Here is a 250,371-nt window from a genome sequence, read left to right on the forward strand (position 1 = left end):
CAGTGAACTGCGGCCACTGGGAGTTGTGAGCGGCCGTACCTGTGGACTCTCAGGTAAACAAAGCATCTCGCAGCTCACCAGGGGCTTACCCTGAATAAGCCGCGAACCAAGTTTGGGAACCCCTGCCCCAGGGGTACGCGTACACCTGATTGAGAACCCCTGGTTTACAGGAGTGCCTGTCTATTAGGGTTTTACCCTGCCACCCATCAGCATGAGAACCTGAGCCTCTTTCATGCAAAATCAATCACAACAGCAAAGTCCCTAGAGGATTTCATGAAGTCTCTGGCACTTTGCCCCTTTTTGAGGTAAACTCTGTACTTAGGGGGAGCTTTGTCTTTGTTTTTTGAGGGAGTGATTTGATTGGTTGGGAGATGTTAGGGTTGAAGAGGGGGTCTGATGAGGTTGGGGTCTATTGAATTTAGCTACAGCCCCTGTCCCAGAGATAAATAGGCAGGATAGACAAAGTGTAGGAGATTCCGAGGGACTTAAACTAGGTGAATGGGCAACATGATGGCAGATAAAGCTTAATGTTGACAAATCCAAAGGAATTAATACTGAGACAACTGTCACCTTACAGTGGTGGCCCCTTAAAAAACCGTCAATTTTATTTTTCAGCACCATACTGTCAGACACATGAATACTGCAAATGCTAAGGTTATCTAATTATAATACTTATTTAGCTCTCTAAGGCAGTTGGCAAAATTTCAGTGGTCATTGTAGAGATCTTGATATACCAGCTCAACTGGAGTTTCCTGTGTTATAGTAACACTAAACTTTATGGTAGGTCATGTAGTGGTGATCTTTGACCCCCATCCTGCATTATTTGTTAAGTGTATGTTTGCTAATTGATCTGTTAATGGCAAACAGCATTTTTTTAAAAGTTTTATAGTGTACTGATTTTAAGACTGGGGAGGGTAGGCATACTTGTGGTTTACTTTGTCTTTAAGTGTCAGGAAGCAGTCACTCTACATGAAATATTGTTTGCTCTATCCCTTTATTGCACATCGGGCCCAAATTTATTCTGGTATGGCACCATCGATTTCAGAGGATTTTTTTTTACCAAGGATGAATTTGGCTTTCTGTGTCAGGTAAGTGCTAGGTATAAGACAGAGACATCACAACCATAGGTAGTAATTTGAAACTGATAGTTAAGATTTTGAATTACTTGTAAACCAGGCACTTACAAATCACAGCCGTTACATGACTAACCTTGAAAACAATGAAGTTTATGCATTGTATTCTGTTCCACATTCAAGTGCTAAAACTAGCCCACTTCAGACAAATTCTGAGGATGCTTTAGAGAGTTGGCCCTCCCTGAGAAATATGAGCACATGTGAAATGCCACAATGCATGGAGACAGACTTAAGAAAAGACCAGCACTTAACATGCTGAGGTCTCTGGAAAATCCAGCCTCAATTAAGGTTCCTGAGCATATTGGAAAAGCTGATGCTTATTGAGACACAGTCGGCTTGGTGTGCTCCAAAATGTAGATTTAAAAAATGGGCCAAATTATGTAATGTACATCTTAGCCAGGGAGTGCTGGGGGTGGGGTAGAACTGCATCACCTGCGGGAGGAATTGTGCCTCTGGAGGCATAGATCCTTGATGTGCAGGGAGAATGTACACGCTGCACCGTTCCTTAAGTGTGCAGGGTGACTTGTACTCCTGGGGATGCAATAACAGTGTTCCTCCAAACAGGTGCTACTGTTGTCTGAGGGAAAGAAGAGAGAAGAGGGGCTTCCAGCATAGCACCTCACAACCATTGACAGCCAATGGGAGTTTGGTGCTTAACAGCCATTTGTGCCTTTGACAGTCTCCCTCCAAGGTGTTAATACGAATGCAGGTTAGGATTATTTTGTTTAAACATAGAGGGCCAAATTTGTCCCTGGTGCAATACCATTTACATCAATGGGATAGCACTAAAGATTAATTTGATCCACAAGTTTCACATTCAGTGTTCCTTTTATAGCCCCTCTATTTATAGTATGGTTTTGTCCACTTTGGTTTTGGAAATCCTGCAGTTCTTACTCTAGCAAAGCTTCCTGAAATCAGTGGGAGTTTTGCCTAAGTAGAGACTCCAGGATCAGGCTTCAATGGATAACTGTGTTCAAACCAGTATGGGTTTGATAAGAGTAAAGCAAATATTGATTTATTTTAGGAAATTCTCTACTGAGAAAAGAAATGGGTTAAGTGACTGACATCACTAGTTTAGTATGAAAAGGTGTGCATTGCTCCTCTGGTCCTTTCAATGCCTTCAAACTGCAGCTTCCTCATTCACCTCCCAGCACCCAGACTGTTCAACATTGCCAGCGTAAAGGCTAGTAGTTCACAGGAGATAAGAAAACGTGTGTATTTGGCAGCTACTTTGTTTAAACTATAATATGATGAAACAGACTGTGTGGTGGTTTTGTTATGACAACTGTGGCTCCAAAGGTTCGGTAACATTTCTCATGTAAAGCCGGGGAGAGAGAATTACAATTAAAAGCACTATATGTGCTTGAATAACAATTTCAAGCAGCCTTTGATACGTCTTTTAATAGTTGTACGAGGTCAGCCCAGAGACAGCAGGATCGTCTTTCAAAAGAATTTGCTACATTTTATGACACATACCAAAATGCCCTGCATCATTAAAAGGATTCAGCATTAGGATATCTGGCAGTTTTTGACTAAAACTCCTGGTCTATTTTAACTGTCTTTGTAATGGAACAAATCCATATACAAAATGTAAAATATTTACTCTGTGTGTGTGTGTGCATGTGTGCGTGTGGGTGTATGTGTAAAAATATATTTTGTTTGAGGAAAGGGGAGCTCTATTATTTAGTTACAAATACTATTATTTAGTGTCTAGAAATAAAAACAAATTCCAATAACTCTAAATGTTGTTAAATTAAATGGGGTTTTTTTTATCAGTGGTAAAATGATTGTCATTGCCATCAAGAAACATACCCAAGCCAATCATTTAATTTATTAGCTACCAATCCATCAAAAGCTGCTCAAGGGTTGCGCACAAAATCAGTGTTGCCAACTCTTATGATTCTAGGCATTTTACTTAGAGCCCCAACTCCTGGAAACAAGTGTGTAGGCAAGAATCTCAGCTTTTGTTTAAAAAGAGAGTCTGAGGCAGTGTTGCATAGTGGATAGAGCACTGAACTAGGATTCATGAAACCAGGGCTCGATTAGTGTCTCTGCCACAGGTGGGCTGGGTGCATTTGCACAAGTCACGTCTCCTTGTGCCTCGGTTTCCCCATCTGTGAAATGGGGATACTGATTCCGCCCTCCTTTATAAAGTGTTTTGAGATCTACTGATGAAAAGCACTATGTAAATACTAGACTACACTGTTAACATTCATGGTTTCTGTTTTCGGGCTATTTTTCTGCAGCCAAGTGCACACTAAAGTTCAAAATCTATAAAGCAAATAATGTATTTTCTAAAAACTCGTAACTTTTTGGGAGGCTGACTCATGACTTTAAACATTTAGTGTTGGCAATAATGTGAAATACATTCATGTTATACTGTATATTTTAAGTGAGATCAGACCAAAGTGCCATGCTGAAGACCTTCTGAAATGTAAAGGCTTTTTAGTGTCATTTCAAAGGCTAGACAGCTGGTGTGATGTGATGGCTGCTTATTTTACTACTCACAAATATCTCACTGTTTCCTTGTGCTTTCCCCATCACCCCCTGTCTGTTTAATGTATCCACCTGTTGTCTATTGTGTTATACTTGGGTTGTAAGCGAGTTGGGATGGGGACCATCTCTCTTATTTTTTGACAGAGCCTTCCACAATGGTGGCTGGCCTCTAGGTACTACCACAATACAAACAGTTGTTAACTTTTTTTACTGCCTTGCACATGTTATTTAATCATGGCTTTTTATGGCATCACAAGGGCCCCATTCTGAGCTGGTCACAAAGCACTGTACAGATTAGTAAACAGTCACTGCTCCAAAGAGCTCACAGTCTAAATTCAGAGTTTAAGGCTGGAAAGGACCATTAGATGATCTAGTCTGATCTCCTGTATATCCCTGGACATTGATTTTCACCCAGTTTCCCCTATATTGAGCCTTTAAGTGGGGTTTGACTAAAGCATCTCTCCCAGAAAGGCATCCAGTCTTTATCTGAAAATATCAAGAGGTGAAGAATCCACCGCTTCTCCTTGGTAATTTGTTCCAATAGTTAATTACCCACATTGTTAAAAAATTGTGCCTTATTTCCAATATGAATTGTCTGGCTTCAGCCTCCAGTCATTAGTTCTTGTTATGCCATTCTCTGATAAAGAGGCAAATAGACTAGATGGACATAGTGGGTCCACATAACTTGCATCCAAGAGTTTTAAAAGAACTGGCAGAGGAGCTCACTGGACAGTAATGTTGTTTTTTTTCAATATGTCTTGGAACACTGGGGAAGCTCTGGAAGAAAGGTATATTTAAAATATTTAAAAAGTGTAAACTGGATGATAATAAAGAATTAAAGGAGGGTAGTATAGAAAATGACTATCAACATGGGTTTAATAAAATAGAACCTGTCAAACCAACTTGATATCTCCTGGTGCTTACACTTGGTAACGCACAACATTTTGATTAAAAAAATTAGCATCGCATACATTAAATATATTAAAAGTTGGCTAAATGATAGGTCTCAAAATGTAATTGTAAACAGGGAATAATCATCGAATGGGTATATTTCAGTGAGGCCTGCAGGAATTGGTTCTTGGTCCTATGCTATTTAATATTTTTATTAATGACCTGGAAGAAAACCTAAAATCATCACTGATAAACTTTGCAGGTGACACAAAAATTAGGGGAATGGTAAATAAATAATGAAGACAGGTCACTAACACGAAGCAATCTGGTTTGAACTGAGCGCAAACACACTGCATTTTAATACTGCTAAATGTATACCCCTGGGACCAAAGAACATAGGCCATACTTGAAGGATGGGGGATTCTATCCTGGGAAGCAGTGACTCTGAAGAAGAATTGCAGGGACATGGTGGATAATCAGCTGAACATGAGCTCCCAGTGCAACACTGTGGCCAAAAGGGCTAATGCCATCCTGGGATGCATAAACAGGGGAATCTTGAGTAGAAGCAGAGGTTATTTTACCTCTGTATTTGGCACTGGTGCAGCTGATGTTGGAATACTGTGTCCAGTTCTGGTGTTCACAATTCAAGAAGGATGTTAATAAATTGGAGAGGGTTCAGAGGAGAACCACAAGAATGATGAAAGGATTTGAAAATGTACCTTAGAGTGATAGACTCAAAGAGTTCAATCTATTTAGCTTAACAAAGAGAAGGTTAGAGGGTGACTTGATTACAGGCTGTAAGTACTACATGGGGAACAAATATTTAATAATGGGCTCTTCAATCTAGCAGAGGAAGGTATAACATGATTTAATGTCTGGAAGCTGAAGCTAGCCAAATTCAGAGTGGAAATAAGATTTATATTTTTAACAGTGATATTAATTAACCATTGAAACAATTTTCCAAGGGTTGTGGTACATCACTGACCATTTTAAAATCAAGACTGGATGTTTTTCTAACAGATATGCTGTAGGAATTATTTTGAGGAAGTTCGATGGTTTGTGTTATACAGGAGGTCAGACTAGATGATCACAGTTGTCCCTTCTGGCCTTGGAATCTCTGAATCTGGGGAGGAGAAAGGGGCATGACATAGAAGCAAAGTGAACAACGGGGCCCTGATTCCTGACTGGGGCTTCTAGGTGTTATCACAGTGGTAATGAAGCAGGAGTAGTAATAGTAGCCAGTTCACATGTTAGATTTTAGGAGGTTTAAAAGAAGAGAGGTGTTCTGATAGCAATCTCCAGAATCCGTGTTTGAATAGTACCAGGTAGACATGCCCAACTTCCTGTCATTTATTCTGGGTGATGTTGAGCAAGAGGGATTTCTTGTACTAAGAAGCAGTGTAATTGAAATACCACTACATGGCATCCAAAACCCAATATGCCTGATCTTGGTTACACAGTTATGAGATCAGAAGCTGTCCCTAGGTGCATGCCTGTTACCTAGCAATACATCACTAGGAATCCTACCTGAGTAAAGACTGCAAAGCTTTGTTCATTGATTGGCTTAAGATGACTGTGTATTTCAATAAAGAGAGTAAGAGACATCCCTCTGCTATAGCTGGACAGATCATGTGCTCAATTTATTGGGCTCAAATTTAATCTGAGAGGCAGCCACAAAAATATTACTACTTACTACCATGATTGTTTAACAAGACAGCAGAACACATGGTGATGTTCCCTTGTGCTAAGGATAAACTTTTTTACCTTTTGATGCGCGTGCCTGGTTCCCATTAACTGCAATGGGAACTGCATATGTTCATCCAAGAGCAGAATTTGGCACGCTGAGTTGACATAAGAGACCTTTGAATTCTGCACAAGACAACATTTAAAGAGGTCCTTGCAGCCATAATTTTAGTTAGTTATAACCAGAACAGAAAAGTTGGAAGTAGCGAAGATAAGCAATCCAAACACCAATAAACTGAAGCCCACCAAAATATCCAGGAACGAGGACTGTTTGTTGATAGATTTAAGAGTGCTTAACAAATGAGTAACCAGTCTTCCTGCTAAGTGCTCAGAAATGTTAGTACAATCAGTATGAAATCTTACAGCAGTAAGTGACCAGAAAGAACACTAGCACAGCAAATGCAGAACAAATAAGAACTGGAACTGAGTTCATTAGGCGGGAGGGACAACAGAACTTAGAGATTCCAAGGTCGGAAGGGTCTACTGGGATCATCTTGTCTGACTGCCCGTATAACACAGCCATAGAAGATGAAGCAAACATTACTGCAGAAAAGTATCATCTTCAATGTTACATACAAGGGTTTTTTTTCTTTTCTTGATTTGTTTGTCAGTCGTGTTCAAATGTCTATTTGACCTGCATTTAGCGTGCCAGAGGCTCTTTTCAACTTCCTTGATAATGGAGAACTTAAGCTCCATGGGCCTGATCTAGGATGTGCTTAACATCTCCCAAAACAACAGATCCTTTTGATGTTGGTTATAGAAATAACATCAGCTTGCTCCACATCACCTATGCAATCATGCAGTGCTTTGCACTCCCCACCCCCTTCCCTACAGCGGGACACTATTTTTTGTATTCCATTCAGCAATGGTTAACTGCACTGTGTGGCAATAGTGCTCTGGGCTTCTATTCAGGAAATTGAGAAACCACTTCAGTAAGAAACTTTACCCCTATGTTGTATCCACTTTTCACTGCCAGAGACTGGGTGCCACAATTTCAGAGACATAGTGAGAGTTGTATAATCACAGTTCCCCCTAAAATCAGTGGCTGCTCTAGACCAGTGCTACCCATCGTAGTTGCCTCACAAATTGAGTTGCGTCTCTCTCTGTACCTATCTGTCCTGCCACAGCACTACCAGACAGAACACCCCCAATCCCTTTCCTCTTCCTCATCTGTGGTTCCACACTGCAGAACAAGGAATGGTAACTGTCACCTCAACTCCTTTCTCAAGTTTCTATTTCGATTCAGTTCTAGTTGTCACCAGATTGACAGTCTTCCCTCATCCTGAGATCACCCTTCCAATAACAGTGAAATGCATTTCAATTTGTTTTTTGTTTTGTTTTTCTACAAAACACCAGGATAAACTAAATTTGAAGAGCTGGGGATCTTACTGCTTGAAAGAGCTCAATTTCAGTATTTTGCTGTGCTTTTCTCCTGAGTCCTAAACTATCTACCTGACTTCCCTCTTCCCCTACTTTCCGTATGCAACTGATCACACAGGTAAAATTCGTTCTACAAAAACAGGCTACTGAATGAAAGCAACATTTATTTCATCCTCAACTCCATCTGTGACATGAGAGTTTTGGTTAAGTGCCCAACTGTGCAATCTTTACTCACATTGGTTAACTCTTATTCAACAAAGTAATCCTACGAAAGTTGGTGGCATTATTTGTAATAGCTTGCCACTGTGCATACAGGCTGCATAATCCCCCTCATCTGTCCCCACACAGAACTTCATTAATTTCCAGGTAAGGTTGCCAAGTGCAATTCAAAGAAGGCATTCCCGTAATACGCATCTGGAAAAGCCACACACATTCAATACTACGGAAATTACAAGTCACGGTTGCATAAACAATTCTGACATTAACTGTAGCACTCAATTCACTGCAACAAACAGGAAAAGTCCCTGCATCATCAACTGTATCACTCTCATAAACAAATCACACATTCATTCAAGCATAACTTTGTCCCCTTAGCTACACCTATAAAATGCATGTTGTACAAACTTTTGTGATACTAAAGAGTGAAACAGACACACATAATACTAAAAAAATCCTCCCTGAGTATCAATTTCGTCCACTCAAAGTATTGAAAAAAATTATTACTGATATTGTATCAATATACATATATAACCATTTAAAAAAACCCTAACACAAAAAAATCCCTATAATCCAAGACAAATGGGGCTGAATGTGTGGTGTGATTTGGTAGCTAATGTAGAGTGAGTGTTTGAAAGCGGTGAGGCTGACGCCTAAATGCTAATTTCTGGACTGTCTAAAGTTCGGGAGGGCAGGTTTATAAGTGTATGATCGGGAGGTTTAAGAAGTTTTAGCTGGGTTTTACCTGTCATAATTGTTAATATCCTTTCACTATTAACTATCTTGTAACTTTTTTTTGTAATGTGGGTGTATATATTAAAACAGATATTTTAAAAAGTTTTATTCATAATAAAATGGAAATAGATAGTAAGTTATGGCAGCAACTGTAAAATAGGCAACAATATACATTTTACTTTTTAAAAGTGTCAAATAGTGTAATAGATTCATACATTTATTTTAATTAGCTGTTTTTAGCTAAATCTTATTATTTGCATTACTATAGCATCCAGAAGCCCCACCAATGCACCAGGACTCCACTGTGCTAAGTGCAGTAAAAAGATAGTAACTGCCCCCAAAGAGCTTACAATCCAAACATAAGAGGAGACAACAGATGGATGCAGACATACAGGGAAACAATGAGACCATATTGGTCATCATTGTAGGCAGTGATCTCGGTACACCAGCAACCTAACTGCTGTCATGTTTTGTACCCATCACAGCAAAAGTGTTTTGAGGAGGGGTTTGAAGGAGGATAGAGGTATTTCTGTGATGTTTATAGGGAGTGCTTCCCAAGCATGTGGGGCAGCATGGGAGAAAGCTCAAAGTCATATCATATTCTGTCAATTTGGAAGACATCTGCAAGATCCTGTGGAGAGAGAGAAGTGAAGGCAGGAGGAGAAGAGGGTTTAAGGAGTGAGTCAAAAGGAGTGGGAAAAAGTAGCTGGGATTGCAAGCATGGGATTCAATTAAGTTGGAGAAGTGGTTATTTAGCAAGGCAGATGGCAAAACTGAAGGAGGAGACAATGAAGTTGTAATGGAAGAAGACAGCCTGGTCATGGAATTTCTGCCAGAAACATGGAGGAGGCAGGTGTTTGGCGTGAGCCAGGGCTGGGGATTGGCAGGACAGACTTTGCAATGGGAGAGAGGGGCAAAAGAGTGAAGGGTGGAAGAGAGTGGAGAGACTGGACAACCATATCAACAGAAGAAAGGGAGGAGAGGGCTGAAAGCAGATGAGATGTCATCAGTGCTGATAGACTAGAAGTCACTGAATGGGGCAGGAGGGATGCTGATGGGTGATGCTGAAAGAGACCAGGTGATGGAAAGAGAGGGGGAACTTGGGGGCGGGTTGCAGAGAGAATGCGAGCAGTGCTTGATGAAGACCGGGTCAAGTGAATGGGTCATTTGGTGAGTAGAAGAGATGAACCAGGGCTGCAGGTCAAATGAAGACATAAGTGTAAGGAAATGTTCAGCTAAAGGGTCAGGTGGATCATCAACATGGAAGCTGAAGGCACCAAGGATGAGTGGGAGATTGTGAAGAGAGATAGCGAGAAGTCAAAATCAGAGAGGGAGGCTGATGGGAAAGAGCTGAATGGATGGTAGATGACAGTAACATGAGGGGGATGTGAGAGAAGAGTCAGAATCAGTGCAGTTTGAAAAGAGGGAAGGGGAATGCAGGGAGGAAGCAGCAGGAATGGGACAGAAGAACCCCAACTCCCCCAGGATGGTCTGATCCAGGGAGGAGGTGTGAGAGAAGGAGATGCCTCTGTAACAGAGGGCATCTGCAGAGGCAATGTCAGACAGAGGAATCCAGGTCTCTGAGAGAGCCAGGTGCTGGAGGGAGCACAATATGAAGTAGTCCTGGATGACTGATCTTTTGTAGAGATGGAATAGGTGTTTGAGACAGCACAAGATGGGATGCGGGAGGGCAATGGAGGAGGATGGGCATGAGGTTAGGAATGGCAGTATGAGAGGGGCAGAGATGGTGGCAGGGATGGGTGGGATTGGGGTGGGAGTTGGTGGGATTAGGGTAAATGTCACCAGAGGTGAGGAGGAAGATATGGATGTGGGATCGAGATTTGTGGCAGTGGGAAGAGGGGAAGATTAGGGTGGAAAGGGGAAAAGGAGCTGGAGGGAACTGTAGAGGGGTGAAGATAACCAGGAAGAGGAGATGTAGCCATTTGGGGGATGAGAGGGGAAAGGAGGACAGAGAAGGACTGCAGACTTCTGATGCAGAAGAGGAGGGTAGGTGAGTAGCAGGTGGACAAGAGCACCGTAGTGAGGCTAGGTGGCCTCCCACTGAGCCAGAGAGGGAGAAGCCACTCTGTGATTCCCCGTTGGGCAGAGCCAGGCTGGGCTCGCCCCTCCCATCGGAAGCTAAGGGTGGGACAGGAAGTATAAAAGGCAGAGCCTCTAATTCAGTTGAGTCTGAGACAGGTAAGTGAGCAGACGTCTCCAGGCCACTGCAGATCCCCAGAGTGGAACCCAGGCTGTGCCACACCCTGTCAGGAGACTGACCCAGGCGAAGAACTGCCAGGACGTCTGCTTGCCACATACCCCAAAGAGGCAGGGACGACCCCAAGCTGCAGGTACATAATGGTGGAAGAGCAGGAAGTAGCCCAGGGACAGCTGACTATAGTCCAGTTGTGTTGCTGCCTGAACACTGGTCAGCATGTTTTGGGTGGATCCCCGCTGACCCAGTGGCGGAACACTCCGCTACTGTTAGGGCCCTGGGCTGGGACCCGGTGGAGTAAAGTGGGCCCAGGTCCTGCTATACCCAGCTGGTGGCAGCCTCTCCACCTTAGATCAAGGGACCTGCATTTGTCTGCCATCTGCCAGAGCTGTGAAGACGGACTGTTCGGTACTCCACCCTGCCTGAGGGCCTGAGCCCCCTAAGACTGTTTGGTGCTCTGTCCTGGTTGAGGCCTGAGCCCCTAGACTGTTTGGTGTTCCTTCCTGCCTGACGTTCTGAGCTCTCTAAGACTGTTTGTTCTGCCCTGCCTGAGGATCTTAGCCCCAGGACTATTTGGTTCCTCCGTCCTGCCTGAGGGCTGGAGCCCCGAGACTATTTGTTTGCTTTGCTCTATCCTGCCAGAGGGTCCTTGACCCTACCACTTGAATCGTTACCCCCCGGAAATGGGACAGTGCCGCAGTGACACAGTGAGGCAGAGTGGCTTCCCACTGAGCCAGAAGGGGAGGGATGACCACTAACACACTACAAGCACACAAAAAAGGAAAAATTTGAAGGTCTGCTCTTGGCCCTGGTGCCAGGTCTGGAATGGTTAGGAAGTGCCCCCTGTTACTGGCAAAGCCCTCCTTTCACGTTCCCCATTGGTGGTTAGGGGCAGGCCAGGCATTGTATATATCTGAACAAGACAATAAAGCTTCTGTAGTGCAGGTAGGAGAGTTAAAGTACTCCGTGTGGTATGCTCTCTTAGCCACTGAATGGCTTCAGTGTGTTATTTTCTATTTCAGAAAATGTGGTGTCAGGAATGCTACCCTACTTATTTCATTAGACAAACATATAAGTACTTAAATGAGCTGGAATTTCAATTACATTTCAGTAGAAGACAGTGATATAGATTAGATCAGATTCCCCAAATAGATGTGGCCTAGAATTTCTTTTGTGAAGAAATTAGCACTTTGTGTAAATTAATAAGCCTGTAACATTTAGTTGTTTGTGTCGAAAGGTTGCCACCCTGTCTAAGTATCTACCAGTGTGCTATAACTAGGATGACTAGATGTCCCAATTTTTATAGGGACAGTCCCGATATTTGGGACTATCACCTCCCACCCTCGTCCTGATTTTTCACACTTGCTATCTGGTCATCCTAGCTACAACTAATGGTTTGTAGACGATTGTTAGGTTAGCATAGAGAAGCAAGGGTTAAAGCGTTTTCCATACTGGCCAAGCCAGGGCTCCCTTGAACCATGCTGCTGAAGGAACCATATTGGTTTTCTTTCCCTATCTTTATCCCTCAGTCCTAGGAGAGCTGCCATGTGTCTCAAAAGGCTAGCCTCCTGTCACCTCTCAGTCTATTGTCCTGTTCCTGCAGACCCATGCTGAGTTCACATGTTCTGCCTGCCAGATTTCTTATGGATAGGTGTAAATTGTTCAGTCTTTAGAGTTTCTATTGTCTTTATGGATCCTCCATTGATATAGCTGGGTTTCAGCCAGTCCTTTAACAACTGCCTCAGACAATAACATGACACAAACACCGTTCATACCACCCCACACGGTTTCATGACACACCTCATGTCTCCAGTTCTGCCCTTAGAGCAACTTTTTAAACCTTTTGCACCCCCTGGGTAGCAATCCCTGGTCAAGTATGTCACTACCAAGCAAATCATTCATAAAAATATTTCAGAAAATTCCCACTTTGTGAAAAGGCCAAATTTTGATTGCCCTTGTCAAGTGAGTAGTAGATGTGATTTCTCTTCAGTCTTTGTGAACCTCCCCTAACATTTTGTTTCTATATACAGTAAAATAAAATTTAAAAATTTCCTTACTAAATGGTAAGTACATTTTAAACTTGTTTTCAGGATGAAGAGTTCAGATTAATTTATTATATGCCTACTATAGAAGTTTAACCAGTTCACATGTCAGACTACAGATGACCTAAACTACCTGTATGCCTAACCAGACAAAAACAACGAGGAGTCCAGTGGCATTTTAAAGACTAACAGATTTATCTGGGCATAAGCTTTTGTGGGTAAAAAAACCACTTCTTCAGATGCATGGAGTGAAAATTACAGATGCAGGCATTATTATACTGACACATGAAGAGAAAGTAGTTACCTCACAAGCAGAGAACCAAGGCTGACAGGGCCAATTCAGTCAGGGTGGATGTGGTCCACTCTCAATAATTGAGGAGGAGGTGGCAATACCAAGAGAGGGGAAATTGCTTCTGTAGTGAGCCAGCCACTCCCAGTCCCTATTCAAACCCAAATTAATGGTGTTAAGTTTACAAATGAATTGTAGCTCTGCAGTTTCTCTTTGAAGTCTGTTTTTGAAGATTTTTTGTTGAAGGATGGCTACGTTTAAATCTGTTATTTAATGTCCAGGGAGATTGAAGTGTTCTGCTACTGGCTTTTGTATGTTACCAAGCTCTCATAACCAGACAAGATTCAATCATTTAGATCTATCTTGCCATAATCTTGATTCTTATTCATGACCACCTTTCTTCTGGAATTGGGACTGAGTACAGCAATCCGCAACATCTTCATTCTAAAACTAAAGTCACCGGTACTGTTATTACCGACCTTCAGTATACTGACAACTGACAACACAATGCCATCCACAGCCTCCGAAACAACTCTGACATCATAATCAAAAAGGCTGACAAAGGAGGTGCTGTCGTCATCATGAATAGGTCGGCATATGAACAAGAGGCTGCTACGCAGCTCTCCAACACCACTTTCTACAAGCCATTACCCTCTGATCCCACTGAGGGTTACCAAAAGAAACCACACCATTTGCTCAAGAAACTCCCTGAAAAAGCACAAGATCAAATCCGTACAGACACACCCCTGGAACCCCGACCTGGGTATTCTATCTGCTACCCAAGATCCATAAACCTGGAAATCCTGGATGCCCCGTCATCTCAGGAATTGGCACCCTGACAGCAGGATTGTCTGGCTATGTAGACTCCTCAGGCCCTACGCTACCAACACTCCCAGCTATCTTTGAGACACCACTGACTTGCGGAGGAAGCTACAATCCATCGGTGATCTTCCTGAAAACACCATCCTAGCCACTATGGATGTAGAAGCCCTCTACACCAACATTCCACACAAAGATGGACTACAAGCCGTCAGGAACAGTATCCCCGATAATGTCACAGCAAACCTGATGGCTGAACTTTGTGACTTTGTCCTCGCCCACAACTATTTCACATTTGGGGACAATGTATACCTTCAAATCAGCGGTACTGCTATGGGTACCCGCATGACCCCACAGTATGCCAACATTTTTATGGCTGACTTAGAACAACACTTCCTCAGCTCTCATCCCCTAATGCCCCTACTCTATTTGCACTACATTGATGACATCTTCATCATCTGGACCCATGGAAAAGAAGCCCTTGAGGAATTCCACCATGATTTCAACAATTTCCATCCCACCATCAACCTCAGCCTGGACCAGTCCACACAAGAGATCCACTTCCTGGACACTACGGTGCTAATAAGCGATGGTCACATAAACACCATCCTATACCGGAAACCTACTGACCACTATTCCTACCTACATACCTTCAGCTTTCATCCAGACCATACCACATGATCCATTGTCTACAGCCAAGCTCTACGATACAACCGCATTTGCTCCAACCCCTCAGACAGAGACAAACACCTACAAGATCTCTATCAAGCATTTTTACAACTACAATACCCACCTGCTGAAGTGAAGAAACAGATAGACAGAGCCAGAAGAGTACCCAGAAGTTACCTACTACAGGACAGGCCCAACAAAGAAAATAACAGAACGCCACTAGCGATCACCTTCAGCCCCCAACTAAAACCTCTCCAACGCATCATCCAGGATCTACAACCGATCCTGAAGGACAAGCCATCACTCTCACAGATCTTGGGAGACAGGCCAGTCCTCGCTTACAACCCCCCAACCTGAAGCAAATACTCACCAGCAACCACACAACAGAACCACTAACCCAGGAACCTATCCTTGGAACAAAGCCCATTGCCAACTGTGTCCCCATATCTATTCAGGGGACGTCATCATAGGGCCTAATCACATCAGCCACACTATCAGAGGCTCGTTCACCTGCGCATCTACCAATGTGATGTATGCCATCATGTGCCAGCAATGCCCCTCTGCCATGTACATTGGCCAAACTGGACAGTCTCTACGTAAAAGAATAAATGGACACAAATCAGACGTCAAGAATTATAACATTCAAAAACCAGTCGGAGAACACTTCAATCTCTTTGGTCACTCGATTACAGACCTAAAAGTGGCAATTCTTCAACAAAAAAACTTCAAAAACAGACTCCAACGAGAGACTGCTGAATTGGAATTAATTTGCAAACTGGATACAATTAACTTAGGCTTGAATAAAGACTAGGAGTGGATGGGTCATTACACAAAGTAAAACTATTTCCCCATGTTTATTCCCCCACCCCCACACTGTTCCTCAGACGTTCTTGTCAACTGCTGGAAATGGCCCACCTTGATTATCACTACAAAAGGTATTTCCCCGCCCCCCCTCCCGCTCTCCTGCTGGTAATAGCTCACCTTACCTGATCACTCTAGTTACAGTGTGTATGGTAACACCTATTGTTTCATGTTCTCTGTGTATATAAATCTCCCCACTGTATTTTCCACTGAATGCATCCGATGAAGTGAGCTGTAGCTCACGAAAGCTTATGCTCAAATAAATTGGTTAGTCTCTAAGGTGCCACAAGTCCTCCTTTTCTTTGTGCTATCCTTGTGCACACTGAAGCTGACCTGCAATCCACACTAGTTCTCTTGTCAGGTACCTATCATAGCTGGAGACTTTCCCTCAACATTGGGAAGACTAAGGTGCTCCACCAGCCTGCCCCAGCGCAAGTTGCCCCTGTTCTCCCACAAATTGTCATCGGTGGTGAACCCTTGGAAAACACTGAGCATTTCCCTTACTTTGGCTGTCTGGGAGAGGTGGCTACCAATCTTGATGTGGAGATTGAACATATGATCCGTTGTGCCAGTGCATACTTCAGAAAGTTGTTCCATCGTGTCTTTATTGACAGAGATCTGCAATGGAAACAATCTTTGTCTACAATGCAGTAGTCATCCCCACTCTTCTTTATTAGTGCAAAACGTGGGTGGTACCAACAGTGCTGCTTCCGGAAGATTCTCCATATCAGATGGAAAGACCATCATACCAGCGCCAGTGTTCTCTCTGCCTCTAACATCACTAGTGGTGAGGCAAAGATTATCAAACATCAACTTCGCTGGGCTGTTCATTGTGTGCAGGTGGCTGAAGAAAGTCCTGTTTTCTCAACTTAGCCATGGTAGGACTGACAGTGGACAGAGGAAATGCTACAAGGACACCCTGAACATATATCTTAAGAAGGAAGGCATTGCCCCCCACGAATTTGGGAAGAGCTGGCTGACAATAGACTGTAAGGGTGTCACATCATACATCAAGCCTCAGACTGATTTTGAAGAGAATCACCTTGCTCAAGAGGCTAAGAAACAGTAGAGGAGGAAGGAGAATGTACAGCATCCTGCCCAGCAGTTGTGCTCTCTCCAAGCAACCATCTGTCACATATGTGGAAATACCTGTAGAACATGAATTGGACTTCTCAGCCATCTTAAGTGTCATCAGTGACTTATCCCCGGCAGATGACATCCTTGTATCAGGGGATAGCCGACATATGACGACAATCATTTAGGCCTTGATACTGCCTGTTGCTCAGTGTAGGTAGCCTCAGTGGAGTCAAGGGAGCCTGCCTGCACTCAGGTGAAGCTCCTCACAGGAAGAAGGGTCTACTGGTACAGTAGATTACAGAACTGGCACCTTTGCTGCAATAGTAACTATTGATTGATGGATAATCAGCTGAACATGAACTCCCAGTACAACAGCATAGCCAAAAGGGCTAATGTGATCCTGGGATGCATAAACAATGGAATCTCAACTAGGAGTACAGAGGTTACTTTACCTATACATTTCGCACTGGTGATATGGCTGCTGGAATACTGTGCCCAGTGCCCACAATTCAAGAAGGATGTCACAAATTGGAGAGGGTTCAAAAAAGAACCACAAGAATGATGAAAGGGTTAGACAACATGTCTTATGGTGATAGGCTGAAGAAGCTCCATCTATTTAGCTTAACAAGGAGAAGGTTAAGGGATGACTTGATTACAGTCTATAGGTACCTACATGAGGAACAAATATTTAATAATGGCCTCTTCAATCTAAAAGAAAAAGGTCCTTAGGCTCATTGAATCTGAGTCCATGTGTGTCTGAATGCCCCCACTAACCAATTAAGTTTGTTTTTGAATTGCTCCTCTTAGCAAGGCATTCAACACATACTGGTGAAGTAGTGTAAACAGTTTTTATTTATTTATTTATTTGTAGGTTAGGAAGAAATGCATGCCTGTTATTGGTGCTATCTGTCTAGAGCAGAGGTGGGCAAACTATGGCCCGCAGGCCACATCCAGCCCATGGGACCCTCCTATCCGGCCCCTGAGCTCCTGGCCCAGGAGGCTAGCCCCCGACCCCTGCTCTGCTGTTCCCTCTCCCCTGCAGCCTTATCTCACTGCGCCGCCAGCACAATGCTCTGGGCGGCAGTGTGGTAAGGGGGCAGGGAGCGCATGTGTGTGTGTGGATAGAGGACAGGGGAGTTCAGAGCGGTGGTCAGGGGGCGGAGGGGGTGGATAGGGGTCGGGGCGGTCAGAGGGCAGGAAACAGGGGGGTTGAATGGGGGCAGTCAAGAAGGAGGGGGGGCTGGATGGGTCGGTGGGGGGCAGTCGGGGCACAGGTTCCAGGGGCAGTCAGGGAGAAAGGGTGGTTGGATGGGGCAGGGGTTCCAGGGGGCAGTCAGGAATGAGAGGAAGGGTTGGATGGGGTGGCAGCGGCAGTCAGGGCGGGAGGTCCAGGGGCGGTCAAGAGACAGAGAGGGGTGGATGGGGCAGGGGTCCCGGGGGGCAGCAGGGGACAGGGAATGGGGGGGGATTGGATGGGGCAGGAGTCCCGCAGGGGCCATCAGGGGGCAAGAAGCAGGGGGAGTCGGATGGGGGCAGCAGCCAGGCCACACCTGACTGTTTGGGGAGGCACAGCCTCCCCTAACTGGCCCTCCATACAATTTTGGAAACCCGATGTGGCCCTCAGTCCAGAAAGTTTGCCCGTCCCTGGTCTAGAGGCATACAAACATTATTTGGAAGTAACTGGTCTCATTTAAATTGAATGGTACAGTTTTTAGTCACTTTTTTTTATATTTAATTTTAATTAAATTTTAATTACTGAAATTAATTCTGTAAGTCTGAAATCCCGTCAGGAGTATTGTAATAACAGTAATCATGCCCTGCAAGAGTTAACATGTAAGACTATTATATAACAACAGAGGGCAGACTTTGATAACTAGGACTTTGTATGAAGTATTTATAGAGCAGATCAAACCTCTGCATCACAAACACTGTAACTCCTTAAAATCTAAATTGGACGAAGCAAACTCCAGCAGATAGCAAGCAGAGTAAAATCCTTTTAAATCTTCCCCCTCCTCCCCCCACCACCTTTTTATTTACTCTATCCATTAAAAGAAGATTCTTTTTATCTTTCACTTCTAGGCTGGGTTGTGAGCTAAGAGCTTGCTGACTTGCTTGACAGGACAGTAAACATTAAAATTAGAGGACTGCTGTGATTTGTGCACATGTAGATTTACCATTTGATGATGATAAACATCACAGGCCTAATCCTGCAGTCACTGAAATCAGTGGCAAAATTTCATGAGTTTGGTAGTAGAAAGATCACATCCCAAATCCACTCCATTACATATTTTATCACAATTTAGTCTTAATTTTGTTGAAAAATATAGGAAATCCATCCAGTTAATAAACTGCACATTGAAATTGTCTGTATTTTGAATATAGATATTTTAAAATCCAACTCCTTAAAATGACGGTGGAAGAAAAGAGGGTTCATGAGGGCGCCCAGGTTTCGAACCGCCCCCCCCCAATCTCCTCCGTCCGCCACCTCTGCCGGTCATTTTCCCCTCTCCCTGGCTGATGATGCTCCCCACACGCACTCCCGGTGCTGTCCACCCCCCCGTTAGTCTCTAAGGTGCCACAAGTCCTCCTTTTCTTTTTGTGGATACAGACTAACACGGCTGCTACTCTGAAACCTGTCAGGTTAAAAATTTCCTTACCTGTGTAAGATTTTGATTATCAAAAGCTGACTTCTGAAATGACTGCACTCTTTATTAGTTATATTGTTTGATTTATCTTTTTTTTTAATAAGATGAACAGTGAAAATCCTAGTCAGTTTTGCTTTGTTTGTGATTGGTTTCTAATCTATTTTCACATTCTGGCTTTAATGTCCTTTTAAAGAAATTTGGACTATATGAGTTGCAAACATTGGTTGGAGAATTTTTTTTAAACAGTTTCTACTGAAATTAATGAGAACATTCATATTGGACCAACAATGGGTGAAAGCTTCTTTTTAACAAAACTTACATGGGGTCAAATTTAAAAGGACAAGACCCCTTTAACAAATTAACATATGTTGGTGAAGGAGGATATTCCTTTACATTGGATTCTACCACTCCCCAACCCCAAAATTTCTGTTTAAAAATAAAACCCAGACAATTTTACTCCAGAGCCTGAAATATGGGGTTCTTCCATCACCTGGTACACTGGTAATCTCCCTCACTCCATCCCTTTTATAAAGGGTCACCTCTAATACTAGATTTCTTAATGTGAGGGATATTCTTGAATGTGGGAGACATTTGTGCCAGTTCTTCATCTTTCATTAAAGACAAGGAAGCAGAACTTTAAAAGAAAATGTAAATGTAGTGTACACTGATTTGTATAATGTTGCAATTAACAAAATAGAACCTTATTAGTTGTCTGTCTCTTTCTACTTAGGTTCTTATAATAGCCCCTAGGTGTTTCCATCCCTATAAGAAAATGTTGCAGGCTTGAAGTATAGTATTATAACAGTCACAGAAATGCTTTTAATAATAGCTGTGTTCATATTATACTAAAATAAATACGGATTTGCTGGTCACAGAGTGACCCATCTAGGATTGTAAAGGTGTCACCTCCGTGATATCCATCATACCAAATTGCTAAAATAATTCCAGCTACGTCCACATCTCTAATACAAATAAGTTGTTTTCATTACGTATTCCAGGGCTGTTGCCACCTTGTCTTCCACATTCAATGCTCCATCTAGAAAACAATAGGTCACTTTATTATGGTCCCCTTAGCATAGACATTAGCTGATTTCAAATAAAATCTGTTTTCTAAGACCTATTTCCCCGCATCCTTTTTGTTTTTAATTGCCTATAACTCTGTTCCAGGGCTATTTTTACAGAATGCATTTCCATTTTCATGAGAGAGAGAAGTTGAGATGACAAACTTGATGACTGAAAGGCCATGTGCCCTTATTAAAAATCCAAAGGGAAACTAATTCCTTTGCATGTTTCTACTCCTTGTAGTTTCTATTTAGTTTTTAAACCCAAACATACAAACACAAGGGGCAGAAAGAGCTTTAAACTTTTATTCTTCCACTGCTCAAACCACTCACCTCTAAAGAGTGAAACTGGATATAACTTAAGGTGTTTTGCCCTACAGATATTTATCAGTTTTCTTTCTGGTGCAAAGAAATGTGATGCTGACAAGCAGATTTCTAACACAGTTTGCACTCTAATTATTGCAACAAAAACAGAGTCATATATCTCTCAAATGACAGCTCTGCGCTGTGCCTGCTTTCTCAGCGCCTTGGGGCACTTTTTTCCTTAACCTCCTCCGGTTTTCCAGCTTCACCGTCCTCCCTCCCTCCCTCCCCATTAATTTCTCTTTCTTGCCAATTATAGACAACTCCTCTCCCTCTTTTAGCAGTGAAAAGAAAAGAAAGTGCCCCCCACCAATTCTTGGATTTATTAACTCATAGTTCCCCTGAGCAATTCCTAGGATTGTTTCCTCTGCTCTAGGCGGTATTTTGTAGAAGCTGCAGTAGGCTGGAGTAGTTTCATTCATTGGAAGCGGGGAATGACGCCTTGTTAAGGATGAATTTGAAGGCAGTAAGAAAAGGAGTACTTGTGGTACCTTAGAGACTAACCAATTTATTTGAGCATAAGCTTTCGTGAGCTACAGCTCACTTCATCGGATGCATTCAGTGGAAAATACAGTGGGGAGATTTATATACATAGAGAACATGAAACAATGGGTGTTACCACACACCCCTCTCCCCTGGCGGTGCTGGAGAATTTAGGTAGAAGGGAGATTCCTCTCCTTGCTGGAGAGTGCTCGGACGGGGCGAGACTTCCCCTTTGCAGAGAGGGATGGTGGGGGGGGCAGCGTGTGTTAGCACCCTAGGATCTGGCTGCTGGGCTTTCCCAGAGATTGTACACCCTCCCTGCGCTTGCAGGACTCTGTTTCCCCTGCTGCCAATGGCACGGGGAAAGCAGCCTCCCAGCTCTCGTTTGTTGCCAACCCTCCAAGTCGGGAAGGGGGGGGGGGGGGGGAATCCGCTGCTTTTCCCGCGGCGACCCTCCAAACAACCTGTTGCAAGGAGAGGGGGAGGGTATTCGGTCCTCTCGCCACTTGGATGATTGGCAACCCTTGCTGACCAATCCCTGCCGCCGACAGCACTCCCGTGAGTGCCTATTGGACAGCGTGGGGCGAGATGGGGGGGAGCAGGGAGGGGTTTCGTAGCGGGCTAGGGGGCGAGTTTATAACGCAGCCTGCTCGCCGGGCTGTGGAGCGGCGGCTCGGGCCCGGGGGCTGCAGGCAGGGCAAGGGGGCTTGGCTGCGCCGCGCGGGCTGAGACGGGACTCGCTTGGCTTGTGCTCGGCAGGCAGGGACCATGCAGGGCAGCCCCGCCGCACGGACTCTGCTGCCCGCGCTGCTGCTGCTGCTGGCGGGCAGGGGCGGCGGGGTCCGGGCGCAGCAGCCGCCCCCGCCGGGCAGCCCCGCGTTCTCCTACCCCTCGGCGCTGGGACCCCCGGAAGACGCCTCCATCGTGGTGGCCAACCGCGGGCTGCGCGTCCCCTTCGGCCGCTCCGTCTGGCTGGACCCGCTGAGCGACCTGGTGCTGCAGGTGCAGCCGGGGGACCGCTGCCACCTGCGCGTCTTGGACGACGACCCCCTGTGGCTGCGCCCGGGCCGCCTCACCCCGCCGCGCTTCCCTTGCGACTTCGGCCCCGGGGAGGTGACGTACTGGCACCTGGGCTCCCGCAGCCCGTCCCGGGACCGGGTCCGCCTGCAGCTGCGCTACGACTCGCCCAGCCGCGCCGTGGTGCTGCCCCTGGCGCTGGAGGTGGAGGTGCTCTTCGCCCAGCTGGAGATCGTCACCCGCAACCTGCCGCTCACCGTGGAGAGCCTGCTGGGCACCAGCAACGCGCTGGACGGCCGCAGCCTGGAGTTCGCCTTCCAGCCGGGCAGCCAGCGCTGCAGGGTGGGCGCCCTGCCGGGGCTGGGCGGGCTGCCCCGCTACGGGGAGCTCCTCAGCCCGCCGGCTGCCCCGTGGCATGCCTCGGCGGCCGGCGCCCCGTCGCCCTCGCTCTGGTGGGAGTGCGAGGAGTTCCTGCGGCTGGGGCTGCGCTACCGGCACGCGGCGGCCGGCCGCTCCCCGAACCGAGACTCGCTGCCCCTGGTGGTGGAGCTGCGGGAGGCGGCGGGCGCCGGCGCGCTGCTGAAGCGGGAGCATTTCCAGGTGCTGGTGCGGATCCGGGCGGGCGCCGAGAACACGCCGCCCCGGCCCAGCTTCGTGGCCATGCTGATGATGGAGGTGGACCAGTTCGTGCTCACCGCCCTCACCCCGGACATGCTGGCGGCCGAGGACGCCGAGTCGGCCCCGGACCTGCTGCTCTTCAACATCACCTCCCCCTTCGGGCCGGGCCAGGGCCACGTGGTCAGCACCGACGACCGCAGCCTGCCCATCGCCTCCTTCAGCCAGCGGGACGTGCGGGAGCTGCGGGTCGCCTACCAGCCGCCGGCGGAGGACTCGGCCCGGGAGCGGCTCTTCGAGCTGGAGCTGGAGGTGCTGGACCCCGAGGGCGCTGCCTCCGAGCCCTTCGCCTTCATGATCGTGGTGAAGCCCATGAACACGCTGGCGCCCGTGGTGACCCGCAACACAGGCCTGGTGCTCTACGAGGGGCAGTCGCGGCCGCTCTCCGGCCCGGGCCCCAGCCCCAGCCTGCTCATCAGCGATGAGGACGACCTGGAGCAGGTGCGGGTCAGTGTGCTGGCGGGGCTGCGGCACGGGCACCTGGCCCTGCTGGAGGAGCCCCTGGCCCTGCTGGGGGAGTCCCAGGCCCGCAAGCACTTCACGGTGGCCGAGCTGATGGCTGGCCGCATCATCTACCAGCATGACGGCAGCGAGTCCCCGCTCAGCGACAACCTGGTGTTGCGGCTGGAGGACGGCGGCGCCCGGCACCGTGTCGAGTTCCTCTTCCCCATCACCCTGGTGCCCACCGATGACCAGCCGCCCCTGCTCAACGCTAACACGGGGCTGTCCTTGGCTGAGGGCGACATAGCCCCCATCCCCGCCCGTGCCCTCAGCGCCACCGACATCGACTCAGACGACGCTACACTGCGCTTTGTGCTGGAGTCCGGGCCCGGCGCAGGGCAGCTGCTGCTCCGTCAGGCCCAGCCACCCCTGGGCTGGGAGGGTGAGAATGGGGGCTCCCCCTGGAGGAGGGTGCTGGGCTTGCCTGGGGATCCCCCAGTGTACGAGAGGCTGGTGAGTGAGTGGCTGCAGCAGGACATTGTGGAAGGGCGGCTCTTCTACCGGCACCTCGGGCACCCCGGCCCCAGGGTGGTGCTGGACCAGTTTGTCTTTAGGGTCCAGGATGACAACGACCCACCCAACCGCTCCGGGCCCCAGAGCTTTGTGATCCGGGTGCACCCAGTGGACCGCCTGGCCCCAGTGCTTCATGGTGGCAGCAGCCTGCGTCTGGTGGTGGCTGAGCAGCAAGTAACCCCACTGCGGAGGAAGCACCTGCGCTACACAGATCAGGACTCTGGGGACCGGGAGATCCACTACACCGTCACCCAGCCCCCCACTGACACAGACTCCAACCACCCTGGGGGGGCCAAGGGCACCCGCCTGGGATCACTGGTGCTGACTGATGACCACTCAGTGGAGGTGATGCATTTCACCCAGGCCCAGATCAACCACCACAAGATCTCCTACCGGCCCCCACAGCAGGAGCTGGGGGTGGCTCCCCGCCTGGCTCAGTTCCAGTACCGGGTGGAGGATGCAGCTGGTAATGCTGCCCAAGGCACCTTCACCATCTACCTGCAGCCCATAGACAACCAGCCCCCTGAGATAACCAACAGCGGCTTTACTGTGCATGAGGGGGGAAGGCATGTGCTGGGCCTGGCTGAGCTGGATGCTAGTGACACTGACACTGACCCCACTCACCTGGAGTTCACCCTGACCCAGGCTCCCCAGCATGGACAATTGCAGCTCTCTGGGCACAGCCTGGCCATGGGAGCAGCCTTTGGTTTAGAGGATATTAAACATGGCAGGGTGGTCTATGTGCACAGTGGTGCTGAGTCTCACAATGATGCCTGCAGTCTGGATGTGACTGATGGGGTCCATGTGGTGCCCATCACACTGAAGGTGACTGTGCACCCTGTGGATGATGAGGTGCCCACCTTACGGCTGCCCCCAGGGACACTTGGCTCCTACTTGGACGTACTGGAGAATGGTGCGGCTGAGATCACCACTAACGTCATCCAGGGCACGGATGAGGATACGGATGATCTGATGCTGACTTTCATTGTGGAGGACCCTCCCCAACATGGGGACATCCTGGTCCAGGGGGTGCCTGCAGAAAGGTTTTCCCAGAGAGACGTGCTGGATGGGGCTGTGGTATATGCTCACACGGGTGGTGAAATAGGGCTGCTGCCCAAAGAAGATACTTTTAACCTCACTCTGTCTGACCTGTCTGAAGAGTGGAGCATTGGGGGCAATGTTGTTCGGGGAGTTTCAGTGCTGGTGACCATCCTTCCTGTTGACAGTCAAGCCCCTGAGGTTTTTGTGGGGGAACACTTAATGGTAGTGGAGGGTGACAAAAGGGTCATTACACATGCCCACTTAAGGGCTGAAGATGTGGATACACCCAGTGATGATATTCTGTGCACCATAGTTGCTCAGCCCACCTCTGGTTATGTAGAGAACATCTCTCCAGCCCTAGGATCTGAAAAGTCCAGAGCAGGTACAGCTATAAGTGCCTTTACTTTGAAAGACCTCAGGCAAGGGCACATTTTTTACGTTCAAAGCATCCATAAGGGTGTGGAGCCTGTTGAAGACAGGTTCACTTTCCGCTGCTCTGATGGCATTAACTTTTCCGAAAGGCACTTCTTCCCCATTGTCATTATCCCAACCAATGACGAAGAGCCTGAAATCTTTATGCGAGAGTTTGTAGTGATGGAAGGCATGAGCCTGGTTATTGATACTCCCATCCTCAATGCAGCAGATGGGGACATCCCTGCTGATGAACTGACCTTCACTATCACTAAGTTTCCCAAGCATGGCCACATTGTGAATCAGCTGATCAATGGGACTGTCTTAGTGGAGAGCTTCACCCTGGATCAGATAACTGAGAGCTCCAGCATTATCTATGAACATGATGACTCTGAAACAAAGGAAGACAGCTTTGAGGTGAAACTCACAGATGGTAAACATGCTGTAGAGAAAACTGTGCTCATCATGGTTATTCCTGTGGATGATGAGACACCCAGAATGACCATCAATGATGGGCTGGAAATTGAAATAGGGGAAACTAAAATCATCCACAACAGAATACTGAAGGCTACTGATCTAGATTCTGAAGATAAAACCTTGACTTACGTTCTAAGGTATGGGCCAGGACAAGGGCTCTTACAAAGAATAAAACTTTCAGGTGGGGTTGAGAATATCACTCTTGGAATGAACTTTACCCAAGATGAAGTGGACAGAAATTTAATTCAGTACATGCATTTTGGCCAAGAAGGTATTCGGGATCTTATCAAATTTGATGTTACAGATGGGATAAATCCTCTCATTGACAGATATTTTTATGTGACCATAGGTAGCATTGATATTGTCTTCCCAGATGTGATCAGCAAAGGGGTGTCCTTGAAGGAAGGGGGGAAAGTTACACTTACCACTGATTTACTGAGCACCAGTGACTTGAATAGCCCAGATGAGAACTTGGTTTTCAGTATTACCCGGGCACCTGTTCGTGGCCATCTCGAATGCACGGATCAGTCTGGGATGCCCATCACCACCTTCACTCAGCTCCAGTTAGCAGGCAATAAAATCTACTATATTCACACCTCAGAAGATGAGGTGAAAATGGACAGCTTTGAGTTTGAAGTGACTGATGGTTATAACCCAGTATTTCGCACTTTCCGAATTTCCATTAGTGATGTGGATAATAAAAAGCCAGTGGTCACAATCCATACCCTGGTGGTGAGCGAAAGTGAAAATAAACTGATAACCCCCTTTGAACTGACGGTGGAAGACAGAGACACCCCTGATATGTTGCTTAAATTTATTATCACCCAGGTGCCGGTTCACGGTCAGCTCATGTTCAATAACACCAAGCCGGTTACATCCTTTACCAAACAAGATCTGAATGAAAATCTTATAAGCTACAAACATGATGGCACAGAGTCAGCTGAAGACAGCTTCTCTTTCACTGTTACAGATGGGACCCATACTGATTTCTATGTCTTCCCTGACACAGTGTTTGAAACAAGGAAACCCCAAACAATGAACATTCGGATAATGGCTGTGGACAATAGTGTACCCCAAATTGTAGTAAATAAGGGTGCCCCTTCTCTCCGTGTTTTGACCACTGGCCACTTGGGTTTTATGATTACCAACAAAGTGTTCAAAGTGGAAGACAGGGACAGCTTGCACATTACCCTCAAGATCAGGATCACAGAGGCTCCTCGCCATGGCTTCCTGATCCATCTGGGAAAAGGCAACCATAGTATCACTCAGTTCACACAAGGTATTTCCGTGTCTGGTACTCTGTCTTTAGAGCACTGGAAACATGCATGAAGGAATGAAGCATACTTAATTCTGAAATAGTTGATCCCAGAAAGAGCCTGTTCACAGCATTAAGGGCCTGATTCTTTTTTCTTTTTTTTTTTTTTTAATGTATATTTGTGGTAGTGTCCAGGTTCCCACAGAGAACAGCTACCAGTTGTGCTCGGTACTATACAAAGAGAATGAGAGAGACCGGGTGGGTGAGGTAATATCCCCCAATATTAGAGAGGCAAGGTAGGTGAGGTAATATCTCTTTTTGGCCCAACTTCTGTTAGTGAAAGAGACAGGCTTTCAAACTACATGGCTGAAGAGCTCAGTGTAGCTGGAAAGCTTGTCTCTTTCACTAACAGACCTTGGCTCAGTAAAAGATACTGCCTCCTCTATCTTGTCTCAATAATACTGTGGGGCCAGCCTGGCTACAGTAACACTGCCGACAAAAACGGAATAAGACCGTGCTTGTCCTGAAGATTTTACAATTTAAATAATTCTGCATCCTGTATTCATGTTGAGTATTAGTTACTCAAGGTCTTAGTCTAGCTACTCAACATGAGTACAGGTTACAGGATTGGTCCATAAAACGTTAGAAACTCATAACTCTTTCCCCCCCTTCCCCCCAAGTTTTCCTTAGAAAATAATAGTTGACTGCTCCCTTAGTAACTATCCTAGTCTATTTAAGGCACTGGTCATGTACTGCCTGGGTGCACTTTACATAGTTTAAAATTATCTCTAGGCCCAGGCAGCAATATCTCACTACTACCTTATTGCCCTAATAGCACAAACTTTAAATCACCGAGTCTCTGTGGTAAAATAAGAGGCAATGTAAATATTTTAAATTATGTCAGTGCTGCTTAGTTTTGTAAACTGTACTAGGTGGCATAGTTAGGATAGAACATATGTGGTTTCCATGCACTGAAATAAAGCCTTAAAACAAGGCTGTGGAATAACCACCTTCAGTCAAAAAGGGTGTATTATCTATCCACTGGGGAGCTTTCAATATTATGTTGTTGTTAGTTAATAGCTGGCTGAGTAAAAGTGAAATGGTGCTTCGTAGAGCCTTAGGTGTAGTGAGTTTGTTTGCTTGAGTTGCAGATCCAGCAAATAGACCCCACAAACCTTACATATTTTGACTGAATGCCAAAGGTATCCCAAGCGTTGCAGTGATGGGCAAACTTTTTTTTGTTATTTTTATTATTTTTTTTAAAGAAGCCCCAAATCATTGCAATATGGCAGGAAATTCAAGCTGTCTAAAATGTGGGAACCAACACAGCTGATGTATAAAGAAACATTCCCAATGATGTTTTGTTAGGACTTTTTGAAGTGGTGAGTATCAGGGAGAAGTACAGAGGAGTAGGGAATATGCACTCCTCTGAGTGGAAATATTCCTTTTTAAGGGCCTTGTCTTACATTTGAAATAGACTGGGTCATGGGTATTCCTAGGAGCAAACCACAGTACAGCATTCCAGAAAGCATGGAGGTTCATTTGTGAGAATACTGACAGCTTGTTACTGCCTGCCACTTGGTCAGCCCACCCACCTTGTTTGACAGATATGCAGCCCTCTGGCTGCTACATCTTGCATAGCAGAAGAATGGAGCATGCTGGAGGAAGAGATAGGATGTGTAAGAGGCTAAGCAGTGAAATTCTGCATGCTGTACGCAGCAGGATGTATAACCCTGGTGCCGTATAAATGATTGATTACCTAATCCTAATTCAGACATTTGCAGCTGTTGGGGAGTGCAGGAGTTACTACCCTCCACACTTCCCCACAACACACCCATACTACGGTGTGTCTGCACCTGGGCTTTTCTGCCAAAAATGTTCCACTGTTGTAACCAGCTGCTGTCTCCAACAGCAGTGCTGATGGTGCTAGTGCTAATGTAGTTAAGGCTTCAATCAGGCACCAGTGTTTTTAAGTGCACTGTGTGTGTCTCTGTTCAGAGCAGGTTTATACAGCGTATTTATTAAAATGCCAATGGCCTCCAGCACCTTGTCTGCAGTAGTCTACCACTGGTGATAGGGGGGAAAAAAAAAAAGCCTAGCACAGACTAGGTCAGGTAGGCATGTAGAACAGTCATAGGACGGAGAAGCATGTGCTCCCAAGAGGAGGGAGGCAAACCTGGCAGGTGCCTTCAGGTGAAGAAGAAAAACATGGGAGCAAGAGGTATGGGTTGGGGAAGGTAGCAGTTTTGGGAAGAAAAGGAGCAGTCCCACAGCAGGGCGTTGGAGGAAACTCTAGGCATTGTGAAAGGCATGGGAGGAACTCCTGGTTAGGGACAGCAGTCTTGCAAAATTGGAAGGCCCTAGTCAAGGGCAATTGTAGCCTCTCAAGTGAAGAAGGATGACATCAGCCCTGCTGGGAAGAGGGAAAGGGAAAAAGGCCCCACTTCTAGGAAGCTGCAGGAGTATTAGTAAGGCAAACCTGGAGGTGGAAGATGTGGATGAAAGATCATTGATGCTCCCTTTTGCCCCAGATGCCCTCTTCACCATTTCTCCTACTGGGGGTGTGGAGAGGGTTATCAGTGCTGAGGAGCTTCAGCTTCTTGGCTAGACTTAGAAAGTTTAAGTTTCAGCAGGTAGTGAGAGAAGCTTACTCAGTCTTGTAGAGTGGGGGCCTGGACAGAATTCTGGGCCCAATTTGCTGATGCCCTGCACCTTGTGTAGCCATGACACTGGCACGAAGAGTGTAAAACATTACCAGATCCAGAATGGGTAGCCTTCTGCACCCTGTTCACTCTCATGCGGCACTGGTATAAATGATTACACAACATGCAAGGCAACAGCCTTTCTTTCTTCCTGTTGGACCTCTCCCATCTTTGGGGCCCACTGAGTACAGTTCTCCCCTCCCCCTTTTTTAGACTGTCAAGGGTCAGTTTTGACAATGAGATTTTCCTGTTACTGACTCCATGAGTCTCCTACTGCCATCTATTTCTTTTTTTATCTTTTCCCTTTTTAAGGGCCCCATCCTGCAACATACTGAGAACCTCCTGTGAGGAGCTGAATGCCCTCAACGTTCATGAATGTCACTGGTTACTGATAAGGGTCAGCCTCTTGCAGGAGGTATGCAGCAGTTTGAAGGCTCTGGTCCTAACCCCTCTTCCTTACCCCCTTCCCCCCCCCCCCCCGGGCCATTTTATTGCCATGAGTCCTAGCCTTAGAGCTTTAGCTACAGGATGGTGAACCAAGCATGGGGGAAGACACTTCTGCCCACATTGTTTTCCCATTTTTAAGATAGTGCCTCCATAACTATATGAATGAACAGACTGATCTGATAGAAAGAGAGAACTCCTCTGATTTGAGATCCACTGTGCTTTAGCAGCAACTGCCCCAGTGGGGAAAAATATTAGTCACACAATAACTTTTTGTATACTGTTTGGGAAGGCTACTTTTTCTGTAGCTGCTAATATTTTACCAAATGTTGGAAAGAAAATCACCCAAATATTTCAGATAAACCACAAACTCCAATTGAAAACTCCAGAGTAGTAATTGGACACATCACGCCATATAGGAGTTTACATTGACAGTTGATAATCCGGTTCAGGTTTTCTCCCTGCACTGTGTCTTCCTTTGCTCCGGTACAGAATATGGGTTGGTTTGGGTTACTAAAGGATGTTAGATATTTTTCTTAGATTTACATTAGGTAGCATCTTGCTCACGTGAGTAGTCAGTGGACTTCATTGGGGTACAGTGGGGTCCTGGTCCATATCTGGGGCCCCTAGGCACTAAAATAATACAAATAATTAGTCACATGGGTAAATTACAAGTTAGCAAAGTTGAGCCCCAGGTTAATAAATTCCAAGATTTTGCAAGCATACAGGATTGCTTCTTGCTCTCGCTTCCTCCATTTAATACGCTTAAAAATATTAGTGTAGTATAAAGAAGAAGAAAAAAGGATAGCAAGATAGAAGGATCAAATGTTCCCAGAACAAGCCCAACTACTATGCAACATCTGAAAATGTATAATAAAACTATTTTCTATTACTCAAGTTGATTCAACTTCAAAGCATTACTTTCTGTTGCTTGCTTTATTTATTTATTTATTTATTTTCTCCATTTACTTTTACATAGCTTGCCTTAGGCTTGCAAGGATTTTAAAGGTGGAGAATGTATGAAAACAAAAATCTCTCCCCCAGCCAGTAATTTCAAACTCTCTCTCAGTTCCACTGAGGACAAAAATATTTACTAAGAAAATTGCTTATGCATAATCGCACAGCACTCATCTCTGCAAGTTAGGGCTGGAATTTGTTCACAGAAGATAGTCATTAAGATTAGATAATTGACTATGAACAGGGGAACTCTATTAACAAACTGCCAAGTCTTTTCCATTAAGGAAAATAAAATGTATGTTGCTTTTAATAAGCTACTGTTTTTCAGTGTTCTGAACATGCATAGTGCTATATAAGTGCTAAGTGTTATTTTAGGGCCTACTCAATCCAGTTTGGTTAGCTTTGATTATTAGAGGCAAGAGCATGACCTGTAGCTCTATGGGTGTGCCAGGGAGTGAAAGCAAAAGAAGCCCATCTGACAACTGTGTGCAAAAATAGGGCACAATCCTCTGGGGCACATGATATCCCAAAGGGGCCAGTGACGAGGGCTGATCCGTTGCCTGATCTTTAACTCTAATACACCTGCCAACAGATCTGGTACTGTGAATGGGATTTAGTGAATGCGCTGCAATCAGAATTTTTCATCAAAATTCCTCCCTGAACCCCCTCTGGGGTGGTATTGCTCCACACCTTTCCTTGTTGAGGCAAGTACTTTTGAAAGCATTATCTCTCTCTCTAAAAAAATAAAAATAAAAGTACATTATTGGGGGAAAAAAACTCATGACAATCAAATGAGTTTGGCTTAATTTTAACTGGGAAATCAAATTTCTAATCTTGTATGGCTAACAGATTTGCCCTTGCCAAAGAGAAAGCTGTAGGATTGCAGATCAGGCCACAATTCCAGAAACTGTTCAGCAAGCGTTTAGCTGAATTTGTAGTCACAAAGGAATGCATCACTGCTTGCAACTAAGGAAGTGCTAATGTAACCAAATGAGCTATGGAAGGATAATGTAAGTTCGCTCAAATAATTCCCATGTGTATTTAACAAACAGAAAGAAAGACATCCATGTAGGATGCTTTATCTAATTATATTTTTTTGGTGGATGTTATCGTTTTAGGAGCTGATCCTGCAAACCTTTATGTGGGTGCTTGGCTTTATGCATGTTAGTTCCATTGACTTTAATAGGACTACTTGTGTGTGTAAAGTTAAGCACTTGTGTAAGTGTTTGTTTGCAGGATCAGAGTTTTAATTTTTTGCCACATTGACATGAGGATATTCACTTGCAACCTCTTTATTACTCTAGGAGTTCTTTGTTGGAAGGGACCTCTTGAGGTCCCTTCCAACTCTGATATTCTATGATTCTACGATAAAAGAAAATAAAAAGATATGTACTAAAGATAATTATTTAACATAAAAGATACATGTCTGGTTTTTGAACTATTATGCAGAGGGGCACACAACCTCTAACAAAAATGCTTTTGACATGTTTTTACCAACCAATACGCGTCCTGACTTGTGGGGAGAATCTGTACGATACTTGAGTTCCACTTAACTTGAGAAAGTAATAGCATTTTTGTCTAAAATTGTTCATGATATGATGCCCTGTATGATTGGGAGAAACAAAGGATTTCTCTTTAAAGTTAAGCGACAAGGACAAGTTTGTATTTACTAAAAAATTTAATGTCACCCCATAAAGAAACTAGAAAACCCATATTAACAAATAACTGTTTCGCCTTTTGCTTTTTTTCTCTATTTATTTTGCTGCAACTGATGCTCCAACATCTATTAAACTAAATAAGTTGAATGTTCTCTTACTTAACTGAATTTGTCTAGGTTTGTCAGTGCATCACTAGTGTTTGAGTACCTCCTGTTTATGATGGCTCAGTTATAAAGATTGTAAGCCATATTCTGTAGAGTAGATGGTCTGTAGGAAGCATGGTCTAGTTACAAGGGCACTGTACTGGGATTCAAAGAACTTAGTTGGTTTCACTTCAGTTTGGTATATAAGTAAGGGCAGAATTTGGCTGCATGGGTCCGGTTTGACATCAAACACATTGCATACAGGCGTGTTCGAATTCAGTGCAATAATTAAAATGAAAAAAGCAAGTTTTACCACAAATAAGGAAAGACATGAAATAATACAATTAAAATATGGCATAGAATAATTCCTTGTTTTATTTTTAAGTTTTATAATTTAATAAAAGCTTGTTCTAAGAGTAAATTCAGAGGATGGATTTGAAAGAGGTAGGCAAGTAATGTGGGTTCTAGCATCAGTAACTTTGTTATTATTGGCATTCCTATGTTGTACACTTTTAGGTCACAATAATCTATCTTGGCTCCTTCATTCTCTTTTAGTCTATACAGTGCACCTCCTTGCAACTGCATTCATTAGTGTTGGTAAACAATGGCAATAGGTTTCCTTTGAGTGTCAAGATTTTCCCTAGTTGTACAATCAGAAAGACTGATCCCTTTTCTCCTTTTTTATTGTCCGAATTGTTGCTGGACAGCTTGTTGGTCCAGAAAACCAATGTTATACAGTGGTCTGAATGATCATGCTTGACACACCACATGTAACTGTAACGGACGCTAATTCTGTAAGTTAGCATATGTTTCAGAATGAGTGGCAAGGCACTCAGGACCAGTTCTGCAACCTTCATCTGTGTTGAGTAGAACCATATTCTAGACTACTTACAGAGTGAGGTACTAGTCAGCATGAGTAACAGTAGCAGAATCAGGCCCTTAGTGATGATTTCAGCTGAGCAAAGTGCTACACAAAAACAAAACAACACCCCCCCGCCACATAAAACCCTCACCATTGGCCATACTGTCTCACCAGCACTCATAACACACATGTTTGCACATTTCCTCTTGGTTCTGTTTATCAAATATATATAAATAGGAAAAAACAGTTAACTTTGTTTTTTAAAACATGCAATCCATTAATACTGAAATCCTCTGACTCTTAAGGGTATGTCTACGCTGCTGTGTAAGCCTAGGCTTCTGTTTGAACTCAGACTCAAACCTAACCCCCCCCCTCCATGTACACATAAATCATGCTAACCCAGGATCCCAGGGGGATGGAGGGTCCAAGACTGCGTCAAGCCAGGACCTATTGTTCAAGCCATATTGCTTTGCAGTGTAGACACAGCCCCACTGGACTTGTGCTCTGGGAGTTTGCCAAAAGTATCCCACTATCCGCTGGGCCAATTTTCTTTGTCCTCTGGACAGTCAAGTTTGGTGGACAGTCAAGTTTTCCCACACAGCCCCACAAGTAAAGGGCAAGAATTGGCCACATTTTGGGAGGGCACTAGGAAATCTGGGATGTGGGTGGTTGGAGTTGGGTCTAGATAATACGTTGTAGACTCTGGAGCCCCAGGTTGGGACCCAAGGTTCAACGGTTCCTAGCCTGGGTGGACACTCAGGTCCTAGGTTAACAAACTCAGTGTCTCCAACTCAAGTTCTGCTAACTCTGTACTAACATTGCAAGTTAGACCTAACCTAACAGTGAAGTCAGACCTCTGATGAACAAATTAATGATAATTAAGTGTTCATATTCAAACTATTTCTGTTTACATGTAAGTTAAAATGTGTTTGTCTTGACATTTTCCAGCTGATATTGATGACATGAAGATATGCTATGTTTTAAGAGAAGGTGATAACGCCACTAGTGACCTTTTCCATTTCACCGTTGAAGATGGTGGTAAGTACTCAACTTCTAGAACAGCTTTCTGTGGGTTGAACTACCTTGTTCAGATGTTTAGGTTAAGTACAGGAAGCTTATGTAAGCTGTTGCTTCACTAGCTTCTGTGCTTTTCAATATTGTGGACTATTATTATTGTGGCTACAAAAAGTTGCTTTGAAGGAATGGTAACTATATTCAATGTGAAAATACTTAGACTACTATGGTAAAAGGGTGAAATCCTCAAATCCCACATAAAGCTCAAGTTATGAGGCTTTATGTGGTTTTCCTGCGTATCCCCAATCCAGACACATAGTTGTAGCATAATCTCTCTGCAATTACTGCACCAGTTTATGAGCTGCAGTAGTGACTGCTGCCCTTCAGAAGTCCCATGCTGGGGTCCCTGATCACGGGGCCCAATATCTCTCTCTGCACTCTCCATTAGTACCCGGCCCAAGCCAGGGAAGCTAATGATTTAACCAGCTGACCAAATTTGGTGATGATTCTTGGAACCGTGCCATCTGAAGCATGTTGTGCATATGCTAAGAAGAATATTAGGAGCCATCATGGCTCCAATCTTCTCAGCACACAGGTCGTGTGGAGTCCCCGTTCTGTGTATCCTTCCCCTCAAATCCATCGGGGTTTGGTCACGTGCAGGGCCTTACTCAAGGTGATCAGTAACAAACGAATTTCAATAACTGAGAATTTGGAGGTGGAAAATGTTTCTATTTAAAATATATCCAAGAGTTGCTCTTCAGCGAAAATGGCTTAACAGTACATAACAAATATTGATACAAGATTTTGGAAACAGTATGTGTGAACATAGCTAACATTTTATCAGTGAGTTACATTTTAAGAAATGACCAGAGATCTTTCTAGGTGTAGATGTCCCTATGGCATGGTAGGTGATTAAGTTAGGGTGCTTTAGTATATTTTTCAATAAATTAAATTGCTTTATCTGTAAGCAACAGTGAGTTTTAACTAGTTTAATTTAACACTAAAATCTTTTTTCAAGAACAAAGCTATTTTGAGCCAGATTGTGATCAACCCTTGTGTTCCCCCCCCCCCCCCACACCACTGTCCATCTAACAACCAATTGCAGTAGCAGTCTCTGTGAGCAGAAACTACTCAGCTCACCCTCTCTGTAGTTAGCAAATTACCCCAAAGGAGGTTGGCAATAGCCCTGAGCCCATCCTCACTGGCCTGTGGAGTGGGGCAATGCACTGGGGGTGGGGCGCTCTATTCCATCCTTCTGGATGGCACGGAGTGCACCGTCTCCTGTATGTCAGGGATCTGTCTAAGAGATGATGTCTCCTGAGGCACAAATGAGGCTCTTGGAATTAGAGGCCACTTTTCAAAATGTGATTGCTAATCTGTACTGGCCCGTTGACCCAACGATGAACTAATTATTTATGGCATCAGGCTCATTTTCCCAAAATATTTTAATTAAACCAGTACCTAGATCCGGGGAATGAAAGGTTAAGTACAGATATGTTTATAAAACACTGTGTGAAATATTTTGCATGCAATACCATAGTATTGTTATGGCAAGAGTCACTAAATGTTGTTGTTACACGGAGTCTCCCACGTTTTTTCTTAACGTGTGAGCTCCAGTGTTAGGAAGACTAGCAGTCTGGTGGTATTAGTTTTGTTACGCAAGGCTCTGTGTAGAGGGAGCTATGTGAGCAGCTGGAGAGTTTGTTCTCTGCCTTGGTCTGTGATTAGAGTCAGTTCTTGAGACACATTTGCTCCCTAGGACATGGGCACTGGTGATGGGCAGAGCTTCCTGGTGGCAAGATCTGCCTCTGTAGTGTTTGGCCACTACTGTTGGTGTACAGGTGTAGCTAAAACAAGGTACACATAGTGTACACCCAGACTCTGTGTCACTGATTTGTCTTTTACTGGGAAGCCAGCTTGCAAAGTCCTGGACATCTGCTGCCGCTTGGCAGAGGGACAACAGTATTTATTGTGTCCAATTGTAACCTGTAATAGTATGAGATTTTTTTCATAATAATACAAGGAATCATTCTACTTCAAAGCTGATTGTTGATTTTCTAACCCTTTGGGTATTTTCAACAGGGCTCTACCAGATACATTATCATGTTGCACATGCCTTACCTAGGTGGTAAGGTAACACTAACATTAATGTTGTAGTCTTTATTTAAACCGTGGAAGACATTGAGTTGAATTGTATTTAAACATATTTTATGATAAATGGTTGGCTAAAGAACTTGGAAGGGATGAAATTTGGGACTGAGAAACTAATAGTTTTCTTTGTTTGGAATAATAACTAAATTATACTAGCAGACTCTTCAAGATCTATAATTTCACGTGAGAAAAAAGCAGAAACTTGCCTTTCTAAATTTCACTCTTCCTCAAAAAAACATCAAAGCCTCTCTTGCGCGGGTCATGTAGAATTTTGGCAGAATATCAGTGGTGCAGAGACATTTGTTTCTATGTTCTTGTTGCAAAGCCAGCTACTTCTGTAAGAATAAACACAACATTAAGGAGTGAAAGATTCAGTACAGAATACCCAAACCCACAATAGAATTATATATGACATGCTTCAGTTTTCTCCTGTCTTGATTTGTCTCCTGAATTAGCATTGCTTTTTGAAATGTTGCAGTAGTAAACAAGGTTGTGATGTCTACTGTACATTACCTAAAGGTGTAAAATAAGTAATTCATTCTTCCTATGGGAACCCATAACTCTGGTTGAGTTGCATCACAGTGCAAACAGTGAAATCAGTCAGAATATGACTTTGATCAAAGAATGAATGTTTGTTCAAATTACTCCAGAAATATTATTTTAGGAAAGTCAAAAGCTGTATTGAACCAAACACTTTCAAAAGTGATATTCTACTAAAGGTGGAGCGGAGTTTTGCTTACTATGTTTGGGAATTCTTTGGGGCAGTCTCTTAAGACAGCAAGTTGTTTTATAAGGATGGTCTCTTGCAAATTTCACTATTCTTAGAACAGGAAATAACTATACTATCTCAGATATTGTTATGTGGTACCTGTATTGAGGTTTTAATGGTGGTAACTGTTTGTCATCTGATTTACTTTTCTGTCCTGTATTGGGATCTGCTGGTACATACCCCTATGCCTGTGTGAAGTCCCGTTGACATTAATATGAGTCCACATCGGTGCTAGGGGTCATGCTTGCTGAGCCTGGTGCTGAAACTGGGCTTTGATTGTGTATGGGTGGCACAAGAGCCACACTTGCCCTTTTTCCTTTTAATCATGCACACCGTAGTGATAGGTTGAAAAAGGGAAAAAAATGTTGGAAAAATGCTCTTCATGTGAGCAAACATTTAAATGTAGTGAATTTTGAAGCTTAACTGCCTGGAATCCCTTGCCATGTTAATATTAACAACAAAGGAACCAATAGTGCCAGAAAGCAGGAAAGAACACAGGAGGCAGAAGTGGTAGTGGTAGGAAGAAATGGAAATCCAGGGTGATGGCTGAACTCCTGGACTTTACCCATGTTGTTGGGAGTACATGTTTATGGGATGTACAGTCACAAACTCTTCAGAGACTCCTGTAGTACATAAGTATATTTATTGGGTTGATGAGGGAGATTCAACCTTAACTAAAAATGTCTGAGCCTTTAATTGGTGTAAGACAGACTCTTTGTGTAATTTATACATAGTGTAATAGATTTATGATAGGCTTTAATAAGTAAGGCAACTTTACAGTGTTAAAGAAGTCAAATCAACTTGATACATGGTGCCTTCTGTATATGTGTAGAGTTAGCATTTCAACTGTGCAAAATGGCACTAATCCATTTGGAATGAAAGTTAATGCACAAATTTGTTTCAGTTCATTGAGACCCTGTTCCTTGCGCAGAAAATTCCACACCATATCCCCTTATTCACTATGTGGAGCATTCTTGCTTCTTAGATGAGAAATGACTGAAGTAAATACATGGCTGACAGCTAAGGACCGTATTCTACCTTCATTTTATGCCCAGTGTGCTTCAGATTTACTTTGTGTTATCATAATGAGAATGTGGAGCTAAATGTCTGTCTTGTTCAATCTATAAAAAATTGTCATTTTCCTCTTGGAGTTTGGTGCATGTCTCAAGAAACATCAAACTAGTTCAGATGGGTTACATTGACTTTATGTGCAGATTCGGCTGCTAGTGCAGAGCAAAATGGACAGAACATACCCCAGAATCTGGAACCATAATGTCAAACTAATTAATCCTCAGATACCTCTGTAAAATGAGGAAAAATCATTTAACAGATGGGGAAAAACATTGATAGAAAAGTTGTCTTATGCCCAGAGTCAAACAGCCAAGAATGCTAGAGCTAATTCTGGAGTACAGGCATTGTTTGATCCCAATCCTGTACAGTAACTCCTCACTTAATGTTGTAGTTATGTTCCTGAAAAATGAAACTTTAAGTGAGACGATGTTAAACAAATCCAATTTTCCCGTAAGATTTAATGTAAATGCGGGGGGGTTAGGTTCCAAGGAAATTTTTGGGGGGCAAATAAAAGGCATTATATACTGTACAGTACTGTACTGTGGTTGGGAGGTGCCCCTGGCTTATCCCACACAGGTACAGCCCGCTGCAGGCAAGGACGCTAGGAAGCACCTTGCGCAGCAGCAGAGGCAGCTTCCCCCCAGAAGAACAGGCGCCGACTTTGCCAGGGGGATGATCCGGGCCTGCCTCTTCCTGTCCCTGCTCCACTCCAGGCCCACCTCTTCCCACCCCCCTACACCTCCTCTCTGGAGCACACCGCATCCCCGCTCCTCCCCCTCCCTCCCAGAAAGTCCTAAGCGCCGCCAAACAGCTGTTTGGCTGCGGGGGAAGCGCTGTGAGGGAGGGGAAGTAGGCGGAGAAGAGGAACTTGTGCAATACTCCCTTATAAAGTCGCTGCTCTTCCACAGAATCTTACAAACAGTGGACAGAGCAGGCAGCCAAACGACGTTATAAGGGAGCATTGCACAACTTTAAATGAGCATATTCCCTAATGGAGCAGCGATATAACTTCGAAACAATGTTAAGCAGCAGGATGTTAAGTGAGGAGTTACTGTACTCATTCCCTCGTACAGTGCTGGCAGTAGAAAACTCAAAACCTTCTTTTTTATCACCGCCATCAGGGAGTGCGTAGATTCATTTTTTTTGCACATAAAATTATCCTTTCTATTTTGATTTGACCAATACCTTTGGAACATTTAAGGCCAGATCTTAACCTGGTATAAATTAACGTAACACCATTCACCTCAATGGGAGTGCCTTGACTTACACTTACACCTGCTGTGAATCTGGCCCTTAGTACATGTTACATTTGGGGACCTTGTTGTTGAGTCTTTCATCTCTTGTCTGGCCCTTTTAATGGCAGTGGGTTTTGGTTTGTTTCCTCCTCTTCTTCCTCTGCAAGTCATCTAGTGCTCAGAGCACTTAAGAACAGAACTGAAGCCCTGTTTGGAGGGATTCAGGTGGTATGTCTCAACTAGACCTGGTCGGGAATTTTTCGATGAAATGTTTCTTATCAGAAAATGCTGACTTGACAAAGCTGAAACTTTTTGTGGGAAAGGGGCTGGTTCTGAGGAATTTCCTGTTTTTAAAAATAAAACTGGGAAAAAAAAAAAAGGTTTGAAAATGCTAAACCAGCGTGTTTCAGCAATGTCAGGAAAGTTCCACTTTTTTTAAAATTTCAAAATGTAAGCTAATTTATAATAAACGTAAAAAAAATGAAGTTGAAATTGAATGCTTCAAAATTATCAAAACAAAACATTTTGATTGACCCAATTAACATTTTTTTTGGGGGGGGAGGGGGTTTCGGATCTCAAACGTTTTGAGGATTGACTTGTCCTGATTTGAAATGGGAACACTTTTCAAAATCTCAGATTCTCATGGAATGGGTAAACTGTTTCCTGCCTAGCCCTAGCCTCAACAGTAACCCTCACCCCCAGACTGCAGTTTGGAGTCTGTCAGAACTGCTTCTTAAGGAGTCCCATCCTTCCTGACCAGCTGTATAGTGGCTGTGATATGGTGCCTTAAGGGTGGAATGATTTTGAATGAGGAAGCAAAGATTCATAATGGTTGTACCAGGAATGCTGAGGATCCCCAGTGAAGGAGGGAAACAAGAATCTGTGATTAGGGCTCTTTTGAGCAATCTTTCTGTCTTTAAGCCTAAGCCTTGGAAAGCCCAGGCTTGCTGAAAATGGCGATTTACATCACTAGATAAATATCACTTGAACACTTCATTTCAGATCCGTTCACACTGCAGCACACGAATACCTTAACACTGCAGCACACTTTCCTGATTTACCACTTGGTTAAATCCTCACAGAATCAAGGAACCTTTCAAAGATAAGTCTGTAAATTAAGCATGTAAAACTAACTTCTGGGTAAACTTCATTGACCGTTTCCATATATGTTTATACAAGAAATGATGTTAATAAAAGAAACCCTGGTCTACTGCTTAAAGCAATCTTCCATTATTAACCTTATGAAGTATCACTATTTTGTCTGTGTCATATTCCTTATTTATATAAACATTGCATAAAGCATTTTTGGAATTTCAGTCCCTCCCCCATTCTCAGTTTGTTCATTTGAGACAGAGAGAGTGAGCAGTGTGATGTTCCTGGGTGTAATTGTAGTGTTAAAACAGGTGTCAGTGCTAAATCTTTGAAGCCACAACACTTTTGTGGCTTCCAGTATGTGGTATAATAATTTAGGAACAGAAGTTTTGAACTTGTATCAAAATATCTGGCAGTTCTTAAAGAATCAATATACTAAAATAACATTAAGAATTATTTGGAGTACCCTTGCGTGAACTCTCTTGTGGGATTTGGGCATGTCAGTCATGGAAGGAAAGTTCAATTACATTTATCTTTGGCATTAAAAACTGGGGCATCCTGTGTTATGGTAGTGGTACCTTTAGTCACTTGGGCTGTGTCTAGACTGGAATAAAACACCCGTGGCACTGAGTCTCAGAGCCCAGGACGGTTGACTCGGGCTCATGAGGCGTGGGCTGCGGGGCTAAAAATTGCAGTGTAGGCATTCGAGCTGAGCCCCAAATGTCTACACTGCAATTTTTAGCTCCACAGCCCGCACCCCATGGGCCCAAGTCAGTTGACCAGGTCAGCTGCGGCTCTGCTGTGGGCCTTTTATTGCAGGGTAGATGTTCCCTTGCTGACTACTGAATAGGATTCTGATCTATTGCCAGCCTTATTGCAGCTGTTTGGTGTCCAGACAATTTTCCACATGCCACACTTCTCACTGTAAGCTTTACCAGAAGATTTAAATAGTAGTTTGACACTACAGTATAAAAAAATCTTTTCTGTAACTGAATCATTGGGGGGTTTTAGGTTATTGCTTTATGTGGCTAAACAGTCAAAGCTACACGAAGAGCTGTGTAGAAAAACATAAAGAATAAGAGAGGTCCCATGCCCTTTGTCAGCAGGTGGTTACAGAGGGAAATGTAGAGGGCTCAATCCAGCTCCTATTAAAGTCAGTGGAAAGACTCCCCTTGACTTCAGTAGGAGGTGAATTGGATGTTTAGCTCTTTTAGAGCCACATTTTGCTTGCCTTGCTCACCTGAGTAGGCCCACTGATTTCATTGGGAGTGCTTTGGCGAGTGAAGTAAGCAAGATTTGGCTCAGGTAATGCTCTGTTCACTCAAGTTCTGTGCAAACATGAACTACTTAACAGGGCTGGCCGTAGGTGTTTTGCTGCCAGTGTGAAAAAAGTATTTTTGCTGTTCTCTGAGTAGCTGAGTTAAAAAAACCAAACAAGCCCAAGGGCAATAACAAACAGCGGGGCAAGAAAATAAATAAATAAAGTGGTGGGCAGGGGGGAGGCAATTGGAACAGCAGTGCCAAATAGGGGGTGGGTGGGGGAAAGGCCAAGTGATGAGGCGACCCCATGGAAGCGGGCTTCCCTGAGCGCACGCTCCTTAGGTACCTAATGTAAAAAAACTAAGTTACTGACTTGTTTGTTATTATGCATAAAAAGGCGTGGCCAACAGCAAAAATAATAAAAGCAATAGTCAGTAAAGTGAGGTCCAAATACAAGTCTTAAGAGATTAAGGAGACATTAGATTTAAAGTGAAAAACTAGGGGATAAAATGGATTGCTGGTGACATGAGAACTTACAGAAAGACACTAATGCCTAAATGGAGTTATAATAAGGCTGTGCAATGGAGTTATAATAAGGCTGTGCAATAATACCAGGGCTTGGATACAAACATTTTTGACTGAGGCAGCCTAATAGGTGCTAGAGAAACATGAGATGAGAGAAGGGTTGTTGGCTGAAGTAGACAAGCTCCATCCTTTCTTTGTTCAGTGAATAGTAGCTCAGGCAATTTGGTTGCACAGTATACTACACTGAAGGGTACAGAATGGAGCTATGACTATTATTCTTATTTATAGCTTTATTAATCAGTTAATAACATCAGATCCCTGAATTCCGCCCATAATAATTTGCCAAATTCTGCATCTACGGAAGGTGTTAACCCAGAAAGTTATTTAGTCTTATATTGGGTGCATCAGGCCTTTCTGAAAAGTTGTATATATGCCATCTGATTTTATACAAGTTAACTTCAGAGCTATGTTACAATTATTTTCTGACAAACAAAGCTAGGGATTCTTGATCTACTGGAGAACATTAAAACATGAGATATCATAATTTAAATAAGTATCTGTTGGCATTAAACAATTACAGCTCATGCTTCTTAAATGAAACATGTTTATCTTTTGCCATCATAATAATCCCTCTTTGTGGCAATTTAACAACATATTAGCAAAGACCATATGATGAGTTTTATTGCCTCTTTAATATCTTTATTCAAATTCTTATTTGTATTGCATCATATGACTTTACTGACTCAATGAATTGACTCCTCCCTGGTCGGCTTCCCAACTCAGCTCTGTCGAAGGCATTGTGGCAGGAGTTTTGAATATGATGTAGCTGAAGCTTCCAGCCTTTTAGTGAGAGGATAGATTAGTGCTGCTGTTTGGAAAGACATCTGCTATCAGTCTGAGGAAAAAGAACCAGATTCTGTAGGTGGTCTTGCTCCTAGGCTTTCAGATGGCAAACACTCACTGTGATGTGAAGGAGGAGTGATGATGTCCATGCTAAAAGTCAGCCTTTGTTGCATGGAGGGCTTAAAATACAGGGCTTCTGTAGAAGAAAAAGACATCTACTCATAAAGGCACAAGACCTGTCGCTACTGTGGTCCTGGATATGTGTGCCCAGTTGGCTGCCTGAACCTGCTGTATCCCTGCCTCTGTGGGAAGTTAAGACACAAAGATGGCAGTCATGCGGAACTGGGGAGACTTCATAATAGAAAGGTGTCCCCTCCAAAGATATTTTTTGTGTGGCTGTCTGTCATTTAATGAGAGATTTATTATTGAAAGTTACCTTAGTGCTCCTGATTGAGGCTAAACTTACAGGTATAGAAATTTGAAAGAAATAAAAGTTTTAGAATATCTATATATAAAGAGCTGAAACTTAGAATAGGAAGAGCAGAGCCTGCTTCAGATTTTGTGTAGATTCTGTGCTGTGTCCATCTTCCACTTGGCGCCCCATAAATTCACAGAGTTTAAGGTTAGAAGGAACCATAGGATCATCTAGTCTGATCTCTTGTACATTAAACTTCACCCAGAAACCCCTTCACTGAACCAAAAAGCTTGTGTTTGTGTAAATCATATCTTCCAGAAAGGCATCCAGTTTTGATTTGAAACCATTAACAGATGGAGAATCTCTACTACCCTAGGTAGTTTGTTCCAGTTGTTAATTACCCTCACTGTTGATAATCAGTGCCTTATTTCCAAAATAATTGACTGCCTTCAGCTTCCAGCTATTAATTCTTATTATGCCTTTCTCTGTTAGATTAAAGAGACCTTTAGTATAACCAAACTTCTAATCTCATCAAAAAATGAAAGCAGGTTTGTCTGACAAGATCTGTTTTCCATAAAACCGTGGTGACTGGTATTAATTATATTCCTGTCCTTTTATTCTTTCTTTATTAATTGACTCCCATATCAGCTTTTCTATTGTTTTGCCCAGAATTGATATCAGACTAACCAGCCTGTTGTTACCCAGATCATTCCACTTGCCCTTTTTGAATATTGGCACAACTTTAGAACTCTTCTAGTGTTCTGGCATTGCCCTGGTACTCCAGGATTTATTAAAATGAGCATCTGCAGGCCAGAGATTCCCTCAGCCAGCTCTTTAAGGAATCTTGGGTACAAGTTATTTGGGACTGCTGATTTAAAAACATTTACCCCAGCAGATGTTGTTTATCATCCTCCATGGTTACTAATGGCCTGGAAAGTACTTCATCCCCCTTACCTGCTACAAGCACATCATATTGCTTCTTTCCAGATACAGCACAGAAATATTTACTGAGCCCATCTGTCTTTTCTGCATTAATATTAACAACATTACCATCTTCATCTAGTGTTGGGCCTATACCATTGTCAGAATCTCCTTAGTACCTAATATACATTTAAAAAATCCTTTTCATTACCCTGAGCCCTGCACCCGTGGATTTTTCCCTGCTGTCTTTAAGCTTCCACCTTATCATACCAGGAGGTCTATCAGGGAGCTGGTTATAACTCCCAGATTCTTTTTTGCCTCTGGCCCCAGGTGCAGGTCAGAGCAGCCGGGGAATTGCTCTGAACTGAGCTAGCTGGTCATGTTCCCCAGGCAGCTGTATGCCAACTAACAGTTTCTGGGGAGCTTTGCACTCTAGCCACTCCACCTGCACATCCTGCCACACCCTACACATGCCCCTCCATTGCCCTGACTCCCCCTGTACCATGGGATGCATTGAAGAAAGCATAGAAGCCAGCTTCTCAGGTTTACATCTGCTGGAGACTTCCCCATGCCAAGTGTATCCACAGCTAAGTGCTTAAGGCCAGACTTTGCTTTCTCTATATCACTTGAGTGGGGCAGAGATTCTTCACCCAAAGTTTTCATGTGAGTGTTACTATCGAATATCAAACAGGCAAAGAATTCCCGTACCCCCACAACATACATATGATGTATCATCAGGATTGCTTTTAAACTGAATGTTTTAAGTTTGTATGGAGACATCCATTAATGTTTTTGCCTCTCTCTCTCTTCATTACTTGGCCTCTCTATTGAGATTGCTAACATGGGGGCAAATTGTGATGCTATTTGGGATGTGGAAACTTGTTTATTGGGAAAAGGAATGATGTTAGCAAACTTTTGTTCACCTGGGCTAAATTTTAGCCAGTGATCTATGGATGAAAGGCAGTGTTCTTGTTCTATTAATCTATATCTTTAATCTTTTGGGAGCTGACTCCTCTGGTCTGATCCAGCAAAACTTGACCCGGTTTGGGAGGACAAGTAAGTGTGTGTTCTCCTGAGTGGAGATGCTATCCTGAATCAGAGCCCTTAAGCTGTCATATTACTCATTCGTGTGCTTGAAGTTCAGCACTTGCTTAAGTGCCTTTGCTGGATCCTGAAAGATGCTGAGCATTCTGGCCCAGTCAACACTTTCATGTACTGCTGGAGAAAGGAAGAGATTGGTTTTATTTAATACACACACACTATATTTGGATGCAATTCAAGTTCTCACAGTAGTAAGAGGACATATTCTTCATAGATAAAAACCCCACTTCTTCAGATGCATCTGACAGAAGTGGGGTTTTTACCCACAAAAGCTTATGCTCAAATAAATCTGTTAGTCTTTAAGGTGCCACCGGACTCCTTGTTGTTTTTGTAGGTACAGACTAACACAGCTACCCCCTGATTCTTTATAGACGGTAACTAAGAATTTAAAAAGAGGAAGGTGAGAGGAGTGAAGTTGGGAATAATAAAAGCAAAGTGAAAAATCATCGTTAGAGTAAATGAAATAGTTTTTTGTTTGGATTTGGCCCAGATGGGAATTTCTTAAACTGGTATATTGTGGTTTGATTGCCTAAATGGGAGTCTCTTCAGTTAATCTTTCTTTTACAGAATGCTCAACAGCTAATTAGTTTTTGGTTTTAGCAATAGAAGGAATTTTGTTAAGAACAAGGCCCTTAGAAATCTCTGTGAAAAGAGAGATTTTTCTATTTTCTTCTTTCAGAAGCAGGCTTTCAGCTTGTTTTACGGTAGAATCATTAGTAAAACATTAATTCTTTAGACTTGATAGAACATTTCCCTGTATGTTTGCCAGGATTCAAATTCCAGTTACTTGTAACTTAAGTATTAGCACACTGCTTCTGTCACTTTACTGTTTCACAAACATTTTCTTTGGGATTGAAGGAATGCTGTTATCACACACCTTGCTGCCTGGGTAAAGCTTTGTAGTTAGGGTGGGGCACATTGATTAAAGCAGTAAGGATGCCTTTGGTGAAAATTTAGGGCCTGTTCCAGTGAAGTCAATGGGAGCTTTTCCAAGGAGTTTAGTATGCTTTGGATGAGGCCCTTTGGGTGGGATTCACAAAGGTATTTAGGCACCTAACTTCTCCTGAAATCAGTGACAGGTAGGCATCTAAATATCTTTGCGAATTCACCCTTTGTACCTAGAAGTTAAGGACCATTGAAGTCAATGGGAAGTTTGCCAGGACTTCAGCGGGATCAAGATCAGATTCTATTAGAGAAATGGACTTCAGTAAAATACACTATGTACAGTTGTAAAAATTTGGACATGTATCAAAATTTTTACTGAAATATCAAGCCATCTTTTAGTCTCATAAGCGTTCAATCCTTCATAGCTGTTGCCTTCTAAAACTCTAGCTCCCCGCCTCCAGTGTCTGCAGGAATGTTTGGCTGTTTCCCCATGTAGCACCTTCAAAAGGCATATATTTTTCCTCTATGGTTCACTCTCCCAAAGGCCGGGACTAAGCACTGCTGCATCTAACTGCTGGACTAGTTGATTGCTTTTCCCCCTCACTAAATTCACTGCCTCAGTTCCTCTTCCTGCTTTGTAGTTAGACATACAGGATGGAGAAGGAACCACCAGCATCAAGAGCATTGAGTGGGCTGGGGAAGGAGAAAAATAATCTGTTAGCTACTTGCCCCAACAGCTTCAACACTGACCACACCGTCCAGCAGCAGGTGAGAGGGAAATATTTTTAAAAATGCCAGCAACTTTTCACTGTTGTCTCAGAGATCTGGGGTTTGAGCCCGTACAGACTTCTAAAACTGAGGATGGTTTTGGTTGAATGGGGGCTGTTGGCAGATTTCTGGTCGTCTTCACTCTCCGATTAAGGCCAAAGGGAAAACAATAGTGGGCTTCGGTCCAGTTTCCAGATAAGAACTGGCAGTATGGTTCTGCAAGCAAGCAAGGGATTGGAAAGGAGGGACTGTTATTAGTTTCTGGTTGCACCCGTGATAAGCTAGGCTCATTTAGAAATTCATGAAGAGACAATCCTTGCTCTAAATTGCTCATAGCATTAGAACAAATAGATAGGGGAAGGAGAACAACAACTAGGGTGTTTTTTTTTTATATATATGCAGATCAGCTAGATTGTCCACAGCATGGCACTCCAGCACAGCTGGAATCTTTAAAATGGACTTAAACGTGGACAGGGAAGGGGACTTGCAGATGAGCTCTGGGAGTTTTTCCCATTCATAGAAGGCTATATGAAGGAAGATATGGAAGCAATTGTATTGCGTTCTAGTCCCAGTTCTGCCAATCACTTGCAGAACGTCATTGGGCAAGTCACTTGACCTTTCTGTGGTTCAATTTCTCCCTTTGCAAAATTAAATTTATCTAGTGTCTCACATAGGTGGTCTTGGCTGTATAACTCTTTGAAGACTAAAATTACTATATACAGTGTTTTATCTTTAAATACATTGCAGCAGATGCTTAGCTGGTTTAAACTGTCATAACTCCATTGTCCTCAGTGGCGCTATGAAAATTTACACCACTGATGATCTGCCCCATTGTCTTTAAAGTGTAATACTTTTCTTAAAGAGTGAGAAGTAACAAACTACTATGGTTAAGATACATTTCTTTTTTTCAAGTAATTTTAATAAGGCCCTCTCGTTCATTGTTATCCAGCAAAATGTGATTTTAATTTATTTCAACAATAAACTGTCCCATAATTCCACCTTTTATAACCACCAGAAAGGAGAGCAATGTTGGAAGAAAGCATAGCCATTTGGTAATCAAAATGTTCAGTTAATTTTTTTTTTATTTAGCCTCAACATTATTGCACTTTCTCCCTCTCGAACATATCATACATCATATGTGTACCTGTTGCCATTGAGTACACATAGCAGGAGCTCACATTTTGTATGCTTGTATCCTAATCCTGTGTGACAGTTTCTTTCTCATGTCTCCATAATGATTGCCACTCATCAGAATTCTTAGTGTTTTTCATTAATAAATTAAAAGGCAAAATGATTTATTCCAATTTTTATTTTAATAAATTGAACCAAATGGGAGGATTATAGATATGCAGTATCTATGCATTTTGGACAAATAGCCCAGTAAAATACATTTCCATAACATTCCAAGTTTATTGCTAAACCCATAGGTTAGGGTGGGTCACAGTAAATCATATTTTTCCAAGATGCATTAATGATCTGCAAATATTTGCCACACATTTGGAATGGTTGAGGGGGAGGGGGAAGAAAGATATTTCAGGGGGTCTGGTTTTGCTCCTTATTGAGCCCCCACACTAAGTCCTCTAGAACAGCCCACACATCAGCTGCTAAATGCATTTTACTAATCCCACTTTTCAGGCAGCCAAGAGAATTAAGTTTCTGTGGAATGGCTCTTTGCTACTTTCAGAGTGCTTACATATTGAAAGAGCAGAAGAGGGCCCCAAAGGAATTTATAACTTAGATTTACAAGTCAGGTTAGTTAAATTGTTTATGATAAAGCTCTGGTAACTGGAAAGTGAATTCAATGAGTGAATGCAGTTTTACATCATTAGTTTGCAAGTTGCTTCTACTATTGTTTAAAGGGCTATTAGCAAGGTAAAAACATTGGGCCATATCATACCATCAATTTTTAAGCAAGAGGCGCTCCTGATAGGAACTCTGCCTAAAAATATGTGGCCCAATATGTTCTATAAAATATTCCTCTTCTTGCTTCAGTTGCACGAGAGCTTTTTCAAAATGAAATCATTTTAAAGATCTAATTTTTCACCATTTATACTGTCTACATGTTGCATTTCTCTCACGTTTCAGTTAAACAAGAATGGTCAGCTTCACTTTGTTCATAGTCTTTACTACTTTCTGGTGTGTATGCACTACCAAAATGTTGTCTTGTGTTGGTTTATATCACTGCCTGGGAATATTTACAGTATTTTTATTGGAATTTTGATTTATTTTATCTGGCGATCCTATTTATGTGTAAGCTCATTGAGGCAGGACTGGATCGATCTATAAGGACTTGATTGTGCAAACATTTATGTACCTTCATTCAGCCCCTTTGTGCATATACAGTATTTTACTTACATGATTACATGTAGGCTTGGAAGGATTAGATTTTTATTGGTAAATATCAATAAACAAAAATTTCATCATGACATACAAACCGTTGAAAAAATATTTCTATAGAATCATAGGGCTGGAAGGGACCTCAGGAGGTCATCTAGTCCAACCCCCTGCTCAAAGCAAGGCCAAGCCCCAATTTTTTTTGCCCCAGATCCCAAAAGGCCCCTTCCTCAAGGATTGAACTCACAACCCTGGGTTTAGCAGGCTAATGCTTAAACCACTGAGCTATCCCTCCCCCTGATAGATAAATAATCAAAATATGCAGATAGGCTACATAAGAAAAATGCTGCTTGAGAACTTATTACAGTTTGATTTAAGGATATTGACTATATCTTGACATGTGAAGTTGACCATTTATGTTTTAAAGGTTATAAAGCTTAAAATTTTTGAATCACGTCTACTCTCATTAAACAATTATTGTCTGACCCCTCCATAAATTCCTGCAACTGTGAAAATTTAAATTGATAAAAATAAAAAAAAATCCTTACAAATAAACCTTGATATTATCTGTCAAAATTATTTAAAAAAAAAATTGAATTCTGCTGAGCTTAATTACATGTTGGTTTTTCTATAGAATATTGGCTTCATTCAATGCACAGGATAGATCCACAAGGGGGCACAAATAAAATTGAATGGGCAACAATAAATCTAGCATTTCATAACCTTTGCTTGATTTTGCAACCTAAATAACATTCTTTTAACGCACTTTAGGTACACTAACATAGGCATGTTCATTTTGACTTAAGGGAGACTTTTAAGCACTCTTTTCCATGGTATTACCTCTACTTAGTTTTGTTTTTTGTTTGATGTATGTCCAGAGTAAGTTTGGTTTTATGGAAAATAGGTCTTGTCAAACAAACCTGATTTCATTGATTCATTGGTTGGAAAAGGTAGTAATTTACTGTGTAGATGTAATATATTTGGACTTTTGTAAAGTGTTTGACGTAGAACTGCATGATATTCTGACTAAAAAAATACTAGCACTATACAACAACAAAGCACATGTTAAATGGATTAAGAATGCCTAAATGACAGATTTCAAATAAAGTCGATGAAGGGAATCATCACTGAATGTGGAGTTATTCGAAGTGAAGTTCCTCAGGGATAGGTTCTAGGCCTGACAATATTCAATATTTTCATCAACGAATGGTGACTGCTGATAAAATTTGCAGATGTCACATTGGTAGAATGGTAGGTAATGATGACAGGGTAATCATACAGAGAGATATCTATAGATATCTTTAAGGTCAGGCTTGACAAAGCCCTGGCTGGGATGATTTAGTTGGGGATTGGTCCTGCTTTGAGCAGGGGGTTGCACTCCTAAGGTCCCTTCCAACCCTGATATTCTATGATTCTATAGGTCTGGATTGCTTGGTAAGCTGGCCCATTCAAACAAAATGCATTTTAATACAGCCAAATGTAATATTGAATAGCTAGGAAGAAAGAAAGCAGGTCATAACTACAGAATGGGGGCGTTCCCCGGGACTCCTACCCCATCCAATCCCCCGCGTTTCTTGATGCCTCCCCCCACCCCCCCAGATACCTGCCTCATCCACCCCCTTCCCCTGTCTTCTGACTGCCCCCAGAACCGGACAGGAGGGTCTTGTGGGCCACCGTAGTGGGTGCCCACCCCACCCCTAAGAGCCAGAGGAACCTGCCAGGGGGCAAAGTGGGGAGTACCGGTGGTGCTTACCTGGGGCAGCTCCCAGAAAGCATCCGGCAGGTCCGTCTGGCTCCTAGGGGCGGGGGAACGTAGCTAGCGGGGGAGCAGGGGGAACAGCCGCTTCCCTCGCTGATCACATCAAAAGTGGCTCCTTAGGCACCGACTCTGTGGGTTCTCTGGGGCTGGAGCACTCACGGGGAAAATTTGGTGGGTGCAGAGCACCCACTGGCAGCTCCCCGCCCCGCGCCCAGCCCACCTCACCGCCGCTCTGCTTCTCCGCCCCCCCACCCCCGGCTTCCTGCGAATCAGCTGTTCGGTGGGAAGCCTGGGAGGGCTGAGAAGCAGGTGGCGGCTTCCCGCTCAGGCCGAGGGTGGCGGAGATGAGCTGGGGCGGGGATCGGTTCCCCTGCACGCCCCCCAGATTACCTGCTACAGCTCGGGTGGCCCTCCTCGCGCCCTCCCCCGCCTCAGCTCACCTCCGCCTCCCTGGGCCTGAGTGTGAAGCCACCGCCTGCTTCTCAGCCCGCCCCAGCTTCCCGCACGAGCAGCTGATTCGCGGGAAGTGGGGGGGGGGGGCACGGAGAATCAGAGCGGGGCGGTGCATTCAGAGGAGGAGGCGGAAGCGGAGCGAAGGTGAGTTGGGGCCGGAGGTGGGGCGGGGAGCTGCCGGTGGGTGCTCTGCATCCACCAAATTTTCCCCTTGGGTGCTCCAGGGCTGGAGCACCCATGGAGTCGGCGCCTAAGGTGCCACTTTTGGCCGGTTAAATTTAGAAGCCTTTTTAGAACTGGTTGTCCCTCGCGGAACAACCAGTTCTAAAAGGGCTTCTAAATTTAACAATCGGTTCTAGAGAACTGGCTCCAGCTCACATTGGCTGTAGCCTGGAAAGAAGTGACTCTGCAAAGAATTTAGGGGTCATAGTGGACAAGCAATGGAACATGAGCTCCCGGTACAATGCTGAGATAATGGTCCAATATGATCCTTGCATATATAAACAGCGGAGTAATGAGTAGGAGCAGCTCTGTATGTGGCACTGGGGGGGGGAGACTGATACTAAAATGGTCTGCATCCAGTTCATGTTTTAAAAGGAGGTTGAAAAATTAGAGTGCAGAGAAGAACCACAAATGATTTGAGGGCTGGAGAAAATCTCTGAATGTGATCTGAGGAGCTCCGTTTGTTCAGTTTAAGAAGATTGAGAGGTGACTTGATTACAGTGTATTAGTAGCTTCACAGGAGAAAATACTAAATGTGTTAGGGCTCTTTAATCTAATGGGGAAAAGCATAACAAAAAACTAAAGCTGGCAGTTAAAACCAGACAAATTCAAATGAGAAATAATGTGGCACGTGTTAGCAGTGAGGATGAAAGTCAGACTAAATGATCTAAAGGCCCCTTCTGGTTGTAAAATCTACTAACCTTTTCATCAGTGAGGCAAGGTTCTGTAGAAACCTTTGCCTGTTAGGCCTGATCCTACTTTCAGTTGAAGTCAGTGGCAAAATTCTCAGTGGTTTCAGTGAGGAAGGATGGGGTCCAAAGTACACAACTAGTGCAAGCCAAAGCACTCTTGTACAGTCTGAAAAAATAGTGCTGATTCTACAGTGTTTTTTTTTTTTCTTTTAATAAACCCAGAAAATTCTTTCACAAAAGTACCGGAGAACCTCAGAGTTACGAACGCCAGAGTTACGAACTGGCCAATCAACCACACGCCTCATGTGGAACTGGAAATACACAATCAGGCGGCTTCAGAGACGATCAGAAAAAAAAAAAGGCAAATACAGTATTGTGTTAAACGTAAACTACGGAAAAAAAAAAGGGGAGGGTGGGGGGAAGCAGCATTTTTCTTCTGCATAGTAAAGTTTCAAAGTGGTATTAAGTCAGTGTGCAGTTGTAAACTTTTGGAAGGACAACCATAATGTTTTGTTCAGAGTTACAAACATTTCAGAGTTATCTCCCAGGTGTTTGTAACTCTGAGGTTCTGCTGTATAATGAGAATCTTAGGATCATGTGGCTAAGAATTCAAAAGTCAGGAAGTACCAGTGTTAAGGTTGAATGTTGTTGTTGTTACGTATTGTGATAACACGTAGGGACCCTTGTCATAGACCAGGACCACATTGTGGTGGGCACTGTATATGCAATGTTAACTCTGGCTCTTTATGACTTTTGATACAGTCTCTAATTAAATGATTGAATGCTATTTCTAAAATATGATACACTACTGTTTTTTCCCCTACAAGATCACAAGGTGGAACTTGTAATCTGAACATTCTTAACTTTTTTTCCGTTGAATTATTTATTTATAAAAGTGTGCAATATTTTAAGAAAATAAAATCTACCTTTTCCTGCTAAATTTCAAAGGCAAACATAATTAACAAATAAATATGAAAGTTGTCTAAATGATGCCAAATTTATTGCATAGAAATCACATTTTATCTCTGATGTGTAACAGACCTAACTCGTATACCTTTCTTTTCTAAATAATTTTATATTTTGAAATACAGGTGCAGTGTTCTTAAGACTTTCATGGGCCAAATTCTGCTCTGCTCAGTCACAGCAGGGTAAATCTAGAATAAAGGGAAGTCATCCAGATTTACACTGGTAGAAAGGAGAGCAGGATTTAGTTCCATGTCTTTAAACCTTTTCTATTTCTCCTACACAAGTGACTCCCCTGTTGTGTACCTAGTAGCCAATGTGGCAGCTTCTGTACACTGTCCCACCAATATGCTTCAAACCATTCTTCTGGACAGAACACTTCAAATGACAAGGCTGTAAAAATTTTATCCTCATTCACTGCTAGCCATGGTGTCACTTAACACCAAATGCAATGCTATAGACAGTTTCCTGCTATGACCAGACACCAAGACCACCAACTTATGTCACGTGGCCGACCAGTTGGATGAGGGCAATAAGTTTAATTCTAGTTTATTGTTTAATTGATCTGGATTTGAACCTGTGACCTAAAGGCAAAAGGCTTTGTAGCCCACTAATAATCCCCTGAGCTACCAGGGCCCTTGACTTTGTGTGGCTTGTATATTTTCAAACAGGTCATCTTTCTTTTCTGCTCTACTCCTGCTCTTGTTTGTATTCAGCTGAGGTTGATTTAGTAGATAATGTGGCTCACAATGGTGTCTTGAACTTTGAATTCTTGTCATGCCTGAACTAGCATTCTACCTGAAGAAAGGCAAGTATTTCTTTCACTGCTCAGCTTTGCATAAACAATTCTTTCCTCTAACTTTGTTTATAGATATTGTTCATCCAGTCAGCCACCTAGATGGATAGGAGACATAACATTCTGTTTTAGGCAGTAGTGTGTTTTTAAGTATATGAAGTATATTTATCCTTTACACTGAAGGGTCAAAGTTTCAGTACAAATTTCTTGGAAAACATGGGGAAGGGCTGGGTGGGTGGTGCTGTCATTAGACATTTAAGTAATACTTTTGGAACAACTTCTAGCTTTCACTGTTCTTAATATCATAAGCTCTCAGGCCCAGCCCACCTCTCCACTCTAAAATTGATAAGAGATCATCAAGAAGCTGATAAATGAGGGCTTGGAGGTTAAGAGTAGAGTTAAATATTTGGGGTGCGTTTCAGTGCAAAGCAGTATCTATCAGTAAACTTGTGCCTTCATTTTAGCAACCTTTTCTTCAACAAGAAATGTTGTTTAACTGCAAGTTCCACTAAAAGGGCTTGAGATATTTACTCCACAATTTACTAGCCCAAGGACTGAGATTCCCTGTCAGAGTGAAAAACACCTGTCCTCTTCCCCTCCCTTAAAGCACTGTCCCTCTGTGAATCCACTTTAGGCAGTGCAGCTCAGCACCATCTTCCACTCAGGGCTGTGTGTTAAATGACTGTGTCTGTTAATACGATTTTGCTAAACTAGCAGGGCTTGCAGTTTATTTTCATATAAGGACATTTTAAAATTGGAATTGGTAAACAAAGTGAAAGCCACTGCAATAACTTTGTGTGAGTTCTGCCCTCTCTTTAATTAAGGTGTAACAAAAATGGTTGTTTTGCTTTAATGTCTTTGAAGTTTTTATTTTTGCAATTCAGACTAACAGCATGGTAATATCAATTTTATTAGCGAGAGTTGGTTAGTACAAATAATAGTTCATGAACCTTTCTAAAATTTCATTTCAGACCACAAATACCATAGCAGGACAAACTGCTTTTTATTACCATTTTTGTCCAATTAATCAGTATATATGGTAAAAAGAAAAGGAGTACTTGTGGCACCTTAGAGACTAACCAATTTATTTGAGCATAAGCGAGCTGTAGCTCACGAAAGCTTATGCTCAAATAAATTGGTTAGTCTCTAAGGTGCTACAAGTACTCCTTTTCTTTTTGCAAATACAGACTAACATGGCTGTTACTCTGAAACCTGTCAGTATATATGGTGTCAGTCTTCTAAATTTAAATATTTGAAGTACCCGTTCAAATCAGTGGAAGTTTTCAGTATGCTTGATAAATATCCCTTTAGTAGTTTTCTGCACCAAATATTTTCACGAAGGGAAATTCATACATTTTGTTATACAGTACCTGTTCAGATTAGTATCAATCATTTGGCTTTATCATTTTTGTTAGTAACCTAGCTAGCATACAGTGTTTGTGGTCTTATCTACTTCTCTTGTCTACAGACAATGGCAGTGCATTAATGACCTTGTCCAATGTGGTTTTAGGATCTGCCAGTGCACCAGTGACCTTGGGAAGTGTAATTCTGTAGTCTGAGGCTATATATAAATGACCTTGTCTAATTCTATTTTGCACCGTTTATCCCAGCATAACAGTAATTTCTGCGATGGGTCTGAGCATCTCCTCGTTCAGTTCATAGTACCTTGTCTTGAAACTACTGATTTAGAACTCTAGTCCCAAAGGACTTTTTTTCCCCTTTATGAAAGAAATGAATTAATGTCCCTATCCTTTTCTCATCCTAAGGTTCTTTCAATAACAGAGATACGAAACATTATACAGGCTCTGTCTTGAAACCATTTATGCACGTTAGGGTTAGCCTGCTCATTTGAACAGGCATTTACCCAGCTCAAAGTGCAATCATGCTAATTGCAGACACAAGTTAGGTGTACATTTTGTATGCACAATTATGTGCTTAAGCTTTTTGAAAATCTGCATGTTAGTCTTGACAGTTTCTTAGCCTATATTAGCATTTAACTGAAAGTTTAAAGAGGATCTAAAATACAACAAATTTAAAACACATTAAAGGAAATATAGTTTAAGTGACTCATAATTAATCTACTTATTTTAGGTAATAAATATATGGTACTGTCAAAGATTGATATATCCAAAAAGGAAGTCCTGGAACAATTTGAACAAACTGATCATGTGAAAAGCACCAGTTCACCAGGACTGGATGATATATGTCCAAGAGGAACTTAAAATCAAGTGTCTGAGCATCTAACAAAGTTACGCCCTCATTAAAATCAGCTACATAACAAAGGACTGGAGGGTGGTAAATATTGTATCTGTTTTGGGAGGAGGGAGCGGAAGGCACTACTGGTGTTTCTGGGCTGTATAGGCCAATAAGGTTACTGTAGTACCAGGGACCAGGTTGAAACTATAATTTAAATTAGAATGTTAAAACACCTACATGCATATGATAAGAAATAAACATGCCAGCAAAGCCTCGCTAATCTACTAGAATTCTTTTAGCATGTAGTAGAATCTAGTGTACAAAGAACTGTTTGACATACTTGCTTTAGACTTCTAAAAGTCTTTGAAAAAGTCTTTCTCAAGTGGCTATAAGGAAACTAAATAATCATAGGACGAGGGGTAAAATTCTGTCATGCATTACAAACTGATTAAGAGAGACTAAAGAAAGAATAGGAATAAATGGTCAATTTTCATCTTGGCAAAGGGTTAATGTTTGTGAGGAATGGTCATCTTTAATATATTCAGTAATGATCTGGAAAAGTGGAACTGGAAACATTTAGTGTGGTCAAGACCAGTGACAAACATCAGGAACTTAAGAGGACTCAAAGATGAATGGACAAAACAATAGCAGATTAATTCACTGTTGATAAAATCCAGGCAATAAACATTAGAAAGGATTTGAACTAATACACGTTGCTGAGTTCTAACCTTAAACACTGAAGAAAAAAAAAAGCTGGGCATCATTGTGGACAGTTTGTTTAAAACATCTATTCAGTGTGCAGCCATGATTAAAAAAAAATAAAATATTAGGGTACATAAGGAATGGGTTTGAAAATAATTCTGAAAATATTTAAACTGATAGCATGCTCTCACTTGGAATATTATGTTCACTGGTGGTCACTCTCTTTTTGAGATATAGAAGCAAAAGCAGGGGTCCAAAGATGAGTGACAGAATAATTAGAAATATGGAAAAAATATGAAGAAAGATGGAAAAAATAAGACTGTTTAATTTATGGAGGAGACAAACAGGAGAGGACATGACAGATATGCAAAATAGTGAAGAGTGTAGAGGAGAAAAATTGTGTGCTCCTATGTACCATTTCTAATAATGCAAGAATACGGGGGCAGCCATTGAAAGGCAACCAAATCAAAAATGTAGAAAAAAGTACTATTTTACACATCACATAATAAACCTGTGGAACTTAGAGTTAACAAAGGATTAACATTCATATGGGACATGGGAATGTCCAAAATTACATGAGCTAGAGTAAGTCTTTTTTTTTTTTTTTTTTTTTCTTTTTCTTTAATTTTTTTTTAAAGGGTGTAACTTTCAAGCCTCCATGCAACCACTAATTGATAGAGGTTAGGAAGAAATTTCCCCAGTAGATTGTAATTCCGTATTTGTCCACCATGGGGTTTCTTTCACCCTCCACTGAAGTTAATGGAATAGTACTGTTGTAAATAAGAGCTGGGTCCAATAGTTGGGACTCCCATCCAAAAAGAGGAATACAGTATACTAAACTAACTGAACATTATCAATATTTAGTTTAATAATCAGTTGAAATGGGACTAATCAGGCATAAACAATTAACTATGACATTAGACTGGTTAGAATCCTGTTACCCAGAGACCAGTGTTTTTGATGGACTGCCATGTTTCTTCTCCATCTTGAAAAACTCATTCAACCTATTTAAAGACTTTCATTGCATTTTTATTATTGTTACATTCTGAGTTGCAGAATGTGTCAAATGTACCCTCCATTTGGTTCAAGGCACCAAGACTGAAGGCCAGACAATTAGTCTAATGTGTTGTCCAGAGTACCATCTACCATAGTGATTGGGCATTTATAAAATCTTAATTAGGAAAGGCCAGACTGTGCTGTCTGGTTTCAGTTTATATCAATAGAAATCAAGAAAACTTCACTGAAGCTCTGTGTAGTCAATGAGTGTAATGTTCTTAAAGCTAAGGTTAAAGTTCTGTGTTTTTCCCACTTTGTGAACCAGGGGCTATCACCGTTACAACTTATTTCTTGAAAAAGAAAACAGCTCCGACATACACAGTATATGATTAAAGCAGACTTAATTTAATGAGCTGGTGGACTTCATGGAAGTGAAATTGTGTTTTCTTTGCCTTGACTGTAAATATGATAAAGCACTTTCAAGTACATTTCATTCCTTTCATCTAAAAGTTTGAAAAAGAATACAGAGATAATTGTCAGTGGAGCAAAATACTAAGAAAATTATGATGCAGATGAAAGAAAATGCTAAAAGATGCAAGGGAATTTTATCTGATACATTTAATCCTTTAAAATGCCAAGTGATTAGAGAAGACAGGGAGTCGAGCACTGAAGTTTACAGAATTGTAAGCCAAAAGACTTTGTGCTTCTTTATAAACATTTAGGTGCTTTTTTTCTGTGTGGTATGAATATAGGCAATGTCCCTAATAACATGTCTGTATGTATATATGTACATGTGGTTGATGCACAAAATCCAGTTAGTGGCAGTGAAATTAAGGAAGCAGAAACAATTTTAGTGAAACTGAATGTTCCCAGTTCTTAGATAAAACAAACCATTGTGACTGGGAAAATCTACTTTCCTGATTTTTTTCATCTTTTTAAGTGGAAGAAAAGTGATCTTGTGGTGAAGTTACTGAACTGGGACTTGCGAGATCTGGATGCCATCCCCGGATGTGCCACAGATTCCCTGTGTGACTTGGGCATCTGTAAAATGGGGACAATGCTAACTGCCCTGTAAAGGACTTTGAGATCTATGTGAAAACCACTGTGTAAGATCGAGATGGTATTTGTATTGGGCAAGTCACTTATCTCAGTGCCTTAATTCCACATCTGTAAAACGGGGGTAATCCTTTCTCCCACCATTTGTTAGTCTATTCAAATGTAATGTCCTTGGGGAAGGGATTGTCTCCTACTATGCAGGTGTAAACACCTTAGCACAATGGGACCCCAGTTTTTGTTGTGACTTTGATGCTACTATAATACTGACAATGACATTTACACATAAACCCTTGAAAATATTTATGCTTTTTTCACTTCTTGGATTATGCCAGTCATTATATCAGGACAGAAAAACTTCATGTTGTTGAATAGTAAGTGGTCAATATTTAACTTTATATGGATTGGACATGAACAGATATATATTTCGATTAGAAAATAGTCTTTAATGTACAAAAATATCTTCTTTAAACCTATGAATTCCTAACAGTGGGGAACATGCTATGATATATCAGTCCAGATGTATCAGTACTTTCATTTTACAGTGATAATGACATTCTATTCAGCCTCACAGGAACGAAAATCTTAAAGCATTAAGTATATAAACAGTTCACACATTTTCACCTGCTATGAAGCAAGAGGCATTCCCAGGCTACTCTGAATCATATCCATCTGAGTTTAGACTACCAGCTGGCTTCCATACTCAAAATAAACCAGAGCAGTCACCCAATAACCACTAGTTTTATGTAGTGAATAGACCTTATCGGGGGGGGGGGGGGGGGTGAGATTAACACTAAAGGCTGCTGCAGGAGTTCTCAGGATTTATTAGCATTTAGTACCTGGTTCTTGGTGAAACAGCTGGAGGCTGTCTTTTTTTCTTCCTCTTTGTATCTGATGTGTAGTGGGTTTGAGTATAGACATTTAATGCTATTTATTGCTCCATATTCTTATGCGGAGCAGCTGGTAGAATTATGAGACTCATGGAGATGGTAGACAAACTCGAAAAGTGCTAATCTGTTAAATTTATTAATTTTGAAATTAGGGACCATCAAAATAATTCCTCAATTTAAAAAGTATGTATATGAAACAAAGGCTTAAAATATGATTCATTCCTGAAATGAACTATGAGAAGATTATTTTATGCAGTTTTTGCAGTTTTGTGGAATTGAATCACAACGTATTCCTCGATTTTTAACCTGTATGAATGAATCAGAAGTTTAATTAGCCATAGCTACAAAATTTAACAGATCTCCAGATTTTTTTGTATCTGATTTGTTGGTGATTTCATTGAACAGTATATACCATTGGCTTTAATATGGTAGCTTTATAAGTAAAGTAGAATGGACATATATTAAAATGTTAGCAATCCATTTCCCACATGAAAGCAATATTCCATGGTAACATCTGGAAGGCTTTTTGTTTCACATAATGCTGTAAATGCTCTAAAATATATTTTATAATTTTGTCAAACTGGGGGGCCTGAGCATTTCCAAACATTATCCTGCTTTTTAAAAAAAATTCCAGAGAGGCAAGTGGAGAAGTGATGCAGGTGTTTAAGACTTATGCAAAATATTTTAATATTTATGATAGAAAAAGTAGAAATTACATGTTACAATAATGTCATGGTTTCTAGTTCAGATTACTTTAGTATCTCCCAGTTTGCATAAAGATTCTTTCAGTCATACTGTGAGAAGATCCATTCTGATTTTCCTTAGTACCCTGCAAAAATATAGGCTATAGATTAGTGGATTAAACTTCTTGAGAATGTGGCAAAAGGGATGTGTGCATCTTAAAGGTATACACATTTTGATTATTGAAATGATGGGTCATGCTCTCACCTTATTGAGTATTTTATTTCTCAGAATAATAGCATTATGTTGCTTTGGATGGGCTTAGCTGCATTACATCCATTAACTTAATTTGTTTTGTAACTTTGATTTCTCACTATATATTTGTCTAACCATGCAGAGTGATGCATGTTCAAGTGTTTGGAATTATAAGATTGTGGAATTTAGTTATTTTAATACATTTAAAAACTGACTGCTTCAGAGAATTTTCATCTTCCTTTTCTTTGATAAAGAGAGATTCCTTTTCCAAGTTTATTTTATGGTGGACATTAAGTGGATTTGTTACAAAGTGATAATCAGTATTTTCCCCCTAGTTTGGAGATTTTGTATGATGTTTTCATGCATTGTTTTTGTATGTTGTAACACCGTACTGCTTTAAAACTTGTGTATTAAAAAGAAAAGGTGGGGCATGACATGAGAGTGGTATACCAAATTGAGTCCTAACACCTGAATGACCAAATCAGAGTATGGCATCCATGCTAACAGCAGAGAATGGGGGCAGCATCCCTTTTGGGATATCAGAATGGGTAGTGAATTAGGGGCCAAATTAGGGTGGCCAGATAGCAAGTGTGAAAAATCTGGACGGGGGTGGGGGGGTAATAGGTGCTTATATAAGAAAAAGGCCCAAATATCGGGACTATCCCTATAAAATCAGGACATCTGGTCACCCTAGGCCAAATCCTGAGGCCTTTTCTTAGACAAATACCTCAGTGGGAGTTTGTTTGCATAATGTCATGTCTACACTACAAACTTTGGTACAGATGCCGAAGTTAGTATATTGCTTGTGCACATGCATGCTTGACTGCTTGTGTCAGTCCTGTGCATATTCATCAGGAGCGCTTATCTCGATGAAAAGTGCAATGCACCATGGGTAGGTATCCCAGTGTGCTATGAGCTGCCATCCCAGTGCCTTTTGGGAAATTTTTGCAATGTGTTGTGAGATAGAAATGAGTTGCCCAGGAATCTCCGGGAGCTAAGGGTCAAGTTCCCAGCAGGCAAGTTTCTCCATTGCATTATGCCATCCATATTCCATAATTTTTGCACCTTATTTTTTAAAATCCCACAAACCTGTGCAGTACATTTCAGTGACTGCCACCTCGGACAAATATATGGAGTTCTCAGAGCTCTGCACTCTTCTAATGAACATTGCAAATACAGGATGCATGATCCTCCAGTATTTGCAGATTTGCAGGAAGTAACACAACAACAGGGGTCATGACAATTCCTTCAAGGACAGATTGCTAAGGAACATAATGAAAAGCAATTCAAGATTGTTGGTGGCATTCATGGAGCAGTTGCAGATGGCAGAGTGCCGCTCTTGGGCCTGAGAAATGAGCACTGATTGATGTGATCTCATTATAATGTAGGTTTGGGATGATGAGCAGTTGTTGCAGAACTTTCGAATGCAAAAGGTCACATTCCTGGATCTGTGCGCTGAACTTGCCCCAGCCCTCTAGCTCAGGGACATAAGAATGAGAGCTGCATTGAAAAGAGAAGTGAGTGGCAATTCTGAAAGCTTGCAGCACCAATCGGATATCATTTTGGAGTTGGAAAATACACATTGGGGACCCTTAATATTCTGCTGCTGTTCAGGACTGTGACTCTCGACAATGTGCAGGAGATGGTGGATGGATTTGCAGCAGTGAGGTTGGAGGATAGACTGCACACCCCTATTTTAGCAACAGCCCACCTAAACTGCGGTTGGAGGATAGACAGCACACCCCTATTTTAGCAGCAGCCCACCTTACCATAGAGTACATCAATAGAAAGGACTTCTTTTCTATGGTCATGCAAGCGTTGGTGTATCACCAAGAATGTTTAACCGATCTCACTGTGGGCTGGTCAGGGAAGGTGCATGTTGCTTGCATCTTTAAGGACACAGAACTGTTCAGAAAGCAGGGACGTTCTTTCCCGACTGGTGGATACCATTGGCAATATGGAAATGCCAGTAGTGATTCTGGGGAACCCAGGCTAGCCCTTGCTCCCCTGGCTCACAAAACCGTATGCTGGCCACCTCGACAGCACCAAGTAAAGATTCAGCTACCAGCTTAGCAGGTGCAGAATGACCGCTGAATGAGCTTTTGGTAGATTGAAGGGACACTGACAGTATTTATTCACAAGATTGATATCTAAATGAGAAAAATGTCCCAATGGTTAGAGTTGCCTGTTTGTCCTGCATAATATCTGTGAGGCAAAAGGAGCAAAGCTGCCACGAGGATGGGGGGCAGAAATGGAGTGGCTGTCTGCTGACTTTGAACAGCCAGACACAAAGTCCATTACAACAGTCCAGCATGGGACTATATGGTTGAGGGAGGCTTTGAAAGAGAATTCAGTGCTCAGCCATGTTAATTTTCTGTGCTGGACTGTTCTCTGGCCCTGAAGCTTTGACTGGTGTTAGGAATTGTGTAGTGCTTGCTGTACATTTATAAATATTAGACTTTGTTTTAGTGAAGCAATGAGTTATGCGATGCTCACTCTACATTTATAAATATACTGTTTAACTGAGGCTATGAATTATGAGGTGATTGCTGCACATTTATAAATGTTAGACAAGGTATTTTCTTGAACCTATGAGTTCTGCGGTGCAGTGCACCTACGAGTACTGGGTGGTTTGAGTGCTGCTGTGCATTCCTCAAAAAGCATTGTGAACTGATAAAGATGATTTTATTTAAAAAAAAAAAAGAAATTTATTGAGTAGCAAAAATGGTGCAGAAAAACAATGTGCAAAGAAGGCAATTCAATACTAATTGTTAACGTAAATTAATGACACTTTAAAATTGGAAAGGCAGCGAACCTTTCTGTCCATTTCAGTGCACAAATGTAGTCTGTTTTGGCTAGACATACACCAACCATGGTTCTCACAGGTCAATGTATGTGAAGCTGTGGTTTTCCTTGCTGTCCCCTGGCATGAAGTGGTAGGGGTAAGGATGTGGTGTAGGGAGCTGCCACCATGGAGTTCTCAGAGGACTGCTACGGGTGGGAAGTTCTGGACTGTTGGACCCGTAGGTCAGTCAACGTCTGCAACATTTGAGTTTGCTGCCTGAGAAAACCCGTTGTGTCCTGGTGCATCTTTCTCTCCTTTTCCTGCTGGGATTCCTGAGCCTTTCTCCTGTCTGCTCTGTCTTTCTCCATGCCATCTGCCATGTCGGCCCTCCATCCCCTTTGCTCACGTTCCGATGAAGATTGGCTTGCAGGATCTCCCTGATCTCTCCTCTCCAGCCCTCTTCTTTCTCCGCCTCATTAGGGTCAATTGTTCTGTGGGTGTGCAGGGGGCACCCCTCATGGCTGCTGTGGCAGTAGTTGCTGATAAAAACACACAGATGTAGCATTGGATTTACGGTCACAACGGAAAGGGAAAGATACGTTTCAAAATTTGCTTCCCTTATTCCCATAAGAACTTTGAATAAGACATGCTTATTTATACTTCAGCTTTGGAACACTGCTTTCCAGCCCCCACTATGGTGAGTGAGGCCCACTGGGAGTGGGTGTGGGAGGGGAAGGAGGAGGGAATTAAGATTTTCAGTTGCATAAAACAATCAAATTTTGGTCTGTATTCCCTGGGTGGAAATATAGGGCAATGGCACTGAATTGTTGGCACTAGTTTCCACAGGCAGTTGTGAGTTTAGCTGATATCTCGCTCCTGCGGGTAACAAAGGTACAGAGAACACAGCGACTACTGGCAACCTAAAGCCACTTGGGCCCATAGTGTTTCCTGTAGTGGTCCAGCCACACTCATCGTGGAGTGGCATGGGAGTGTCCTGCTGTGGAGGAAAAAATAAGGCACCCATCCTTAGAAACCTTCAGGAGAGGACTGCAGAGTATCTCCATGAAAGATTTTAGTCGAGATCTCTCAGGAGGATACAAGGCACATCCCTGTGTGTGTAAACAAACTGCTTTGCATGGCTTTTCTCCTCACCAATTCACCTCCTGCCTGAACCAGCTTTGTGGTACCACTACCTCTTATATGAAAAAAACAATGAAAAGTTGATACCTGTGTCTTGTTAACTTGATGGCGGATGCCATCTTTAATGTTAAACATTGTAAGGGAAAATGCATGTACATGCTTACCTGAGATTTATTCTGATTCATTGGCCTTGTCCGTGCTTGGCTGGTGGGTTTGGTTATGCTGTGGTGGAGTTTTGAATAGGTCCTGGCTCGTGGCATAGCTGGAACCCCCTGCCATATCTCTTCCCTCCACCTCCTCCTCTTTTTCCTCTTCTTGCTGTTCACAGCAGGAGTCTCAGGCATCTCTGAGCTGTATCCACAGTGGTCTGCAGGGTGCTGGTGAGGGGTCTACGCCACGTATGGCATTCAGCTCATTGTAAAAGTGGCAGGTCTGTGGCTCAGCACCAGGTTGATTGTTGGCCTTCCTGGCATTGTGGTATTCCTGCCTCAGTTTCTTTGTTTTCACATTGCACTGCTGCTAATCCCTGCCATACCCCTTTGCTTGCATACCGTGCAGGCTTTTCATTGATGCTGTGGCTGGCCCATAGCTGTGCTTGCACAGCCTCTTCTTCACAGAGGCCCAGGAGGTCCGATACCTCCTGTCTACTCCAGGCAGGAGCACATCTAGAGCATGTAGCCAGCAGGGTCAGTTGTGCAGCTGCACACAACAAGAGAGAGCTTCTGGGGGTGTTCACCAAGCTGGGCAATCAGGAAGAGGCAATTCAGGTATATGTGGGTTTTTCTAAGGTGGTTGGTGAGGTGGCTTCCAGTCTCCATAACCTCTGGGCAGTGGAGTTTTCAACTGTGATCAGAGCCATTACTGTCACAGGGAATGGGGCATTGTGGGACATCTGCTGGAGGACTGTTAGGATCAGTACAGGTCACGTAGTGTCTACACTCAAGCTGCATCGATCTCAGGAAGACAACCACCGCTCCACAACATTTGGGGAGGGCATTTCACTGTGTTGCCATAATGGGGTGCTTACGCTGGCCGGAGACAAATTTGAGTATAGACAAATGCAGAAATAGGTAGATGCAAGGTGACTTATCAACCTAACTTTGTAGTATAGACTTGGACCTAAGGCCTGGATAAAGGTGTCTCTGGCATATTACAATTTTCTTTTTTAAACTTGAAAAGCACATTTTCAGAAGATACTTGATTTTTGTATTTTGTACTAATCTTTCAAGTGAAAAATTGAGAAGTATCTGGTTAATCCCTGGAGAAGAGAATATTGAGAAATTCCATAATACTTGCATGTTTTACATTGAGGAAATTCTTTGGAAAACATTACATTCTTGGTATTGCGGTAGTGTCAAGTAGCCCCAGTCACTGACCAGGGTCCCATTGTGCGTGGTGCTGTACAAACACAATAAAAAAGATGGTTCTGCCCCAAAGAGTTTACAGTTTATGCTGCATAATTAAACAAATTAAGGCTCAACTACTGATGTTGATCAAACTATGTATTTCTCTTTAAAGCATAGAAAGAAGTTCGCAAAGAAGATAGACTGTAGATACGGAAACCCTAAATGTTTACATTTTACACAAGTGAGGGGGTTAATGAGACTCCAGTTGAAATTAAAGACAAAACTCTACCATCCCATTTCTGTAACTATGAAGGAAAAGTGCAAAGATGTTGCTGTAATGTACCAAGAAGTTGCCACACTTTTATCCAGACATGCTATGTCTGTATTGATTCCAAATTGCCCTGACATTTTACTGTCTCCCAGTTGTGTAATGAATAGAACTTAGCCTCTGGATGTGTCTGCAGAAAAACATTTTAGATGACAGATATGTAGATAATTCTATTTGACCTCAGGGGTTTGGCTAACTTCCTGTTTCTATTTGCACTTGGTGTTGAAATGTGTTTAACCTGTGATTCATGTACAGTAAAAGCTTTTTTAATCCAGCATGTTGTGGGAATGGGGGGTGCCAGTAAGTGAAAAATGTCAGTTAACTAAGAGGGAGGGAGTTTGGGTGTGGGATGGGGTGCGGGACTGAGGGTTGGGGCGTGGGTGGGGATGCAGGGCGCAGGCTCTGGGAGGGAGTTTGGGTGCGGGAGGGGGTGCGGGGCTGGGGGTTGGGATGCGGGAAGGGGTGTAGGCTGCAGGATCTGGAGGGTGCTCTGGAGGGTGGCTCCCCGCTAGCAGCAACCTGTCCCTGCTGCTCCTAGGCGGAAGTGCAGCAGGGGCTCTGTGCGCTGCCCCCATCCTGCCCCGAGCAGTGGCTCCGCAGCTCCCATTGGCCAGGAACCATGGGCAGTGGGATCTGCAGGGGTGGTGCCTGCAGGCGGAGGCAGCAAGCAGAGCCGCCTGCTGCACCTCCGCCTAGGAGCAGCAGGGACATGTTGCCACTTCCGAATAGCCATGTGGAGCCACGTAGGGAGCCTACTGGCCCCGTGCCAACCGGACTATAAACTGGACTTTCTATGAAGATTAGAAATGCTGGTTTATAGAGCTTTCCAGTTGGTACGGGGCCAGATAACACAGTTTTACTGTAGTACTACAAAATAGAACATGGGACTTTGCATTCCATACGAAAGAATAAATGGGACTCTTCCAGTTTTTTCAAATGATGTAGTAATGGGATACCTTAAGGGTTAATAAAAGGTGACTTTTATACAAGGAACATACTTAAATGTTAGGTTGCTGTTTCTGCTGATCAAGGTGATATCCAGGAGAGCTGTGCAGATAGGTCTGAAAAAGATGGACAAAAAGAACGAAACTCTGGCCTGGTGATCTGCCCGATTGAATCCCCAATGGAGCATTCTGCCCTGAGCTGGAAAAGACTCACCTTCATACCCCGTACAGGCCTGCCCTTAGGGGGTTGAGTCAGGAGTTGTCATTTGGTTCATTTACTGGAACCATTTATTTCTGGCAGAAATGGAAGTGGACTCCTCATACCTGTGTAGTAAAGGAAGGAAAAGGATACCTCTTCCCTCTTTGGAATCTGTTTTGGGAGCCCACTGAGAGCTCGAGTCTAGTGTTTAGAGCACTCATAGTGCTTGCCACTGAGCTCATGGTACACCCAATGTATACAGGCCTGGTGCAGTCACCATGGCACCCTGCAGTGAGTGGGGTTACAGTATAATACAGTGGGTTGTTTCTGCACTATATCTGGTACATTAATAATGCAATATTGTTGTTTCTCTCGGGATTTTTTTTTCTTTTTTTCAGTATATTTGTTTATGTCCACTTCTAAAAATTTACTCTTAACTCTCTCAGCACTGGGCTGTGTGTAAAACCTGGTGTGGAGTATTTAGTGACATTACTTTCTTCATAGGTTCTGGTCAGGAATTCAGAGGGAAATCTTCATAGGGTGTTGAATGTAAGACATCACAACGGAATTTACAAAAATGACTCTTTGGGGGGTAAATCTTAGTTTTTCAGGAGCTAAGTAAATTTAAATGGCTGCTGTTAAATAACTTCATGTTTTGTGTGGGGGGGAGATGCAAGCAAGGTAACTTCCCAAAAATATTTTTTAGCATACTGGCAAATAGTTGATGTTTGAAACCACTTGACACATCCACAGTGTTCGGAACAGCTTTAGTGTGCAATAAACTGTTGCACAGAAGTGGCACCTTTCTTTAATTTTACTCTTACTTTCTGTTACGGGCATAAACAAACATTGAAAGATAAACCTTGAAAGATAATTTTTAACCCAGGAGTTACCCATTCATTAGGAAAGCTGAAAGGCAGGATGCATTAAGAAGTTATTTCCTGACATCAGAGAACTATGTGACTATGTATGTTTTAGATATGACTAACAAGTGATTCTGCCCAAGGGGAAAAAAAGAAGCATAAAACTAAATGAACACAGAGAGTGATCCGTGAAGGGTGCTCCCAGAGTAGTAGTTTGCTTCTGGCAATTGTCCCACTCATGTGACTTAAAGTTTCAAATAAATTTTATCTCATCCAGGAACGTGTCCTACATTGAATCGAAACGGTCAGTGGATAGAAGCAGAAACACTGATTGGTGGACTGATTCTTTAACCTTAGTTCTCATATTGTCACATACACATTCTTTATGGGATGCCAAGACATGACAATGTGACAGAATTTTCTTTTGAGGGATAATATCTCAGTCTTTATTTAAACATCTACATGTGCCTTATGCTAATAAGGGGGCTAAGGAAAAATCCTGCTATCCAATTAAAAAAAGCGTAGGGCTTGTCTTTACTGTACAGTTAACGTATATTTTATAACTCGAGTGTTGCCAGTAACTTGAGGCCCATCCACACACACAAACCCTTAACTTGTGTTTGTGCTTTTAACTTGAGTTGTCTGGCCCCTCCAAGGGTGTAGACTGCAGCTTGAGTTAGCCTAATTCATCAACTAAGTCCCCATTTAGACAGCGCTAGATCAGTGGAAGAATTCTTCTAGCTAGGCCACTTCTTGGGGAGGTGGGTTACCTATGCCGATGAGAGAACCCCTGTCATCAGTGTAGGTAGTGTCTATACTGAAGCGATACAGCGGCTCAGCTTCACCACTGCAGCGGTGCCACTGTAGCCTTTCAAGTGTAGACAAAACCTATGTGTAGACAATTCAAGTTAATTCTGCAGTGAGGGCATAAGGAGTGCATGGTGCTAATCAAATGTAAAACATAAGTACATTTAAAGACACTCAAGATAAAAAATCTTTAAAAAAATTATCTTTACTGTCCCTATGTCGATGATTAACACCAGAGATTAGTGAAGAAGTGTCTAGGGGGTCGTGGGGGGCAGGGTAAAGGTGTATTATCCCCATTTTAGGCCTTGTCTACACTACAGGGAAAAGTCGATCTAAGCTACGCCATTTGAGTTACGTGAATAGCGTGACTCAAGTCAACGTAGCTCAGAGCTACTTACCGTGGGGTCCACACTATGCTCTCCTGATGAGAGATGCTCTCCCGAAGACTGCCATTACTCCTCTCGATCCGGTGGAGTACAGGAGTCAATGGGAGAGCGATCTACGGTTGATTTAGTGGGTCTTTATTAGACCCGCTAAATCAACCACCGATGCATCGATCGCCGCAGCATCGATCCTCTGGTAAGTGTAGACAAGCCCTTACATTGGTCTGAGGCACAGAAAATAGAGAGGTCAATGTATTCTGAAAGTATGAAAGCATCCACTAATTAGGGGTGCTTCAATTTTGTCAACTTGAGACATGTAGAGCATAATAATTTTTCACAGGTGCTGAGAACCCTCAGCTACCATGGACTTACTTTGCAGTTATAGGAACTCAACACTTCAGAAAATCAAGTCCTGTATGCACAGGTGCCAACTTTCCTTGGCACCAGTGGGTGCTCGCGTGCCCCTACCCCCACCTCCACCTCCACCCCCCCCCACCCCTATTGGACCCTATTGGGGGAGGGATAGCTCAGTGGTTTGAGCATGGGCCTGCTAAACCCAGGGTTGTGAGTTCAATCCTTGAGGGGGCCATTTAGGGATCTGGGGCAAAAATTGGGGATTGGTCCTGCTTTGAGCAGGGGGTTGGACTAGATGACCTCCTGAGGTCCCTTCCAACCCTGATATTCTATGATTCTATGACTCCTCCGCAAATCCCTGCCCTGGCCCCGCCTCTTCCCCCAGCGTGCTGCATTCCTCCTCCCTCCCAGCGCTTGCACGCGAAACAGCTGTGGGAGAGAGAAGCAGAAGGGGGGGCATACTCAGTGGAGGAGGAGGCAGAGGCGGAAGTGAGCTGAGCTGGGGCGGTTTGGGGGGCAGGTGAGGTGAGCAGAGCTGGGGCGGGCCTAAGTGGCCTACCCAAGGCAGAGTTGGGAACAGAATGCAGGTTTCCTGGCTTGTGCTTTACTCATGAGACCATCCTTCCTCTCATTACAGAGGACACAGATTCACATTGCTTTTTCAGAGCACAGTGAACACCCAATATATCATGAAATCTCTTACATTTTTGTGGTTTTGTTTTTTGGACCAATACATATTTTAAAACAAACAGTTTAATAGTTTTAAGTGGAAATGAAAGTGGGTGGAAAATAAGATGTCACATTATTTACTTGACTAACTGCAACAGCAGGGACGTGACTGAATCTAGCTAGGTAGGATAATTTATATGTGCAACTTTTTTTTTTTTTTTTTTTAAAGTGGAGCTCTGAAGAGGGCTTTTCTCGCCACCCTTTTCCTTCTGTTTTGGGGTGAATTGGGGGTTATGCTTTTTCTTTGTTGTGCATGTGTGTACTAATACACTTACTGATTATTTGCAAGGTATAGATTCTGTCATTGATGCTAATACTGAAAAGAAAAGAAAAAAAAAAAAAAAAGAACCCCTAGTCATTGGACAGGGAAAACACACATCTTGCCTCTGATTTCCCATTCAGAAGCACTAGTGACATTTACAATAACACTTGGAATAGGGAAATCTCAATTCTCAATACTGAATCATTCCAAACTTACCCTAGATACTTCCTGTTTCTATTTTGCTAACTTTTTAGATTATGAGAGGAAACTGGTACAATTAGAACGAGCATTGGTAGTAGAGGGGAAAAGAAAGGGTGCTATGTCAAATTTGAGTTGTCAGAAGGCCTTACTTTCCCTAAATATTACAGCCACTAGTCTCCAAGTTAGTATGCGTCATGACAGCTTTACTGTCCACATTTCAGAGTAGCAGCCGTGTTAGTCTGTATCCGCAAAAAGAAAAGGAGTACTTGTGGCACCTTAGCGACTAACCAATTTATTTGAGCATAAGCTTTCGTGAGCTACAGCTCACTTCATCGGATGCATGCAGTGGAAAATACAGCGAGGAGATTTATATACACACAGAACATGAAACAATGGGTGTTTATCATGCACACTGTAAGGAGAGTGATCATTTAAGATGAGCTATTACCAGCAGAAGGGGGGCGGGAGAAAACCCTTTGTAGTGATAATCAAGGTGGGCCATTTCCAGCAGTTAACAAGAACTTCTGAGGAACAGTGGGGGGGGGGGGGCGGGGGAGGTGTGGAATAAAAAAGGCGAAATAGTTTTACTTTGTGTAATGACTCAACCACTCCCAGTCTCTATTCAAGAGACTGCTGAATTGGAATTAATTTGCAAATTGGATACAGTTAACTTAGGCTTGAATAGAGACTGGGAGTGGTTGAGTCATTACACAAAGTAAAACTATTTCCCCTTGTTTATCCCCCCCCTCAGATGTTCTTGTTAACTGCTGGAAATGGCCCACCTTGATTATCACTACAAAGGGTTTTCTTCTCCTCCGCCCCACTCTCCTGCTGGTAATAGCTCATCTTAAGTGATCACTCTCCTTACAGTGTGCATGAAAAACACCCATTTTTTCATGTTCTGTGTGTATATAAATCTCCTCGCTGTATTTTCCACTGAATGCATCCGATGAAGTGAGCTGTAGCTCACGAAAGCTTATGCTCAAATAAATTGGTTAGTTTCTAAGGTGCCACAAGTCCTCCTTTTCTTTTTGTCCACATTTGTAAATAGAAAATACTCAAATGAGTTCCAATAAGGACTCAGTTAATGCCTTTCTGGTTAGCCAGTAGGTGTCATCACAAGACTGATCCTTCTCTGTCAGGAGCTGAGTAATACTCTTTCATGATCCTTGGAACCCTTGCCAACTCATGACTGGGAGAGACCACATTTTAGCTTAAGCTTTTTTTTTTCTGGCTGGCATCACATCTTGGCTAGCCATGTGACTGAGTTTGTATTTTATTGTTGCAAAAGAGCCACAACTCACAGTTGCACCTGTAGAACAAAGAACTGATTATCAGGGGATCTGTTGCTTTAAAAACACAAGGTTATATCAGGGTGAAATCAAGATTGATTTCAATACAGGAGATATCAATGATGCCTTCAGGAAATGGAAAATGGTGGTGACCCTGAGTTAGTTAAGGGCTCGCTTGGGTCTTCCAGGCAAGGCTCCAGATGTTTCATAAAGCTGTTGCTGTAGAGTACAGCCCATGTATTGTGCTCCAGAATGTGGTATTTTTAAGGGCACTCACCATTGATCTGCCTCTGCCCTCACTGAAATCAATGGGAATTTTACCATTGATTTTAGTGGAAGTGAACTTAAGCCTCTGCTGAGCATTTTTTAAAATTCCACCCTACATTTTCATTTTTTAAAAGCTTATTTTAGTCCTTATGACTGTGAAGAAAAACTTAAAAATGTGAACCCAGTGTAGCTAATGCAGTATTTTTTTCCTGGGTCTGCAGGCAGCCTAAAGCAATTATTTGAGAAGTGTGAATCACCAATAGTTTAACACTAAAACCTAAAAATAACAAGGTAGATATCACCTTTAACTATTTCACTGCTGATGGTTTTAGCAGAAATAGTCAGCTCATGTGCTAATCCCACATTGTTTCATTCCAAGACATCCGGGATACCAAAAACCCTGATTACTGCTGCCCTAGCCCCTAGCTTCATCTCTCTCTCTCTGCCAACTTCTCCAATGCAGTTATACGTTATCAGTACAACACCTTTTAGCTGCAGCACATTGAAAACTGAAAATGTGGAGACAGTGTAAATTAATTGAATTTAGCATCAAAATATATACTATGGGGACTACTGTACTGACTGTATTACTCATTTTCATATTTAATTAAATACAACCCTCCATTTTTTAAAATGTAAATGAGCATGCTATAGAATTTCCAGGCTACTGTATCCGAGCTGTAGAAATCTGGGGGCCTTGTTGCAGAATGTAGGTCCGTCTTCCCTTGGAGAACACAGGCTCTTGTTTACTGGTACTTGCGCTTGTTGGAGGCAGTGCAGAGCAGCAATGCCCAAGAGGAACTCCAGCTTAGGAAATATAAGCCTTCCCACCGCTCCCTGGTATGCATATGTAACACCAACAGACCCCGGTCGTCGGGATTGAACCTGGAGCTTCTGGGTCTTAGTGCATGAGCCTCTACCGCATTAGCTAAAAGCCAGCTGACTCTTAGCTATGGCTGTAGAGCGGACTCACTTAACTCTAAGTGGGCTCGGTGCCACTAGATGGGACAGAACACCACACCCAGAAGGTGTGTGGGTTACACATACAATTCTGACCATTTCTGCTAACCAGTGTGGAGATGGGGCTGGGAGCATACACCTTCCCTCCCCGCCTTCTTTGTGGTCTCTCACCATGAGGGAACAGTCACTGCAAAGACTGTGATTGGCCCAGCAGGTCTGCTTCTTGTTCATTGCTTGAGCAGCCTGATACAATCTGATTCTACGGAAGGATGAGGGCTTCAGGCAGGAGTGGCGAATGCACCCTAAAAGTGGGGGGAGCCGCAGACTCCCAAATCGTAGCACCGCCCCCACCTGTCCTCTGAGCCCTCGCCCTTGCACTGCCCCTTCCCCTGAGCCCCTGCCCTTGCACCAAGCCTCTGTCCCCACCCCACCTCTTCCCCTGAGGCCACGCCCCCCACTCATTCCTCTCCACCCTCTCCCCGCATCATTCACCCGGTAAAATGCCCGGTAAAAAGTGGGAGGGCCATGGCCTATTGGCCCCCCCTTTCCAGCGCCCCTGGTTTCAGGGTGACCGCTGGGCCAGGGAAAGACAGGTAAAGTAATAGTGACAAAAATAGAAGAACTACAGTACCTCACAGGATCACACATGCAAATAAGAGTGTGGTGATCGTGTATTTGAAATGACCCTCTTAAAATGGGCTTTGTGGTATTATATCTTCCAAACTGATTTGCCTTTTAAAGCCACAGACACTGCATTCCTGCAGTTAGCTAAGGGTGTTTCTTTCTCATGGAAAGAAACTACGACCTTCCCTGTTGTTTTGGCCCCGTACTGAGGTTTTACTTAGCCCTTACTTAGGGAAACTTCTCATTGACTTCAGTGACTGAGTAAAAATACAGTAAGGACTTCAGAATTTGGCCCTACATATATAAATCTCCTCAAGAAGCCTCTTTAAAGTGCAGCTCGTAACTATCAAAACTGTCACTTTGAGAAATGTGGCAAGATTACAAGGTCAATCATGACAAATACTTTGTTAAATGAAAACATATGTGGCACAATAAAATGTACAGCATAAAGTTTTACTGTCCGTTTGCTTAGTGTCTGAAACTGTTTCATGACCATTTTGCAAGACAAATAGTATTTGCACATTGTATTTAGTTTCACCCATCAATCAAATTCTGTCAACTGGTCTCTTCCTTTCCCCTTATTGTATGTCTGCAGTCAAGTAAGAAATACACAGATCTGTTTGTGATAAAATGTACAACTGTCAGCACAATGCCAGTTGGAACGGAGACAGGAAACTATCTTAGTATCAGTTTTCCGAGCTAGGATTAATGTAATAATGTTGTATTTCTAGGAACTATATAGAATTTGGTGCCTTAAACAAGGATTTGCAGATTGTAAGAATTTTAAATCCCAACAAGGGCATTACTTTGGTTTACATAAAAACAGATGTGCAATCTGGTATTTAGTTGGCTCTGAGAAAATAATGGAAGAAAGTGAGAAACCTACAGAAATATATTCGTTACCAGGCAGCATTGCTTGAAAACCAAAGGTGACTAACAGAAAGCTTTATCTGCTAATATGATGCTGTTGCACTTCATATTTAAGAATAGGTTTATCACTAATACACTCTATCAGTATTACTCCCTGGTTTGGGGCCTGGCTTATTGAGCGATGAACACTATGTTTACAACAGAAAAGGAGGACTTGTGGCACCTTAGAGACTAACAATTTTATTTGAGCATAAGCTTTCATGAGCTACAGCTCACTTCATCAGATGCATTCAGTGGAAAATACAGTGGGGAGATTTATATACATAGAGAACTTGAAACAATGGGTGTTACCATACACACTGTAACGAGAGTGATCACTTAAGGTGAGCTATTACCAGCAGGAGAGCAGGGGGGGTGGGGGGTGGGAAATACCATTTCTAGTGATAATCAAGGTGGGCCATTTCCAGCAGTTGACAAGAACGTCTGAGGAACAGTGGGGGTTGGGAGGGAATAGTTTTACTTTGTGTAATGACCCATTCACTCCCAATCTCTATTAAAGCCTAAGTTAATTGTATCCAGTTGCAAATTAATTCCAATTCAGCAGTCTCTCATTGGAGTCTGTTTTTGAAGTTTTTTTGTTGAAGAATTGCAACTTTTAAGTCTGTAATCAAGTGACGAAAGAGATTGAAGTGTTCTCCAACTGGTTTTTGAATGTTATAATTCTTGACGTCTGATTTGTGTCCATTTATTCTTTTACGTAGAGACTGTCCAGTTTGACCAGTGTACATGGCAGAGGGGCATTGCTGGCATATGATGGCATATATCACATTGGTAGATGTGCAGGTGAACGAGCCTCTGCTAGTGTGGCTGATGTGATTAGGCCCTATAATGGTGTCCCCTGAATAGATATGTGGACACAGTTGGCAACGGGCTTTGTTGCAAGGATAGGTTCCTGGGTTAGTGGAATCCCTCTTTTTGTAGTCTTGGTAGGAAGGTCGCTGTGGGTTAGTATGTTGTTCAGAGGTGTGTTGGAATTATTTCTTGAGTTGGAGATGTCTAAAATAGGATTCTAGGTTACCACAGAACTATATCATGTTCGTGGGCGTGGAGTGGCAGAAGGAGAGGCCCCGAGATAGGACAGATTCTTCTGCTGGGCTAAGAGTGTAGTTCGATAGATTAACAGTATTGCTGGGTGGGTTAAGGGAACCACTGTTGTGGCCCCTTGTGGCATGTAGTAGTTTAGATAGTTTAGTGTCCTTTTTCTTTTGTAGAGAAGGAAAGTGTGTGTTGTAAATGGTTCGTCTAGTTTTTGTAAAGTTCAGCCACGAGGAAGTGTGTATGGAAGGTTGGTTTTTTATGAGAGTATCCAGTTTTGAGAGCTCATTCTTCATCTTTCCCTGTTTGCTGTAGAGGATGTTGATCAGGTGGTTCCGCAGTTTCTTTGAGAGCGTGTGGCACAAGCGGTCAGCATAGTCTGTGTGCTATGTAGATTGTAATGGATTTTTTACCTTCAGTCCTTTTGGTATGCTATCCATCTGTTTGCATTTGGAAAGGAAGATGACGTCTGTCTGTATCTGTATCGTTCCTACAAAAAGAAGGATTCTGCGTGGACTCCTCCTGAAGGTCGAAACAACAGACGGGACTTCTGCATAGAGTGCTTCTGCCGACGTGCACGGGCTGAAATTGTAGAAAAGCAGCATCACTTGCCCCATAACCTCAGCCGTGCAGAACACAATGCCATCCACAGCCCCAGAAACAACTCTGACATCATAATCAAAAAGGCTGACAAAGGAGGTGCTGTCGTCATCATGAATAGGTCGGAATATGAACTTGAGGCTGCTAGGCAGCTCTCCAACACCACTTTCTACAAGCCATTACCCTCTGATCCCACTGAGGGTTACCAAAAGAAACTACACCGTTTGCTTAAGAAACTCCCTGAAAAAGCACAAGAACAAATCCGCACAATCACACCCCTAGAACCGCGACCTGGGGTATTCTATCTGCTACCCAAGATCCATAAACCTGAGAATCCTGGATGCCCCATCATCTCAGGCATTGGCACCCTGACAACAGGATTGTCTGGCTATGTAGACTCCCTCCTCAGGCCCTACGCTACCAGCACTCCCAGCTATCTTCGAGACACCACTGACTTCCGGAGGAAACTACAGTCCATCGGTGATCTTCTTGAAAACACCATCCTGGCCACTATGGATGTAGAAGCCCTCTACACCAACATTCCACACAAAGATGGACTACAAGCCATCAGGAACAGTATCCCCGATAATGTCACGGCCAACCTGGTGGCTGAACTTTGTGACTTTGTCGTCACCCATAACTATTTCACATTTAGGGACAATGTATGCTTTCAAATCAGCGGCACTGCTATGGGTACCCGCATGGTATGCCAACATTTTATGGCTGACTTAGAACAGTATGCCAACATTTTTATGGCTGACTTAGAACAACGCTTCCTCCGCTCTCGTCCCCTAATGCCCCTACTCTATTTGCGCTACATTGATGACATCTTCATCATCTAGACCCATGGAAAAGAAGCCCTTGAGGAATTCCACCATGATTTCAACAATTTCCATCCCACCATCAACCTCAGCCTGGACCAGTCCACACAAGAGATCCACTTCCTGGACACTACGGTGCTAAGAAGCGATGGTCACATAAACACCACCCTATACCGGAAACCTACTGACTGCTATTCCTACCTACATGCCTCCAGCTTTCATCCAGGCCACACCACATGATCCATTGTCTACAGCCAAGCTCTACGATACAACCGCATTTGCTCCAACCCCTCAGACAGAGACAAACACCTACAAGATCTCTATCAAGCATTCTTACAACTACAGTACCAACCTGCTGAAGTGAAGAAACAGATTGACAGAGCCAGAAGAGTATCCAGAAGTCACCTGCTACAGGACAGGCCCAACAAAGAAAATAACAGAACACCACTAGCCATCACCTTCCGGCCCCAACTAAAACCTCTCCAACGCATCATCAAGGATCTACAACCTATCCTGAAGGACGACCCATCACTCTCACAGATCTTGGGAGACAGGCCAGTCCTTGCTTACAGACAGCACCCCAACCTGAAGCAAATACTCACCAGCAACCACACACCACACAACAGAATCACTAACCCAGGAACCTATCCTTGCAACAAAGCCTGTTGCTAACTGTGTCCACATATCTATTCAGGGGACACCATCATAGGGCCTAATCACATCAGCCACACTATCAGAGGCTCGTTCACCTGCACATCTACCAATGTGATGTATGCCATCATGTGCCAGCAATGCCCCTCTGCCATGTACATTGGTCAGACTGGACAGTCTCTACGTAAAAGAATAAATGGACACAAATCAGACGTCAAGAATTATAACATTCAAAAACCAGTTGGAGAACACTTCAATCTCTTTTGTCACTCGATTACAGACCTAAAAGTTGCAATTCTTCAACAAAAAAACTTCAAAAACAGACTCCAATGAGAGACTGCTGAATTGGAATTAATTTGCAATCTTGATACAATTAACTTAGGCTTGAATAGAGACTGGGAGTGGATGGGTCATTACACAAAGTAAAACTATTTCTCCCCCTCCCAACCCCCTACTGTTCCTCAGATGTTCTTGTCAACTGCTGGAAATGGCCCACCTTGATTATCACTACAAATGGTATTCCCCCGCTCTCCTGCTGGTAATAGCTCACCTTAAGTGATCACTCTCATTACAGTGTGTATGGTAACACCCATTGTTTCATGTTCTCTATGTATATAAATCTCCCCACTGTATTTTCCACTGAATGCATCCGATGAAGTGAGCTGTAGCTCACGAAAGCTTATGCTCAAATAAATTTGTTAGTCTCTTAGGTGCCACAAGTACTCCTTTTCTTTTGCAAATACAGACTAACACGGCTGCTACTCTGAAACATATGTTTACAACGTTGTTCATAATGCTGCTAATTTTAGGAAGGGGTCTTACCTGTCAAGCTGATTTACTAAGGTGTGGGCTTTTGGAGAAGACAAAGAAAATGTGTTCCTGATAAAACCACAGCCTCCCTGGAACAGGGAAACACTTCTTTGAAACATGCTGGAACTTGAGACTTTGAGGCTGTTCTGTTCTGTACAGGTGATACCCCACTTATCACTGTATTTGAGTACCTAATAGTAGTGCAAGAAACAGTGTGATTAACATCTGTCACAAGAGGCTTGTTCTTTCTCTCATTCTCTCCCCACAGGGAAAATTGTGTGTGCAGTGTAGTTTTTTGGTTTGGTAAGTTGTTTGTTTTTTCATGTACCTACTGCTCTGTGTGTGTTAAAGAAGGCAGGCCAAAGAAATGTGCCTTGCACTTGGGGCAGAAAGTGGTGAAGTTTTGAGATAGGCCTTAGTTCCTGTGGGAGTTCTTTCCACTGTCTCAGACCAGTACCTGAGAAAGCTCTGTCTCCTGCAGAGACATGAATTACCCTTGTGGTTAGGATGACCAGACAGCAAATTGGAAAAATCGGGACGGGGTGTGGAGTAATAAGAGCCTATATAAGAAAAAGACCCCAAAATCGGGACTGTCCCTATAAAATCGGGACATCTGGTCACCCTACTTGTGGTAGAAATCTCCGTTGTACCTGATGACTGGAGTTGGAGCTTTAGGTAGTCTTTTAGGTATGCTGTGCCCAGCTCATGGAACACCTTGATGAGACGTTCAGCTTGACTCAGTGTTGTATGGAAAGCCAGTGGAGAAGGTGGAGGACAGGTCTGAGGGGCTCGTGGTAGCCTGTGTTGCTGAGTAGATGTGCTATAGTGTCCTGTACTAGTTGAAGTTTCCTAAGGGCTGGTGGCTTTATGAACGGATATATTCCATTGCTATAGTCCACACCGGAGGTGACAAAGGAATATATAACTTAAATCCAGGTCATCATCCGGTGGGATGGGATGGAGTCTCCTAGCCACCCAGAGATAGTAGAAAGCATCTCTTGTGGATGCTGCTGTGTGTGAGAGATGGGTGTTAGTGATGTATCCAGGAATCCTAAACTACAGACTGAACCGCCCAATTGTGGGTGTGTACCTTCAACCAAAGGAGACTGCTCGGTGGCTGAAAACTCATCACGTGCTTTCCTCTATCCACTAGCATCACCTCTTTCTTGCTCGGATTCAGTTTCAATCAGCTGTTCTTCATCCAGGAGCTGATCTTGTTCAAGCAGATGTTAGGGGTGGGGTCGTTGGGGTGAAGGATAGGTAAAATTATGTGTCAGCTGCACAGGGCTGGCAAAATGCATCCACATTGTCTGACCCATCACGTAGTAGCTGCATGTAGATGTTGAATAGGATCAAAGATAAAACTGATCCTTGTGTGATGCTACATGTGAAGGGGCTAGTGGCAGAGGCACAATTTCCTCTCACTACTCTTTCAGTTTCTCCTGGTCTCCTGCCACCTCTCTCAGGTGAGGCAGCAGTATCTTGAGGTTGACAGTGTGAAATGCTTCAGGGAAGTCCAGGAGGATGAGAATGGATGTCTGTCTACCATCCATCGACAGCAGGAAATCATCCATTATTAAAACTAAAGTGGTTTTCATTGTATGTCTTGGCCTGAATCCAGATTGTGCTGGGTCTAGGATATTAGCTTTGATTAGATAAGCTTGTATTTGGCTTTCGGTTAGTTTCTCTGTGAGCTTACTCAGATAAGAAGGTTTGGGCAGTAGCTGACAAGAACAGATGTATCCAGGGTTGGTTTCCTTAGTGTTGCAAGTTTGAATGAAGTATTGGCTATTTTGGTCCAGAGCGGGACCAGCTGTTCATGACTCTCACCAGCCAGGAAGGGGATGGGGTGCAGTCATAGGTTGTGAGTTAAGCCTTAGGACTCAGAGTAAAGAAAAAGGCACCTAGATTGAGCTCTGGGTCACCAAAAAGGATTTCAATTAGGTTTTCAGTTCCATTTAACATTATCCTGTACCTAACATTTGGAACCAGTTTTAGGAACACTTTATCTTACAGCTTACTAACTGTCTAACTGTTTTGACCAACATGCATATTATATTTGTCTCCTTTCTGTACCCTTCCCACAAAAATTGATTTTGTGTAAGCTGACTGGAATTGGATATTGAGCGGGTTAAATGAGGCGGCTTACATAGATCTAACTCTGTAAGCGTCTACACTAAAATGAACAGGAGTACTTGTGGCCCACCGACGTAACTCACTCACTACACTGACTTGATAACTCCATCTCCGCAAGAAGTGTAGTGCTTAGGTCGATGTAGTTAGGTCAAGGCAGTGTCAGTGTAGACACTGCATTGCTTACTTCAACTGTTGCTGCCTTTCAGAAGCCGTCCCACAATGCCCCACATTGGCAGTTCAGTCGGTGCAAGTGCTCCTGGTGCGGACATGCACCGCCGACACAAGGAGCATAGCATGGACATGCCAAAGCAGCTTAATTACTGTGGTGGCTGTAAGTCAACATAACTTAGGTCGACTTAGTTTTGTAGTGTAGACTTGCCCTTAGGATTTGAGAGGGATCTTATCACCCATAGTGCTTCAGTGATTAATAGCATCATTTAGGGCTTATTTTGCTTACTATCCAACTTTATTTTCTCACTTTCGTATATTTTATTGTTTTTTGGTTTGTCCATCTCTAATAAACCTGAAACATATGGGGCCAGATTGTGAGTCTCTCATTAACACTGGTGAGGAGCTACTCACGTGAGTAGTTCCTATGAAGTTAGTCTGACTGTGTGTGTGTGTGTGTATGAGTAACTGCTTACCATCACAAGCAGGGTGTTTACATTTAACCCTTGGAGAGATGCGGCTTACAGAAAAGCATTGAACTTTATTGTTAGATTGGTCTTCCACAGAGTGGCCTGTCCAAAACACAATTTTTAAAAGGGACTAAATGTATTTAAATTAAAAACTTTACTGCTAAGATTTCCAATAAGAAACACAAAGAAGTGCTGAATGTGGGTTATAATGCCAAAAGCAAATAAGGAAAGTATAAGGAGATGTTATATTTTAGATGCGTATCCCACCTTAAGTTTAATGGTAGGCCACCGATGTAAAATCTCCTTAGAAAGGTAGACCGATAGTTTCAGAGTCAGAAAATGAACTGTAATGTTTACTGCTGTATCTACACAAAGGGCCACATTTTCAGTCCTGTCACTGTTTTGGGCTGAAAAAGTGGTATACACACAATTTAGCATGTTCAAACAAACATCATTCAGTCTTTCCATCTGCCTGGTTTGCATACAAAGTGTGTGCATGGCTATTTTTGAAGGCAACATCAGTTGTGATCTCAAAGGCAGACATACAAAAATGCAGCCAAGAATGTTTAAACTGCAGTGTTCTTGATTCTTACAGTATCTCAGAGTTGTGTGAAATCTGTTCTATTCTACAGCTGCTGTTTCTATTGCTTTGCATCACCCCATCCCAGCCAATAATTCCACCTCTTATTTTTTGAAGTGTTACTATGTATGCTTCGGTATTCTGTGCAGCTACTATAAGAATAACCTGCAATCTGTGTTCCCAGGAGCATTTATTCTTAGTACAAATCTAAAGGTCAAAAAGCTAGCTGTTGGGCAAAGTTTATACTTATAACTGCACTTGCTTGAAAAGGAAGTGAACTCACACTTGGTCAGACTGGGTCATTTCTTGAAACTGATATGTTTTTAAGGGCTTGTCTACATACTTTTTTTGTACTGATTTAACTATATCTGTTTGTCAAACAGAAAAAACCTTGATACAGTTAAATTGATATAAACACTGGGTGTAGACCAGTCCTAATTCAAATGGGGGAAAAAAGAAAGTCCTGTTCACTAGGAAGTGTGCTATTTAAAAAATATGAGCCACTTTTAATGCATACTGGACTCATAAAGAAAAAGGAAGATGTTGGGAAAATTTTGGGTTTTGCATATTTGAAATATTGTCATAATTGACTATACCTTTGGGAGAGAATTAGCCTTTACCATAAGAAGAACAAATAGGAAACCTTCGGCAATGCACTTTTTTAGTGAAAAGAGCAAAAATTCCTTGGCCTTGTATCTAACCTGTAAGAAAGCAGTGTAACTGCTTTTAACAGCCAGTCCTAAATCATAGTGTGTGCTTTCTTGGCTGCAGCCTGCCGCTGCACAATGACCATTTTAAACCACCAGCTGCACATTTGCCGTCACGTCACCCATTATGGTCTCATCCGCCGTGCCAGGTTGTTAGGGCAGAAACACTCTGGCGAGAGGAATGGATATTTGTTATAATCCCCAACCAGTCCCTTGTGGCCAACCCCACAATTTGCCCGCCTAGTTTTGACCTGCCCTGACGTCAGTGGTCCCTGTTGAACAGGTTCCAGACCGGGCACGGTCTCTGTGCCGCCAACCGGTATCGCTGGGGCCTTCGTGACAGCTCTTGGTGCAGCTGCGGCACAACACAGATGCTGCTGCACGTCGTTGATGAATGCCTGCTGACTAGGGTCAGCGGTGGCTTGGAAGAACTGCATCACACCACTGAAGATGCCATTGCTTGGCTAGACGACTGTGCACACACTAAATAAATTGGCTGCATTGGGGTTTATTTATTAGTTTATTTAAATTTAGTGAACTCTGTGCTCCCTCCTCTTCCCCTCTCTCCCCACAAAAGCAGCAATTCTACATTTGCTTGTGGTGCAAACATCACATGATTTTTTTTCTCCTGTGATGGTCTTGTGGCTAAAAAATAAGGCTGGAGATCAAGAGCCCTGGGTTCTGCTCTTGGCTCTTCCATAGAAATCTTTTGTGATGTTGGGCAAGTTGCATCTCAGTCTTCCTCCAGCCACATCTAATCTCTCTCACTAGGTGCTTTTACTGCTCTCAGCATCATGACATTTGAGTGTTTTACAAGCATCAACATTAAATACTCATAGATATATATTTAGCATTAAAGTGGAGGTGATGATGCTTCTCTACCTTACAGTTCAGTAAGACTAGATGCATTAGGGTTATATTGTGCCATTAAGGAGCAGTGAGTACTCGGTACCTTTGAAAATCAGGCCACTTTATTTAGGTACATAACTTAGGTGATTAAAGTTTTAAAACTTTTTGCCTTAGGTTTCCAGTGTGCCTTTCTAAGATCCTGAATGTCACTGGAGGAGCACGGAGAAAGCACTAGACTTTCTGATGGGAAGTAGAACATGTGCTCTCTCTGTCAGCTGCGGTCAGCTGCTAGTGTGATGATCCCATCCCCTTTGCAGTTCCTGGTAGCGTTAACGCTTCCTTGTCCCTATGCTCAGAAAGCGTAAGGGTTCTGGATGTCCATGTATCTACCTGTACCATCAAGTTTATTCTGCATGATAAGAATCCTGAACTTCACCTAACCCTCCAGCCCTGTCACCCCATGGTCAAAGAATATACCGGTCTGACAGAAAATATATTAGCTGGTCCTCCTTGACATTGGCTCGTCAAGTATTCCTTAAGATTAATGTAGTTTAGGGTCAGAGGGCAAATTTAAGATTTTTACTGCAAAATGATGAAAACGGAGCAAATAGTGCAATCGCTTTGCTTTCATCAAAATCCGTGGTGATTGTCTATGGATGAGTTCATAAAACTGTACTTCTCTGTCAGAATGAAATGGGTGACCATTTATTGAATAGAAAAGGAAAGCTTTGCCATTTTTATCACTGGATGTTAAAATCCTGTAATAAGAGAAGTAAAGTACTCTCATGTGCTTATGTAAATAGTAGTAAAAAGAACCCCAAGCAAAATAGTAACTCATAAAATATTGTACCTTAAAATTTGTTTTGCCTTCTTTATAAAGTCTGAGAGTGGAAGTTAGACTGGTAACACTGTCTTCATCTGCCTATAGTAGAGGCAGTAGATGAGCCAGTTTTCATATACTATCTTGACGATACTCTTCAATCCTGACCTGAATCAGCCAAGATGCCCACTCCTGAACTTCAGGACGAATCAGTCAAATTTCTTCAGATTTTGTGTTGGCAATTCAATGTAGATAAATGCTGTCTAGTGCAGTAAAACCACTGGGTCACCTTGCTTTTCTATAAACTATTTTTATATTCTGTTTCCTGATCTTTAATAGTTTCCATGGTAAAATGTGACTTAGACTGAAGTAGTTGCTGATGTACTCTACAGGTTTGTTTTATTATAATAACTAAGGATATGAAAATTTAGGTAATTTCTAAACAGACCTAATGTTGCTAAAGTAATTAATTACAATAACTAGTGACAGGTACACTAAGGACACATGAAAATACCTGACTGTAGCACTGGATCACTTTTTAATAAGGATTACTTTGTTCCACTTCTTGACAATGTTGTCCTCCTAATATGAGTGTAACGTCAGAGTACACAGGACAGCAAAAGTCTCACTGTACAGCTCATGTTATCCAATAATTATTATTTATTTTATTATTATTGAGTATCAACAGCATGCTCTGTACTGCATAGAACACAAAGCTGAATATGATCGCTGCTTAAAGGATTATACGTTCTATATTAATCAGTAGAGTTTAGACAAATAAAAACGACATGCCTAGATGCAGGACATTCTTCAGTAAAACACCCTGGCAATGATTGGTACAGTTCAGATCAGTAATTTCATTGTGGATTAAGAACTCAATGGATTAACTGACTTATTTTTAATAATACCATTCTTTTCCATATTTGCCTCCATGTCTTCTGTTCCTGTTAAAGTTATTGGTGTCTAGAGCCATGATTATCTTAATTGCATTAAAACTTCTCAAGACCTTTAAGTGTTGCAGTTCCCAGTTATCCAGCCCCTAGTCTATTGTGAAATAATAAATGAGTGTTTAAAAACAGATACCACAGGGAGATTTCCAGACAGTCATTTAATAAAGGCATAATTTTGCATTTTTCAGCAGCCTTCATACCCTTGCATTTGGAAACAGTTTGGAGTTTCCAGCTTGTCATTATACCTCTATACCACTGTGAGTGCCATGGTCAAGTATGCTTAAAGGACTTGCATGCTTAAAGAATTCCAGATTTGTGTCAAATATTTGATTTCTTTAAAATAGATCATCTGAGTTCTGTTATTTTTATAATAAGGTAAAATATGTATTACATTAATATGTAATGGTTAAAATATTACAGAATTAATTGTTTTTATTTTAGTAATATTTAATAGATTATATTTTAGATCTCTGCATTTCTCACTGGTTTCTATTTTACATGCAGAGACGATTGATCAGATTAGGACTGGATTGGATGCTCTTGTGGCACTAGATCTGTGTATGGTGGGACAAAAGCCAGGGGTACTGGAACAATTTGTTTAGTGGGGGTGCTGAGAGCCATTGAACCAAACTGTAAACCCTGTTTATAATGGAAACCACTTCAAGGCGGGGGGTGCTGCAGCACCCCAAGTTGCAGCACCTATTACAAAAGCCACATTGTTGGTGGCTGAATTTTAACCGCTTCCCTATACTGAGAGTCTCGATGTTGTGGGGAAGCCCTGGTGAACTCCAAGTTGGTAATCTCTAATCCAGGGGTCGGCAACCTGCGGCATGCATGCCAAAGGTGACACACGAGCTGATTTTTAGTGGCACTCTGCTGCCAGCCGGGGTCCCAGCAGCCAGCCCCACTCAGCCTGCTGCCGGCCTGGATGGACGGAATCCCAGGCCAGCAGCCGGGACCCCGCCTGGCAGGGGCCAGCGGATGGAACCCCAGACCGGCAGCGGGCTGAGCAGCTCAGCCCGCTGTCGGCCTGTGGTCCTGGCTGCCGGCCCCGCTCAGCCTGCTGCCAGCCTGGATGGACGGAACCGTGGGCTGGCAGCGGGCTGAGAGAGGCTGGTGGCCGGGACCCCGGCTGGCAGGGACTGGCGGATGGAACCCCAGTCCGGCAGCAGGCTAAGAAGCTCAGTCCGCTGCCAGTCTGGGGTTCCATCTGCCGCCCCCGCTACCGGTCTGGGGTTCCAGCCGCTGTCCTGTGCCAGCCAGGGTCCAGGCCGCCGGCCCTGCTCAGCCCGCTGCCAGTTTGGGGTTCCAGCCGCCAGCCCCTGGCATGCAAAACCTTAAATTATAGTAAATAAATGAAGACTTGGCACACCACTTCTCAAAGGTTGCCAACCCCTGCTCTAATCTGTACATGCTATTACCATAAACCACTTGGAGAATACACCTGGTTCTGTGGCCAGATTGCTTAGTGGTGTTAGCTCTGGAAACGTGTAACACCATGCTACAAGGACTTCACTAGTTCTTCTTTAACTTTAGAGTAAAATTCAAGAGTTGTTGATACTGAGCTTTAAAGCTGTTCGTGGTTTGAGTCCTGTCTGACTGAGAATCCAGTCCTTTCCTCGTGAGCCTTTGTACTAGCTGAAATCAGTTGATATGCTCTTGATTATAATCCCTTGGTTAGAGCACCTAGGACTAGGGGCAGAGTGTTTTCAATAGAGGGCCCTTGAAATTCACTTTCTTCATTGCTCTGACAGAGCCTGGGTCTGTTGACCTTTAGGGTCTAGTGTAAGTGCCATAGTCAGGGACTGATGATAGATAATTCCCTGTTTAAAGCTGATTTTCAGAGGGTAGAGGAGTGTTGAGTATTTTAGATTTAATTTGATGTCCAATACCTGATTTCTTCTGCATGCGCTGTCATGTGCTATTAAAACACCACAGTATTTAAATGAACTTGGACAAACATGAATTGCTGAGATACTTTAATTGGTGCCAGAGGTTAATTTAAAGTTTGGTTCCTATGTGTGATATATTTACATTAACGAGCACAAAAGGAACAAAGAAAACCAAAGAATATGCTGTTTGGATTCATTGTTACCTGGAAGACAACCACATTCCCTTCAATGTCTGTCATATGGATGTGTTTATTCTCAAACATGTAGGCAAACAACAAAAAGGTATTCCAGCAAGTAATTGATGTAGGCTCAGTCTTTTTGAATGCTTTCCTGTATGGGTAATTTTCTACAGGTTAGTACTATCATTGATGTTCATGAGACTACTTACCTGAGTGAAGTAACTCATGTGCATAAGTGTTTGCAGGATTAAACTATATATTAGAAACACTCACTTGAAAAATCAGAGAAAGGAGGAGCTTAAGATATTGGGCCAGATTTCCAAAAGAGCTCAGCATCCAGCATCTCTCTCTATTCTCAGTGGGAGCCCAAGATGCTGAGAACTCTTGTAAATTTGGCCAATTATGGATATACCAGAACATTAATTCCTTCTGATTTGTTCCATAAACTAGCATGGCTTGTAAAATCAAAATATATTTTGAATTCCCTAATGGTCCCCTTTTGTTCAGCTTTCATAAGTGACACAATGTTAAATCAAAGAGAGACTTCACTTGAGGTCTTCTGGAGAGCACATTGAAACTTGGCTACAGCAAGCCATTTCTGCTCACTCTGTTATGAGAGGGTAAGCTTAGATGAGCGTGTGTGCTTATAAAATAAGATTTTTCAAAAAAGGTACTTTTAAAGTTTTCTTTCCTTGTGACGCCACATTCCTGTTGTTATTTTCAGTAAGGTTGGTGGGCTGGAGTAATTTATAAGCAGCTCTCACCTCACACATGAGCAAGTGGAGCATGTTGCAACATTACAGAAAGCCCTGACCTTCAGTCACAGCACTGTCCTTCCCCATGGAACAAATGGAAATGGACCTGAATAGAAAGATAGAGAATCATAGAATATCAGGGTTTGAAGGGACCTCAGGAGGTCATCTAGTCCAACCCCCTGCTCAAAGCAGGACCAATCCCCAACTAAATCATCCCAGCCAGGGCTTTGTCAAGTCTGACCTTAAAAACTTCTAAGGAAGGAGATTCCACCACCTCCCTAGGTAACGCATTCCAGTGTTTCACCACCCTCTTAGTGAAAAAGTTTTTCCTAATATCCAACCTAATCCTCCCTGAATCTGCAGGGGTTTTTTTTTTCCTGGGAAGCATAGTACGGTTGAGACCTTTGTGACCTATCAACTACCTATCTTTAGGTCCACAACAACTCCTAGCTTCTGGCAAGAATCATTTTCATATTGTTACCAGTGATGTGGTGTATGCTGGTAGTGGAGCGTGCTCCTTAGTTACACACTGCAGTATGAGATCGGGGGGATGAAGTTGTTTCTAAATTAATTTAACATGCAAAGCACACTTTTAAAAATGATGGCCGGTTTTCATTCTTTCATACTAAGTGGTACCAACACGGAGTATCAGAGTAAATTAGTGGTGTTTTGTAGGTTTTTTTTTTCTTAAACGTACAAATTCAAAATTAAACAAAATAATTAGACAAATATTACTTAGAATTAAAATATAAATTTTGCCCTATGATGGTAGTGATAGAGTTCATTTGCTAAGTAATTACATATTGCCAAGACATAGACCCACTTTTCCATGTGGTGCCCTTTACCCCAGCGTCCATGACCTGAAAACCTCAAACGACAATAATCAATTGCACCTGGATACTTACATTTTATTATGAATGCTAATATTTTGCTGAACGGAAACTTGTTTTCAAGATACTCAGGCAGGCACACTCAACTTTAGTTGGGGCTGTTAAATTGCATTGATTTCTCTCAAATTATTGTAATGTTATGCAGAATACTGAAATTATTGATTTCTGAGCTTTTAATATCTGCCATTATTATTAATTTTTTATTATATAAATTTGTATTTCAGCAGCACTTATGGGCTCCAATCAAAGCCCATAGTCCCAGGGTCAGCTAGGCACTCTGCAGACATGCAGTAAAAAGACTGTTACTTCCAAAAGGAGCTCACAACATAGAATAGGTGGATGAGACAAAGGAATGGTGGAAGGACGAGTTAACAGAATAGTGAGCAGGTTATTGTATGTTAAACAGAGGTCTCATAGACTTAAAATATCATTATTAGGTGATAACGTGAGACTCCCAAATGGTAGCATTGTCGGCATTTTATTCTGTGATAGTTCCATTTGACTGTATAAATACTTTGGCCTGTGTATGAATGAGATGTTGGTATTCCATACATATTAGGATTCTATAACACTCTGCCTACCCACATATCACAAATCAGTACAGTTTCACAGCATTTGGGGTCACTAACCCAGTTTCACAGAAAAATGAGGCTATAGTGTGCAGTTTTCAAATCCTGCTTAAAGCTAGAATGATCAGGTTTTATGGGCTATCCTGCACAAGGAGTGGGAAATAAAATCCAAACCAGCCCTAGGGCAGGTCCTGGACTTGCAGCACAGTCTCTGCTGAAATAAAGCTGCTGTTTCTTCATGTCCCCATGAAAGATCCATGTAAGCTCAGATCCAATAGCTGTTTACCTTGCCTGACCCATACTCCCCTCCGTGGGCATGTCTACACTGCCGTTAGACACTCGCAGATGGCCCCTGCCAGCTGGAAACTGGGCTCTAGGACCCTGCAAGTTAGGAGGGTCTCAGGGGTCGGGCTGCAGCCTGAGCTGGAGCATCTACACTGCAGTGAAACAGTGCCATAGCCAGAGCTCCGTGAGCACGAGTTAGCTGGCACAGGCCAGTGTGGGTTTCTGATTGCAATATAGTTATACCATATGAATGAATCTTAGGCACTGGCTTCAGTGCAGATGGTTGGAGGCAGGAAGTGATAATACCATCCCAAGTCCCACACACAAATGAGACCACTTTTGCTTGAGGCCAAAATGAGCTGCCACTCAGAGCAGATGGTTGTACAGATCTTTATAATGTGATTGTCCCTCTCTTTTCTTGCATGTTCTGCCTGCTGTGACATCAGGTGATCATTGTCTTTAATTTGGTGTTTTGCTCTGCAGTAAAATGTATAACAATGCTTACATTGCACTTGTTATTGTTAGGTTTCCTAATTAACGTTCTGAGAAAAATGGGGCATGTCATACCTCAGAGCTATTGTTTCAGGCTGTCTGCAAACACAGGCAGAAATCAGTGCATTGGCTTACATCCTTGCTCACAACCATAAGAGGCTTGCAAATAGAAATCTTTCCTGTGTGAATGCAACCACCTTCTGCAAAATAAGCTTTAGTTTTTTACAATTTTTTTAAAGTTTCCAGACCTTATAGTTGCAAAGCAAACCTACCAAACATGAACTGAGCATAAACTGATGCAGTCATGTCTTCCTAGGTCTGCAGAGAGATTACTCCTATGCTAGTGGCAGGAGAGGGAGCCTGACTGCTGTTGGCACTGCTAGAGTGGCCAAAGAAGTTCAGCTGTTAGGAGTAGTGTGCCCCCCCGCCCCCCCGGAAGGCTGCCACAACCACCCTGGGAAAGGCCTCTGCATATGTCTGTAGGCCTCTTGTTATCTCTGGAGAGGGTGTGTCCTCATCACCATCTCTGTTGGGTTGGTAGTAGTGGGGTCCCATACGCAAAACCCTCTGCTTTTATGCCGGGAGATTCCCCCTCAAAGAACTCTCTGCTTGATGGAGTGGTGTTGGCAGGGAGTTCCCCGTGGTATGTGGGCTCGGCACCAAACATATTTGTGGGCCCCCATGGAGGCAATGGAACATGGCGTGGGGAGGTCAGTCCCCAGAGCGAGGAGCCAACCAGAGGCAATGGGGCATGGCATGGCAGGGGTAGCCCTGTTCTGCCCAGCCCAGTGTGAGGGCATTATTTACAAACCGGCAGTTGCCAGACGCACTGTGCTACCAGCCTGCCCCTTCCCCTCGGGGGCAGGCCTATGCCACACCACACAGCCCCCCCACCCAATGCCCCCCGACTCCCTGTGGCCAGAGACCCCCTGGACCCACTATGACCAGCGCCCCCCCCAGACCCACCCACTAATGCACAGCTCCCTGCGCAACACTATCCCTGCCCACAGCCCCTCCACAACTGCCCAGCACCCCCCTACAGAACCCCTACTCCCTAGTGCCCCAACACACACAGACCCTCCCCGCTCCTTCACAGCCCAACACCCCTGCCCCCATACTCCCCACAGACCCACTCCCCCAAGCCCTGCCTCCCGGCCACACTCACCGGCCCTGCTGGGAGGCATCTGTGTCTGCCAGGCTGAGCTGGCAGCGCAGCCAGGGCTGGTCCCAGGGCCAGGAATTGCTCTGGCCCCTCGGAAGTGGTGCGATCAGCCAGGCTAGGGCCTGCCTGGTCGGGCTCCCTCAAGACACACTTGCCTGGAGGGGCCCAGCCAAGCTCCCCACACTGTCTCCCCCGCCACACACCTGACTGAGACTGGCCAGGCTTCTGCACCAGTCCCAGGCAGCTCAGCTCCAGGGAGACAGGTGGGGCCCCACAGGTGGTGGGAAGCAGAGACTGCCCAGAGCTGGAGGTGCACTGGGGTCCAGCCAGGGGGCTGAGAGGAGCCCTCGGCCAGACAGCGGGCAGGCCGAGAGGAGCAAGTGGTGGGTGGGGGGAGTTGGCAGGGTCTTGGGGTGCAGTGCAAGCGGAGCATGGGCCCAGCTCCATAGAGGCAGTGGAGCCATTGTAAACCCGGCACTGCCTCTGCCTCCCAGAAGACAATTCTATGTCTGGGAACCAACATATAGACTAAGCTGTTTGGAGAGATGCCTAGTATTAATCTGTTGGGAGGGGGGCAGAGTAAATTGTTTCAGTAGAGAGTAGGGTGGAAGGTGGCCCAGAATTAATGGATTTATTGGCAGAGGTGGAAGCTTTAATTTGTTGATCGTGTGTGTGTGTGTGTGTGTGTGTGTGTGTGTGTGTGATGGGAAGTTATGTTAATTGTTTTGTTTGTGTGTGCCGTGGGAGCCAGCAGTAGTTAGGAGCTGAAGGTTCAGCAAGCCAGAGACCAGGATCTCAGACCCTGTCAGTGTGGGTTTCTCTGCCAGCAGGAGACACAGGGGATGGTGCATGTGTGACTTGGTGTATTTCAGCCTGGTATTAGCCCAAGGATTAAGTCTACTTTGTAAATTTTTACACTGTGGATACAGACTTACTTTTGTTTAAAATGAAAGCTTAGATTCTGGAGCACAACACTGAAGTTAAAAAAAAAAAAAAAAAAGAAAAGAAAAGAAAAGAAAAGAGGAAAAAAAAGCACCAGTTTACAAAGTCACTGTGAACCTGCTCAGTTCCAGTCCCTGGGTCCTGGTATGGAGCACGGTCCCTGGCAAACAGATAATGTAGGGGCTTCCGTGCACAGCTCCTCCATCTTTGCCTCCCTTGCAGATGTACCATGAACTTTCCATATCACAGAGACTCGAAAGCCAGAGCTCTCAGCTGATGTAAATGGTCATAACTCCATTGTCTTCAGTTGAGCTGTGACTATTTACACCTGTGGAGATGCCACATTCCCTGGTGTGGAATGGATTTAACGTGCAGTACTATTTTATTAAGTCCAAATTTTCATACTGTGCCCATTGCCATAGTATATGAGCACCTGCAGTTTGTGCATACTGTGCACACTGTAGAATCTTAGTATAAAAAATGCATATCATACGTTTTTCCTTACAGTCTTGACAGTGCTGAAATAAGCATTGACTTAAGATTGTCATGGTAAATATCAGTTGTTTTGTTAAAAATATGTAATACATAGCTGTTTCTGTTTGGAAAAAAAACAAAAAACTTTCTAGCAGTTTTCCACAAGTTGTTTGCAAATTTTTAAATGCATGTGATGGATTCAGTATGTTTTTGTCATGTTCAACAATTTGTACATATCAAAAATTTATATTGTGCAGTTCCTTTGTGTTGATAGTACCTCTGTTCTACATATGCCAGATTTAGGATCTGTTTAGTTTTTATTCTTCATCAGTGGCATTGGTGTTAACATTATTAATCATAGTGGATTGTGTGCTGAAGATTATTTTTACTACAGTAAATTCAGAGCAGAATAAGATAAACTCAAGTGAAAACTGAACTTTAGCTCACCATTGGTGTTTGAAATAGAGTAGAATGTAAGCCTAAATATGGAGAGGGATAGCAGAAATTAGTTTTACTAGAAGCATAAACATTTAAACATTTCCGTATCCTGTTAAAAATATTCTGGCAAAAGTCAAAGAATATAAATATTGGGTATATGATTGTCAAATTTATATAGGGATTACCTTGTTGATTATGCCTTTGACAAGGCTCTGAGTAGTGTAAACTTTTTGTTTAACATGACATTTAGATTTGCAGTCATTAAGGGGTCAGCACTCTTTTCTCTTGCTCACCCCACCATTCAAGATTTCTCAGCAGTAAAGGATTCAATATAGTTTCCATTCTTAACCCCTGTTTTTACACATACATGACTTTCCTAAACAGTTGTCTTTGGGGACCAATTTTGCAGTGGGGATCTTCACTAGCAAATCTGCCTCAAGATCTGTGTTTTTGAAAGTTTGAGCAAAATCTCATATCTCCTTGGTGTTGAGACTTATGAAAGGGTATCAAATTCTGGGGTGCAGGCCAGACCAGTGAGGGCTTGTGCCGTCACTTGCCCTGTAAATTTGGGTGCCTCACAATGCTCTGCTGTAGAGGCTCTCAACCTGGGCTGCTCCTAACCACCCTACCAGCTTGCAGTGTCTGTGTGCTAGACAAGTGGCTCTCAGCCTTTCCAGACTACTGTATCCCTTTCAGGAGTCTGATTTTACTTGAGTACCCCTAAGTTTCATCTCACTTAAAAACTACTTGCTTACAAAATCAGACATCATAATACAAAAGTGTCACAGCACACTGTTACTGAAAAATTGCTTACTTTCTAGTTTTTACCATATAATTATAAAATAAATCAATTGGGATATAAAGATTGTACTTACATTCAATGTATAGTATACGGAGCAGTATAAACACGTCATTGTATGACGTTTTCGATTGTACTGACTTTGCTAGTGCTTTTTATGTAGCTTTTTGTAAAAGCAGACAAATATCTAGGTGAGTTGATGTATCCCCTGGAAGACCTCTGTGTATCCTCAGGGGTACACGTACCTATGGTTGAGAACCACTGTGCTAGACAGCTCTGATTGAGCAGGTCTGATCCTAGCAGCCTGTCTACCACCCCACTGCCTTTCTCCAGCCTTGGTTACTAATTGCAGGATGATCCTAACACACTCCCAGTCCCAAATTTACCCAAAACTGTGTGTTCTGCAATGTCCAGTCATCTCCTGGATAGTTCAGAGAAATAATATGGTTTGTTGGTTCCTTTAAAGACACAAAACACATCACAGCTCATTAACTTAGCTGGGAGATAAATACATACTTCCTTTAAACACAGCATTGAGTTGGTTTATGGTAAAAATTAAATAAATGTATTAACAAAATATATATATAGGATTAAGTGAGTTCAAGTGTAAGGAATGAAGATAAGAGTTACGAGTAAAACAAAACAAAATACACTTCAAAAAGTTTAAAATTTAATCTAGCAAGATTCAGGCTTTGTTCAAGATGGTTTCTCTCGCCAAATCATTCTTCTCCCCAGTCATGGCTGACTTTCCCTCTGTCAGGACCTTCCATAAAAGTACAAGGTCCTGGCTTCCCTGGTCTTCTTAAATGAAAGATCTTTATCTAAGCAGCTTGCAAGAGCTCTGGCCTCTTGTGTCTCTCTAGGTGGCTTCTGCCCTTGCTTATATTTCCCAAAGTACAGTGACTTAGTTTCAAAATGCAGGATGACCTCATCCTGTCGTTCCCTTCCTGTGGGCTTCCCATCCCCTTGTATGATTTCTGTGTAAATGTGGCTTCCACTGTTTCAATTCTACCATGCTTTTATGTACATAGGAGACAGGCAAATAGCTATGACATTCCCTCCTGTCTGGGCAGACTGTACAGCCTTTTGCCAGAAGCTGGGAATGGGCGATGGGCTGGATCACTTGATGATTACCTGTTCTGTTCATCCCCTTTGGGGCACCTGGCATTGGCCACTGTCAGAAGACAGGATATTGGGCTAGACGGACCTTTGGTCTGACCCAGAGTGGCTGTTCTTATATCAATGATTCCTTATATAGTGTTAATACGTACATTTCACAATTATATTAATCACTGGTATGTCATTGACTTTCAGAAAAGACCTCACTCTATACACTTTTATAATACATCAATGTGTACAATCAGTTGTTTAGTTTGCTTATCCCTGGAGGTTCAGCATCCCTGTCTTCACTGACCAGTCAACCCTGGAAATGGGTTCTTCTGAAAAGTAAAACCCGGACCAACCTTCTCTCTCCTGCTTGGTGTAGACGCCATGCTGTCTTCTAGTGTGAGGTTTGCCTCCACCCCTTGTTAGCGTGATGGGACTTTTTACTGCTTATATGTAAATTGAAGTAAACATACATTCCTTTGTTGAGGATACACCTGTTTAACAGCTCTCCCTCACACATCTGGTTTACGCACACTTTAGTTATAATTCCAGCAAATATGCATAACTCTTAATACCCATTGCATACATACATCATGTAAGAAAACTAATGATCAGTGAGTTATTAGTTTTCAAATGACACTTCACAAGACATCTTTTATACAAAGATTATTACAGTTGTGTGCAAGGGTTGAATACAGGGGTGCTTAGTATCACATCAGGTAAACAAAACATCTTTCCCATTGTAACAAGTTTGACCACAGTGGGTTGTTTTTCATAGGGTATCTCATAAACAGCTGATCCTAGAAACTTCAAATTGCATGCATAATTAGGACTCATTGAGGAGTAAAAGAGTTGCATGAGAGGGGAACGGATTTAAAACAAAACTGTTACAAACATTTGAAAGTGCAGAACTGAGTCATTTGTATATTATACACATTGTTGTCCATTTCAGTTGTCACTGTCTGATTCTTAGATATAAATTAAAGCTTGACATAAAATAAACAGCCATCAGTTTTATTTCAAAATTCGTATGCTGCTTTTGCAAGTTGGATTGTGGCTTCTTATAATAATTTAATTTATTTTGATTTCTAAAAATACACCTATCTAAAACTAGGTGCATTTGCAAACCGTTTACAAAAATACGTTCTGATTGAATAGGGTCAGTGTATTAATAGTACAGAGCTCAGGGCACAACACAGCTGAAATATGCTCCCTTTTAATCAACAGCCTCCAGGAAAGCCTGGGAAATTAAGTAGCATTTACAGCTTGTCCTGACAGTCAAAGAATTTGGGCTCCATTGGGCCATATCCATTTTGTGCTAGTGGACTGGAGCTCCCAGAGCTAAGCAATAATGCAGTTTTCTGATTCGGGTTGTTAAGATAATAATGGAACTGCATTGCATTTATATTTCTCGGTGGATATCAATCTGATTTTTATATCCTTATTCAGGCACAACTCCTGTGAAATTCTGAGTAAGGACTGACCGACCTGAGGTCTGCACTACAAATGCTGCTGTTTCACAGGGCCAGGTTACAGGCTGGAAAGAGTTAGTGTCGCTCCCTGTTACAATAAATGTGGGACATAACAGTGGCTTTAAAACTGTGCTTTCATCATCCTGTGTTTGTAGGGTGGACGGGACCTGGAGATTGCAGGATTTGATTCTATCAAAATACAGTGTTCTTTCAATCGGCTTTGGTATTATGATTCTCTCTCATTTCTTTACATAATTTTCTAGGGTCATTTATGGTAGAGTGATCAGTGCTTTGTTTAATTTCATAGGTTGGTAACATAACATTGCTACAAACAAGTAAATTAGAGTCTGTTTTCCAGCCTGCTGCAGTTGTTTAATGATGTATATGTGTAATTACCTAGGCATATTAATAAGATGAATGGGAATATGGTTAGCAAGTTCTGACTTTTGCATTATTATAATTAATTAATACAGTTTCTTCCCACAGTATTTTAGGGCCCAATCCTGCAAACACTTATTGCCAGGCACAGTGCTTACTTCCTGGTATAGGCGCATTGACTTGTTTCATCTAGTGTGGTGCCGCTTTTGTCTCAGCCATAGCATGGGCAGAAAATGTCAGCTCCTGTAAAACGTCAAAGATTAGGCTGCATAGCATATCATTGACTTCAGTGGAATTTACAGCTAGCAATAAGAACTGCATTGTCTAAAAGACCAGTCCTTATTCCATTTTATAATTGATGAGCTCTCTACAGATACTAACCAAAGGAATACATTCTGTCATGAGACTTGACTAGGTCTGAACAATTATTTAGACCTGTTAAAAGCATGTGGGTCATCTTCCTCTCTTCATATGATACCAGTCTCAGGATGGTGATTATGGCAATGCTCATTTACTTAGCACTAAAAATGAGTCTCTTCTTCCAGACACCCTTCTTTCTCCTGTGTATCTTCCCTCATATATCACTGTGATTTATTGTAACAACCTCAAAAAAGGATCTTTTGGCAGGTTATTTAAAGCTGTTATCAGGGTTGGTTTTAAATCAGAACAAATGAATTATGTTTTACTAAATCTAAAGCAGCTTGAAGAAATGGAGCACAGTGAGATTTTCAGTTTGAAGGGCACTGATATTTGAAAGGTGTGAAAAGCTACCGTGAGTGAGATCAGAATTAAAATTGGAAGATGACGTAACTTTTGTACAGAATAGTTGATTTGCCTTAGCAATCTTTTGGAGCTCCTTGCAGCATAATCTTTAATTTTTAGGGTGGGTGGGAAGCTGATATTTCTGCTTAACAAAACAGTTTTACCACTTTGGTGAGCCACATCAGAGGTGGAACCCGTATTTGCTGATCAGTTTAGCCCTGACAAAACAAACAGGTACATTTACTTGGGAAACTTTGCTAAAACTTTGTCAGCCTCTCTATTTTCTTGGCACTTTGATTACTGCATATTTGCTTGGGAAATATGTCCCATTAGGTACTTTGCAGCTTAAGAACCCATGAAAAAATGGTTGATTTGACTAAAGTTTGTATTACTAATGGCACTCCTTTAATCCTACTGCTCCTGATTCTGGATTCTGGCATAAGTAGCTGCATAGATGGCAGGGTCCCCCGGTATAAGAGGATTCCCTCAGTGGTGTAGGGTTGTCAGAAATGTCCTACACTGCTCTCTCCCCAATCACCTGGCCTTCCAGGTCCCTGTATGGGGCATGCTGGTGGTGTGACTGGAGGGCACAGTGCTCTAGCTCTTCTAGGCCCTTGCAAAGGTCCAGGGAGGTCTTTTGTGTAGCAGAGTTTTAGAGCAGCTGTCCAGACCTTCAGAATCCAGGGGGTGAAAAGGTGGTGTAAAGCCATTTTTGCCCACCCTGCCTCAGTTCCTGTGTCTAGTTCAGCTCTGGCTCTGGACCTGGGTCTTCAGCGGCACTGAAGGACCCACCGGCCAAGTGCCGCCGAAGTCCCGGAGCGAGTGAAGGACCCAGCACCAAAGTGCCGCCGGGTGAGTAAAAATTCTCAGGGGAGCCTCCCCAGCCGAGAGCTCAGGTGGGACGGACAGGATGGTCCCGCGGGCCGGGCCGCATGTTGCCCGCAGGCCAGAGTTTGCCCACCCCTTTAACAACCGGTTTTAAACCGGCTTCAAAATTTAACAACCGGTTTGCACGAACCAGTGCGAACCGGCTCCAGCTCACCACTGGGCGTTACCCCAGGAGCAAACATTTGAAATACAGATATAGAGCCAATACTCATAACTTCAAATACAAAAACAATATGTGCATACAAATAGCATAATTGTATTCAGCAAATCATAACCTTTTCATAGACACCTTACATGCCACATTTTGTACAAGATTTGTTGCAAATATATAACAGTAGTAGCAACAATCATCTATATAGTCATATTTTAATCAGATAACGTCACAAATTCATTCTCCAGCAGTTAGAAAGCTTACTCTGAATTGGAGAGAACTGTTCTGAAATGCCCCTGAGAGAAGGATTCATAATACTTTAAATGAACTCTGAACCCCACGTCCCCTTCTGGGATGCGGTTGTCTGTTCTATTATACATTTAAATAAAGAAATCTGGTAGAACACCAGTTGTCCGACTGTGGTTCATAGATTACTGTGATCTGCAGTGATACTTTCTGGTATCCTGTGGGTTGCTGGCTGGTCACATATTACTGGCTTTTCTCCTCTCCAGCTGTTAAATTGTATTAAAAGAAGCTTAAAGTAAATGAAATATCACTTTTCTATGTAAGCAATTGCTGTACATGCCACAGCGATGATATGTTACCATGAATGGTGAGGAGCTGGCCTGCAAGTCAGTCTCTCAATTAACATGTGGTTCACACTATGAGAAATGTTGAGAATCCCTGGGATAGAAAATACCCACCTCATGTTCTTTCATACCAGCCAGAAATAAAGCTCTTTCTTCATATGTCACATATCTCAAGGTGGGAACTGGAGGCAGGTTCACAGTTGTAAATTGTAATGTCCATTGATAAAAGGCTGCTGAGACTACAAACAGGGGCCTCTTTCATATCAGCACACACTGAAAGTTAGATTACAGCAAATGTGTCTGCACTGAACACTAGTTCTTGAGACTGTCCTTTCAAGTTTCATTTTACCCCTCCGTTGCCATGTAGAAATTCTCCATGGTTCCCATGCCCTTTACCATAAGGACTTTTGTAGAACTCACACTGAGAGTTGCACATTAACCAAATAAAGGGGAAAGTAAGTGTTTTTCCATGACCATATATGGTTTGTGGTAAAATGCTTTGGGCTCATAACCTTTCCAATGAACCATACATTGTGTATGTTAAGCGACAAAGAATAGAGATATTATTCACACTTAGACCAGGTACAGAAACTACTGTAAGCTCCAGGGTAAATGAGCATAATAAGAGGAGATCAGAATCTGTTAGAAACTTTTTTTTAAACAAGGAATTTTTCAAGGTCAAAATGTGAATCCCATAAAATCTAAAATCAGGGTATATAAAGAATAGGAAGTATTTGTAAGTTCATTGACATAAGTCTAAGTTCTTGTCAATGTAGGCCTGATCTACTAGAAAAGTTATACTGAGACAAGTCTTAGTGGGGATGCAGATATGTGGGTATAAAGGTACCTTACACTGGTATGGTTTATTTCACTTCCTGAGTTGGAAACACTTTTATACCAGAATAATTGCCTCCACACTGTGTGTGTGTGTGTGTGTGTATATGTGCACGTGTGTGTATTTGCATGTGTGTGCTACATATTGATATAGATAAAGTGGTACATTTCTAGTGTAGACAAGCTCTTAATAATTAGCAACTTGAGAATCTGATCAAGCAAGTGACTGTAAACTTGTGTGACTTGTGTGCAAGTATTAGCAGGATTTGGGCCTTATTATTTATCTCCTAAGCTGTCATATTTATCTCTTTAAGCAAATCAGCAAACCATTACCAAAACTTGTTTTAATATGTGTCCACTTATTTGAAGTAGGTTGTTTTGCACATACTGAGCAATGTTGGCCTGTTTCTATCTTGATTGAGTTGCTAGTCATCCAACAGTCAGAAAGAGGACCACATTTTTATTCCCCCTGCATTTTAAAAATTGATAAATGTTTTTAAATTTATGGACTCAAAATTCCTTGCTTATATTTTGATATGCAACAAAAACTTGAATAGGTTTTCACAAATAGCATTTTTGTGTCCATATCCGGTAAGTAGGTGTTTACAGGAATTGTTTGCACAAACAGCACTTGGTGGTGCAATTCTGAATTTTAGCATGTGCCAAAATTTTGCTTGTTTAAATTTAGAGGTTAAGTTGAAGACAATTTCAAAACATGGCCTGATGTTGTTACCAACTTTACAGGTTTGCAGCTCCCATTCCCTACCCAAAAGGTTTGCGGATTCCCATTTCTTGCGCACTCTTATGTGGCTCTTTGAGTGCTTTGGCATACTGTGGAAGACCCTGGGTACACTGGGTCCTGACCTGTGGTTCCTGAAGTTAAACAGAGTTTTCCAGCATCTCAAGGAAGGGGAAACTCCTTAGATGTCTCCTCCTCACCCCCAACCCAGACCTCACCTCTGTACCATCCGGCAGTGGAGAAAACATAATGAGGACAGTTGCACTCTCATGGTGGCAAGCAGGCAGAGTGAAGGCAGGGGAGAGAGTGTTGTTGTTTTCCCTCGTGGTGGCCAGGCAAAGCAAAGAGGAGAGAGTGTGCTCCTGTGCCCATTGTTGCAATCAGAAGATACAGGGATCCGTGTTTTATCAGAATTCTACTTTCAAGCCAAATATGAGACAAGGAACCCCCAAGCAGCACCTTGATAACCATTCCAATATCTTCCTTGCAAGGAGCCATGGGCTTTCATTTGGGTGCTATCCCTGATTCCATCTTACATATCTGGCCTCTGGATAATAGGTGTCTGGTCCATCCCAAACTGTGTGTTACACCTGTTCCAGCTTAATGTAGTTGGTTTTAAACCACGTTTCAAGCATTTTCAAGAAATACAATTCAGGGCCCCATGTGTTTTCAGAGTCTAAGCTTCCTCCAACTTGGAAGAGTGAGGGACAGTCTGGAAGCTGAAAGTGGGTCTCCTACGGAGAAAATACTGTTAAATCACTAAACCAGCTAAAGTCTGTAATGGTCTAACCCAGTGATCCCCAGACTTTTCAGGGTTGCACTGGTCTGGGGTCGGGAGGGACCTGGGCCAGGAATGGAGCCATGCCCAGGGGCCAAGACTGGGACCGGGACCAGGTATGGAGCCGTGGTCAGGCCACAGTTGGGGGCTAGGGTGGCCAGGTGCCAGGTTTTTTACCAGAAAGTTTGGTCGAAAAGGGGACCTGATGGTGTCCTGTCAGATATACTGACTGGACGCCCAAATTCTGGTTAGTTTAGGTGGTAGAGGCAGGGAGACACCAAGTCATCACCGGTGCCAGCCCCTATTTAGCCATGGCCACCTCCTACCTGCATCAGGCGGCTGCAGCTCCCAGCTGTGGCTCCACAGGCGAGTCCCTCTCGACCCAAGCAGAGTTGAAGGAGAGAGAGGAAGAGCAGCGAGTGACGAGGGGAGCGGGAAAGAGGAGCGAAAGGGGCAGGGCTGGAGCAGGGCCTTGTGGGAAAAGGCGGGGTGGAGTGAGCCCTGGGGGGAAAGGATGGGGCAGGGGTGGGTCCTCAGGCAGAAGGGGCGGGGATGGTGTGGTTCCAGCACTCCTGGTGGAGTGTCCGTTTTTTAAATATTACAAAGTTGCCATCCCAGTTGGGGGGTGACGCTGGGCACAGGGCTGAGAGTCGGGGCCGCAGCTGGGGGTGGGGCCAGAGCAGAGCTGCAAGTGGAGAGGGGCTGGGTGGTGCTTGCTCCCTGCCCCACATGGGGACTGGCGTGGGACCCACCATGCCCCCCTGAACATTCCTCCTTGCCCCCCCCCGGGGGGCACATTCCACAGTTTGGAGGCCTCTGGTCTAATCTATATACAGAAACCAGGGCAGTAGGTTATATAAGGTGCACTGTGCTGTCTGTTTTTAATCAGAATCCTCCCACCCCTGATTTCAAACTTCTGCTCAAAACTCTGTGGTGTAAGAGGTCTTAAAGATTTTAGTTTTCAACCTGAAAATTGGTTTAATCTGGGTAATACTAACAAAGAGAGGATGGGGTGGGGGAAATATCTGAGCACAGCCAAACCTGTTCAGTCCTGTTTAACCAGAATGTCCATTCAATGCGACTGGGCAGCTGGTCTGCTTTGACCGCTGCTTAGCATGATGACCAGTTTTGTCTTGTTTCTTTGTGCTCCCCACCTCTCCCATTGGTTTCTTGCATGCCCCTGTTGTCTCTTGCTGTTTGTTTAGATTGCAAGCTTCTCAGAGGCCATTTTTTGTTCTGTGCCAGAGTGGGGTCCTGATCAATGACTGGGTCGCTATGGACAATGCAATGCAAGTAATAATAATTAATAAATAATTGATAGCAAAGGGATTATAGAGTTGATGAGGAATATAAAAGTTTTAAATTTACATGAAATGATATTAAAAATAGAAGATTAAATATCCTAAACTAAAACCAGAAGCTGTGTCAGCTTCAGAGATACAGTTCAATACATTTTAAAACAACGTAGTAGAACTTTAGCTGCATTTCTTATTTTGCTGAGGTTTGAGTTCAAAGGTGTTTTCCCTCCAACACCTAGGATGTCACAAGCACCTCAAGCTGTGGACCAGGAATGCAGGGAATGTAGCAGCACCTGCTTCATTTTATGTGCTAATGATGTTATCAACTGTTGTAGAAGAAACACAGAACTCTGAGCTCAGGTCTTGGCAGGTAGAAAGCTTTTCAGCTCACCTTTAAGCTGGAATGATGAACGTCCTTCACAAATTTTACGTGTTTGTGCTAAGAAATGTTAAAAGTGCTTTTAAACTCCTCCCTCTCCCCCCAAAATTTAAGAAAGAAAGTATCATGAACACTGAACTCTCATAACACCCCTTATAACCCCCTCTTTTCACCTGCCCCTTTCATTTGTTCCTGGAGCAGGCTCTTGACATTGTGCTGCAGTGTTGGAGAACTCCCAGTGTTCACACTGGCATTGAATCTTTGCTTCTGCATTTGAGTAGAAAGCAGTTTCTCTCCTGCATATAATTTCCACATTTTGATGGCAGCAAATTTAGGTATTTACAATATTTACAAAATTCTGAGATAGGTGATTTGGGTTATTTTACCAAATATCCATCTTACCTTCATATATACTGATGTTGCAGTGTTGAGAATATACAGATCTTTTTGGGATACCCCCATAATATCAGTAAAAATCCTTACGATTTTGATATGTTAAGATAGTTTGGGTAAGCAATGTTTCCTTTGTTAGTGGATGTTCATGTAGTTTTCTTGAGCTAATCTCTCTAGATAGAACAAAGTGATACAAGGTTATAATGCATTACAAATGAACCCGTTTATTGTCTTTGTTTTCACTATCGAACTATCTAAACAAAGGATCTTTTTTATTTCGTCTTTTCTTGGTAGAGTTAAATCACCTGCAAGAACTACAGTTTTAGGGTTGGCATAGCTTTAAAAGGATCAAAGCAGCCACAAAGGAGTGTGTCTGATCAAATAATATTAAAAGTTAAGTACTAAAGATTACCCAGCACAATTAATCTGAAATAAATTAAAAGTAAATGTTAAATGAAAGTGCATGGCATTTGTTCTCCCCCACTCAGTCTGACATTTTATTTCTTGTGTTGCCAGAACAGCGAGGGAACCAAAATTCAAATCCTTTTAAAGATGTGCTCTTAATAAAAGACCAGTTCAATTGCTTTGACATGGGGAGGAAAAGTATAGCTTTTTAACAAGAGTTAACTTAGTACAGCAAGAATTAAATAATGCTCTCATCCAATTTATAGTGTGTTTTGCAAAATAATATTGTAATAACTTTAATCCTTATTTGCATGTGTTCCTTTTAAAACTCTGAACCCAAAGTTTCAAAATCTGCATTGTCATCTGATAATGATAGAAATGCTCTTCAAAGATGTAGCTTTCAGCAGTCAAGATTTAAAAGTTCAACTGTTCAAGAAGTTTACAGATTAATTACTTTAGAAATCACTATTACAAAATAATAACTACAAACTAAGGCCCCTGATTCAACAGAGTATTTATGCATGTGCTTAACTTTAAGCATGTAAGTAGTGTAATTAAAATCATGAGATGGCTCACATGCTTAAAGTTAAGCACATGCAGGATCCTGGCTAGATTGATAAAATGGAAATAACAAGGAGTCTGGTGGCACCTTAAAGACTAACAGATTTATTTGGGCATAAGCTTTCGTGGGCTAGAACCCACTTCATCGGATGCATGGAGGGTTCTAGCCCACAAAAGCTTATGCCCAAATAAATCTGTTAGCCTTTAAGGTGCCACCAGACTCCTTGTTTTTGTAGATACAGATTAACACGGCTACCTCCTGATACTTGGCACCATAAAATGGAAATGTTATTTAAAGAAAGGGAAATGATATTTTTAATTGCCTTTTACAATAATACAATATATAGAATATGACCATTTTGATGCTTAAATATTTTTCTGTTATTTATTCTATTTGTGAGAACACAATATACTTTTTAAAATAAGGCACGGAGTAGTTAATTTGGAATCAGTTCCTGCAAGTTACAGGCCACATCCTGTGCCATGCTAAAAGAAGTCTCAATTGCAACACCTTCCCTAATCTGGCTTTTTAATTACAGTAACTGTTTTACCTGTTAATCTGCATGTGATAATGTGGGTGGCACTGTTTTGCAAATATAAATCAGAAGAAAATTTCACACCGGGGTATTAACAAAACAAGCAGTGCTAAACCCGTTATTCTGTGACTGAGTAAAATAAACCTTGCTTTCATTTCCAGGCAGAGTCTGCTGTTTTGGGGAAGTTGTCTGGCGCCACAAAAGGAATTAGGCTTACAGTTTGAACAGAGACCTCAAGGCAATTAAGTTTATTTTAAGAATGCATTGCCAGATATCTCATAACTTTGCTTATAGCTGCAGGCTGTGCATGCATGAAACCATACTAAACCAGGTGCTTTTTTTTTTCTTCTTCTTCAGAGGGAGGCACAGGGTGTAGATCCCTTTGGGGGGGAAAAACATTCTGCTCTAGGTTAAATGAGTATTATTTAAAAACATATGTGATGGTTTAAATGGTACAGTTTTCTTTTCCTTTTTGACTACTCGCAATAGAGTTTAAATTATTTTGCCAACCTTAGGTTAGTTTGCTATTATACAAAATAGTAAGCTGTTCAGGAACAGAAAAAATGCTTAATAAAAAACCTGCTGCTTCTTCTAAAAATGTAAAATCAGTGTAATAATTACATGAAGTGATATTTAAATATTGGAAAAGTTAGCTTAGAAATATACGCAGTTGCAAATACTGGTACCAGTGCATCCTGCTACTCTAATTTCCCATATTGCTTTTTCTTTTGTTCATTTTTTATATGTCTGTTTATTCTTTACATGTTGTTAGAAGGTTAGGGTCTGATCCTACAATGTTTTGAGTGGCTCCTTTGAGGTGCTGAGAACACTCCCTTGCTTTTGACTTCATGGGAGATTTCAGGCACACCCAGTGAGAAAGTATTTCCTGAAAGGATTCACTATAGGTGCAATCATGCAATTTAATTTGTAAATGTGAATAGATTGTTGTTAACTAGTCAAATAACATGCTGAGGACCTGATACTGTCTGGTGCTGAGTTCTTTCAATTACCATTGAAATTGAACTACCTGCAGTTAAATGTATGCTAGTAGATAGGTATCCAAGTTATAGTGGTACCTATGTACTTTTATGAAAGCACTGAATGCACTTCTATCTAATCTTTCTATGTAATCTAATCCACGCAGGCAGTTAGGGCCTGATCAAAAGCCCATTACAATCAATGGCAATTTTTCCATTAACGTCAGTGGATTTTTGGATTAGGAATTTATATGCTATTCTCAGCGCTGTGGCATCTCTGATTGCATTGTGTATGCTTTTAAATTTGTAAGTAGTATAACAATCTTTGTCCTCTTTGGCCACAAAAGTAGACTAACCAATATATTGGTTCTTTTATTTACCCAACTGCCCCTTCTGTGAAATAGCTAAAGGTTACAGTACTGAAGTCTGTTTGAAGTGGCCTTGATTTAACTGTATCTTAACCCTAATTTCTCGTACTTTGTTCTTTTAAGGAAAAATCTTCACTGGTAGATAATCCTTTAATTTTAAGTTACAGACAAAGAAGTGTGAGCAGTCATTTGGTGTGCCTGCTTTAGCTATCCTTTTCTGTACGGTGTTCGTTTGGTTTGGATTTATTGAATTCAGTGGTATTATGTTCTCTTTGTGCATCTTCCAGTAAAACATGCATGGAAACAGCGTGCAATGTATTTGGAGTTTAGCGGATAAATGTTTCAATTGCATGTAATTATTGTCTCCTTCATTTCTGAACATAGTTTATCAACCACTACTGGATTCCATCTTGCAAAGGACTAGCAGGGGTAGCTGAACTTTCTTCGCTCCCATTAAAGGCCATTCAGCAAGGTACTTAAGCATGTACACAAACACGAGTACATAAAAACAGCCATACTGGGTCAGACCAATTGTCCAGCTAGCCCAGTATCCTGTCTCTGACAGTGGCTTGTGCCAGATGCTTCAGAGGGAATGAACAGAATGGGGCAATTTCAAGTGATCCATCCCTGTCGTCCAGTCCCGGCTTCTGGAATTTGGAGGTTTAGGGATCCCCGCAGCATAGGGTTACATCCCTGACCGTCTTGGCTAGTAGCCATTAATGGATCCATCCTCCTTGAACTTATTTAATTCTTTTTTGACCCCAGTTATATTTTTGACCTTCAGAACATCCACTGGTAATGAGTTCCACAGGTTGACTGCATTATGTAAAGAAGTATTTCCTTTTGTTTGTTTTAAACCTGCTGCCCATTAATTTAATCAGGTGACCTTTGGTTCTTGTGTTATGTGAAGGGGTATATAACACGTCCCTATTTACCATTCATGATTTTATAGACCTCTATCGTATCCCCTATTGGTCGTCTCTTTTCTAAACAAAACAGCCCCAGTCCTTTTAATCCCTTTTTATATAGAAGCTGTGACATGCCCCTAATCATTTATGTTGCCCTTCTCTGCACATTTTCCAATTTTAATGCATCTTTTTTTAAAATGGGGTAACCAGCACTGCACACAGTATTCAAGGTGTGGGTGTATCATCAATTTATATAGCTGTATTCTTCTTCGAGTGCTGTACCTGTGGGTGCTCCACTTAAGGTGACGGTGCGTTCCAGCGCCATTGATTGGAGGCTTTTCCATAGCAGTGCTCAGCCGGGCTACGCGTGCGCTCCAGCTGTCTCACAGCACCTGTCTGTCCCGTTGAGCGCATGTGCGCGCCCCCCCCCTCAGTTCCTTCTCAACCATCCTCGGCTGAAGACGGAGCTCTCCTCAGTGCACAGCCCTTTCTCTCTAGAGTTTAAAAAAAATAGATATTAGTACTTAAATAAGTTTTCTTTTATTGTAGTTTCATAGTTAGTTCATTTAAAAAAAATTATTCTTTGATACTTAGATTTGTTAGTTCTCCTTAGTTCATAGTCCCCCCTCAGGGCACGTACATTAACATTAACGGCTATGCCAGGTTCCCCTGGCTTTAAGAGATGCGGCAATGTGTGAGGTTCCTCAGAGAGACGCACATTCCTTCTAAGTGTTCATTGCTGCAACTTGAAGGCATGAACCCGCCGCGACTGGGACCTCCACCTGAAGATGATCCTAATGAAGAAAAGTACTTCTCCCAGGATCAGACAAGGACGACCACAGGTCCTCCAGAAAGTGCTCACCAACACGATCTGAACCGTCAAGGAGCATGACTCCATCCTCCTCAGAAAAGAGGAAGAGAGCCTCCACCTCTCCGTAGCGGGAACCACAGAAAAAGAACCGGTCCCCTGCGCGGTCTTTACCCCCAGTGCTGCTGGCGCCAAGAGTCAGTACATATGACTTTCCTGGCACCTCCGGCACCACCCGTGCCACAGAGCCGAAACCCAAAAAGAAGGAGTCGAGACATAAAACTTAATTTAATGTAATTAACTCATTATTTTTTTAATAAGCGTCATCAGCATGGAAGCATCACAACCTCTGGAACGGTGGCCAAAGCAGGATGGGGCATACGAATGTTTAGCATATCTGGCACATAAGTACCTTGCAATGCTGGCTTCAAAAGTGCCATGCAAATGCCTGTTCTCGCTTTCAGGTGACCTTGTAAATTAGAAGCAGGCAACATTATCTCCCGCAAATGTAAACAAACTTGTTTGTCTTAGCGATTGCCTGAACAAGAAATAGGACTGAGTGGACTTGTAGGCTCTAAAGTTTTACACTGTTTTGTTTTTGAGTACAGTTATGTAACAAAATCCCCCCATTACATTTGTAAGTTGCGCTTTCACAATAAAGAGATTGCACGATAGTGCTTGTAGGAGGTGAACGGAAAAAATACTATTGCTTTTGCTTATCGTTTTTACAGTGCAAATTTTTGTAATAAAAATAATAATATAAAGTGAGCACTGTACACTTTGTATTCTGTGTTATAATTGAAGTCAATATATTAAAAAATGTAGAAAAATATCCAAAAATATTTAATAAATTTCAGTTGGTATTCTGTTGTTTAAAAGTGCAATTAAAACTGCTATTAATCACGATTATTTTTTAATTGTGATTAATTTTTTGAGTTACTCATGTGAGTTAACTGCAATTAATCAACAGCCCTAATGTCCAGCACTGTCTGCAGCTCAGTGGACACCCAGCAATTGCATTCAGTCAGGCACAAAGTAAGGTTGTGATGATAGGAAGTGTGTGTTGTCTCCTAAGAATCTGAAAATCTATTGTTTTGAGATAGGGATTAATTAGAGGATGTGATTCTTTGTTACTCTGAAAATATATTGAGTTGCAGTGGCATATATGAAGCAGAGTTCAGAAGGGGAGAATTCGGTGGAAACCTCAGAGGGTTAATTTAGAGATAGGGTGTCATGACAGCATTTGAAAGGGAGTTGTAAAGATGAAACATTTTAATTTGTTTCAGATGACACTATTTGACTCATTTACACCATAGAGATGGTTAAAATCAATCTCAAAACCCCATTGAATGGAGCATATAATGTACTGGGGTTTGCCTGTGTATGTTACTGCTGCCGTTAGGATTTCTAGATCAAAGAAAGGCAATTTTGTAGCATATGGGAGTTCTAATTATGTTGCACAGCAGATAAACAGTGGATGGTGTAGAGCTCTAATACTGTGAAAAATGAGCATTTGTCACCTATTCTCTAAACATTTCTTCTGGAAAATTCTATATATGGTTGAAGAAATGTTCACTGTGTAGATCTATGTTTTCTTTCATTTGTACTAGTGTGCACAACATCTATAACATACAAGGTTATAATACTATGGAAAATCAGTTAGAGTTGACTGAAATATAGTTCCCAAACTAAACATATAAAATCCACTATATATATTTCTCTGATTGCAGTGGGCATTGGTCAGAATTGTCTGGGATTTTATATACTCTGAACGTGGGGAAAGAGAACTAGCATAAAAGAGAATCGGGCTACAACCCTGCAGGTGCCTCCCCACAGGTAAACCCCTGAGATGCCACTTCAGTTGATCTCAGTGGGGCTCCATGAAGACCTAAAGGTCCACCTTTGAGGTGTTACATGCAGGACTGGGGCTATTAGCATGTAAATCAGGTGGGAGAGACACACTGGAACACAGGACGTGGGGATCTGCCAATAATTTGTATTTCATGACAATAGAAAATTGATAAGAGGAAACCGATGAGGAATTTAAAGAGGCAAGCTATTTTTAAATGCTGCCTCGATGATCAGCCAAGAACAATGCGTATACAAATCAAAAGTCAATTAGCTTGACTAGCGAGGCTTGGCTAAGGAAGTAGAAATCAAAATGGTCTGTAAAATGCTGGACTTGGAGACAGGAAGTTGAGAGAACCTATCACGGGTAATTTGGGGACAGTAATCCTTTTATGGGGGACAAAGATTTCTGTATTTCTTTGTTGTTACTCTTGATCAAAAACTCTGTTGTGGAAATGGTTGTGTAACCTCATCCTGATATGATAATGAAATCTAATACCTGGGATTTGATAAACAACTCTGGTGAGGGATGTGGGGGGGTGCGGGGGGGAAGGCTTCAACAGAAACAAAGAGGGCGGCTATGTCTGTGCAGATCAGAGAATGGTCAGAGGGAACTGATCTCTAGAGTTACAAGCTATGCTTTTCTCTTTTCTGTGTCTACAAGGTTTTGTCCTCATGACAGATTTGACTTGGACTCAACTGTGGGTTTTCCCCTCACCATACTTCACTTTCACACATTCACACACCTTTATTAGTGCCACACCACATGGTAGCCGCTGCTTCTTGAGCTATAAAGCAGACCCCAAGTATCTGTTGTTGTATGTTGCTTTCCCAAGATAACTGCAGTGAAAACATGCAGCCATGGGGCAGTCACAGCAATCGAGATGTGATGATCCTCCAATCCCTTCTCTTCATTCAGCCCCTTGGCACCTATTCCTTTGTACTATCGTGCTGTCTATCTGTGCTCTGACCCCTGATTAGAAGTGGATTTCAATCTGCCTTTGCTCAGCATCCTACTTGCAGTTAGCAGTGTACCTACGTACAGTTTCTCCAGCTTCAGCCATCATAGGTCTTTGATAAAGCCGAACAGTGCCCACTAGTGAACCTCTTACTAGATTTCAAACACTCCATTCCAAACCTTTCTAACCCAAATTTTTGATAACTCTCAGACATTGCTTTAGTACCTACAGTTGAATTTTTAGTGAGAGCCATTAATATCTTGTTAGGCTATTCTAAAGGCTCAAAGTGGGTGAGGTAATATCTTTTATTGGATCAACTTCTGTTGGCGAGAGAAACAAGCTTTTGAGCTTACACAGAGCTCTTCTTCAACCTTCAGATTCGCTCGAAAGCTTGTCTCTCTCAACAACAAAAAATGGTCTATTCAAAGATATTACCTTCCCCATCTTTTCTCTTTAATACCCTGGGAGCAACATGGCTACAACATTACTGCATATTCTAAAGGCTGACTCATTCAAGTATTTAAAGTGAGGTAAAGATAGAAAAGTACTAGGCTTTAAAAGAACTTTTTTTCTCTCCACGCTCTTCTTATCAGGCAGATCATTAAGAGAATAATCGTTAATTGTTTTCTCTTTCTTCTGACTAATTTTGGTCTATTTTATTTTATGTTATGTTAAGTTCTGTTAATTTCAGTTTTTCTTTGGATTGATATTTCCTAAATGCCTAAACCAAGGAATGTACTGACATGTTCTCTGCATGAAACTGCCTCCCACAATCCCTAGAATGAGCAGACAAGTAGCCCCACAACAGCTTGTGAATGCGACCATAAAGTGACACGGTGAGTTGTGGTGCTATGAACATTGGGATATGTTCCAAGATAGCTGTATTGCTTGTCATGGCCAGATATAGTGCGACTGTGGATGCAGGGAGTGACAGCACACTGTGTATGGTTGCACTCTTGCAGGGTAGGCTACCACAGGTTGACTGCCCTGCGATTGTTTACACTAGGGTTAGCGTGCAGTGAGGACAAGGATGTCAAGAATGCCTATCTAGTTTAATTTATGAAAAGTGTAAATGTAGACATGTTATGCAAACTGTTTGTGTTGCTCTATTACTCTTTTCTCTCTATTTTTAATAAATCTTGTTGTTGAGAAAACTACTCTTATAAGGTAGCTTCACTCAGATGGCCCCAAAGAAATGACAACACCTCCGCCTCCAAGGAGAGGTGCTGAAGGGTAAGGGATTCTGGAGCCTAATCCTTCACTCATGGTCTCGGCTGAGGAGGCGTTGACAGTTGTGTTCTTTCCCATGACGATGTACTGTCAGTGGCTACAGCATGCAACTATGGGTGAAATCCAAAAATCAAGGAGTTGGTGGGAGTTCAGGTGACAGACACAGGATGTCTTTTTAGTGCTTCTGAGCCCTGTTCTGATGTCAACTGTATTCTAAACCATACTTCCTTTTAGCACCCATTTCTGATTGTGATTCAGTGTCCAGCAGTATGCATCATTACCAATGGACCATAACACAACATTCATGGTTTTCATTATCTTTCTCTACTTTGGAAATGGAGAGCTGTCATTCAGTTAACAGAAGCGTACTTGTTTGGGTGATGTTTGGATCCCACCTGCGGCTTTATTGCCATATCCTGTTATATAGAGGAAAATGATACACACGCACCAAGCATTCTGTATGTGCCATATTAATTTCAGTCATAAATGCTGGTACTGAAATCTCGGCAAGTAGAACTAATGTTAACATCTTGGCAGGGGATAAGGCTAGATGACCCTTGCGAACCCTTCTGACCCTATGGTTCTGTGATTCTAGTTGACTGAATATTCCAGGCATGCAGAAGAGCTAAGGTTCACTCTCAGTATTCCTTACCACCCAGCACTGGAGGTGAGAAAGAGGGGACCACTACTAGCCATAGCAGGGAGGAAGTAATGAGTAATCTTGGAGTTTGTAGAGCTAGATTTTGATCTCAGTTACACCATCAAACTCCAGTTGAGTTCTATACATTTACAGTGGCATACACTGAGAACAGAAACCGATCCTTAGGGTTCAATATTTTCAGGCTGCAGTTGTGAAGAAAACCATATCAAAGCATGCCTCTGTTCTTGGAAAAGGAGCGTAAGAATGAGGCTGTGGTAGGAAAAGAAAGAAACCTGGGTGTTAATCTGGGTATAAAATATTAATAATAGAACTCTTTACAGAAAAAGCCATCATCTTTCAACTGTGATTAAAAATTCAGAATGTCATAAATGCTAATAAATATAAAACATACAGTAATGTAGAAATTTGATTTTGGAGTATGTTGTTAATGAGTAATCAAGCAAAGAATTATACACTGGGCTACAACAGAATGATTTTGTATCTTGAATAAAAACATTTGGGATGAGGTTCCTTAAACAAAGGGCTAACTCCTCAAGTGCATCTGAGCTCCAGCCTTGCCCACAGTGCTGGAGAGGCTAAGAGCAGATGGTGTAGATCTTGCTATGCCAGCTTTATGTCACCCAGCAGTAATCCCTCTATGTTAGGGCAGCTTTCCACCATGGGAGTGAATGCTAAGGATCTGACCCAAGGGTTTTATCCTTTATTTTTCATGTAGTTTTTATTTCCTTTAAATGCATGTGGCCAACCTAGGTACGTACGCTGATAAATTAGAGGAACCAGAAAGGTGTAAGATGTTCAGACTTTCAAGCATCTGCTTAAATGGGAGTGTTAATTTTTTGAACCGTTTTCCCTGTAAAGTAATGATTAGTTTCACCCTTTTAATTTTCTTTTAACTTAACTTTTTGTATTCAGTAATTGCAACAGGAGATGCTACATGACTTGACTTTTCTGGAAGCGGCCCTGCTAGAAATAAAGAAAAGTTACTGACTAATTTGGCATCATGAGTATTTAAATGCATTGGGTTTTAAGCATAATCGTAGTTACACCATCAAGGGCAAATTTCATTGATGTCAATGGAGTTTCCTTGGACTACATCATTGTAACTTGGCACTCAGCCCTTTTGTTTAGTCTTAAAATCACTGTGGTAATGGCTCCCCTCGCTAAATCTCTGATATATTTGTATTACAAGCACTTATCTGGGAGAGGAATGAAAGCAAAACTGTCATTGATTTATAGTACCTTAATTATTTGCACAGCAGTTTGGCTTAAACCCAAGGGAAGGGTTCATGAGGGATACAGACTCCCTTAATTTATTTGCAGGTATTTATTTTATTACTATAGGCAGCACAGGTAGTGAATAAAGCAGGAGGCCAAATTAAGGTGGCACAGGCCACCTTAATTTGGTCATTTTTTCATGTTCGAGTGCTTGACTTTAAAACCTCAATATTCTTTTAATATAGTTTTGTTTATGGATGTAATATTTCAGTATGCTAGAATGGAGCATGCGTAGTCGCATCCTATTCTGAAAGGGATTTGAAATGAAAATAAATGTCTCTTGTTCTCAGAATAACATTTGACTTTCTTTAAATTATTTGTATATGTCATTTAATAATTTCTGCACAAAATACTTAAAAAATATACAATTTCTTCACCTGAATTTATAATCTGTCAATTATTATAGTACAGTGCTGATCATTTGAATAGAGTTAACAACTTTGTGTATTATAATAGTAACAATAGGCTTACATAAATAAAGGATCTGTTGAAGGCCCTCTGAAAATCTCACCCAAAAGTTTGTTTTCCTACAATAAAATAGTTTAAAATGTGGAGCGTAATCTAAAAAAAGGAGTGGAAATTAGGCAATATAAAATGTTTAACATTAGTCTTCTCTCTGAACTTTCTCATCGTATATTTAATCCAACCTTATGTTTCCAACAGACTAAATTTTACCAACCTCCACAGCACAGACAACAAAAATAAATTAGTTTGGTAGCACATCAATTAGGTTTCTCCATGTGAATGTTTTTCCTTAACACCAGTTTGTTTCTTTCTGTTAAGTAATAGTTTTTTCATGTACAAAATGTGTGCCAATATAAAGTAGACCAGAAAGAGGTTTTAACTATTTAAAACAGTGACCAAGACATTTGAGACCCATTACAAAACCATTAATAAGCTGTTTAAAACATTGTGTAAAAGTCTGTGTCTACAACACAGTATTAAAAAATATCTCCATGCATTTTTGCCTTAAAAAGCTAATAAGGGACATTATCATTGAAATGTACTTCTGGAAAGGACTTTTAGAAGTCATCTAGTCCAGCCCTCTGCACTGAGGCAGAACCAAGTAAACGTAGATCCTCCCTGATAAGTGTTTGTCCAACTTGTTCTTAAAAACTTCCAATGATGGGGATTCCACAACTTGCCTTGGTAACCTGCTCAAGAGCTTAACTGCCCTGTAGTTGGAAAGTTTTTCCTAATATCTAACTTAAATCTCTCTTGCTGCAGATTAAACCCCTTACTTTTTTTCCTACCTTCTGTGGGCATGGAAAAAAATTCATAATCATCCTCTTTATAACAGCCCTTAATATATTTGATGACTGTTAATAAATTTCCCCCAGCCTTCTCTTCTCAAGAATAAACATGCCCAGTTTTTTACCTTTCCTCATAGGCCAGATTTTCTTAACCTTTTATCATTTTTGTTGCTCTCCTCTGGACTGTCTCCAAATTGTGCACATCTTTCCTAAAGTGTGGCAGCCAGAACGGGACACAGTATTCCAGCTGAGTCTTCATCAGTCCTAATTACATCCCATGTCTTACATATGACACTTCTGTTAATACACCCCCAGAATGATATTAGCCGTTTTTGCAAATGCAACACGTTGACTCTCATTCAATTTGTGATCCACTGTAACCCCCAAATCTCTGTCAGCAGTAATACCACTGCCATTTATTCCCCATTTTGTAGTTGTGTATTTGATTCTTTCCTTCCTAAGTGAAGTACTTTGCATTTGTTTTTATTGAGTTTCCTCTTGATGAATTCACACCAATTCATCAAGGTCGTTTTAAATTCTAATCTTGTCCTCCAAAGTGTTTGCAACCCCTCCTAGGTTGGTGTCATCTGCAAATTGTATAAGCATACTCTCTACTCCATTATCAAAGTCATTAATGAAAATATTGAATAATACGGGACCCAGGACTGACCCCAGCAAGACCTGGCAAGATACACCCTCCCAGTTTGACTGTGAACCATTGATAATTACTCTTTGAGTATAGTCTTTCCACTAGTGTTTGTGTCCAGTGTATTTCCATAGTTTGCTTATGAGAGAGAATGTCATGTGGGACTGTATGAAAAGCCTTATTGAAATCAAGATATATCATATCTTCTGCTTCCTCGCTATCCACTAGGCCAGTAACCCTGTCAGAGAAGGAAATTAGGTTGGTTTGGCATGATTTGTTCAAGGAAGTTCATGCTGACTATTCTCAAGGTGGTTAAAATTAATTGTTTAATAATTTGTTCTAGTATCTTTCCCAGGGTCAAAGTTAGGCTGACTGGTCCATATCGTCGGGTCCTCTTTATTCCTTTCGTTAAAGATAGGTACTATGTTTGCTATTTTACAGTCCTCTGAGACCTCACCATTCTCCAGGAATTCTCAACAATAATTGCTAACGGTTTCAAGATTGCTTCAGCTAGTTCCTTAAGTACCCCAGGGTGAATTTTGTCAAGCCCTGATGACGTGAATACATCTAACTTATCTAAAGATTCTTTAACCTACTCTTTCCCTATTTTTGCTTGTGTTCCTTCCCCCTTTTTGTTAATCTTAATTATGTTGAATCTCTGGTCACCATGAACCTTTTAAAGTGAAGTCTGAAGAAAAAATAGATATTCAACACCTCAGCCTTCTTGATGTCATCAGTTATTAGCTCTCCTTCCACACTGAGTAGAGGACCTGTGCTTTCCTTTGTCATTCTCTTGCTTCTCACGTATTTAAAGAACCTCTTTTTATTGCCTTTTATGTACCTTGCTATGTGTAACTCGTTTTGTGCCTAAGTCTTTCTGATTTTGTACCTACATGCTTGAGCTATGCTTTTGTACTCCACTTAGCAATTTGTCCATGTTTCCTTTATTTTGTAGGATTCCTTTTTGATTTTCATGTAATTATAGAGCTACTGATTGCAGTGGTGCTGGAATGGGGGGGTGCTGCTGCACCCCTGGCTTGAAGTAGTAATAACAAACACCAAATACATGGTTTTCAATCCATGATCAGCACCTCACTATAAAAATTGTTCCAGCACCCCTGCATGATTGGCCTTTTACTATTCTTCCCATCTTTCCTTTATATCTGGATAGTTTGCAGTTGTGCCTTTCATATTGTCTCCTTGAAAAACTGCCAGCTGTCCTGAACTCCTTTTTCCCTTATGTAGGCCCATGGGAATAAAAACTACCAGTTCTCTGCATTTTGTAAAGTCTGCTTTTTTTAAGTCCATTGTCCTTACTCTACTGCTCTCTCTACTTCCGTTCCTTCTAATTGTGAAATTGACACTGAATTTCACTGGGCTAATAGAACCAAGTTTTAGCTAAAGTAAATACAGGCTTAATTAACATTCAGTAGATAGCTGTATTTAGTGTTTTAACCGTTGTGCTTAATGTATAAACACTGTACAGCAGTGGTCACCAAACCATAGACTGTGATCGACTGGTCGATCCTGGAGTCTCTGCCAGTCGTTTGCGATCTCTGGTTGCTAAAAGTCCGGCAGCGCAGCAGGGCTAAGGCAGGCTCCCTGTCTGCCCCAGCCCCATGCCACCCTCGGAAGTGGCCAGCACGCCCCCATGACCCCGGGGGATGCGGGAGGGCAGGGGTCTCTGTGCACTGCTCCTGCCTGCAAGCACCGCCCTCACAGCTCCCATTGGCAGGGAACACACCCCAGCCCTGAGCCCCCTCCTGGAGCCAGCACCCCATACCCCCTCCTGCACCCTAAACCCCCTCTTGCACCCCAACCTCCTGTCCAGCCCTGAGCTCCCCCCCAGAGCCAGCACCCCAAACCCTCTGCTGAACCTCAAACTCCTGCCCCAGCCCTGAGCCCCCTCCTGGAGCCAACACCCCCTACCTCTCCTGTACCCCAACACTCTGCCCTAGCCTGGAGCCCCCTCCTGTACGCAAACTCCCTCCCAGAGCTTGCACCTCTAACCCACCTCCTGCACCCCAACTCCCTGCCCAAGGCTCAGCCCAGAGCTCCCTCCCACACTCCAAATCCCTCCGGCCCAGCCCAGAGCCCGCACCCTCTCCCGAACCCTGCCCCAGCCCGGTGAAAGTGAGTGAGGGTGGGAGAGAGCGAGCAATGGAGGGAGGGGGGAATGGAGTGAGCAGGGTGGGGCTTCGGGGAATGGATGGGGCCTTGGGGAAGGGATCCTTGGTTGCACTTAAATTCAAAAAAGTGATCTTGTGTATAAAAAGGTTGGAGACCACTGCTGTACAGCAGTTACTGGTACATCCATTTGTAAGACTCACCTCTCTCCACAACAGTTGGTAGAGTTCAAAGGAACAATAACAGGTTAGGTCAGTGACTGCAGCTTGATACTTTGATAACTATTTTGCTTTCATTTATATAGTACAGTAGCTTTCCCATTTTTTCTGATAGCTCCATAAAGAAGTACGTATGGAGGCTTATCTTGGAAGCAGAGTGGAAGTAACTTAAAAGGCTGTCTGCTTGTTCAAGGGAATGGACTGGAACACATTATAAAAAAACCTTCCATTTGTCCCTTCCTACTGTAGTTAAAATTTGAGTGGACTAAAACACTTGAAAATATTTTTCTGCAGTCCAATAAAAGATATTTTATTTACAAGTTTTATATAAAAATCTTAAATGACAATAGTTCTCAAGTCAATTCTCTGTACAGTTCAGCCAGCAGTTATCCCTGCAAACCTTCCCCTTCAGCAGCGCCTTGTGGGAGGGGAGCCAGACTGCATACTCTCACAGGAGCAAATAGGCCTAGCAGTCTATTGATAAGAGGACATCTTTGTTCCTGGTGCTAAATATATATTTTTCCCACGACCATGCTGATCACTGCTTTAATCTTCCTCGGGAAATGAAGGGCCCCAGCAGAGTAATGGCAAACAGACTCCACCATGTTGACTCACTCAATATTGATGGGTTCTGAACTTTTGTCTGTGACAGTCAGAATACCTATATTTGCAATCCGACATTATGTTGCCCTTTCACCAAGGATAATGTGTAGCAGATGGAGGTAAACTGTACATGAGAAAATAAAACTGTGCTATATTTTATCATCATTTTAATCTGTTTGGATGGTGGGGTTTTTTTTTGTTTTGTTTTGTTTTGGCTTGTTAAAATATGTATAATTATAATAATAATACAAATAAATAAGTATGTGCAACCAGCACGTAGCTCTCTGCCAGTGATACATATGTTACCTCTGTGCAACTCTTGTCTTTCCATCTTATGTAGGCCTTTAAAGTGTCATCTGTTTACAGACTTTTCTTCTGAAACATTTATTTTAGAGTAAATTAAGCTCTGTCTGTCTGGTTTGTTTTTTTTTATAGTGCCCGTCTTCACCATATCTAAGTGCTGTGTTCCTCCAATTGTGTAAACTCCATAAGGCCGTGTAAAGTAGATACATTTGAGTGTGATTGGTGCTAGGAACGGGGCAGGTCCATACTTAGTTTGCAGGCTTGTGTTATACAGATGCTTGGAGTTGAATGGGAAAGAAGGCATGTGAATGAGTTCTCCTTTCCAACTGTGGACGCTGTTCTTCTTTTTTGTACTCATCTGGTCACAAAAGTAGGGCACTCACAGTGAATACTATAAGCATTATCCACACAGGAATGGGAGGAAGGATGTTGTGGAGGCTCTTTCCATTGATGAGTGTGTGGGTATGTTCTTCAACTTGATGGCCATGTCATCAACACATAGACCTGCCATCTCAGTGCATGTTGACCATTCAGTCTTCCCACTGGGCTGGCACTGCCATGCTGGACTTCACTTGCAGTGTCTGAAGGCAAGGCAGTCAGGCTTTGCAGAGTCCCAGACCATTCCTGGGAAGCTGCTGGGCTGCTGCTTTACTAGGGAACTTCCCCACTCAGGATTTCAGTTTGCTTCCATGGATGTGGTATTCAGTTGTGCCATAGGGTTGCTTCTTGTGCCATGTCACAGACACTGTTAGGGACATCACTTGATCTATATGTGAAGTAATTTCAATTTCAAAAAAACCCAGCCAGCTGGGTGATTCAGTTTGGGGGCTTAATCAATAGAATATATAAATTGAAAGCCTTAGAAGAAAATAATCATTGCTGAATCTAGTATACATGCATGTGTTTTCCTGAAGTGATTCATGGGAGTGATAATAACCATCTGCAGTGCTCTAAATCACCTTAAATTACATAGATAAATCATGCTTTTATGATTAAGTCTACAGTTATAATTTCATATGCTTTTGAAGAGTATCCCACCTATCAGGAAGACATAATCTTTCTCAAACCCATTTGCTAATAAGATGTGAAAGCTGTGTCATAAATATGTTATGTAACACATACCTGACTTATAATCTCTGTTCCAGAAAAACACTGGGATCAGTGAACAAAACAGTGATCTTTCAAAGCAGGCTGTATGGGTAAAGATTAATTTCCCAAGTAACAGGAATTAGTCTCTTTGCAATTGTGGAGTGATGTGTCAGAAATTGTATTTAATTTTGCTGTAGCAGTTTGAATGATTGCAGATCTCATCTCCAATTTCTTAAGATAATACGTGCCGATTTCTTAAGATAATAACAGTGAGAGATAAAAAGGCAGCTTTTAAAAAGTGGAAGTCGAATCCTAGTAAGGTAAATAGAAAGGAGCATAAACACTGCCAAATTAAATGTAAAAATGTAATAAGAAAAGCCAAAAAGGAGTTTGAAGAACAGCTAGCCAAAAACTCAAAAGGTAATAACAAAATGATTTTTAAGTACATCAGAAGCAGAAAGCCTGCTAAACAACCAGTGGGGCCCCGGAACGATCGAGATACAAAAGGAGCACTTAAAGATGATAGTCATTTCAGAGAAACTAAATGAACTGTTTGCTTCAGTCTTCACGGCTGAAGATGTTAGGGAGATTTCCAAACCTGAACCGTCTTTTGTAGGTGACAAATCTGAGGAATTGTCTCAGATTGAAGTGTCACTAGAGGAGGTTTTGGAATTAATTGAGAAACTTAACAGTAACATGTCACCGGGATCAGATGGCATTCACCCAAGAGTTCTGAAAGAACTCAAATATGAAATTGCAGAACTATTAACTATGGTTTGTAACCTGTCCTTTAAATCAGCTACTGTACCCAGTGACTGGAAGATAGCTAATGTAACGCCAGTATTTAAGAAGGGCTCTAGAGGTGATCCTGGCAATTACAGACCGGTAAGTCTAATGTCAGTACCGGGCAAATTAGTTGAGACAATAGTAAAGAATAAAATTGTCAGACACATAGAAGAACATAAATTGTTACGCAAAAGTCAAAATGGTTTCTGTAAAGGGAGATTGTGTCTTACTAATCTATTAGAGCTCTTTGAGGGGGTCAACAAACATGTGGACAAGGGGGATCCAGTGGACATAGGGTCCTTCGATTTCCAGAAAGCCTTTGATAAGGTCCCTCACCAAAGGCTCTTACGTAAATTAAGTTGTCATGGAATAAGAGGGAAGATCCTTTCATGGATTGAGAACTGCTTAAAAGACAGGGAACAAAGGGTAGGAATAAATGATAAATTTTCAGAATGGAGAGGGGTAACTAGTGGTGTTCCCCAAGAGTCAGTCCTGGGACCAATCCTTTTCAACTTATTCTAAATGATCTGGAGAAAGGGGGAAACAGTGAGGTGGCAAAGTTTGCAGATGATACTAAACTGCTCAAGATAGTTAAGACCAAAGCAGACTGTGAAGAACTTCAAAAAGATCTCACAAAACTAAGTGATTAGGCAACAAAATGGCAAATGAAATTTAATGTGGATAAATGTAAAGTAATGCACACTGGAAAAAATAACCCCAACTATACATACAGTATGATGGGGGCTAATTTAGCTACAACTAATCAGGAAAAAGATCTTGGAGTCATTGTGGATAGTTCTCTGAAGACATCCACGCAGCGTGCAGTGACAGTCAAAATGCAAATGGGATGTTAGGAATCATTAAAAAAGGGATAGAGAATAAGACAGAGAATATCTTATTACCCTTATATAAATCCATGGTACACCCACATCTTGAATACTGCATACAGATATGGTACCCTCATCTCAAAAAAGATATACTGGCATTAGAAAAGGTTCAGAAAAGGGCAACTAAAATGATTAGGGGTTGGAACGGGTCCCATATGAGGAGAGATTAAAGAGGCTAGGACTTTTCAGCTTGGAAAAGAAGAGAATAAGGGGGGATATGATAGAGGTATATAAAATCATGAGTGTGTGGAGAAAGTGAATAAGGAAAAGTTATTTACTTATTCCCATAATATAAGAACTAGGGGCACCAAATGAAATTAATGGACAGCAGGTTTAAAACAAATAAAAGGAAGTTCTTCTTCACTCAGCGCACAGTCAACCTGTGGAACTCCTTGCCTGAGGAGGTTGTGAAGGCTAGGACTATAACAGGGTTTAAAAGAGAACTGGACAAATTCATGGAGGTTAAGTCCATTAATGGCTATTAGCCAAGATGGATAAGGAATGGTGTCCCCATCGTCTGTTTGTCAGAGGGTGGAGATGGATGGCAGGAGAGAGATCACTGATCATTACCTGTTAGGTTCACTCCCTCTGGGGCACCTGGCATTGGCCTCTGTTGGTAGACAGGATACTGGGCTGGATGGACCTTTGGTCTGACCCAGTATGGCCATTCTTATGTTCTTATGTTCTTCCTTTGCTTGAGGCATTCTGATCATATCTCGGAAGTTCCACATGATATCCTGTGTAATGTGTATTTTGGAAATACAAACTCAGACTTGGGAAGTTTTGGGTCATTCATTTATTTGTTTTAAATACAGGGAACTCCAAGCATTATTTTGATGAAAACTCAAAATCGATTAATTGATCCACATCCTAGTTATAATGTGACCTGTTTATATGCATCCAGCATAGAATTTGTTTCTGTGTTTACGAACTATGTCATGGACTACTTCATTATTAGTTTTTTCTTACCGTTAAACCTCCACGATATTAGGAATTTGAATATACAGCTGAAACATATGGCTTAGATAGGATACATTAATTTGCATCACAGAGAAAATAAAGGCAAGGTAAATAAGCATTTGTTTTCCATTTTGTTTTACAGGAGGCAATAAGCTGAAGAGCCAGCATTTTCGTTTGAACTGGGCCTGGATCTCTTTAGAGAAGGAATATTATTTGGTAAATGAAGACTCTAAATATCTAGATGTTGTTCTTAAGCGGAGAGGTTACCTGGGAGAAACCTCTTTTATTAGTAAGTTCCAATCCTATAAATTACTTCTGAGCCACAGACCAGCAAGATTAGCAAAATGTGTCACAATATGTTACCTTGGTACTGTTTGGTACTCATCCAACTAGGTACACTAGAAGGAATATTTATTAGAACAAGGTTCTTTTGTTCAAATAATTGTATGTTTCATTTAAACTAAGGCACAAAATCAAATTACACATCAGTTACTGATAGTTTTATGTCCTCTTCGAGTCAAAAAACAATCTTTAGTAGGAATTTCCTTTTCAACAGTAACCACATTGGATCTTTCATCTATACATTTTCTGATTTCTGCAGCAACTCATCGTTGGTTATAGCTGCAAGGGACCCAATCCTTCTCTTTGAATTCAAATGTAGAAATTCTACTGGCTTGAATGGGAGCAAAATAAGGCCATATATCTTTACAAGCAAATTAGGTTAACAGGGTTGAAATTGGGGCTCTGAAAGGGCCCCCTTGATCCTAATTAGTTCCCCAAACTCCTTTTTCATATGAAGTAGCCTTTTAATTAAAAAAATACTAAATTTGATCCATTATACACTGAAAACTAAAAATGCTTAAACTAAAGAATGTGCAGTAAAAATGGTGGTTTCATAAATTTGTGCATTTTATGCATGTTTATCTGTGTTGTGCACAGCACACTTGTAGAAAATACCTCATTTATAGACTCTGACCAAATATCCATTAGCCCACTGAAAGGAGCTGTGATTTCTGACTCTGGGATGAATTTTTAGGGAACTTACTTGGAACATTTGGCTCAAGTTAGTATGAACAGGGTCTGTCACTCAGTGCACCAGATGAATGAAAAGAACAAATTTGCCGTTTTGCAATTCCATTTGATACATATTTCCAAAGAATTGGCCACAGTATGGCATCAGAGAGGATAAATTGTGTGTTGTATCTACCCATAATTTTCCTTGAACTTTGTCATTACAAGACTGAGAGTGTCAAATGCAAAGATTTGAGGGGAAGTTTCTCTAGCTGACTTTGATTATTAATGCTAAATATAAAACAGCAACAGTTAACATCAGCAGTTCCAGGCTGTGAAACACTTTCTTTTCGGGATGGGGCAGTTGGCCTGATGGTTAGGGAGAGGGCTTGTATTGTCATGTGGAATGTGAAAAGTTTATTTAAAAAAAAAAGTTGCTCTCTGATTTTATTAGTTTTAGTCCCCAGTTATGTTGCTTATGAACAGTTGTCAACAGTCGTCTTTTAAGCAAGGTCTTAAAACTAAAGGAGAACCTGAAAAGGTTCTAGTTTGTAAATGCTCTAAAGTTTCCTGAGACAGAAAAGTTCAAAATGGACAAAAAGAATTTGCTAGGGAATATTAACTGGAATACAATAAAAACATTTTAATTACATAGATTTTAGTTTATGAACTGGAATATAAAATATATTTCAGAAGCTTGTTGGTTGGTCGGTCAGATTTTCCAGCATTGAATTTTTATCAATACTCTTTGAGACAAAGTCAGCACTTCTTTGTCAGGTAGAACATTTATTGAAGTCAATGGGAACTTTTCTTGATTTGATTTGATTTAAGGCTACAGAATTTTAGCATTTGTTATTGACTGGACAGTATATTCAAAAGCACCTAAGTGACCAAGGGCCAGATTTTCAAAGATGCATATAGGCGCCTAGTGAGATTTTCAAAAGTGCCTAAGGGGAGTTATGCACCTAACATGCTTTTGAAAATCCCACTAGACACCAGTCAGCATCATTAAGTGCCTAAATACTGCTACAAATCTGGCTCTTCAGTGCTTTTGTAAATGTTACCCTCTGTCTCACACATGCATATGCACATACACTTCATAGTCTAAGACTGTTTACTAGTGGAAAGGAACTGTCAGACTGGGATCAGAAAGCTTTTTAACCATCCTTACAATTATTTGCATCTGCAGTTGTGTTTTGCATGAATTCATTTGTTATTGAGTAGCCTTATTTGATTAACTACAGCTAAACAGGTAAGTTTAATTAATAAACTTAATTACTGAAACTTTTCAAACACCTCACAACTTGAAACTACCTTTTGTAATAGTTACAATTTGCAGAATTTGCCAAATGCCTTCAAGGATAATGATTAATAATACCTTTTTTATAAAGAATTATTTCCATACATAGGAATTCCATCCCACAACAGCTGTACTTCAGCTCATTTCTAGTGTGCTACACCTGTGAGTGATTAACCACGAAATGTTATTCAACAACTGGGAAATAAAAGCATTCCATTTGTAGCCTGCTCATCCTCATCAGTCATAACGAACTGCAGTAGGATTGAGAGTTTAGCAGAATCTATATTTTCTAAGATGTATTGGGTACTGCAGCATGTCAAGAAAATCCACAGATTGTCCATTGCTTTCCATTTTTATTCTGTTTTTACTCAAATTAAAACAAGCAAAAACTTTATGCTCTTATACTTAATTTAGAGCAAAGTTTATGCAAGAATAATTAATACAAAGCTTAGTTGTAATTGTGCAACATGGGAAGAAATTTCCTTTCCAGTCCCCATATTTGATCTCAGTCCTACTACTCTGTACTTTCTATGCATGTGGAATTCCCCTGGATGTCAATGGGAGTTTATGCTCATAAGGAATTGATATGCCATATGAGTTTGAGAGGAGAATATTTCTGTATTAAGATTGTTGATTTGCTGATTTGTGGATTATGTTCTCCTGGCATCTACACTACTGTAAATCCAGACTAACTCCATTGACTTCAGAGATATTATGAGTGAGGTAAATCAGGTCAGAATTCAAACTTGTCTTATTAATCAAATTGTTCCATTTAGATGGAAATGAAAGGACATCCTTGGTTTATAGAATAGGTCATCTATAAAGGAAGTGTTGCAGCGGATTCCTAGGTTAAAGCCTCTCTTGGTATGTCTACACAGGGATACAAAACCTGCAGCTGGCCCGCGTCTGCTGACTAAGGCTCCAGGGCTGAAAAATTGCTGTGTACCTGTTTGGGCTGTGGTGGAGGGTCCCAGAGCTCTGACTCCAGCCTGAGCCTTGAACATCTACACAGCAGTTTTTAGCCCCAAGCCCCAGAAGCCCGAGTCAGCTGACCCAGGCCAGCCACCGCTGTGTCTCAGATCTTTTCTCCTCGTGTAGACATACCCACTGGGACCACAAGTGGGAAGGGGGGGAAAGTGGTTTTAATCATAGTCCCTCATTTATTCACACCACGAAACCACCACAGTGTTGCATGATTTTAGCATGATTGAAGCTTCTGCTCAACAGACTTTCCAGCCTACTACACTGTGACTGTTCCAAGTCACTTCTTTTCTTCAGTGGAAGCTACATTCACCCACAAAATGTAAAATAAGTTACCCACATGAACTCTGACTCTAACATTAACTGATCTGAGCAGAAAGTAGAGTTTGGGGATTCATACATAACAGAAAGTTCATATCCTCTCCAATGTTGTATAGTACTTATGGAAAAATTCAATTACTGTCTACAAGATCGATCTTACTGTGGAATCCAGTATGGAACTGTTGTTTGAGTTTTGCTTATATTCTGGAAACTTGCTCCTTGATAAATCTAAATGGTCTCCAGAATCCTATATAAGAGAAGACAATGAAACAGCTTAAACAACCAATTGCCACCTCAAACATGGCCAGTCCAACATTGAGGAAAGATTGAGGACTAGTTTTAAAACAAGAGCTGTTGGGGGGAAAAATTCTTCCCTCAATGCTACATTTTTATTTTTACAAAATGAGGGATAGGGTTGGGTGATCGGATAGTATAATCCAAAAGGAGAAGTATCTTGAGATGATGCTGCCAGTGCCAGCAGTGCAGCGAATCCTGCTCGCGTTACTCACCTGGACACCACTGGCTTTGTGTGTGTGTATATGTGCATGCCCACACGCATATGTGCGATGTTGTTCTCTGGTAGCTGAGTGACTGAGGAGGCTGAGGGACTTACTACTACTTGTAACTAAGGAGGGTTTACTATAGTTCTGATTTCCTTTTCTTTAGTTTTGTATTTTTGAGCCGAAAGAGTAGGATTCCATTCCTGGCTCCCCAGGCATATGTATTAGGAATTAATCTACATCAGTGGTGCCCAAATTTTTCCTGTCATGCCGCCCCTTACCAATAGTGGAATCTGTCCAGCCCCCACCCCATTGCTGCACTGTTGGCTTAGCAGCAGAGCTGGGGGCAGAACTGGGTATGGGGGAGGAGCTGGGGCTGGAGGCAGAGCTGGGCTTGGGGCAGAGAGGGAATGAGGCAAAGCTGGGCTGGGAGTGGAGAAGGGGGGAAATGGAGCTATAGTTGGAGCTGGGCTGAGGGCGGAGTGGGGCTGGGTGGTGCTCCCTACCACCCCCATGGAGGCTGGCGTGGGCCTCACTGTGGGCCCCCCTGAATGTTCCGCCAGCCCCCTTTGGAGGGCATGCCTTACATTTGTAGGACCACTGATCTACGTGCTGCAGACAGACACAATAACTGTATACAAACCACACACACTGGTGTGTGATTAATTGTATATAATAGTTGTGTCTATCTGTAGCACATAGATCAATTACAAGGTGAATAATTGAACTGATAAGGACTAGTCACCCGAGCAGAGTGAGCAGTATTTGATCTTGTCATTAAACATGAAGAATTCACACATACTGAGTCTGTGAACAATAAAGAGATGCAGAGTTTTCCCTAAAGACAGAAACCTATCTTTTTTTGTTGAATCCATTTATGTTTAGTGGGATACCGAAGAAGAGCATCTGTTGAGGAGCTTACATTCATGAAGATCCGTGTTTTATAAATAAAGACAACAAAGAATTTGGATTCTAGCCCCAGTTAAATCCAAAGACAGCACTAACTCTTTGCCTATAAGTTTAGGAATTGTTTTGAGAGTATAGTCATAAAGTTTGTCTCCTGTGCATTTGTTTTGTAGAACACAGTGGGCAGCAAACTGTTAAGACAAACATTAACATATTATCCTTTACCAGCCATGCTGCTGCGAACTGATGTGATCCAGCAATGACCAGCATATGCATTAGGAATTGCAGCAAGTAGGCTCGTTTTCTTCCGTCAGTGTTGCCAGTGATTCGTGGTTGATCCAAGAGGTGTTGAAAACTGCTCACAGTGGATGAGGAGTGAGAAGGGGGAAAAAGTGCTATCACATTCTACAAACTCACGCATATCTCTGGCTTCTGGATCTGCTTTTTTTTAAAATTCCAATTCCCTCTGCACTGGCAGTATTGATACATTTGGACGCTGAAATATTAATCTTGCACAGGTTCAGGTCAAAGCACAGGCAGGACTTAAACTGATTGGAAGAAGAGGAAAAATAGTTTAAGTCCCTGATTCAGCAAGATACGCTTCAAGCACGAGTAGTCCCACTGAAGTCAATAGGCACTGCTTAAAGTGAGGCACATGTTTAAGTTCTTAGCTGAAGCAGGGTCTAAGTGACTCTGTTTATGACAATTAACTTGGCTACGTACTTCTTTTTTCTTTCAAAGAGCAAATGCTACATCGGAAAATAATATATAATAACAGGGGTGCTGGAACAATTTGTATAGTGGGGGTGCTGAGAGCCATTGAACCAAACTGTAAACCCTGTATCTGATGGAAACCACTGCAAGCCAGAACCCATAGTTCCAGCACCTATGTGTAATAATAAAGCACAAGTTAAGGAATTCTGTTGATTGGTTTAAATTGTTATTGATATTGGCTAACAGATACTGATTTTATTCAAGGAAGTAACAATACAAATTTGTCGTCTGACCTTTTCAATAACAGTATGTACAAAATTTTCTGCCTCTGTAAAGTGAATTCAGTTTAGTTTCTAAATCCTTTGGACTCTGATTCTAACAAGGAAGTGATTCCAAGACTGACCGGCTGGTTAACTTGAATCTGACTAACCTAATCCTGCTGAGTGTAATTCCAGGATAAGAGTGCAAAAGTTGTTAGGGGAGGTTCTTATCCCCCTTTCCTGTCTCTGTATGCAGGGTAAACGGCTTGGAGTGGCAAAAGGGTCTTTAAAAGCCCTGGATCTGGCAGGGGGAATCCCCCAGTGCCAGAAGTGGGAAAGACAGCCACAAGTTGTATTTTGAGGACCTCCTCAGAAACCCTGTTGTGGGGGGCATTCCTGTGGTGGAGATGAGGGCAGAAATATGTGATGGAGACAACTTTGACAGGCTGTCTAATTTACATTGAGGTAGCCCAATCTCAAGAGGGCACAAAGATGACTTAAAGATACCTCAGACCCACAGGCTCCTGGGCTGCAAGTTCTGTGTTTTTTCTCTAAGGGGCACAGTGCTGAATTTCGTCCCTCGGCTTTGCTACCCGATTTTGACCTGAGTTAACCATGAAAAGTTTGAGATTAGTGGTGGCCATTATATAAAGGCTGAAACAATCTGATGTCACCAAAATATAGTTATTGTAGTGGGAATATCACTATATTTCAGATTACATAACCATTCATTGTCATTTCCCGTGTTTAGTTGTTCATAACTTCCCCAAACTTCCATCTTTCAAGCTAAAATTTTCCAGGCTTGGTCTCTGTCTGAAAGTGGTAAATGGTTTTTTGAAAGTTTCAGCAAAAAGGGTTCAGGCATTTCTGAGTAGCAGAGAATTAAAGAACAAAAACAAAAAGTTATTTTAAACAGCTATGTAACTGAAATGTCCTGGGGTAGAAAAGCTGACATTTAGCATGGAAAGTATTGAATTTACCAGCAGTTGGTTTTGATTTGGGTGACAGTAGCCAACCTTGGTTAATCTGTGTTTATCTGTGCTGGATGTTCCAACTCAAATTCTGAAACAGAGTAACAGGGTTACGTTGGGTGGCTCCTATGTATTTCTGAAGATTTACCCAACAGCCTAAACCCTGCAGATACCCTCTGTTGGGAAAAGTGTATATTTTCTAAACTATTATTTGGTAATGGCAAATCAGTAATGATTATAGTTCAAACAGGGGTTAATTCAGGGAAGTTCTATGGCCTGTGTCATATGGAGGTCAGGTCACTAGATCATAACAATGGTTCCTACTCACCTGGAAATCTATGAATCTGTGAATGACAGAAAAATAGAATTGATCTGTTGTTAATGGTCCTATTTTCTGTTTTTCTCAACAGGTATTAGCACTAAAGATGGTACTGCTGAGAAGGATAAAGACTTCAAAGGAAAAGCCCAGAAGCAAGTGCAATTCAATCCTGGCCAAACCTTAGCTACCTGGAGAGTGCGGATTTTGAGTGATGGTGAACATGAGCAGTCTGAGACCTTCCAAATTGTGCTTTCTGAGCCTGTCATGGCTGTCCTAGAGTTTCCTGAAGTGGCTACAGTGGAAATTATTGACCCAGGAGATGGTAAAGACATTTCAAAAATGTTATTCTGAATCTGTAGACACAGCTGCAGAGGAAACTGTAAGAAAGGACTGGTAAAGTGATTCCTTCAATATTATATTTTTGAGGACAGATTTAGGTATCATCTTGATGTTTTGTCAGAGGTCACATTCAGCTTTGTGGTAGTTCCTGAGAACCTAATGAATGTGGTGTGTTTTTATGTGTAATATATTTTTTCATGTCTTTACCCTCGTTTATTAGTTCTGCATTGTTTTATTGTGGACTGAATAGAGCTGCTTTTGAGGCTTAAAGTCTTCCTAAAGTCTTTTAGGGTACCCTTTCCAATCAAAATCCATGCTCTCAGTAGTGCTCATGTGCTAGTAGACATCTGCCTGCCTTGTAAGGTCAGGCGAAAAAACCTTAAACCTTCTTCAAAGGTATAATTAGTGAAGTGCACAAAGGAAATCACCTTAGAGAAGTAGAGAAAAAACTCTGCTTTGTTGTTCAATATACTTAAGAAGTGTAACCTGATGATGTTGATTTTTATCTCATGTATATTTACCTTATACTAAACAGTGAAATAATTTACACACCAACAGTGGCCTCCAAAGGTAGTTCTAAATTCAGAAACCACTTTCATTACCCCAGAATTAAGTAAATCACTCACGATTTCATTAGCTGCATGCCTGACTCTACCAAATCATTCTGATTAGCTCAGAAGACATCTCCTATTTCCTCTAATAATATTTCCAGCTAACGCAAGTTGCTCAGAGTTTAGTTAATGTTCGCAAATCCCTTTAAATATGTAAAGTGCTATGTTAGGTATATCTGGTTTCAGTTTACATTGTAAGCTCTTTGGGTGCTACTGTAGCTTCTTCTTCATCATAATAAACAATTAGGCATTATTGAGCCAAATTCTAGCCCAAGCTGTGCCTTCAGCACAGAGGCTTCAACATGATGTGCCTGCAACCCTGTTTCTCTGAAACAACATTTGCCTTCTGACTTCAGGGCTGGTGTTCCTTTGGGGGTGAGAAATACTTCTCTAGAGCTGAATTACAGTAGGGGAGATTGACTGGGGTGCATGGACCAAGATAAGCCTTCCTGGCTGATGCTCCTCAGCAAAACATACTATTTTCCCTGTTCCCCCTCCCCACCCAATCACACATGGAGTAAGGGATGGTCAAGCCCCTTCAGTGACACTTGAGCCTCCCAAAATAATATAAAGATCTGCTCCATTTCCTCTTCCCTCCCAACTTCAGAAGTTCTGCACAGGTTGCTGCTGCCCGAGCAGGGATTTATGGGAGAGAAATAGTATTAGGGGTGAATGTACAACTGGTTTATTTTCAGGGATACATTTGACAGCTGAGGTGTCAACAATAGAGAAAACGATAGTTGAATGTAGGTGAGGAGAGAAGCGATAACAAAAGCATGTGCTGGAGTAGCAGCCCTACTAACATTTGGAGGTTTTGCTTTTGAACTGCAGCCAGACACTTGAAACAAGTGGTCATGGTCACAGAAAGATGTCAGTAAGGAATCTTGAGAGAAGCAAAGGCTGGAACAGCCTGTTTTATATAGTTCTTTTCAAATTAACACTTGAAGGTGGCTGGGCAAGAAAAAATGTGTCCAGCAAATCTTTTTCATTTGCTAGTTTCAGATTTAGAATATATCAAACCTGGGGGTTATCTTGCATCCCTATTTAGTTACAGAGGGCAGCACTGTTTGTAGATCAAGTTCAAAATTAAATACAGTATGTTGAGGACATGGAAATGACTAAGCATGCAGTTCCTATAATCACCAGTGGGCACTCTAGCAGGGTTGTGTGTGGTCCTTAATCAGTGCCAGCCCTCAAGATTTCATACGGTAAGAGGGGGAACCTGGGACTGGTTGGCAACTGGAGAGTGTGGGGGGATAGGGTTGGTCTCTCAATTCATCTTTCAAAATGTTGGTGGATCGTGTGTGCAGGTGATGACTGGAGTCAGTGTTAAAACTCCCATTTACTGAAGTGGTTCAGAATTAGGCACTAAATAATGAGACCCTGCTGAAAGCTGAGCCAGTCCTTAATAAGTGCGAAGTACTGTTGTGTTACAACAGGAAGGTTTTGAATAAAGAAGAATTTTCCTATGCTAATTCTAGAGAATATAAACTCAGTCAGCCATGAGCCTTAGGCAGCTATCATAACACGGAAACACATAGGCCATTTTCCCAAAGATTTTTGCTACCTCCATATGTAAGATTTGTTAATTTGTTGTGTGCAGTTTTAAACAGTAGAGTTACATAGTCATGCAAAGACAGGATGCACAAAACATATTGCATCTTTAACATTTTTTCCATAGAATATAATTTTTCTGCATTAATTTATTTCCACAGAAAAAGAGAAATCAGTTCTTTAAAGATTAAGCTGATATTACTTTAAAAGGTTGATATTTTTCCTGTGGTCTTTTTTGTCTTTCTGAAATAATGAAAGTCAACAGATCTTATCAAACCAGAATTACAGCATTTTCATAGCAGTCTTTTAACCTTCTCTCTTGCCAGCAGCATTTTCCAATTGCAGAAAATGCGTAGTGGGACATCCTTTCAAATAAATCACATAACACTTTCAGGAAATTGCTTACAAAAAATTCTGAAATAACGAAATAATTGGCTTTGAATAGTCATCTAAGTTATACAGAATCATTACAGCAGTTGGATTTTAAAATATGGAGGTTTGTTTGTTTGTTTGTTTTACCCTCTATATTAAAGTAACCTAGATAAATTACAGGTAATCTTTGCTGAAACTGTAAGGGTGGATGGATACTCTGTATCCACAACTATCTATTTCTCTTAAGTTTCTGATGGACATAAGAAAATAGAATCTGAAATCCAAAGGCACCATAAAAGCCAATGGCCTTTATAGGAATATAGAATAACTAGAAGTTTTTGTTTTCAGATTGTGCAGTATTTTATTTGCTTTGTCTGAAAAATAGGACCTGACATTCTTACGCTTGATGTTTTTAAGAATTCTGCAGAAGTAGAGAATGCTAAAATAACTTTCAAAGCTAGCGGTGAATTTTTTCCATCTTCCCTTCTGGCACCCAAAAGGAAATAGCTAGCTTTAATTAACAGAAGATATGTTCCCAGCCAAAAGAGCAAAACTGGTTACAAGAAAAAAATATGCCTGCAGCACTTATTTAGATAAGAAAAAGGAATTCCAGAGAACATGAAAGAGAAGTCTTATTTTTTTATATATGTAAGCCTAAAGAGATAATGGACATGCCCAAATCCTACATGTTTTACAGGATTTTCTGTGAGTTCACACTAATGGCCAGTTTTCTTTTGAAGTCTATGTTTTGGTTACACTGTTTCAGAAAAATCAAACAAAGAACAAAATTAGGGATCACTCGTCGGCTGGTATATTTATAACTTCTTCTAAAATGAAATTATTATCATCTTTGTATTATAGCACCACATGCTAACCACTGTACAGAGAACAAAAAGATGGTCCCTGTACTAAGGAGAATACTATTTCATATAGTGTAGAGTCAAAGTGAAAGTCACAAAGGACCCAATCCTGCATCTTAAGCACCCCAGATGCCAAAGGACTCCAACAGATGTTTTGCGTGTGCAAAATGAGCAAGAATGGTCTTAACAAACTTCTGTCAGAGAGGAGGATACTGAAATGATTGTGTGATCCTCAGTAGTGAACCTTTCCTTGCTAACAACTAGTAATAATAATAGTCTAGAAATACTAAAAGAACTTGGATAGAATTCTGGATGCCCATTGGAGGACCAGTCCGTCAAACCCTTACTGACAGGTGTAATGGTAAATCATGTGATTTGTCCCATTACAGTGATCAAATCCCAGGAAGTGGAACTACTAATCAGTAAGTGCTTAACAGTGGTTCTCAAACCGTGGGTCGGGACCCAAAGTGGGTTGCAGCCCCGTTCTAATGGGGTCACCAGGGCTGGCATTAGAATTGCTGGGGCCAGAGGCTGAAGCCGAAGCCTGAGCTCCACAACCCAGGACTGAAGCTGAGGCTTTTGGGTTTGGGCTTTGCCCCTCCCCTCCCTCACCCCTACCCAGGGTGGCGGGGCTCAGATGAGCTCAGGCTTCGGTCCCCCTCCTGGGGTCGTGTAGTAATTTTTGTTGTCAGAAGGGGGTCACGGTGCAATGAAGTTTGAGAACCCCTTCCTTAGAGCATCTGGCCTTGGTTCTGGCTTTCTTTTTGGCCGCAAAATTTCACATAACATTCACTATACCATTGAGAAATGAGTATTTTGTTACATTGAATTTATGGGGGGGGGGGAACTTCTGGCTATTTCTCCTGTGACTCTGAGTATATAACATAACACAAATAAATATGTGTGATTTCTGCAGAATCAACCGTTTTTATTCCTCAATCCACATACACAATTGAAGAAGACATTGGGGAACTGTTCATTCCTGTCAGAAGAAGTGGAGATGTCAGCCAGGAATTGATGGTGATCTGCTATACACAGCAAGGTAACAGAGTCTAGATTAAGTGAAAATAATAACCAAAGCTAAAATAATTATTATTTCTGTCTGCAGAATATACAAATAATTTCCAGCACTGGTAACTACTTTCTGCTTGTATAGTTTCTATGTCAATTGGTAGTGCTATTCCTCTTCACTTTATTTCTTAAACTGTTGCTGTGTGTTGTTAAATAGATGCTGTGTTCCATTCTAGAAGTAGTTGCAGTTCATTGATTGATATTCCTTGCCTATTTCACAGGGTCTTGTGTACAGTACCTAATGTCTGGAAGTAATGTCAGTTATGTTTTTTGAGATCCTCCAGATGAAAGATTCTCTACAGGTAGTATGATAGTAGACGTAATCTTTCCATTTGACTTCATTAAACAGTGACAAGCTTTCAAAAAATGTTGTTTGAGCTGATAGAGCTTTCAAGATACAGCTGTGCTTAGCATAGCTAAGTGCATAGTTTTTATGACAGAGAGAAATATATTTTGGCTTTTTTCCTTGAGTATTACAGGTTTCCTCTTCTTTTTAGTGAGAAATTCTAGTATTTATAGAAACACCACAGAATGCCAGTAAAGCAGCAGAACCACTATGGTTCTGCCTCGAAGAGGCCTGAGGTCTGGAGAGGCTGTGCTACAAAGCTGAGCTCCAGGAAGGTTTCTTTATTGATGTTTGTAAAGAAACAATTGGATGGAAACCTCTTTAGAAATAAAAATAGTACTTATTATTATTCTTGTTTCTGCTAACCGCCCCTCTGTTAAGCCTTTTGTGCGCTTATTTTGGCTCGCTGTTCTTCTCCCCTTCTAAACTAGATTTGTAAACAGTAGTCTCTTTTTTGGCATCTGCAAATTATTTTCAGGGATCATATGTTCACTTCGATACTCAGTGGTTTGAGCATTGGCCTGCTAAACCCAGGGTTGTGAGTTCAATCCTTGAGGGGGCCATTTAGGGATCTGGGGCAAAAATTGGGGATTGGTCCTGCTTTAAGCAAGGGGTTGGACTAGATGACTTCCTGAGGTCCCTTCCAACCCTGATATTCTATGATTCTGTGATACCTAAATAACATAATGTTTGAAACTCAGGTCAGTAGACAGTTAAATTATCTGTATTACAGCAGCAAATAATTGCAGGTCCAATGTAGAGCCCAGAGTTGTTTGCGTCTGCAAAATAATGAGCACGAAATAGGATGTGTAATTTAGGGCCTTTGTATATAGGTGTCTCTTTTTATTTTTTTATTTTTTTCCCTGACTAGACCTGTCCCGTGTTTTTCCATCAAAATGATTTTCAACAGAAAATGTGGTTTCTGCACCAAAAGTTTTCAGTTTTCTGTTGGGAAAATTAAAATGAAATATTTCATTTTAGGTTAGATTGCCCTGAATCGAAATACTTAGGTTAGTGGAACTGAATCAAAACGTTTCGTTGTGGCTCTGTTTGAAAAGGTGAGCTGCTGCAGTGCATTGTGGGATATGTTGTTCGGATGATTTATGCATCTGTTCTGCCCTCTGGGCTGGGCTCCTTGGCCAGACTACATTTCTCCTCTGTGATGTACCGTGGTCTCTCCTCTAGCTGAACCACTGTGGTGCATCGTGAGAGATGTAGTTCAACCAGGGAGCTCATCCCATAGGGAGGAACAGGAGAATGAGGCACCAGGCAGCTCATCTGAATACAAGTCAATGCTGAACTGAGCTGTAATGAAACATCTTGGTTTAGGAATGTCAAAATGTTTTGTTTTGTTCAAAATTGTCAAAACAAAATGGTTCAGCATTTCTGAATCCATTTTTTAAAACTTTGAATTTTATGAAAACTTTCAATATTTCAACATTTTGTCCTGAATTGGAATAAAAATAAACATTGGAAGAATTTCCCAAGGGACAGAAGTTCCAGCCTTCAATCAGCTCTAATTCTGAAACTGGTGAGACCTTTGATGAAAGCTACTTGGTTAATTTTTTGCTTGTAAAACCTGAGTGGTTAGCTTTTTGACCGCATTTTTCACCTCATGATGTAGTTTCTTTACACTATGTTGAGGTATTTGATGTTAAAGCCTGTAGCTGAGCACATTATAAAATGCTTTTTCAGTATAATTATAGCGCATAAGCTTAAAACTTCTCTCACTCACTCAACTGCCTGGCTCTTGCAAACCCAAGAATAATTCCGTATGGCTCAGCATAGCTGAAAGGTTGGAGATCACCAAATTAAAGGCACAGAAATGGAGTGGTGTTTTGAGATACTCACTTATCAAAAGAAATCTGGGTACTAGGAAAGATTAATGCTTTTTGTAGATGACCTTGGATGCATAGTTGTCAAGCTGGAGAATTAAATTAAGTGTATCTGCAGCTTGTAATGAAATCCTGAAAGCAGGGCACACACTGCAACAGTGCTGGTTACCTAAGTATGCCTTTTCCCCTTATTATTGTTAAATATATGTACATTTACCAAGTTTACCTCTTTCAAGTACAATACAATCTGCTGACTTTTAAAACAGAATATTTGCGAAAAGCCGTAACACCTTGAGAAACATTTTCTTCTGAACCAAAAGTTTCTGGGCTATGTTGTGCCCTTGAACTGTGCACAACTCCCAGTGATTGACATGTTAAAGTGACATGTTAAATTGCGTTGATTAAAACCTCTCTCTTTTGTGTAACGCCTTATTTATTGGCAGAAATGTGTAATATTTTGTAAATACATTTGTGGAATAGTTTCTCAGCAGTTGTACTGGTTATTCCATGCAAGGTTAGGTGGCCAAATGTTGAGTTGAATTTTAATCTTTTTCACAACATTGGTATGTGGATATTACAGCAGTTTCCTATCTGGAAATTCCAAAGAGATATAGTTAGTGCACACTTGTTTGGGAATGAAAACAAAGAGTGCCAGAATTTGGTTCTAAACGGATAACTGGAGAGGATTAATGCAGGGCTATCTCAGCAGTGACTTTGTAACATTTTTCAGATGAGAGAAATTGTTATATTTTATCAGTTCTGTATCATGGGCTTCTTCAGTCTTGCCAGCAAAAAGAAAAAAATAGAGAAATGAAAACTATTGTTCATTGTGCTCATTAAAACAAATAGAGTTTGCATTAGTTGCCATTAGGACAGTTTTAAGACCATCTTCTCACACAGAACATAGTCCAGTTCGAAAAAATCTCATTTGAGGGAGGAGCTCATTGATTTGTCATTAGTCAGCTTGTTCTGCTATTAAGAATTGTTTATTTTGTACATCATAATAATACCAATGTAGTATTATGGTAAATACTAAAAAACAAACAAATTCTGTAAGAGATAGCAATCCTCCTGCTTCAAGGCTTCAGTCTGCCTTTGACTATTGGGAGAATTAGAAGGAAACTTTCCATGGGACAGGCGCTCTCCTAATTGCCTGTTTCACTGTTTCTTAACACCTTTCTCAGACTCAGCTGATACTGGCATCTCTTGGAGAAAGAATACTAGATCTACCATTGGCCTGATCCAATATGGCAACTCCAGTGTTTCTTTGTACATGCATTTAAATACTTTGCAATGGACGCATCTTGTCAGTCTAAAAATAAATAGGAATAAAAATGGAAAGCTAAAGAGAATACAATTCAACCTTAGTAAGGGATTCTTTAAAATATTACAGGTGCTTATTTACTTCTGTCTCACAGGAACAGCAACTGGTACTGTCCCAACATCTGTGCTGTCCTACTCGGACTATATATCCAGGCCCGAGGACCATAACAGCATTCTCCGCTTTGACAAAGATGAACGAGAGAAAATGTGCCGTATTGTCATCATAGACGATTCCCTGTATGAAGAAGCTGAGACATTTGATGTTCTGCTGAGCATGCCGATGGGTGGAAGAATTGGTTCGGAATTCCCAGGGACTCAGGTTACTATTGTGCCTGACAAAGACGATGGTAAGACTTAATTTATCAAGATGGTATTACCAGTGAGGGACAGAAATGGCATATAATCTCTCCCTCACTTGATACAAATGCATGATCATGGCCTTCAGAAGTTTTGAAAGCATAATTAGGGGGATAGTGATTTTTATTAAATCACTATCCCCCTACTTAAAAGTCAGTATTGCTATTTTAAACTTCAAGAACATGCAATCATTGTAAAATTAGCTGAGTGTTGGAAGCTCACCTTTCCACTCTGACAGATTTCACGATTTCTGGAGGGTGTGATCTGGGAGGTCACACCGAATGGAAATCGATGATGAAATCGATGATGTTTGTTATCCACGTTCCTTACTCTTTCTAGTTAAGCAAAGGCTGCTGCCTCCTGATAATCCAGAAGAGTCTAGTTCTTGTTACAAAATATGAATACAATCCATTGACAAATCTGATGTCAGAATAATGTTCATATTTTGTATCAGGAGACCAACACAATTAGATGCTTTGTTTTTGGCCAGAGTGACCCATGTCTCTCATGTATTGCTTTGAAAGGAGCAGAACTTTGGTGATGGGCTAGAGATCTGTGGCAGGAGAGGTGTAGGGCTGGGGAGGGGGTGGGGAGAAATATTGCATTCTCTCCTAGAGAATGCACACTAAAGCTAATGCTGCCTGAGGCAGCAGCGTCTTTTGTGCAATCTCTGTAGCAGTAGAAAGGAGTCCCAGGTAGCATATTACAGGTAACAGTCCCAGTCCTTTAACGGACTCTGCCCTGAGCTCAGTGAGTTTTAGGGGCTTGCGTGGGTCGAAAGCCTTTTTCTCACTCAGGAGGATTGTTCTGCTGGAAATTCTGTGAAAGGAATATTGTGGAGTTTCTCTAATTTCCAGTAGAATGCTTTTTCCTGTCAGGCTGTGATCTGGCCTGCAGTTAGATCATTGTGTCTACTAGAATTCTTTGAGGGAGTTACCAAGCATGTGGACAAGGGAGATCCAGTGGATATAGTGTACTTAGATTTTCAGAAAGCCTTTGACAAGGTCCCTCACCAAAGGCTCTTAAGCAAAGTAAGCAGTCATGGGATAAGAGGGAAGGTCCTCTCATGGACTAGTAACTGGTTAAAAGATCAGAAACAAAGGGTAGGAATACATGGTCAGTTTTCAGAATGGAGAGAAGTAAATAGTGGTGTCCCCCAGGGGTCTGTAATGGGAACAGTACTATTCAATATATTCATAAATGATCTGAAAAAGGGGTAAACAGTGAGGTGGCAAAATTCGCAGAAGATACAAAACTACTCAAGTTAGGTAAGTGCCAAGCAAACTACGAAGTACAAAGGGCTCTCACAAAACTGGGAGTCATTGTGGATAGTTCTCTGAAAACATCCACTCAGTGTGCAGCGGCAGTTAAAAAAAAAAAAGCTAACAGAATGTTGGGAATCATTAAGAAAGGGATAGATAATAAGACAGAAAATATCATATCTATCTAAATCCATGGTATGTTCACATCTTGAATACTGCATGAAGATGTGGTCGCCCCATCTCAAAAAGGATATATTGGAATTAGAAAAGGTTCAGAAAAGGGTAACAAAAATGATTAGGGGTATGGAACGGCTGCTGTATGAGGAGAGATTATTAAGACAGGGACTTTTCAGTTTGGAAAAGAGGTGACTAAGGGGGGATATAATTGAGGTCTATAAAATCATGACTAGTGTGAAGAAAGTAAATAAGGGAATGTTATTTACTCCTTCTCATAACACAAGAACTAGGAGTTCACCAAATGAAATTAATAGGCAGCAGGTTTAAATCAAACAAAAGGACGTATTTCTTCACACAATGCAGAGTCAGCCTGTGGAACTCTTTGCCAGAGGATGTTGTGAAGGCTGAGACTATAATGGTTCAAAAAGAATTAGATAAATTAATGGAGGATAGGTCCTTAAACGGCTATTAGCCAGGATGGGCAGGATGCAACCCTATGATCTGGGTGTCTCTAGGCTCTGATTGCCAGATGCTGGGACTGGACAACAGGGGATGTATCACTTGATTATCTGTTCTGTTCATTTCCTCTGAAGCACCTGGCTTTGGTCACTGTCAGAAGACAGGATACTTCTTTGGTCTGATGCAATATGGCTGTTCTTATGTTCTTATGTCTCATAGAGGCCGATATGAAAAAACGTATCCTTACCACACAGTACAGTGCATGCCCTGTGTAAAGCTGATTTCAGAATATTATGGGCACAGTAGTTTCTCAGTACTTAAGAATATAACTAGTTACCTGTTAAAAAGCTGAAAATTGATATCCCTCCTAATTACACTGTAAGTACCCAGTCTGCCTGGAATTTCTAACATGTGACCCTGTGACGTGACAGAGGTGATTTTGTTTTCTGTGTGGAAGGTTTGAGGTAATCAACTGCAACATTCATGAGCTATGGCAGTTTGAAATATCCAGTAATTGTGCTTCTTGCAAAGTTTCTCAGAGTTTATAAGTCATGTCATATTTCAAACACAGGCTGACATAGAATGTTCATAATTAGCGTACTTCACTGCCCTCAGCAAACACTGGTATATTGGAGCATTTTTGTAAGTTTAATTAGTTAATTTTTGAGATATTTGATGCTTTGGGGGGAATTTTACTGAGTTCATAAACTTCTCAGCCATTGTCTGACAGAATAATGTTGGGACCTGTAGTTTGCAGGCTTATTAAAGACTGAACACAAACCAGCTGCGTACTTGGGCTATAAGATGTGCAGACTTCTTAAAATTTGAAAAGAAAGCCACAGGTATCCCCCGCAGAAGTTACTGGACATGCAGGGACTCACCTGGAGGTTCAAAGCACGGACTTCAGTGAAATCTCCACCAGTGCTTGCTTCTGAGAACTGTGTTTAACATTTATCCCACTGAGTGAAAATGTTTAGAATAATATAGTCACTCATTTTGTTAGGTGTAGTTGCAGCTTATGCACACACTTTAACACAGTACCCATATGGTATCTGTTATTACCATCAGGATGTCTTTGAGTAGGTAGCTAAGGCGGTTAACTGATCAGCAGTAACATAGCCCAGAAAAACTAAGATCAAGTTACCTTACATAATGGCCAGGCACCAAAGATGGAATTAAAAAGAAAAATCTTTATGCTAATGTCAGTAGTAGGAAACATTACAACAAAAGCAGTTTGCTTCCTGTACCATCTCAGCTTTAACTGTAGTGTTCACTGCATTCATGAACGCTATTGCCTCAATCCTGCCAACACTTGCACACATGAGTAGCTTTACCCACAAGTAGTCTCACTGAGTACACTTATTCACATGCAAAAGGGTTGAAAGGGTGTGGGTGTTATATTTCTAATGCGAAGTAATGGAACATTCTATATTGGCTGGCAAAAGAAAAACAGTAGCTGTTTTGGCTGTTAAAAGGTAAATTTTCTTTTTAGGTGCAAGTGTTCCTAGACACATCCCAATTTATCTGTCACAGCCTAATATGTTGCATCTGGTATATCTGAAATATTTTGTAGGCCATCCCACACAGAGGTAGCTGTGCAGTGCTTTCTGTGTCAGTGAAACTTCTCCCAGAAGAAATTCAAGTGTTTTTAAAAAGCTGCTGACAATTCATTTAGCACGTCACTCTTCTGTTTAGAGTTTGAAAAAATCTGAATGCACTATAAAGAAGCATAGTAGAGGGATCAATTCAGAAGTATAATGCTTTTTGGTTTTGTCTAACTTGATAGTGTCCTTATTTAATATTTTGTAGGTCACCTGAGAAGTCAATATTTTGGAAAGTAGCATAAAATGATCAGTAGAATTTAAGAAGCATTCATTCTTTATTATTGTGTATGCTGCACAAAATTCCTCGTAATTGTGTTCAGTCCTTTGATTTGTTAAAAATATGCCACATGAAAGAAATAGCATTTTCATAGGCTTTGTAATATTATAAATATACTTGTATCTAAAACATCTCTCCAATGGAAATGCAGTTAAGGTTGTGACACATCTATAGTAACCTATCAAGTGCAGAAACATTATCATACTAAATCCTGAGTCCCATTACTGCACATCTGTAGGGGATATGGAGCTATATTATTATTCTTATTTGTTTGTTTGTTAATGGGATTTACACTTAGGTAACAAAGATTCTTTGGCCAAATGTAACAGCCTGTCATTTTGTGCTGATTTCCCAAAACACTGTGACTGGATTAACATCAATGCATCAATGTCTGGAGGTCATAAACCACAAACAGGAAAGGTCAAAGTTTAATAATTCTACATCAGGTCTTTCATAGGGAAGTCAAGTCAGCACTAGAAACTTTTTGCCTATATCCACTGGCATTCAGTGCAAGTTAATTAGGAAACATTCATCTTCAAAACCTTTGATCAGTTTCTTTTCTTTCTGGTATAAACCCATGGGATTTAAACTAAAATAGTTGAGTTTGAATATAATAATGACAATTGATAAACCAAGAATAAGTGAAAAGACTCACCTCAAGCTTTATGGTGAACCCAAGAAAGACTAAGTGTAATAAACCCCTCAGGGAATAGACTATTTAAATGTGGCTTATGTGCAGTTAAACTGTGTGATCGGAACAAAAATTTGTAAAGAAGTAATTCTAAATGAGACAAGTACTGGTGTATTACAGGCTGAGGAAATATGGTTTTAAAATCTACAGTGCTGTGGGGATATTTTTACTTTGAAACTGAGTTTCCCTAATACAGCACAAACTTGAGGATAGAAAAGGGGCAAAAAAAATCAACCAAATGAACACCAGACCAGGTCCTCATCAGGGAGTTGGACTAGATGAGTTCCTGAGGTCCCTTCCAACCCTGATATTCTATGATTCTATGATGTAAATAGCATTTGGAATTGTTTGTTTCAATGTTACATATGCTACCACAATTGAAATGTTAAATAATAACATGGATCTGTTTGAGTCAGAGATTAAGGTTACAAAACATAATATGAAGAAGGAAGTACAGTAGGTGAAGAAACCTACAGAAAGAGTATTTACATATGGTCATTTCAGCTTGCAATTCCAAAGTTATAAACACTTGACTATGTGAAACTCTTCTGGGAGTAAAGGGAACCAAGCCTTTCTACCTTTGGCAGAATCCCCCTCTCCTCCCCCCTACCACTAAAAACAACAGAATAATTTTCAGTGAATTTATATATATATATATATAGATATGGATATAGATATACACACACTCTCCATGATCATATTTCTGAAATTTTAAACATTGAACTAAATATCTGAAAGATGTTTCTTTAATACAGAAGTAGATAGCTGGTAATCAACTGCAGAAAGAAAACATTTTATTATTTATGACCCTGTAAGGGACTTACCACAAGGCTTAAGGTATTTAAAGTCTGAAAGAATCAAAAGCTCTGTCTAAAATTTCAGGATATTCTGACATCTGAATGGAAAAATCATGTCCTTGGGCTGCATTTGTGCAGTTGCAGCGCTTTTAATAGCCAGTCTGTTTAAAGGGTACTAAGATCTAACTCTGAATGCAACTTTTAAGTAACAAAGGTGGCAATGCTTTGAAAATAAATTCAGGTTTTAGAATGTCTGAAAGGTGTACAGTAAGATAGAATTTAGGTGCATTTTAAACATTGCCTGGTTAGTGCTTGTAAGGGGGAGCACAAATACCATGAATACGAGCAGCTCTCTGCAGCATTCTGGGGTGACTTTTGATAGTACTGTGGTTAGTACTGAGAATAATCTTGTCAGCCTCTGGTGCTGAGTAGGGGATCTTCCCACTGAGTTCTGTACTTAAATTCTCTTGTTTCTAATAGGGATTGATTGCACCGGGGAACGGGTACGTTAAAGAAGGCACAGTGCCCACTCTGGTGTCCACTGATCCTGGTCCGCTTGTGAGAAAAGTGGAGGTGGTATTATTAAGACAGACAACAAAGCAGTTAAAATTGATGGAAAACCTTAATATTAAAGCAGTCTGAAACCAGAAATGTTGAGCCAGATCCAAAGCCAACTAAAGTCAGTGGAATTCTCTGGGCAATGGATCAAGCCTCAAATTGGCAGTCTCAACCATCTGGAAATATATTGTCATCTCAGAATACTACTGTGAAGTCTTTCATCTCTGTAGGATAGTTAGAATTTTAATAAACAATATCATTTAGGAAATGAGGGAGGCAGAAAATAACCAGTGACGGACACAAAGGTCAACAGGCTGTATCAGGTAAATTAAAGAAAATTGAGTCTGTGCCATTACTTTAAAGTTACTGGATAGTTTAGAGTTGTGAAAACCTTAGCCAAGGTAAGGAGGAATATTTACTGGATATCTATTTAGGAATAATATAAGCCGGATGTAGAAAATTTTTGCAGGAAATGGGATGATTGCTTTCAGAAAGGGAGATCCCAGAAACCGCAACAGTGGTGTGTGCGGTGATTACATAGTATGTTACCAGGCATGCCAAACCCACGAAAAAAACACAGAAATTGGGCTTGTTTTTGGCTTAATTGGCTTGTGAGTTGCTTGTTGGCTCGGTTTTGGTCTGTAACTTATTGCTTGTAGCTTGTTGCTTCTTTTTTTTTTTGATCAGCTCCCAGTAAGCAGAGACAAGGGGAGAGAGAGTCAGGGGTGCACAGTGGGCCCACCACAGACCCAGACTGCACACCAGGGGGATCTAGTCACATAGAGCATTGGGATTTTTAGGGATTGGCTTGTTCTGGCCTTATTTTAAAATGGGATTAGCTTGATTTTTGGCTTATTTTGAAAGTCGGGGTGCTTATTTACTGCGTGAAAGTTGGCAACTGTGTATGTTACAAAATGGCCTAAAATTTTCCAGCTAAAAGAAGCAAGAACCAACTTCTGCTGGTCAGAGAGACAGGCTTTTGAGCTATACAGAGCTCTGCTTTGGGTCTGGAAATGTACTCTGTGTATCATAATTAAATACAAGACGGAACAGATTGTTTAGCCTAAGTAGTTAACATATATTTTAAGAAATTATTCAAGGTGAAGTGGTCTGTTAACACCTCTACAGTCAAAGACAAAAAGAGCAGCTAAGTGGGTTAGAGATGGTTGTAATAAACGAAGAGGTGGATTAAGTTTTCGTGGTGCCCTCGGCCAGAGCAAGTGGGAGGCCACACATCTTCCACCTGTGGCCCCGACAATGCCCCCACATCATTCTTCCCCTTCCCCTTGCAGTCCCACCCCTGTTCCACCCACTTCCCACCCCATTCTACCTACCCACTGCAGCCCCAAGACTGGAGAAGCTCTGCACGCCCCTCCCACTAGGGCCTCAGGGCTGTAGCAGAGAGTGAGAGCTGCCCCAGCCCTGAGGCCCTGGCAGGGAGCCAGACATGGGTGATGGATATAATAGGCCAGGGAAGGCTTAGCCTCCCCGGTGCTGCCGTGGGTCCCAGAACCCCAGTTGCGGAGTTTGGTGGGGGAAGTTTTGCTTTATTATGCTCCATGCGGGTTCCAGGGCGGATGATGAGGCAGTATTTGCTACTCAGTTTCCCGGGTTCATCAATAATCTCCCTGGACTCCAGAGAGATTACTGATGAACCCAGGAAGCTGAGTAGCAAAATACCGCCTCCTCAGCCACCCCAGAACCTGCATGGGGCATATCAAAAGCTTCTTCGGGTCAAGAGTGAGACTCTTTTCCCCCCGGGTGACTTGGGGTCTAGGGAGGGGAGGCACGCTTGCAGCTGGCCTGGGGCTCCTCTGGGCCGTGAGGTGTAAATGTGTTAGGATCCATTGGTACCATAAAAATATAAGATATTATAAATTAATAAACCGACCCCAGAATAAACAAAAATTGAAAAATTGTATTCACCATTGCTAACAATAAATATTTTGTTTAACATAAGCTTGCATTTAATACATTCATTTTCACTCGTGAAATATTATTTTTGTTCACTAAAAGCTCATTTCACCATCTTCACTCAGCCAACTGAATAATCAGGCTTAGCAATATTCTTTAGACACAGAAATTGTACTTGTATGAAATGTTTAGTCATCTAATAAACAAACTGATTCAACATTTCTCTGAATAAAAAAAGTAAGTGGCCATTAAAAAGTCCAAACAAACAGATTCTGCATTAAGTACAGCAGATGTTAAATTTTCCCCATAAAATAACCATATTGGAACAATTTGCACTGAATAATCACTAACGCAGTGATATGTAGACTTATTGTCTTAACCGTCTACCCAGTTGCTTTTCATCTGCGTCTAAGCAAGTAAATCAGTTAGGTAAATAGAACAGCATAAAGAGATTGTATCAGAATTTACAATCCAGTGCCACTGGTAATGAATAATGTATAATCTTGCTCCCAAACGCCCTGTATTAAAAACCACTGGCCAGATACTGCCCTCACTTATTCTCATGGAATCCCCTGCAGGGAGATCCAGGGGTATAATTTAGCCACACTTTTTCATGAACCACTTTACAGTCAAGTATAATTTTTACCATGGTTAAATTCTGCCCTAGGAAATGCAGATGTATCTGCCATTGAAGTCAGTGAAGGTTGCGTATGCTCATATAAGGGCAGGATTTGGCTCACAGTGTTTAAAGAGAATGGTAGTTTACAACAAAAAAGAGCATATTTTAGACTGCATGCTGTCCTTTTAAAATAGATTCTTATTTCTGTACACTTCTGTTCAGAGCACTGTGAGAGTGCACAGCTCATGTACAATTAAAGAGAAGCTCAGGCTAAGTTCTGTTGCCACACTTCTACACCCAGCTGAACACCTCAGATTGCTCAGGTGAAAAGGAGAGCAGAATTTGGCCCAAGGTCATTGCCTCAGTGAGCTTTAAGTCTGAGTCAGACAAATATGATATAGAGGAGCAATGCCCACACAAACAGATATGGAGACGTTGTTTGCAAGAAGATCAGGGAAGAAAGGCCAGGCATAAAGACTGGGTTCAGAGGCACACTAATGATCACTTAATGCAATGATCTGATTTTACTATATTTCTCTCTGGATGCCAGTGCACTCAGTTTAAAACCAACAGTTGCAGCACCTGGGGATTGAACTAAATAGTGTTATGTTGTTGTAAAAATGGATTTTGTGCCAATATCAAACTCTTGGGTGGTCATCATGTTTAGAATCTGAAAGTGAACAGCAGTGATGAATAAAATGGTAGAGCACAGCAAAAAGGAGAATGTTTGTGAGAGGCTTTCTTTGGTTTAAGTTGTCGGGGAGGTTATCATCTCCCCAGGTGTTCTTTTTTTCTTCCCAAGTACTTAGTGCTGCCAAGAGAGCACACTGCCTCTCTGCAGGACATACGAACACTCTTCTTGCCTTATTAGAATTGCTGAAAAAAACATACTGTTCACAGCAGGAAGGGCGTTCAACAGATTTGTTCCACTTCACTTACATAAGGCTGGCAAGCAGCCATTCAGACTCCTCCTGCGGAACCCCTGTTAAACATTTCAGCACCATTACTGGGGAGGCGAAGGCCAGAGGCTTATATCACAGCATGGTTTTCAGTTTATTTAGCTTGTCAAAGAAAATGACCACATTAACCCTCACACCATCCCTTGTAGGGGAGAGCAGTTCTGCCCCATTTTACAGATGGGTAAACTGAGAGATGGAGAGATTCAGTGAGTTGGTCACAGTCACACAGCAAGCCAGTGGCAGGGTTAGGAACAGAACCCAACTTTCCTGGGTCTTCTAGTATTCTACCGGAACCACTAGCTGGCACTCACTCTGCAAGCAGTTAAACTGTAAATATCCCTAGAGGAAGCATACAGATTAAGCCGATAACTCTTTGTCCTACCTTGAGTGGACATAGGGTGACCAGACATCCCTATAAAATCGGGACCGCTTTCCCCATGTGTCCCAATATTTTCCACGTTAAATCTGGTCACCCTAAGGGGACATGAAGAACAGTTGATCCCCATCCTCTTTGTAACAGCCCTTAATATAGTTGAAGACTGTTATTAGATTCCCCCCTCAGTCTTATTTTCTCAAGACTGAACATGCTGTTTTTTTTTTACCTTTTCTCATAGGTTAGATTTTCTAAACTTATCATCTTTGTTGCTTTTGTCTGGACTCTTTCCAATTTGTCCGCATATTTCTTAAAGTGTGGTGCCCAAAACTGGACACAGTACTCTCAAATACAACACATCTGTTAATATTCTCCAGAATGATATTTGCCTTTTTTTTTTTTTTTTGCAACAGCATCACATTGCTGACTCGTATTAAATTTGTGAACAACTATAACCCCCAGATCCCTTTCTGCAGTACTACTGCCTAGCCAGTTATTCCTCACTTTGTAGCACTGCATTTGAGTTTTTCTTCATAAGTGCCCTACTTTGCACTTGCCCTTCTTAAATAAAACCCATTAACTAAATTTCAGTACAATATTCTGGACCGGATCATCAGTTGATGCACATTGGCCTAGCCCCATTGATTTCAGTGGAGTTATGCCAATTCACACTGACTAAGGGTTGGCCCCCTTATTTTAGTACCTGATTTGGATAATTCATTGGCTGAGAGAGAAAATCAGGCCCTATGTGTCTATACTATGTGAATGCAAAAATGCCCAAGTAATTGCACTACTAATTTGTGCATTCAGTTATTGTTATGCCTATGCAAGTACACCTGGCATGTGCAGTCAGGCAGTCACAGTTTAGAAGAATCAGCCCCATATTTTCTGGGCTGAACTACTCACTCCATACTCCTAGCATCATAAGCAGAAGAAAATACACCTACTTTTCCTATTTAAAGTCTCCCTTTTCAATATTGTTGGCTCTTTCCAAACACATAATGAACTTCAAAAATAAGTCCCAACCCCCTTTTCCACTGAAAATTCTTTAGATGGCCAGGTCATTCTGTCAGATACAGTTCCTCTGTTTAGATGCTATAAAAATACAGACCAAAAGCTACTTTCTACACTGACTCCCATCTAATTCCATTGACAGGTGTGGAGCTGCGCAGGGGGTAAGGCAATCAGAATTTGGCTCCTGATCAGAGCCATTCTTAACCATTTTACTTTTGTTTGTTAGTTTCAGTTATTCTAGTGCTTGTGAAAGCCATTGGAATGACTCCATCCTCCCTAGGGTTTGACAACAGCTCAATGAAATCTTACAGTCAATGATATCAAAGGCTGCTGGCAGTTAAAAGAATTTGTGCTGTCAATGTATCTTCATGCTTGGCTGAGAGGAGATCAGCCAGTGCATTTTCTGTACCAAACCCAGTCCTATGCCCTGATTGGCCTGAGTCATGGTAATCTGTGGACTCGAGAAGCTGTCTGAGCTGCCCCAAGTGCATCTTTCTCAGTGACTTTCCACTAAAAAGAAAGGGGGAGATACTGGTTGATAGTTAGCAAGATGAACAACTTATTTTGTTTTGAGCATTGGCCTTTCAGTAGCTTTTTTAAGAATAACTCTCCCCCATAAAGAAGCATTAATTGTGTCTATGGAGAACAACAATGGAGTCAGCCCTTACCCACTAGGAGAGATTAATACGAGTGGGACTTTTCAGCTTGGAAAAGAGAAGACTAAGGGGGGATATGATAGAGGTCTATAAAATTATGACTGGTATGGAGAAAGTAAATAAGGAAGTGTTATTTACTCCTTCTCGTAACACAAGAATTAGGGGCCACCAAATGAAATGAATAGGCAGCACGTTTAAAACAAACAAAAGGAAGTATTTTTTCACACAATGCACAGTCAACCTGTGGAACTCCTTGCTAGAGGATGTTGTGAAGGCCAAGACTATAACAGGGTTCAAAAAAAGAACTAGATAAATTCATAGAGGATAGGTCCATCAATGGCTATTACCCAGGATCAGCAGGGATGGTGTCCCTAGCCTCTGTTTGCCAGGAACTGGGAATGGGCAACGGGATGGATCACTTGATTACCTGTTCTGTTCATTCCCTCTGGGGCACCTGACATTGGCCACTGGACCTTTGGTCTGACCCAGTGTGGTCGTTCTTATCTTCTGGACAAACACTGTCCTACACATTTCTTGTGTCCCTTTTGTATGCAAAATATCTACATAGTCCCTACCCTTTCTCCAGTCTTTAGCAGATGGCCAAACTGAAAACTGATCAAGGCAAAAAATGGAAGGCTGCCAATTTATCACACATTCCTTACCCCAGGGTTCTTCACTAATACTTTATTATTAGAAGCATTAGCCATCTTCACCATGAGTGAAACAGAATGCTCCATTTATAATAGAAGAGTTGATAAATTAGGAAGTCACTCTTGGCTGTATTGCAGCAATAAATTAACATCATATCTCACACTGGAGGGTATCATAGAGACAACTGGGCCTAGTTGGAATTTGCTTTTCTTACAGCACCTGTTACTGTCAGTGGTTTCATATGTAGATAGATTTTCTTTTTCTTGTCCGTGATTTTATATATAGCAAAAACTTTTTAAAATTGGTCCCTTCCAGAGATAGATTTTGAATAGATGCTTCTGGATACTCCACATTACTTTTGTTACCCTAACAGCAAATACAGAAATACTCACCAACAAGCATATCACAGGAGATGGTGCTGACCTATACAGAATCGGCACCTCTAACTAAATTAGGCAGAGTTAAAACTGAGTGTTAGTTCTGCTATGTGATGTTATTTGCAGGACTGATGGATTACTGTGATATCAGAGAGCTCACTGAGGTGCATGCCATGCTGAGAATTCTCTGTCTTTAGGTGCAGTCCTAAATATACGGTCGGCCCTGTTGATATTTCAACTTGTTCCTTTTTGAGGTCATCTTCAAAATCTCTAGGGTCCAGTTAATAAATAGTTCTGCAGGGCATCTGGGTGCCTACAATTTTCTCTATAATTCTCCAAATCATCTTGTGTGTCTTGCAACTCCTTATGTTGATACTCTGCCATTTTATTGATTATTGACATCTGAAATATGGGCTTCAGCTGATTGAATGCTATTAATATTGCTCTGGATATTTGCTGTCTGTTGCTTGACATGCTTTGTTATTTTGCTCAACTTATCACCCAAAGAATCAGCAAGTTTTTTCTGTGATTTTGTCCATGATGAGTTTTAAATATTAATAACAGGTTCTCCAGTGCAGAAGATGTGACGCTCCCTATTTCATCACCAGAGAGCGTGTCACTGTATCACATCTTGCTTTTTCATATATTTTTGTACTTTTCCTACTGCTGGTTAATCCTTCCAATAAGATTGTAGGGGTACTGTGCAAAACAGTGTGTGTCTTTTAAAACAAAACTGTGTGTTTTGCTTAATTGGAGCTCTAATAAGACCTAGTCTCTTGGACTACGCATTCTTCCTCTAAAGATCTAATTACCATCTCATTTTGTGCATTAGGGTAGCTGTTAAGCCACAGCCTATGATGCCAGAATGCTTGGGGGGAACAGATGAAAGAGTGTTTAAAGTGGTACTAAGTGTGTTCCCCATCATGCCAGCTCAGCTCCACTGTGCGGTATGGAAAGGGTGGGGAGGAGGTGAGACCATTGTCCTGCCCTCGCCCTGATTCCTTTGCTAAGTGCAAGCAGTAACTGCTGGAATGGCTGACTGGCTCCTATAAGGAGGTGCAGGAAAGCAGAAGGTTTCTTGGATTCCCTTCTTCCCTCCTTGCCTCCCACAGTGAACACACACACCTGGTGTGGGCCAGCTATAATCTGATCCTATCTCAGGGAATCTCTAAAACAGTGTGTCATGCGAGTTAAACAAACATAGTATGCTATGGTAGCACCATGCATAGTAGCGAGCGCTGTTAGCTGAACACTGAACAGGCAGAAATTGGAGAGAGAAGTGTGACAACATGCTTGTTGGGCTCCATTACAGTTTGGTGAAGATGCCTTCAGTCTAGAAAAGCACTTGTCTCCATACAGGAGAAAGAACAGACTTCACTATTTTTTAACAAAATATTGAACAAAATCATGAGTTGGTTCAAGATATATGATAAATGCTGTGACAGGGGCGATGCATTTTACTCAGCTAGTGTCAGTAGCAAAAGTCACCTGGAAGACATAATGTTTATATTTCTCCATCATTATTCACTGTCAACTTCCTGTTCTCGAAGTCATTCATCAAAAAAAAAAAAAAAAGTTTTCCTGCCTCATAAATTGTTCTTCAAAGAAACTTAGCAGTTTCTACTATGTTTAAGAGATAATTATATTTTTAAAAATCAAATGTGAAATAAATAAGGTGACCATGATAAGATTCTACTGATTGGTCCAAGCTAATAATATTCATGTAGAGAGTAGGCTCAGAAAATGAATAATCCTGTTTTAGGTTTTATAGCAGCAAATACTCAGTTTTGCTCTAGTTACAGTTGAATTCAAACGGCTTTTATTACAAAAACACTTCTCACATTTTCTGCAAGTATTTGCTTTTATACAGAGTCAGTCAGAATTTACTCAGAGAAATCAGTCTTATCCATCAGTGCTCTAGGAATTCTTCTCTACCCTGCTCTCACTTTGCATATTCCAAAGAACAACACAAGCTGGTGCATTTACTTAAAAACCTTTATACAAGCACTTGTTTATAAGTAATGGTGTGTCAGTGAAAATGTGTTTGCTTCCCTTGTTTTCCTTCTGAGGCCTGCCAGTAAAGAAGTTTGAAAACGTAAGGGGAAAGAAATACTTTCCCGTTCCAGAGAAAAAGGTCCCTGGTAGTACCATATCACCAGGTGAGGAAACCCTTGTTCACCAGAGTGACTTTGTGACTAGTGAAATCCTAGAGATCGAGTCAGATAGACACCATAGTGAGTCAGGTGGATGTTACAAGATATAGATGACAAAGCAGAAGCATTCAGAATACATAGTCCTGATTTGTTTATTGTGTTTGTTGCTTTGTTTGTTTATTTTTGCTTTTGTTCATTGTTGTTACTAACCCCATTTAGGAAGAACAACATTCAGATTTTCCAGGCCATTTTCACTGAACCTCTTTGCCTTTGCAAATGCACTTGCCTCCTTCAAATCCCTGCTAATGGCTAACCTCTGCTGCAAAGCACACAAAAAGTGAACTAATTACTATATGAAACTAAAACTAACCTAAAAATAGAAAAGCTTTTTAAAATGTACACCTACTGAGTCTCTGCTTGGTCTTATTTATAAAACTCTGTCCAAATCTACCCTGCCCACTCTTGTTTGTACTCAATCTCACTTGTTATTTCTTGTCTAAATCCTAGTTTGTGAGCTACTTGAGGTAGGGGCCTGCCTGACTATGTGTTCTGTGAGGCTCCTAGTATGCTTTTGAGTGTGGTACAAAATACCTACTACTAATAAATCTGTCCCATGTATTTGTCTCACTTTTTCAGCAGCTTCTTGAGGATTTTGCTGTAGTTGCTAATTTCTGTGCTGTTTCTGTTAAAGCCGTCAGTCTTTGCTTCCTGTTCATTCTTTTAAAAACGATAAAAAGATTCTGAACTCATTTAATATACTTTAGGAGGTGTAGCCCAAAGGAAAGTAATGCACAGTGTCAGATGGTGGCTGGAGGCAATCCCATCCTGTGCAGGTGTGTCCCCAAATCCCATGTGTGTGTTTATTTATGGAGTGTTGCCTAATACTTTTTATTTAAATGTTAAAGGAAATAACTCTTCAGATAAGTGAATGGTCTGTGCAGTAATGATGCCATAAATTAGATAAATCCTACAATCCTTTACTCAAACCTTAGTCAAGCAAATGATATGTTCTAGGAATTATTTTGGGGAAATTTTAGGGCCTGCATTATACAGGAGGTCAGACATTAGATGATCACAATCGTTCCTTCTGGCCTTGGAATCTCTGAAAACTGATTTCACTGGACTGCAGGATTTGTCACAAGGATGACTATGACTACTACTACTTCTTCCCCTAATCCCATCATCTGGGGTCAGGTCATCATGCAAACATCTGCCATCTTCCCCTGTCTGAGACGACACTAAGGTCCACCTGCTTACCAAATTTGTCTCAAGGACATTTGCAGCAATAATAATTATACCTATGAGTAGGATAATCTGGGGTTCTTAAAAGGTTAACAGTGTTTTGCAACACAACCATAAATGTTAATCCACTTATAAACAGAAAGAAGCCTCTAAAATCCATATAGAACTATAAACAATTGCCGTGGGCAAAATGAACTTCAACAGTCAAAACTAATGGTGTCACAGCCTTTCTGGACTACCGTGGGGTAAATTCTATTCTGAAGATGGGTAAGACTGGTGCGGAGCACCCTCTTGCAGGATTAAGGAAACTCTGTTGCAGGGGTCGGCAACCTTTCAGAAGTGGTGTGCCGAGTCTTCATTTATTCACTCTAATTTCGCATGCCTGTAATACATTTTAACGTTTTTAGAAGGTGTCTTTCTATAAGTCTATAATATATAACTAAACTATTGTATGTAAAGTAAATAAGGTTTTTTAAATGTTTAAGAATCTTCATTTGAAATTTAAATTAAAATGCAGAGCCCCCCGGACCGGTGGCCAGGACCCGGGCAGTGTGAGTGCCACTGAAAATCAGCTCGCGTGCTGCCTTTGGCACGGAATGCTATAGGTTGCCTACCCCTGCTCTATTGCCATCAGGGTTGGTCCACCAGGATTTATCTAACCAAGTCTGTTGCACTTTTAATAAAGCAAAGCTTACTGTCTGATCTTGCAGCACCTGTGCACCAACCTCAGCACTCTAATTTCCCAGCTATGCAGAGACTGGATGCATGTCATATTTGACATGAATGTTAGAACACTCCGAATTGACATGTTGCCTGTGTAGCTTTCTTTATTGTTTGTTTATGTTGGGTGCAAATAATTTGTGTAGCACTCAGAATGCGTGCTTTGCTTTTATTGGGTTCAGAGCAGCACGAGCAATTAGGAAGACCAAGAATGCATACACTTTAATGTAAAGGATAAGGTAGTAAAACAAAGATCTTCATGTATGTGGTAGTATACATCATAAATCACTTAAAACTAGATTTTTATATGACATGTTTTGAAGTGGGTTTTAGCCCACAAAAGCTTATGCCCAAATACATTTCTTAGTATGTAAGGTGCCACAAGACTCCTCGTTGTTTTTGCTGATGCAGACTAACGCAACTACCACTCTGAAACATGTTTATTTATAGCATTCATTGGGTCCTATTCCCAGCAAATCAGCCCAATTAATGTATACAACTACCTTTGTAGTTCACAAAATTCTGTGTATATTTCTTAAAAGATAGAATTGAAATCTATAAATTAATGCAGACTTTAAGATTGTTTGCACTTTTACGCACGATACTGAATAATCTTTCTTTTTTTAAAAAAAAGCACTGTAAGGTAGAGGAGAGATGTGAGCTACGGGAGACAAATGTAAATGCTGATATTATTTGCTTGAGATACTATATGTGGAATTTTAACTGCAGCTAGTAATTTTGATTGCAAGATTAATTTATTTTTTTATTGTGAAAGTTATGACAACAATGCTGAGATGACTAAACTGTTAAGATTGCAGCATATGCGGTTGGAAAGTAATCAGTTTTGATCACATCAAATGAAAAACGATTGGCATTTTCACAAGGGGTATCCAGTCCAGAATTGTGCTCTGCATGTAATCTTGACCCCTGCTTCTATACCACTCAATAACAAAAAAATGACTTGGCAAATTAAATTCAGTGTACTAACTGCAAGCTCAGTCACTTGTGTAATTTCAAGTAAGTGCAAATAGCTGTGTAATGGTGCTACCTACTTTCAAAGGTAAAAGTACTTCTTGCTAATGTAAACTTTCTTTAGTGAACATAGATTTCTTTTTAAACTTTTTATTTTTGTCCTTATTAACATACATGAACTGAGAAACTATAATTATTTAAATTATATAGATGTTTATCCTTATTAACATTAGTCTAATAAATTCACATTTCCACACAAGTATCATAAAATCTTAGTAAACAATTTCTACCTGCCAATTCCACCCTGTTTAGCCTGCAAAGAAACAAGAGGGCCTCAAGCCTGTAGTCAGAAACAACATGAATACCAATTTAAAAGGTTTAGTCAATAATCCACAGCACACATTGTCCAGATGTAAATAGTTACTCCATCTACTGCTTATGCGGCTACCTCATGTTTATACTCGCATATTAGAGCTACCAGAAAATTTTCCCCTTTATTATTCTTCCCCTCTATAAATCATGTAGGTCAGTGAAAATAGTATTTTACAAAACAGTCCAGAACAATGGATTCTCAGAAAGTGAGTTGGCAAACCTCACATCCCCACCTCAGAGACCTTGAGGGAAAGTTTACTCAGGAAGTATGCATCATTTGAAGGGGGGGGGGGCAGGGAGTCAATGTAGTTCTTTTTACTAATATTTGAAATCTCCTGAGCATATTCTGTAAGTGTATATTAGTGTATATGGGATCTGGCATGCAGGCTACCCTGACATCAAAACATTTGACTTTAGATTGTAAGCTCTTTGGGGCAGGGACCATCTTTTTGTCCTGTGTTTGTACAGGGCCTAGCACAGTTGGGTCCTGGTCCATCACTGGGCCTCCGAGCTAGTACCTCAATACAAATAAATAATAATAAAACTAAACCCCTCTTCATTTCAGTGTAGTTAGACTGAGAAGTTACGGCAAAAAACCCTGAATGCAATTCCATGTTTGTGTCTCAGTTATTTCTATAAGAAGTCTGCTCAGTTTATTGCTGGCTGTGCAATCTTGCCCTGGGATTCAAGAGTAAAGCTGTCTTCTTTCTGGCTTGTGCATCATCATGCATTGCAAGCCAAGAATCAGGCAAAGCGCTGCACATATCTTGCAAAAGTAGCATGTTTCTTTTCATTGCCCATTGTGGTTGGTCATACTTCATCTCTCTATGGTAGCTGTTAATGTTGTTTTAGAGGCAGAAAGGTCCATTGAAATGGATATTTGCATTGATTTCTTTTTATACCTGTTACCTTTACGAGATATGATCAAGTGTGGATGTGCTTTTGACAGCTTCAAAAGTTTGTCTAATTTTCCTGCTTGAGTGCTGGTTAATGTTCTAATTAATATATGCTTTCCATTCTGCTGGATGCAAGGACAAAACATAGATTTAATTTCCTTATCAGAGGTCATTGGGAATTAAGTTCCGATCCGCTCTCCTCTAATTACTCTAACTGTATGCCAGCGAAATCTGCAGTCTTCAATCTGTGTTCGCTACATGAAAGGCTTTCTCTTATTTCTGAAAGAGAAGTCATTAAATTTGCAATGCTCTCTATTCAGACTGATTACTAGATTAAAGATCTGCCATAAGTGAGCCCCCAATCATGGGGCAGCATGTTTTCCAACCATGATGTGTGAAACACAATGCCTGCCTGTTTGTATCTTGGCTTTGCTGCTTCCCCAGGGAGCTCCTAAAAGGACTTACAGGAAATTAACTACAAAACAGTAGTAAAGATTTGGTTCCTAGGATGAGTAACCATGAAGAATGTGTCTGCTATTGCAGATACGTGTCTCAAAATGTGTGACAGTCATTCCTGAATATGAGGCTAGCTAACTTACTGCAGTAATGTGGTTCTCTGTGGGCCTGTCGCTGCAGTAGCAAATTTAGTGCCTGTTTTTCAGCAGTGCTGTAGCTTTAACTAGGCAGGCATCCAGGTTGACAAAGCTAGTATTTCCAGCATCTTGTCCTGAAACGTTCCTCTAATCAGAGCTTGAGGATGTGTTGCTAGAAATGCCCGAGCCCTGACTCTACTAACTAGAGCTGGGCAAATAAATGATTTTTTGGTTCGCTGGCAGTTCTGAAAAATCTGTGGGGGACGGTTTAACCTGAACTGAATCTGAAAATTGTGGGGAGGGGAAAGCCCCTTGGTTAATCAGAAAATTTTGGTTTATCCTAGGTATGTCTCCTCGTTAGGAAGTCAAGTCACACCACAGATGAAAGGGGCTCTCTCTATTTACTATAGTTTTGAACAGTTCCTAATGATGATAATTTCATTAGGGTTAGTGGCACAGTGTCCTCTGCTGTTTTTGTAAAAGACACTAAGGGCTAGATTCACAAAAGGCACCTAAATCCCAGAATCAGGCCCCTGCTCAGCAGCCACGGCACCCGGTGGGCACCTAAATGGGATCAGCACCTATGTTTTTGCAGTAGAAGTTCCCACAAGTCTGTGTTTCTGTGCATGCACACTGCAGCCCCACACCGGGCAGTGGAGCCCGAGCCCAAGGTGATTCGCTAACTGGCAGAATTCCACCTAACTCGCCTGCAGGGCCCAATCTGGTAAGCATACTCAGAATGTGCCTGCTGGATCAGGCCCCTGCAGGCGAGCTTTTACAATTTGTAGCCCAGGGGTTAGGATACTCATCTGGGATGTGGGCGACCTCTGCTTCAAGTTCCGCTTCCTTCTAAGGGGGAGAAGGGATTTGAACAGGGAACAACACCTCTCAGGTGAACTCCTTAGCCACTGGGCTGTGGGATATTATGATGTGGGGCTCCCTCAGTCTCTCCTGTTGAACCTGTTCCACTGTGCATAGATAATTTTAAAAAAAATCACTGGAGCAGGTGAACTGGATCCTGTGTCTCACACATCCCAACCACTGCTGTAGCTTTAACCCCGAGGCAACCGAGTCATTCTCATGCTTGCTTACACACTCTCTCTCATGAAATTTAATGGATTTGGTCATGAAATTTAATGGATCTGGCCTTCACCTGCCTGCCTGCCATTAGAGGCTTAGTTTTTCCCTCCTTCATGTAACCTCAGCCCTCCCTGTACACACATCACATGTTGCCACAATTCTCCTCCAGCTGGGAGGGCATAAATTAATGTGACTTCTAATCATGCACTGAGAATTCCTTAATAGCACAATGGATTTTTCCCTATGCACTGGCTTTGTGCTATTCTTTGCTCTCAGGGAGTTGAAAACTAAATTCAGGGTTTGATCTGAAATGTCCTGTGTGGGATAGTACAGCACCGTATTTAGAACGTGGAGCCATTTGTTCTTCTTTAGATGTTCGCTAAATCCTAGTGGTCATATACTGCCGTGATATTTTGCAGCAGATTTAGTATACTGAAGCCTTGCGATTCTGAAATAATTCCACTAGGCAAATCATGAAAAATTAATGTAGTGAGGGTTTTACTATGAAAGCCTCTAATGTTAATAATACACTAAAAAGTATTTGTATAACACTTTATATATTCTAACTGCTGTGGAAGGTGAGGAGTATTATCCTGAAACCGATGCACAGAGATAAAGTGATTTGCCCAAGGTCACAAAATCACTGGCAGTGCTGACTCTGGACACCAGATTCTCCCCTTAGAGATAGCTGTAGGGCTCCCAGCCCTTAGCAATACAGTGTATTTAGGTGCAAAGCATTTTTCTTTGTGGCACTATATGCAGATAAATATATCACTGTTAAATGTGATAACTTGCCCCCTCCTCTGTTTTTTGCAGTTCTTTCTTGTAATCTGAGGGGTTTAAAATGTTAAAATAAGGACAGTACTCAAATAGTTCGGAATGGGAAATAATATTGATTTCAGTCTAAATGTTAACTGTGGGAAATCAGATTGAGGGTTTTGTCCCCATACTTAGTGGGACAACCGTTCACAAAGCAGTTCACAAAGCTGCATCATGTTCCGATCTGGTCTGGATAACAGAATTCTGCATTGAAACCCTATTTAAGGTCTCATTTTCTATCTTCACCCTTGTCTGCTTGCACTGAAGGGAGAAATGCAAGGAATGTATTGGCTAGTGCCCAAGGTCCAGCTATGAATAAGGTTAATAAGATAACCCATTCCTCTGTACACACTCTCATACACACTGGTACCTAGAGTTGAAAGTGCAGGAAGGGAGTGAGATGTGTGATGTGCAGATTTATCTCCTGTTGGCCCAAAGTATGTAAACAAATACACACAATGTAATTTTACATTAACATAAACTATACCAGGAACCCCTCATATAGGTTTTAAAAAATGCTTTATTATGCTTGCTGAAAGAAGAGAGCTGCTCTCCTACTGATGGTTCAGTGAGGTTTCATTCTTTCGTTGCTTGTTACCCTCAGGGTAGGGAATTGTATGCAGGATAGTAAAATGTAGGTTTCAATAATTTCTAATCATATATGTGTACTTTCTGTATCCCTTGTGCTGCTTCCTGCTCTTTTTTATACACAATACTGCATCTGGTTTTAAATTAGAGTCTAAACTTTTCAAGGCAGGTACTGTCCTCCTACACTGCGTTTGGACAGATCCAAATCAAGAAGGTGTGTAGGGAGTTTACTGCTGAGGGAATTGTGCACCAAAAAATACTATCCCACCCCCTTCCTTCCCCACTGTCTCTTCTCTCCACCCCACCCCTCTTTTCTCATTTCTCTCACCCCACTCTGCCCTCTTGCCCTTGTGGTGTACTTAAAAAAAATTTCAACATTAGTTTTTGTGTCTTTTGCTACTTGCTCTTCAATTTCTTATTTGACCTGCCTGATCATACTTTTACACTTGACTTGCCAATATTTATGCTCCTTTCTATTTTCCTCTTTAGGATTTGACTTCCAACTTTTTAAAGGATACCTTTTTGCTTCTAATTGCCTGTTTTACTCTGTTCTTTAGCCCTGGTAGCATTTTTTGATCCTCTTACTATATTTTTTGTTTGAGGTATACATTTAATTTGAGACTCTATTTTGGTGTTTTTAAAAAAGTGTTAATGCGGCTTGCAGGTATTTCACTTTTGTGACTGTTCCTTTTAATTTCTATTTAACTAGCTTCCTCATTTTTGTATTGGTGCCCTTTTTGAAGTTAAATGCTACTATGGCGGGCTTCTTTGGTATTCTTCCACACACAAGGATGTTAAATTTAATTACATTATGGTCATTATTACCAAGCCGTTCAGCTAGTCTCACCTCAGAATACCTGCTCCAAGAAGCAGTCATGAGTGGTGTCTAGAAATTTTATCTCTGCATCCCATTCTGAGGTGACATGTATCCAGTCAATATGGGGACAATTGAAATCCCCTATTATTATTGAATTTTCTATTTTTATAGATTTTTCTAAGCTCTCTGAGTATTTTACTATCACTGTCACCATCCTGGTCAGGTGGTCGGTAGTATATTCCTACTGCTATACTCTTATTATTCAAGCATGGAATTTCTATCTGTACAGATTTTGTGGTATAGTTTGATTCATTTAAGATTTTTACTCTGTTTTACTCTATGCTTTCTTTTACATATAGTGCCACTTCCCAACCGGCACAACTGCCTCTGTCATTCCTGTATATTTTGTACCCTGGTATTACCGTGTCCCATTGATTATCATCATTCCACCAAGTTTCTGTGATGCCTATTCTATCAATATCCTCATTTAATACCAGGCACTCAAAGTCACCCATCTTAGTATTTCAATTTCTAGCATTTATAAATTTCAAGCACTTATCAAATTTGTCAATATTTAGTTGTCTGCCTTCAAGTAATGTAATTGAATGGGACTCTTTTTTCCATTTGACTGTTTCTTTTCAGCTCCTATCTGTATTTTATCAACTTCTATCCTCTCCTGTTCACTAGGATATCCTCCCTAAGCGATGTCTCTGTCCAAACTATGTCCTCCTCCGCATCTCTCGTCTTTCCCCAGCCCTTAATTGAAAAACTCCTCTATGACCTTCTTTAATTTTACATGCCAGCAATCTGGGTCCCTTTTGGTTTAGATGGTTTAGATGGAGTGCTCAGTTCCTAATAAACCTAAAACCCTCCTCCCTACACCATCATCTTATCCACACATTGAGACCCATTGTGAAACTGGAAGCATTTCAGAGAAAGCTACCATGGAGGTCCTGGACTTCAATCTCTTACCTCGCAGACTAAATTTGCCTTCCAGGACTTCTCTCCTACCTTTCCCCATGTTATTGGTACCTACATGTACCATCATCATGGGCTCTTCCCCAGCGCTGAACATAAATCTGGCTAGATGCCTCGAGAGATCCACAACTCTCACACCCAGCAGACAAGTCACTATGCAGTTCTCCTGGTCATCACAAACCCAACTATCTATAAAAAGAAAAGGAGGATGTGTGGCACTTTAGAGACTAACAAATTTATTTGAGCATAAGCTTTCGTGAGCTACAGCTCACTTCATTGGATGCATCCAATGAAGTGAGCTGTAGCTCACGAAAGCTTATGCTCAAATAAATTTGTTAGTCTCTAAGGTGCCACAAGTCCTCCTTTTCTTTTTGCGGATACAGACTAACACGGCTGCTATTCTGAAACCAACTATCTATATTTCTAATAATCATATTCCCCATTACTGTTACTGGACTCTTCCTAATAACTGGGGTCCTCTCCCTCAGAGAGGTATCCTTAATGCGAGAGGACACCGTGACATCATCTGGAAGGATGTTCCCAACTCTGGGACCATTTCCCTCCACTCCCTTTTCTTATTCTCCTTTCCCAAGATTTTCATCCTCCTCAACAGCACAGAGGCTGTCAAGAGTGTGGGTGGGACTGCTCTCCTGTGTCCTGGAAAGTCTCTCTGTCTCCCCTAGCTCCTGTAGTTCAGCCACTCTGGTCTCAAAAGACTGTACCATGAGTTGCTTACACTGAATGCCCACGTACGCCACCTGCCCACAAGGCAGGTAATCGTATATGCTGCATTCAGTGCAATTAACTGGATTGCCCCCCACTCTGCACTGGATTTCTGCTGACATTTTTATTCTTGCAGCTTTTTGTTTGTTTGTTTTTTGAGGGATGGGCTGTTTATTGGCCTGAGCTTAGAGAATGTTAGGTGTATCTGGCTTTCACGTTCCCTCTCTAAAGTTCCTTGCAAAACTCCCCTGCTTGCTGCTCCTGTTCGCAAGCTCTTCTGGTTGCTTATGAACTGACTTTTTAAATCCCTGTTCTCCCTGAAAAGCTGAACTAAGATCAAAGGTTGGCAGGCTATATCCTTCTTAGGAAGCTCTTGGCCTTGCCTGCCTGGCCGCTAGGCCCAGCACATACACCCCCAACCAGACCACACTATAAACTTCAGGCAAGCAGCAAGCACACAACAAATAGACAGCAAACTCACTCCCAGGGTCATGTAGTCGCTCCTCCTTCACTTGGAGAACTCAAAACTCCCCCGTTTGCTGCTCCTGTTCGTATGCTTAAAGTTAAGCACTTATGTCCTTTGTTGAGTGAGGACCTAAATCAGAGAATAGATCATGTCCAGTGTTACCTCTAATTTTTCCCACCCATGTGCCGAATTAATTTTGTTATGTGCACCAATAGGAGGTGATGTGTGACACATTAGCTCCATATTGGTGCACATAAAAAAACTCATGTGGGGGGGGGGGGCAAGGGATTTGGAGTGTGGGAAGGGGCTCAGGACTGGGGCAGAGGGTTGGGATATAGGGTTGTGAGGGCTCCGGCTTTGGGTTTGGGCTCTGGAGTGGGGCAGAGGGATGGGGTGGGGGGGTGAGGGCTCTGTCTGGGGGTGCGGGTTCTGGGGTGGGGCCAAGGATGGGGATGAAGGGTTTGGGGTGCAGCGGGGCTCCTCCTCCTGGGGCTATGGTGGGGAGAGAGGACTCCCTTCCCCCTCTCTCCCGGCAGCAGCACCTGGGCTGGGGGGAGGGTGGCTGTCCACCGGCCGCAGCAGATGCTGGGCTGGGTTGGGGCTGCGGGAGAGGCGCCTGTCCCTCACCCACAGCAGGTTCATGGCCAGGCTCGGTCAGAGCCAGGGGAGGGGCACCTGTCCCCCAGCAGCGGCAGGTTTGGGGCTGGGCTGGGTCGGGGCCAAGGCAGAGGCAGCTGTCTCCCACCTGCGGCAGGTTCAGGGCTGGGGGAAGGGTGTCTGTCCCCTGGCAGCATCAGGTTCGGTGCTGGGGGAAGGGTGCCTGTCCCCCATCCGTGGCAGGTCCGGGGCTAGGGGAGAGGCATCTCTCCCTGCCGCAGCCCTGAGCACCTGTGCTGCGCTTAGTAGGCAGCTGCGCGCCCATGCAGCTTAGAGGGAACTTAGGTCCAGACACACATGGTGGGTCTAGACAGCAAAAAAAAAAAAAAACACTGCAGAAGCGACTCTCGGAGCCCAGGTCAATTGCCACAGGCTTTTAGGGCTTGCGCTGCAATGCTAAAAATAGCCATGCAGATGTTCCCGCTTGGGCTGGAGATGGGGCTCTGAGATCCACCTCTCTCACCAGGTTTCAGAGCCCAGGTGGGAACATCTACACAGCTATTTTTAGCCCCTCAACTTGAGCCCTGCAACGCGCAGTCAGTTGACCCCAACTCTGAGACTTGCTGCAAGTGGGTGGTTGTTGGTTTTGGTGGGGTTTTTTTTGCCGTGTAGACATACCCACTGTGGTTTTTAAAAATCAAGTTGGAATATGTAGTATTTTATTTAAGAACAAAATAGAAAAATGTAGTAAGCCCTTATGATTGGTATCAAGGGCAGTGTTATGGTTGACGTTTCACACGCACCAAAGTGAAAAATGTTCTGATTCCCACACCAACCATAACCCTGTCATAGAATTCTGTTTTATTCTATGTTGTTTTGACTCACTGCCCTACGTGTAAGATGGATAGAGGTATCATAACATTTAATTTATTGACTTGTGCACTTGTAAAAATCTTAGCCACAAGGTTGCATTGGCATAGATTTTTATTTGATTTCCTTGGAGCTTTTAAATAAAAAAAAGACACTGATTTACAGTCAGATAAGCATGTCTGAATGTTTTACCATTGGAACAAATGTACGTTCCAAATTGTGGGCACTCTGGGTGGATTGCGCCCTCTCCCCCTCCCCCCCATTTTGAGATAGCTTAAGAAAAGACTCACTATACCTAGTGTTTTTTCTTTAAGCCCCCACGATGTCCATTTTAAATTTTGCAGGCTTTTAGGATTTAGTGTGCTAAGTGGAATGCATCCCCAGAACATATGAAATCCAGTTTGTGTTGGTAGCACATTAAAGTAAATGTATTAGAAAGGAATTGGGGAGATATGCAGAAGCAAAATGGCTGGCAATGATAGGTCATGAAAGGTCAAAGTAGTGATAAATAGGCTATGATTTTCATAGTTATTAGCTGATTTTTAATGTATTTTTCTCTGTGTAGATTATAGTCAGGACTGGCAGAGTTTAATTTTTACTTTTTTATAATTTTGATGGATAATAGCAATGTTTATTTACATGGTTTTTTTCCCCATTTTTATCTATTTAAACTTTCACAGTGGCAACAAATTACTGGTGGGATCAGACAGCAATTATTTAATGATGGTAGATGTTGCTATTCAGAAAAATAAAGCTTTTGTAATCTTTAAAATACAAGTTGTCAACATCACATGTCAGAATATATAAAGTCAAAATCCTTAAGTCAAAATCTAATAAGTTCTCAAGCAACATTTTTCTTACTTTGCCTATCTGTAAATTTTAATTATTGATGGAAGTATGTTTTCATCAGTTGGTGTGTGTGCGGTGAAATGGATGTTTACCAACATTTACCAATAAAAATGTAATCCTTCCAAGACTAAATATAGTGGAGGGGAGAATCTGTAAGAGCATTAGGTCTCTCCAACACTAATGAAAGTGTCTACAATGAATGACAACTAATGGAGTCTATGTTAATATTTTATTTACTTCTATAGGACCATAAATATGTGCACCATAAAGAACACAGCATGTAAATAAAATATGCTAAACTGAAAACAAAGAACAAAATCACTTAGGAGGAAGACCTTATCAAAGGCATGAACAGATGCAGATCAATTAAAAAGAAAGAGTTGCACCTAGATTTGACCAGTAGATTTAGACTTGGTGGAAGAGGTGGAGTTTTATAAGAAATTTGAAGTGTCTAGGTAGGTCAACTATGGTTTGTGTTTTGCAGGCTTTATGAGGACAGTCCATCTGGTATATTTTTCTACATTATGTTGTTTTCCTTCTTTTGTTTCTGTCTGCCTACCATACTTACATTCACATTTGTCTGAGCACCTTATAATCATTAATGTATTCATCCTCACAGTCCCCCTTTGAAGTAGAGAAATGTTGCCATCCCCATTTTACAGATGGAGAACTGAGGGACAGAGAGACGTCTCAAGATCACAGAGGTGGAACAGGGAATTGAACCCTAGACTGCCGAGTCCCTGACCTTAGCCACTGGATCATCCTTCCTCTTTTATTTATTTTTAATTTTTTTATATATGCTTAAAAGTAGGTTCTCTGGTAAGGAGCAAACTTTAATAATTTTAAATTACTTTAACCTTTTTACCAGAACCAGCCTTCTACTTTGGAGATGTTGAATACTATGTTGATGAGAGTGCTGGCTTTGTTGAGGTGTATGTCTGGAGAACTGGAACTGATTTATCCAAAGCTGCTACTGTTACAGTGAGGTCTCGCAAAACTGAACCAATAACTGCAGAGGGTGAGTGATCATTTCGCTCTTGTGTCATTTTTCCTTAATATGTCTTAACATGGAGCACTGGTACATCCAGTGTGGATTCAGTCCTGAAGGCTTCTGGTTTAGGCCCAGAAGTGGCTCAGAGAGCCACAAGCTAGCCATGCCACACTTGGTGTTTGCTCTGAACCTTCGAACGGAGGCTTCTCCATAGTGTGTGATGTTCAGAAGTATGAGGAGACCTCTGTGCCCACACTGAACTGCATGCTAGTAAGTAAGGGGAAAAGTGAGCATGATAAGGAACAGAGAAAGGGCATGGACAGGTGTTGAAATGAAAACTGACGAATGGAAACCATGGGCTTTATCCTGGAAGGTGCTGGCTGCCCTCAGCTACCATGAATTTAATTAAACATTGAAGCTGCTCAGCACTTCCCATAATCTATTTGAGATGCACGCAGCCCATTTTTAGATATCGCAGTTATTCCTACTGCTAACCTGAAGTAAGGGCTTATTCAAACGTGTTTAAGAGCCGCCCTTAGACGGAAATGGAAGCAAGGGCAAATTATGAGCTTCAGCCTTCCAGTGGTTCCCACAAACTATTATCTCTCACATTCAGTTGCTCATTGCCTCCCAATACATGCTAGGCACAGAGTTCTTGCCAGCCCACCAGCCTGCAGTTCTTTCTGTCCTCAGCTTATTATACTTAGTCTGTGTCTACCCTTGGAGCTAGGGGAATGATTCCCGGCTCTCACAGACACACTCGTGCTAATTCGAGGAGAGTTAGCAGACTAAAAATGGTAGTGCAGGTGTGGCAGTACAAGCAGCTGTGAGTGGCACCACAGGCTAGTTGCCCCAAGTACATACCCAGGGGGCCAGTTAGGTAGGTAGGTAGGTAGGTACTCAGCACAGCTAGCCCATGCCGCCGCTCACCCACTGCCCATGGTAGCCCAGCTCACCAATGTTTTTAGTGTGCCAGCTCCAGGAGAGTTAATGTGAGTAGGTCTGTGTGAGCTGGGAGTCATACCCCCGGCTCCACATGCAGACATACCCTCAGAGCCTTCATCCACATGCTGAAAGGATCAAGTTCTAAATTGGTATCTGGAGCCGGAGACATACTGTACTTAGTCTGTTTCTAAAACATGGCATTTTATGCTAAAGGGTTCTTTTGATGTGGAGAAGTCATGAAGAGTCCAGATATTTTTCCTAGATGGTTACATTGAGCATGAACAGACATTAGTGTTTAGTTACTGATATAATTTTAAAATACTCTTAGTTGTCATAAGCCTTCTTGTTATGATGCCCATGACAGGAAGACTTAGAGTCTGGGTTTATTATTAGTATGCCTTTCCACATTTTTGTGCTTTCTCTTGGAAAATGAGATTATTAAGATGTCTAGAAAGAATGTCCATTTACTTCATTTCTTAACTATTATTTTATATGATCTGTTGGGTTTACCTCACCCTAAATATTGAATGCCTTTTAGTTCCAGAAAAGCATAACAGCATTATAGGAGTTTACAGCCAGACTGTGTTTTTGGTCTTCCCTCACTGGATAAACTGTTAAATAGTTTCTCCCAGAACGCTTTGGTTGGTCCCAAACTATAGTTTGCGTCTCACTTACAAAAGTTTTACATCAGTATAGCTCCATTCACTTAAATGGTGTTATTCCTGATTTTCAACATGGTAAGTGAGGTTAGAATCAGGCCTGCTTCAAATCCCTTCTAGGTAAGAAGCTTTTTGCTTTGCATGACTGCAAAAGTTCTAGAGAGTTTTAAATGACAAAGTAAAAAGTACTTCTTGACAATAAAAGAAAGAGATAATTACATTTTTATGAGTTACTATCATCAACTTCCTGACTTTAGATCCCTTATTTAACTAAATGCTGTGAAAAACAGTTCCATCAATGTACTCAGTTGTTTCTTTGTGTAGCTGGGGTAGACTACGTAGGCATCAGTCGTAATTTGGATTTTGCCCCTGGAGTCAACATGCAGACTTTCCGTGTGATCATTCTGGATGACCTTGGACAGCCAGTATTAGAAGGAATTGAGAAGTTTGAGCTTGTGCTGCGAATGCCCATGAATGCTATCCTTGGAGAACCAAGCAAAGCTACCATCTTCATCAATGACTCAGTCTCTGATTGTAAGTATTAATTATTTTCACAGGAAGAAAAATGATGCTTGCAATGCAATAGATTGTATTCTTCCTTCTGAGTCCATATGGAACTAATGTCCAGGCATGGTGTTTGGAAACACTATATTGCTGAAGTTGTGATCTTTTGGATGAGGTGTAAAATCGGGCTCCTGACCACTTGTAGTCATTATAAAATTTCTGGGCACTTACCGGTCTACATACACTTTCGGCTGGCTATAATTTCTCACTTATTTTCCTAAAACCATGGGGAATGTAGAAAATATACATAAGGCCTGAAGATAAATACATTTATATTAGTTTTACATTTGCTAGTTGTAATTTTATAGACATAAGTTGTAATATTCCTGATTTATACCAGTGTGAGATCAAAATCAGGGCCATAGCTTATAGTTCTGTAAAGCAATTGTGGTGAAATCTTGGACCCACTGAAGTCAGTGGACATTTTTCCATTGACATCAGTCGGGCCAAGATTTCACTCTTTGAATTGTGGGAAATGTGCTAAATAAATCAGTTGCTACCTGGTGAGGAGTCTGCTATATCATAAGCATATATAACATGGCACATAACACCATTATCTTAAAAGCAGTGGCTCTAGGAATTGATCATTCTGGATATTTTATTCCTTCCTTTGTATGTGTCTGTCTAGTGCCTAAGATGCAGTTTAAAGAACCTATGTACATTGGCAACGAAAATGATGAAGAGATTTCTGCCATGATATATAGGAGCGGGGATATCCGCTACACATCTACAGTGCGCTGCTATAGTCGGCAGGGTTCAGCCCAGGTAATGATGGACTTTGAAGAACGTCCTAACACTGACGATTCCATCATCACTTTCCTTCCTGGTAAGCTACAGTTCTTTGTTAGAATCCTTTATTCTGTCAGAGTTGGTTTTGCTTTAAATCATGTGAGTTTTTTTCTCATAGCAAGGGACATAGAGACTGCTTGGGGGAACAAAGCTCTCTCTCTACAGAATAGGTAGAGCGTGAGCAGAGACAATATTCCTCACACCATCCTGCCTTAATCCTGAACTCGAGGGGGATCATGTATAGAGACACGAGGGATATCCTTTTGCTAAGACGCAACCACTCATCCTAACAGATGGATCCCATTACTTTGCTGCAGGCAGATCTGGATAGCAGGTGATATCACAGAGGAAACCCCCAGAAGCTCTGGCCCCATTAGGCAGACCATCAGCAACTCCAGCTATCTGTCGCTGGAATGGGTAAACACCCTTTAACATTGCATAGGGACACAGCTAAATTAATTATTGCTGTCTGATGTTTCTCCTCCTTCCTGCTTATTTCTTCTTTCTCAGTCTGCCTGGGTGACTCAAAATATTGAACCCAAAGAAGGAACATGAGAAAATTGGGTATTACTTCTCCTTTGAGGGAAAAATTGCTTGAGTCCCTCTTGGTGGTTATCAATCCAAACCTCCTTTTGCTTGACTGGAGAACAGTTTCTTGTGTCCTCATTTTTATATGCTCGAAATTTTTAACTTCTGGTTTTTTTCCAAGCCCTGAACAAGTTTTTTCCCCTATATGTAAATCTTATGATGCAGAGGACCTTCCCTCTTATGGAATAAGTTCTTATGGAATAAGAGGGAAGGTCCTCTAATGGATGAGTAACTGTTAAAAGATAAAAAGAAAAGGAGTACTTGTGGCACCTTAGAGACTAACCAATTTATTTGAGCATAAGCTTTCGTGAGCTACAGCTCACTTCATCGGATGGATAGGTTTCAGAGTAACAGCCGTGTTAGTCTGTATTCGCAAAAAGAAAAGGAGTACTTCTGGCACCTTAGAGACTAATCAATTTATTTGAGCATAAGCTTTCGTGAGCTACAGCTCACTTCATCGGATGCATACTGTGGAAAAGACAGAAGATGTTTGTTTTTATACACACAAATCATGAAAAAATGGGTGTTTATCACTACAAAAGGTTTTCTCTCCCCGCACCCCACTCTCCTGCTGGTAATAGCTTATCTAAAGTGATCACTCTCCTTACAATGTGTATGATAATCAAGGTGGGCCATTTCCAGCACAAATGGCCCACCTTGATTATCATACAATTTGTGATATATGCCATCATGTGCCAGCAATGCCCCTCTGCCATGTACATTGGTCAAACTGGACAGTCTCTACGTAAAAGAATAGATGGACACAAATCAGATGTCAAGAATTATAACATTCATAAACCAGTCAGAGAACACTTCAATCTCTCTGGTCACGCGATTACAGACATGAAAGTTGCGATATTACAACAGAAAAACTTCAAATCCAGACTCCAGCGAGAGACTGCTGAATTGGAATTCATTTGCAAATTGGATACAATTAACTTAGGCTTGAATAGAGACTGGGAGTGGCTAAGTCAGTATGCAAGGTAACCTATTTCCCCTTGTTTTCCTAACCCCCCCCTTCCTCAGACATTCTTGTTAAACCCTGGATTTGTGCTGCAAATGGCCCATCTTGATTATCATACACATGGTAATAGCTTATCTAAAGTGATCACTCTCCTTACAATGTGTATGATAATCAAGGTGGGCCATTTCCAGCACAAATCCAGGTTTTCTCCCCCCCCCACCTCCCCCCAAACCCACTCTCCTGTTGGTAATAGCTTATCTAAAGTGATCACTCTCCTTACAAACAGGAGAGTGGGTTTGGGGGGAGGTGGGGGGGGAGAAAACCTGGATTTGTGCTGGAAATGGCCCACCTTGATTATCATACACATTGTAAGGAGAGTGATCACTTTAGATAAGCTATTACCAGCAGGAGAGTGGGGTGGGGGGAGAGAAAACTTTTTGTAGTGGTAAACACCCATTTTTTCATGATTTGTGTGTATAAAAACAAACATCTTCTGTCTTTTCCACAGTATGCATCCGATGAAGTGAGCTGTAGCTCACGAAAGCTTATGCTCAAATAAATTGGTTAGTCTCTAAGGTGCCACAAGTACTCCTTTTCTTTTCGTTAAAAGATAGGAAACAAAGGGTAGGAATAAATGGTCAGTTTTCAGAATGGAAAGAGATAAATAGTGATGTCCTCCAAGGGTCTGTACTGGGACCAGTCCTATTCAACATATTCATAAATGATCTGGAAAAAGGGGTAAATAATGAGGTGGCAAAATTTGCAGATGATACGAAACTCCTCAAGATAGTTAAGTCCAAAGCAGACTGTGATGAGTTACGAAGAGATCTCACAAAACTGGGTGACTGGGCAACAAAATGGCAGATGAAATTCAATATTGATAAATGCAAAGTAATGCACATTGGAAAACATAATCCCAACTATACATATAAAATGATGGGGTCTAAATTAGCTGTTACGACTCAAGAAAGAGATATTGGAATTATTGTGGATAGTTCTCTGAAGACATCCACTCAATGTGCAGCAACAGTCAAAAAAGCTAACAAAATGTTAGGAATCATTAAGAAAGAATAGCTAGTAAAACAGAAAATATCATATTGCCTCTGTATAAATCCACGGTACGCCCACATCTTGAATACTGAGTGCAGATGTGATTGCCCCATCTCAAAAAAGATATACTGTAATTGCAAAATGTTCTGAAAAAGACAACAAAAATGATTAGGGGTATGAAACAGCTTCCATATGAGGAGAGGTTAATAAGACTGGGGCTTTTCAGCTTGGAAAAGAGACAACTAAAGGAAGATAACATAAGAATGGCCATACTGGGTCAGACCAAAGGTCTATCTAGCCCAATATCCTGTCTTCCAACAGTGGCCAATGCCAGGTGCCCCAGAGGGAATGAACAGAACAGGTAATCATTAAGTGGTCCATTCTCTGTCGCCCATTCCCAGCTTCTGGTAAACAGAGGCTAGGGACACACAGTCAACCTGTGGAACTCCTTGCCAGAGGATGTTGTGAAGGCCAAGACTATAACAGGGTTCAAAAAAGAACTAGATAAATTCATGGAGGATAGGTCCATCAATGGCTATTAGCCAAGATGGGCAGGGATACCTAGTTTTACAACAGTCTACAGAAAAAGCACCAGTGAAGTCAGTACAAACTAAAATTTCATACAGACAATGACTTGTTTATACTGATCCATATACTATACACTGAAATGTAAGTACAATATTTATATTCTAATTGATTTATTTTATAATTATATGGTAAAAGTGAGAAAGTACGCAATTTTTCAGTAATAGTGTGCTGTGACACTTTTTGGTATTTTTATGTCTGTTTTTGTAAGCAGGTAGGTTTTAAGTGAGGTGGAAAACTTGGGTTACTATCAAACTATCAGACTCCTGAAAGGGGTACAGTAGTCTGGAAAGGTTGAGAGCCACTGTTCTAAATGGGCTTGAATTGACTAATTTTACGCACATTGTTTTCTGATTGTTCAACTAGAGACACGTTGCTACCGATCTTCCAAGGTGTTAAGGATCCACTTCTCCCATGGGCATCAGTGGGAACTGAGAGTGATACAAAAATCAATTGGGCTGCCGTAAATTAAAGTACCCAAAATTAGAGACTGTTCTTTAAAATTTGGTCTTGAACCTTCCTGTTCCTCATTTTCCACCTCTGAAAATGAGGATAATACTCTTCTACCTCTCACAGGCATTGTGAGATATTAGCTGTACAACTATGTAAATACCCAGTCTTACTATTATAGTAAATAAAAATGTTTTTGCTGCTGCTATTGCTATTACTTTCATTCGTTATTTACTTAGATAGGGCCAGTATAGGTGTTGTGACCGATAGAATTGACTTGTGGGTCCTAAAGCTTGAGAGAAATGCCTGTAATACATCTAGAAACAATTTTAAGTTCTGCATGATGTTACTTTCTACATGATGATTCCAGGTGAGACTGAGAAACCTTGCACCCTCATACTTGTGGACGACTCTCTCCATGAAGAAGAGGAGGAGCTTCGTCTGGTTCTTGGCACTCCAAGAAGTGATTCCTCCTATGGTGCTTCTATTGGCGAACAAAATGAAACCCTGATAAGGATCAGAGATCATGCAGACAGTGAGGAGTTATTTTTGACCCTACAAATATCATTTTGACTTCGGTATTGAAAAGCTCTTTTGTGCACACTATTAAACACTTTTTTCTGTTATTACAGAGGCCATTATTAAGTTTGGTGAGACCAAATTTAGTGTCAGTGAACCAAAAGATACAGGACAGCTGGTGGTTGTAAAAATTCCAGTGCTTCGTCTGGGAGACACTTCAAAGGTTTCCATTGTGAGGGTTCACACAAAGGATGGCTCTGCCACCTCTGGAGAAGACTACCACCCCGTGTCAGAAGGTATGAAAAGACTCTCCGGCTGTCAGTCAGATCAATATCACATCCTATTGATTATTTCAGCCACAATTGTACAGTATTTAAAGGGGGAAAAGGCATTGTGAACTTTTAAGCTTTTAATACTTTTTAGCTGCCTTCATTAGTGCTTTTTGCCTTTTGGATTAATAAGGCACAAGAATGGAATTTCATATTCTTTATCTTCCAACAATTTGGAGTTGCAGTGTATTCTCAGTAATTCGGAGAGTAATCCAGCATATGAATGTTTTTAAAAGAAAGCATTACTGATTCTGAAGTAAGTATTCAGCAATGCGAAATGCTTTCCCCTATGTCCTACTCACAGAATAAAAACTCAAAGGAAGCAAAACTTTTATATTGGAATTTTGTATGAGAATTATACCAACAAAGTTAACCCAGAAGCAATAACTGATAAATAAACTAGAAAATACACTGAGTTAGTAACCTAAAGCTGCATCTCATAGATGTGATTTGCATATTTCAGTAGGAAAGACAAAGGGCAAAATGAGGTAAAAGGACCTGAAATCAGTATATGGATAATTTGTATACAATACCAATCCCTTGGGAAATAACTGGAAATATGCATTGGAGTAAAGAAAAAAATTACTAGAAACAGGCAGCAGCTGGGAAGCACATAATCTATCTGTAGCCTATCTAATCCAGTTTGTGTGGCCATAAGTGTCAACTAAGATTCAGAGGGTCACATAACCTGGTTCTTCACTTAGCTGACTCACCCTGAAGACTGTCAGATCTGATGTGTAAAGGATGGTGGAGGCAACTCACTCCATGCTTGGAAAGAAGTGGGGAGCAGAGAACAATCCCAAACAGCTCTAAACCTGGTTCTCTTCTACATCCTTATAGGTCATGGTGAGATTAGTGCAGTGTTAGGGTTATAGTAACTTCCATGAACCTCTAGTAGACAGAAGGGCTGGGGATGGGGTATAGGCCAGCAATCTTCTGGGAAATGAACATGTTGCTGGGATACTCTTAGCAATACCCTCCCTTCTGATATACATCATCTTGTTCCCATTCTCTGCTCTTTGGTTGACAGCTCCATTTCAGAGCTGTAAAATGAGAACAGTATTCTACAGCCTGTGTGGCCTGGACAGACTCTCTGGACATCAGTCAGCCAGGGAAGTATTTGGACACCTCACTGAGACAATTATTAGGCAGTCCCTCCATAAAATGATTCCCCCATGCTCCATTTAGGGAGCAGAGTCATAGGGTATGTCTACACTATGGAATTAGGTCGAATTTATAGAAGTCGGTTTTTTAGAAATCGGTTTTATATATTCGAGAGTGTGTGTCCCCACAGAAAATACTCTAAGTGCATTAAGTGCATTAACTCGGCGGAGTGCTTCCACAGTACCGAGGCTAGAGTCGACTTCCGGAGCGTTGCACTGTGGGTGGCTATCCCACAGTTCCCGCAGTCTCCGCTGCCCATTGGAATTCTGGGTTGAGATCCCAGTGCCTGATGGGGTAAAACATTGTTGCGGGTGGTTCTGGGTACATATCGTCAGGCCCCCGTTCCCTCCCTCCGTGAAAGCAAGGGCAGACAGTCGTTTCGCGCCTTTTTTCCTGAGTTACCTGTGCAGACACCATACCACGGCAAGCATGGAGCCCGCTCAGGTAACCGTCACCGTATGTCTCCTGGGTGCTGGCAGACGCGGTACTGCATTGCTACACAGTAGCAGCAGCCCATTGCCTTGTGGCAGCAGACGGTGCAATATGACTGGTAGCCGTCATCGTCATGTCCGAGGTGCTCCTGGCCACGTCGGCCAGGAGCGCCTGGGCAGACATGGGCACAGGGACTAAATTTGGAGTGACTTGACCAGGTCATTCTCTTTAGTCCTGCAGTCAGTCCTATTGAACCGTCTTATGGTGAGCAGGCAGGCGATACGGATTGCTAGCAGTCGTACTGTACCATCTTCTGCCGGGCAGGCAAGAGATGAGGATGGCTAGCAGTCGTATTGTACCATCTTCTGCCGGGCAGGCAAGAGATGAGGATGGCTAGCAGTCGTATTGTACCACCTTCTGCCGAGCAGCCATGAGATGTGGATGGCATGCAGTCCTTCTGCACCGTCTGCTGCCAGCCAAAGATGTAAAAGATAGATGGAGTGGATCAAAACAAGAAATAGACCAGATTTGTTTTGTACTCATTTGCTTCCCCCCCTCCCCTGTCTAGGGGACTCATTCCTCTAGGTCACACTGTAGTCACTCACAGAGAAGGTGCAGCGAGGTAAATCTAGCCATGTATCAATCAGAGGCCAGACTAACCTCCTTGTTCCAATAAGAACAATAACTTAGGTGCACCATTTCTTATTGGAACTCTCCGTGAAGTCCTGCCTGAAATACTCCTTGATGTAAAGCCACCCCCTTTGTTGATTTTAGCTCCCTGAAGCCAACCCTGTAAGCCATGTCGTCAGTCGCCCCTCCCTCCGTCAGAGCAACGGCAGACAATCATTCCGCGCCTTTTTTCTGTGTGGACGCCATACCAAGGCAAGCATGGAGGCCGCTCATTGGCAATTAGGAGCACATTAAACTAACTTTGGCAATTAGGAGGACATTAAACACCACACGCATTATCCAGCAGTATATGCAGCGCCAGAACCTGGCAGAGCGATACCGGGCAAGGAGGCGACGTCAGCGCAGTCACATGAGTGAACAAGACATGGACACAAATTTCTCTGAAAGCACGGGCCCTGCCAATACATGCATCATGGTGCTAATGGAGCAAGTTCATGCTGTAGAACGCCGATTCTGGGCTCGGGAAACAAGCACAGACTGGTGGGACCGCATAGTGTTGCAGGTCTGGGACGATTCCCAGTGGCTGCGAAACTTTTGCATGCGTAAGGGCACTTTCATGGAACTTTGTGACTTGCTTTCCACTGCCCTGAAGCGCATGAATACCAAGATGAGAGCAGCCCTCACAGTTGAGAAGCGAGTGGCGATAGCCCTGTGGAAGCTTGCAACGCCAGACAGCTACCGGTCAGTTGGGAATCAATTTGGAGTGGGCAAATCTACCGTGGGAGCTGCTGTGATGCAAGTAGCCCACGCAATCAAAGAACTGCTGATATCAAGGGTAGTGACCCTGGGAAATGTGCAGGTCATAGTGGATGGCTTTGCTGCAATGGGATTCCCTAACTGTGGTGGGGCCATAGACGGAACCCATATCCCTATCTTGGCACCGGAGCACCAAGCCGGCGAGTACATAAACCGCAAGGGGTACTTTTCAATAGTGCTGCAAGTTCTGGTGGATCACAAGGGACGTTTCACCAACATCAACGTGGGATGGCCGGGAAAGGTACATGATGCTCGCATCTTCAGGAACTCTGGTCTGTTTCAAAAGCTGCAGGAAGGGACTTTATTCCCAGACCAGAAAATAACTATTGGGGACGTTGAAATGCCTATATGTATCCTTGGGGACCCAGCCTACCCCTTAATGCCATGGCTCATGAAGCTATACACAGGCAGCCTGGACAGTAGTCAGGAGCTGTTCAGCTACAGGCTGAGCAAGTGCAGAATGGTGGTAGAATGTGCATTTGGACGTTTAAAGGCACGCTGGCGCAGTTTACTGGCTCGCTTAGACCTCAGCGAAACCAATATTCCCACTGTTATTACTGCTTGCTGTGTGCTCCACAATATCTGTGAGAGTAAGGGGGAGACGTTTATGGCGGGGTGGGAGGTTGAGGCAAATGGCCTGGCTGCTGGTTACGTGCAGCCAGACACCAGGGCGGTTAGAAGAGCACAGGAGGGCGCGGTACGCATCAGAGAAGCTTTGAAAACCAGTTTCATGACTGGCCAGGCTACGGTGTGAAAGTTCTGTTTGTTTCTCCTTGATGAAACCCCCCGCCCCTTGGTTCACTCTACTTCCCTGTAAGCTAACCACCCTCCCCTCCTCCCTTCGATCATTGCTTGCAGAGGCAATAAAGTCATTGTTGCTTCACATTCATGCATTCTTTATTCATTCATCACACAAATAGGGGGATGACTACCAAGGTAGCCCAGGAGGGGTGATGGAGGAGGGAAGGAAAATGCCACACAGCACTTTAAAAGTTTACAACTTTAAAATTTATTGAATGCCAGCCTTCTTTTTTTGGGGCAATCCTCTGTGGTGGAGTGGCTGGTTGGCCGGTGGCCCCCCCACCGCGTTCTTGGGCGTCTGGGTGTGGAGGCTATGGAACTTGGGGAGGAGGGCGGTTGGTTACACAGGGGCTGTAGTGGCAGTCTGTGCTCCAGCTGCCTTTGCTGCAGCTCAACCATACACTGGAGCATACTGGTTTGGTCCTCCAGCAGCCTCAGCATTGAATCCTGCCTCCTCTCATCACGCTGCCGCCACATTTGAGCTTCAGTCCTGTCTTCAGCCCACCACTTACTCTCTTCAGCCCGCCACCTCTCCTCCCGGTCATTTTGTGCTTTCCTGCACTCTGACATTATTTGCCTCCATGCATTCGTCTGTGCTCTGTCAGTGTGGGAGGACAGCATGAGCTCAGAGAACATTTCATCACGAATGCGTTTTTTTTTCTTTCTAATCTTCACTGGCCTCTGGGAAGGAGAAGATCCTGTGATGATTGAAACACATGCAGCTGGTGGAGAAAAAAAAGGGACAGCAGTATTTAAAAAGACACATTTTATAAAACAGTGGCTACACTCTTTTAGGGTAAACCTTGCTGTTAACATTACATACATAGCACATGTGCTTTCGTTACAAGGTCGCATTTTGCCTCCCCCCACCGCGTGGCTACCCCCTCAACCCTTCCCCCTCCCCGTGGCTAACAGCGGGGAATATTTCTGTTCAGCCACAGGCAAACAGCCCAGCAGGAACGGGCTCCTCTGAGTGTCCCCTGAAGAAAAGCACCCTGTTTCAACCAGGTGACCATGAATGATATCTCACTCTCCTGAGGATAACACAGAGAGATAAAAAACGGATGTTGTTTGAACTCCAGCAAAGATACACTGCAATGCTTTGTTGTACAATGATTCCCGAGTACGTGTTACTGGCCTGGAGTGGTAAAGTGTCCTACCATGAAGGACGCAATAAGGCTGCCCTCCCCAGATACCTTTTGCAAAGGCTTTGGGAGTACATCCAGGACAGCTGCGAATGCCAGGGCAAAGTAATCCTTTCATATGCTTGCTTTTAAACCATGTATAGTATTTTAAAAGGTACACTCACCGGAGGTCCCTTCTCTGCCTGCCGGGTCCAGGAGGCAGCCTTGGGTGAGTTCGAGGGGTACTGGCTCCAGGTCCAGGGTGAGAAACAGTTCCTGGCTGTTGGGAAAAGCTGTTTCTCCGCTTGCTTGCTGTGAGCTATCTACAACCTCCTCCTCATCATCATCTTCTTCGTCCCCAAAACCTGCTTCCGTGTTGCCTCCATCTCCATTGAAGGAGTCAAACAACACGGCTGGGGTAGTGGTGGCTGAACCCCCTAAAATGGCATGCAGCTCATCATAGAAGCGGCATGTTTGGGGCTCTGACCCGGAGCGGCCATTCGCCTCTCTGGTTTTCTGGTAGGCTTGCCTCAGCTCCTTAAGTTTCACGCAGCACTGCTTCGGGTCCCTGTTATGGCCTCTGTCCTTCATGCCCTGGGAGATTTTGGCAAAGGTTTTGGCATTTCGAAAACTGGAACGGAGTTCTGATAGCACGGATTCCTCTCCCCATACAGCGATCAGATCCCGTACCTCCCGTTCAGTCCATGCTGGAGCTCTTTTGCAATTCTGGGACTCCATCATGGTCACCTCTGCTGATGAGCTCTGCATGGTCACCTGCAGCTTGCCACGCTGGCCAAACAGGAAATGAGATTCAAAAGTTCGCAGTTCTTTTCCTGTCTACCTGGCCAGTGCATCTGAGTTGAGAGTGCTGTCCAGAGCGGTCACAATGGAGCACTCTGGGATAGCTCCCGGAGGCCATTACCGTCGAATGGTGTCCACAATACCCCAAATTCGACCCGGCAAGGCCGATTTAAGCGCTAATCCACTTGTCAGGGGTGGAATAAGGAAATCGATTTTAAGAGCCCTTTAAGTCGAAATAAAGGGCTTCATCGTGTGGATGGGTGCAGGTTTACATTGATTTAACGCTGCTAAATTCGACCTAAAGTCCTAGTGTAGACCAGGGCATAGTCTCTGTACAAAGGGAAGCAACAGGTGTGGCAGCCAGACAAGCCCTGGGTGGCCTCCTCAGAGAATGTGCACCTCCTCAGGATTTCTGTTCACTTCTAGGGCTATAGCGCCCAGAGGGCCGCAGACATCCTGGAAACTTACCTGAAATAAACCTCCAGGCTAATAAAAGGGAAATATGAATCCTTTGTGTTAACTCTTAACGTCAAAATACTTCAATTTTTAATCAACTTTGTTTATTAATGTTCATACAGATAAACAGATTAATCTTCTTTAGCATTCTGCTTTGAAGGCCTAGGATGGTTTCCTGCAGCCATTTTTCACCTCAGACAAAACTCTGCTTGGGGATCATGTAACCATTCTGATGGTGCCATAGCCATAATGAAACAAATTAATCCCTGATGTAACTCTGTTATAGGGAAATCAGTGGGTTTACACTAGGAATGAATTAGGCTCATGATGGCAAGTTTCAAGCAGTTGTTAAATTTCATTGTGAAGGTGCAGAGGGCTGTGGGCATTCCAGTTGCTTCTGGAAAACCATTCCATAGTCATTTTTGTGGTGGCACAGCTCCTTTCCTCGCTCATCACTAGTGGATAATGCCTAGTGGAATTCAGCGGCAATCCAGTGTTGTTGTTGGGGGCTCTGAGACTAGGCTTTGTCTTTTAGCTCAGTCCACTGAATTTTTCTGCCTCCAGGAGTGGAACAAGATGTCAGTTCAGTTTCTTCAGACCATTTGTTTTATAACTTTAATTCTTATTTGTTTTCATGCAGTACTGACTTCATTTAAGCTTCAAGCACCTCTTCCCCTCTCCTGAGGTGAGGAATCAATGGACTACTGAGGTTTTAATCTTCTGTCTTCTCCAGTACAGAACTTCTCAAGTGGGCTGTGTCTGCTTCCCACTGCAGAAGCAGAGAAGCCCTGCAAGCATTGAGCCAAGTCCAAGAGGCAGCTTTCTGGGAGCTTCAGAGAGCAAACTGTGCCCTGCTGCCTCCCCAAGCCGTCAAATCTTACTATGATGTGATATGGGCTTGAGAGAGCGAGCTATGCCCTGATGCCACAAGCCATCAACCCTCACATTGCCAGGGCACAGGCTGGAGAGAGTGAGCTATGCCTGGCTACCACAAGCTATTGGCCTTCTCACTACCAGGGGGTCGGCTTTGAGTCAGGCAGGCATGTAAGGCCTCAACCCCCACCAGAAGCCATGATTCCACCATGAGAAGCTCAACCAGGAGTGTGAGAATTCTCACAGAGAGGGGAACCCCCCTCACAACCGTCTCAAGGGAAAGTCTTGCAAACTTCAGAGAGTTTGGGACTGAAAAAAGCAAAATCAAGTGCCCCCTTTGTAAGGCAGCAACTTGTACTATTCACTTCTACAGCTCTAACTGTGCAAATCTGAACAAAAACAGAGACATGGCCACATGGGTTCAGACCAGTGGGTCCATCGAGTCCATTGTCATGTCTATGACAGTACCAGTACAAGTTACTGCAGAAGAAGGTGGAAGAAACCATGTAGAGAGCAGTCATGGTGCTCACAGGGGAAGTCTCCTCCTACCTCCCATTAGAGGCTGGCTTATTGCTGAAGCAGGAGTGTCTATATCCTTCCAAAACTAGGGAATAAACAGAGGTCACAGCTTCTCCTCAGCAGTGGAAATAATGTCCTGGGAAGGGGAAGAGAGAGCTGAAATCCTTCTCCTACTCCTGCAGTGGCCCAGAAGGCACTTCAGACTTAATAGACAACCAACGAACCTCCATTGCACCTGCAGAGAACACCAGACCACTTAAAGCAGGGACGCCTTCATCCAGACCTGATGACCTACATTAACAGCCGGTTAATGGAAGAGAAGTGTGGTTTAACAGAGTTTTTCAGTTGGCCTCATCAGTACTTCTTTGATATGCAGGCAGAACTCAACCCAGAAATTTCAGTTGCTGATCTGGTCAAATTTACATTTCTGGTGCAAGGGGAAACAGCAAACACTTTGTACAAACAAACTGCCTCTTGTTTGTACAGTGCCCTACGCAATGGGGCCTTGGCCTCCCAATGCCACCAGAATATAAATAATAGCAACCACCACAGTTCTGGTGATCTTAGCTACTCTAGAGTTTCTACTCTAGGATGGCTGATTGGAATCCTATAACCAAACACCACTGAAAAGGGCGTAACAGCCCTAGTGGTAGTCTTTAGGCAGAGATCTCTCTCTCTCCTCATCTGATGATCATCAGGTGTCAAGATTAATTAGAGTGACAAATTAAACCTGTGACTGGCCTTTCTAGTTACCACTGCCTCAGAAAGACCGGGTTTGGAATTAGTTCCTCTATCCATACAAGAACCACACTGCTGTTTACACCTGAGGGAATTCTGTGCCAAAAATACTAAAAATTCTGCTCCAAAAAACTAAAAATTCTGTGCACTGTTTAAAAATTCTGCAAAATTCTGGAAATTTTATTTGTCGATAAATAAATGTGGAGGCTCCAGCATAGCAGTGGGGTGCACAGGCCACTAGCTGCATGGAGGTGGGAGATCACCGTGCAGCCCCCATCCCTACGGAACAGAGACATGGCAGCGAGGCTGCACCAAACCCTGACTCAGTGCAAGGGCAAGATCTGCCCCAGAAACACACTGGGGCCCTGCCTCTCTGTGCTAGGCACACCAGGTGTGGGCAGGCAGGCTCAGCCCAGCTGGATCTAAGTGTAGAGGGGCTTAGTGTGGGGGGGATCCACGTGTGGGGCTAGAGGTTCTGTGTGGGGCAGTCTTGTGCAGGCAGCTCAGTGGGGGATGTGGATGCACAGAGGCTCATGGTGGGGTTCCGGGTGCAGGACAATGGGACTCTGCAGAGGGGTCCAGGTGAAGGTGGTTGAGGCTCAGCAGGGGCGTCGGGGTGTGGGGGGCTCAGTAGTGGGATTCAGGTATGGGGAGGTAGGGGCCAGTTGCAGCTGGTTTGCGCTCAATGGAGTGGGTATCCGGAGGGCTCATGGGATGGTGTAGGTGCAGGAAAGTTGGGGCTCCTAAGGATGGGGGGGGTCTATGGGCCTATTTAATGGGGGAGCCCTAGCTGCAGCTGCTGCCAAGGGGATGCCGCATGCTGGGTTCCTGTTCACCTCCCCCTTCAAATCCTCTTTTCTTCCCTATCCCATCCCTCTTCCCCACTGTCCCCTGCCCATCCCCTCCCCAGTCCCATCCCCTTCCTTCACCACTGCCTCTCTTTTCTCAGCCCCATCCTATCCCCATTGCCCTGCCCCACCACGGGGACTCACTGTTGTACAGAAAACAGGATGGCTCCCTTCACATAGAAGGGGAGCACGACAGGCACTGGAATCCAGGAGGCGGCGTCCAGCTGCAAAGTTAGCGGAGCCAAGTGGCACCCTCTTTCAGTCGGGCAGCTCTGCGTGTGTACCCCCGCCATGCCTCACTTCTGTTGGGGGGGCAGTGTCCCCCCCAAACTACATCCATGCACATCTCCAGGCTCCCACCCCAACCTCATGTAGCTTCCCTTTGCTGCCCCGTCACTTTCTGCAGGGAAGCAAAGAAATCTGTGAGGGAACATGCAGTGGTGCAGAATTCCCCCCGGAGTAGCTGTTGCAATGAGGAATAACTTATTCTTATAGCTCCAGAAACCTTTCTGTTTTAGGTAAGTTCTTCTTTCCACAATTCCTGGAAATTAGTTCTCCCATCATTTTGTTTCAGCCCTTAGTACTCCTGTGGAAGGTGGTGGCATAAATGGATTTGTAAAAGGATATTTCAAGCATAGGGAGTACACATGCCATCACTTGTACCCTGTTCATCTCATTCTATCCAAAATACTAAGGCCTTAGGGTCTCAGCATTGCTGCAGGCAAGATGTTAAAATACTGCACCAGTTGCCATGTTAAGCAACTGAGAAATTATTTGTTGAGATGGAGTCAAGGCTTCCTCTGCAAGCTCCCTAGGATCATCATGCGGGAAAGAATATGAGCTTCATCTGAGGAAGATTTACAAAGTAGGTTTCCATTCCTCTGCAGAGATGTCTATTGGCAGGAACATGTTGCTGGGTTGGTTCCAAATAATTCTTTAATATACAAGTTCTTACTCTATATTATGGGGTGAGACTTCTATTTGCACCTATTATCCTACTCTCATAACAATTTAAAAACTCTGTTTATCCTTTGCTTCTTTCTTTCCGTGATTCACTGCTTGCCACTTCCCATGAAAAGAGTGAGGAGAGAAGCTGTGCAGCACAATGAGAAATTTCTTAGCTGAAAATTTTCTTTCTGCTAGCAGTTTCTCTCCTCATTCCACCCATCCTGGTAGTCTGGGAAATGACCGGATGCTAATAAGCAGGTGTTGGAATAGTTCTGTCACTTTGGAAGAACTCTTCTGGTGGCCTAAGAGGAAGGGCAGGATTTGGTCCAGGAGCCTCCAGCAAGAACACTGGACCCCCTTAGATTTCCACAGGTGGGAAGCAGTTAACCATTACCCAGTGATGAATGAGGGAAGAAGCTGTTAACAGAAAGAAAACCATCAAATAAGAAATGTCCCATTCCAGTTGCTGAGTGGGATGTGTTTCCTTCACATAAGAGTTTCACTCATCCTTCCTCAGATCCACAGGAACTTGTAGTGTCAGCTGACACTGACTCTGTAAGCCTTACCCTGCGCTTGCTTCCGCCTCTGTGCTGTAAGCCAACAGAGTGTGGTCTGACTTCTGAGGGAAACATGCTCCACAGAAGACACAGGGACAGAACACTGTGCCTCTGCCCAAAATCCCCAGCCCTTTGCAAGTTTTCTATGATCCAGAGGATTTCCCCATGGATTTCACAACATCTGTGGATTTAAAGAGTCCAGCCCATTAAGTGGTAGGGGCAAACCTTGCATCCCTGACTGGATTATCCCAGGGAAACTCCACAAGCTCAGTATTTTCTTGGCCCTTTCACAGGAAATGAGATGGCCCAGTTAGTACACATTTAATTAATTAATTAATTATGTATTGATTGTGTTTGGATAATGTAAACTAGTTTATTCAAGTCACATGCACATATGTAATTTGCAAGACAAGTGTTAACTTTTGTAGCTCTCTCTGTCATGCCAGAATAGAATAGATCAGCAGCCTAACTGTTGTGAACAGCAGATTTATTTTTAAAATGTCTTATTGTGTTTTTTAGAAATTGAATTTAAGGAGGGTGAAACACAGCACATTGTGGAGATTGAGGTTCTTTTTGACGGTGTTAGGGAGATGAGAGAGGCCTTCACTGTTCACCTGAAGCCTGATGAGAACATGGTGGCAGAGATACAGGTAACACAAACTATTCAACAGCACAGTCTGGCAGACCTCTTATAGCTATTATTCTAGTAGCCTTGTTCTTCAGCTGGGTTATAATGAAGAGCCTATAATTTCCATCCAAAATAATTCACCTCCATGGTTGAAGAGCCCAAAGGGCCACAGAGAACATATATGTTCTTAGGAACATATATGAAATAAATATCTATAATATCTCCTTGCAAATTAATTCTCTTTATCAGGATAGTTCTCAGTAACTATCATCACCTTGGAAACACTGACTGACAGGATCTTTCTGACACCTGTGCTGGAAGCTGTGGAAGTACCATGGGTCCTGTAATAACAGCAGACTGCCTACACATGTATTAAATGTAACTTCTGCTGTAATAGTTCTGTTATTGCTATACTTGTTGCTTGAACTCCAATAGTAGCAGTCTTATCTATTAATACATTCTGTCTGCATTTAACACTAATACTTTCCTTCTCTGATTCTCCATATTCTCCATGACTTAGAAGTGCAACATCCGTAATACTATTTAGACTCTTAATCAGTTGTCACATTGTGGAATTCAACCCAGACCAGTGAGAGGTTGTGTCACTGCCTGTCCTGTAGCCCTGATTGCCTTAAAATGCTCTGCTGCTATAGCTCCCTGTCTGGATGCTCTCACTCAGTGTACAAGCATGCACTTAGTATCTGTGTGTAGAACCACCCTGTTTCAGCAACTCAGATGCCAACAGCATGTTTGTTACAATAAAGTCACACTCTGGTCTCTATGAGTCTTGATTGCTACTAGCCAAGTGACCCCAACAAACTCCCAGCCCTGAATTTTCCCAAAACTGAAATGTCCAGCCCTCTCGTGGAATGTTCAGAGGAGTAGTAAGGTCTGTTGCTCCTTTAAAGAGACAAAGCACAACAGCTTGTTGCTTTAACTGGAGTTAATAATCCCTTCAAGTCAAACGCAGCACTGGGTTGATTTTGAATGAAAGTAAAACAAGTTTATTTAATCAAAAAGAGAGAGATTTTAAGTGAGTTCAGGTATAAGGGATAAAGTTGGAAATAGTTACAAACAAATAAAAGTGAAAAAATGCTTTCTAATGACCAAGACCTACCTTGAACCAAAAGTAGTTTTGTTACGATTCTTACCACACCTCCCTCCAGCAAGATGACTGACCACCCCCTTGGTCATCTTCCACAAAGTCAAGACAGCTTGGTTCCTTTTTCTTCCCAGGCAAAATATTTTTTGCTGAAGTAGGTTTCTCACCTATATTCAGTTCCCAAAGACTTCAACCCCCTGGGTTGTAAAGACCCATCTTTCTCATCTTACAAGAGCTCTGGCCCCTTGTGTCCGTCCAGTGATGGATGCCAAAATAGCTTATTCTGTCTCCTTGGATCTTCCCAAACTCACTGTTTTGTCCCCAGACTCAGGATTGTTGGAGACCCCAGGGCATGGCCACTAGTTAAGTCGAGGGGATGGAAGGCCATAAGGGTCGAGGAAGTCTCCCTGCTGAAGGCCTAAGGGCTTCTTGTCAACCCCCCTTAATAGAACTCAGGCCTGGCTGGTTTGAGTAAGCTCTTTCGCTCTTAAAACAATGTTGCAGTTGTAGATAATGCCTCATAGTGTAAGGTTTGCTGACGCCAAGTTAAAGATAACAGGAGAGACAGCTACAAGGCCAGACAGGATGTGCTGGTTGTTTAAGTTGCTAGGAATGCTTGTTAGAGGTTACAGGAAATAAACATTGTTGTAACCCATATAAGTAAGGCAGAGTATTTGTGCAAAGCTTTGATTGGCTGATATGTAGTGTGGTAGCATTAAGGAATATAAAAGTGTGTGTAATGACCTGCTCTGGTGTGCAGGATTTGAGATTTCTCTCCCTGTGCCTTTCTTTGGAATTCCAAATAAACTTTTCTGCTTCTCCACCCCGTTGTGTTTATTGGGTGACGCATACCGGGCAACAAACCCCTGCTGGTGTTTTGCCTCTGGGCACTGGGTTCCGGCAACAGTATGACAATTGTGAACCATTCTTCACTTTTTGTGGACCTCCCATAAATGTGGGCTTCCATTATTTTTGGTCACTTCTTGCTTAATTTCATTGGAGACAAGTAGATAGCTGCCTTCCCTTCTGTCTGGGAGAAAAGCTGTTTCTCCCTTTGTTAGGTCATAGACTTTAAGCGTAATATCAGTGAGTATTCATAATTCCCCATATAGTGTTAATACATACATTTCAGGTGATATTAATCACCAGTGTGTTGTTAACGTTCATAAAAGACCTTGCTTGATACGCTTTTATAATACAGTAATATTGTATACAATCAGCTGATTCAATTACTTATCATTTGAGGTTCAGCTCTTCGCGAGAGGCTAGCTCCTCCACTTGCTACATTGATGGCATTGTTTACCATTTATGTAAATGTGCCTTCGTTGTCTTTGCCTGATGACCAGCAAATCCACATTCCTTTGTCTAGGGCAGACTGTGCTTGTGTGTTGCTTGCCAAACACATTTTAAGAACATAATTCTAGCATTCATCCCTATTCCTTTGTACACACCCTGCATGTACACAGCACAGGAATATTAATAAGTCAGTTATTAGTTTTGAAATGATATGTTACATCCCACTATATGGATATATATCATGACGACAGTGTGTTAGGTTATGAAGTACGTCTGGCCTGACAAGAGCTTCTGACACAGATTAGAGAATCCCTAATGGGCCTCTGTGTCACACTGCATAAATTGTAAATAAGAACTGTCGCCTGGCTCCCTATCATCAGGCAGAAAAGATATATAGCCACAGACACCACAGATCCACCAGACATGTGAAGCTGCAGCATTCAATAGAGATAAGTTATGCCATTATGGCTGTGTGGCTCAAGGACACAATGAGCAGGAAATGGAAGGCCTCGTGCCTTCATCCTTCTGAGAAACACAAATATTTTGTTAAAAGAAAAGGAGGACTTGTGGCACCTTAGAGACTAACAAATATATTTAAGCATAAGCTTCCGTGAGCTACAGCTCACTTCAGCGGATGCATTCAGTGGAAAATACAGTGGGGAGATTTATATACATAGAGAACATGAAACAATGGGTGTTACCATACACACCGTAATGAGAGTGATCACTTAAGGTGAGCTATTACCAGCAGGAGAGCCGGGGGGGGGGAACCTTTTGTAGTGATAATCAAGGTGGGCCATTTCCAGCAGTTGACAAGAACGTCTGAGGAACAGTGGGGGGAGGGGGAATAAAAATGGGGAAATAGTTTTACTTTGTGTAATGACCCATCCACTCCCAGTCTCTATTCAAGCCTAAGTTAATTGTATTTGAAGTAATTTGCAAACTGGATACAATTAACTTAGGCTTGAATAGAGACTGGGAGTGGATGGGTCATTACACAAAGTAAAACTATTTCCCCATGTTTATTCCTCCTTCCCCCCCCCCCCCCCCCACTGTTCCTCAGACGTTCTTGTCAACTGCTGGAAATGTCCCACCTTGATTATCACTACAAAAGGTTTCCCCTCCGCCCCCCACTCTCCTGCTGGAAATAGCTCACCTTACGTGATCACTCTCGTTACAGTGTGTATGGTAACACCCATTGTTTCATGTTCTCTATGTATATAAATCTTCCCACTGTATTTTCCACTGAATGCATCCAATGAAGTGAGCTGTAGCTCAGGAAAGCTTATGCTCAGATAAATTTGTTAGTCTCTAAAGTGCCACAAGTCCTCCTTTTCTTTTTGCGAATACAGACTAACACAGCTGCTACTCTGAAATATTTTGTTGCCATTCTGTTTCTCATCGTGTGCTATATTTTCCAGTGATTCCATGGTGCTTCTGTCATTTCTCTTGGGATACTATTCTGCAGGCTAACAAATGCTGCTGCTGCTGCTAGGAAATATTTCCTGATCAACCTTCAGATTGAGTTGTTTGGTTTTGTACGTTTGCACTAAAAAATTGTGTTTCTGTATATTAATTGCCAGACAGCCAAGGCCATTGTGTACATTGAAGAAATGAACAGCATGGCGGATGTCACCTTTCCTTCAGTCCCTCAGGTTGCTTCTCTTTTGGTATATGATGATACTTCTAGAGCCAAAGACAGACCCGGTCCAGTTGCTGGCTACCCTGTTGTCTGTATCACGGTGAGTATCAAGATGAGAAGTGGGAACAAAGCTAGTAGGTGTGTGATTTCAAAGAAACAATGGAAATGTACACTGCCTGAGGGAAGTGGTGAAGGGCTATTATAAAATAGAACACCTTTTTCAAATACTTTTGCCACTAATGATAGATAATAAATGTCTCCAGAAAGCATTTTTATTAAGGTATGTATGTTGCATCATGAAAAGTTGTTCACTGCCAATACTGTGTGTGATACTATATTTTCTTTATACAAGATGCTTGGGTAAATAATATGAAAATGTATCATCTTTGAAAAAGGAAACAAATGTGAAATACAGGAATTTAGAGATTAAAAATAGAAATTACATTTAAATACTCTTTTGGATCTGACTTTAAAAGAGTTTCGTCCACCATTAGCTGTATACAAGCAAGAGTTTACTACCATACTTATAGCAAAAAGATAAATTTTAAAAAAAGTTATACTTCCAAAGGGAAGCACTCAAAAGTCAGCAAATTGCCAAAATTAATGTTTCACATACAAACTTGAGTCTTGTGTGCATACATTAAAATTCAAGGCTGGATTCTCAGCCCATGATCCAGCCCTTTTCTACCACAAAATCTGCCTTAACAGGGCAGCTGGGGATTCCCCTTTAATAGGACATGTCATAGAGCCAGTGTAGCCAAATCTACATCACCCCTCAGACACCTCTCCAATAGAGGGAGTGTTAGGGGGACAGGAAGGAATGTGGACAGAGAAAGTACTACACTTCGGCAATCCCTGCTGTTGTGAATTACAAGCAAGTATAAGCTGTAGGATAGAAGCTGCTCTAACTTGGGTGGAGGTCAAATCAACTTTTAGGGGGAAGAATAGGGACAGAAAGCCTTCACCCACCTACCCCTGTTTCCTGTGCCAACCATAGCTTGGCCAGACTCAAGGGCCTTGTCCTGTGTCTTTAATTATGTGACTACACACTATTTTTTCCTCATGGCCCTTGTCTCATTCAGTCTCTGATCCTACACCATTAAAGTCAATTTATTGCACTGTCCAGTCTGTGCAGTGAATTAGGTCAGGGTCCTCTGTAATCCTTGGTGCACTGAGTCTGAATTTTTGTAAAATGAATGTGGAGATAAAAAATTATATACATTGAGTTGGGATTCTATCCATCTCCTTTAGAGTTTTTCAATGTGCACCTTGACAGGTTATGCATTGCACGAGACAAGGTTTTCCTAAATCACAGTAAAAGCTTTCATGCAACTTTGTTACACATCTGTGCACAATGCCATTTGAACATTGGGAGACTGGGATCAAAGGGCCAAATCAGACTTAGCATATGGGGTGCAACTCCACTGAATGCACTGACTGCATAACCCAGGTCTGAATTTGACCTATATGCAGTATTTCAGATCAAAACTGGAATCCTGTAAGCACAATTATAACTTTATAAGGATAAAGCAGAATAAGTTGCTAAAAGGGTATTCTTAAAATATATTTTTTTCAAATTTGCCCTGCACTAAAATTCTTCTTTGTCGTGTTTCCTGACTGTTGAGTGATTAAAGCACAGGTTAGCTCTCCATCCATAACTTGCACTTTCGGTATAAGGTTTTTTTGGTGCTTTTGTTCCACAGTATACTTCTGAGGGCATTCTGTGCCAAAAAATTAAAAATTCTGCAAATTGTATTTGTCACATAAATGTGGAGGCTCCAGCATGGCATTGGGGAGCACAGACCAGTGGCTGCACAAAAGTGGGAGATAATTGTGCAGCTCCCCCTCTCTCCCGGTACATGGACTCAGCGGTGAGGCTGCTCCCAACCCTGACAAGCTCAAGGACCTGACCTGCCCCTCCATACTAGGTGCACTGGAGTGGGCAGGCAGGCTCAGACTGGCAGTAACCAAGTGTGGAGGGGCTTAGTGTGGGGGGATCCAGGTGTGGGTTGAGAGGGTTCTGTGTGGGGCAATCTGGGTGTGGGTGGCTCAGTGGGGGATCTGGGTGTGGAGGGGATCTGGATGCACAGGGGCTTGTTGAGGGGTCCTGGGTGCAATGGTAATGGGACTCTTCAGGGAGTTCCAAATGCTCGGGAGTGCGGCTCAGTGGGGTGTGGATCCAGGTGCAGCTGATTGAGGCTCGGTGAGGTGGGGATCTGGGTGCGGGTGGCTTATTGGTGTGGTCCAGGTGCAGGGGGAATGGGGCTCATCAGGGGGGTTCTTGGGGCAGGGTGGGGTGAGGTTTGGCAGGAGGGTCTGGGTATGAGGGGGTCTGGATGCATGGGGGTTGGGCGGATGGGGGAGAAGCTCCCTGTACAGGGATCCCTTCCCTGCAGCTGAGGAGCAATGGGTGCAGGAAGTAGGGGGAGAGTTTGCAGAGCTTTCTGCAGTCTGGGGAGAAGTCTGGGGGTGGATCTGACCCAGCGCCGGATGCTGTGCAGAAGACGAGGAAGTCCCGTCCTCCCGAGCCCAGCCAAGACTAGCAGCTGAGCCCAGCACAGGGTAGGAGCCACCAGAAGTGTCTTTCCCGGTCCTGCCCCCGCCCCACAGTGATTTACCTCTCTGCTGGCTACCCAAAACATACTGCTGGGGAGGGTCACATGACCCTTGTTGTGGCTTTCCTTTGCTCCCCAGTCAGAAAGTCATTTTTCTGCGGGGAAGCAAAGAAATCCGTGGGGGACATGAATTCTGTGCATGCACAGTGGCACAGAATTCCCCCAGGAGTAACAGTGGCTAAAGCCAAACCTTATCTGAATTTCCCGATCATTTTCTCACTACTGGAATTGCTTTCTTTATTGTGAAATAAATAAGATCATTATAACTTGTCTGATTCTTTCCACAGGCTTGCAATCCTAAATATACAGACTATGACAAGACAGGCTCAATATGTGCCAGCGAGAATATCAATAACACGCTGACTCGATACCGATGGCTGGTTAGTGCCCCTACTGGCCCTGACGGTGTAACCAGTCCCATGAGAGAGGTTGACTTTGATACATTCTTCACTTCCTCCAAGATGATCACACTGGACTCCATTTACTTTCAAGCTGGTTCTCGGGTCCAGTGTGCAGCTCGTGCTGTAAATTCAGATGGGAATGAAGGCCTAGAGCTCATGAGTCCCATTGTAACAATAAGCACAGATGAGGGTAATGTATCCATTAACGATAGCAAAACTTGCATACCACACAAAAAATGACTTTCTCTCTTACTTAATCAGCTTTCACTTACTTGACATCTTTAATGTCATAATCTTGCCTGTTCTCTAGTCATTCACGGAGCCTTCAAAAATCAATAAAACCTGAACTTCTAATGTAAAAACAAGCAAGAAATAAACTTTTTATTGGAAGGGCTGCAGGGGGAAATGGGGAGGGAGGTGGAAAAAACTTTTAGGCCTTCTCTGCACATCATAAAGGAGTTATAAAAAGCACAAACACATTTCTGCCCTTTGCTGAACACCTTTAAATAATCTTCCATATGACAAATCAAGCTTTCCTATTTTAAAAGTCAAATAAAAATATAGGGTCATACCAGAAATCAAAGGGGTTTTTTTATGTTTAATGTGATAGTTGTTAAACAATCAAAACAGAATTCCAAAGCGTTGCACTGTATAAATCCTATTTGAGATTATGACAGTTCTTTGTGTCACCTCTGCTCTCTTTGCTGCTACAGTAATTTTTTTATTTTGTGTAATATGCCATTTATAATAGAGAATATATTAAATTGTTCATTCTGTGCTTGAATTTGTCATTTTTAATTCCAAGTGGTTTGTTCTTTCCAGCTAACAATTCACAGCAAACTATTCTAGTTTTTACTGAGTAAGGGATCTGGAGGCTTGAATCAATAGAATTTCTACTTAGTCACTTTTTATTTTGCTTTGTGACCTCAGTTCATCCTCCTTGTGCTAGCAAAGACCGTGCATCCCAGAAGGGATTCTGCCTGAGTGTCTTGCGACACTCACTCCCCAACTGGCTCTGCCTACTTTTCTGGGGGCTGTGCTGGCCAATTCCAGGTTCTGGGGCTGAGTTTTGGATGTAGACACATGGGGGCTGGCCATAAATTATGTAATGCATTTTTTGGTGATTTTTCAAGACCCGTCCACCCTCTTCTAACACTTTGTAACACTGAAACAAACACAGAATTAAGTACCCACCCATCCTCTACTGTGTTATGTAATTTATGGACAGACCCCTTGATGGCTGGAAACGTCTCTCAGGGTGAACTTTTCACAACTGATGGCCCTGAACCGTTAGGGTATGTCTGCAAACTAAGCCTGGGTCTGTGGTACCCTGGCTTGTGGACTTGGTGTTTCCAAGCCCGTGCTTGAGTGTCCACACTGCGCTGTAAACCTGGGCTTACAATTGCTGGACCCAGGTCTCACAGTTGGGGTCATGCATCCATACTGTACTACACAGATCTTCTGACTCAAGTCTGCAGCTTGAGCTGCATCCACACTGCAAAATGACAGGGCCTGGACCCAGGTCACAGGAGAACTTGGGCTCTGACCCACGTCCTCTAGCAAGATCCTAGGACCTGGATCTTGAGTGCTTGCTGACCCGAGTCAGACTTACTGGTATATGGAAGGAAGGGGGACCTGCACTGAAACCTGAGTCAGAGACTGGATGGGCTTAATGTGCAGTGTAGACATCCCCTAAGTCAACATTTTGTATTATCAAATGTAAATCCTTCATGGATGGAATGATGAGGAAAACTAACTGCAGGTTTACAAGTAGACATTTGAGTTATAGTTTTCTTAATTTACAAACAGTTCAATATGCATAAATATAATCTTAAGTAAGCTTGTTTGAACTTAAGTCCTCCTCAACATTATGGTTGCAGAAATCATTTGAGTCTAAACAACTTACCTCTGTTGTTTTCCAATTTGCTCTGCTCTAGAGATGTAATCCAGGTACAACATGAGGAAAACATTTAAAAATAAAAGTAAAATCTTGTTTCAAAATAAGTGAAATTAACCATGCATCCAAACTACATTCTGAAGAGGATTTTGAACTTTTTTTTTAACCTGCCCATGCATGCATGGACCAAACTTTCAAAAAATGAGCACTCAAATAGCCCCACATTTAGCACGGTCCCATGTGCAAACAGACAGTCATTTCTGCGCAATAGGTACCTGTGTGTTTTCGTATACAGTGTCTTGCTTTGCAAGCCTGTTATGCATACAGATATATGCTTAGAGTATGTGTATGCTCAATTTAGGCACCTGATTTTGAAAATTTGATCCACTTTGGGCAAATAGTTCTGATTTCCACTTAAATCCTCTGTGGTAACAATTCCTGTTCAAAGTTATGGTTAATGCTGGATTCTCCTAACAGGCTGCTTGTCATTCCAAAAAAATTGTCTAGTTTTTAAAGTATGTACAGTGAAAAAGAAACTTAAGATTAGTGCAAAGCAGAGTAAAATGTTGTTTCTTCTGGACACAAAGTGAAGTTGCTTTTCCCTTTTCCATTAGGTCTTTGCCAGCCTCGGGTGCCAGGTGTGGTTGGGGCAGAGCCATTCTCTGCCAAGCTGCGCTACACTGGCCCGGAAGATCCAGACTATGCTAATCTCATCAAACTGACCATCACAATGCCTCATATTGATGGTATGTAAAAATTTCATCTATAGGTCAGAGTGCACATCATCTTCATTTTATTTTAGCAAGTGTCTTAGTAGCCAAAAGCACAGTGTAATCTCGTAGTGTTTGTAACAGTGGAGAAATGCCATGAATGTGTAATTTGAACCTGCGATAGTACAATATGTCACAGTGATATATGTGTAAGGAGATGAGTCATCCCTGAATTACAGCCTGATTAAACTATATGGACTGAAGAGTCACTCCTGTGCTAGGCTCTAGGCAATCCACAATCCAGAAACTGGTCTGTGACTCTCAGGGCAGGTATATAAGCCTTACAGGAGGAACAGCAGCTCATTCTGCTCAATGGCACTCCAGGACTTGGAACCTTTCCCTGCCTGATGATGGCAACAGACTCCACAAACCTTAGCTTGCTCTTGCTCTAGCCCTGTTCCTAGTGCTGCTCCAGCCTTGCTCTCGCTTCAGCCTTATTCCAACCCCACACTGGACTCCTTATTCTGGGTCTTGACTCCCTGTGTCTGACCAGTGGGCTTAACTGCCACAGCTCCGATCACTAGGCCCGACCATGCTCATCGTGGTTTCTGACAGAGCAGACTGACCTCTCTTGGGCTCAATGAACAAGATGGATCTCCTATGCTGGCAGGTGCTCTCTACAATCGAAATGAAATCTCTAGGCTCCTCTGCCACTGAAATGACAGAACTAGTTCGAGATCTCGAGAACTAAGTGGCCCAGCTACAGTTGGAAAATGCCTTCCTGCGCTTGCATGTCCCAGCAGTCCCAGGCCCCCCTAACACCGTCAGCTACGACAGCCCAAGATCTAGGTCCAACGATCCTGCTTCCAGAGAGATTTGATGGGAGCCATCAAAAGTTTTGGGGGGGGGTTGCCATCGTTGTTACACCTAGCAATGTACATGAAAAAACAAACCAAGATAGATGTCATCAGCAGCTTATTGACAGGAAGCACTGGATTAGGCATCGCCACTCCTGGAGCAGGACTTTGATTAATTCATTTGTGTCTTTTCACTTATGTTTGATGACCCAGATCATACCAACTACACCGAAGTTGCCCTGCTGTCACTCAAACAAGATCCCCGTTCTGTTGCAGCCTACACCACCCACTTCTATCACCTGGTAACTTACATGGCCTGGAACAAAGCAGTGCAGATTTACCTTTTCTGTCTAGGCCTGAATGATGAGATTAAAGATGAACTGGCCCAGGTAGATCCCCACTTGGCATTGCTCTCCAACATTGAGTTGTGTATCCAAATTGACAACCAACTGTTCAAGTAATGCCAGAAAAGAAGAAAGGTACATGCTTGGCCACTGCCTAGCCCAGACCTATTCCTGTGCCACACACCCCCAGGCAGTCGTCAGACCCAAACCCATGCGGGTAGACATGACATGAAGGTGCCTTTCAGATCAAAATAAGGAATATCGTCGTCTGAATGGCCTCTGCCTGTACCGTGAGGAACGAGGCCACTTTGCCACCAGGTGTCCCCTCAAGTCCTGTTCTGTCTGGCTAGTCTGAGAAAATGAGCAAATTCAGCCACATTAGAAGAGACACAGTCAGATGAAACAACAGGATCGGGTTCCCTGGCCAGACCCCCTCTGCTACCTATATGTATCCTAACCATCGTGGACAATGGCCAATCCCGCCTTCAGATGACGCTCTGACTTTGGGCCTTCTATACACCTGAAGCGAGCTGCATTCAGCTTATGCTGATGCACTCCAGAGGCTCTGGCAATTTCATGGACACTGGGTAGCTAAAACAAATCACCTACCAGTGCAAAAGAAACTCGCCCCCACCTTGGTGGAGGCAATTGGTGGCAGCTTGCTCTCCTTGGGCCCAGTGGTCTGTCAGACTGAACCCCTCTGAACTGTAATTCAAACCAGCAGGAAACCATGCAGTTTAACCTGATTGACTCAGTCCACTTCCCAATCATGCCTGGTATCCCCTGACTCTCCCTTCACAGTCCAGGCATTTCCTGGAGAGCACACAACGTTCAGTTTGAGTCTGATTATTGTCAGCATCAGTGTCTAGTCCAACCTAGTTTCAATGACATTAGACATAATCTGGGGAAAGCCTCTATTTTTTGCACGCAGCAGGCTCCAAGTAAGGATAACTTACCCATTCCCACAAAATACATGGACTTTGAGGATGTATTCAAAAAAAGAAATACTGCAGCTCTGCACCCACATAGGCCCTGCTACTGCCCCTTAGATCGCTATCCGGGGACCAAAATCCCCTTTGGGTGAATTTACCCTATGAACTCAGGACCAAAAGGTAGTACTTCGATGAAAATCTATCAAAAATTTTATCAGTCCCTTTACATCTCCTGTCGGAGCTGCGATCTTGTTTGTCAAAAAAAAGGAAGGCACCCTGTACCTCTGCATAGACTATCAAGCACTGAACAGTATCACCATCAAAAATAAAATATCCTTTGCCATTGATCAGTGAACTACTGCATAGGGTCAGCTCAGCTAAAATTTTTACTAAACTTGACCTACACTGCACCTATAACCTGGTCCGCATCTAAGAGGGCAATGAATGGAAAACAGCTTTTTGTACTCAGCATGGACATTTTGAGTAACTTGTCATGCCTTTTGGTCTCTGTAATGCCACTGCCACATTCCAGCACTTGGTTAATTATATCTTCTGGAATATTCTAGACCAGTTTATCATTCTCTACCTAGATGACGTTCCTATTTTTTCAGAGAACCAAACCTTGCATAACCAGTGTGTCTGGTTAGTACTTGAACATCTTCAAACCAAGTCTGTATGTGAAGCCTGACAAATGTAAATTTGATCACACCTCTGTGGATTTATTGGGTTATACAATCTCTCCCAACAGAATAAGTATGGATCCCCAAAAAATATCTGCAGTTTTGACCTGGGCAACACCCAAAATCATCCATCAAATCCAGTACTTCCTAAGGTTCACCACTTTCTATAGATGATTCATCCATGGATTCTCTCAGATGGTGTACCCATCTAAACCTTTTTTCATCAAAACAGATGCCTCCAATTACACGATCAGGGAAATGAGATCTCAGCAACATGGGCCCCCAAATGACCTCCACCCTTGTGCCTTCTCTTCTATGAAATTGATACTCAAGGAACAAAATTAAGAAATCTATGATAAGGAAATACTGGTCATCAAGGCTGCATTTCAGGAGTGTCACCACCATAGAAGGTGCAGGCTTTCCAGTCCAGGTTTTCACAAATCATAAAAATCTGGAACATCTCCGAACTGCCACAACCCTGAACCAGCATCAGATACATTAGTTTCCTCTTCTTTTTTAGATTCAACTTCACCCTGGTCTGCTAGCCCGGAACCCGAAATAAGAGAGCCAATGGATTATCCCATCAGGGGGAGTACCTAGATAAGGGTGATAACCCTCACAAATCTCCCCTTTATTGAAGCCTTGCTATTTTGTAAACATACTGGCCAACATCAATCTTTTGACCCTTGTAAAATCCTTATGCCCAGTGATGTGCTTGTGGTGACATGGATGTCAGCCAATTCTGACCCAAACTTCTCTGTTACAAACAAGATACTTTGGTACAAGGATCACATTTATGTCCCTGAAGGACCACCTTGTCTCCCAATGCTCCAGCTATACCATGATTCCATTCTGGCAGGCCACTTCACGTATGGGTAGACAGCAAAGCTGAACGTTGGTAGCCCAAACTATTCTCCTCGGTCAAGTCGTGCTTCCAGTGAGTTGTGAAGCTGGACGAAGACCCTCCCCCCCAATACCAAACCGCTAGGTGCCCTGATCCTGCTTCCAACCCCACCCAACCATGAGCATCTTATCTCAATGGACATCATCACTGATGTCCCCACTTCTCAGGGCTGCATAGCTATGCTGGTCATTGTCGACCTTCTTACCCAAATGGTGCACTTTGTGCCTTGTCAAAAGTTCCCCACTGCAGAAATGACAGCTCACTTAATTTTTGACTACTTCTTCAAGCTCCATGGGTCACCAACAGACATTATTCCTGGTCATAGGCCACAATTTTTCTCCCACTTTTGGAGAGAATTGTTCCAACTCCTGGAAGTCACCCTACACATTTCCTCAGCCTACCACCCCCAGATGGATGGACAAAGAGAAAAGGTAAACCAAATTCTAGAACAATAATTTTGTTGCTTCATCAACTACCAGCAAGATGACTGATTCCAGTTCTTGCCTTTTGCCGAATTTGCTTACAGTAACTCCAGTCACAGATAAACCTGCCAAAGACCCTTCTATGCCAACTATGGCTTCCACCCCCAATTTCATCAGTCTGTACTGCGGGCCTTGCATGTCTCCATGGCTTTTGATTTGGTTCAACACCTCCACCACATTAAAGAGGAATTAAAATCATACTTAAACTCAGCCAAGGAGGACCTTCATCGACAGGACCATCCTCCCATGTCAGTCAGAGACAGAGGATGTCTCTCAACTCAACACTTGGGCACCTCCCGACCCTCAAGGAAACTAGACTACCATTACCTTGGTCCATTCTAGATCATTCAACAAATTAACCCCATGGCCTTCAGGCTCCAGCTACTGTGTACATGAAGATACATCCAGTATTCCATGCTTCCTTGTTAAAGACATATGTGGACAACTCCTTTCCTGGATGCACACAACCACCTCCACTCCCCATCATGGTTCAGGGGCAGGAAGAACACGTGGTGAGGCAGATCCTGGACTCCAAGCTCCTCTGAGGATGATTGATGTATCTCTTAGATTTGGAAGGGTGTGGCCCAGCGAACCGTTCATGGGAACCAGCCAGTAACATACATGCACCTGACCTCCTTTGTGAATTCCATCAATCACGCCCCGACAAGCAGAGTCTAAGCACCCAGAGCGGGGGTGGGAGGGTAATGTAAGGTGATGAGTCATCCCTGAAGTAGACTCCACAAGCCTTAACCTGCTCAAGCCCTTTTCCTACACCTGCTGCAACTTTGCTCTCACTCCAACCCCCGGTGGACTGCTGATTCCAGCTGTGACCCACCTAGCTCTGAGCACTAAACCCGACTGCCCTGGCTCCAACCACTAGGCCTGACCACCTCCGTCACAGTTTCTGACAAGATGTTCTCTTTTCCTCATGTTCTTCGATGTGAAAATTAAATGGTTCTAAATTATTTGCAGTTTACACAAATTGGGCCTAATCTATGCTTAATATAACTCCTTTGAAGCTGATTAAGTTACACTAGGGATGAATTTATCCTGTCGAATATTAAGTGTTATGCAGGGGGTGGGGGAAATGAAATCTCCTGGATGCCTATGCACTGCTTATTGAACGCCTTTCAGAAAACAGAGGTTGATATGAGCTGAGAAGTTGTTTATGTTACATGGAAGTGTCACTCTAGTAGAATGGGCATCTAAACATTCTGGCAATAGCCACTGGTGAACTAGTTTTTAAATTTAGCTTGAGTGTAAAGTGTTTAGAGCAGACAGCTAGAATTCTTTTCCCAGTCTTGCTGTCAACCTTGGACAAGTTACTTACCCTAATTAGAGCTCAGTTTATCCATTTGCAAGCTGGGTATAATCATGTTTACCAATTTCAGAGAGGTTTTAGGAGACTTTAATGACTGTTTTTAAAGCATTTTAATGAATGGTGAGGGATACAGTAGAAACTGATTTGCTGGGATGATTAGGAAATCAGTTAATTAGCCAAAAAGTAAACAGACAATTTAAAAAGCAAGAAAACTGTATCACAAAATGCACTTTATGCTTTTATCTTAACAGCTATAGCTCAGTTTTAATTATTTTATGATGAATCTTAATAATGTGCAATGAATGCATTATAACATAATTTATCCGGAACAACATCTTATAATGAGACCTCCCATAAAATTTGAAAAGCACCTAGGTGTTTTAGGACCCAAACTCCCATTCTAAAAAGTGACTTCGGCACCTGATTTTACCCAATGTCTCATATTACAAAGATGTCATTATTTTCCAACATTCCGCTACGCAGATGCACGGACATCATTTTTGTTTACATTTTAAAGTGCATTGATTAGTGAGGTTCTCCTGTATGTTCAAAGCACAGTCTAATATACCTAATATAATGTGTTTGGTGACTGGCAAATTTTGACAGAACTGAATGTTAAAATGTAGTTACGGTGCCACCAGTTACCCGTATGTTTTCTAGGCATGTTACCTGTTATCTCCACGAGAGAGCTGTCCAACTTTGAGCTAACCCTCAGCCATGATGGAACTAGGGTGGGAAATCATAAATGCTCCAACCTGTTGGATTACACAGAAGTGAAGACTCACTATGGCTTCTTGACTGATGCTACCAAAAATCCAGATGTGATTGGAGAGACCATTCCCTACCAACACAGTGCGTCAATCAGGGGCACCGGTACTTTACGCTTCTACCGAAATCTGAACCTGGAGGCCTGTTTATGGGAGTTTGTCAGCTATTATGACATGTCTGAGCTCCTCACTGATTGTGGAGGCACCATTGGGACAGATGGACAGGTACCAAATGTTAACTTCTTATCTGTATAGTGGTCTCAAAATAAACGAATCCAGTTCAGTAATTTTCCCTGTGATTTACATGTGCTCTAAGACTAAATGGCTTAAGAATTGCATTTAGTTAAGAATGAAAGCCTTTTCTTTCATTAACGATCCATAGACCTGTACTGAACCTGATTATTTCATAAGACTATCAATAGCCACTAAATACCAGCAAACATAATGGGTGAAATCCTGGCTCCATTGAAGCTAATGGCAGAACTCCCATTGGCTTCAGCGTAGCCAGGTTTTCATCCAGTACATTTACATTTTTACATTTGAATGTGTAGTGACGATATCCCATTCCAGTCCTACTTTGGACTGAAGCCCTTCTGAAAAGTTTATGTTTTTAATCAACTGATTGTTAGCCCATTTCCAGTAAAGATTGAAGTACTGTGATATTTAGATGTAGACAAAATACAATCCCCTTAAAGCAACATTAAAGAGGAAGGCGTGGAGGCCGACCCCATATGCTGATGGCAATTTTCTGTGCTGCCATGTGGGAGGCTTGGCTTTAGCTGTCAGTGCTAGTCTCTTTCTCCCTGGAGCAGCAGGAGTTGTGAGTGCAGACAGCCCACAGAAGAGAGTGTGCTTCACATCACTCAACAGAAAAACCCCTCAGGCAAGAAGGAAAGAGAGACTCCACCAGTTTTACATGTCATATGGGGTTGTCATGTGGAGCCCTGGAAATGGAGTTAAAGCCGGGGAATCAGGTTTCCGTCAAGTCTATGTCAATATTGTGAAGGAGGCAAAGGGGGCCTGTATTTCTTCTGCCATTGTGACATCAAAGTCACGTCCCAGAACTTTTCTGTACAATAAATTGCTTCATAAGCCCAGACTGTCTCCACTCAACCCCAGAATAGAGAACCACTGGCTGTGAGGAGTTATCTTTTTATTTCACAGAGAAGGTCATACCTTGGAATAGTCTCAGAGGCTGAGAACAGGACCAAAACCACAACACCATAACCACTGCACCATCCTTCCCTTCATTGTAACTGCTATCTAGGATAATGCTACATACTCTGTAAAATATACAGCTAATGCAAAATGCAGCAGCCGATGTACTTAACCACACAAGAGTTGGAGGATCATCATCCCAGCACTCCATTCTCTGCCTGGATCTTCATTTATTACAGAGTCCAGTTCAAAATCTGTGTTCTGATATTCAGAGACCTCCATGGGATTGGCCTATGAGTTCCCTTTTTCCTTTGCAACCAGAACCTCCAAGAGGTACATTCCACTGGAACCCTGAAACTATCAGCAAGAAGGGGGAGGCTAGTGAGTATGGGATGCAAAACTTGCACAACAGCTGGAGCTAGGCTGCAGAATTTGTTCCCAGAAGATAAGAATGATTACAGACCCCACCGCTTTCAGAGCTAAATACTAACTCATGCCTTCAGCTCTGCTTTCCCGCAGTCTCTGAGCTCTCACACAGACATACAACACACTCACTAAAACCACACATTAATTTCTTCTCTCTCACACACAACACAATCCTTAACACACAAACAAGCACAGAGAAATCCCTGTAACCTAATCAAGCTATTTTTCCCACCACCTGGGAAGGAAGACAGATTATTCTTTGGTAATTATTTCTATTTTAAAATATTTGTAAATACTACAGCGATGAGGCCAGATAGATAGGCTAGATTGGTGGAAGATAAGATGCTTTTCACATATAAACATAGCTGGAAAAAATAAGGGACATTGTTACTACTCATTTTAATGAATATTTTTAGAGTATTAAAAGAAGTTACGTATTCTAGCTCAAGATAAAACATGGCACTTGCTTCAAACCCAGGGAGCATTTTGTACTGTAGGTTAGAATAATTATATTTAAAAACTTGTGTGGCGGGGGAGTCTTGAGAGGCATCAAGCAGCGGTGAAGTCATTGCTCAGTGCGTTGCAGGATGTGGTTAAAAGATTACAGTGCTGTAAGTGAAATATCAAACTGAATTGGTTCTAGCAGTGAAACATTGCCCCCTCCCCCATCATAACGTGCTTCACTGCCTTCTTCATTTTTAATTCTTCTCTGAGTTTGGTCTTTATCTTCATATGACCCTCCTCTCGCTGAGAGGCTAGTCAGTCAGTACCCTATCTCGACAGTTGTCACCATGGTTGCTTTTTTCCCCTTCAGCTAACAATTAATAATCCTCCTATGTGGGATGAAAATTGGCAACTGCAGTTTTCACCGTGCTCTTGCTTCAGCACGCCAAGGAAGCCTGTGTTCCACAATGCAGAATGTAATACATAAGGAAATGACAAAAATGACATTGCTTTTAGCAGTACACCTCTACCCCGATATAACGCTACCCGATATAACACGAATTCAGATAACGCAGTAAAGCAGTGCTCCAGGGGGGCGGAGCTGCACGCTCCGGTGGATCAAAGCAAGTTTGATATAACGTGGTTTTACCTATAACACGGTAAGATTTTTTGTCTCCCGAGGACAGCGTTATATTGGGGTAGAGGTGTATTATATTACCCACTGCTCCTGATGGGTCATGTTTTCTGTTTGTGCAAGGTGAGCAGGTTGACAGGTGAATTGCCAGTCAGTGTGAAGATTTCTTTGTGTTTGTGTCTTTAAGGCCAAGTCTTGGTTCTTCACCCCACCTGGCCCATGTGGCCGAAAAAGTAGTGCTGAGGAGGGTGCAGTGGATAGACTTCCTGGAAGGGGTCTGCAACTCCCTTCATGCCATGGGACTTTGCTTTGTGGTAGCTCCACCCATGGCAGGGACTGGGAGAAAATTGGGTGCATGCTGGGGGAAATGATGTCAATGGACCAGTGACTTGTTTGGTTTCATTGCAACACTCCAAGCAGTCTGGGGCAGGAGGTGCAGCAGCCACAGACACTGTGCAGATGGGTGGCTACTGCCTACATAGAGCATTTCTTTTGGGGCTCTCTGTCTGCGAGGGAGCAAACCCTGTGTGAGGATACAAGCACAGCCTCTTTCAATCTGTACCGTGATGACAGGGAAGAGGGGCTAGGAAATTTCTTGCCAGGCATTCTTAAAGCAGAGAGACACAGAGTACTTCATAGAGATTTTCAGAGGGGCTGAGCACCCACAAGTCCACAACTAATGGTTGTGGGAATTGCATGTGCTCATCCCTTCTTGTAAATCAAACCACTTTTATTTAAGTGTCTAAATGTGTATGTAGCTACCTAACTTTAGGAACCTACATCTGAAAATGTGCACCCTGATCTCCTGGCACTACACCAGTTAGTCTAAATTAGAACTGTGTTCTGGCTAAAGCTGAGGTCAGCCCTTATGGTTAGCAACAGTTTTCATTGTGCCAACACTCCACAATCCAGTAAGCCAAAGTCTGAAATTCAAGATATATAAAGTATATAAACTTGCAGTATATAAAGCTCTTAAAACAATAGATCTGACATACTTGAAAGATCCAAGCCATAGATATAGGCTGGGTTATGACCCCTATACGTTCCTTAAATACTGCACAGCGATGTTGTGAAGCTTAATGAATTAATGACTCTGAAGAGCTTTGCGATCCTCAGATGAAAGGTGCTATAGAAGTGCAAAGTATTATTTTTGAAAGGAAGTTAAAAAATGGGGGGTGGGGCTAAGAAAAGTTGGTGTCCCTTTTCATATTTAATTTATATAGGGGGAAAAAGTCAGCCTGGACTTACTTGATAGAGTATCATTTGATCTTATTTCCTCCTGTTGTAATTACATTCTAAAGCCAGACAATTTGTGGTTCTGGTCATGTGCTTATTTGTGGAAGTTACTTTCTCTTGTTTCAGTCCATTACCAGGCTTGACATGGTGGCTCAAGAAAATTATCATTCAAACAAATTTTATTAACAATATCAAGTAAAGTAAGTCTCTGCCAGAAACAACAAGGTGAAGAAAGTACATTAAAATGTTTGAATGTACAGATTGGTAGCTTGAAGCTACTGTAATGGAATACAGCCGAGCAGTTGTATTTCACTCTGCACAGAGAGGCTGCTTCTAGCCAGGGTTTGAAAAAGGTTTCCCTTCCAGTCTGTTCAGCTATATTTCTAGTGCAGATGGTGTAGGCTGAGATGTTTAGATGGTCCATGTAAAAATTCATTTAAAAGCTATCACTTTATTACTGTGAGTTGTATACGGAAGTTCACAAATTTTTACTCTAAAGAGCCAGTGTTTTTCCATCTTCACTAGATCTAGCTTCAGCAAAATTGGACCTCAGAGCTGTGAGTTAGTTTTCCTGATAAATTCACTGGACAGTGTAAATTGCAAATAAAAAGAAATATGTATTTTCATGGCAGTTTTTCAAGCTCAGCTAGCATAATCAACTGGTGATTTTTCCTTAAACATGCCAGGTCCCATAATAGAAGTCTTCCACCACCTCCACAGCTGTTTTTGTAAATAAATGAATTCAGTAAGGGATGAAAAGAAAAACTATTTTATAAAGTGAATACTTTGTGGATGTATGGGCACCAGCTGTGCAACAAAGTAAAAAGTTAAACATTTCAAGAGGCCTGACATGTCAAGGCTGCGTTCCATTCTCCTCTCCATTCAAATTCTTTTAAACAAACCTGCTTTGCATTTTACCTTTAACTCACCTGGCCATCTGCCTCCCTGGGGCTGACTCTTCACTTTAACAAACTGTTATTGTGTAAATAAGGGGTTGATAACATTGTTAAGCCTGCATGGATAAATTGAAGAGATATATCCTACAAATGCAATGAAAAATAGGTTCAGGACAACTTGGAGGACAAAATTATAGTTAGCATGAAAATCCTGCTTCACTGAGAAATATATTACAAAGGATTCAAGGAATACTGCTTGCCTCTAACTATTTTTCATGCTATAAACACCTAGTGATGAGGACACGCTCTCTCATGCTGTCCCTGATAGTATCCCAATGATCATGTAACACAGTGGTTCTCAAAGCCGGTCCGCCGCTTGTTCGGGGAAAGCCCCTAGTGGGCTGGGCCGGTTTGTTTACCTGCCGTGTCCGCAGGTTCGGCCAATCACGGCTCCCAGTGGCTGTGGTTCGCCGCTCCAGGCCAATGGGGGCTGTGGGAAGCAGCGCGGGCCAAAGAATGTGCTGGCCACCCTTCCCACAGCCCCCATTGGCCTGGAGTGGTAAACTGCGGCCAATGGAAGCCGCAATCAGCTGAACCTGTGGACGCTGCAGGTAAACAAACCATCCCGGCCCGCCATGGGCTTTCCCTGAACAAGCAGCAGACCGGCTTTGAGAAACACGGAACAGATCATTTTCCTGGGCCAGGTTCTGCCCTCACATACACTAGGGCTGTTTTGTTAAAATCAGTGGGGTTGCAATAGTGAAATTATGAGCAAAATGTGCCTAAAATGGACCTGAAACAGAGAATGTCCTTTCTGATGTGCGTTTCTCATTTAATCTGTGCTGTGACAGATTTGGCACTGAAACATATTTGGAGTATCTAATAAAGAGTTCTCCAATGGAAAGAGAACCTGTAGAAATGGTGTGTGGGGGCGGCGGTTGTTTTTTACCTCTTGTAATCCTGGCATGGGAACCATCAATGTTCAGAAACAGATGTCAGGCTCATTCTGACATTTCCGATTGCAAAGGAGATGCTTGTAAGTCTACTCCCCACAGAGATGACAGGCATAAAAGATTTGCTTTGCTCACAGGAATGACTTCTATAAACAGCTGTTAGAGTGATTTATTGATCTGCAGCTTTATCAGGTATTGGTAGAGTGCATTTCTTGTACCGCTTGGAGCAGCTTCTCTGTTCTATCTTCTCATGTTCTCCAGGCACGATGTGGTTACAGGGCATTAGACACAATTTCCTAGATCTCACAGCCCCCCCTCTCTTTTGGCTCTGAGTGTGACAGTGAACTATGAATTCCACTTCAGCGTCATAAGGTTAAAAGTCATACAACGTTCTGAGAAATTATTCTGGATATTATTTTAATTATTGTATTGCTAATGACTAAAACTCTGATAATATGACTGCTAAGTTCAACTGAGTATGGAATACATAGATATGTAATGCACCTGTTCTGTATCTCCATAGCACTTAAACTGATACTCTACTTTTATAGCTCTCAGTTAGCCTCCTGCTTTCATAACATAAAGTTAAAATAGGAACAGCTGCCTACTTTGATTAGTCTCTGTGGGCAGTGCTAAAAAATGGAGCTATGACAATGGAAGGAATGTTTTCCATATTCAGTTGAATGGCATATCCCAAGTAGGACTGGAAAAATAGGGTTTCTCAAACTATATGGAAATGGTTAGTTGATTTCTTTGTTTTTTTCTATCCAGACTGAAACCAGAAGCATTTGGGTTCTGTTCACTGGTAACTCAACTTGGAATGCAGGGAAAAAATCCCTTCTCCAGTCTCCACAGCAGCTTTTTAATAAGCTTGCCCATTTTATTTTAGCTTTATTTCGTTTGATCGAAGAGATGAACTACACATTTTGTATTTTATTTTTCTGTCTACTGGGCTAAAATGATTATTTTCACTGGCAGGGTTCTGCTTGTTTATTAAGAAATAGTGTAGTGATGCAACTTATTTAATAACATTTGTGGTAGAATCGGAGTATAGATAATGGACTTGATTAATATTGGTGGCCATCAGGAGTGCAATTGTCAGCCCTATCGCTGAACCCACGAGAGGGCAGCTATTCTGGCAGAGGCATATTTTCTCCTTCTCTTTCTCTCTGACACATGCCCAGCAATATTACCTAGGGTTGCCAGGCATCCGGTTTCTGACCGGAATGCTCAGTCGAAAAGGGACCCTAGTGGCTCCAGTCAGCACTGCTGACCAGGCCGCTGAAAGTCCAGTCAGCAGCGCAGCGGGGCTAAGGCAGTCTCCCTGGCTGCCCTAGCTCTGCGCAGCTTCTGGAAGCAGCCAGCATGTCCAGCTCCTAGGCACAAAGGGGACCAGGGAGGCTCCATGCACTGCCCCCCCCAAGCACTGGGACCACGGCCAATGGGAGCTGCGTGGGCAGTGCCTGCAGGCACAGGCAGTGCACAGAGCCCCCTAGCCCCTCCGCCTAGGAGCCGGACATGCCAGCTGCTTCCAAGAGCCACCTCAGGTCAGTACCACCCGGTTGGAGCTCGCACCCCGTACTCCATCCCGCACTCCAAACCCCTCGGCCCCTCAAGCCCGGAGCCTTCTCCTGCACCCCAAACCCCTCATCTCTGGCCCCACCCCAGAGCCCTCACCCCTTCCTCCTGTACCCCAACCTCCTGCCCCAGCCCAGAGCCCCCTCCCACACTCTGAACCCCTTGGCCCCAAGCCTGGAGCCCTCTCCTGCACCCCAAACTGCTCATCACGAGACCCCCCAGCCAGAGTCCTCAGCCACTGCCACACCCAACCCCTTGCCCCAGCCCAGTGAAAGTAAGTGAGGGTGATGGAGAGTGAGCAACATAGGAAGGGGGGATGGAGTGTGCAGGGGGCAGGGCCTCAGAGAAGGATTGGAGTCTCAGGGAAGGGGGTGGAGCAAGGGTGTTCAGTTTTATGTGATTAGAAGATTGGCAACCCTAACAATACCCCCTGCTTTCCTTTATGGGTTCTCTCAGGGGAGGGTAGCTTTTAAGTTCCATACAGGAATTAGCCCATCTCCTAATGCACTGATCCCAGCCAGGTCTTTTATTCTTTCTATGCTGCACCAGCAGGCTTCAGGCCCTCCTAGAGAGCGAGGGTTGTCAGTGCTTTCTGACACTGGAACCGTCTTTCGGGTAGACTTTCACTCAGTGGGGACCCGCAGACTTATTTCCACCACTAGAAATGAATTGTCTCCAATAGAGAGACATGTGCCCTATAGAATGGAGGGGGGAAATGCAAGTCTAAATTGTCGCTTACAGATTACGTTAATTAGTTCATGTAAACTATGCGTAAATATCTGACAATGTCTGGTGCATACAGCTCGGGTAAAGGTATAACAGAAAAGCAAAACATTGCACTATGCTTGTTTTCTTTACAACAGATGATTGAATATATGTCAAACCTTTTACCATGTTAGCTCTTTTAGCTAGTGTTTTTTTCCCCACTCCCCTCATCACACACAAACTGAATTTAAGACCTTTGGTTGATTTTTTGCTATACGAACATGCAGATAGAAAACAAATACTCCTATGTAAAGATCAAGAAAAGGCCTTTTGAGCTGGTAGAGATGTGTTTAGTTATGGAAGCAAATGGGTTTGAATCTTGACTATGTGCCAGGAGTGCAAGATTGCCCCTGAATCAGAGGCAAATCAGATCTCCTCGGGAGCTGCATCACAGCCTGCATTTGTCTTAACATAAGTTAATATCCTGTTGTATTGCTTTGGAACAACATGCCAAATCTGTGCCCGAAGTCATTCCATTGAAGTCAATGGAGTTACCTCAGGGTGAACTTGGCCCTATTCATGTGATACATAGTTGACTGAAGGAGCAACGTTTTTTGTCTAAGAACTTCTTGGCATTCAGTACACCTAGACAGGAAAGCTATTGCCTTGATCCAGAAAAAAAGTTCCTGGCCATATTAATTAAAACCAACAAAGGAGCATTAATCTTAACTGACCGTAACAGTAGCACCTAATATTAGCTGTGAGGCCACTTTATTACATAGCACTTTAGGAATCATAAATACACATTTCAAGATCAATTGGTAAGTACTAGTAATAACAGACACCTTATAAAAATATTTTCCAATTATACCTTGAACTGCGAGACAAGTTTTTCTACAGACCAGATTACAGAAACTGGCTAAGTATTAATTGAGCTTTCATAAATCATGTAGCTGGATGAGCCAAGTGATCTTTTGCTGACTCTGTCTCTGATTTTAAATACAAACGTTTGAAAGGACCTAGAATATCTTTTAAAACAGGAGAAAGTAAGAAAAGACTCTCCTTTTCATAAATTTTCAGATGATGTAGAGTTTAAATGTTAATGTGTGTTAGAAGATGACTCCACAAGCAGATGAAATGAAAGGAAGGAGGTTTTTTTGACAGCACATTGCACGGGCTAAATGATTTTGCATATAGAAGCACATTAACAACTGCCAACATTTTCTGTAACCAAGTACTTACTTACTTCAGAATGTGAAGTGCTGCAAAAAAGTAATATTGCTATACTTGTGGTTTCATGAATTACTGTGCTTTTTGTCAGGGACAGGAAAACATAAACCAGGAGTAAGAGAGACCCAATAAATGGATCTGAATCACAGAGGGTTTGGATTTCACACAACTTGTAAAATTTTAAAACCGCACTAGAGGTTTTGCAAAACGCTTTTAAAACCCTGTAAGGTATTAATCTGGGAGAGATATTCAAAGCCACAAATGGCAGTTAAGTGCCCCCTCCCAGTGAAACTGAAATCTTTCCGTCTTCTCCATTACCCTCTTACCCTTTCCCCTCCAATGCAACCCATGGTGTTCTAAAAGTTCCTCAGTTACAGGCTCTCGATGGCCCTATCTCTAATATTAGGGCTGTAACTGCAGTATTATTTCACAAAAAATGAATATTAAATGAAATAGATATAAAAAAATCTGTTCAGAAAATAAAAAGGGCATAGAAGTCAGATAACCCTATTGTATATCATAGATCGTGATGTTCTAACCTTGTTCTTCTTTACTTCATTAAACATACGTTTTCTGGTTGAAAATATTTAAATAGAGTATTAGTATTTATATGATATAAACCAAAAATACTGTTTTTTAAAATCAGATTTAACTTTCTAATTCTTTTCAGTTGAAAGTATTCTAACTTGATCTTTCAATGCACTATTAGTATTTATTTATGGAATGCATGCAGTATGACACCCACTATCTACCCATAGAAGAAGTCACAGTTCCAGCCATTAGGAGAATGTAATCCGAGGTTTCAATCTTGCAACGAGCTCCACGCAAATGCAGAGTCCTCCCATGCAGAGGTTATTGCGGGATTTGACGTCTCAGAAGATGAGCACTAGGTGAAGGTTGAGGGAGAAGGATAAAATGTACAAGCGAAGATTTGTTTTGTTCTGTTAATCAGCTATCCCCAACTGGTTCTCTATCTAAGCATTGTTAATTGGCTATTTACAAAGATTGAACAAGAATGACGGATCAAAAATTAGTTCCTTATTGTCAGAATTCATATCCTGTTTCAAATACAAACAGGGCACTTAAGAGGATTTGTGTCCACATGCAAGCCATTGAAATTCAGTGCTTTATTCATCAAGTATAATTTGGAAGAGAGAGTACTCATCTCATTCAAAATGTTGACCGTAATCTATATCTTTTGTATTTTTTGCTTATGCATTAGTGTTGTCTGTACTGGACTATATTTCATTACCACGTACCTAACTAACTGATTTTGGTCTTTATAGGTCCTCAACCTAGTACAGTCCTATGTGACCTTGCGAGTCCCCTTGTATGTCTCCTATGTTTTCCATTCACCTGTGGGTATAGGTGGCTGGCAGCATTTTGACCTACAGTCTGAACTTCGGCTGACTTTTGTGTATGACACTGCCATCTTGTGGAAGGATGGAATTGGCAGCCCACCTGAAGCAGAGCTCCAAGGTATGTTTTCAGACGTTGTTGATTTTTACTCTTGCTCTGTTGCTGAAGCTTTAGGTTGCATGCAGAAGAATAATTTTTGAAGCATCTGTAATATGAAAATATTGCTTTGTAGCATATATGTGAAATAATTAGTTGCAAATAAGCCTCTAGAGAGACTCTCTGATTTTGAAATTCTGTAAACTTGACTTCAGATGTGTTATTGCATTGAATGAAAAATATCAAGACATTTATCAACCACCTATGAAAAATCATAAAATTCCCTTTTTCTTACATGTTGACTGAAATTTAGGATTTGTTGTGTTTTTCTATTCCATTGTCACATAAGCTGTCGTGGATTATAAAACTTTTAAGTAACATGAATTCATTATTCTTCTGGCTATGAAATATTGCACAGTTGGAAGCAGTTTTAACCTCAGCGAAGACACATGCATTAAACTCTCAAAGGAAGCGTAAGTCATATAAAATAAACTCGCTATGTGCCATGATGGTAGATATGTACAGTATAATGGAGAGACAAGGTGGGTAAGGTAATATTTTTTATTGGACCAACTTCTTTTGTTAAAAGACAAACAACTTTCGAGTTTTCACAGAGCACTTCTTCAGGTCTGAGAAAGGTTCTCAGAGGGTCTGTCTACAGTGTGATAAAAAACCCATGGCACTGAGTCACAGAGCCTGGGTCAGCTGACTCAGGTTCTTGGGGCTCAGGTTGCAGAGCTAAAAATTCCAGAGGCCAACAGCTGTTTTCCTTTGGGCTTGACTACACTTGCAAGTTACAGTGTATTAAAGGAGCCCCAGGTGCACTACTAGCTCACTACCCGTCCACACTGGCAGGGCACGTAGAGCGCTCTGGCTCCGCGGCTGGTCCGCTCCTGGTACTCCACCTCAGCGAGTGAAATAACATTTTGTGCGCCCCCGCAGGAGCACCACGACACCAGTGTGGATACCCTGGTCTGTTAGTGCGCTCTGATGGGCCTCCAAAAGTGTCTCACAATGCCTGTTCTAGCCACTCTGATCATCACTTTGAACTCTACTGCCCTGCCTTAAGGTGACCAACCATCAGACCCGCCCTTTAAATTCTCTGGGAATTTTGAAAACCCCCTTCCTGTTTGCTCAGCCAGGCATAGAGTGCTCTCAGCGAATCTTTGCAGATGACCATGCCTCCCCGCGCCAGGCGATCCCCAGTATGGAACAATGGCGAGGTGCTGGACCTCATCAGTGTTTAGGGGGAGGAAGCTGTCCAGTTCCAGCTGCACTCCAGCCGTAGGAATTACGATACCTGGGGGCAGATATCAAGGGACATGGTGGAAAGGGGCCATGACCGTGGACGCACTGCAGTGCAGGGTTAAAGTGAAGGAGCTGCAGAATGTCTACCACAAAGCCCGTGAGGCAAACAGCTGCTCCGGTGCTGCCCCTGCTACCTGCCTTTTCTGCAAAGAGCTGGAAGCGATACTTGGGGGTAACACCACCTTCACTCCAAATGCCACCATGGACACTTCAGAGCCCAGTTCAACAAGGCAGGAGGAACAAAGCGGGAGCGAGGGTGCTGAGGCGGAGGAAGACACCCCGGAATCCCTAGATGCATGCAGCCAGGAGCTGTTCTCAAGCCAGGAGGAAGGTAGCCAGTCGCGGCGGCCAATGCTTGGGGAAGGACAAACACCAGAGGAGGTTCCCAGTAAGCAGCTTTTATTTTGGGAAGGAAGTTATTCGGTGCGGGCTCTTGGGACGAGGCTGGTTAGGGCTGCATGCATGCCTAGATGCGGAATAGGGCGTTGATGTGCTCTCTCACATCACGGTAATCGGCCTCAGTGATCTCTTCAAAGGTCTCCTCCAGAACTTGGGCAATGCGCTTGCGTAGGTTTCTCAGGAGAGCCACTGTGGTCCTTGTCCCAATAAGGCTAACTTGTCCGTGCCATTGCGCCATGAGGGGTGGGGGGACCATTGCTGCACACAGGCAAGCTGCATATGGGCCAGGGCGGAAGCCGCATTGCTGTAGAAGACCCTCCCTTGCTTCCCAGGTCACCCTCAGCAGCAAGATATCTTCCAGGACGAACTCCTGTGGAAAATGTGGGGACAGTGTTCAGTATAGGGGCCCCCTGCCACTGTTGGCTCTCCCCAAGGCACAGAAACCCAGAGGACAGTACAGCCATGAAACAATCCATCATGCTTGAACCTGTGCTTACTCACCATTTTGGGGCTCCCGTGGGTTATGTGTGCTTGCTTTGGGTCGGGCAAAATTATGCTGTGGTGTAGACTGTGCTTGCCCTTAAGTACGGGGGAATCATTGCTCTGCCTGATGTGAACAATGCTGCGTCTGTTTAGTTTTGCATTTTGCCCTTACAGATGCAACCTTGAGATCTCAGCCGTCCATGTTATCATCGGCCGAAAGACTCCAAAGAATCAGAATGAAGCCACGCAGAAGCAAGGAAGACATGTTGCATGAAGTAATGCAGCATTCAAATAATGAAAATCAAAAAGTGCAGGAGTGGCAGGACAGTAAAAGGAGGATCCACCAGCAGAATGAGGAGCACCGGCACAAAAGCGCGGTGCTCTGGCAACAAAGCATGGATCGGCTGATAAGCATAATGGAGTGACAAGCGGACTCTATCCAGGCACTCGTAGCCATGCAGGCGGAGCACTACTGTGCCCCCCGCCCCCACAGCCCTTGTCCCAAAACTCTTTCCCTTGTGCCCCCATGTCACCGCCAATCCACTTTCCCCAACATCCAGATTCTTACCACCTCCAGCTGCCTCCAACACCTGTAGCTTCACCACCCAGCCCTGAAAACTACGACCCTTAACAACTGCACTCAACCCCCATCACCATGCAGTATAACCATCCTGAAGTGCAGCACTCATTGCACAGCACTTCAGACAGGAAGGCTGAGTATGATAACAGGACATACGCAAATCTGTGATTGTACCGTTCCCCACCCCACCCCCTTGCCCTTTCTGTTTCCCAAGCAGTTGTGTTTCTTTTCAATAAATGCATTTTCTTCTCAATAAGTGGATTTTTTGGCTTTGAAAACATTCTTTATTTTTGCATAAAGTAAAAGATACCTTAGCCCAGGAAAGAAACAGGCACTGCAAGTCAGTGTAGCAAATACAGATTCCTACTAACATTGGAACCACTGCACTTCACTCCCGTGCAGGACACCAGACATTACTGGTGGCTTTCAGCCTCAAATTGCTCCCGCAAGGCATCCCTAATCCTTGCAGCCCCACTCTGGGCCCCTCTAATAGCCCTGCTCTCTGGCTGTTCAAATTCAGCCTCCAGGTGTTGAACCTCCGAGTTCCATGCCTGAGTGAATCATTCACCCTTCCCTTCACAAATGTTATGGAGGGTACAGCACACGGATATGACAACGGGGATGCTGTCATCCGCCAGGTCCAGCTTCACATACAGAGAGCACCAGTGGCCTTTTAAACAGCCAAAAGCACATTCCACAGTCATTCTGCATTGGCTCAGCCTGTTGTTGAACCACTCCTTGCTGCTGTCGAGGCTCCCTGTGTCGGGTTTCATGAGACAGGCATTAAAGGGTAAGCGGGGTCTCCAAGGATCACAATGGGCATTTCGACTTCCCCTACGGTGCTCTTCTGGTCTTGGAAAAAAGTCCCGGCTTGCAGCTTCCTGAACAGGCCAGTTTTCCAAAAGATGCATGCGTCATGCACCTTTCCAGGCCAGCCTGCGTTAATGTCAATAAAATGCCCACGGTGATCCACAAGTGCCTGGAGAACCATAGAGAAATACCCCTTCCGATTAACATACTCAGAGGCTAGGTGGGCTGGTGCCAGAATTGGAATATGTGTGCCATCTGTCGCCCCTCCGCGATTAGGGAAACCCATTTATGCAAAGCCATCCACAATTTCGTGCACGTTACCCAGAGTCACGGTTCTTCTGAGCAGGATGTGATTAATGGCCCTGCAAACTTGCATCAACACGATTCCAACAGTCGACTTCCCCACTCCAAACTGGTTAGCGACTGATAGATAGTTGCCAGCTTCCAGATTGCAATAGCCACCTGCTTCTCCACCATCAGGGCAGTTCTCAATCTCCTGTCCATGCGCCGCGGGGTGGGAGCAAGCTCCTCACACAGTCCCATGAAAGTGGCTTTTCTCATCCGAAAGTTCTGCAGCCACTGCTCGTCATCCCAGATTTGCATGATGATGTGATCCCACCACTCAGTGCTTGTTTCCCGAGCCCAAAAGCGGTGTTCCAGGGTGGTGAGCATGTCCGTGAATGCCACAAGCAAACTTGTGTCATTTGCGTTACTCGAGTCGATATAATTGTCGGAGCCCTCACTGTCACTTTGGATCATAAGGAATAACTCGACTGCCAAACGTGACGTGCTGGCGAGACTCGTCAGCATACTCCTCAGAGGTTCAGGCTCCATTCCTGCAGACTGAAAGGGAAGACAGAGCGTGCAGTACAAAAAACGTTGAAAGATGGCGCCAAATGTGGACGGAAGCACAGGGATTGCTGGGATGCGAACCGATGCATCATGAGGCGTTGGGACAGGACCCAGAATGCCCTGCACCTCCCACCCCTTCCCACAAGCCACAGAGCCAGAATGGGAAGAGGTGCTCTGTGGGATAACTGCCCATAATGCTCCGCTCCCAATGCTGCTGCGTATGCCACAAATGTGGCCACGCCAGTGCGTTTGCAGCTGTCAGTGTGGACAGACTGCAGCGCTTTCCCTACTGCGCTCTCCGAAGGCGGGTTTAACTCAAAGCGCTCTACATCTGCAAGTGTAGCCATGCCCTTTGTCGTCTTAGGTGCAATGCCAGAGACAGACGGGGGGAGAGAGGAGGTGCCCTGGGGTGCTCGTCCCTCCTTTTCTAATTTCAGTCACCCTTTTGAAAAATGCTTCCATGCTGTTTCTTTGCTAAGATGTAGATATTTGTCCCTGCCCCCTTCCTTGCCAAAGAATGGCCACTTAGCAGGTAATGTTCCATCAGCCTTCTTGACATCTGATTGAGGCATCAGCTTGCCTCTGAGGGTCGGTGACTACCCAGACTTATCTGGGAAACATATTTCAGTCATGATTTTAGCTTATGTTCATAGCTTTGCATATAATGTTGCTAGGTGCATTTTTTCATGATTTTATAGATCAGCAAGTTAAGAGTTTTTAAATGATACCTCACAAGGCATACCTTGTACAAACATTATTACAATAGGATGTAGGGTGTGAACACAGGGGTATATTCTGTCACAATCCCCTCAGCAGCTTCTGCTGGCAGGAATCCTCTTGAAGAGCTGGCACAGATTAAAGTTACCTTCCCTCAGTGGAAACCCCAAAGGGAGGTCAGTTGACTAAATCCCTGCTTGAACTCAGTGGTTTGCATAAGTGTAAAGAGGTGCATTTTGCACCTTCCTGCACCAGAAAGAGTGAAGCGGTGCTATGGTCTTCCCTCTGTCTAGATGAATGTTTGAGTGTGGGTATCAAGCCAAAATCCTTGCTGTTCCAGGGAGGCATGTTTTATACTTTGGAAGACTGTAGTACCACACGAAGCATGGGCCCTTCACATAAATTCTTACTTGACAGTCACCATGGGTAAATCCAGAGGATGTCAGCAGACTCCCTGCCAAATTGTTGACTGACTTGGCAATGTGAAATAAAAGGGTGCCAATGTTTCATCAGACCATGACTTATTTATGATCCATTTGCATCCTGAATAATCAGTGCTACTTGGCATCTGCTGGCAGGTTCTCTCTATCCAACCAGTATGCGCATCAGTGAAGAAGGGCGTTTGGTTGTCAACTTCAAGACTGAAGCCCGATTTCATGGTTTATTTGTGATGTCTCATCCTGGTAAGTCAATTCTGAGGTCTGATAATATCTCATAGTTGCAAGTTTTATACTGTTTATTATCTTATTCCTACTACTAAAATCTGGATCTTTTTAATGTGCTGCGCTCAGCAGCAGGGGCTTTATTCTATGGCAGTGGTTTTCAACCTTTTTTTCATTTGCAGACGCCTAAAAAATTTTGAATGCAGGTGCTGACCCCTTTGGAAAACTTAGGCATTGACTGTGGACCCCTAGGGGTCCATGGACCACAGGTTGAAGACCATTGCTCTACGCTCATAAATTCATAATGTGTAACGAATTTCAAATACATCATGCCACAACCATGGCTGGTGTAAATTGGGGTAGCTCCATTTATTTGAGCACAGCTATGTTGACTTATACCAGATGAGGATCTGACCATCATATCTACCTTTCCAAGAGTAGAAAAGAATGTGTGAACCATATCTTGCTGTTAATAAAATGCTCACTGGCATGTAATGATATCCGAGGCCTTGATCCTACAATCTGATCCATGCAGGTTGACCCTTGTGCCCCATTCACTTCAGTTAGACTAAATGCAGGAGTATGGTTCCAACTGCACAGATAGATTGTAGGACTGGGGCCTAAGTGTACTTCTGGACATGAATGCTGGAGATGAACAAGATTATCTGAATAAATTAAACTCTCCAAACAAGATCATATACAATAGTGCGTTGAAGAAAAAAAGCATCATTAATTATATTATTTTAGTTTAACCAAGTTTCATTAACCAAAAAAGCTCCTTCATAGCAATTCCACTCTTTCTTTACTTTTAAAATACATTTTGCGTTTTACATGCAGGGCAGAGCTGAAAAAGTTACAATGCAGTAGAAATTGTTTTACGTTCCCTGGGTTGGCATTCCAGGTTAAAAATAGGAGGGATTATAGATCTTTACCATTCCACTCTCCCTGTTTTGCCTTTCTGTTAAATTTAATCTTTATACAGCTTTGGTTGCATAGCCCCATAAGAGATTGTTTAACAGATGTTTGAACAAGAGTCAAGCAGGCTCAGCTGTGTTGACTATAATTGGTTTTGTTAATTTCAGTTAATAAAACCAGTGCACTGTAAATGTATTGGCATCAGCCATCATATTGTGGCTTCTGAATCGCTGAGAATGCTTTTCAAGTTCTGAGAATCTGCAGCTAGACATTTAAACTGACAAGCTTGTCTGATGACATCTTTCTAGCCTCCACTCTGAGCTCCATGGTTGTGTCAGCTGATCACCCAGGCCTGACATTTAGCCTCAGCCTTGTGCGGAGTGAACCAACGTACAACCAACCAGTACAGCAATGGAGCTTTGTTTCAGATTTTGCGGTAAAACCACAGCTTTCCCTTCCTTGGTTTGCTCTGTCCCGGTTCTGAAATATGTTAGTCAAGTGCCATGTCTCTCCTTTGCTTTTACCAGGTCCGAGACTATTCTGGGACATACACCGTGAAGCTGATAGCTTGTACCACGGTGCCTCACCAGGAGTACAGTGTACCAGTGATCTGTAATCCTAGAGAGCCAATCACATTTGACCTCGATATCCGATTCCAACAGGTACCATCAAGAAATTTTTTGCATGGTTTTTATTTCAATTCTAAAAATGTCTTTGGTAGTCATGAAGGATGCTGGATTGACAGTCCTGGAGGCTGGAGTCCTTTCCTTCTCCACAGAGCAGGTACAGAATGGGCAATGACAGTGCAAATTACTTGCGCTACCCCCACCAGGGTGACTCAGCCTTGACCTGGAGGGACTACTGAAGGAGTGAGAGTGTGTCACAGGGCTTGTCTTCACTACCGGGGTAAGCCAACCTAAGTTATGCTACTCCAGCTACGTGAATAACGTAGCTGGAGTCAACGTAGCTTAGGTCAACATATCCCAATGTCTTCACTGCACTGTGTCAACTGGAGACACTCTCCATCGACTTCCCTTACTCTTCTCAGAGAGCTGGAGTACCGGAGTCGACCAGAGAGCGCTCTGCCATCGATTTAGTGGGTCTTCATTAGACCCGCTAAATTGACACCTGCTGCATCGATTGCAGCAGCGTCAATCTCTCCGGTAGTGAAGACCAGCCCTTAGCCTCAAGACCCAGGTGATCTTTGGCCACTCTGCTGTGACAGCTAATAGAGTGTTAGTTGTTGCCAGTTTTGGTCGTGGCTTTTGTGGTGTATAACTATTCACTGGAGACTGGACTGAGATCCCAAAACTGTATCATCATCATGATAGGCACCAGTATAGGAACACAGATACATAGACAGATAATATTTAGCACTGATGCCTAAAATTTTTAAGTGGCTCTGCAAAGGTGGGTGAGCATTTTTATCCACATTTTACAGATGAAGAAACAAAAGGTGATGGTGAAGGGCCAGATTGTAATAACACCTTGTCCCAAGAATAGTCCCACTTAAGTCAATGAGTACAGGTATCACAGTGTGGGCTTCAGGGTTTGTCTACATGGCAACACAGTCTAGTCTACGGGAGTGTAAATTGTAGCGCGCTCTCACATATTGTGCTCTAACTGCCCCATGTAGACCCTCTACCTAGTGTGTGTTAACGAAGTCCTGTTTGAAATGGGACTACATCAACACGAACTAGATACTTCTGAGTTCGCACCAGCAGGGTCCCCATGGGACAGTTAGATCATAACATATGAGAGTGCTTTACAGTTCACACATGTAGACCAGTCTGTGGCACCATGTAGGCAAGCCCTAAGTCACTTGTCTCAAGGTCCAAGTGAATCAGAGGTGAAAATGGTAATAGAACTTGTCTCTTCTGACTCCCTGTCTAGTGCCCTATCTACTGGACTATACAACCTTGCCTGTGTGTTTTTTCAATTTTTTAAAATAGAATAATATGATGAATATTTTTATGTTGTCCCTCTTAGGAATTGTTTGCACCATGAATGAATGAGGGGCTCTTTTTAAAAGCAAGTGTCACGTGGGAAGGATGCTTATATTCTTGGTGTCTCCCATTCTAATACTTTGTTTTTACATTTCCTTCTTGAAGCTTTTTGTGTCCTTCTTTTTTTCTCTCCCTGGGAAAGCACTGTCCTCATGGTATTTCTACAAGACACAGTGTAACTTCATGGCTAGTGGCAACTCTGCTATCCAAAGCCCAGCCTCAGTATCTTGGGGACCAGGAAGAAAGAATCCTAGTACCCTTGTAAACGGCACCCTACTACCCAAGTAGGGAAAGGATTGTTTGCACAAAGCAGGAGATTTCTTCCTTTTTTTCCGTTCCCTACTCTTCCCTCTCTCACCTTTAAATGCCTTCTGCACACTTCCTTTAGGGAGGAATTGGGATCCATGCTGCACTGGGGTGTACAACCCATGCACAACCTCCCCAAATCCTTCCCCTTCTTTGTGCAGCAGAGATCACAGTGGCTTTCCTACAGGAGGTCCTCTGTACCCACTGATGTGACCTTTAGTGAATTCCCACAATGTTCTTCATCCATACACAAATCAGGCCATCTGCAGTGATGATAGTTAAATATTGGTGCGAATGTCAAAGATTAAAAGCAAGTAAGGTGATATTCCTTTCACCCCAGATAGTCTTTACATGTTATATTATTGAGAACCTTTGCTTAAAGTGTTTCCGTCATGAAAATAATTGTATGCTTAAAGTACGGCTGTAACAGCCACGAGTTAATCAGTGTGTGACAGTGAGACATTCATGTGAAATTGCAAAAAAATGGATAGACTTAAAAGAGGAAGTGTCAGGGATATATTCACAGCTATACACAGCTATATATAGTGTTAATGGGAACTGCATAACTATATCTTATATAAGATTCAGTTATACACTTCCCTTTAATGCTACTATAAATTGCCTGGCTAAATTCCAGTGCTACTAGCTGAAAATACACTTCCAGTTTCTTATTCATTAGACATTTACTCTCTCTAAAAGAAAAGTTTGATTCAGCCACTTTTGATTTTCTTTCACATGCTTGTGAAAACAAGCTGGAACCCAGCTGTGTGAATGAGGCATTTGAATTTTGAATCTCTAGGACTTTAGATCCTGTAGCCTGAATCCATGCATTAAAACTGAAAAATTCCAAACAAATCGGATAGGAACTTCTTCTATAAACAGTGTTGTTAGGTTTCATCTCCATGGAGAGTAGCAGTTGATAAGGAGAGCCTCAGTTGTACATTTTCAATTGCCAAACCCTGCTGCTTTGATATTTTGGAGTCTGTTCTGTGGAAAAGTGATTTCAAGAGGAATGAGTAGGTCAGCTGCATAACTTCTAGTGATAGTTTCTAATGGTATTTTTACGACTCACCCCATCAGCCTCACAGAAGAGCAAGTGAGAAGGTTGTTCGTTTACCGTTTGGAAAAAAAATAGAATTCTCTCTTTTGTTAGTGATTCTTTAATAGCTCTTGTTTATTTATCTTTTTAAAAACAAAACCTGTGCAACCTCCAAACTGTAGGTATCCTTGTTCTCCTATTACTATTGCTCTGGTCTTCTGCCACCCCCCTCCATTGTATTCTATGCCACCTGTCACGTCTTGACCATATTTAGATTGTAAGCTCTGGGAATGTCTTCAGTTTTGTGTTTGTAGAGTGCACAGCCTCATGGGGCCCCAATACTGATTGAACTGACCCTGGGTATTACTGTAATACGCATAATTAAAATTGATTTGTATCAAGTATATAAAGGCAAACATAGTAGACCCTAATTTTAATATTAATTAAGAAATGAATAGTGTAAATAACTGACTTTTCACGGTAAATATGTTCATATAGGTGAATACACAGACCAGATTATTGCCCGCATGTTGAAGAACTTTATGCTGTATTTTAGGTCAGCGACCCAGTGGCTGCTGAGTTCAGCCTGAATACCCAGATGTTCCTCCTCTCGAAGAAGACTCTCTGGTTATCTGATGGCTCGATGGGATTTGGGCAGGAGAGCGATGTTGCTTTCACAGAAGGTAAAATGGTACATAGATGATGGCTAATTTATGTGACTTCCTTTTACTGTGTTTCGCTCTATCAGCATTTTCTTTCAATCAGAACAAACTACCACCACGTGGTCTTTCTGCTTTTGCCAAGCCTAAATTGGAATTGATCATATTCTGGTCTCCGTTCAGGGTTAGACCTGTTCAGCTCATTGCTCACTTCTCAGAGCAGCAATAATAAAAATAGCAGTTTCATATCCTAAGTACTTTACAAACATTGCTGATCCTCTAACAACATCCCTAAAAGGTAACAACATCCCTGTATCCCTCCCACCTCTGTGGTCCACTCCAGGAGCGCCCAGACAAGTATCTTGTCTCCAGTCGTCACCTATCTCTGGGCACAAACCCTTGTCCTCCTCCTTCTGACAGGGAAGTTTTAAGGCTGCTCAGTTCCCTGCCTTACACTGGGATATCCCCAGCAAGCCAGTCTGTATAATGGCCAGCTCCTGTGGTTTGGCTACAAACAATGTATTGCCAGCAGTTACAAGTTACCACACGGTTCTGTCTAAGCAAACATGTTTATTCTTAAGACAAAAGTATTACAGAGAAACCATATAAAAACCATAAGCATATTTAAACACCCACTAAATATACCAGGAGTCACCAGTCAGTCTTGTGGGGCCATAGGAGGCTAAAGTCTTTCCAACTCTTCCTCATGGGTTGAGACCCCCCCTTGGATAGAAGGTCCTGTCCAATTGCTGGATCAGAAAGAGAAGGCCCCAAGTCCATCTAAATTCAGCCTTTTTATGCCAGAAGCCCTTTCTATGTCTGTTGGTCTCTGGAAAACCTAGTTTGAAGCAGTATATGCAAGCTTCTCCAGGGAGTGGTACCTCTCTAGAGGTGTTCACAACCTAAGTGATTCACCTTAATGACCACCCATTGTTTTTGATTCCTGGAGGAGCTGAGGTAACCCTTCCCCATGGCACTACATACAATCCCTGGCCCAGAGTCATACACAGAGTTAATACAATATGGTCCCCCGAAGATAGTGCATGGGATGCCAATATCTGGCACGTAGATCCTCTTTGTACAGATGGGGAAAACAAGGCAGATTAATTGATTTGTCCTCTCAAAGGAAATCAAAGTCAAAACTGAGATTAGATCCCAGGAATTCCTGCTTTCAGGGTCTAAGCTCACACCCCAAGGAGGGGAAGCCAGATCCAGCGAATAGAGCTCTGGACTGGGACTCAGGAGACCAGGGTTCTATCCATGTCTCTGCCACTGATCTGCTGTGTACCCTTGGCAAATCACCCAGCCTGTGTCTGTCTTGGCTATTTAGAATGTAAGCTGTTCAGGATAAGGACTGTCTCTTACTATGTGGTTGTACAGTACCTGGCATAATGGGACGTAAGTCTCTGTCAAAACCTTTAGGTGCTTCTGTAATACACATAATAAATAACAAGCCATATATTTCTCTCAAGACAAATTCACATTGTCCTATTCACTCTGATGTTTGTGTTACTCTTGGCCATGGACTACCATGGTCTGCTACTGGCAGTGCTCTTTTGTTGCATATTTTTTGACAACCCACAAGTCTTTTATGGGTTTAGCAAGCAAAACCTGCCTTAAATTTTGGCAGGCAGCAGAAAGTCTTAAAAACTCCATATGTCTCTCTTCAGTTTTGGCAAAGTTAGGTGTGAACAGATTTAATCAAGTGTTAAGAGGCCAGAGTTGGGGAAAAAAACCCACTCTGGAGATAGAGGAATGATTTCCCATAGAGCAGATGTCATTTTCACTGTGCCAAGTACTGCCCATCTGACTAAGTATTTGCAAGTTCTTACGCCCTATGGCCAAGGTCCTGCTGACATAGAAGAAGGTATCTTGCTATTCCAAACACATTTTTAGAAGACAAAAGGCTGCAGTCCACGATGGGATGGGGGGAGGACAAAAGTGGCTCTGTAGACCTTCACTCCTTGTGAATTATGGGTCCAGCAGCACCCAACTCAATTTTTGAGCCGCCCTAGTGACTGCTTTAAGTTATAGCAGCCTTGAATGGCCACTTATGGGCTACTCTGCCGGCCCAGAATAGATGGAGCACAGTGCATTCTAGCCATGCCTCTTCCTGCCCCTCAGGCAAACCCCTAAGCAGGAAGGTGTTGTAGGGCTACACCAGCCATGGAGTGCAACCCATTCCCTACTGCCAGCGAGATTCCTGGTGGGAAAATCCAGCTGGGTTCCGGGTCATTTATGTTGCTAGAGCAGCGTAAAGGGACTGGAGCACAACACAGAATTGAGGCCAATTTGTTAAAAGGAGCATGCTTGTTGTACATGTGTCTGGCCACCCTCAGCTCATCTGACGTTCCTGGATACTTGCTTTACAGAACAATATATTGTATTTGAAACAATGATTGTTTCCAGGTGATATTATATATGGTCGTGTGATGGTGGATCCAGTACAGAACCTGGGTGATTCCTTTTACTGTAGCATTGAGAAGGTTTTCCTGTGCACCGGAGCGGATGGATATGTACCCAAGTATAGTCCACCAAAGGCAGAATATGGCTGTCTCGCTGATTCTCCATCCCTCTTATATAGATTTAAGATTGTGGTAAGTGTTCTGCGTTTAATCAAAAGCATGTGTAATTTTTTTTCCAGATTTTCAACACCATTTGATGTTTTGAGCCTCCTGCAAGCAAGGGTCTCTTAAGAACATACCTAGCAGCTTCCTTCAAGTTTTTGACTTCAGTTCTAGGCTAGTGCAGCTTGGTTAGGGCATAATATTGTTATCCAGGACCTTCATGGGCTGGTTACAACCGGGATAGTCCCGCCAGGGACTCTCATCACTTGTAGCATATCTTACAGTGTGACTTGTCAAGATAACAGTATGACATGTTGCTTGTATAGTCTCATATGTTTAAGCTTGGAAGGATTAGATTTTTATCAGTAAAAGTTGGTGAACAGTGATTTCACTATACACACACAAACCACAAGCATACTTCCATTGATAATAATTAAAGTTTATAGATGGGCAAAGTAAGCAAAATGCTGCTTGAGAACTTATTAGAGTTTGATTTAAGGATATTTACTTTATGTATTTTGACATGTGATGTTGACCATTTGGGTTTAAAGCTTTAACTTTTTGAATCTCAACATCTACTGTCATTAAATGATTGTCTGATGCCAATATTGTCTGACCTGCCCCATAATTTCCCACACCTGTGAAAATTTAAATAAATAATTTTAAAAATGCTTAAAAATAAACATCTATATTTTCCATCAGAATTATTTAAAAAAGCATGGAAATCTGCCAAGCCTACATATATTATATGGTTCAAAACAGGAAAACCCACACAAGAAGTGCTAGTCAGATGTAATCACAATGTCACTGAAGAGCACTTTTTCGCCTTAGGAATGCACCAGATAACGTAAAATAGTATGTGGTGATTATGTTCCTGGGAAAGTTGCATTTCCATGTAAATATAAAAACCTCTTTCTTTGCAGAAGTGAATGTGCGAATGTACAATGTACAAACAGAATTATTTTTCCCTTTCACCATTTAGGACAAAGCTCAGCCAGAGACACAAGCCACAAGCTTTGGAAATGTGCTTTTTAATGCAAGACTAGCCATAGATGATCCTGAGGCAATTCCTTTAGTCAAGCAACCTGGCTCGGATGGATTTAAAGTAGACTCAACACCACTGTTTCAGGTGAGCAGTCTATGGGTCAACCTCAAGAATACTGTTCTAAGAATCTCAAATAGAGTCAGGCATCATATAAGGAAATACTTGCTTATAAGAATAATGAACTTGAGGGTGTGTACACTGGAATAAGGACACCAACACTGGTGTGAATCTGGAGTCACTCCATTTGAAGTCAGTGAATTTGCACAGGTGTAAACCAGTATAAGTGAAAGCAGGGCCCAGAATATTCATGGAGATTGAACCAATCCCCTGCAGCTCTCTGTCTTATTTTTGTGGGATTTCCCCTTGTTTTTTGTCCTTTCCAGTTTCTTGAGGCTACAGCCCAGGTCATTAGTGTACCAAGCTGTCGTACATACCTACACTGCAAAGTTTAAAATTGTTTGTAAATGATGATAAAGTGACCTGCTTTTGACTCCAGTCCTGGATTGGGAGGTAGAAAGGTAGGGGTGGGGGAAATCTAGAGAGGAAAAGTTCAGGATGAGTGATGATAAGGAGAACAGTGAACTAGGATTGGCATGGAGCTGTGCTAACTGCTCTTGGAATTGACGTCTCAGAGAGAGATGAAGTGGGGGAACTTGGAAGGGGCACACAGGGCAGGGGAACTCTTATCCCAGTAAACTTTAAGGGCTTGATGCAGCTCCTATTGAAGTCAATGGAAAGATTCCCACTGACTTCAACAGGAGTTGGTTAAGGCCTTAAATGCACCTCATAAGACTTTTCAGAGCAGGGCTCTTCTCCTCTGGACTTTATACACCAACCCAACATAAATGTTTTCATGGTCAGTAAAAAAAAAAAAAAAAAAAAAAAAAACTGGCAAAATCAAACAAATGCTTCCTGAGTTAAGGGTGAAAGTACGTTTCAGCAAAGTCCAGCTAACGAAAGTTACCAAAACAGTATCACTTTCTGTACAACCGTTCTACACCGTCCAAAGCACAAAACCTCTAGAACGTCTAGAAGTGAGCAGGTAAGGGACCAACTACTTCCTCAATGCCATATCTTTCATTCATGCTCAGCCTCTTGATTTATGCAGCCCATACAAATTTTACTTTTCCCCTGTAACATTTGCAAAAACAGATGTGAAGGTCAAAATAACCAAGTAGAAGAAACAATAGGGAGTCCTTACTCTGACTATTGAACATTTTAAGCGCATGTGGAGTCCCATTAAAACCAGTGGGATTGTTTGAATGAGTAACTGCTCACCCATGTGAGTAAGGGTTTCACAATTTGGCGCATAGAGATCGTAAAATCCCATTTGCTATTTAAGGGTTCTGTTTCCAGTAGTAATCTAGTCATTTGTTCTGCCCTCTTAGACTGACAACAGAATGAGAGTGGCAAGAGACAATGGTAGGTAGGTATACAGAAGGCAATGGGGGGATAAAAGTAAATTATAGGAAGGTAATGCCGACATGGCGGTAAACATAGTTTATTAAAACTAGATATGGACTAGCCATGAAATGCCCTAGAGAGACAAGATGGATGAGGTAGTGTCTTTTATTAGACCGACTTCTGTTGGTGAAAGAGACGAGTTTTCAAACTACACGAGCTCTTCTTCAGGTCTGAAAAGACTTGTCTCTTTCACCAACAGAAGTTGGTTCAATAAAAGTTCACCCACCTTGTCTCTCTAATATCCTGGGACCAACATGGCTACAACAACGCTGCGAATATGAAATGGCCTATTCATTGCGTGCCCTCTTTTTGATGAGCTGGTGCAAATACAAGGCCAGACTGTGGCTCACCTCTGGTTGGGCATGCATAGTGGGCAGAATGTGCAATGATTCTTTCTCTTATGGAGTACAGCCAAAGCTGTAGTCCTTGCACAAGGACTCTGTGAGGCCAATGACACAAGGTCACCAATAAAGGCCAGGGAGGAGATGGCCCATGCTCCTCCATCTGCACCAGGCAGCAATGGAGGCTGGCTATGGAGGGACTCGGGCTCCACACCCTCTGTGTAGTGGATGGCATGATTGCCGATTCCTGCTGGGGTGCTGGGCAGATTGACATGTGGCATATTCTTTCTGAGCATGGCTTCAGGAGTGCAGTCCGGGCATTTCAGGATCAGATGATGAAACAGCTTGCAATTTACTTCTCAGTTTGTATTGGTGTTTAACCACATCATCGAGGTGGGAAATGTTGAACAAAATGTTGTGTTTTCTAGGTGTCTTTGGGTAGAGAATGGTACGTACATACAATCTACACTGTGAGATCAAAAGAAAGTGCCAACCGAGGTATTGGCAAAAGAAGTGTGGAGTACCAATATCACTCTCTGGTCAGTGGTGGGAATCCAGGAACTTCAATGCAGATACGTCAGAAGAGAGGGGTCAAAGAAGCTCCAGAGCTTGCTAAAGAAATTGGCATAGAAAACAGCAGAGGAACTAACATTCAGCACATAGCTTTGGACCGCACCAACAAGAAACAGATCCCACAAAGAGAAGTTACAGTCAATGGAATTCTCCCCAGGGAGCTGAATAACAGAAACCCAGAGGTCAACATAATCACGATCATTGGTGGAGCTGCTGCCGTTTTACTTGCCATTGGTTTAATTGCAATTATTATTTTGTTTTTCAAGCATAAACAGAGCTCAGAGAAGAAAGAAGTCACAAAGGGTTCAGGGAGCAGTGAGCCGATGATGCCACCACATAATTACACTACTGACAGCTCTGAGGTTTGATTCCAAGACCATGGGATTTGAACCTGTCTCCAGAGTGCCTTAAAGATAAACTTGAACTGCTCCTTGTTAGCAGAAGGTCACCATTATGCGTGGAAATGAAAAAGATCGTATGGCTCTAACTGTACTTGAAAATACTGATTTGAGCTCTTGCTACCATTCTCAGACATAAAGGAAGAATCCAACCCAAACCTCCTTTTTTGCACAGTAGGCAACCCTGATGTCCGTACATCATGCGCTAACGTTAAGCTGCAGTGAAAGAAACTGCATCGCAAGGGAGTGATTTTTTGTTTTGTTTTTGTGTTTTCTGTCGATTAAAAAGAGAAGAAATTATCCAAAGGTGCTAGTGGGCCCCTCTCGGCAATACAAAAGGAAGTCTCTTATTACTATACTCTTGTCTACTTGGGAGGTGCAATGCTGACACTCTCTGAATGTTTCTCACAAAGAACTTCCTTGTTGTTGTTAGTCTGTAGAGTGTGAAAACCCCCTGGCCTGATTCATCCCAGTTAGAAGTCCTTTGGCTTCAGTTAAGTTACCCCACTGATGAATTGTATCCCTTGCATTTAACTGACATTTCTTCCAAAGACAATTAGATTAGTCACAACAGAGTTATAAGCAGGCACATATGCCAGGATACATTACACATTCTTCACTGGGAACTCACAATCAGCTATTTGTTCTGACTTTTTTTTCTTGTTCTGTTTTTTTCCTTATTTAAGTTTATATAAAGCCAAAGAATATGATAATGTCCAAAAGGAAGCTTGATTTTTACAAACGCTGGACAGTTGTGTCCTCTTACGCTTATAATGGATTATAAAAGTATTTGTACAGTATTGTATTTGTCGGTGCACATCCAATGGTGGGAAATGCATGAGTTGGTAACATTGCAGAGTCTAGAGGAAGGATAGTGTTAGATTCAAAATGCAGAAGACAAGGTTCTGTCCGAACTGAGGCTATGAATTGTGATGTAGAATTCAGTGCTTACTAGGCAGTTACCACATTACAAGTGGCAACAATGGGAAGAAAATACAAACATTTTATGGGAGCAAGTCGTATTTATTAAGTTGATGCATAATCATTGTGCCTCTTGAGAAACATGCTGTTTTATGAGTAACTTTACTTTTGAAAGAATAATTTTGGTTTTCTCTGTCTTTTTGGTTAAGGTAACATGACAGCAGCATGATCTGCAGAAGACTGGATTAGTGGTGTTTCATTACAGTGTTTATCCAGTTAGGGCCTGATCCACCCAAAAGGTGTCTCTGCAGCTGCTGGCCCACAGAAGCTCTGTCATCTCCACAGTCTTGGGCAGTTGTCCTTGCTCTGAGCGAGTCTGACCCCTCTCTCACACTCTCATAAAGCAGGAGTAATTCCATTGCAGTCAGTGGAGTTCAACCAGTGTCAGATCAGAATCAGGCTCTTTATGCCGTTTCTAGAACATCCTCTTTCTCTACTATAGAATCACAGAGGGACTCATTCTGGTCTCTTTTACTCTGGAGTTACACTGATGTGAGTCCAGTGACTTCAGAGGAGTTACTCTAGATTTGCACCAGTGACTGAGATCAGAAGCTAACCCACTGATTCCTTATGGGTTTATCCTAATGGGCTGTATGATCTAAAGACATTTTCAGCGCTCTCAGGGTATGTCTACACTGCAGTTAGAGACTCGCAGCTGGCCCGTGCCCAGCTTTCTCAGGCTCGCAGGACTCAGGCTAAAAGGCAGTTTAATCCCAGGTCAGCTGGCATGGGCCAGCCATGAGCATCTACTTGCAGTGTAGACTTACCCTGGGAGCCACACTCTACCTTTCTCCTGTTTAAATCAGCCAGAAAGCATACTGGCCTTCAAATGTTACCAAACATTTTTGGCCTGAAAGAGTTATTTACAGAAGCCCAGAAGGTACCCCAGGTATTATAACTTTCTCCCACTAAGTTCACCATTGATTTGCTGTATGTCTCTAATGATGTTTGTGTTTTTGAGACCCATGTTATAACTCATGCCAGATGTATGAAAGATTTAACTGGCAGATATTTTTTGCTTTTACCTCAAATTCAGAAGTAGATAAGTAGCAACAACAATCTAGGGCCAAATATGCCTTTGTGTCTCCATACCAAGCCCACTGAGATCAATGGGAGTAATGCACAGCCAAATGCAGAATTTGTCCCCTAGGTTCTACATGTACAGAGAAGAAGCAATACATGACTCTATAGTAAAATGGAACATATGTAAATAATAGCACACAACAATATTTATAATAGGCCTGTTTTCTACAAGCAGAGAAGTAATTTAAAAAAAAGTTATAATAAAAACAGAAATTAGGCATTTATCACTAGAGCTATGTTTCTGCTTTTGAATGTTAACAAATAAGAATGCCATTTGGTAACATTGATACAAGATCTTCTTGTTATTCCTTTTATGAAGTCAATCCAGGACCCATATATTTTACAAGCCAAATACTGAGGCTGTTAGGCAGTGTAGTAATTACTTTAAACAAGCCCAACACAATTACTAATTACTCGGAGGACTGTGTAAGTGTACAATAAAAAGCAGCATAGCACCCTTAGGGTACTGGACCGGTAACTGAGCAGTTATCCAAATTCAGTTTATTTAAAATCTTTGCTTTGTTGGGGATTAAAGTCTCTAGTGTTCTGGATTTTAAAAAAAACAAAACAAAACGCTATATAAAACAATATAGAATCAAAGCTGCTGATTAAAAAAAGGGGGGCGGGGAATGAAACACTGAAAAGATAGATAAGTATCAATGAGACGCATGAGGTGAGATCCTGAAATCCTCTCTTACAAAACACCCATTGGTTTCAGTAAGGTCTGCCAGATTTGTGCCATAATTAACAAATTGGATTTCTTAGAATTCAGCGGGTTATAAATACATCTGTAACAGAATGCCTTTGTATTATGGCTTCAGAATCTCAGTTTTCACCACGATCATTTGAGGCCTATTGACATTTGCCCTTCTGCTTAAAAAGGGGCTTTGTGTATAGTGATTTGAATAAGTGTCTCAATCCCAGTTACTGTGCACAGATACATTTATATTTATCTATGCACTCAATGAATTAACTGTATATATTTAACCTATTTGCAGATTTTTGTACTGAGCCTACTTTCCCAGGGAGAGCTTATACTACCAGCAATAACCAGCATTGTTAGGACTTTTATATAGTAATTACTGTATTGTAATTTGTTGTTTGGATGCATATAGATTTTGTTACACTGTCAAAATGATTTGCACCCATATTTATTTGAAACAACTTGTTTGTTTATGGCTGTTGTATTTGGCATTTATATCAGGAAAAAAATAAAGCTACTTCCCCTTTTGGTTATTAATCAAGTATTTATATGTATCAGATTATTGAGAATGGCCAGTAATACACTACAGGGGTAAATACTGTAATTTATAATTCAGACAGTCAAGCACAAATTTACCATAGTCTGGAATAAACCTCTTTTTTTTTTCATTCTTCTTGTGATTGTTTCCCAATATAAAATGATTAGTGCAAGTTTTGTTTGCTTTTTAATTTAAGAACTATAGTTTCATTCCTGGGCCACAAGTGGAATGGCCAATAAAAAATGGATGTTTCATATCTACTGTTACAGATTCAGAAGATCAGAAGTGCCTAGACAGAGGGATAGACAGAAGTACCACACACACTAGGGACCAATATATTTTTACTGCAATCACTAAAATAGTGACCGCAAAGGGGTAGTCTGAAAAATGACATCACAATGTCAGATCATTTGTGCTGGTCAGTGCAGCAACCTTCCATCCACTAAAAATATGACTTTTAGAGCCGTGATCCTTGAAGGAGGTACAGCACTGCAAGATGGCAGAAGTCATCAGTTCAGAGTGAGGAGATGGAAAACAGATACCCCATGTCAAGGTTCCTTCCCCACTCTGAACTCTAGGGTACAGATGTGGGGACCTGCATGAAAACCTCCTAAGCTTATTTTTACCAGCTCAGGTTAAAACTTCCCCAAGGTACAAACTATTTTCCTTTTTCCCTTGGACTTTATTGCTGCCACCACCAAGCGTCTAACAGATATATAACTGGGAAAGAGCCCGCTTGGAAACGTCTTTCCCCCCCAAAATCCTCCCCAAACCGTACACCCCCCTTTCCTGGGGAAGGCTTGATAAAAATCCTCACCAATTTGCATAGGTGAACACAGACCCAAACGCTTGGATCTTAAGAACAATGAAAAAACAATCAGGTTCTTAAAAGAAGAATTTTAATAGAAGAAAAAGTAAAAGAATCACCTTACAGGGTAATCAGATTCAAAACATAGAGAATCCCCCCTTAAGTTACAAAAAGACCCAAAAACAGGAATATCCATTCCATTCAGCACAGCTATTTTCTCAGCCATTTAAACAAAACAGAATCTAACGCATATCTAGCTAGATTACTTACTAAGTTCTAAGACTCCATTCCTGTTCTGTTCCCAGCAAAAGCATCACACAGACAGACAGAGCCTTTGTTTCTCCCCCCCTCCAGCTTTGAAAGTATCTTGTCTCCTCATTGGTCATTTTGGTCAGGTGTCAGCGAGGTAATCCTGGCTTCTTAACCCTTTACAGGTGAAAGGGTTTTTCCTCTGGCCAGGAGAGATTTTAAAGGGGTTTACCCTTCCCTTTATATTTATGACACCCCACCTACACAATGATCTCTGAAATATGCTTGGGTTTAATTCCCCTCTTTTCCCGTGGCAGATTAAGAGAAATCTCAGTTTGGAAAGGGTCACATTGTGGATAAATATACAAACATTGCCAGATTCAGGCCCTTCGTAGGTTTGATTTGTTACCCAGCTTTGTGCTATCAGGGATTCCTGTATTTTACGAAGACACAGGCAGCAGTGGGCAGTTTTCACAAAACCATCACTCCATATCTGATGTCTCAGTCCTTGTTTTCCAAGGAAACCTGCACAACATATTCAAAATATGAGCCTGGGAGCTTAAATTCATAACTTTTCTAGACACTGAAAATCATGGACTCAATAAAGACACTGGATTTATGGCTTATTACAACATGTGTAACCCCCTAATCCTTCTTTGTTCTATGACTTCAGAGGTGTTAGCTGCTCGCTAAACCTTGGTCTTTTGCAACACGTGTTAACTCTGTATGCTAAACCATCTGTTCTATCTTGTATTTAGCTGTGACACTCTGAATACCTTTCCCAGACCTCAAGAAGAGCTCTGTGTGAGCTCAAAAGCTTGTCTCTTTTACCAACAGAAGTTGGCCCGATAAAAGATATTACCCCACCTTCCTTTTCTATCTATACCTTTAGGCAGAAAAACTCTCTGGATTTAGCCTCTACATCGGATACTTAAACTGGGAAAGCAGGTCTGCAATCACTTTTTAATTGATACTCTTCCTTTGGGGTTTGGATCTCTTGCTAATTACCCAGAGAGTTGATCCATCCAGGTAATCATCTTGAATCACCACTCCTAGATAAGTATCTGTTCTTTGATTCACATGGGTAATGAATGGATGAGTTAAGAGATTTTTGAACCACACTTTTTGGTCCATTACATGAGTGAGTCTTCAAGAATGCATCATTTTTTTTTCTAGCTGTTTGATGATTGTCACTTGCACTTTAAAGGTACTGGATCTTAATACATAGAATCATAGGACTGGAAGGGACCTCAAGAGGTCATCTAGTCCAGTCCCCTGCACTCCTGGCAGGACTAAGTATTATCTAGACCATCCCTGACAGGTGTTTGTCTAACCTGCTCTTAAAAATCTCCAATGATGGAGATTCCACAACCTCCCTAGGTAATTTATTCGAGTACTTAACCACCCTGACAGGAAGTTTTTCCTAAACCACCCTTGCTGCAGTTTAAGCCCATTGCTTCTTGTCCTATCCTCAGAGGTTAAGAAGAACAATTTTTCTCCCTCCTCCTTGTAGGGAACCTTTTATGTATTTGAAAATTGTTATCATGTCCCCTCTCAGTCTTCTCTTTTCCAGACTAAACAAACCCAGTTTTTTCAATCTTCCCTCATAGGTCATGTTTTCTAGACCTTTAATCATTTTTGTTGCCTTTCTCTGGACTTTCTCCAATTTGTCCATATCTTTCCTGAAATGTAGCGCCCAGAACTGGACACAATACTGAAGTTGAAGCCTAATCAGTGCGGAATACAGCTGAAGAATTACTTCTCGTGTTTTGCTTACAACACTCCTGCTAATACATCCCAGAATGATGGTCACTTTTTTTTTGCACTATTGTAACACTGTTGACTCATATTTAGCTTGTGATCTATTATGACCCCCAGATCCATTTCTGCAGTACTCCTTCCTAGGCAGCGATTTCTCATTTTGTATGTGTGCAACTGATTGTTCTTTCCTAAGTAGAGTACTTTGCATTTGTCCTTATTGAATTTCATCCTGTTTAGTCAGAGCATTTCTCCAGTTTGTCCAGATCATTTTGAATTTTAATCCTATCCTCCAAAGCACTTGCAACCCCTCCCAGCTTGGTATTGTCCGCAAACTTTATAAATGTACTCTCTATACTATTATCTAAATCACTGATGAAGATATTGAATAGAACTGAACTGATCCCTGTGGGACCCAACTCGTTATGTCCTTCCAGCATGACTGTGAACCACTGAAGACTAGTCTCTGGGAATGGTTATCCAACCAGTTTTGCACCCACCTTATAGTAGCTCCATCTAGGTTGCATTTCCCTAGTTTGTTTATGAGAAGGTCATACGAGACAGTATCAAAAACCTTACTAAAGTCAAGATATACCACGTCTACGATTTCCCTCCTATACACAAGGCTTGTTACCCTGTCAAAGAAAGCTATCAGGTTGGTTTGACACAAAGTGTTCTTGACAAATCCAAGCTGTTACTTATCATTTTATCTTCTAGATGTTTGCAAATTGCTTAATTATTTGCTCCATTATCTTACCGGGTACAGAAGTTAAACTGACTGGTCTGCAATTCCCCAGGTTGTCCTTATTCACCTTTTCATAGATTGACACTAGACTTGCCCTTTTCCAGTCTTCTGGAATCTCTCCCATCTTCCATGACTTTTTAAAGATAATCACTAATAGCGCAGATATCTTCTCAGTCAGCTCCTTGAGTATTCTAGGATGCATTTCATCAGCCCCTGGTGACTTGAAGACATCTAACTTGTCTATGTAATTTTTAACTTGTTTTTCTCCTATTTTAGCCTCTGATCCTTCTTCATTTTCACTGACATTCACTATGGTTAGATGTCCAATCACCACCAACCTTCTTGGTGAAAACTGAAGCAAAGAAGTCATTAAGAACCTCTGTCATTTTCACATTTTATGTTATTATTTTTCCCCCTTCTTTGAGTAACGGGCCTACTCTGTCCTTGATTTTCCTCTTGCTTCTAATGTATTTGTAGAATGTTTTCATGTTACCCTTTATGTCTCTAGCTAGTTTGATCTCGTTTTGTGCCTTGGCCTTTCTGATTTTGTCCCTACATACTTGTGTTATTTGTTTATATTCAGCCTTTGTAATTTGACCTAGCTTCCACTTTTTGTAGGACTCTTTTTTTTAAGATCTCTGAAGATCTCCTGATTAAGCCAGGGTGGTCTCTTGCCATACTACCTATCTTTCCTATGCAGTGAGGTAGTTTGCTCTGGTGCCCTTAATAATGTCTCTTTGGAAAAACTGCAAACTGTCTTCAATTGTTTTTCTCTTTGGACTTTCTTCCCATGGGATCTTACCTACCAACTCCCTGAGTTTGCTAAAGTCTGCCTTCTTGAAATCCATTGTCTTTATTTTGCTGTTCTTCCTCCTACCATTCCTTAGAATCATGAACTATCATTTCATGATCACTTTCACCCAAGCTGCCTTCCACTTTCAAAGTCTCAACCAGTTTCTCCCTATTTTTCAAAATCAAATCTAGAACAGCCTGTCCTGCAGTTGCTTTCTCTACCTTCTGAAATAAAAAATTGTCTCCAATACATTCCAAGAACTTGCTGGATAATCTGTGCCTTGCTGTGTTGTTTTCCCACAAGATGTCTGAGTAATTGAAGTCCCCCATCACCACCAAGTCCTATGTTTTGGATGATTTTGTTAGTTTAAAAAAAGCCTCTTCCACCTCTTCTTCCTGGTTAGGTGGTCTGTAGTAGACCCCTACCATGACATCATCCTTGTTTTTTACCCCTTTTGTCATTACCCAGAGACTTTTGACAAGTCTGTCTCCTATTTCCATCTCAATCTCAGTCCAAGTGTACACATTTTAATATATAAAGCAACACCTCCTCCCTTTTTTCCTTGCCTGTCCTTCCTGAGCAAGCTGTACCCTTCTATACAAATATTCCAGTCATGCATATTATCCCACCAAGTGTCTGTGATGCCAACTATGTCATAGTTGTGTTTATTTACTAGCATTTTGAGTTCTTCCTGCTTATTCCCTATACTTCTTGCATTAGTATACAGACATCTGATACTGATTTGATTTCCACATCTCCACTTCCCCCCCACCCCCGTTCTGTCTTCTCTCTCCTTTATCCCTGCTGTAACAGCCCATGCTCCCCCCAATTCTGACCCTTCTCCCAGGTCTCCATGTTCTACCTGTGGGCTTTGGTCACGTGCCCCCTTCAAACCAAGCTTAAAGCCCTCCTCACAAGGTTAGCCAGTCTATATCCAAATATGTTCTTCCCCTTCCTCAATAGGAGGACCCCACCTCTGCTTAACAGTCCTTCTTCTTGGAATGGCATCCCATGGTCAAGGAAACTGACGCCCCCCTGGTGACACCATCTTTACAGCCAGGCATTCACCTTCAGGTTGCACCTGCCTCTGCCTGGGCCGCTATCCTTGACCGGGAGGATCGAAGAGAACACCACCATCGCTCCCAACTCCTTCACCCTTACTCCCAGAGCACCTGTAGTCACTTCTGATCTGCTGAGGGTCGTACCTCTCAGTATCATTAGTGCCCACATGGATGAGTAGCATGGGATAGTAGTCAGAGGGCCAGATGATCCTCGACAATCCCTCCATAATGTTTCAGATATGGGCCCGTGGCAGGCAGCATACTTCCTGGGATGCCATGTCAGGGCAACAGATGGGTTCCTCCGTCCCCCTCAGAAGAGAGTCACCAACCACCACTACCCTCCATTTCCTCTTGGGAGTGGTGGCTGCGATCCTCCCAGCCTTGGAGGTACGTGGCTTCTCCTCCTCCACTTTTGGGGGTGATTCCTTATCGCTTGTTGCTGGGGCAGCACATCAGTTTTCCATCACTCTGGTGGGTGGGTTGGGAGTAGAGGTGAGCACTGCCTGCTGCCAGAAGTAACCAGCAGCCAGTGTCCTCCCTGTGACAGAGCCATATCCTCCTCCCCCGGTGGTGTGACAGCAGTCCTCTGTAGCCGGATAGCTTCCTCAGCCTTGGATGTCTCCATATGAATATTCTCAAGGAATTCCTCATGGGCACGGATGCTCCTCAGCCTAGCCACCTCCTCCTGTAGTTCTCCCACCTGCTTCCTGAGAGATTCCACCAGCAAGTACCTTTCACACTGGATAGTCCCCCCAGACTCGCGTTCTGTGAGTGGGAAATACCACAGTCTCCGCAAGTCCACACCATGATCTGGGTAGAAGAATCCTTGGTTAGGTTGTCTGTCTGGATACATAGAAGATTAGGGTTGGAAGAGACCTCAGGAGGTCCTCTAGTCCAACCCTCTGCTCAAAGCAGGGCCAACCCCAACTAAATCATCCAAGCCAGGGCTCTGTCAAGCTAAGCTGGGCCTTAGAAACCTCTAAGGATGGAGATTCCACCACCTCCCTAGGTAACCCATTCCAGTAATTCACCACCCTTCTAGTGAAATAGTTTTTCCTAATATCCAGCTTCCCCCACTGCAACTTGAGACCATTGCTCCTTGTTCTGTCATTTGCCACCACTGAGAACAGCCGAGCTCCATGCTCTTTGGAACCCCCCTTCAGGTAGTTGAAAGCTGCTATCAAATCCTCCCTCACTCTTCTCTTCTGCAGAATAAATAAGCCCAGTTCCCTCAGCTTCTCGTCATAAGTCATATGCCCCAGCCCCCAATCACTTTCATTGCCCTTCACTGGACTCTCTCCAGTATGTCCACATCCTTTCTGTAGTGTGGAGCTCAAAACTGGATGCAATACTCCAGATGTGGTCTCACCAGTGCCAAATAGAGGGGAATAATCACTTCCCTCGATCTGCTGGTAATGCTTCTACTAATGCAGCCCAATATGCTATTAGCCTTCTTGGCAACACTGTTGACTCATAGCCAACTTCTCATCCACTGTAATCCTCAGGTCCTTTTCTGCAGAACTGCTGCTTAGCCAGTAGGTCTCCAGCCTGTAGCAGTGCATGGGATTCTTCCGTCCTAAGTGCAAGACTCTGCACTTGTCCTTGTTGAACCTCATCAGATTTCTTTTGGCTCAATCCTCCAATTTGTCTAGGTTACTCTGGACCCTATCCCTACCCTCCAGCATATCTACCTCTCCTCCCCAGCTTAGTATCATCCATGAACTTGCTGAGGGTGCAAGCCATCCCATCATCCAGATCATCAAGGAAGAAGTTGAACAAAACCAGCCCCAGGATCGACCCCTGGGGCACTCCACTGCCAACTAGACGTTAAGCCGTTGTTCACTACACACTGAGCCTGACGATCTATCCAGATTTCTATCAACCTTGTAGTCAATTCATCCAATCCATACTTCTTTAACTTGCTGGCAAGAATACTGCGGGAGACCGTATCAAAAGCTTTGCTAAAGTCAAGGTATATCACATCCACCACTTTCCCCATATCCACAGAACCAGGTATCTCATCATAGAAGGCAATCAGGTCAGTCAGGCATGACTTGCCCTCTTGGTGAATCCATGTTGACTCTTTCTGATCACCTTCCTCTCCTCCAATTGCTCCAAGATGGATTCCTTGAGGACCTGCTCCATGATTTTTCCAGGGACTGAGGTGGGGCTAACTGGTCTGTAGTTCCCCGGATTCTCCTCCTTCCCTTTTTTAAAGATGGGCACTGTATTTGCCTTTTTTCCAATCATCCGGGACCTCCCCCAATCACCACGAGTTTTCAGAAATAATGGCCAATGGCTCTGCAATCACATCAGCCAGCTCCCTCAGCACCCTCGGATGCATTGCATCCAGCCCCATGGACTTGTGCACGTCCAGTTTTCTAAATAGTCCTTAACCTGTTCTTTCACCACTGAGGGCTGCTCACCTCCTCCTCATACTGTGTTGCCCAGTGCAGCAGTCTGGGAGATGACCTTGTCTGTGAAGACCAAGGCAATAAAAGAAATGAGTACTTCAGCTTTTTCTACATCATCTGTCACTAGGTTGCCTCCCCCATTCTATAAGGGTCCCACACTTTCCCTGACCTTCTTGTTGTTAACATACCTGTAAAAACCCTTCTTGTTACCCTTCACATCCCTTGCTAGCTGCAACTCCAATTGTGCCTTGGCCTTCCTGATTACACCCCTGCATGCTTGAGCAATATTTTTATACTCCTCCTTGGTCATCTGTCCAAGTTTCCACTTCTTGTAAGCTTCCTTTTTGTGTTTAAGGTCACCGAAGATTTCTCTGTTAAGCTGGTCACCTGCCATATTTGCTATTCTTTCTGCACATTGGGATGGTTCGTTCCTGTGCCTTCAATAAAGCTTCTTTAAAATACAGCCAGCTCTCCTGGACTCCTTTCCCCCTCATATTAGCCTCCCAGGATATCCTTCCCATCAGTTCCCTGAGGAAGTCAAAGGTGCAGGTGAGGAGACAGGAGCAGCGTTGGCTCTGGTGGTGCGGCCCTTCCTAACCATAGCGATTATATTACATCTCCCTCCCAAACTCCCCTCTTTGCGGTCCCCTGTTTGCTAGCTCCCGTTGGTCACTTAGCCTCTGGCTTTTAAGGCCTTCTCTCCTAGGTCAGCCCTACCCCCTCATTAATCACACAGGGGGAGGGTGATCACAAGGCTGAGTGAGGCTGATCAAAGATGACCAAGGATGATCCAGGGAACAAAGGCTCAAACAATCCCCAGACACACAATCCCAATTGACCCAGCAACTGAAATAACTGAAAATAACTGAAGTAACCTGAAAGAAAAACACTAACAGCCAAACAAACTCACTCATCCCAAAGTTAGTATTTGCACCTTGTTCATTCAGCAGGGGGATCTCCTTCTCCCCCTCTCAAATTCCTCTGTTTGCAGTCCCCTTCTCTGACTTACCCCGATGTAAATCAGAGGAAACTCCACTGAGTTTCATCAGTGTAGACAATCAGACCCAATGTTTCTTCTTTGAGAAGTGTCCCTGTGGGTGCTCCGCTTTAAGTGTCTTGGTGCCCTGCGCTTGTAGTCAGAGACTTTTGGTAGCAGTGCCCCAGTTGGCCGCACATGCATGGCAGCCATCTTGCGCCGCTCCACACAGTTACCCCATGCATGCAGCCAACTGTCACCCAGTTCATTCTCTACCACCTTTGGTTTCGGTCGGAACGACAGTAGTGCCCTTAACAGCTCTCATATTTCTCTAATTTCTGCCTCTTTCATAGTTATTCCCTCCTTACTGATTTCTCCTTTCATTTTTGTTCTGTTTACCATTTAAAAAAAAAAAACTTTCCCCCTCTTTTTATTCCCGCCTCAGGCAGGCAGTCGCTGAAGAGGCATTAGACCGGGATTATTCCCATTCTCTATTCAGCTTCACCTCTTGGACATGCCTGGCTCTCCAGGTTTCAAGCTCTGTCTCACCTGAAGACTTTCAATACCAGCAACAGACAGCCACGCACATTGTGTCCGTTGCCTGGGGGGAGACACACATTACCCAAAAGTGTCCCACCTGCAAGAAATTCACAGCAAAGACAAGGAAGGCTAGGGACCTCCAACTAAAACTCTTAATGATGGAGAGCTCCCTCCAACCTGCCTCCAACCTCGAGTCTAGGACACCTCCTTGCCAGTCCTCACCTGCAGCTGCCTCACCTATGGGGTCCTCTTCAAAAATGACTGCTAAGGACCCTGGTCCTAAAAAAGCCACAAAAAAGCGGTCTCACTCTTCGCTGCACCATGATTCGCCTCCTAAAAAGCTATCTCTGACCACAAAAACTGCCCCAGTACCGACCGCATCGAGAGCGCCGGACCACGAGATACCAGGACCATCCGGTACTGAGACGTCCTGAGGAGCAAAAGACCCGGTGCGATCTAGCTCTCATAAGAGCAAAATTAAGGGTAAGTCTATACTACCTGCTGGATCGGTGGGTAGTGATTGATCGATCGGGAATCGATTTATCACGTCTAGTGTAGACTCAATAAATCGATCCCTGATCGCTCTGCCGTCGACTCCTGTACTCCACCCCGGTGAGAGGTGGAAGCGGAGTCAACAGGGGAGCAGCGGCACTCAACCCCGCACCGTGAGGACATGAGGTAAGTTGACCTAAGGTACGTCGACTTCAGCTACGCTATTCTCGTAGCTGAAGTTGCATATCTTAGGTCGATCCCCCACCCGCAAGTGTAGACCAGGCCTAAGCCTCCTAGCTTGGCACCCAGGGAACCGAACAAACCTCAGGCACAGAACAGTGCTATGGCGCCATCTGCTGCACCAATACAATATGGCAAGTCTACGGCACCAACAACACTCCCTCTGGTTCCCAGCCTGAGCTTGCCTCTGCCGCTGGTACCGAGCCTCCCAGTACCGCCAAAGTTTGTCAGCCAGGCAGACCTCCTCATTACTTCTACCCTGGGAACTCTGTGTTTCTGCTCCAATGGTACCCCAGCCAGATCAGTGCCAAGCTTTTTCATTACATCCACTGGAATAGGAGGAAGTGGAGACAGCAATGGGCACCGCTTGCCACTCCTCTCCCAAACCTGGACCCTCACAGCTGCAGGGCGTAGGTTGGCAACCCCCAAAATGGGTGTCCCCTCCCACCACAGTGGGCATACTGGGACACGTGGGCATTATACAGAGCCCAGAACGTCCAGCCCTCCAATCCACCCAGGTCCAGGACGCAGCAATCACCTCTGACATCTGCTCCAGCTTCCCCAGAACTGCTGGAAGAGGAAGCCGAAGAATCTGTCGACAGACCAGAGTGTGACACCCTCCCACCCACCCACATCTTGTCTTTGTCTCTGGACAAAACAATAATGCCACCTCCCCCCACATCGGGAGATTACTTCAAATCCTTTCAGGGTTTGTTTAAAAGAGTAGCTGATTCACTAGACATCTCACTGGCTGACCTACCAGAGGCTCAACATAAGTTGACAGATATACTACAAGCTTCTCCGTCAGCCAAGATAGCACTACCCATTAATGCTGCCATTATGGACGCAGCAAAAACTGTATGGCAAATGCCCACCACAGTTCTACCTTCTTGAAAGAGATCTGACAAGAAGTACTATGTGCTGGTGAAGTGAGCTGAGTTTTTGTTTACCCTTCTTCCCCCAAACTCATTGGTGGTAGAAGTAGTTAATCAAATGGGGAAGCAACTTCAGACCAAAACCACCCCCTATGATAAAGGCTGGAAACGCCTAGACCTCTTTGGAAGGAAAGCCTATTCATCAGCGACCCTGCAGTTTCACATAGCAAACTATTCTGCGTTACTGGCCAAGTACACACACAACACTTTTTCTCAGATGTCATCTTTTATTGAGCACATTCCAGCTGACAAAAAAGAACAATATAAGGCCAATATAGCTGAAGGTTTCCTCATCGCTGGAATGGCCCTGCAGGCTTCTCTGGATTCTGCTGACACAGCGGCCCGCTCCATCGCCACATCCATTGTCATGCCGAGAGCTTCATGGCTCCATCTCTCCGGCTTCCCCACGGAAGTTCAGATGACTGTAGTTACCTTTTGAGAGGCTAAAATTGTTTGCAGAGAGCATGGATGTCTCCTTACACACCCTGAGGGACTCCCGTATGACATTAAAGACACTCGGAATCTATGTCCCTGCAAACAAAAAGAAACAGGGCAGATTCTATAACCAACCAATTATTATACACCCTGCCTAAAGGACATTATGACCAACGCCGCAAGCAGAACCAGATGAGAAGCCATCAAATACAGGAGCAGTCGTCTACATCTCAGCCATCCACTTCTAGGCAAATGTTTTTAAGTGTTGGTCAAGGACACGAGAACCCCGCATTCTCCAATTCCAGAGTCACCTCCAATTTCCAGCCCATTTGTGGACTGCCTTACACCCTTTTACCCAGTCTGAAGAACCATCACCTCAGACAAGTGGGTTCTGGAAATTACCCAGAAGGGCTATTCCATCCCCTTTGTTTCTATCCCACCTACCCACCCCCCTTCCCTGTTCCTCTTCAGGGACCCATCTCACGAGTACCTGTTACAGCAGGAAATAAACCATCTCCTGCAACTAGGTTCTGTGGAACCAGTATCGCTTCAATACAGGGGGCGGGGGTTTTACTCAAATTACTTCCTCTCTCCGAAGAAAACAGGCGGATGGACGCCCATTCTGGACTTGCACAAACTGAGCAAGTTCATGAGAACACAGTGCTTCACGATGGTAACCCTAGCAACCATAATTCCAACACTGGAGAAAGGAGATTGGCTTTTGGCCCTCGATTTACAGGATGCTTACTTTCACATCTCTATCCACCCGGCGCACAGGAGGTTCCTACGATTCACTCTGGGCAACCTACACTACCAATACAAGGTACTTCCCTTCGGCCTCTCCACGGCTCCAAGGGTATTTTCCAAAGTACTAGCCGTTGCAGCAACACATCTTCGCAGGCAGGGTGTGATCATATTCCCCTACCTGCCTGCTGAAAGCACCAACATACAAGGAGGAGGTTCACACCACTGACACCACTCTAACCCTATTTACAAACCTAGGGTTACAAATCAACCTCCAGAAATCCACCCTGACCCCAACCCAACCACTGGACGTTATAGGGGCACACCTTTATTTTGCCACAGTATCAGCACGGCTACCCCAACGATCAGAAGGGTACTGTGTTAGTCTGGATCTGTAAAAGTGGCAAAGAGTCCTGTGGCACCTTATAGACTAACAGACGTATTGGAGCATAAGCTTTCGTGGGTGAATACCCACTTCGTCGGATGCATCCAATGAAGTGGGTATTCACCCACAAAAGCTTATGCTCCAATATGTCTGTCTATAAGGTGCCACAGGACTCTTTGCCGCTTTTACCCCAACAATGGTTTCCTGCCTTAAGAAACCTGGTTACAACAGTAAGACACAGCCCACAAACATCTGCCAGAATGTGCCTACAACTTCTAGGGCGCATGTTGGCTACTACTTTTGTCGTGAAACATGCCAGGCTGCATATGAGATGCCTACAAACCTGGCTATGCTCTGTCTATATTCCTCACAGACACTTGATCAACAGACGGCTTACAATGCCCAGCAGAGTGAAAGACTCGCTCACATGGTGGACAAAACAAACAAACGTCTGCTCAAGCATTCCCTTCCAATGGGAAACCCCATCAGTCACTATCACCGCAGACGCCTCTGTTGTAGGATGGGGGGCACACTTGTACTGCAACACCATCCAGGGCTGCTGGTCCTTAGAGGAGTCAAATCTCCACATAAATCTACTGGAGCTCTGGGGAGTTCGAAACGCCATCTCTTTCTCCCACTGATCCACAACAAAACTGTCCAGATTCTCACGGACAACTTGGTGACTATGTTTTTTATAAATCACCAAGGAGGGGCCCAATCTTACCTGCTCTGCATAGAAGCAGTCTGCCTCAGATCACCATGAACCCTTCTCCTCCAGCCTCATCTGCTGACACAGACAACGACGTATTAACGCCTAGGCCGACAAAGCCTAGGCCTAGGGCGGCAAAATTGCAGGGATGGCAAATTTATAATAGCAACCAGAGGCTGCTTCCCCCGGTGCCAGTTCGTGCCCTCTGCTCCCAGCCCCGCCCCAACTCCACCCCTTCCCTGCCCCCTCCCTGCCCCTATTGGTCCCCTTCCCCAAATCCCGGCCCTGGCCCCGCCTCCTCTCCTGAGCACGCCGCATTCCCCCCTCTTCCCTGCTCCTTTGCGAACCTGTTTAGTGCACAAGCACTGGCAGGGAGAAGCAGGACCCGGTGGCGCGCTCAGGGAAGGAGGTGGAGCAGAGGTGAGCTGGGGGGAAGGGGGGGCGGCAATTATTTCAGGGCCTAGGGGCGGCAAAATCATCGATCTGCCACTGGACACAGGATGCCTCCATCACCCCAACATTTCAACACTTCGTCTCAAGGCCTGATTAATACATAGCTGACAGAACTTGAAACGTGCTGTTCCAAGGAAGTTCAAGACATTCTACTAAATAGCCGACATCTCTTCACACACAAAACATATGCACACAAGTGGAAAAGATTCTCCATCTGGTGCCAAGACAAGCAGGTCACTCCACAATCGGCCCTGTTACCCACTATCCTTGATTACATATTGACACTCAAAAAATCAGGCCTCTGGACTAGTTCACTCAGAGTACACTTATCAGCCATCACCACCTTTCACGACAAGGTGGACAGAGTCACTGTTTTCACCCATCCACTGACTAAGCGCTTTCTCAAGGGTATAGAGAACACCCCACATTAAGGGACCCAACCCCTATGTGGGACCTCAGCCTTGTTCTCTGTGCCCTCATGGGCAAACCCTTTGAACCGTGAGCGACCTGCTCATTCCTATACTTATCCATGAAGGTCGCCTTTCTAGTAGCTATCACATCAGCATGAAGGATGGGAGAGTTGGGTGCCCTAATGGCACACCCACCTTATACAACATTCCTCAAGCACAAAGTCATCCTACACCAACACCCTAAATTCATACCCAAGGTTGCCTCCCTCTTCCATCTCAATGAACCCATTTACTTACCTGTATTCTTTCCCAAGCCACACACAGACAACAGGGAGACATCCCTTCACACACTAGACGTCCACAGAGTGCTGGCTTTCTATATAGAGAGAACAAAAACATTCAGAAAATCATCCAGGCTATTCATATCCACAACAGAATGATCAAGAGGCCAAACCATTCCCAACAGAGACTTTCTAAATGGGTCTTTAATTGTATCCAATTATGTTACCAAAATTACAGTCTGCAAGCTCCTTCTGGACTTTGCACACACTCCACTAGAGCTATGTACACATCCATAGCCTTTCTCAAAGATGAACCCATCACGGATATTTGTAAAGCAGCTACCTGAGCATCGCCCCATACTTTCACCAAACATTATGCCCTGGAACAGCAGTCAGCTGTAGACGCTCACTTTGGACTATCAGTCGGTGCTCTCCACCATACATAAACCCCTCCTTTCCACCGAGGGGCACTGCTCTTCAGTCACCTGGAGTGGAGCACCCACAGGGACACTCCTCGAAGAAGAAGAGAAGATAACTCACCTTGTGCAGTAAGTGAGGTTCTTTGAGATGGTTGTCCTTGTGGGTGCTCCACTACCAATCCTCCTCCCCTCTACTTCGGAGTTTCAGCTCGATCTTCTGGGGTAGAGAAGGAACTGGGTGATGGTTGGCTGTGCACACTGGGTAACTGCTCAGAGCAGTGCGAGATGGCTGCCACTCGTGTGTGGCCAGTCGGGGCACTGCTACCAAAAGTCTCTGACTGGAAGCGCAGGGTGCCAAGATACCTAAAGTGGAGCACCCACAGGGACAACCATGTCAAAGAACCTCAGTTACTGCACGAGCTGAGTAACCTTCTCGTATATCTGTGCCACCGCTCTGGTGTCCATTCCACCTGTCTTTGGGGGGGGTCGTATTTTCTTTCTAACAGCAATATGTATAAAAGCAAGAAATTGACAGCTTGGCATGACAATATTAAGTACCAAAACCAAACTTCATAATATTCTGGAGAGAATATTCTAGCCTCTAGGCTAGACGCTGCCCCTTTGCATCATCACAGCAGTGCAATGGGGCCACAGAATGTGGGCGAATCTAAACTATTATTTTCACCCATCTGTGTGCTATGTGTCTT

The 250,371-nt window shown here is 42.6% G+C and overlaps 1 protein-coding gene across 1 annotated transcript; it reads left to right on the top strand.

Moving 5' to 3' along the window:
• The first annotated feature begins 21,770 nt into the window (after positions 1-21,770).
• FREM2 (FRAS1 related extracellular matrix 2) lies at positions 21,771-234,948 on the top strand. The gene is made up of 24 exons (XM_037892762.2): positions 21,771-27,032; positions 34,723-34,812; positions 125,024-125,170; positions 132,256-132,486; positions 136,817-136,942; positions 140,571-140,822; positions 168,824-168,973; positions 170,875-171,084; positions 171,743-171,940; positions 175,911-176,075; positions 176,173-176,355; positions 187,615-187,745; positions 191,705-191,863; positions 194,666-194,969; positions 197,291-197,422; positions 203,567-203,898; positions 214,220-214,412; positions 220,116-220,220; positions 221,423-221,550; positions 221,642-221,776; positions 225,022-225,148; positions 227,534-227,721; positions 228,674-228,820; positions 230,970-234,948. Exons 1-24 carry the CDS (start codon positions 21,887-21,889, stop codon positions 231,480-231,482), a joined length of 9,492 nt encoding a protein of 3,163 aa, XP_037748690.1. The 5' UTR covers positions 21,771-21,886; the 3' UTR covers positions 231,483-234,948.
• Positions 234,949-250,371: the final 15,423 nt, after the last annotated feature.

Source organism: Chelonia mydas, chromosome 1, assembly GCF_015237465.2.
Source record: "Chelonia mydas isolate rCheMyd1 chromosome 1, rCheMyd1.pri.v2, whole genome shotgun sequence".
Taxonomy (NCBI): Eukaryota; Metazoa; Chordata; order Testudines; family Cheloniidae; genus Chelonia; species Chelonia mydas.

Excerpts from the sequence above, each read along its gene's own strand:
- FREM2 (XM_037892762.2), top strand. The coding sequence starts at position 21,887 with ATGCAGGGCAGCCCCGCCGCACGGACTCTGCTGCCCGCGCTGCTGCTG. Across the intron at positions 140,823-168,823 it reads TGTGCCTGACAAAGACGATG|AACCAGCCTTCTACTTTGGA; the intron begins GTAAGACTTAAT and ends CCTTTTTACCAG. Across the intron at positions 221,551-221,641 it reads GCTTTGTTTCAGATTTTGCG|GTCCGAGACTATTCTGGGAC; the intron begins GTAAAACCACAG and ends TGCTTTTACCAG.